Raw genomic sequence first — 288,358 nt, 5'->3', positions numbered from 1 at the left:
CCAAGTCCCAAAACCTCAAAAGTAGGGAAGCCAATAATACATCCGTCAGTCTATGTCCAAAGGCCTGAGAGCCCCTGGCAAACCACTGGTGTAAGTCTAAGAATCCAAAAGCTGAAGAACTTGGAGTCTGATATTCAAGGGCAGGAAGCATCCAGCACAGGAGAAAGATGAAGGCTGAAGACTCAGCCAGTCTAGTCCTTCCATGTTCCTCTGCCTGCTTTTATCCTAGCCACGCTGGCAGTTGATTAGATGGTGCCCACCCAGATTGAGGGTGGGTCTGCCTCTCCCAGTCCTGACTCAAATGTTAATCTCCTTTGTCAGCACCTTCACAGACACGCCCAGGAACAATACTTTGTATCCTTCAATCCAATGAAGTTAACACTCAATATTAACTATCACACTGGCTAATTTAAAAAAAATTTTTTTGTAAAGACAGGGTCTTGCAGTGTTACCCAGGCTTGTCTTGAACTTCTGGTCCCAAGCAATCCTCCCACCTCGGCTTCCCAAACTGGGATTACAGGTATGAGCCTATACGCCTGGCCCCAGTGTTGCTTTTTAGTTTCTTTTTGTGGAGACTGGGTCTTGCTCAGCCGGGCGCGGTGGCTCATGCCTGTAATCTCACCACTTTGGGAGGCTGACGCAGGGGGATCACGAGGTCAGGAGATCGAGACCATCCTGGCTAACACACGGTGAAACCCCATCTCTAATAAAAATAAAAAATAAAAAAAAAATAGCCAGAAGTGGTGGTGGGCACCTGTAGTACCAGCTACTCCGGAGGCTGAGGCGGGAGAATGGTGTGAACCTGGGAGGTGGAGCTCGCAGCGAGCTGAGATTGCACCACTGCACTCCAGCCTGGGCGACAGAGTGAGACTGTCTCAAAAAAAAAAAAAAAGAGAGAGAGAGATTGAGTGGGTCTGGGTCTTGCTATGTTGCCCAAGCTCTCCTGGGCTTAAGCAATCCTCCTGCCTCAGCCTCCAAAAGTGCTGGGATTATTACAGGCATGAGCCACCTCTCAGGGCCCAGTGTTTTTTTGTTTGTTTGTTTGTTTTTGTTTTTGTTTTTAGACAAAGTCTCGCTCTTGTTGCCCAGGCTGGAGTGCAATGGCACAATCTCAGCTCATTGCAACCTCTGCCTCCCGGGTTCAAGTGATTCTCCTGCCTCAGCCTCCCAAGTAGCTGGGATTACATTACAGGCACCTGCCATCACGCCTGGCTACTTTTTGTATTTTTAGTAGAGACGGGGTTTTGCCATGTTGGCCAGGCTGGTCTCGAACTCCTGACCTCAGGCGATCCGCCCACCACGGCCTCCCAAAGTGCTGGGATTACAGGCGTGAGCCACTGCGCCCACCCCCCGGTGTTCTTGAAAGTGATCAGAGGGCGGGAGGATGAGTGGGAGGAGAGGAGCTGTCCACTGTCCCAGTGCTGACCTGCTGAGAACTCCATCCTGAGCAGGACCCTGCAGGCTTGCAACCACTTAGGCCCCCTGGTAAATTACTAGGCTGTGGTTGTGGGTGAGTGGGGGCGGAGTGGGACAAAGAACTGGGAGAAATAGCTTTTCCTGAAGGCTCCAGTCCTGGGAATACAAGACAAGCTCCACTGCCTCACTCCAGCTCAGAGGCAGGAAATGAACAGAGCCAGACATCTTTAGAAGTCAGTTTAAACCCAGAGAAGCTGTCGTTCATGAACCGGTTCAATGCCTCGCAGTCTAACACTAAGGAAGATCAATCACACACTTCTCTGCTCCTGGAGTCAGCCTGCATTGCAAATAAAGAAGCTGCTGCCACCACAGACACATTTAATGGATTTTCAAAGCAAGGTGCAAACTCACTGGCTGGCTGTGTGCCTGTGAGTTCAGTGGAAAGGAATGGCTTTGAGTCAGGTAGACTCTAGCTGAACTGCAACTCTTTCTATTTGTCCAACTGTGGGGCAACTGTGGTGTAGGTGATGAAGTCCTGGGCTGAAGGAGGACCAGTGTTCTCATCTCAGATCTGCCACGGGGTATCTGTGAGACCTTAAGCAAGCTGCTTGGCTGCAAGTTTCTGACACCCAGTCCATAATCAGGGTAATTATCCCTATCCCATGAATGATAAGGGTAGAAATAAATTTAATGTGCTTAGCAGAAGGTCTAGTCCACAGCGAGCCCTCAGATAGACACCGACTTTATATAATACTCAGCTGGCATTCAGTCCAAGCACTCGGTTTGGGAAGAGAGTTAGAGGAGAGAAGAATGGGAGTGATGGGCATTTGGGCATCATCCAGAAAGACTGGGAGAACCAAACCTGGGCATTAGAACAGAGTCAGCATGTTTATAAACATAGGCCTGGGCCCACATCCCCTCCCTCATCAGCTCTGGCCCCCTGGGAATGCTGCTTAACCTCTTTGAATCTCAGTTTCCTCATCTGTATGATGGGGTAACTAAAGTATCTCTAGTAAAGGGCTGCCATGAAACTTACATGAGATAAAGCAAGGGATCCTAGCAAACCTTTAATAGATGTTGCTCAGCTTTCTGAGTCCCTTCAGACAGTGAGGCCTCAGCTTCTTCCAAGAGATTATCAGCTGACACTTCCAGGGAGTAGGCTTCCTCTTCTCTCTGGCTGGGCCTTCTGCCTGGCCTGTGGGGCCTGGGCCAGCCAGAGACTCAGGAGTGGCAAAGGCCCTGTCTAGCAAGCCAATTCTTGTCCTATGTGATAATGAGCAAGTGAGCCAGAGGCTCAATGGTGCTGTTGGACTTTGCTTTCATGATTCAGCTTACCCCACTTGAGGGCTAGGCCAGGGGTGTGCATAAACAGCTTTCCTGGGGGCAAGGACCACCTGTCTGATAGCAGTAGCAGAGAGACTATTAGACAGCAGCCAGGATCCTGAGTTCCAGGCCCTGGTCTGCCACATGTTCTTATGCAATGAACATCTCCTGTAGGGTTTCAGAATTCTTATCTATGTGTCATTCCTAGAACTCCCAGGGTTCTACAAGAAACCCATGAAGAATCAGATTTATAAAAGCTTTAAAAATAGAGAACCGCTGGTAGGCCATGTTGGAGAGACTAGAAGGGACTTATCCCCAGAATGACTGGATGCTGCAGGTCCTGAAGTTATCATCTGAATGGGACTGACCTTCCTGTCCAGCCTGGCATTGGGCTGGCATCCACAGTTTGCATCCAGAGTTTGCCAATGCTCTTTCTTCCTGCTTTTCTACAGACCTATGTTATGCTCAAGAGCCACAATTACATGTCAGGCTTCAGGTTCCAGGCATTTGCTCAGGCACTTCCTTTACCATGGAATGCCAGGCCCTGGCCCCACTCCACTTGCAGAGCTCCAGATTCCCCCAAGGGATGTGCTCTCTGTGTCCATGGCATTTTTACAGAACTTCCCTTGGGGCATTGGTGGCATTCTGGTTTGTGTTCAGTTTATATCAATATTTCATCTCTTTCTAAAGATGGCAGTGGAAAGGATCACTGCAGTCTGCAACCTCTCATTGGAGTGTGTACTCAGGCACATGCATGGATTAAAGACAGTAGCACAGTGGAAATAACAATGGATTTGAATCCTGACTCTTCATCAATTCATTTTATTCTATCTATTGGTGCCTACTTGGAGTGACCTTAAACAAATGTGGACCTCTCTGAGTCTCAGCTCCTTCACTTGTCAAGATGGAATCATGATATTCATGCCGCAGGATTGCTGCAGGATAGGCGATGACGTGCACACCCATCTGCCTTTACCATAGTTCTGTTTTGAGCTCTCCCTTGGGTCCTAGTTACAGCATTTAGTGATTCACGTTGACTCTGTCACGAACATTCCATTGCTGCTGACTTCCCTCCAGCTTGAAGGAGCATGCCATGCAGATCCAGCCACAGTGTGTTCTCCTGGTGGGCACACTCCAGGCCTTGTTGCCCCTGATCAGGTGGGATGAATCAATGTGGCTTTTCATGGAGGTGCAGTGAGGATTTGTATCAAGTCCTGGATAGGGACATGCATCTTCCCTCCTTGCTGGTGTCATCTCACTCCCAACTGGTGTCTGGGGCCATGTTGGAGCCCGTGTCTGGGGAGGCTCAGCCTGACTGAAGCTAACAGGATTGGGGGCCTGGTTACTATGGGATATCAGCTCCCCTCTCCACCATGGCCCAACTGAAGGCAGTAAATTTTGCTCAAAACTAGAGGAAAATGAGCTCAGTTTCTTTAGGAAACTGAGTTTTAATATATTCTGAGTGTCTTTCTGGCATTTTAACCTTTCAATGTTGCCTTTAGGAATTCAGAAAGCAAGTGATCTTTAAAATGATGTGAGAGGGTATATGAATGTGTGTGTGCATGTGCATATGTGTGTTCATTGGTTTATTGATGTTGGACCTAGTTACCAAGTCACCAACATCAGTTTGGTGTTGCAAAATTGAGATATTTTTAAGTTACAGTCCAAGGACACCTTCCTGAGAAGGTGGTTGAGGACCTCTGGAGTGTGCAGAAAGAGCCAAGCCATGGAGCTAGAGGTACTGGCTTCATCCCTCACCAACTCTGTCACTTAACTTCTTTGAGTCTTTGGGTTCTCATCTGGAAAATGTGGGGCAGCAATAAAAGCTTTTCTTCCTGTTTTTGTTGCAAGAACTAAATAAATTATGGTAATGTTTGGACATGTTTTATAAACTCCAATGTGCTAGGAGAATATTAATTGACATGTTATATTGTCAATATAAATATAAATAAATATTTATATAAAGATATAAAAATATAAATGGGATCCCGTGTGTCTAGAGTCTCTGGTGAGGCTTCAGTGAGTGCCTCCAGGCCAGAACATCAGATCATGGTTGGAGGATGTGCCCGGGTGATTGTTTGGCATCCAGTGGCTTACCCTGAGCATTTCTCATAAAGCATACTCCTGAGAGCATGACCACAGACCACCCTCACCAGAACTACCTAAGGAGCTCAGGAAAATGCAGACTTCCAGACCCTCTGATTTGGAAACCCCAGGGGGTGTGACCCAGGAATCAAACTCTTTAACCAGCATCCCAGGCTTACCAGGTGACTCTGATACACACGAAAGTGTGAGAATCACAGATCCAATAGTGACCCTAAAACATTGGCTGATTTACTCCACAGACAGTACTTGGACACTATCTTAGTCTGTTTTGTGCTGATATAACAGAATACCTGAGACTTGGTAATTTGTAATGAATAGAAATTTACTGTTCATGGTTCCAGAGGCTGGGAAGTCCAAAATTCAGGGGCTGGCATATGGTGAGGGACTTCTTGCTCCATCATCCCCTGGCAGAAAGTGGAAGAGCAGAGGGAGGGAGACACACAGGGAGAGAGAGAGAGAGAAAGGGGGGCAAACTCATCCTTTAATAAGGAACCCATTTCCATGATAATGGCACTAATCCATTTGTGAAGGCAGTGCCTCCATGACTCAAACACCTCCCACTGGGCCCCACCTCCCAATACTGTTGCATTGGGGGTCAAGTTTCCAACACATGAACTTTGGGGGGACACATTCAAACTATAGCACAAATAGCTCCTATCTCCTGCCAGGAGCTGTTTGTAGGGGACACTTCTTTGGCAGCAGGAGAGACACACAGATGAACAGTGTCCTCTGCTGTCACATACCAGGTATTTAATGAGACATGTAGCCAACACTAAAATCTGTAGGCTACATGAGGGGGCCAAGGGATGATGATATTGCTAGCATTCTGCTCTGTTTCCTTCTCTGGGAAGCAAAGCTAAACATACACGTTACCTTATGTAGTCATCACCACAGCTCTGAAAGGTAAATAAGAAAACCTAGCCTCAGGGATGTTGAATAACTTGCCTAGGGTCCTATGAAATCAGTGAGTGGTGTGTTGTTAAATGTTTAACCACAGGCTGGGGTGGGAGAAGCCCTGATTTATGGAGTTTGCTGATTTCTATAATGCAAAAACTCTCATTGTGGTGGATTTTAAGCAACCAACATGCTGTCACTGAAGCAGAGACGGAGAGAGATGCCCATAATGGGCCCTTGTGAGCTGGTGTGAGCTGGCTTCAGAACTCCACTGTCTGCAGCTGTCAGTCACTCAAATAACTGTCAATGAGTGTCACCTGTGGACACACAGCGACGAGAGGGAATCTTGTTTCTGCCCTCCTGACACCTCATTTCATGAGCATTTAATAAAGTTTGGATGTTTGTCCCCTCCAAATCTCATGTTGAAACATAATCCCCAGTGTTGGAGGTGGGCCCTGGTGGGAGGCGAAGGAGACTGGATAATGGGGGCAGAGCCCTCATGAATGGGTTGGCACCATCCTGAATGACTTCTCAGTCCATGAGAGATACGGTGGTTTAAAAGCCTGGGACCTCCCCCTTCTCTTTCTTGCTTTCACTCTTGCCATGTGACATGCCTGCTCCCACTTTGCCTTTTGCCATGATTAGAAGCTTCCTGAGGCCCTCATCAGAAGCTGAGCAGATGTTGGAGCCATGATTGCGTACCTTGCAGAATCATGAGCCAATTCAACCTCTTTTCTTCATCAATTACCCAATCTCAGGTATTCCTTTACAGCAAAGAAAAATGGCACAATACAGCATCTACAATGTGCTTGGTACTATGTGAGGGAGATAATTAAGTATAATGAGGTCTCTACCTTCAGGGGGTAGAGTCAACCACGTCCTTGCTTGGCTTACTTTATCTAGTGGCTCGAGGCCCAGGAATGTCCAGTCACCACTGGCCACACCAGGAGGCTCCGGGATAGGGCTATGTCCAGGACAGGGACCTGAGGTTGCTGACATGGCGCAGGGGGCCACAGCAGGGCAGCTTCTCACAGAGTTGAAGGGGGGCTGCAGGGGCTCTGAGAGCTGCCCCTGTCTGTCCATCCCCACCCCTTCCCCACAGAGTCTTGGTTGAGAACAGAAGGGCCACAGTCCCTGCACACTTTACTGAGGGGAGGCAGAGGTCACCTGTGTCCAGGGTCTCTGTGGCCTGGACCATGCCTGCCAGCTGGCACCCTCCCCATTTTCTGAAGAGTTCTGGCACCTTATGTCAGGCAGGTCCCTCATAAACTAGAATGTGCTGCCTCACCAGTCTCAGGGCAGATGGGTGTGTGGCTTCAGGACTGCAGGAGGCAGCTGCTGGAACTTGGAGCAGGACAGCAAAGTATCCACCACAACAGGGCTGCTGTCTAGGCTGGTTGTGGACAGCCTGGCCTGCCCAGGTGGGAGCAGTCAGGGTCAGATAAAGCCCTCTCCCAGCTGGAGAGATGCCCAAGGGATGTTACAGAGAGCCTCGGGGTCCCTGCAGCAGGCTTAGGATGCAGCCGAAGCTCTGGCTGTAGGGCGAGGGAAAGAAGGCACTGAGAATCGAGTAACCTCAGTCATGTAGCAGCTGTTCTGGGACAGGCAGGCTGGGACACTCATGTCAAGGTCTGCCAGGATGGCATGCAGGCGGGGACAGGTGGCACTGGGGCGTGAAGGTGTCCAGGCATCCCTTCCTTTTCTCAGAGAGATTTCCTTGACTCAGGCTGTCTTTGACACACACGGGGGGATGGAGGATGATGGGGGAAGGGAGCCACAGTGAGCCAATCACCCTGCACCGGAGCCTTCAGGGCTGGTTCCCTCCGAGCCTGTAAGTGTGAGTGTGTGTGTGTGTGCGCGCGCGAGTGTGTCTGTGTGTGCACCAGTGGGGATTTCTGTGATAGAAGCAGCCAGATTCCAGAGACAGAGAGAAGAGGAGGGGGAAGAACAAGAGGGGGGAGAAAATTGGGGGTGGGAGAGACAGACGGAGAGAACAGCGCGGGGGGCGGGGAGAGAGAGAGAGGTGGAGGGGAGAGCAGAGAGAGAGAGCGAGCCAGAGAGCAGAGAGGGAGGAAGAGAGAAAGCAAGAGAGCGGGAGGGTGCGCGGAGCGGAGCAGAGACAGAGCTCGCGGGCATGGGGTGAGAGCGGGAGGAAGCAGAGGCAGAGGCGGAGCGGGGGCGCAGGTGCCTGCAACCCAGGATCCCGGGGCGCTAACGGCTTCGGGTTCGACCGCACGCTCAGTCGCTGGCTCCAGAGGTGCTGCGGACGGCCGGGGTTCACTGCCGCGCGCCAGGTGCCTGCCCGTGAGGCGGCGTGGGGCTCCGGGGTGGCTGCGCGCCCAGACGCCTGCCCGGGAGGCTGCCCGAGGCTCCGGGGTGGCCGCGCGCCCTCCGGGGAGCCATGGCGGCTGGGGCTGGGGGTCGCCGGGCGGCGGCGGCGCCGAGGGGCTGAGCCGGCCGCGGGCTGCGCCATGGCGGCGCCGGGTTACGGACCCTGAGCGCCGGCGCGGGGCGCGCACCATGAACTCGTGGGACGCGGGCCTGGCGGGGCTACTGGTGGGCACGATGGGCGTCTCGCTGCTGTCCAACGCGCTAGTGCTGCTCTGCCTGCTGCACAGCGCGGACATCCGCCGCCAGGCGCCGGCGCTCTTCACCCTGAACCTCACGTGCGGGAACCTGCTGTGCACCGTGGTCAACATGCCGCTCACGCTGGCCGGCGTCGTGGCGCAGCGGCAGCCGGCAGGCGACCGCCTGTGCCGCCTGGCTGCCTTCCTCGACACCTTCCTGGCTGCCAACTCCATGCTCAGCATGGCCGCGCTCAGCATCGACCGATGGGTGGCCGTGGTCTTCCCGCTGAGCTACCGGGCCAAGATGCGCCTCCGCGACGCGGCGCTCATGGTGGCCTACACGTGGCTGCACGCGCTCACCTTCCCAGCCGCCGCGCTGGCCCTGTCCTGGCTCGGCTTCCACCAGCTGTACGCCTCGTGCACTCTGTGCAGCCGGCGGCCGGACGAGCGCCTGCGCTTCGCGGTCTTCACTGGCGCCTTCCACGCTCTCAGCTTCCTGCTCTCCTTCGTCGTGCTCTGCTGCACGTACCTCAAGGTGCTCAAGGTGGCCCGCTTCCATTGCAAGCGCATCGACGTGATCACCATGCAGACGCTCGTGCTGCTCGTGGACCTGCACCCCAGGTGAGCCGAGCCCCGCTAGGGCTCTGGGAACAGCCGCGCGGGATCTCGGCGGGAGTGGGAGGTCCCCAGCCCCAGGGGGTCTGAGAACACTAGGGTGGGGAGAGCGGCCCAGCTATGGGGCTTAAGGAGGTGCTTAGGGTATCAGCAAACCAGGGCCACAAAAAATGTGGGTGAGCCCATCTACATCGTTTTTTGAAGCATCAGGGAAGAAATCACAGACAGAACTCTGTTGGGCTTCTTCATGCTCATTTTCTGTGTTTGTAGCTTTCACTTTAAATGGCACTTGGGAAGTCCGTGGTCTTTGTTCCCTGTTGAAGACCTTCAAAGTGTTTGATTCTGGCCGAGAGGGCGGCCTCGATGCTTAGGGAGCTCCTTAAGAGCTCTTCAGACCCAAGTGTGTCGCTTCTCTGAGTCTTTCCCTTCTCGGGTGTGTGGTGCTGCCTCTGTCTCACGACTGTGTATGTGTGTGTGTGAATTCTGATGGACTCGGGCTGCGTCCTTCCCTGTGGTGGGCCCTGAGAGGTGGAGTGGGGGGGGCTCTTCCTAACCTCCCCAGAGAGCACTGTCCAGTGTCTGCCTGACTTGGTGCCTAGAGGCTCCTGCAGAAGGAGTGTGCCCCAAGGCTCCTGGGGCTGAATCTGCCCCCACCTCCGTCCTCACGCTGGCTGCTGTTCTCAGGAGGGCAGATGGAGCTGGGCAAGCATGGGTACCCTCTGGGAACCCCTGCCATCGCAGGAGCCTGTTAGGGAGAGAAGGAGAGAACTCTTAGCTGCGCTGTCCTGAGCTCACCTCAGCTTTCCCCAGGAGAATAGGAAATCGAGGAGGGAAACAGCTGGCAGCGTCTAGACTCTGCTATTTTACATCCTGTTGTCCCAGGGGAAGGCAGGCTCCCCGCTCCGTGTCCTGGGACCCTAGATAAGGGGGTGCTGGGGTCCAAATGGTGTTGCAGGTGAGGCAGGCAGAGAGCTCTGACAGGGCCAGCGAGGGCCTTCCGTGTGAGAGAACCCTGGGAGCCCAGGGGAGCCTCGGGGCGGAGGAAGCTCTGTCCTCTGGTGGTTGTGTTCCACACCAGGGTTGAAGGGGACAGGCTGGAGGTGTCAGGCTGAGCATTCTGAGTATTTCCTGCATGGGAGCAGTAACAAGCAGTCCTTGACCTTCACAGTGCCAGCACATTGAAGGGCAAGTGTGCACGTGTTCATTGTCCCCCTGAGCACAGCCATTCCTGATTGCACACTGGACCAATATTCCAGCCACAGAATCCCCACAGATTCAGGAACAGAATGTACATGTGAATGACTGAGAGCACATAGATACCAGGACATGTAAATGTGGGAGCTCCACACACAATCTCATGTGTTCACACATAAACTGTATATGTACCAGACAGCTGGCCATGTGTACACAGGTTTATAAGAGTGGCATGAGTGCATTCTGCCACAAAGACATACATTGGCTGTCACAGCACATGTCTCTGCATGGTTCAGTGTCCTTCAAGGGAATATTTGCCGCCACAGTTGCAGAGCTTTTCATGACTCAGACCTGAGAGGCTCTTCCTTGGAGGGTGCATCCTTAGCGCTTGGGCTGGGACTACTCTTAGAAGATGTAGGGCAATGTTGTTTAACTCCCGGGACTAAAGACTCCTAGAGGGGGCCCTCTCACCATGAGTCTAACAGCGGAGGAGGGTTGAGCTGGGAGTGGAACCGGTTCTTATTTAGAGCAGTACAAACTGCATTCCCACTCTTCCTCCAACTTCCAGAAGAGGAGGGGCCATGGTTCCTGTTCAGCCTATTTGGGATGTAGGGCCAGCTCCACTCCTGCAAATCCCTTTGGCTGATGCCAGGCCAGACACTGCAGAGAGAGTCCTGGGGTCTCAGGAGTGGAGGCAGCTACTCTGCTCGCCTTCGATCTCCCCTCCATTCTTCTGGGAGGACCTTGATCTCTTCTTAGCCCCAGGCTGCTTTGAAGGGCCCCTGCTCCCAGCGCCCTGGGACCCTCCAGGCCCAGTCTCATTGGAGAGAGAAAAGACTCCTGGGGCCGGAGTTGCCATCGGCCAGTGGACTAACGCTCCCTGAGGTCATGGAATAGTGGCAGACCTGATAGCACTGCCCCTTTAGTGAACACAGACTTGTCCTTCTCTGAGGGGTTGATCCCCACCAAGCATGTGGGAGGGACAACACAGGAGGGGATGACCAGTCCGCAAGAGACCCTGACAGCCAGTCCACCAGCTTCTATCTTGACAGCACTAACCTCTTCCTCCTTACAAATGAGCAAGTACAGAGCTAGCTCAGGGGCTGCCCGAGCACCACCAGTCTCAGGCAGTGAGCCTCCCAGGGCCATTCGGTGCTGAGAGCTTGTAGGACCCGGGAGTGCTGGTCTTGGGCAGCAGGAGCCGGCTTCTCCCTCTGGACAGCCAGGGCAGCAGCCGGAGTCTTTGCTCACCGGAAGTTTTGTCAGCCTCCACACTGATGGCCCACTGGGACTTATTTACAAAGGATCTGTTTTGAGGACCCAGGGTGGCATTTGTCTTTGTCAGGAAGCTCCTGGTGGTGTCTGCTCTACCTGCAGGATGTTTGGCACCATAAGTAGCAGTCCTCACCCCTTTGCTTCAGCCACCTCCAAAATACCCGGGACCCTCTCTTCTTAATTCAATCTGGGACCCTGGCCCTGGGAAGCATTTCCCACTCCTGCCTTTCTGTGGTGATTTCTTGAGTTACGTTTCTGAAGCAGTTTGGGGTTTCTAATATTTGTTAGACACCTGGTGCTCCACCTGAATGAGCAGCATTCACTTCTCCCAAACCACAGCTGGGGTCTAGTTATAGGCAGCCCCTCTCCCTGGTGTTCCCAGGCATGGCAGAGCAGGTGGGCCCCAGGGTGTTGTTGCAGGGACCTTGCTCTTCCCTGACTCACTGGCTTGGCTTAGTGATTTAACAGAAGCAGAATGTTGATGATGAGGTCTCAAAGGGAAGCAGCGTCAAACCTAACTGGAGCTTCCTCTGAGGCTCCCCCAGTCTCTGCTGGGTCCCCCAGTGTGTCCTCTGTGTCCTTTGAGCAATGTCTGCAGATGTTGGCTGAGTGGCTGACTCTGGAGGGTGTCAGAATTGTGGCTCAGTAGACAGGAACTACACTGTGCCCTTGACTTTACAGATGAGAAAATGAGAGACCCAATTTTCTAAGAGAAGAGAAGCACTCGCCTAATTCAACAGATCTAGAAAGTGTCTCAAGCTAAGACTCACACTCAGATCTGCCCCTAAGATTTATGGGTGGAGCAAATAGTGCAAATGGAAGCTCACCAACTGTGTATATAGAGACTCAGACATTCTACATTAAGCTTACAAACTGTTAAATGAATTGTGTTCTGCCCTCCTACCTTGGTGAATATACCTTTATAATGACCGGCAAGGCTGGGTTCACATTTAGAATTCTCAGGCTTCTTGGGACTCAACCTCATATGTGCTGGGAGAGCCGAGCTGGCCCACCTGCCTTGCCTCCCACCTCAGCTCTACCCAGCACCACGAGGGGCCTCCCTTGCACACTGCACGTTGCACACCCATATTCCATGCATGTGTGTTGCTCACAAACACCACCCCTCATGGGTCTAGCTGGGCACACAGGTGGCACAGTCTACCCTCAGGAGGGTGGGACCAGGGGAGATGCCCACACACGTCTTGCAAGCAGGATGAGGGCGTTTGGGTGAAGAATTCCATGCTTGAGGCATTTAGAGCTTGGTTTGGAATGGAAGGTGAGGGCTGTGGGTAGGCACATCCCCTTAGCCCTATGAACTCTTTATTGTACGGGGAGAGATGTGGGACTGTGAATGTGCAGGGCCCAGGGCAGGGGTCCCTCTTGCTGGATTTGAGGGCCAGACTGCTTATGCCAGTGTCCTGACCCCAAACTCAGGGCTCTTGCCCTCCATCAGTCAGCTTGTTCCCTTGCCTTAAAAGCCAGAAAAACCAGTCTGAGTCACTCCCTAAATACTCAGAGCGTGGGTTCTGGTTGGACTTCAGTTGTCTAGGGATCCTTCAGGACCCAGGCCCCTTGTGGAGAGAAGGGAGGTGTCTGTGGATGGAAGGTTTTAGCTGAGATCACCTCATTGATTGACTTTTCAGATATTCCCAGAATGTGCCATGCCCTCTGCCCTATGACTGGAGCTGCTGGGAACATCTCTTCCACCCCACATGTCACAATGCTGGAGGGCCTGTCTCCTTGTGTCTCAAGGAAACTGTCATGTCACAGCCTTGGGACCTCCTCCGTCCCCCACTCAGCCACACCGGCACACATGCTCACACTCTGGCTGAATGTACCTGACCGGGTTGCCTCAGGAGAGCTTTGAGCCTCACACCCTCCACGCCACAGATCCTGCCTGCAGGTCTGAGGACTCCGGGTACCACCACCAGGCCTGGGGATGTTCGAGAATGCCCGCTGCTCAGTGATTCTGTGGCAGGCAGTGGGGTCTCAGGGAGCCGCCCCAGAACTCACTCAGGAGACCTGGGAGGAGGCCTGACTCTGTCCTGAGCTCGCTGTGTAACCTTAGGCATGTTGTAAACTTCCCAGTTCTCAGTGTTCTCATCTGAATATAAGTAAAATAACAGCTCATAGGACTGCAAGATTTCAAGGAGCTCAGTTTTGCAAAGCTATGGAGGGGGAAAAATGACAGCAAGCACAAAGCGATGTTGTTCTAGGAGGGGGTGAGCTGTTCTCATACTGTGCTTAAATAATAATCATAATAATAAGCAAGAGGGCAGCGATGTTTCCCTCGGAGCCTGGGGACGGCTCTGCCTTGCTCACCTCTTGCCACCTCCCTGTTCTCACCTGGAAAGCAGGAGAGCCCCAGGCAGAGGAGACGGATTCATCCTTTTCTTTTGGAAGATTTCAGGAAATGAGTGATGTGGCTCCCGACTAGGATCACCAGACTGGAAGTCAGTGACTGGGTGCTAGCCCCACCTGCACTGTACTCCCTGAGTGGAAAAATCACTCTCTCTTTTGAGCCTCAGTTTCCCCCATCTGTGATCTGGGGCGTGTGGATGAGCCGACCTTTCATACTATACATGGCTGTGGGGTCTAGCTGGTCTGTCCCAAAGCAGAGGCATGACCGGGCCCATGTGGATGTGAACCCCAGGCACAGGACCCACTGTATAGACACCTTTTGGGCTTCATGGCAGGCCCAGTGCCATCAAGGCTAGGAAACCATGCCCACCAAGTCCCTGGAGGCCCAGAGAGGGTCACAGAGCCAGCACAAGCATCAGATCTCCACCTCAGGCCTCCTGACTCTTGGTTCACTCTTGCTGCACCTTTGGCACAGTCTCTGGTTACAGCTGTCTCTGTCAAATGCATGGGGCAGGAAGAGAACTTCTGCAGTGGGGGGAGCTCTGTGGTTTTGGAGGTGGTGCACATGGCCCCAGAGTCAGAAGGTCTGGGTTCAGGTCCTGCCATCACCTAGAGTGACGAACCGTCCTGGTTTGCCCGAGGTAGAGGAGGGATTCTCAGATCTGAGCCTTTCCCTTTTAAAACTTGGATAGTCTCCTGCAAGCTGTTCAGAAACAGTCCCAGATAAACTGGAGCAATTGGTCACCCTACCACCACCATTTTCCCACTGTGTGATCTTGGGCCAGTTACTTAACACTTCTGTAATTGATATCTTCTCATCTGAAAAATGGGGACCATGATGATATCAGTCCCTCACTCACATAGATGTTGTGAGTTTTAAATAAATGAATAATTCCCCATCACAGTATCTAGCATGGCACACATATTATAGACTCAAGAAATGTGGGTTGCTAATTAATATTAATTTCTAGAAATTAATTAATAATATTAGTCATGAGTAATACATTTTCAGCCAGGACGAAATCTGTTTGTACCAAGCCCAACTCCAGTTCTCAACTCTTTAAATTCCTGGAAATGCAGAAGTCAGGGGGAAAAATCTTGGAAGAATTTTAGGAGGCTTCAGTCTAAACTAATATGAAATAGTCCATCTGTGATAGGAAATCTAGTTAAGAAGAGTTTTGATTAAGTATCAAAATCATGAGTCTCCTGGCAGGCAGGGAAGGCTGCCCTGGCTTTAGCGATGTACATGAACCTGACTCATGAATATTCTCTCCACTGCTTGCATTTTTTGAACAGACTGGCCTATTTTTGGAGCCAGGCCACTGCAGCTCAGGCTTGGCACTGCCAAGTTATCTTCACTTCCTGGGCAACTGTGTCCACAGTCTTCTTTCCTGTTCATTTTTGATCCTCTGGAAAGGTCCCACAGCAGAGTGGAGCAGAAACAGGGTTACAGTTAGAGGCACAGGTGGCTCTTGATTCCATCCTCGAAGCTAAGTCCCTGATTCCATGGGGACTTGGGAGTCTCTTAGCTTCTTCAAGCTTGGTCCCTGGACGAACCAATGACTCCTTCAGTGACCCCATCATGTGGTGTCCATAGCTCCAGGCAGGGATGAGGCTGTGGATGGAAGAAGCAGGGTTGAAGATATGGAGGAAAGGAAGCCTCATGCCACATACTGTGTGCATGGAGTCCAGGCTGCCCCAGGTGTAAAAGACCAGCTTTGAGTCACACACACGGGTTCAAATCCTGCCTCCACTTAAGCAAATCATTTGGCCTCACAGAGCTCATGCTTTTCTTTTCTTCTTTTTCTCTTCTTCTCTTCTTCTTCTTCTTTCTTCTTCTTCTTCTTCTTCTTCTTCTTTTTTCTTTCTTTTTCTTCTTTCTTTTTCTTCTTCTTCTTCTTTCTTCTTCTTTCTTCTTCTTCTCTTCTTCTTCTTCTTTCTTCTTTCTTCTTCTTCTTCTTCTTTCTTCTTTCTTCTTCTTCTTCTTCTTCTTCTTCTTCTTCTTCTTCTTCTTCCTCCTCTTCCTCTTCCTCTGCCTCTTCCTCTTCCTCTTCTTCTTTTCTTCTTCTTCTCTCTTCCTCTTCCTCTCCTCTTCCTCTTCCTCTTCTTCTTCTTCTTTTCTTCTTCTTCTTTCTTCTTCTTTCTTCTTCTTTTTTGTTGTTACTGTTATTGTTGAGACAAAGTTTCGCTTTTCTTGCCCAGGCTGAAGTGCAATGATGCGGTCTCAGCTCACTGCAACCTCTGCCTCCTGGGTTCAAGTGATTCTCCTGTTTCAGCCTCCCAAGTAGCTGGGATTACAGGAGCCCACCACCACGCCCAGCTAATTTTTGTATTTTTGGTACAGGCAAGGTTTCACCATGTTGGCCAGGCTGGTCTCAAACTCCCGACTTCAGGTGATCCACCCACTTCAGCCTCCCAAAGTGCTGGGATTACAGGTGTGAGCCACTGTGCCCGGCCGAGCTCATGGTTTTCATTGTAAACCAGGGCAGGTAAAAACTTTCATTGCAGGTAAAACACACCTGCCAGGATTGATTGTGGTAAAGACAAGAATCTGAGATACTACTTAGATAGTGGGGCACTCTGGAGCCAGCCCATAGCAGATGATCAGTGAATGATATGAGCAATAATAAGAGGTAATGTTTAGTGTTTATTTGTACTGACTTGGGCACTGTGCCGGTGGCTTTGTGTGCTTCACACATGGAATGCATTCCATGCATCTCTGTGCTTTATGCATTTAATTCTCAAAACAGCCTCTTGTAGCATTTTATTACATTATGTGTAATACACTAAAATATATGATGCATATTATTATTTCACACACGAGGACCTTGAGGCTTAGTAATGTCATACTGCTTGCCCAAGGTCAATAGCTACAGCCAAGAATTGACCCTGGGTCTTTCCGACTCCATAGTCAAGTTCTCACACTAGAGACTGCTGCCTGTGTTAGTAAATAGCGCCTCATCCTGACCTAGCAAGGGTGCCTCGTAGTTCACCTTCTCTCCTCTCTCACATGCAGTGTGCGGGAACGCTGTCTGGAGGAGCAGAAGCGGAGGCGACAGCGAGCCACCAAGAAGATCAGCACCTTCATAGGGACCTTCCTTGTGTGCTTCGCACCCTATGTGATCACCAGGTGAGCCGGATTGGCAGGCGTGTGGTGGGACTTTGAAGAGCAAGGCAGGGCCCAGTGACCTTTAGCAGTGGCAGCCTCTCTTGGCCACATGTTCTTCTGCAGGGTGTGTTGTGGGGGGCAAGAGTGAACTTGCCAGATTTAGTGAACAGGAGGCTGCATGCTTTTCCTCTCCACCCTCGAATTCTTTTGGATTCAACTCAGAACCCAAAGGGTGTGAAAGACTCTCTCCCACTCGATTTCTAAATCACATAATTAAACCCTTTATCCCAGGCTCCCAACCCCCAGGAGGCCCTAAAGAGAAGGAGAAGGTGAGAGAAGACAGAGGGAAACATCGTCTTACCCAAAACCCAGCTCCCCACATCCTGCTTTACTGCCCACTGAATGCAAGACAGCCCAACCCCTAGGTGTCCCCAGCCTGAACACCCAGGTCAACAGCAAAGTCACCTGCCACCTGCACAGGGAGCAGGTAGCATGCTCTGTGTCCAGCCAGGTGGGCATACTTATGCTATGGCCCAGGGGCTGTTCCACTGTTAGGCCAGGTGCTGTGAGGCTTGTCGTGTTCTCTACCAGATCTCCAGATCCTCAAGCCAGCCAAGGTTGCAATACACTAGCCTTGGGTTGTGTATCTCTCAAGCCAGCTTGCTGTAACTGGAGCACTCCCCACATGTGTTAGCCAGAAAGAAGGAAAATATATATTACTCAATCAGTTTGGTGCACTGGAGGGAAAATAAAAACTCCACAACTTTGCATCTAAAGGGGCTTAACTAGTTGAGAAGTTGACAATAAAAAAGGAACTTTGATGGTTATTAGAAGGTGGATATGGAAGCTTTCATTGAATCTAGGAAGCAGCATCTGTGCAGGGTTTTCTGTGTGTGTGTGTGTGTGTGTGCGTGTGTGTGAGAGAGAGAGAGAGAGACCCAGAAAAAGAACAGATACCAGCCCCCAGCAGCCCCCAGCATCCTCACCTGCAGGAACCAGGAGGGGCACCCCTGCCTCACCATCACTCAGCATCTTGCACACCCCAGTGAGGAGGGGGCCCTGTGGACAGTTCGCCCTGTTTCCTCCCATTTTTCCTTACATTCAGCTGAAGCATGATTTGCTCTGGCCTCTGCCGCTGTTCCCAGTTCTTCTTTCTGCCATCCAGGAGGCTGTCCTCTACTCGCAGGAGCCCCTGTGGATTGCAGACACTGGGCCTGACTTCCTGGAGACCAGCTCTCCTCTTCTTTTCCCCAGATAGACAACTCTGGGGTGCCTTCCCCTGTCTTCTGTGGCATGCTGCTTTCTCTAGGGGAGATCTAGTTAGCGTGTGTCTCATTTTGAATGTGGGACCAAGGCCTGTCTGCAGGTCTCTGGATGGGTCTGACTGGAGCAGAACTATTGGTTCTTCTTTCTAAAACTGTCCACTAGACCTCAGCACCACCGACATTCTATGCCAGATACTTCTTTGATGCCAGGGGTTGTCTTGAGCATCATGGGGTGTTCAGCAGCAGTCCTGGCCTCTACCCAGGGGATGCCAGTAGCACCTCCTAGTGAGGCAGAGGTACCTTTCCAGGTCCTTCTAAATTTTGATAACTAAAAATGTCTTCAGACATCACCAAATGCTCCCTGGAGACCAGAATCACCCCTGGTTGAGAACCAGTAGTCTAGACCCACCACATCCAGCCAGGAAGCCACAGCTTACATCATTCAGGGTTTTCCACAAGAAACAAAGCCCAGATGATAGAGGAGAAAAGATTTCTGTTGCTCCCCAAGTGAGGCGTGGCAGAGGACTTAGCAGCATGACTGTGGAGTGTGCCTCTCCAGAGCCCAAACCTCAGCTCCCCCACACCCTGCTGTGTGACTTTGGGCCAGTGATGTGGCCTCTCTGGGCTTCCAGAAGGGAGTGCGGTGTTGTGAGTATCTAAGGACAGGGACCATGGAGACATGTGGCACAGGCCTGCAGAGGACATCTGTGGTCTTCACTCTCCTTCCCTCTGGCACTTACAGCACCATCCACAGTGCCCCTGCCCTGGACTGGCTGCTGCACCAAGAGGGGATTTGATCCAGTTCAGGAAGGTGATCAGACAGGGGGGCACACAGAGCTCCTCCTCTTAGGTCCCAGAGGACGGGCAGCCATGGGCTAACGAGGTGAATGGGCACCCTCAGAAGATAGGTGACACGGCTCCGACTTCAAACTATTGGATTTTTCTCTGGCTTAATTTCATTTCCCAACATTTTACTTTAAAAAAAAAATTACAGCTAGGTTCTCTGTAATAGTGCCCAGGAAGTAACGTTTCAGTAAAATGGATGATGATAGATTACAACTCAATATGCTCCCTCCAAATGGATTTGATGCATCTTGGGTTTTAAAAACATTCACAGAACAGTTCATCCTCCATGGGGATGAGCAGCACCTTACCCGGGAGAGAAGCAATGCCCAGGAAACCTCATGAGTACAAAATATGTCTCTGGCAGAACCCCGCCGGGCCCCACTGCCACCACCCCTGCTGCTTCTGCCTTGGCTTTCTCATGTGTCTGGAGGAGCCATCCTAAGAACACCTCCTAAAGTGAGCACACACCCACTTTCCAGTTCAGCACATCTCTAGAGCACCTTTTCTGCGGAGCATAAAAGAATCCCTCCAGCGGAGGCGTGGGTCAGTGCGACCCCGGGAGTTCCCCTCTGCTGGGGACATTGACCTCGTAGTCCTCTAACCCAGATGGAGCACTGTGTCACGGGAAAGGCCCAGGCTCCACAGGTTCTGGGGCAGGAACGAGCTCTCACGGCTGGGACTTCACGGACAAGCCCTGTGAAGTGGGCCTGGCTGTTCAGGGCGACTGTCCAGGGAGAAGGGACAGCATGAGCCAGGTCTAGAGCTGTGCTGTCCAGCACGGCGGTCACCAGCAACAGGTGGCTACAGGGCACTTGAAACATGGCCTGTCCAAATAGATATGCTATAGGTTTAAAAACACATGAGCTCTGAGACTTAGCATGACACACTCTATATATGAAATTAATACATTTTTGGCCAGGGTCAGCAGCTGACACCTGTCATCCCAGGGCTTTGGGAGGCCAAGGTGGGAGGATTACTTGAGGCCAGGAGTTCGAGACCAGTCAGGACAACATAGTGAGACCTCTTTCTCTGAAAAAACATTTAAAATAATAACTAGTAATTTTATATATAGAATTCATAGTGAAATTATAAAGTTAAATAAAATATGTAATTAAAATTAATTGCACCTGTTTCTATTCACTAGCAGAACACTTCAGGTGACACCCGTGCCTGCCTTCTCTCTCTGTCGGCCCTCACTGGCCTGCGGTCAGGGAAGTCAGGGGTGCGAGGTGTGCCGGTGCCCTGTTCCCCACCCCCCTCCTCCTAGACCTTGAGCTGCTCATATCATCCTTCAGTGGCCAGGACCTCCATGTCAGCCACTGCAAGAGGATGCTCAGAACTTCCTCCTCCACCTTTCTGTCCCGTCAGGGCCCTGCTCCATGTCAGGGTTTATCTGGGAGTGTTTCCTGAGCGGTCAAATCAGTGTCTTCCTCCTTGGGGTCAGGAGGCCTGAAGGAAGGAGACATCAGACCCTGAAACAAGGCAGCAGGGAGAGGAGTGCAAAGCAAATAGAGCCTCCTGGTGAGTCCTCCTGCAATCACATGCTTCTCGGAGCCACCTGACCTTGCCAATCCCTCTACCCCCACATGGCTTCCACAATGTCCAACCAGATGCTTAGTCTTTAGGGTGGCTGGGAGCTCCCCCCCAGGCACACCCTGATGGGCTTCTGTGAATTTCTATTTACTGCACCAGGGGCCATCTGAGCCCCAGCTGTGCATGGGTGCAGCCAGGACCCCATCAGAGCTCCGCTTCCCCTGCCAGGACATGGACTGCCAGGCTGGGCAGGGTGTGGAGGGGACAGGATTAATCTCACAGCCACCTCCAGGGAGCCTGATGCAAACTCTTCCATCTTCCTCTGAGTCAGGGTTGAGAAACACACATTGCTTGTAAGAAGAAGCCAATCAATAGTAAGGAATCAATAAGATCACCCTGCAAAGCATTCAGCACAGTGTGGACTTATCATCCACCCTGGAATCCGGATCACTGACATTTCCAGTAGCAATTTTTTATTTTTCTGCTGTTCTTTTCAAGATGATTTTCAAGTGTAGACATGACCAGTCTCAGAAGAAGCTGAAGGCAGACCTCTGAAATGTAATTGAAGATTTAACTTCTTATAGAAAATGAGTCGTTGTGGAGAACCAAAAGCCATGGGTTTTGGAGGCAAAGGACCCCCTAAGCTATGACGTCATGCAGGGAGGGTGAGCTGGTTGCACCATGCAGACCAACTTTAACCCACTGCTGGTGACCAGCAGAGCACTGTGTTGAAAGCAATTCTGAAGCCAGGCTGGGATTAGCGGGAAAGTGGTAGGAATGGCTGAGAGGCACGCAAGCTTGAAGTTTTTCTTCCGTTTGCCAACTCGACTTTACATTAGAATCGCCTGGAGAGCTTTACATCCAAACCCTTATCTGGACCTCACACTGAACCAGTTCAGTTAGACTCCCTTGGTGTGGGGCTGGGCATGGGTGGCTTTAAGCCGCCTCAGATAATTCTAATGGCCAGCGTGCTGATAGCCATGTCTCTATTGCATCCCAACCCATTTTACTGCTGGAGTAACTGAGGACTGCGGTCAGGGAGTGTTTGAATAATTGCCCAGAGCTACGCATCTAGTCGGCAGTGGAACTGGACTTCCAACCTCACTGGGCTCTCCACCCGCCCCTCAGGCTCTCAGAGGCCTCTGGGGAGTCTTTGCAGACCCAGGTCTCCCCTCCTCTCTTGTGTAGATCTGTGGCTGTGGCATTAAAGCCCATGGCATGCAGAGAGTGCTCCCAAACCCCTTCCCCAGGATCTCTACCCACTCCCAAGGCAGATCTCCCGAGGCTTGCTGAGCGAGTCATACTCCTGGACTCCCATCAGCCCACTGCACTGCAGCTGCAATTGTGGACTGCAGCCCTGGGGCAGGCAGAAGCCTGGGGGGAACATCCAAGAGTAGGTCCTGGAAAGTTCTGGAGCTCCATATGGAGGAAGTCACTTCCTTGGCTGCACATATAGGCTCTCTTGAGAACAGTAGCCTGAGCTTCATCCCTCCAACCTGCCAGGTGCTCAGTGGTGGTGGCCCAGGGGCATTGAGCTCAGCTGTAGCCCCAGCACTAAAGAGGCAACACAGAAGATGTGGCAGGTGTGAACCCTGTTCTGGGTCAGATCCCTGAGATGGGGGACTCCTGGCCTAGATGGGATTAGTGGGGACCAGGAGGCAGCCCTTGGGTGGAGCTTGTTTGAGCTAAGAAATGTATTACCACAACAGGTGCAGCTGGATCTGATGTTGCTGTGCCTTCCACAGCACTCCACAGTTCTACAGCACCCCCAAGAGATGGACTGGGTGAGCAATGTGAGCTCCACTCTGCAAATGGGGGCACTAAGGCTCAGAGAGGAAACAGACTGCACAGGTCAATTAGCTAGAAAGACTCAGGGAACCGGGCAGCCTGAGCCCATCTGCAGATGCCACTGGGCAGCTCCAGGGCCACCTGGGCAGAAGGATGTCTCCCTTGCATGCAGCACCTCCTCATTGTTCTCTGCCTCCTCACTGTCCATAGAAATAAAAATCAAAACCCACCGAGGCAGTGGCACACTGATCCCGGGGAATTCAGAAAGGAAAAGTAAGGACAAGCTCTATCTCCTTAATTAATTCAGGAAGGTCCCTTCATTTTTAATCCTGTAAGTCCTCACTCTGTACCTGAAGCTGTACCAGAGCTGTCCAGACACCCTCTGCACCGAGTTAACATTCTCTTGGGTTTTTTTTTTTTTTCTTTTGAGACAGAGTCTCACTTTGTTGCCCAGCCTGGAGTGCAATAGTGCAATCTCAGCTCACTGCAACGTCCACTTCCCTGGTTCAAGTGATTCTCCTGCCTCAGCCACCCAAGTAGCTGGGACTGCAGGTGCGCACCATCAGGCTGGGTAGTTTTGGTATTTTTAGTAGAGACGGGGTTTCACCATGTTGGCCAGGCTGGTCTTGAATTCCTGACCTCAGGTAATCCACCTGCATCGGCCTCCCAAAGTACTGGGATTACAGGCATGAGCCACCGTGCCTGGCGCTAACATTCCCATTTTAAAGATGAGGAAACTGAGGCTCAGTCAGGTTCCACCCTTCCCCAATTCCATCAAGTGACTCAGCCTCAATTCTAGTGTTTTGCCTGAAACTGGTGCCCGTGCCCAGCCCCTCACAATGACCGCTCTGCTTCTCCTCTCAGTAGAAGCAAAGGTTCCTACTTTCCTCCCAGAGGGATGTGGGGAGACACATTGAGGCACGACCCACTCAGAAATGGAATGCTGCAGTTTCTGAGATTATTGAAACCAAGTTGTTCATGTGTCACTCACACCCTTCATTGAACTGTCAGCGCAGAAACTAATATTCCCCACAACTGCCCAGTGAATGTATCTAGGCAGCCGGCCTTGCCGCTTCCACCCGCCTTGTACCTTATAAATGGAGACGTGTCAAGAGTGTAGGTTGACGTCAGATGGCGGCTGGGAATGCTGGGAGCTGGGAGGCCAGGATATTGAGGAAGAGAGGAGGATTCTGCTGTAATATCTGCCACCCCTTTGAGTTGTTGGAGAAGATTCCACTGGCTGGGCGGGGGATTCCCTTCTCTTTGTCCCCCTTCTATTCACATTTGCCTGTTAACTTTCTCAGATAGGAAAGCATAAGTCTTGGGTCAAGTGTTTAAAAGAACCATTCCAGTGTTCCTATAGGTTCTCAAGCTTTCTATTGGAGAGCATGAAGTCTTTATAACCATAGCTGTCACTTAGTGAACATCTGCCAAGCACCTGGGGCTATCAGCGCATACCTTATTGCATCTGGGACAGCTTTACCAAGGTAAGTGCTAGAATCCTAGTCTCACAGAAGTTCAGAGAGGTGAGATGAGTTGCTCAAGGACATATGGGTAGGGAGTGACTGAGCCAAGAGTTAAAGGTCAGTGTCAGGCCAGTTGGCTGTAACTCAGCCTTTAGGCCATGCCACACCACCAAAGACTGGGGCAGGCACTGGAAACACAGAGAAGCCACATGTGTATGTTTTCGGCCTGATTTCCAGTAGGGCCACGCATAAGTCCCATGACATGAACTCAGATGGCCTCCAGGCTCCTGTGAGTGAAGCAGGCATTTGAGTTTCTCTAGCAAAATTGGTGGGTTTCCCTGCAGTCATCCCCAATCTCCCATGTCACTGACAGCAGCTTATGTAGCTGGAGTTCCCAAGAGACCATCAGCACTGGTAGCCAGAGCCACTGGCAGATGCAGTTGGCATCTCAGAAAGACAGGACATCCAACTCTACCAGCCGAAGAGCCACCTGCACTTGTTTACTGGGGCACATAAGGCCACAGTGGGAAACATATTTGCAAAGCTGCACCTTCACTCTTAATAGAAGTCTGACACCTCCAAGTCACAGTCACACAGGCTCTGTGTCCTCAAAGCCCGAGGTCACAGAGGACTCTTCCCAGAGTCTTTGAGCAGGGCCTGCACATCCACAACAGGTTCTCATCCAAAAGCTCAAATGACATATTTTCTGAATTAAAATCCTCATGTCTGGAAGCATTTGTAAGGCTATGCTCTCCGCAGTGATCTACGCTTACAAATAATTGTGGTTGTCGTAAATCACTGGAATCAGGCTTTGAGGCACTTGAAAATCTGACAGCACCATTATTGTGGCTTTTCAAAGTCAGGAAAATGTGTAGATGGGAGAGGGGTCTCATATGCAGGGGATTCCCAAAGATTGATATTCTATTAGTAAAATGACTTCTCCATTCTGTCTCGTAAAAATTTAAAGCATCAGCTCATTACTTCAAATACGCAGGTCTTCAAATATGCAAGCTGAGTTCTCTAGAAGTCTTGGGAAGACCGTGGGCTGGCTGTCCAAGGAATGTTCTGTGGCCCATGTTGCATTTAGTACACAACGTTTGTGTGTGTGTATACATGTGTATGTATGTATGTGTGTGCATGTGTTTATGTGGATGTGTGTGTACGTGCATGTGCATTTGTGTGAGTGAGAGAAGGAAAGAGGAAGAGAAAAGAGAGGAGAGATGATGGTGGCATAGAAGGTGTAAAAAGAGGGTGCTAATTTGTCACTTTAAATTCAGGATTTGAAAGTACAGGTGCTTGATCACATTGAGGAACGGGAACCTCAGTCAAGGAGGCCAGTGGGGCAGCCTGGCACCAGGAAGGCACATGGTTGCCGGCACCCACCTTCCAGTTTCAAATCCTGGTTCCTGCATGTTCCGGCTGTGTAGCTTTGACACTTCTCTGCCTTGGTTCCATCTTCTGTACCATAGGGAGAGTGATATTGGGGTCCTGAGATGGTCTCTGTGAAGCAGTTAAGGAGACACAGAGCCCCTGGGGGCCCACAGGAGGTGCTGGGTCAGGGGCTGCAGGGGTTACTGGTCCTGTTCTCACTTCGGAACTTGCTTCCCTTGGGGATTGTCATTGTGGAGCAAGATCAGGACACTGGTCTCTCCAGAGGTTCAGAGAAGGCCTTGGAGTTCTGGCAGACATGCCTCCCTCCTGCCTCCCGGGACCAGGACTGCCTAGACTGCTGGGTGGGAATGTGAGGTCCCCGTGGGTGAGGAGCAAGGGTGGGCAGCTTCCTGTCTCCATCAGCCCTGGACTGTGGCAGCCAGCTCAGATGCACCAGTCACCCACATCAGAGGGGCTTGTTACTGGACTGTGGCAGCCAGCTCAGACGTGCCAGTGACCCACATCAGAGGGGCTTGTTACTGAGAGAGGAGGCATGGCTCCATGGAATAGTTCCCTGGACAGCTATCAGAACATAGGAATGCAAGCACACAGGGTTTGGGGGTCTGGCAAGATCTGTGGGTATCTGCTCTGTGTCTCACCCTAAGTCAGAAAAATACATGTCTCTGTGCCCTGCTTCCTTTTCATCCACAAGTTCTGCACCCTGCAGCACTTTGTATCCTCTCCAAACCCACACACCCCAGGCTGCCATAGGGGCTGGGCTCCTGTGTCAGAATCCCCTGACATGCTTGGAAGAGGGGATCCTGGCCCCTCCCCAGCTCCGTCCCCTCCCTCCACCTGATGGGCTGACCGAGGGTGTAGACCTCACGCAGGGGACTTTCTGCGGGGAGCTGTGTCAGGGCAGGCATGTGTGCCTTTTGAGCACAGAAGCATGAACGTTTCCCCCTGAATGGAGCCTGATGCCCCAGAGAGCACACGGAAAGTCATCTTGTGCTCAGTGTAAGGTCGGGGCAGGTGGCAGGCAGCGATGTTTGTGGGGACAGGCCCTGATTTCTAGAGGGTGGCAAGGGGTGGCACCCTGCTCCTGCGGCTGCTAATCTTTATCAGATCTCCAGGGTTGATCTTGGCCTACACGAGCTCTAGGAGTGGGGTGGGGCTGGTTGATGCTGTTATGGCCAGGGGTCCCCAGAACAACCACACAACCACACAGCCTCCCCTGCTCCCCATGGGGTTCTTCAGGGGGCATCTTGGTTTGCTAGGGCTGCCATAACAGAGTACCACAAACCGAGCGGCTCTAACACAGAAAGACCTGTCACAGTTCCCGAGGCCAGAAGTCCAAGATCAAGGTGTTGGTTCCTTGTGAGGGCTGTGAAGAAGAGCCCACTCCAGGCATCCCCCGAGCTCCTGGTGGTTTGCTGGCCGTTTTTGGGTTCCTTTGCTTGCAGATGTCTCATCCTGATCTCTGCCTCCGTGTTCACACGGCACTCACCCTGTGTGTGTGTCTCTGTCCAAGTTTCTGCCTTTATGAGAACACCAATAGTACTGAATTAGGGGCCCGCCTTACTCCATTATGACCTGATTTGTATCTGAAACAATCTTATTTCTAAGTAAGATCACATTCCGACACTAAGGGTTAGGACTTCAACATGTGAATTTTTGGGGGAGACGCAATTCAACCCATAACGGGGGCCATGACAAAAGGAAGCCAGGTCCTGCTCTGTCAACACCTGAGCCCAATAACCCCTCACTGTAGGGCTCTCGGCCAGAACTGAGCAGGAGACAGGGCCTCACACTGGAGACTTCTGCTCTGCGAGCTGCCTCCCTCCCACGTCCCGTCCTGAGACCATCCACTAACTTTGACTGTGGAGGGGAAGGAGGGAGGGGGAAAGGCATTAAATAAACTGACCACATGGAGGAGGAGAGGCTCCCTTTAGCACACTGTGACCCTGCCCACTAGTGACATGTGACTGGGCAGAATCGTAACGCCCCTTTCCTGGAGGGAAGGGCACAAGGAAGGGGTGAGCAGAGCTAGATCTAGCAGGAAAACATGGACCGAATTGTCCCTCTCTAAAAGGTCGTCTGGAAGGGATCTGGTGCTTATCCAGATGCCTGCCCAGATCTGGAATTAGAAAGAAGTCACTGTGGCAATATGGAAACCCTTGCCTCTTCTCATCAACAAAAGGAGCTGGGGGCTGTCGGAGCTAGTGTGGAGCATAGCCAGCAGCCAGCCATGGCAGGCGCAGGGAGCCACCTGCATGGGGCCACGAGAAAGCAGCTCAGCCAGCCACAGCCGGGCCTGGAGGGGGCATCCCAGCTACCCCCGCCAGTGGCCACGTGGCAGCAGTGTCCAGGCCTGTATTCAGCCAAAGCATCTCTTTGCTTGGAGGCCCTGATAAAGGCCAGACATTGGCTTTTCAAAGCAGAAATTGTCATTGTGCACAGTGTGGAGGGGCAAGTGACCAAAGTTTCAGACAGCATATAGTGACCTCATGGGAAAGGGGTTCTTGGAGCCGGAAGGGACCCCAGAGCTTCCTTTGTAATGTCTGCAATGCTGAGATTCACATCTTGGCATAGCCACTAGCCAAGACTTGGACTGCAGTTAGATGGAGCTGGGCTTCCCATGCAGGAGACCCTGACTTGCTGCTCACCTCTCTGAGCCTTGATTTCCTCACCTGAGAAATGGGAATAATGATTCTCATTCTGCTGGATAATTGCATGGTTAGAGGTTGTACACACAAGTGCTTGGCCCAGACGAGACATTCAACTGGGAATGATGATATCTGAGCCAGGTGGAGAGCTCAGACTTGCCATGACATCTCTGAGAAGCAAATGCAATAGATTTTACCGCTTAATTATCTAAATGGTGAAATTTTAGATTGTCCTGAATAATTTTATTCTGTGAAATCTACAGAGCCTGCAAATAACGATTTCGATCTTGCTGGATGGTTTGATGGTATCTGGTTCTTTTAATAAATCCTTTTGGGATAGCCAAAATGCTAAGCCTGAAGTTAGCAATGTGTAAAAAACTATAGACATTTTGAAAAAGCAATTTGGCATCGCATAGCAACAACGTGTTGGCATTCAGCTAATTCATTATTATTATTAGGTGTGAATTCTAAATTCAGGTTTTTTTGTCCCTTTGAATTCACCACTTCTCAAAATAGATTTCTTAAAAGTACAGATTTCCTAAATGTTCACAGCTCCATTTCCCCATTCAGGCTCCCAAGCATATGAGAGGAGACATAGCCACAGTCCCCCACAGGGTCAGAGGGCAAAGGTAGACAGTGGGGCTGAAAATGGGATGCCAACTAGAGGGGCCTCAGAGTGGACTCCTTGAGAGCCTGTTCCAGAAAGGGGCATTTCTATGGAGGATCACGGTCCGCCAGCTTCCTCCTCCTCCTCTTCGCCAGCTCTACAGCCCAAAGAAGGCTTAAGAATAACCAACTAAAGATAGAAGCACTGAGTTCCAGCTCAAGCTCAGTTCTTTCTGTACCTGGGTCCTCACCTGGGCAGATCCCCAAGCTGAGAGCCACCACTGCCTTCTATCTGCAGGTACTCCAGGTAGAATACAGGTACTAGACCCCCAGTCACAGGGGAGTACATGTGCTGCACCTTCCATGGCCACTGACTTGCTGTGTGATGTCTGGCAATCCCTTTCGCTCTCTGGGCCTCAATTTTTTCATATGACATTAATGGGTGGAGGAGAGAGTGTTATATGATCTCCAGACTCTCCCAGCTCTGTGGGTCTTTTCTATTTCATGTTAATGCTGGATAATGTCCAAATACGGCCAAGGGTGCTGGACACACTTGAGAGAGTAAATGGCCTGATTTGGGTGGAGGCTAGAATTCTGTTGAAGGCTTTCCCTGACCTCATAACATGGTATTAGCACCCTTGCCTGGAGCTGTCTGGTGGCACCAAGAGGACTCTAAGATACATGGGCTGTGTCTTTCCCTGCCCCTTCACCAAAAGAATGAGGGTCCCTTTAGGATCACCTGAAACCGCGGCTATTGTCAAAGAGCACCAGGATCCCAACCCAGGGAAGAGGCCTTCCTTGCCAGCATTCTTTCCTGTGCATGACATACTTTGAGCTTTGCAAAATGTTTTCAAAATTGTCCTCAGCCCTTCCTTCCATGCAACTTCCTTAGGAACACAGAGCCAGGATCGGAAGCAAACAATGGGACCAGACTCTTCTAGTTAAAAGATCATTGAGACGATATTGTCCCACCTTTTTGTTTTTCACATGAGACATACAGGTCCAAGGAGTGAACAGAGGTGCCCAGGGCCATATGACAAGTCAGCAGCAGAGTTGGCGACAAAGCCAGGACAGCCAGCTATTAGCTAATAGCTGGGTTCTCGATGCAGCTTGGATTTCAGAGTCAGACAGACCTGGGTTCAAATCCTGCCTTTACAATTACTGGCCATGTGACCTTGGGCAAAGTATTTAACCTCCTGGGACATCTGTTTCCTTGCATGTAACACACAGATGGTCATATCTCCCAGCGCTCAGCAAAATCACATACGGAAAGTGCTTAACACAGTGTGTAGAATAAAATACAGCCTGTTCACCATCATCATCATGATTGGTGTAAACTGTTATCATTGTTATTTGAGGAGGCAGTCTCAGATAAATTGAGGGTTGGGCTGGGAAACCGTTGTCTGCAGGGCACAGACAGGCCCTGGCCCACGGCCACTCCAGGCGGTGCTTAGCTACGTCCTCATTAACAGCTTCCCTGTCTCTCTGCAGGCTAGTGGAGCTCTTCTCCACGGTGCCCATCGGCTCCCACTGGGGGGTGCTGTCCAAGTGCTTGGCGTACAGCAAGGCCGCATCCGACCCCTTTGTGTACTCCTTACTGCGACACCAGTACCGCAAAAGCTGCAAGGAGATTCTGAACAGGCTCCTGCACAGACGCTCCATCCACTCCTCTGGCCTCACAGGCGACTCTCACAGCCAGAACATTCTGCCGGTGTCTGAGTGAAGGACCACGCTCCTGCTGAAGAGTTTAGAATGAGGCAGCGGTGAGAAGAAGGGTTGGAGGGCGTGGGGGCCCCTGGGTGGACACCACCAGCCGCCAGTCCCTGGCATGCCCAGTGATCCTGGTTCCCTGGCTTGTAGGGGCTCCAGAGCCTGCTTCCTGGTTCCTCAAGGGCAGACATTGGACACTCCTTATTTGTCACCAAAGGATGACTGTGGGCCGTGTGCTGGCCTTTCTTTCTAAGAAGCTGCTTTGAGCTCCTGGACTCACCTGAGGCTCCCTGGGGGATGACACTCAGTTCTGTCACTGTCAAGGATGCAGAGAGCTGGTGGTAGGTGGGAAGCATGGTGTCCACCTGCCTGCTGACCACTGGATGCTGCTCCATGCTGAAGAAAAGTGACAGTCTCCAGGGGACATTTCAGCCATGCTGAAAGGGAGGCTGGCAGTGGTCATTTGGCCTGGATCTAACATGGCACCTCGTCTCCACAGGGTAGTGGTGGCTGCTTCAACCCAAATATTATTCAGCTGGTACTAATGACATTGTGCCCAGCTGGGACTCTTGGGCTGTGTGCCTGAGGGAAAATGTTTCACAACTAGTGGCTGCCCAATTGCTGCTGACCAGTTGTCTTAGAAATGGTCAATTGGATTCAACTTTTGTCCTCTCCTTCCCCCTAAAAGCGAATGTTTGTGTGTGCAGACAATCTTAGCATGAAAATGGTTTAAATAGGCTGGTCCTACATGTATTAGGTTCTTTCAAGTTTGACTGGGAGGTCACCTTTTTCTGATTTACAAGTCCTAATTGTCGGAGCTCAGTAAAGGCAGGAGGAAAGTGGCCGGTTGGTCCTCCCCTCCCCCTGTTTGTGGCCTGAATTTACAGGAAGTGTTTCACCTTGTCTTCTGCATCTTATCTGGCATGTCCTGGGAGATGGATGGGCAAGAACTGGCCTGAGCAGGGATTTTTGCCTTGATTTTAAGTCACTGGGTTCCATTGTCCTGGCACCTCCATTTCCTTAGTTTCTGTAAGCCTATTAACAGAAGGTAGAGGCTGTTCAAGGTTATCAAGAAAGTGCCCTGTGCTAGTGATGAGACAGTGAAATTTTTGTTTTTTCGAGATGGGAGTTTCACTCTTATTGCCCAGGCTAGAGTGCAATGGTGCGATCTAGGCTCACCGCAACCTCCGCCTTCCAGGTTCAAGCGATTAGAGACAGTGAAATTTTTATGGAATACTGCACCTATAAAACACATGCCAATCTGTTAGCAGTCCTGACTTGATTTAATAAAAACCAAGGAGACCCACCCCTGCTTTCTGGCCATCTCTTCTTTGTCTACCATTTCAGATTGACTTGTGAATACTCAGAGCAGTTGTTTTTCAATCCTCCACTCTAAGTGATTCCTCCAGGGTGGGAAGCACGGGGAGCAATGGAATCAGATGGCTCATTCTCTCCTGCCAGCTCTTTACATCCTAACTTTGGAGGTATAGAAGGAAGGATGTAGTCCAACGGGAAGGAAGTGAAGAGTCTATTGGTTTTTACTTCTAGGCAGTCCCAATTTTTAAAGGCAGAGAAGTATCTGCATCTTTATTTGAAAAGATGTCTTATTAACTCTTAGCTCCTCAGTTAGAAAACAATTCACCTGGCTTAGTCTTATCTAGTTTCAAAGTTTCTGTGGAGACTAGAATGGAGACAGGTGTAGCTTCCAAGGAGGCCTTGGCATCTTGCAGTTGCTGTCAGAGATGGGCTCATATCTGCTTGGGGAAGCCAATGGGGCACGATCCTTCCCAATTTCATGATCTGGGGCATCATGTTGGTAGCTGGAAATCAGCCACGGTGGGAGTGTTTATACCATGAAAATCAGCAAATTCTGTAAATCAGGCCTTTTGCCCCACAGAGAGCTGATTGTGAAACATCTACTAGCACACCACTGCCAGACATGACTCTGTGTGTCCCTGAAACAAAATTGCTCTGGCTCAGAGCTCCTTTGGCCACTCATATTACAATAGCGACAGACATTTGCTTCCTGGTGGCAAGTAGCTGTGCACCCTCCAACATCCCAACCCCAGAAGGACCAGTGGGATTGAAAACCAGCAGAAGCCAACACAGGATGCACAGCTGACTTGGAGGAGAGTAGCTCCCTTCTCACACAAACGCTTTCAAAGTTGGGCAAAAGTGGCCCAGTGCATGAGGTCAGTCGACAGCCAAATTCCAGCAGCAAAATATATTTTCATCAATATCACTTTGGGAGAATAACTGTGGCACATGCTCTTTCTGCCTTCTCTGTACTGTATAGGCAACATGTTGTACTCCCAGTAGCAACTAGATCTCTTTTACCTCTTCTTTAGCCAAGAAGCAAGATCTGTCACCCACAACATCACATATCTTGAAAAGATGCTTTTCATAATTTTCACTATACCTCTAAAACCAATTGTACCGGCATCACGTAGACAAAAACTCCAGATAAGTCCATTGATTCGGTATTTTCATTATTATTTGGACACATAAATTAAATCCCAAGGGAAAGTGAGAAGAAAATTAATGTATTAGCAACCAGTGTTAGCCAACTCTGCTGTAATTACCTTTAGATAAATGTTTATTTTCATCTCTATACAGTCTATCAAATTTACCCCCTGGCTTTATTACTCCCAGTTGAATTATCTACCTCATTTTGTTAATTTAATTTATCGAAGGTAACATTGTTTTCTCAGGTATAACACATAGAAACACCAAGATTTTCAGCATCTGAATCAAACTAAAACTACTTGCTTGACTTCACTCCAGGATGAGACTTGACCTTTAAGGCCCAAACTCTGGTGAACTGTTGGACTGGGTGGAAATCTTTCAAGAAGCTTGAAAATAAGGCCATAAAGGAGGGGCTTTCAAATTCCTAAATCCATATATAGGGCTGAGTTCCTAGTCCTACACAATCAGAATTTGCCTTTTTAAGTCACCCTGCAACTATTCTGGCTTTTTATATGGCACCTTTCTGAGGGAGGGGATTTTACAGCTGAGGGACCTCCAAAGGGAACGTCCATTTGCATGTGTGCCCTGGTATTTAGGGTTTGTCTCGTGGTCAGCTCGCCTCTCAAAGATCGCTCACCAATCACCTGCCTGTTTTTACTTAGAAAGCAGGCTTGGGCAGGAGGGGAAATGGATTTGAACCATCTTAGACCAACTCTATCTCTTCTAGGACTCAGCTCAGCCTCCTGTCCCCATGAGCAATAAAACTGTCTCCTTATGTCTGTGAAATTCGTTTTCTTTTTCATGGTGCCTTTCTTTCTAAGAAAAGATGGAAAGAATGGGGCCAGGTTCATGTCCTGGTTGTCACCCTTTTACATGCTTGGGTGCAGGTAGATGAGGCCTTCCCTTGGCTGCAGTGTGACCCTTGGAGGAACCAAAGGCTGTGTATTGTTAGAATTTAGCCCAGATGCAGGCTAAACTAACTTGCCCGAGTTTAATGAGGATATTTTATCAGGTGCCAGGAATCCCTTGGGTCAGCTCCTATCCTCTGGACTGGGAGCACCATGGGAAAAGGAGGTCCGAGTCATATTTAGGGCCTCATGTGTCTGGAAGGGAGCCATTAGCTCTTAAATTACTATTCACAGAAGTCACCATGGAAGGTTGTTTAAAATGCAGATTCCAGCATCCCCTCCTCAGAGATCAATTTCAGCAGGGCCAGGCAGGACCTGGGTTTCTGCACTTTTAATCACCAATGCCCAGGTAACTGATAGGCATTGTCTTCAAACCATCCCCTAAGGAAAAATTATCTTAGACACTTGGATAAGCTCTATAGAAAACTGAGTGTTTCTATTAATAACTGTCTAGGTTTCAATTGTCTTGTATCTTTCCCTAATTCTCCAAACAGTTCGATCTCCAGCTTTATTCAATGCTGGGCCATTTTGTTCTTGGAGGGACAAAATTGACCTCTCCATGAAATTGCAAAAACCCTTCTTCATTCCTTTCTAAGGGGCTCCAGGTCATAAGGATGAGATATATTTGGGGTACTGGCAGAGGATGGCAGTGCTGGCTGGCTCTGAGCCAGGAAGCCTTGTTAGAGGGAGGGACTGTTGCATTCAGAGGGGTCCCTTTGGGGGCACTTGCTTGGGTCTTGGATCAAACTCTACTGGGGCAGCCTGGCTGTGGGAGGTGATGACGTCTGCCACCCCTGCCACTACCCAGAGCTTGTCCTGCCCTCTTCCCAGCCAGCTTCACACACAGGAACTGAGCCAGGCTGGGGCAAGGTCAGCAAGAGATAGTTCTGCATGCCAGTCTCTGGGTGTGGGTCTTTTGTTGGCTCCCAGCTCATCCCGTGTGGCTGACCCTTCCAGGTCACTTGGAGCAGCCAGTAATGACAGTGTCCTAACAGCTGGTGGGTATGGAGGAAAGACTAGACATCAGGCTATGGACTCACATGGAGGGCCCTGGTGTTGGCTCTGGGACCTGGGCTGGGCCGGACCTGGGGGGAAGGTGGGTGGAGCTTGGCCTCTGCAGTTTGCGCTTGCAGGTTCAGGGGAGAAAGTTGTCTGAGATCAGGGTTTAGGGGTAGTGTTTCCCATTAATCTTCATCATAATCTTTTGATGTAGGTGCTGTTATTATCTCTACGTTACAGATCTGGGAGGATTTGAAAGTCCCGGAGACAGGGAGGTTTTGGGGAGAATGCAAAACAGGGCAGGGCTCTCAAGGAGGGTGGGCCAGTGACCATGGGGAAACTGAGTGTTTCTATTAATAAGTATCTAAGTTTCAATTGCTTGTATCTTTCCCTAATTCTCCAAATGGTTCAATCTCCAGTTTTATTCAAGGGCTGGGCCATTTTGTTCTCAGAGGGACAAAATTGATCTCTCCATGAAATCACCTGCATCTCACTCTGGGCAGCTCTAGGCTCAGCAGATGTTTTTCTGCCATCAGGAAACAGCCCCTTACTCTCAGCTCCTGCGCTAACACCCATACCCACCAGCTGGGCCTTGGGACCTCTCCCAACATATGGCTGCCACTTGCTTGGGAAGGAATTCTCTAGACTCATCTTACTTTGTATGTGTTTCTAGGGGAATTCTGAGGGAAGAAGCTTTGCAGCAACCTCTGTGCCCAGAACATATGGCTCACAAGCCCTTTGCACTGACAGGGCATCTGTCTAATTGTTTTAGTGTGTGAGGCTCATTGTCAACCTGGATTTCCCTGAAACTCTGGGCCAGCAGCGCCCAGGAGCATCAGTAGGACCCAGCATTTACCCTGGCACCAAAGTGGACCTCTTAGCACCTTGCAGCCAGGAGAACTGACTTAGAGGGCCCTGGTGTTGGCTCTGGGACCTGGGCTGAGATGGACTCGGGGAGAGGCTGGGTGGAGCTTGGCCTCTACAGTTTGTTCTTGCAGATTCAGGGGAGAAAGTGGTCTGAGAGCAGTGTGGTTTGTAAGTTCCCCAACTTCCCCGCTGGCTCACACTGTCTCCCCAGACCAATGGCCTATTAGCCCCCAAAAAGTTAGTCCAACCCCAGGCCAGCTGCCTTTGCTCTGCTGTAGCCTAAGTTCTGGCCTGGTCAAAGGAAGGTGGCTCCTGCCTCCTTGCACCTCATTCCACAAATGCGGAGTGAAAGAGCAGGAGCCAGACACTTTTGGGGGTTGACTGTCTAGAAAGGAGGAATCAGAGGTCCCAAGGAACACAGTCGTGCAACTTCCTAGGAAATCTGCATCAGGAGAAAGAAGCGGCTAGGACACATGCTGGCTTCGCTCAGCCTGGCCAAGACATCACTGTGCAGAAGAAGAGATCTGTCAGGGGTCCAGAGGAGTGGAGTCCTGGAGCCTCTGGGAGGGTGGCATGTGGCAGCTGCAGGCTGTGGTCCAGAACTATGAGCAGACTTGCCTGTCACTCTCCGAACATTTACTGAACACCTACTGCATGCCAGGCCCTGTGCTTTGTCAGGCTCTGGGGGAGACAGGTCATTACTCTGCAATGTGGGAAGCGGGGCTGCCCTGGAAGTGTGTACTCAGTGCTGTGGGGGTACAGAGGGAGGGCTGGAGAACTTAGCTGGTGGGAAAGTAGGGTTCTGGAAGGCTTCTCAGAGGTGGTGGCATTGGGCCAGAACTTACAGTAGGGAAGAGCATGTGGCAAGGCACAGAAGAGATGGGAGCCTGCCTGGTGAGGGGTCCAGTGGTGACAGAGCTCAGTGTGGGTCCAGAGATGGTGTCAGGTGAGGGCTGAGAGGGAGGGCAAGTGCCCCTTGAGATGGGCTGAACATGATGATGATCTGTGGCCAGTGGGAGATGATAGAAGTCTTGAGGTTGGGAATATAAGAATTAGGTCTCTTTTAGAAAGAGAGGACATGGAGAAAATCCATATGTTTTTAGCTGCCAAAAAAGAGAAGGAAGAAAGAAAAGGAATAAGAAGAGAAGCAAGACAGAAAAGAAGAAAAGAAGGAAGAATGGGAAAGGAAGGAAGGAGAGAAGGAAGGAAAAACAAAGGAAGGAGAAAAAGGGAAGGAAAGAAGGAAGAAAGGAAAAAAGGAAGGAGGGAGGGGAGGAGGGAAGAGAAAAGGAAGGAAGGAAGGAGTCCTAGCCACTTCTTTCTCCTGATGCAGATTCCCTAGGAAGTTGAACGAAGAAGGAAGGAAGGAAGGAAAGAAAGAGAGAAGGAAGGAAAACGAATCTCATTCATTGTGAGGGGCATCTTCATTACACGGCGTGGGGAGGGAAGCATAATTCACTCTCAAGAAACCAACCACATCAGCCAGGGCACATCTTCTGACAATATCCTGAAGGGGGCGAATGTTTGTCTTCGGTAGGGAGTGCTACACATTTAATATCAATGCAGGGTCCTGATGGGCACTGCCATATACCCCCAGGACAAACGGAAAAATCCACACAGCAGAAACAAGCAGTTGGCAAAAGCTGTCCTCGTGCTACTTGGCAATTCAATCACCCTCCCTTTACTCCCACACCTATCTCCGGGTGTTGCACAGTTTGCCCGTACAGTGTGTCATGTAAATAGCATCTAGCATTTAAAGGTCAAATTTGATGAGTCTAATCAATCTTAGCAGTGTTCTAGTTCACGTATACCCATATTTAAGGACTTTTAAAGTAATTTGGATTTTTAACTCAAAAGACGATGTGTACCCCTTGGGGCATGCGTGTGTTCTTAGGAACACCAGCGTGTGGTATTTCCTGCGTCCTCTCACGCATGCTCAGCATGTCACTGTTGTACTCGTTCCCTGGCACGGAAGAATTGTTGCACGTCTTTAATAGAAGCCAAAGCCCATGATTTGATGGTTTCAAGAGCCTAAAATCTGTATTTGGAAAGAGGAAGTCTACTCCGAACTGTGAGAGTTAGAGTATCACCATCAAGGCCCAAGGCTTCGGTCTTATCCCAGACAATCCTCAGGGATTGGGTTTGGTGTTGGGGGAGAATTGGATGCCATCACATTGACACTCAACTGATTGGGTGACCCAAGATGGTCAGTTTCCTAAGGACCAGACCATAGTGACTGCTCATGCATCGACTGAAATACCAAACACCCTGCACCAAAAGACTCAGCTTGACATTGCCTTGCACTCAACTCATGTATTACCAAACCTTTGCTTGAATTATTAATAGTAACCAAACTCTCTGCTCTAACAACCTTCGAATGTCAAGTTCCCTTGCAAGCTGAAATTGTTCCAAACCTCAACACTCCTGTTTTACAACAAACATGTAAATACAACCTTTCTTGGAGTGCAGAAACATTTGTGGAGTCTGGTGTGCCTCCAACCCCATCAGGATTTCCCCAGGGAAAAATGGCTAACTCTGGATCACAAACAGCACAAATTAAAAAGGTGCCTTGCCTGATGCCCATTACCACCTGGGGTGGTTTTTCTAGACACTGGAATAGGCCAGACTTAATTTTCTAAGGCTCATCTGGGAGAAGGATCAAATCCTGCCATCTGGATGTGCATTATTCATGCTGGTGTTTGGTGAGGAAGCTCCTAGGAATGCATAGATCTCTCCTTCTGCCATAGTATGTCGTGTGTAGTGGATGCCAGTAGACAACTTTAGCCACTCCCGCCCATCCTTCTTCATGGAACACACTCATTTCCCCACACGGAGGCTTTACTCTGCCTAGTGTCCAATGGGAGAACCATCCCTTCCCTTTAGTGAGAGGACAGTTGGCTAAATGCTATCCTCAGTCCTCCTGGAGGCTCCTAGTAATGAGGGCACTGAACACCAATTCTTTAGATTCCTTGAATTTCCATAGATTCTATTTTTTTCATGTCTGTGCAAAGTGGGGTGGGGAACTCACACCAACCATAGCTTGGGGCATCCAGACAGTGGCTAGTAGATGATAGAAGGGAGTCCAATTAAGGAAACCTAAGGTATGTGCCAGCTGGTTTAGCGTTCAATATGGAAATGCACTTTATATTTATTTGCACACATCAAGAATACTTTTGGAAACCAGCATTTAGAAAAATAAAAGACATTTCTTTCCTGGGGACAAAGTGACCTGCAAATGATTGGTTTCTGTACAATGTTGCAATCCCTTAATGTCAGACTCTTAGGAAAATGGGTGGAACATCTGTGTGTTTGTGTTGGAGTGAATGTGCCCATAACCCTGTGCTCCCATGAGTCTGTGTGCCTGTGATCATATGCATGTGGGTGAATGTTTGTGTGCCCATGATTATATGCATACGGGTGAATGTTGTTTGTGTGCCCATGAGTATATGCATACGGGTGAATGTTTGTGTGCCCATGAGTATATGCATATGGATGAATGTTTGTGTGCCCACGAGTATATGCATATGGGTATATGTTTGTGTGCCCGTGATTATATGCATACAGGTGAATGTTTGTGTGCCCGTGATTATATGCATGTGGGTGAATGTTCATGAACACAAACAGCTACGCTCGGAGTAGAAAACAAATGAAGCAAAAGTTTAGCATCCTCTCGTGTGTCAACATTGTAGTTTTACATTTACTTTCTTCTAATCTGTTAAACATAAGTATGGCTCCATTTTTTTAGTAGTACCAGAAGCCCTCCCAATACGGCAATATTACCTTCTGTGTAATCCACTTGCCAACAGCTGTTTTCTGTTGAAATGGGACTCAAGAATTTTGAATCCAAGGCCAATGCTGCCTGCTCTGTTTACAATGGTTTGTGTTTCGTGGATACATATCAAATGCTGTAATATATTTTTATGATAGAATTGATGGTTAATACAGGGAAAAAGTATATATTGTGATTCTGTCCAATAAAGCCTCCTGTTATAAAATCTCATGCACACTTTTGATGACCTGATGTAAACACATTTTTAGGTACAGGTTAATTGCCAGAAATGTTACTTTCGCGTAATTTCATGGTGACACCAAAGTTTCTATTTCTTCTCTTTCCTGTCTTCCAATATTGTACCCCTTTTCTCTCCCATTTCCAATGCCCCAGGTGCTCCTGCCCACCCCCGCAGCCTTCTGAGTAGTAGGTATTCATCCTTTGGGGGCCATCTCTTAACTTGCCCAAAACCACAGCAGCCCTCCCCTTCCCAAACACCCCTGACCAGGGGGATGCATATTCCCCACCCTCTCAAATACCTTGCAATTTTTGCCACTTTGGCCCAGTTCCTCAGGCTTTGCTAGATGACTAATTAACTTCTTGGATCTCAGAAACAGAGTAGGAGGGGCCTGGGAGAAGAAGGACCAGACTTCTTGGTTGCCTGCTGTGTGGTTGGCACTTTACTAGGGGTCTTGGCTATAGTTTCTCATTGAAGAGCTCCAGAGGTTGGGCTTCTCAATTAGTAGATGCAGGGACTGAGTTCAGAGAGGTTAAATGACTTGCCCAGGATCAAACAGTAAGGGGGCATAGAGATTTGAACTCAGGTGTGACTGATACTAAACTCCTATTTTTACCAAATCCATGAAGACGCTTCCTGAACTTACAGATGATTCAACAAAGGCCTCTCCTTTACAGTTGGGGAGACTGATGCATAGAGAAGGAACTGACTTCCTGATATCAGATACTAGAATTCATATGTCCTAGGATCTTAGGCAAGTTGCTCCATTCTTTCAAAACTCTACTATTTTCTGGTTCAAATATCAGATTTGCCTCTTTCTATCCTAGAACATTCCCCTTTCTGTGGCACCATTTCCTCCCCTCCAAATGGGGAGAAGGACCCTCTATTCCTCAAGGTCTTGTGAGGATTAAATCAGCATGGCACATAAAGCACATAGCAGGTGCCTCACATCTGCAGACACCAGAGGCCCAATCCACATCACAGTGGCTCTCACGGGACTGGGGTCCCCCAGGCCTCAGCTACTGCTTCCTTAGGACAGTACTTCCTTCTCAGCCAAAGAATTAACATAAAATTAATATCCTAACATGAGCAGGGACTAAGAGCCAGAGCACACATGATCAAATTACCAGCATTGCCACTAACTGGCTGTACCACCTAGAATGAGTGACTTATCCTCTCTGTGCCTCAGTTTCCTTGTGGATAACACTGGCTAGCATCACTACTGAGTCATCATGCTTCAGGCACTCAGAACAGTGCTTGACACGGGGTTAGCTGCACAGTCAACATTGCCAGTCAGCCTTAGTGCTGTCTTTTTAGATAGCACTCTGTCTCCATAGGGGGGGTGTAAAGGCAGGCATGGGAGAGATTGTGGATAAGGGGACTGGGCTGGGGCTCCTTAACCTTGTTCACACCCATAGTGCTTACAACATTGCAGCTTGATCCATTTCTGAGTGAATTTGCACAGCAGTCTCAAGCCTGACACTGGGGCCAGGTATTTGAGCAAGAAGATCCAGATGTGATGCAGCTGGGTATCCCGTGGTGCTCGATGGCCCAGCACCCACCTGGGACTAATGCAGTTGATTCTAACTTCACTAGGCCCGTAGAGAATGGACATTGTGTATGGGGCTTCACTCCTGGGAAGTGAAGGAGTGGCAAGGGCCCCACAAACATTCTCTTAGAATGGGCTCCAGGCCACTGTTCTGAGCAGACAGACCTCTTCTTGCCCTCCCGTGCTGAATTTGGCTGTCTTCAGGGGAGTTGTAAGTTTTCTTGTAGGTCAGCCCAGCCCCAGAAGAAAAAGGAATCAGGAAAGCTGCTGTATCTGGGAATGGGAAAGGGATGCTTCAGTCTGTGGGGGCCACTCTCCCAGCATGGGAGCATCTCTAGTATCAGCTCCAGGGGAAGACCCTTATGCTGCCTAATGCTGTAAGTAGCTACCTACCTTGAACACCTATCCAGTCCCAGATGCTGCACTAAATATTCCAAAAACACCATCTCATTTAATATCTCAATATTCCCATGAGATGAGTGTTTTTCTTATCCCATTTTACCACTGAGGAGCCTCCAGGGATAGAGCAACTTGTGCAAGGTCACACACAACTGCTCCCAGAAAGGCCAGCTCCATCTCTCTAGCTCCTAATGCCTCTCCCTTCTGCAGGGCCCCCACAGGCAAGCTCGGGGGCACCCAGGGAACCACTGTCCCAGTATCAATATCCACACTGTGACTTATACTCCCTCTTTGCTGACTTTCAACAAGAGTTTAAGATGGATATTTACAGAGTCACATTCCATCTTGGCTTCTAACTTATGTCATTTGGCCTGATACAAGGCTCTTCACTCTCTTAGCTGTAATTTTCTCAACTTTAAAAATAAAGCTGGGTGTAAGATTAGACATAGAAACCAATAGAATAGAGTCCAGAAATAGACTGACCCAGAGATGATCAATTGACTCCAACAAAGACGCTAGGATAAGTCGGTGGGGGAAAGGATAGTTTTTCATCCTATGGTGTTGGAATAGCCACATTCCAAAAATAAATAAATAGACAGACCCCTACCCATCCCTCACCCTATGTGCTGAGCTTAACTTGAATTGTCTCAAGACCCAAATGTAAAGATGGAAAATATAAAACTTTCAGAAGAAAACATAGGAGAAAATCTTTGCAACTTTGAGGCATGCAAATATGTCTTTGATAGAGTGCGAAAAGCATTAACTGTAAAATTAAAAATTGATGAATTAGAAATTCATCAAAATAAAAAACTTCTGCTCTTGAAATACAATTTAAAAAATGAAAAGACAAGCTACAGAATGGAGAAAATATTTGCAATACATAGTCTGGCAAAAGAATGGTATCCAGAATACATAAGACAAATAACCTGTTAAAAATGAGCAAAAGATTTAGGCCATGCTTCCAAAAAAAGATATGCCAGTGGCCAAACAAGCATATGAAAAGATCTCAACATGATTAGCCATCAGGAAACTGCAAATTCAAACCACAATGAGATACCACTACATACCCATTGAAATGGCTAAAATTAAAGATCAACAATACTAGGTGTTGAAGAGAATGTGGAACAACTGAAACTCCCACACATTGTTTTTGGGAATACAAAATGATACAATCATTTTGTATCTTGTGAAAGAATGTTCACAGTAGCTTTATTTGTAATAAACAAGTGTCTACTTTAATTGTACTGGTGGTTTTGCAAGTATATACATTTATTAGAGCTCATAGGGTTGCAACACTTTAAATGGGTGCATTTGATTGTATTTAAATTATGGCAGAATAGAGTTGACTTAACAACAAGGAAAGCTGTTTCTCTTAAAGGTAAACATTAACTTACTATATGACTCAATAACTCTACTCCTAGGTTTTGTTCCAGGAGAAATGAAAATGTGTCTGCAGAAAGAATGTTCACCGTAGCTTTATTTGTAATAAACAAAAACTGAAAACAACCCAAATGTCCATCAAACAATTGTAGTATATTCTGTTTTATTCCATTTATATGAAATGCTAAAAAAAAAAAAAAGACTAATCTACAGTAACAAAAAATAGATCAATGGTTATTTATGTTTGGGATGGTAGAGATTATAAAGATGCACAAAACCGGTGTTTTGGGGGTGACGGAAATATCGTGTACTTTTTTTTTCTTTTTTTTTTAAGACAGATTTTCACTCTTGTTGCCCAGGCTGGAGTGCAATGGCGCAATCTCAGCTCACCGCCACCTCCACCTCCCGGGTTCAAGTGATTCTCCTGCCTCAGCCTCCCAAGTAGCTGGGATTACAGGCATGCACCACCACGCTCAGCTAATTTGTGCATTTTTAGTAGAGACAGGGTTTCTCCATGTTGGTCAGTCTGCTCTTGAACTCCTGACCTCAAGTGATCCACCTGCCTTGGCCTCCCAAAGTGCTGGGATTACAGGCGTGAGCCGCCGTGCCCGGCCAAGGGAATATTGTGTAATTTAACTGCACTGGTGATTATGCAAATATTTTGTTAGAGCTCATAGGGTCGCAACACTTTATATTGGTGCATTTTACTGTATATAAATTATGGCAAAAAAAGTTGATTTAATAACAAGGAAAGCTGTTTCTCTCTAAGATCTCTTCTAGCTCCTGGAAACCTAGACAAATATGCAGAATTACCTTCTCCTCATTATGAAAATTCTTCGCTTTTTCACACTGCCTCAAATTCTCCCAATAAAATGAAATTCATCTATGTTAACTCATCTTCCTTTAGAGCAGGGGTCTTTAACCTTTTGTGTGGGCCTGTTGCCAGCCTGGGAAACCTATGGACTCCTCCAAATAACACATTTCAAAGAAGGAGGTAAAATAGATAAGATTTCAAAGGAAGCCAATAATATTAAAATATAGTTACCAAAATATTTTTAAATATTTGCATTTGCAATATAGTAATATATGTATTTTGTTAGCACATTAAATGACAAGATCTAGTGGCAGCCTAAACATTACTATCATTCCAAAATATGAGCTGAAACAATATTTCAAATGCCTGCAACAATTGTAAAGTGATATGAAGATGCATGTGCTTTCTGTTGGTGACAAAATCACAAGCCACCTGACATCCCTATAATCTATTCCTCACTTGCAGTTGAAAGTAATACTAATTTATTTATTTATTTACTTATTTTTTGAGACAGAGTTTTGCTCTTGTTGCCAAGTCTGGAGCAATGGTGTGATCTCGGCTCACTGCAACCTCTGCCTCCTGGGTTCAAGCCATTCTCCTACCTCAGCCCCCCGAATAGCTGGGATTACAGATGCCCACCACCACACTCGGTTAATTTTGTATTTTTAGTAGAGACAGGGTTTCTCCATGTTGGTCAGGCTGGTCTCAAACTCCTGACCTCAGGTCATCCGCCTGCCTAGGCCTCCCAAAGTGCTGGGATTACAGGCATGAGCCACTGCGCCCGGCCAACTCTAAATTTTAATTAGAAGTTAGTGAGAATGAAGACCTAATTTTCCATCCAACTTCATAGATTGAATTCTGTCTATGGAACCCAGTTCGAGAACCCCTAGTTTAACAAGTGATTCACACCTAGTGTGAAATTTTTAATCAGATTTATTTCAGTTAACTCTGAGACTACCCCTCACCTACATGAAGGTGAAAAGAAGGCTTGGAGCACCAGGTAGGGAGGACAGGAAGGCCTCTGAGGGTGGGCAGAGCTGGAGAATGGATGCAAAATCAAGATGGAAGGAGCTGCCTCAAGGTTTCATGGGTGTGGTGGGGGGGGCCTGGTTTAGCTTCTCTCCTGTTCTGGACAGCTCTACAGGACAGAGCTCAAGGGAGGGTTTTCTACACGTTCCCCGGTCTGGAGTGCCCAGCTCCTATGGGCCCTAACTGAGGCACTAGAGGAAGGATGAACAAGCAGAGCCAGGAGTGGGCACGCCTTTGTGCCCAGGCTTCTAGGTCTCCTGGGTTGGGCAGGACACAGAGCAAAACCCCTTCCCCAACTCACACAGCTCCAGTCAGCTGCTGGCTGTTGGCAGGGCAAGGCCCATGCCCCAGAGCCTGCCCCCCACAAGCTGTCCTCTGAGATCTCACTGCCACAAGGGTGAACTCCCACCCGGGGTTCTGGGCTTTGCTTCAGAGTGCTTTGCTCTCCGCCCAGAAAAAAATCCCCCAGGAAAGGAAAGACAAAGGGGTGGTTACCTGCTGAACTCCCCACAGGTTTACCCTGAACCGAGGCCCAGAGAGGGGAAGGGACCTGGCCAAGGTCACCAGGAGGTCGGGAATGTGCTGGTGCCCTGCCAGCCCTGGGCTTCTGCCCTCTCCTCCCCTCAGGCCAGCTCCCATGGGAATGTGAAGAAAGGAGGACCACAGGCACCAGTGAGGCCACCCTGGGGACATACAGGTGGCTGGAGGCAGCTCAGACCTCAGACATCATCCAGGGCACTTTTATAAACAGGAAAAATGTGGCCGGGCAAAGAGTAGAGGCTCCTGCTAACACCACCAGCTGGTAGGTGGTGAAACCACATGTTAGCCCTTGGGTATGTGATTCCCCAACCTGACCATGGATTAGAATCACCTGAATTGCTCACTCAAACCATGTCTCTTGGCACCAGGCCTGACCCTACGGAATCAGCGCTCTGTAGAGGGGCCTAGTATCTGCACTATCAATGAGCAGCCCAGATAGCTCCAGCGTGTAGCCAGGTTTAGGGCCCATGACACTGAGCCATTCCCAAGTGTAGCCTAGGAAGAGGTCCTGAGCTGTGGGCAGAGGGAGGAAAGAGCTCAGGGAGAGTGTCTGGTTCAAGACACTTGATTCACTTCTTTCTTTTTGTTGGTTGGTTACATCTAAAACTAAGGATGGGTGGCTGGGGCAGGGGCCAGAATTTAGTCTTAGCTGAGCTGGGGGCCAAGTGGAGTGTGCCCTGAGGCTTGGGACAGGAGCATGTGGGCGGGACTTCCCATCCCTGACCCTCATCCTTATCCTGCCCTTCAGTGGTTTTGAGAGATGGCAACCAGGTCACAGGGCTGGACTTTGTGGCCTCAAGCCCCAAGGAGTAAAGCTGGGCAGGGCTTTGGCCTGGATCAATGGCCTTAGGACTCAGCCCACACATAAGTGGGGTGAGTGCAGCACAGGACAGCGTTTGTGTTCTCCAAAATCTGTCTTCACTCTGACTCAATCACCAGGGGATTCTGCTCCCCGGTCTTAGTAGAAATGCACCTCTGAATTTCAGTTTAGCTCCCTGCCCATCACGTCACCACAGTGGTCCATGGAATCTGATGCATCCTGCAGCTCAGCCCTTCCACCTTGCCCAGTGTGCCCTTCTCACCGACAGCTCCTGCTCCCAGCCCCCTGCCACTCTGCTTCTAGGGCTGCAATCTGCTTCTGTCTCCTCCTTGGATCACACACTTGGACCCAGCTTCCTGTTTTGCTTTGGGCTCTGCTTTCTCTTGTGGAGTTGGTGTCACCGAGGTCTCAGGTGAGAAACTCTTTCCTGCCGTGTAGCTGTCTGTGGAGAAGTGGGGCACCCTGTGGGGGATGGGATACAAGGGGTGTCTGTGCACTCCAAGCTGTGGCCCCTTGGGTTATAGATCAGTTTTTATCCGAAGACCCTTGTGATGAGTCCAGGCTTGAGTTTAGTCCCTATTCCAAGACATGAGTTTGCATTTCATCTTTCACTGAAAGATGACATTTCAAAAACTTTCCTTGGCTTTCAAAAAGCTTAGCATTAGATGATAGAAATCAGCTCATAGGCCCCTTGCTTTTAGGTGATATTTATTCTGTTTCATCCTTGAATATCAATTTGTCGTGCATCCAAACTCGCTATGTCAAGCCTTTTGAATGAATGCAGGGTATACATCTTAAATTAACTTCATAAAACTTGAGTAACTAGCACAGAAATTTAAGGAGGTATGTGAGCAGGATGGTATTTCCCCCAGTTCACCTGGCCTTCTTGCACTCAGTGCTTTCAGCAGCTGGAGGGCGTTTTGTGTCGTGTCTAAGTTATAGACAATGAAGGGATGGGAGTGAAATCAGTTATCGGATAACAAACAAGTGCTGTCATGTCTGATGGGTAGAAGAGAGGGGCACTCACTTCCTCAACACGTGAGATGACACTGACTTTGCAGTGAGCTCTCTCCAGGAAAGAGGAGGAGCCCTGAGCAGGCGGGATGGGGAAGGACACTGCGGGAACCATGGAGGAAGTTTGGAGCTCCCTGCTGGAGCGTGCAGCCTGCAGGGCTGCAGACAGAAAACCTCGTTCCGCCCTGGTTTGGAGGTTTGCTGGCTGTGTGAACCTTGACAATTTACTTCTCCTCTCTGAATGTCAGTTTTCTCAACTGTATAAAGGAAACAGTAATAGCTACTTTGGTTGTTTGTGAGGGTCAAATGCAACACACATACAGAAGCCCTATAAAATGCAAATACTTTTATCCTCAGTTCTGTGCAGAGGCCACTGTGTTTACTTATGTATTGATTCTCTCTGTCCTGTCTCCCACCCCTATCCTCCTCCTCACATGCCCTCACCTTCTTGATTTGCCCTCCCAGAAGTAGGGGAGTACAGTTAATCGGTTAGAGCAGTTACACTCTTGGGGGTTTGCTTCAGCCAAGAAGACAGTGAGCCCTGGGGATCATAATTAATGAGGCAAACTGATTAGAAATGAGCCACTGGATCGGGGTGTTTGCTGGTTCATCTTGGAAACACTAGGTCCTGAGTCCCAATCAGCTTCTACCACATCAGTCATCGTTCTACTTCTGCACTGTTCTGTGCAGAAGCACCTGTGTTTACTCATAAACTTACATATTGATTCTGTCTTTTCTCCTACCCCCATCCTCCTCCTCATATCCTAAGTGCTCAGCATGGTACTAGGTACACAGCAGGCACTAAATAAATGTTTCTTTAATTAAATTCCCACTAATAGCTACACTGTGTGAATGGTACTTTCTTGATAGATTTTTCTGTCACCCCTTGAGTTTCTGCAGACATTAGGATTCACAGAGAATGCTGTGTTCCAAGTCAAAATATTCATTATGACACATGCTGTTTGCAATTTCCACAATCCAAGTCATTACTCATAATGTGCTTGGGGAGGAAAACAAACCTCTCTTGGAAATGCTGCCGTGTAGTGGTTGGGGTCAGAGCTCTGCCTCCAAATTCCATGACCTTTCCTGGAGCACTTCTCTGTTGACCATGACCAGGAGGCATTCCAGGCTTGGGAGCACCAGCCAGAGGACCCCCAGCCAGATGAGATCCAGTCACACATCCCAGGCAAGGTCAGACAGCCCAGGGACCCCAGGAATGCAGCCCACCAGATGTGTGCTAAGGACAGCATGCTTATTTGGAATGCTGGGTACCCTGTCATGCATTGCAGAAACATGGAGATCCCCCTGTTTGACATTTTCCCTTGTTAATCCCATTTTTTAAAAATAGCTGTGCAGTGCAGAAGTTTCCTCCTGGTCTCATTAGGTGTCTCCTTATAATTGCAGGTTTTAAAGCAAGCTCAAGGCAGAGCCTTTCAGAGAAACTAAACCTAAAGAGAAAGAGAAGAGAAAAAGAAAATGCGTAGGAGCTGGATAATTGCGTGCCTGTGTCTCTAGCGGTGGGCTCAGGCACACAGAGGAGCAGATGGGATCTAAATTGAAGGGAAAATTGAAACGAAACACAACTCAGAAAAATGATCATCAAAGCAAGCCATGAGAATTTCTGGACAAGCCTCTAGCTAGTTATTGCTTGGTGACTTTACCTAGGTAATTGGCTCCACTGTTTCTCCCCAACCCCAGATGTCACTCAGCTGCACCTCCTCTCTTTCCTCTTGGTGGGGGAAGATTTCTAGAAACTGCTTCTGGGGCTGCAGGTCATAGGACATCAGCCAAGAGACAGTTTTCCTCCACTTTGCCTCCCTGCATCTCCCGCCAGCTGTTCCACTTTGATCCAACCATCTGCAAACCTACCCAGGACACATGGGGCTCCTAACCCTGTACTATCACATAGCAGGTACTAGTTTTGTTTTGTTTTCAACATGGGCTCATGCTTAGAAGCAACTTCAGCATGGGTGAGTAGAAACCCATGGGCTTTGGAAGCAGAATGACCTAGAATGGAGTCCATTGCTTGCCATCTTTTTCACCTTAATCTCCATTAGCAAACTGTTGACAACAGTAGCTGAACTCTTAGATTAAGTGAGCTATTCTGGAAGGTGCTGGCACACAACAGGCAGCATTCATGCTAGTTCACCACTTAGCCTCTAGTTTCTCTGGGGTAGGGGCCATGTTCAGAGTTTTCAGAACTTCTAGCCCTTCCAGGGCAGCATGAGGTGGTGTGGTCAGTGAGAGGAACCCCATGGGTTTGAGACTCTGGTTGCCAACTCTGTGATCTTGGTCATGGCCCCAATGTCTCTGGACCTGTGTCTTCCTGGGGCCATCAGGGATATAGAGACGCCATCCCAGGCCTGCCTGCCCAGCTTAGCTGATTAGGCTGCCATGAATTCTGGGTAGTTAAGCATGAAAGCAGGTTCTATCAACTGTTAAAGGTGAGTCCTAACTCCAACCCAAAGCAGTGCCTTAGGATAGCTCTGGAGACCCACACAAAAAGAGTTCTCAAGAACTTTTCCCAGGGACTCCCTACAGGCTGGCAGCGTGACTTTCACACAATTGGTGCAGTGGCGAGGGTGATGGCTTTGGAGCTGGAAGAACCATGCTGGCACTAGCCCACTGTGTGACTTCGGCCATGTCCCAAACCTGTTTCCTCACCTGATCATGGAAATTATGTCCTGATAAGGAATGTAAACATTCTTTATGAACTGCAAAACCCATGTCTACATGTGACTTGTTCTTACAACTCTTCAATCTAGCCCCAGGGACATTCCGCTCTCAACTTTACTCACTTGTTGGAACTTACTTTAAAACTCCTCTAGAAGGGAAGATACACAGACCTTCACTGAAAACCCGCTTATGTTCAAGCATCATTTGAAGCAATTCGCTTACTTAACAAGGCAATGTTTAATGAAGATCGTCGCTGGCAGAATAATGGCTCCCTCAAGATGTCCTTGCCCCACTCATGAGAATCTGTGAACATGTTACCTTATGTGGCAATGGGGACTTTGCAGCTACGATTAAGTGAAGGAGCTTAAGTTAGGATATTACCCTGCATTATCAAGGTGGATAATATAATCACAGGGTCCTTAAAGGATGGTAGAGGGAGGCAGGAGAGTCAGAGGGGGAGTTAAGATGACGGATGCACTGCTCAGAATCAGAGAGAGATTTGCAGATGCTTTGCTGCTGGCTTTGAGATGCAAGAAGGAGCCAGGAGCCAAGGAATGCAGATGGCCTCTGGAAGCTGGAAAGCCTCTTCTGCAGCCTCTAGAAAAAATGCAGCCCTGCAACACCTTGTTTTTCTCCCCAGTGAGACTCATTCTGAACTTCTGAACAACAGAACTGTATGATGATAAATTGTGCTATTTTAAGGCCCCAAACTTGTGGTGATTTGTTACAGCAGCAAAAAGAAATTAATTCATAGACAAATGAAAGCTTCTGCAACTCGTGTACAGAAATCCAATATCCCAGGTACAAAATGGGAGAAAATTGGTTCAGCAGCTGTGCTTCAGAACAGAGTGTGATGACTATGTGTCATGATGTGGTGGTGATCACAATGGCAGATTTAGTGTAGAGATTTTCATGAGAAGCGACTGGAATAGAAGTGGAAGTGGCCTACATTCACCAAAGTCACTGGGTCACAAGAATAGTGGGTTCAGTTCAGGACAAAACAATTCTAGTGCGGCATTACCCATCGGCACAACCTAAGAGTCACGAGAAAGCAGGAACACTTGTATCTTGCTAGCAGAGAACAAATTGGTACTGCCTCATTGGATGGCAATTTGGCAACGTGTATTACAATTTTCAACACATATATTCTTCAACTTAGCAATTGCATTGCTCTGAATTTATCACACAGATAACCTGTACAAAGAAGTACATACAATGCAGAAGATTTATAACTACCTAGTTTGTAGAAGCAAAAGATTGGAAACTACCTAATACCCATCAATATGGGACCTGGTTTAATAAACAATGGGACACTATGAAGCTTTAAAAATAAGCAGGTGGGGCTTTCTACACTGATGTGGAATAATCTCCAAATTTTATTATTAGTGTTTTTAAAGAGCAAGCTGCAGAAGAGTGTGTGTATTATTTTTGTCCAAAACACATTTGTAGACTTTGTAAATGCATAGAGTTCCTTTGAAAACACACAAGAAAGTAGGAACACAGTTGGCTCAGGAAGGAGAATGAGGGATCTGGGGTCATGGCAGATGAGATGTCATTGGCCCTTCCCCTTACAATCTTCTTCATTTTCTCCTTCCATGAACTTACATTACATATTTTAAAAAGAAAGATATAAAGCTTTTTTTTTTAAAAAAAAAAAAAAAAAGGAAGGAAGGAAATGAAGGTCCCTGAATCCAGCTCATGTGTGGACTGTTAAAGGAACAGGGATGCTTACCCAAGGCAGAGGACAGAACCAATGAGAAGATTTGTACTTGAAATAAACAAGACTTTTCTGACCATTAGAGCCGCCTAAAGAAGAGCCAGGCTGTCCCAGTGAGGAATGCATGTCCCGTGGCTGCTGGGGCTATTGAGGTAGACACCAGATGAAACTTTCTCACGGGATCACAGCAGAGTCTCAGGTTCTGGAGGATTTTGTATAGTGCAGAAAGTCCTCCCCGGGCAGCAGCTGGAATCATGTGGGAACTTGTCAACCCCACTGATGCCGGGGCCACCCCAGACCAACTGAACTAGAATAAGGAATATGAATTCTACTCTGGCCCCATCTAATCTTGCTCCAAATGGAGCTCAGAACCTTCCAGTGGTTTCCCATTGTACTTAGGACAAAGATTACATCCTTACCAAGGTCTCGAGTCCTCCTGTGGTTCACTCTCTGCCTGCCTCTTTAACCGCATCTTGTCCCTCTCACTCACTTACAAGGATGTGTTCTGCTATAGCCTGAATGTTCATGTCATCCCAAAATTCCCAAGTTGAAATCCTCACCTCCAAGGGGATGGTATTAGGAGGCAGGGCCTTCGGGAGAAGCTTAGATCCTGAGGGTGGAATCTTCATGAATGGGATTAGTGCCCTGAAAAAGGAGACCCCAAAGAGCTCCCTTGTCCCCTTCTGCCATGTGAAGACACACCAAAATGGTCATTTATAAACTGGGCATTAGGACCTCACCAGACACCAAGTCTGCCAGTTCCTTGATCTTGGACTTCCTTTGATCTTAGACTCCAGGACTGTGAGAAATATATTTCTGTTGTTTTTAAGCCATCCAGTTTTCGATATTTCATTACAGCATGCAAATAGATTAAGTCACAGTCCAACTGCTTAGTGCCATGGACTTATCAGAAGTACCACTAACACATTCACTGTGCCTCTTGACTATTCTTGGTTATTATTTTTTTTACTTTGATTAAAAACACAGGTGCACTTGTTACTTACTTCAGACGTTGTCTAGGACCAGAGGCAGCCAATTATCCCATTACAGAAACCAAGTACTTGGAATAATGATTGTGCTTCAGAATAATCCAATTCCATTCACCTGAGTAAAGTAAAAGACTTTATATTCCTGTTAAGATCAGGCATACGAAATGACTGAGTCCTTATTCAGGGAGAGGCTAGCCTGGGTGGCTAGTGGATGGAAATTCTACCCACTGAGATCAAGAACTGGGGGGTGGGAATGATGGGTCCATTTGGGGATATGTTGAGTCTGAGGTGGGTGGTGAGTCCAGGGGATAGTTGGTTGATGGCTTTAAAGAAGGGACAGTTGTAGGACGGGGAGGAAGATTTGGGAATCATCTAGATTTAGGAAGTGGTTGAAGCCATCCAAGTGAAGAAATTATCCAGGAACTATGTGTTCAGTGAGAGAGACTCAGAGAACCTCTGACGGGGCAGGCGGAGAGAGAACAGGCGGAGACTGAGAAGATGCAGAGAGATGCACAGTGAGAACTAGAAGGAGCAGGGCCACAGGAACCCAGGTTGGAGAAGCTCCAAGACTGAAAATAGGGCAGAAAGCATCAGTAAGGTGAGGCCACCTCGATGATATTCGACAGCGGAATGAAGACAGTGGGGACTATGGGACTGTGTCATGTGTGGTTTGGGCAGCAGGGTGGTGGTGAAAGTCAGCACAGAGGACAGAGACATGAGTGGGAGATGAGGAAGGATCTCATTTCCCGTTGGATGGATAAAAACTGGCTGCTCCTCTCTGCACACTAAACAAAGTGAAAAAGAAAAAGAAAGACAAATGTTTCTATTTTTCCAGCCCCTCACTGGCCCGGAGGCCTCTTCTTCCAGCCTCATAGATTGTATGTGTGTGTCTGTGTGCCTGTGTGTGTGTTGTGTTTAAGTCACTTTGCTTTCAGATTCTTGCCTTAAAACTATTTAAAACAGGGGGAAAAAGTAATGCATCCTGTATCAGTCAGGGTTTTCCAGAGAAATAGAACCAATATATATTAAGAAATGTATTTTAAGGAATTGGCTCATGTGATTGTGGGGGCGTCAAGTGTGAAACTTAGGTTGGAAACCCAGGCACGAGTTAATGCAGTTGTCTTGAAATAGAATTTCTTCTTCTCTGGGAAACCTCAGTTTCAACAGACTGGAGGAGACTTTGCCCCATTATTGAGGATAACAGTCTTTCTGATTTAAAGTCAACTGAGAGTATATGCGAACCGCATCTACAAAACACCTTCACAGTGACGCCTAGATTCTTGTTTGATTAAACAACTGGCTACTATTGCCTAGCGAAGTTAATGCATAAAACTAAACATCATACATTCCAAATCATGCAAACTGCTAATTTCCTGCCTAAGCTTTATCACTGACAGTCTCATTTCTGTTTAACAAGATACTGGAAAATGGAACAAGAAGAACCTGGGGTGGGGTTCCTCCTCTGGCCCCTCAATAAGTCATGGGATAGCAGAGGTGGCTGCAATAACCATGCTTTCTAAGTCAATGTTCAGCTCTTTCAGAGAATTCACCTCCCATGGCCTATAAGGCACAAGGAAACCTCTTATTTACCCAACATTTATAGTCTCGAAGTGACTTTCTCCACGACGTGTTAGCAAGCAGGCACCTTCTCAGTGACAAACATCGGGGAGCTGATAAAACGCTCCCTCCCACGCTCGGCTCTTGTGGCGGATTGAACAACACTAAATTGGTTCAGAGTACTTGTTGGTATTTCCCCACCTTTTTTTTAATGTCAACCTATTAGCAGCTTGAAGGGATGTCCCTTGAGGGCCACACAAGTATTATCACAATGGAAGTGAGACACCACTGAGATGCCCACACAGCCGCCTCTAGAAGATGCTCTTCCTTCCAACTGAACCTGGCCACTGGGGAGTGAGCCAGACAGCGGGACCGGCTCCCCCTTGTGTGGGTCACTGGCTTCAAATCAGGTGGAGCAGGTGGAGGGGCTGTAGGGGGCTCCTTGGGATTCCTGTTTGTCCCCACCTCACCAGTGGGCTTGCTGCCATTACCTCTGTGCAGCCGTTCTTCTTTTCCTGGCTTTTAAAATCAGTAGGTCCCCAGTGAGCAGCACCCACAAGGGGTGTGGTTGCAAGTCTACCTGGGACACGAATCTGCATTTCTCAATCTGACCTACCAGAAAGACCCAGTGGCTTATGGGAAAATGATCAACCTTGGGCAGTTAAGGGCCCCCCTAGCTGATTCCGATAGTTGTTAAGCAAACGTGATTTACCCACTTTTTCCTGTTTGGTACTCTCATTTCAGCGTTACAAGAAAAGAGTAGCACCTCTGATCCTGTTGCAATAAAAAGTTTGAGATTAGGGCTGGACACAGTGGCTCATGTCTATAATCCCAACACTTTGGGAGGCTGAGGCAGGCAGATTGCTTGAGCCCAGGAGTTTGAGACCAGCCTGGGCAACATGGCGATACCCCATCTCTACAAAAAATATAAAAATTAGCTAGGCTTGGTGGCGTGCACCTATAGTCTCTGCTACTCAAGAGGCTGAGGCAGGAGGATACCTTGAGCCTGGGAGGTTGAGGTTGCAGTGAGCCATGTTTGCACCACTGCACTTCGACCTAGGTGACAAATTGAGACCCTGTCTTAAAAAAAAAAAAAAGTTTAGGATTACTGAGATAAAATGTGGATCCACTAACCAGGGATTCCTATCTGGGGATCCACAGACATTTTGGGATTTATGAATTTGGATGGTGAAAAAACATTTCTTTGTTTTCACTAACTTGAAATGTAGCATTCCTTCAATCATGAATGTAAGTGACACTCAAAAGTAGTATTAGCAGTACCTATGACTTTGTCACTAATAATAATCATAGACATTTTCATATGACATTATAGTTGCAGAATTCTAAAAATAGCATTTCTGCTCATCACTACTTCAAAATTACAGCAATGTGAGTTGGCTGTCAGATCTTGTATTGAATGCATTAATAATGAAGCACACATATTACTATATGACACATTTGTTTATTAAAATATTCTTATAATTGCGCTTTAAGGTAATGGGTTTCCTTTCTAATCCTATATACATTGTTTTGTGCATCGTAAAATATGTTTTTGAGGAATCCATGACAGAGAAGAGATTCCAAACCTCTGCACTGGATCAATGGTTTTCAAACTGCAAGAATAATCTGAGCAGTCATGGGTCATAAAATCAACTAGCAGGTTGTGACAGCCCTTTTACTTTAGGAAAAAAAATGAATAAAATAGAAAATATCAGAGTACATCATGTACTAAAGATACATCAAACCTTTATCATTGTATGGTAAGTGTGTACCAGTTGAAATGTTTAAAAATCATGAGCCTAGACAGCAAGGGTTGTAAAGACAGGAATCACGTCCATATTTTGCTCATCATTGCCTATCTCTGTAGTACTTAGAACAGTGCTTGAAGGTAATACGTGTATTTGACTTCTCCAGAAAGATAGAATCAATAGAAAATATAGATATATGAGAGGATATTTATTAGGAGAATTGGCTCAGGCGATTATGGAGAGGTCCCACAATAGACCATCTGCAAGCTGGAGACCCACGGATGCCACTAGTGTGGCTCAGTCCAAGTCCGAAGGCCTCAGAACCAGGAAAGCTGATGGTGTCACTCTCAGTTCATGGACAAAAGCCTGAGAACCCAGGGAGGGCTGGTGTAAGTCCTGGAGCCCAAAGGCTGAGGAACCCAGAGTTCTGATGTCCAAGGGCAGGAAAAGAACGGTTTCCCAGCCCCAGGAGAGAGAGAGAGAAAGAATCCACCATTCCTCTGCCTTTTTTTCTTTCTGGGCCTCCAGATGACTGGATGGTGCCTACCCACATTGACGGTTGATCTTCCCCACTCAGTTCACTGACTCACACACCAATCTTCTCTGGAAACACTCTCACAGATCCACCTAAAATTAATGCTTTACCAGTTCTCTAGATATGCCTTAATCCAAACAAGTTGACACCTAAAATTAACCATCGTGATCAGTGCTCAAATAGCTGTAGACTAGAGAAATGAAAAACCAAAGGGTAATACCCATATGTTACATTTCTCCATCAAAAATGGTTATAAAGCCATTCAAGAAAGATTTTTTGAGTACTTACTGTGGGCTGGGGGATGCGCCTGGCAATAGAATTTCAATAGCGACAAGTCTCAGTTTACCCTCATGAAGCTTTCAGTCTAGCTTCATTTAGTTTGGGCCAAACAACAACAACAACAACAGAAACCACCAAAACTGTGAGTCTAAGGTGATAAACACATATTTTCTGGGTACATGCTGTTTACAAAGACACTGAGGGGGACTTGAAGATGCAAGTCATGTGGCCTTTTATGTGGAGGAGCCCAGTGGACCCTGATGAGAAAGCAAACAGGTTCCCATGCAGCCAAAATGCAAGGCAAAGAAAGCCAAGGGTCACAGAGGAAGTCCAGCAAGAAGCGGCACTCAGCAGCTACCAGAGAAATTCCAACAAGCACATGTCTTAGGACAATCATCACCCTCTTGTACAATATGAGAACTGCTGACTGCTTTAACAGCAGTCATCCCCTCCTGGCTCAGATGCTACTGTCATCTGGCTGTCCAGCTCCATCTTTCCCTTTTTAGTCCAAATATTAAACATTTCTTACTTTTTATACATTCAAAATATCTACACTTGTCTAGACATTTTGTATTTCATTAACTAATTTCTTTTTATACCTCATACCTTCTTCCTGGGGTTAGTTTCCTTCTTCTTGAAATATATTCACCAGAAGTTCCTCAGTGGGGATATTTTGGTGGTAACAGGGTCAGGACTAGAGTGAGACACCTAGGAGGTAAAATTAAAGTAAATATGTTTGTATTAGTCTGTTCTCATGCTGCTGATAAAGACACACCCAAGACTGGGTAATTTATAAAGGAAAGAGGTTTAATTGACTCACAGTTCCATATGGCTGGGGAGGCCTCACAATCATGGTGGAAGATGAAGAAAGAGCAAAGGCACATCTCACACAGTGGCAGGCAAGAGAAAGCTTCTGCAGGGAAACTCCGCCTGATAAAACCATCAGATCATGAGACTTATTCACTAACACAAGAGCAGCATGGGAAAGATCTGTCCCCATGATTCAAACACCTCCCACCAGGTCCCTCCCATGACACATGGAAATTGTGGGAGCTACAATTCAAGATGGGATTTGGGTGGGGACACAGCCAAACCATATCAGTGTTAATCCTCACTGTCAGGCACTAACCCTAAACTTCACATCACTGAGAATGAGTTCTTCTCAAATTTTATGTTCCAGGCACCTCACTTGCCTCACCTAGTTCCAGCCCTGGGTGGTAAATGTTCTCTTTTTATCTAAATGTAGGTAATTCACTCTTACTCTTGAAAGCCAGTTTCACTGGCTGTACAAGGTTAACGTTCTTTTATTTATCCAAAGATATTATTCCACCATCTTCTGGTTTCCAAAGATAGTGGAATAATATTTTTGCTCCTATTGAGAAATCTGCTCCCAGTATAACCATTTTTTTCTTTTGTTAGTAATTTGTCTCTTCTTTCAGGCTGCTTTAAGCCATTCTATTTGTCTTTGGTGTTGAGGTTTAACTGCCACACATCTAGAAGTGGATTCTTTTTATCAGACCAGCTTAAAGGATTTAGGAAGTCAGATTTTTTTCCTCCCATTATTTGCAGAAAATGTTCAGCAGTAATCTCACTGAGTATCATTTTTTCCCCAATCTTGCCATGATCTCCTTTGAACTTCAAAACCTATCTGTTGACTAGCCTTACTTTACCTTCTACACATCTTAATTTCTCCTTTATATATTTTTTATCTCTTTTTGTCTCTCTGATGGTTTCTGGGTAAATCCTTTAGATCTATCCTCCATTTCACAGTGATCTCTTCTGCTATGTCAATTCTGGTCTTAAACTTCTCCATTACGATCTTAATTCCTATAATTATATTTTCAATTTTCAAAATTTGCTCTTGCTTCTGGTCATTTTTTATAGTCTCTTGTACCTTACTCATGTTAACAGTGCCTTCTGTATACACTTACTGTATATTCTGGAATTCATAATTTAATTATTAAGTGTCATCGTAGCTCTGTTCTGTGTTGTTTGGTCTGACTCTGGCTCAAAGGGCTTGTTGTCTTGCTATTTTGTAATTATTGTAAACAGGGGACTCATACTTACTGGCACTCTTTTTCTGGGAGTTCTGAGTAACCGCATAGTGCGTCCCTCCTGGGAGGACTTGTGTTTGTTCCTGCCAAGTTCTTAGGGGGCACTGAGGACCTGGGTGCACTATAAATGAAATGTTCTCCCTTAGGTCTCTTGAATTACACCAATGATGTAATTTCTCCAAGGGTCAGCTTCTGGTAACAATATTTTAGGGGAGGCTTTAAAAAAGATCGTCCCTCTTGGAGCCAAGTATGAAGTAGATGGGTTACCATGGCATTCAGTCCTATTGCGCAGGTTTTCTCCTAGTTCATACACGATCTCATAGCATGACTTTACTGAGTCCAGTCTTTAAGCAGGAACATCTCAGTCTGGGCCCCTGCCCTGCACAGAGCCCGAAGCTCTGGGCCACGTGGAGCAGCAGGTGACCTGAGTGAGTGGCAGCAGTGATGCTGTGCTCTGTTATCTGCCTGGTCTCCAGCTCCCACCCTATCCCTAGCCTCAGGAACTGTCTGCTACTGCAAAAGGTTCAAGAGCTTTGAAACTGAGTTGGGGACATAATTAAGAGCTAATCTGTCAACTGTGCCTATATTTCTGGGCACAATTCATTTAGTCCATAAAAATTTATCAAGCACCTGTGATATACAGTTACATGTTCTAGACACAAATGAATCTATCAGTGAACAAACCTGAGAAAAATCCCTGTGATTATAGAGCTTACTTTCTAAAAGGAGGAGAAAGACAATATGAATGGAGAAATTACATAGGAAGTTATAAAGCAAGAAATATGTTAGAAAAAAACTCAATCAGAGAAGGGATTTGAGACTGCTGAGGGCACATATTTCAAAAGGTGCTTAAGAAAGACCTCTTTGAAAAGATATCATTTAAGCAAAACCCTGTGAGGCAATGAGCCATGCTAATGTCTGGGAAGAGAAAACAGCACTTGCAAAGGCCCTGAGGTTGGAGTGGGCTTGGCATCCTTGAGGCTGGAGTGGAGAAGTGAGGGATTGTGGAATGAGGGCAGGTAGCTGGGGAGGTCAGAGAATGCCAGACCATGAAGCCCCTGTGGACCATGGCAAGAACTCAGGTTTTCCTCTGCATGAGATGAGAACCACTGGAGAGATTGGGGCAGAAGAGTGACATGGTATGACTTAGATTTAATGGGATTCCTCTGGCTGTTGGGTTGGGAATAGATGAAAGTAGAGTGGAAACAGAGGGAGAGGTCAGGGGAAGCCAAGGTCTTGACTAAAGGTGATGGAGGCTCAAAGCAAGGTGGTATTTCTCAATGGGACTCTGGGTCTATTTGGGAAGAAGTACCAAGGGGAGGAGCTAAGGAATTGGCTGGGGGTGTGAGAGAAAGAGCCAAGTCAAGTAGAACTGCTCTAGGGTTTTTGCCGAAACAGAGGAAGGATGGAATTGCCACCCACATAATGCGGGGAAAACTGCGGGAGGAACAGACTGGGTGAAGAGAAGTCTGGGCTCAGCTTGCTGAGTTTGAGATACATAAAGGACAGTTAAGTGGGCATGTCCAGGAAGCAGATGGATGGGCAGGTCTGAGGTCAGAAGAGTGGCCTGGGCACAGGGACAAATTTTGAAGTTATCAATGTCGTGAGATCGAGTAGTTAGAAAGAAAGGGTCTAAGGTCTGAGTCCTGACCTCCCGACTCCACACCCACTTGCAACAAGAGCTTTGAGTGCCTAATGCAATAATAGTACCTGCACATGGGTGTAGTCCTTTAAAATAATGCAAAGGTCTTTTGCAACTACTATTTTGGCAGACACCACGCAAATACTTTTTGTGTGGCCGATTATAAAAAGCTCCACAATCCAGTCCTAACCCATCTTCCCAGCCTTGCTGAGTCCCCCTAGCCAGCCCGATTTCTGTCTAGTTCTGATCAGGCCATTTCCACGTGCTCCTCCTTCTCTTGGCACACTCTCTTTCCTTTCCTGAAAGAGCTCTTCCCATTTCAGTGATTGGCAAGTGGTGTTTTGTTGAGAAGCAGATCACCAGGCACCTCCTGGATGAGCTGAACTGCAGGGGCTGAGGGTATCAGGAGACAAATTCAACCTAGGCTAGGACAAGAGTGGCAGGGAGGCATTACTGGCTTTAGTAACCAAACCACGGATAGAAAGGAGAGGTACCTGGCCAGGTGACAGATCATATGGCTATCAACACTGACCAGGGGGTGGACACTATGGGAAGACAGATGTCCCATTCTCTTTGTGGCTAGAAGGAGCCAGCCTTGGCAGAAAGGAAGCTAAGCAGTTCTCTCCAAAAAGCCCAAGACTTTCCTGAGATCTGGGCATGGAGGTGGCTCTGTTCGTGGCTCTATAGCACTTTGCAGCATTAGGCGCCATGTGCTCCAATTCCTGGTTTACTTATCCACCTCCCCATCTAGACTGTGAGCTTCTTGCGGAAAAGGACCGCATCGGGTTCAGCAGCATGTGGACTAGTGCCTAGCAAGGAACAGGTGCTCAATATAAAGGTTTACAGAGAAACAACAGAAATAGATTCCTAGATAGAGAAGGTATGCTGGAGACATTCATACTACAGACACATAGATATCTCCTCAATTTAACTTCCTCTCCCAAACAAGTCAGAGGGATTCCAACATCAAGAGGAACGCCTCACACCTGACAGCACTAAGACCCAGCTCCATGAGACCCAGGTCATATCTCATACTTTGCTTCTGCTACAGGCCAAGCACTTGCACCCAAGCCATTTGCATTCACATAACTGAAGTTGTGATGCAGTCTAGCCTCTGAGCTTAAAAGTTAGCAGATGCCAGCCACTAAGTGGCCCCAGCCAGCCTTCAGCAGTGAGGTCCCATTCACAGGAGGATTTGTGGTCAGCCAGCCTGGTTCAGGCTGTCCTGGAGATTTGTCCTGCGTTAACCCCAGGGACATGCGGTGGCGTTTCACTGATTCCCAGGGGTACACTATTTCTCATAAGACAGGACCGACTGTGCACATGTCTGGATATACACCTGCACACACACACCACACACACCACACACCACCTATCTGTGATCTCACAGAAGAGCCCCTGACTGTCCCTTGACTGCAAAGGAAAGGTGACAGAAGGCTTCAGAAGCTCAGTCTGTCTCCATCCTAGTCTCTATAGAAACCTTGAAACCAGGCAGGACTAGGCCAAGCTGAGTTATTTGTCTCCTAAATAAGGAGCTACATCAGAGATCAGCCCCTGGAGCTATGAGTTAATAAGACAAGAACTTTTCAAATAGACATGCACAACACTTCTCTGCCTTTAAATACTGGGGCCATGTAGACTAGAGACAGTTCCTTCACGGAAAACCAAATGTACTTCTATGTCAATATAGCCAGTGTTGGGCTGATGCCTGCAGAGAGAGGAATATCTATTAATATTATAGGGCCACTCTTTGGTCATGATAATAAAAATAAAATAATTATAGCTACGACTAGTTGAGCACTTCCTATGTGCTCAGGCAGTGGGTGAAAGGCTCTACCTAAAATTATACTCTGTAATCTACACAAAGCATTAATCTTTCTTTCTGTAAATAGCCTCAGATTCCCAGATCCACTCATTTCTTCCCTCTGCTGAGAGTTCCCTGTGGTCTGGATGTTCTGGGGCTGCTGCTTTTGGCTTCTCTGCCCTATACCCATTTGCCATTCTTCTGGTAACTGCACTTTGACTTTCTTCTGGGAAAGCTCTTCCCTACTCACTGGATGGTATTGTTTGAGAGCTGACTCCATCCCAGCTCCATGGCTGGACATATGGCCAACGTCTGGCTGACTGGCACCTTCCTTGGTCACGGTCATACTATTTCACAGCTGGACACTTGGCCCAAGTCAATCCTGTGAAAAGCAACACCAGGATATTTGTACAAACATTTATAAACAGGCCTTGTGTTATACCAGAGTCAGTAAGCTAGCAAGATGTAAGTTTGGAATTGCTAGGAACTTATTTAACTGTTGCTCTATAACAAGCTACCCCAAAACTTAGTGGCTTAAAGCAACAACTATGTTATTAATTTCCACGATTTTGTGGCTTGGCTGGGATCAGCTGGGAGTTTCATCTGCTGCATGTGATGAGGGTTGGGCTGCAACCATGCAGGGGCTTTCCTGGGTTGGAGTATCCAGATGGCAGGTGAAGCAGGCTGTTGGCTGGGAGCTCAGGTGGGGCTGCTGACAGGAGGGTCTCTGTTCTCTACGAAGCCTTCCCATGTGGCTTGAGCTCCACAGTTTGGCCAATGAGCTCCAAGATCGAGCATTCCAAAAGGTCAAGTCCCAGTATGCAAGCACTTACCAAGCTCTGCTTGTCAATTCAATAATGGTATGTAAATGAAATCACACAGTATGTAGCTTTGAGCTTGTCGTTTTCACTCACATAATGACCTTGAGGTCCACACAGGTTGCTGTGTGTACCAAGAGTTCATTCCTTCTTATTACTAAGTAGTATTCTATGGTTTGGATGGACCACAATTTTGCTATCCATTCACTTCTTAATGAACATATTAGTTCTTTCCAGTTTGGGCTATTATAAACAAAGCTTTTCTGAATATTCATTCCTATACACCTTTTTGTTATCAACATACATTTTCATTTCTCCTGGATAAACACCTGTGAGTAGAATTGCTGGATTATTTAGTAGGTTTATGTTTAACTTTTTAAAAAATGACCAAACTGTTTTCCACAGTGTTAGGCCATTTTACATTCCCACCAGCAGTATAGGAAAATTCTAGCTCCTCTACAACCTCACTAACACTTCGTATGGTAAAGTTTTAAAAAATTGTAGTCATTCTCATAGTTGTTTTGCAGCATCTCAGTTGGTTTTAATTTGTATTTTCCTAATAACTAATGATGTTGATTATATTTTCATAGGCTTATTTACCTTCCATATATGTTCTGTGGTACAGCTTGTTCAAATTTTTCCCCATTCTTTAATTGGGCTCTTTGTTTTCTTATTATTGAGTTTTGAGAGTTCTATAAGTTTTTTTTTATAAGATATATCCTTTGCAAAGATTTTCTCCCAGGAATAGATTATAGAACTAAATGTAAAATCTAAAGCCATAACACTTCTACAAGAAAACAGAGGTGAAAATGTTTGGGACTTCAGGTTAGGCAAATATTACTTAGCTGCAAAACCAAAGGCATGTTTCACTAAACAACAAATTGATAAACTGGACTTCATCAAAATTAAAAACTGTTCTTCAGAGGACAATTTTAAGATAATAAAAAAGTTGACACTATTCTAATTTTATTTTATAAGTGAGTATGTTGAGCTGTATAAAGATTGACTGATTTGCTTAATTTACAGAGGAAATGAGCCTCCAGGCCTTGGGCCTGGGTCTGAATCATCCCAAATCACATGCTTTTAGTTATTTTCTAGTGTTTCCTGGAAATGTACAAAGCCTTCCATTTCTTCTTTAGAAAATGACAGTAGCTCTGTAAAGCACTTCCCATTAACTCAGAGAGGGCAAAATGCTCGGAAATATCTCCAAAATCCAAAAAGAGAAGAAAAAAGAAAAGACACATTTTTGAGGGGGGGAACAACACCACCCACACGTACAACTTAAATACTCAGAAAAATTTCATCAGTATACTCAAAATTGTATCATCAGGGTGCCAGCTATTGACTCTGCTACTTGGGAGGCTGAGGCAGGGGGACTGCTTGAGGCCAGGAATTTGAGTCCAGCCTGGGCAGCACAGCAAGACCCCATCTCTATTTATTTTAAAAGCCTTTAAAATAATAACCCCTTCAGGCCCTTAAAAGGAAATGGTGAGGTCTACTTTAGAGAAATGGTTTCCAGCCAAGCCTTCCAAAGGGGGGTCTTCTTTCACAGTCACCGAGGCCCCCACTCTGTTTGTGAAGATGACCAAAGCTCTAAGCCTGGCCCATGAATAAGTGCCAGGAAAGACTTAATAGGATAAAGTTGGCTGACTCCTTCTGGTACCAACAGCAAGGACCCTGGAAGAGGAATCCACATCTCTTCCCTTCCCTGACTTTACTTCTAACTCCTCAGAACAAAGTTGGGTCTCACTGTGGATGTAGAGTCCACTCTGAAGCTCTGGGGTGACCTTCTAAGTCTGCCAGGGTTGGCCCCTGGGGATGCAGGCCAGGATTAAGAAATAAACCTGAGTACTCCCCACACAGTCCTCTCCACTGGGTTCCTGTACAGAAGAAACAAGGTTGAGATAAGAGCCAAAGGCGATTCTGAAACAGAAAGGAGGGCACAGATGGGGAGTTTGTGGAAGAAGCTGGTGGAAGGGAAGAAAAGTATCAAGAGTTCCCTTAACTGGGAAACCTCAAGAGAGGTCAGTGGACAAACACAGTGCAATAGGGCGTGAAGTGTGTGAAGGAGCCACTGTTCATAAGCACCTGCCTTTATGGACACGGCACTTTCATCAGGATTACACCAGTCCTGAAGAACTTTCTGCAGATATACTGTTCTCAGAGAAGAATTCACAGCAGTTAAGAAGTGTTCTGTACATCAGGCATTTTATAAACATTATTATATTTAATCTTTTAACAGCCCTGAAGTGTTGGTGTTATTATTCCCATTTAAAAGATGAAAACATTTAAGCTCATAGAGGTTAGGATCTCAGGTTTAGCAAAGTATCAAATCCAGACTCAAATTCAACCATTCCTCTGTACCAAAGGGATGTTTCTGCTCTAAAGTGGGATGAAAGTCACTGGGAAGGCAGGCTCCCAGGGCCATGCAGAATCAGCCCTAATTAACACGGAAAAAAGACAGCGCTGACTTGCGGGAGCCCACAGAAGACAGGCGGGCAGGGCAGAGGATGCGATGGGGTGGCTGAGAGTGGGTGAGGGGCTTCCATAGGAAAAAAGAAGCAGGAATTTGGGAGCACATCATAGGGTGCCTAGGTCTCTGGTCATGCTGCCTGACATGAAGGGCTGGTGACACAGAGCTTTCGCTCTGGGACTCTCTGCTGCAGGCACTGCAAGCCAGCCTCAGGCATGAAGTGTCCTCTGGGGGCTCAGGAAGAGTCAGGCTCTCCTGCTTGGGGGAGTTAGGTCCATTTGCTCCTGGGAAGTCCTCTCCAGCATGCTGACACCTCGGGCGTCTTCTCCCCAGCCTCCCTGGACTCGGCTCTTTGTTGGAAACAAACAAGTACCCAGACTACCTTCTGTCACCAAAGACTGCCAGAATCCCAGGCTCCTGTGGGGACCAGCTGCCTCCAAATCAGAGGTAACACCAGACCTGCCTGCCCTAGAATATTGGATTCCCACATGCCTGAACATGGCCAAGACATTTCCACAGGGATCATGAAAAGTTGTGTTTCTAGTGCCTAAACCTGAATCTTTTATCACGTTCAGTGTCAAGCAATAAGATGAGAACTCAGCACGTGACCAGAGGAGGTCAGAATGACCTACCTTGTCATTCATGCCTGTGCTTTTATCCTTCACTAGACCCTCAAGAAAAGTCTTCAGTCAGACGCTCCTGCACCCCAACCCAGAGCAAGAGTCATCTTGACATTGCAAAGCACGGTTTTACGCAAACATTCTGAATTTAAAAAGAAGCCCCACAGCCTGAGTTTTGGTGGTAGAAGCGTACTATTACATGTTCGAGGGCTTCTTCTCCTTCTCATTTTCTCAGACACAGACTCAGGAAGGACACTCAACCAGTAATGCAAAGACTCCTGAAGAGATTGATGGGATTTGGAAAATACAAGCAAATAAGGTGCATCTGTGAGCTGAAGCCATAGGTGGAACATGGGTGGAGGAGAACGGGAAAGAGGGTGCTTCTACAAAGGAATATCGGGGGTTGCTCCCAGAAAAAGGTGATTGCAGGGCTGCAAAGGCAGCACACAGCTCTGTAGAGATAGGGACTCTTGCTGTCTTCTTGACCACTGTGTCACTGGCACCATGTGGTCAAATGAGTGTGTGTTTCATTGACAGCGCACTTGAACTGCAGCATGATGGAAATCAAAGAAATGTGTCAGCTGAGCTTGGTCCCTCACATCCAGCAGTCCCCAAGTCCCTGCTGCCTATTACTTTCAACATAGCATTTCCTTTAAGGCCATAAAATGTCAAAGGGGGAAATGATTTTCCCCAGGTTGTAAGGGGCCCAGCAGAGATAAAAGTAGGGAGGACTGTCTGCCGACAGGCGCTGCTCCTATATACCCAATATGAGGCCACTAAATTTTGGAGAGTGTAGTTAACTTGGGGGATCAGTACAGAGACCCCCCATATACACAGGCTACAGCATGGAGTATATCCATCACGGCAGGAGACAAATTTCCCTGCAGCACTTGTTAAATTGTATTAATCAGACTCAACACTTAGTGCTTAAAGGGAACACAGAAGCCCGGTTATGTAAGGTAGTTTTATCTAGATCACTTATAAGAACTTGATGCAGCAACGACCAGATCATGTTGTCCCTGCTCCCGGTCAAGGGCGCTGTCAATGGAACACACACTCATTTGACTACACGGTGCCAGTGATGCAGTGGTCAAGAAGACAGCAAGAATCCCTGTCTCCACAGAGCTGTGTGCTGCTTCTGCAGCTCAGCAATCACCTTTTTCTGGGAGCAACCCTCCAATATTCCTCTGTAGAAGCACCCTCTTTCCCATTCTCCTCCACCTGAGTTCTTAGGAAAGGTAACCTCCTTTTCCTAGCCCCAAGGGAAAGGGAGGGCACATGACCCAGGCCTGGCCACTTGGAAAATTGCAATCTCTGTACCAAAGAAACTGGGACAGAGATGGGCATGCTATCCAGATTTGGAGTATCCCTGGTCAACCCAAAGTCTTTCTTTGAATTATTGAAATGAAGTGCTTTCCTCTCCAGGTCTTTTAAGTTGGTAGGATGAAAGTCTGATGCTGCTAAGACTTATCTCTAATGCTATGTTTGAGAATTTGTTCAGTATGAAGCAACTTCAGAGGAAACCAGAGACAAGATGTAAAGAGAGGTTCCCAATGACATCATCTATGCCCCGATTCAGCCATGCCTGATGTCCACATACCCCTTGAAGTTTCTGTCTCCTTAGCCAATGAATTCCCTTGTATCTTAAGCCTGCTTCAGTTGCTTTTCTGTAGCTTCCAATGGAAAGAGCCCTAACCTCTATAATGAAGACGCCTCTGGACTTGCAAATGGAGCTCCATTGGAAAGCAAAGTAAAGGAACAAGTCAAACCCCTCCCACCCACAGTACCCCAGTTTTCCACTTATACTTAGACCACCCCCAGCTTTAGTTCCCACCTCTCCATACCCCCATAACCAGCGCTACTTTCCCTCCCACAATGGCCCTCACTGGACTCCTAACAGCTCAGGTCCCTCTGCTTTGCCAGATGTCCCTGCCTCTGTCCCTTTGCCTTAGAATGATTTTTGGTGCCAGATACCACAACTCTGGGAAAGGCCTCCCTCGTGCTCCCTTCCCAGACCTCAGGAGATACGCTTCCCACCCAGCCTCCCTGCCAGGAGAGGACAGCCAGGCAGAAGCAACACAGTCTCTTGTGGAACTTTTCTAGGACAGAAAAGCAAAAAAAAAAAAAAAAAAAAAAAAATCCTACATGCAGAATACAGAACACAGCTTTTCCTATTGAGAATCAGTAAACAGTAGGGGGTTACAAAAACAGTTTAACACACAAAAAATCCTTTATTTGAATTGCTTTGAGACAAATGTGACTTGTTCTCCCAAAAGTTAATTTAAAAAAAAGTGATCCTTGTAATCTAATCTCTTAGAGCTCATATTTCCCCGGGACAGTATTTTAGGGACTGACTTCAGCTGTAACCGAGTAAAAACATTGCATCGAACAACAAAAGTTCAAATAAAGATAGCCTCCTTTTTTTCAGACTTATTGATATGATTTTAGAGGCCTAGGTTATATGCATTAGTTCTTCTGGCGGTAAGGAGGAGAAAAGAGAAAAATTAACAGAGTTGCTTCTAATCGGAGGTCACAAACCCATGTCCGCAAACTGAATCTGACAGTATTTTTATTTAAATTAGTGGCCAAGAACGACATCCCTGCAAAATCCTGATTTCTGGCTTTACTGGAGGAGTCAGCGGAACTGGAAACCCCGGGATATTTTTTGTGCTGTGCTCTTGTGCTCGGTAATTCTCGCATTTCCGGTGATTTTCTCCCGTTCCCACCAGGTACACTGGTTTGCTGCCCCTATCCGTAGTCTCCTCCGGATTGACAGTAATGGCACCTCCCCTGGAAACCAGGCAATCAGGTGGCACATACAGGTTCTATGAGGGGTGACCACGGCCTGGGTGCTGGGAGAGAAGGTGGCGGAGTGGAAAAGAGCTATTCCAGCCAGGCCCTCCCACACCCCCACTTGGATCTTCTCTCTTGAGGGACTCCCAGCTTCCCTATGGAAGCGCAGCCAACCTAGAATCTGCCCCTAGACTCTGGGCCGTCTGTTTTCTCCTCTTCCACCCCTCCCCGCATTGGGCTGGTGCAGCCGCACACTCAGGCTTGAGAGGTCGGCCTGCGCGGGCTCCCTCTTTCCAAGGAAAAGGGTCTTGGGCTGGCCCAGATACCGCTTCCCCTAAAGAAGGATTTCAGTCAGACTACGAGGACTGGGAAATCCTAATTCAAATCTTTCTAAATAATCTTAAGAAAAGGAAGTTCCATGATCCTTTGAAACAGCCCACAATTGAATATCTGATGGCTGCTGTTCTGCACCTTGCTATGTCGTTCACTGGCTCCTGGCTGACGCCCCCATCTGCTGCCCCAGCTTGAAGAAAAGCAAGGTGGCGCCTCTCCTCATCAAAAACCACTGTCTGGCCCAGGAAACCTGGAGGGCAGGCGGGTGAATTACCTTCCAGGCAGTGCATGGAGAATTGCAGAAAGGGCTCTCCCTGACCTGGCCTCCCATTAAGGTCTAGTCCTCCAGGGGCTTTGGACTTCGAGGGGGCAACTCCTCCTGGTGTGGAGGCTGGGAACAGGCAAGTGATGCTGACGGAAGGATGTCCCGAGGAAGACCCTCAGACTGCTCTTGCCTACAATTATTTTTCTATTGGCTGATACATGTTAAATACAAAACTCACGTCAGGAACGAGAATATAAATCAGCCTCTGGCATTTATGCTGAATAGGATGATTGATAGTCACTTAAATGTGTAATCCAATCCTGCTAATTTTTCAGTAGCTCGATGCATCCCCAGGAGAACACAGAATTTCTTTGCAGGACACAGCTACCACCGCCAACTGTTTTCTTTCCCATAGAAGGTACATTTCTGTTCCAGAAACATATTCGTTCCTTTGTGTAGAAAACTTTGCATGAGGCCTGGCGCGGTGGCTCGCGCCTGTAATCCCAGCATTTTGGGGGTTCGAGGGGGGCAGATCACTTGAGGTCAGGAGTTCGAGACCAGCCTGGGCAACGTGGTGAAACCCCATCTCTACTCAAAATGCAAAAATTAGCCGGGCATGGTGGTACACGCCTGTAATCTCAGCTACTCAGGAGGCTGAGGCACGAGAATCACTTGAACCCAGGAGGCAAAGGTTGCAGTGAGCCGAAATCATGCCACTGCACTCCAGCCTGGGCGACAGAGTGAGACTCGGTTTCAAAAAAAAAAAAAAATTGCATGACATATTACATACAAGACATAGGCCAGGACTACAGAGGTTAACTAACTATATTATCTGGTTGGTCAGACCACACAGGGCAAACCCACTGTACTGACAGACATCATTTAGAAAACTTGGTACACCTTTCAATCCATTTTTAATTTATAGAAAAATACTGTGCTTATCTCCAAGGATTATAACCAACTGATAATATGGAAGCATATGCTCCCCTTCTGAGCAAATGATGACTTATGTTCCTTTCCCATCAGTACAAAGAAGAGGTAGAGTGTTTGATTGCTAAGACTCTAAGAGTAGAAGAGAATCCTACCTAAAAATGAGCTTTTAGAATGCAGTAATAGTGCCCTGGTTTGTCTGGCTAAAAGCCAATGGGCTTCATCAGCTCAGCGCAAAGAAATGTCCCAAATATGGGAGAGATAGACAGGGAAGATGGATGGCAGCCTGGCTGATTTCAAGGCCAGGAGTCATGGCCTGGGCCACCATCCTGTCTGGTAAGGGGGAAAAGGACCATGTTGGAAGCACTGGTAGCCACATCTAGGATTAACATTTTATCAGCAGTAACTGGGAGAGATAGAAACGTTGGACTTGAGACTCGACATTGCCACTAGAACCTGTAGCATGGAATCCCTTCGAGCAAGCCCTAGAGTGCCTGAAATGGTCTATCACTATCCCCTACAGCTGCTACTCTGTTCCAGACAGTTGTCCCATGCATGGATCATTTGCCCCGACTCACCTTGCAAAGATGCCTCACTTGGTTACAGATGCCTATGGTGACCAGCGCCAGTCTCCTCAGTTCTGTCGGAGGGCTCTGCATTGCTGGCTTTTCTCACTGGGCCCTTTGCGGGCACCCAGGAGCCCACCAGCCTTCACACAAGTGTAGCTTGAAAGTGCAGGGAGTGAGCACCCTGGGGAAAAGCCTTGGCCAATGGGAGAGGAGAAGGGGACAAAACGTCCCATCCTGCACATGGCCATAGCAAGACCATAGCAAGAGGCATTTCATAGGCTCCCACTGCCGTTCACAGTGAACTTCATCCTAGCTTCTCCCCTACCATGTCCCTTTCTCTGTTCCCTCCCTCCTGCTTCCTGGAACCACCCACCAAATTACTCCCTGCACTCAAGTTCTCATCTCAGACTTGACTGTTGGGAACCCCCAAACCAAGGCACACAGTTAGACAAAATATCCCATTGTGGAGATTTTTGCTCCAAACTCCCATCTTGCAATCTTTTCAATTGTCTGTCCTTTACTAAACGCCAGTCTCTCAAAATTTCTGCTGCTTGATAATTGGAAAAAAGCTCAGGCAAGTTCCTGGCCATCCCCAGGCCTCATTTTCCCATCAGGAAGAAGGAAATAGGCACACCTGTCTCCCCAGTCTCCCTGCCTGGCTCAATGGGCAGGCAAATGTGTGGGAGGTGATTGCGAAGGTACCAGATTTGCCAAATATACGCTTGCAATTAAATCCAAAGGCCTGTCCCACAGTTGCTTGACTTAAAAGGCCAATTTATCCTCCTTTCTTAAAGACTAAACAATTTTTCCACTTCGTTTATTAAAATAAAGCTCTTTAACTTGCATGTTTTTAGACTAAAGGAACAGTACTCCGAAATGACCCCATCACTTCTCAGGGAGAAGCTGTGCTCTCTGTTCTTTGTGCTTCTTGGGATTGCAAGTGCGGCCTTTGTGAGTGCTCTGTGGGGCTGGAGCAGCAATAGGGCAAGGCTCACAGCTGAACCCAGTAGTATCACTTGCCTTCCTTCTTCAGCATCACCTGCCTTCCCCAACCCTGGTTTTTTTTCCCTTTCTAACTTGGGGTCCTCTTATAGCTCTGCAAATACAATGTACTCGTGTCCCTCAGAGCCACTGCACAGACCGTCCCCTCTCCCTAAAGAGACTCCACTCTTATCCTTCCCCTCCCCTACCCCACCCCAGTCAGCCAGGTGAACTCTGGTTCATCTTCTGCATCCAAGTGAAAGGTCACCTTCCTTGCCTGTCAACCCCCACCCTCCCGCTGCAGTCATCAGAGAGAGCTGACCAGCCTCTAAAACATGCCCTCGAGGTGCACATACATGCCTTTGCTGTCACCTGTGTTAGAACCACAAGGCTGGAGTCTTTCCGCCTTAAGAGTTCCCAATGCCTATTAGACGGGACCACAGCAGACACTCAAGAAAGGCTTTTCACAAAGCTGATCTTGTAACAAACCTGCATTTTAAGGGATTCTGCGATGTATTGATTAGGAGCCTCTTTGAGCCTCTAGGGAGCGAGTAGAGGTGATTTGCAGGGAGAACTTGGGCATTTCCACACCTCTAACCTTACAACCCTCAAGAGCATCAACATCCCGTCCCGATGCTGTGTGATCCCCGCTGCTCCGATAGTACTGTGGGTGTTGGCACAACAGACAGCCTGAGCTGGAAAGAGATTCTCACAACCAAAGCTAGGGCTGCAGGCAAAGGACATTGCCAGTTAGCAGCACCATGGAGAGAAACTCTGCTCTGAAAAAGAGTCCATATATCACTATCCAGAGGCAGTGGATCATGAACAAATACTCCCGTGAGCCAAGTGCGCGGGTTTGGTTTGCCTCCTCTGTACTAAAAGGGGTCAGGGTAGGGTAAGCGCTTAGCATGGCTCCACCTGTGCAGCCCTCTGTGAGGCAGCCTCACCTCCTCATTTGCATAATGGAGCTGAGGGGAATTTCCTGCCTCCCCTAGAGGGTTGCTGAGAAGAACAAATAAAATAACGGATGTGCAAATCCTCTATAAATTGCAAAGTGCCATGTAAATGAAAAAAATATTTACCCTATATTCCTAAAAAAAGAAAAAAATGAGGGCAATAGAGTTGACTCCAAAACATGAATTTTTAAAAGCAGCACAGGATCCTCCTCGGCTGCCTGCTGTTCGCTGTGGGCACCTTGCAGGTGCTTAGTTCCACCACCTTCCCTCTGCAGATGAAGACCCTGAGCCAGAGCAGAATGAAGTCACTTGCTTGGAATCACACAGGCAGTGAGTGACAGAGTCTGAACTCAAATCAATTCCTCTTTCTTGTGGAAATAAAGACCAGCCAAATGGGAATGAGCTGTTTATTCTGAGCTTGCTTCAGCAAGGGAGGCAGCCATCATCACTTGTGTTTTCATAGAAACTCAAAGAGGAAAGGCAGGGAGAGGCCAGCCACAGCGGCTCACACCTGTAATCCCAACACTTTGGGAGGCCAAGGCAGGAGGATCACTTGAGACCAGGAGTTTGAGACCAGCCTGGGCAGCATAGTGAGATGCCCATCTCTACAAAAAATTTAAAAAATAATTCACTGTGTGTGGTGGTACATCCCTGTAGTCCCAGCTACTCAGGAGGCTAAGGTGGGAGGATCACTTGAGCCCAGGAGATCAAAGCTGCAGTAAGCGATGTTTTCGCTGTTGCATTCCAGCCTGGGAGAGAGAGTAAGACCCTCTCTATAAAAAAAAAAAAAAAAAAAAAAAAAGCAGGCAGAGGAATGGGAGAGCTTCACAGCAGAAGAAAAGGAAGCTTCCGGTGGGCCCTGACTGGAGGCTGCGGGCACAGGAAGCTGTAGATGGGCTAAGTAGAAGCAGAACATTCTATGTCATTGGTTAGGGGAAAAAGAAAAATCTAACCTTCTCTGGTTGGTCCTAAGTTGGAAGCAGGGACAAAAACTAGGGAAGTGTTCCTTTATTATTCGAGCCTTGGTCATTTTGGACAGACCGTTACAGAGGTTACTGCGTGACTTCCTGAACTGCGCTAGATATAGTGGCCTGGCTTCCTGCAAGTCTGACTTATAAATAGTAGGCTGCTTTCCCAGGCTGGTTTTCTGGACTGGTTGCTGCAGGTTGTGGGTCAGAATTCAATTGTTATAAATGGTCAAGCCTTCCTTGCACTATATAGTCAGTCTCTCACTTTCCTGTATCACTTGACTCAAAACCCACTGCTTTCACAAACAGGATGTTTTTCTTTATCAGGGTTTTAGGAACATAGATAATTTCATCCTTAATGAAATAACTAAGCAAGCAAGCACCCTAGGAAGCTCATGACCTTTTCTGTTATCCAGAAGAAGGATCTCATAAAGTTCTTTGTTTATTGATCAACTAGAAGAGAGGAAGCAATGTTTGGAAATAGCATGTTTTCATACTCTGTAAATTCAGAATTGTCCAGGATCACTGATAGGCATTTACCAGGCTGAAAGTTTCCACCCAAATGTGTGAACGCAGCAGCATTCACAGCTCCAACAAGGTTAGTGTACACAAACTTATTTATTCTTGTCCTCTATTTCTCTTTTTTCTTGTTTTTTGTTGTTGTTGTTGGTTTGTTTGTTTTTGTTTGTTTGTTTGTTTGAGATGGAGTCTCACTCTGTCACCGAGGCTGGAGTGCAGTGGTGCGATCTCAACTCTGCAACCTCTACCTCCTGGGTTCAAGCAAGGCACGTGCCACCATGCCTGGCTAATTTTTTGTATTTTTTAGTAGAGACGGGGTTCTCTACTAAACCCCATATTGGCCAGGATGGTCTCAATCTCCTGACCTTGTGATCTGCCTGCCTCGGCCTCCCAAAGTGTTGGGATTACATGTGTGAGCCATCATGCCCAGCCCTCGTCTTCTAATTCTTAACAATGGCTGCCAAGTTATGAGGTGAGGCCCAGTGACAGCTCAGGCAATGTTAGAAATTGTAGGCGATTTGGGGAGGATGCTGGGAAAGGGCCTCAGTGCATAAAGGAACATCTGAAAACAGCTGAAAACAGCCCAGTAACACTGTTATTCATTTTAGTCACTGTGTAGTGTTTTGGCTTCTGGTATCTGAAGTTCTCAGGCAGACTAAATTATGAAAAGGTAAGCAAAATTGTTCCTGAGTTCTGTGTTGCTTATGAGTTGGAGATGTTGACTTTTACACCATCAGAGGGACCTGAATTTGAGTCAACCCAGAAGCTCTTTGAACCTCATCTTTTAGGAATTTTTATGGAGGCTTCATCATATAGACATGATAAATTATTAACCCAGTCTGTATCCCCTGTCCCTCTCCTGGAGGATGGGATGTGGGGCTGGAAGTTCCAAGCTTTTAATCATGGCTTGGTATTTCTGGTGATTAGCTCCATCCAGGAGCCCACTAAGAGTAGCCTCATTGTAACAAAAGGTGCTCCTATCACCCAGAAAATTTCAAGGGATTAGGTGCTCTGTATCAGGAACCGAGGTCAAAGACCAAACATTCGAACAAAAGATACACCTAGCACCTCTATGGCTCAGGAATTACAAGGACCCGGGGACAGAGACTAAATATATATTTCTGATTGTAAATCACACTATCACAATATTGCTCCCCCAAAAATACTCAGGGTCCTGTTCTGAAAGATGCAGGGGATATTAGGTAGAAACTCAGGCTGAGTTCCCTGGAAGCAGCTTCTGGGATAAGGATGTGTGTGAAAGAAATTTGTTGGAAAGTGAGTCCAAGAAAACCTGACAGGGGCGTGGAGACCTTCGATCAGGAAAGGAAGGCACCAAGCAAAGATGTAATGTCAAGGAAAGTCCCACCAAGGGAAACCTTGGCTCAGTCCCATCGGAAGTTCTGGGGACAGTGTAGAGTCCAACTCAGAAATATCCTGATCTAGGAGCGAGAGAGCTGGGGTATTTATAGACTCACACCCATCACTCATTGATGTGATCACTCTGGTGGGGGAGTGCTCCAGAGAACAGCGTTCCCAGGCACTACGGCTCTCCAAGCACAGGCAAGTGAGCTCTGAAGGCTGAGGGCAGCCCTATGCCTGGAGGGGCCAGTGCCCTCTCTTGGGAGTAAGAGCTCACCTCTCAGCAGTCTTTTGTTTGTCCATTTGTCTGTGTAAATGAGATAATTTTGTGCCTACTAGAAAGAACAAGAGATCTTTGATACATGGAACTGTGAGTTTTTATGAGTAGCAGCTAAAATGGTAGAATTGAAGCTATAAACTGTCAATGGGATCATAAGTCTAGGTGTCTGTAATTCAGAAAACTACCTTTCATTGTGTATTTGATGTTTTTGTATATCCAGAGCGTATTAATAGATTGAATTTTAAAAGTCTCTTAAATTAAAGGAGCTAGGCTGGGTGTGGTGGCTCACCCTTGCAATTCTAGCACTTAGGGAGGCCAAGGCTGGTGGAATCTTCAGAGGTCAGGAGTTCAAGACCAGCTGGGCCAATATGGTGAAACCCTGTCTCTACTCAAAATACAAAAATTAGCCGGATGTGATGGTGCATGCCTGTAATCCCAGCTACTCGGGAGGCTGAGGCAGGCGAATTGCTTGAACCCAGGAGGTGGAGGCTGCAGTGAGCCAAGATCACGCCACTACACTCCAGACTGGGAAACACAGCAAGACTCTGTCTCAAAAAATAAAAAAAAAAAGAGCTATATTTTGGTTAGAATACAAACACTTCTAGAAATGAAAATTTCCCAAATTACTAGAAAATGAGGACATTAAACTTTTAATACTTGAAGTGCGTCAGCCAAAGCTAACTTAAAAGCATTTAATTACTTTATAATTAAGGTAAATCTTTGGCAAATGAGACTAGTTTAATAATTTTGATTAATAACAAGGCAGCTATGTCTTTCTAATTAATGCTATGTATAACATGAGGTAGATTGTATTCTACTATACACAGTTTCCTAACCTTATTCAGGTTTACTGCTCAAATAAGCTAGCATTATTCCTAGTTAATGTTTAAGGCTACAAAAAATGTAAATTTGTGTTCAAGTGAATGGAATCATTATTCTGACAGACTGTACACAGACATGCCTCATTTTGTTGTGCTTTGCTTTATTGTGCTTCATAGATACCTCATTTTTTTTATAAATGGAAGGCTTGTAGCAACCCTACAATTGTCCGTTGGTGCCATTTTTCCAACAGCATATGTTCACTTTGTGTATCTGCATCACATTTTGGTAATTCTCACAATATTTCAAGCTTTTTCATTCTGATTTTATCTGTTATGGTGATCTGTGACTAGTGATTTTTGATGTTATTATTGTAATTGTTTTGAGGCACTATGAACTGCACCCATGTAATATGGCAAACTTAATCAATGAATGCTGTGTGTGTTCTGACTGCTCCACTAACCAGCCATTCCTCCATCTCTTTCCCTTTTCTCAGGCCTTCCTGTTCCCTGTGATAAAACGATATTGAAATTAGTCCAATTAATAATCCTACAGTGGCCTCTAAGTGTTCAAGTGAAAGGAAAAGTCACACATCTCTCACTTTAAACCAAAAGCTAGAAATGATTAAACTTAGTGAGGAAGGCATGTTGAAAGCTAAGATAGGCCAAAAGCCAGGTAACTTGTGGCAAACAGCCAAGTTGTGAATTCAAAGGGAAAGTTCTTGAAGAAAATTAAAAGTGCTACTCTAGTGAACACACAAGTGATAACAAAGCAAAACAGCCTTATCGCCAATATGGAGAAAATTTGAGTGGTCTGGATAGAAGATCAAACCAGCCAAAACCTTCCCTTAAGCCAGTCTAATCCAGAGCAAGGCCCCAACTCTCTTCAAGTCTATGAAGGCTGAGGGAGGTGAGGACAATGTAGAAGAAAAGCATGAAACTAGCAGAGGTTTCTTCATGAGGCTTAAGGAAAGAAGCCGTCTCCATAACATAAAAGTAGAAGGTGAAGCAGCAAGTGCTAATGGAGAAGCTGCAGCAAATTATCCAGAAGATCTAGCTAAGACCACTGATGAAGGTGGCCACACTAATCAATGTATTTTCAATGTAGACAAAACAGCCTTACATGAGAAGTAGATGTCATCTAGGACTTTCATAGCTAGAGAGAAGTCAATGCCTGACCTCAAAACTTCAAAGAACAGGCTGACTCTCTTGTTAGAGGCTAATGGTGACTTTAAGTTGAAGCCAGTGTACCTTTGCCATTCTGAAAATCTTAGGGCCCTTAAGAATTATGCTACATCTACTCTTCCTGTGCTCTATAAATGGAATAACAAAGCCTGGATCACAGTACATCTGTTTATAGCATGGTTTATTGAATATTTTAAGCATACTGTTGAGACCTACTGCTCAGAAAAAAAGATTATTTATAATACTACTGCTTATTGACAATGTACCTGGTCACCTACAAGCTCCGGCAGAGAAGTACAAGGAAATTAATGTTGTTTTCATGCCTACTAACACCACATCCATTCTGCAGCCCATGGATCAAGAAGTAATTTTGTCGTACAAGTCTTCTTATTTCAAAAATACATTTATTAAGGCTATAGCTGCCATAGATAGTGACTCCTCTGATGAATCTGGGCAAAGTAAATTGAAAATTTTCTGGGAATAATTTACCATTATACATGCCATTTCGAACACTTGTGACTTATGTGAGGAGGTAAAAATATTAACAGCAGTTTGAAAGATGTTGTTTCCAATCCTCATGGATGACTTAGTGCCCAAGACTTCAGTGGAGGAAGTAACTGTAGCAGATATGGTAGAAACAGCAAAAGAACTAGAATTAGAAGTGGAGCCTGAAAATGTGACTGAATTGCTGCCATCTCATGACACAACTTTAACTGATGAAGAGCTGCTTTTTAAGGATAAGCAAAAAAAAATTGTCTCAAGATGGAATCTATTTGTGGATATGCTGTGAACATATTGCCACAGCAACCCCAACCTTCAGCAACCACCACCCTGATCAGTTAGCAGCCATCAACATTGAGGTAAGACCTAAGACCTTCCACCAGCAAAAAAATCAGGATTCCTTGAAGATTCAGATGATCATTAGTCCTTTTAAAAATAAAGTTTTTTTTTTTTTTTTGAGATGGAGTCTTGCTCTGTCACCCAGGCTGGAGTGTAGTGGCACAATCTCGACTCACTGCAACCTCCGCCTCCTGGGTTCAAGCTATTCTCCTGCCTCAGCCTCCCAAATAGCTCAGACTACAGGTACATGCCATCAAGCCTGGCTAATGTTTGTACTTTTAGTAAAGACAGAGTTTCGCCATGTTGACCAGGCTGGGCTCGGACTCCTGACCTCTAGTGAGCCACTGCCTCGGCCTCCCAAAGTGCTGGGATTACAGACGTGAGCCACCATGCCTGGCCAACAATAAAGTATTTTTAATGAAGGTATTTACATCATTTTCTTAGGCATAATGCTATTGCATACTTAATAAACCAGTATGGTGTAAACATAACTTGTTTACAGCATAAATGCACTGGAAAAACAAAAAGTTTGTTTCACTTGCTTTATAGTGCGTCAGCCTGAAGATGCTTTCCAAGATCTTTAAGTAATTTAAACATTTGGATGATATTAAATTGCATTAAGTAATGGACAATCATGGGATGCCTAGATCATTCCTAAGATGAATACTGAAACACTGATTATTCAGCATAATTTTGAATTTATAGGTGTTTGCTTCTTAATTTTTAAATACTTTGGGCCATTTTAGTGAACATGTACATTTTTGCTGTTTGTAGAGGTTCTTTAAGAGAGGTAGGTATGTGGCTATAGAAATTGTTGCATCAATTAAGGAGCTGTTAATTTGCTAAAATGCTGGTATGTGATAGCAGTTCTCAACTAATGTTTACAGTTTGCTCTAAGAAAGAGACATTATTTAGTTAAAATTGTACTTGATGCAGGTTGTTGAGACTATGCTAGACGCAACACTAATAGAGAAATACAACAGCGTGTGATTGTCTTTCAAGGAAAACAGTAGTTTGATCCTAAAGCAACATTTCTCAGATGTTTTTGGTCTCCAGATAACTTACACTCATAAAACTTATGAAAGACCTTATAAAACTTTTGATTTTTAGGGTTATAACTATCACTGTTTCCACAATACAGAAATGGCCAATTTCTGTATTGGCAATTGAAACAGAGAATTTTATTTTTTAACTTTTATTTCAAGTTCAGGGGTACATGTGTAGGTTTGTTTCAAAGGTAAACTTGTGTCACGGGGGTTTGTTGTACAGATTACTTCATCACCCAAGTATTAGCTATTTTTCCTGATCCTGTCACTCTTCCCACCTTCCACAGTGGGCATTGTTCCACAGTGGGCATATGTGTCTATGTGTTCTCATCATTTAGCTCCCACTTCTAAGTGAGAGCATGCAGAATTTGGTTTTCTGTTCCTGCATTAGTTTTCTAAGGATAATGGCCTGCAGCCTCATCCATGTCCCTGCAAAGGACATGATCTCATTCTTTTTCGCAGCTGCATAGTATTCCATGGTGTGTATATACCACATTTTCTTTATCCAGTCTACCATTGATGGGCATTTAGGTTGATTCCATGACTTTGCTATTCTGAATAGTGCTGTAATGAACATTCGTGTGAATGTGTCTTTATAATATAATTATTTCTATTCCTTTGGCTATGTTCCCAGTATTGGGCTGGGTCGAATGGTATTTCTTGTCTTGAGGTCTTTGAGGAATTGCCACACTATCTTCCACAATGGCTGAACTAATTCACAATCCCACCAACAGTGTATAAGTGTTCCTTTTTCTCCACAACCTCACCAGCATCTGTTATTTTTTGACTTTTTATTAATAGCCATTCTGACTGGTGTGAGGTGGTATCTCATTGTGGTTTTGATTTGCATTTCAAAACAGAGAATTTTTCAAATGCTTGTTTAGAGAGAATTTGAAGAGAACAGCAGTGAATGTATTGCATGTTAATAATATCTTAGTATTGTTATTCAATTAGTCCTGACCTCACAGACTCCTGATACCTCTCTTCAGGTAAAGTGTCAGTTTATTCCAGAATATGAATGAGCCTATGGAGAAGCAACTTGGAAGGTGAATTTTATTTGCCTTGGTTTTTAATTCCTGAATTGAGAAACTCTCCCTGAGGCTCCCTACTTTGCATGGCTTGATATGGTTATTTGCATAGTAGGAATCCGTCCTCCTTTTTCACTAGGATGTAACTCAAAAAGTTGGTTATGCAACTGATATGGTTTGAATCTGTGTCCCCACTCAAATCTCATGTTGAAATGTAATTCCCAATGCTGGAGGTGGGGTCGGATGGGAGGTGATTGAACCATAGGGGTGGTTTCTAATGGTGTATCACCATCCTCCTAGTGCTGTTTTTATGATAGAGTTCTCATGAGATCTGGTCATTTAAAAGTGTGGTACCTCCCCCGCACTCTCTTTCTCCTGCTTCAGCCATGTGAAGTGCTGGCACCTCCTTCACCTTCTGCAATGATTGTAAGTTTCATGAGGCCTCCCCAGAAGCTGAGCAGATGTCACCATGCTCCTGCATAGCCTGCAGAACTGTGAGCCAATTAAGCCTCTTTTCTTTATAAATTACCCAGTCTCAGGGGTTTTTTGTTTTGTTTTGTTTTGTTTTTATTTTTTGAGATAGGGTCTCATGCTGTTGCTCAGGATAGAGTACAGTGGCATGATCATAGCTCACTGCAGCCTTGACCTCTTGGGCTCAGGTGATCCTCTCACCCCAGCCTCCTGGGTACCTGGTACTGGAAGCACATGCCCCCATGCCCAGGTAATTTTTTGTATTTTTAGTAGAGATGGGATATTGCCATATTGCCCAGACTGGTCTTGAACTCCTGGCCTCAAGGGATCCTCCTACCTCAGCCTCCCAAAGTGCTGGGATTACCAGCATGAGCCCCCCTCGAATGGACTATTACAGCTACCAAAGTCTTGCCTGGAATGTCATATTTGAAAATGATGCCTATTTAATGAGGTATGGTTATGTTTTTTTAAAAAACAGCCTTGAAGTAAAATAATCTATACTATACAGTTCACCTGTCTAGAATACACAATGGCTTTTCAGAGTTATGCAGCCATCACCACAATCAGTTTTGAAACACTTAACCACAAAAGGAAGCCTGCACCCCCTTAGCCTTCACCCACCCCAACACCTCCTCAATCTCCTATCACCCTAGCCCCAGGCAATCACTAATCTGCTTTCTGTCTCTACGGATTTGCCTGTTCTGGACAGTTCATATAAATGGAACCACACAATATGTGGCCATTTGTAACTAACTTCTTTCACTTAGCATAATGTGTTCAAGGTTCATCCATGTTGTAGTGTGGATCAGTATTTCATTCCTTTTCATTACCAGATAATATGCCACAGTCTGAATATGCACATTTTGTTTATCTGTTCACCCCTTGGCATTTGGGCTGTTTCTACACGTTGGCTGTCATGAATAACGCTGCTGTAAACATTTGTGCACACGTTTTGTGTTGACATATGTTTTCATGTCTGTTGGGTATATACCTAGGACTAGGATCACTGGATCATATGGGAACTCCATAGTTAACATTTTTAGAAACTGTCAGTCTGTTCTGTAAAGTAGGCTGCACTCTGCTCTAACAATAGCCCACTTTTGTTTCAGATCATTTCCATGCTGAAGGTCTAAGCATTTCAAATATATTACGTCGAATTGAATCCCCGTGACAATTCTAAGAGGCAGAGCTTATTATAGGCATTTTAGAGATGTGGAAACAAGTCCCAGGGAGATGAGGTGACTTGCTGAACATCACCCAGATGGTAAGAGGTGGCACTGGGACCAAACCAAAGCTCATCCACCCCAAAGCTCCATCTTTTCCTTCTTGATCCCATCCCCAGGGAAGTACAGTGAGGAGGGCTTTTTTCTTTCTCCAGTGGCCTGGGGCTGCCTTTCTCCATGGGCCTCAAGGCCCCCCTCTCTTGCTCTTGCCCCAGCCCCGGTGTTGTTTGTTCCCTGCAGGTTGGCAGAAGGCCCAGAGATGGAACCTGATGTTGTGGAGTCACTAGGCTTCCAAGAGCTGGAAAAGAGCAATGCCCAAAGAATGGGATCATGGCCTTTGCCGTCTCCCCCTAATCCCCATAGGGAGCCTGACAGCTGTGCTCATGCTTGGGGAGGATGAAGAGCACGGCAGAGTCAGACAGGAGGCCATTATTTTCAATGAAAATTCATTGAACACCTGCCCCATGCAGTAAGGGTTTCCATGGCCAGGAAACCTGCTTCTATAACCGATTGCTTCCCTCCTGGGCTCAGCTCCCACTTCCCTCACCGCTCAGCTAATGCAAATTTCAAGAGCAAAGTAAGGAGTGCATCAAAACAGCTGCTTCCATCCTGGTGATTAACTTGGAAAAACCACACTAGAACATCTGACTACATACATCTATCTATGCATGCCCTCAGCCTCAGCTTCCTCATTTGAAAAATGGGAATAATAATATTTAGCTCTAAATGTAGTTGTGAAGATGACAAGGGATATTAAATAGCACAGTGCTGGGAACACAGTACCTGAAAACAATAATCAGCAGCTGCTCTACATCTCAGTACTTGCCACGTGCCGGGTGCCTGTTTAAATGCTTTTCACTGGGGCCCCATGACATGCAAGGTAGGCCCTATTTACTATGCCCATTTTTTTTTTCTTCTGAGACAGAATCTTGCTCTGCCACCCAGGCTGGAGTGCAGTGGTGTGATCTTGGTTCACCGCAACCTCTGCCTCCCAGGTTCAAGCGATTCTCCTGCCTCAGCCTCCCAAGTAGCTGGAATTACAGGCACGTGCCACCACGCCCAGCTGATTTTTTGTATTTTTAGTAGAGATACGGTTTCACCGTGTTAGAGAGGATGGTCTTGATCTCCTGACCTCATGATCCACCCACCTCGCCCTCCCAAAGTGCTGGGATTACGGGCATGAGCCACCATGCCTGGCCTACTATGCCCATTTTATAGATTAGTAAACTGAGATTCATAAGGTACATAATTTACCCTAGGTTGTGCAGGGACCTAACCCGTGTCACTATACTTCCCTGGGGATGGGATACAGAAGGAAAAGATGGAGCTTTGGGGTGGACGAGCTTTAGTTTGGTCCCAGTGTCACCTCTTGCCAAATGAGAGACTTTAAGCAAGTCACCTCATCTTCCCGGGGCTTGTTTCCACAACTCTAAAATGCGTATAGGAATCTCTGCCTCTTAAGATTGTCACGGGGATTCAATTCAATGTAATATATTTGAAATGCTTAGACCTTCAGCATCAAAACGATCTGAAACAAAAGTGGGCTATGGGTGAGAGTGGCACATCTCCTAGTTATTTGTTGTTATTTGTTGTTATTTTTTGACTTTTTAACAACAGGCATTCTGACTGGTGTAAGGTTGTATCTCATTGTGGTTTTGATTTGCATTTCAAAACAGAGAATTTTTCAAATGCTTGTTTAGAGATAATTTGAAGAGAACAGCAATGAATGTATTGCTCTCCGACCCTTTGATTTACTGACCGCTATCCTGAAGGCCTTGGAGGCGAGGGAGGCCAGTGGGTGCTGACTCACAATGATGGACTGACATTTCAGTGGATACTCACCACTCAGCCTTACTCAGAGAGGCTGGGAGAGGGCTCCAGAAAGTGGCCTTCCCTGCAGATATTGACACATGTGTGAGGCAGAGACAGAGTCCACTACCGATAGCACCTGTGAGCACTGAGTAGAGCCACTGTCCTCTTCGTCTGTCAGGCTGGCTCTTGAGACAGATTAGATAACAAGAAATGCCAGGGTGGTGCTCATCCCCCCAGTGCCCAGCACACCAACCAGGCTACAAAGGATGTGGAGGCTGCATATAGGATGGGCGTTACCAACCGCAAATCAAATCGGGCCTTACCAACCACAAATCAAATCGGGCCTTACCAACCGCAAATCAAATTGGGCGTTACCAACCGTAAATCAAATTGGGCATTACCAACTGCAAATCAAAACTGTCAGCTTTTGGGAAGTCAGGACATCATTGGCTCTTAGGTCATCTCAAGCTGACAGGGAGCTATGATGGCAAAAGACATCCAGAATCAGGCCCAATGAGCTTCCCCCGGATCTGCTACATATTCAATCAGCTCCTCCTTAGCAGATTCCCCAGCCACATTCATCACACAAGGGCTCCATCCTTTATCCTCTGGTTGCTGAAATGCACCCATAGTTCCCAGTGTTCTGTCACTGCCCATGGTGTGAGCTGCTCCTGGAAAGCTGGCCCTGTAGGTCAAGAGGCTTAGCTCCCAGGCCTGCGCCAAGACCTAATTACAGGTTCCCAGTCAAGCAGTGGAAAGAGCACTGTCCTGAGAGTTCAGCCTCTGCCATGAACTGAAACGGGACTTTGGACACTTCATGCCCCTCCCTGGGCCTCATTTTTCCTGTCTCTACCCCCAGGGGGACTAGAGTAGCTCAGGGATGGAGACGGCAGGCATCCTTGCCCTCACCTTTGCCATACCCAGAGCAGACATAGGTAATCAGTTGGAGCATCTCTTCATTAAGCCAGCTCTCTGCCTCAGAATTCTTAACACAGAGCTCCAAGCAAGGACTACCAATAAACCAGAGTTGGCCTATAAGAGGAAGCCTAGGTGCCATCCCCAGGCTCGTTGACCTCATGGCTGCCCCTCAGCTCTAAAGACCTGCCATTGTCCTCTGTATACACCAGAAGGTACTGGAAGGCTCTGCCCCATGTGTTTCAGCTCTCTGAACTTTTTTTTTTCTTTGAGATGGAGTCTCACTGTATTGCCCAGGCTGGAGTGCAATGGCACGATCTCGGCTCACTGCATCCTCCACCTCCCGGGTTCAAATGACTCTCCTGCCTCAGCCTCCTGAGTAGCTGGGATTACAGGCAAGTACCACCATGCCTGGCTAATTTTTGTATTTTTAGTAGAGATGGGGTTTCATCATGTTGGCCAGGCTGGTCTTGATCTCCTGACCTCGTGATCCACCTGCTTCAGCCTCCCACAGTGCTGGGATTACAGGCGTGAGCTACCACGGCGGGCCATGAACTTTTTTTTTCTGATTTTTCCCTTGATTTCCTGTGCCTTGGCTGGGAAGTTGGGGATGTGTCTATGTGTCGGGGGATCGACAGACAGGAGGAAGAGCCCCCACGGTCTCAGGAGAGGTCGCCGTAGTACACACAGCTCAGTAGCAGAGGCAGACTTGGGCTTCTGTAAGCCAGCCTCTGCCTCCTTCTGGCCAGTCCTGCTGGGCTGTGGCTCCATAAGCAGCAGCTCCCTCCACACTGTGACCACCCACTGGGATCGGGGACACAGCACAAAGTGGTATGGACATGTGGGCTTCTTCAGGCAGGGTGGCAGCCTCCAGAGCTGATTCTGAACCTGCAAACCTGGGACTCCTTCCTGGCGTGATTGTGTGCTAACATCACATGACAGTTTCAAGGTGTTGTAATGCCCTTGTGCACACTGAATAATGCCTGGGGGTTCCTGGTAAAGACTGGGCTCCAAAACTCATAGAAAGTGGGCTGTGATTGCTGACAAATGCTGATTTGAGCTTCTGCTCTACACAGCTCCTTAAATGCCCCTCAACATAAAACAGACACGAAAGAGGGTGATGCCGCTGCAGCCCTCCTGGGACCCACGTGGGAGGATGAAGACAGTAAACAGGCACTGGACTCCACCAGAAGGAGACGCACCACGTTGGCAGAAAAACATCTCAAACAGCCTGTCAATCTCTGGACATGTTTCTATTCAGTCGAGTACCAGATTTCACTTACAAAAATGAAGACTCTTCAAGAGGTAAAAAGACACCAAATAAATTCAAAGTATAGATTTTCAATTTCTCAAGTCACATTTTCTGAACATGTTAAGGGAATCCTACAAACAGGGCACCACATGACAGAGGCTGGCTCGGCTTCACACGTGTTCATGGTGCACCTGCTGCAGTGGGAAGCGGCCCTGCAGGAGGAGTGGGAACCGAAGAGGACGCAGGTCCTGCCCTTGGGAGCTTCCAGACCAACAGTGGAGAGAACCTGAAGTAACACAACTCCTCTGAGAGGCCCTGAGGGCTCTACAGATTTGTTCAAAGGAGTGAGAAATCACCACGGTCCTGAGAGGGGGAACGCTTCTGGGAGGAGGTGGCATTTGAGACAGGACTGGAGAGAAGCAGGAGGGTTTTCAGCTGTGAGGAGAGATAATATATGCAGAGGCCCAAGCTGAACCTAGGGAAAGATCTAGGAGGGTAATTCTGGCTGAAAAGCAGGAGAGAAGGCAAGTAGGAGGGAGGTTCCCGGCTCCGGGTTAAGGAAGGTGGTGTGGGCTTGAAGGTCCAGTGAGGAGCCGCTGTGTCATGGAGGGGCCGAGGAGAGAAGTGACTCCAACAGAACAGAGCTTTAGGAATCCAGGTTGTAGGCTCTCTCCCAGAAATCATCTGACGCCACAGCCAGCCTGACCTTTACAGTCTATGAAGCCTGAGGGCTTTACTTTGCAGGAGTAGATGAGAGATTAAAGAGGATGCCTAACCTGAGATCACACACCAAAGAGCCCTGGCCAGCCCTGAATGCAGAGCCCCTGCCTGCGAGCCCAAGGTGCCTACAAATGGGCTCAGTTTGGTGACAAGGCTGCAAGGAGGGTCGAGAATGGCATGGACGCAGTAGGCTGTGTGCAGTAGCCCTGCAAGTTCCAGAGCTGACTACTAGAAATGAGACCGAGCCATCTCGGCACCAAGGGCCAGGAACTGGCTTCTGGGTCAGCATGGCAGGGACTGGACAAATCCACAATCTTCCAAGCAAATGTGGGATTGCTCGGGTTTAAATTGTGGGTCCAGGACATGTCTCAAGGGCCCAGAAGGGTCACCTGCACCGTCGTCTCTTTCACCCCTGCAGCTCCACCTTCTGAACTACAAAGGTGGTTTATAGTTTTAAATGCTTTATAGCACCACCTCCATATCTACTGTTGCGAGGGTCAGATTTTCCTACCATGGGCTTAGTTGAGAGCTGTGTGGTCCAATATGTAGCCTTTAGCCACAAGTGGCTATTAAAAGTTAAATTAAAATTAACATTCTATAATACAAGAAACCCAGTTTTTAAGTTTTACTGACCACCTTTAAAGTACTCAATAGCCACACGTGGCCAGCACTGTGGCATTCGATAGCACACAATAGGACATTTCCATCATCACGGAAAGTTCTATTGGCCAACACTGGCTTAGAGCAGGAGCCAACTATGCCTTAGCTTGCAGGCCAAATCCAGCTGCCACCTGTTTTGGTAAATAAAGATGTACTGGAATGCAGCCATGCACATTCATTTCTTTTCTTTTCTTTTTTTTTTTTTTTTTTTTTTTTTTTTTTTTGAGATGGAGTCTTGCTCTGTCATCCAGGCTGGAATTCCATGGTGCGATCTTTGCTCACTGCAACCTATGCCTCCCAGGTTGAAACGATTCTCTTGCCTCAGCCACCTGAGTAGCTGGGACTACAGGCATGTACCACCATGCCCAACTAATTTTTGTATATTTAGTACAGACACGGTTTCATCATGTTTTCCAGGCTGGTCTCAAACTCCTGACCTCAGGCAATCTGCCCACCTCAGCCTCCCAAAGTGCTGGCCCATTCATTTCTGTACTGTATATATCTGCTTTTGTGCTACAATAGCAGAGCTGAGTGGTTATGACAGAGACTGTATGGCTTGCAAAGCCTAAGATATTCACTGACCCTTTTAAAGAAAAGTTAGCTGACCCTGAGTACAGATTGTGCAAAAGCTACATGAGAATCTTTTCTCTAAAGATGCTCACTGGCATCTCCAAGAGCCAATAGTGGGTCCCAAACGTGTGTCTCTCCTGGGAAAGAGGCAGAGAACATAGTGCTGTCAGCATCAGTGCTGAGCTTAGTGGAGGTGCAGGATGGCCACCCCTAAGCAGGCACTCCGTCTAGGCTGACCAACCTCAGAAAGAGGTAGTGGGGTGGCTGCAAGCTTACCCAGAAAAGCCACACACACCAGAAGGGTCTTACCATTTGCTTTATTTTTTTTTATTTTTATTTTTTTCATTTTTCCCAGGTCAGTGAGGCAGCAACATTAACAAAAAGTGAGACATACTTTTTTCTTGCAAGATAATTCAATAATTCTTTCCAAACTGATGCTCCACAGATAATCCTAAGAGGTTTTCATTACATTTAGCCTAATCTGGAAGATCTGGCATTCTACATTTCAAAAATAACTCCCAGGCTGATGATATGAGGCCAACCCATGAGCACTCAATTCCACGCAGGGGCAATACCTCAAGCAGAGAGAGGGCTTCAGGCCAGCCCCCTTCTGGCTCTTTCCAGTCCTAGCAGGTAAAAGAGGAGATCCAGGCTAAATTATCTGGCCCCTCAGGAAGGCTGGCACCTCTGGCTCTCCCTACCTGGGGAACCTCCAGGGCTATACTGGATCAGCAGGGAGTTTGGGGGTTCTTTATGGACCCAGAATTTGTGCAAGAAGCTCCATGCTTGCTGCCCAACAAACTCCTGAATGATCTCAGCCTTTCTCTCCTTTTCTGAACACACTCCTTTGTTGAAAAAGGAGACTAAACGGATTCAAGAGGCTCACTGATGCGCACTTGGCAATGATGCTATTGTCAAAAGAACACAGAATTTATTTGTAGCAGCTTGCAATGTCCCAGGGCCAGAGAGGGTGGATTCTCTGAGGATGTCTGGGAGCATCTCAAATGGTAACATTTGGGACAGTCCAGCGGGGGAAATGCTTTAATTTTAGCTGTGCAAATTGCAAATGCATGTGGAACCCTTGCTGTCACGCAAACAGGGGAAGCACCGGAATCCTTTTCTATGCAGCTAGGAGGCTCTGAATGGACAGGCTCCCCTCTTTCTCTTTCTCTCTCTGATTCACAGGTTGGCTTGCTGAGTTCTCTCACTCCCATCAGCTTTTCTTTGCTGCTCTGTCCAAGTTATTTGGATAAATGGGAACAAAGAAAAGAAAACAGCCTCGGCCTCCAGCCTTCCCTTTTGGGACCTGCCTCACAAGGCACCCTCTCTTCCAGGCACTTCTTGAATTACAGAGGAAACAACAGTGAGTGAGTCCACTACGGAGCTACTACCAGGTTGGTTTAATTTGCATGGGTCCCAGACGAGTCTCAAGGGCCCAGGAGGGTCACCCACGCTGTCGTCTCTTCCGCCCCCGCAGCTTCAGCCGCCTGGCTGGCAGGCTGACGGGCTGCTTCCCAAACTTCTCCATGATCTCTCGGATCCTGGCCATGTTGGTTTTGCTAACTGTGAAGTCACACCTTGTGGCCCCCATGTCATAGCCAACCATACAGTTCTTGGTGGATGCAGTGAAGCCTTCGGCCCTTGCTGTGACCACATACTCTCCAGGGTTCAGGAGGCGCCAGTAATCCCCATCGTTGGCTGTGAAAAAGAAAACCAGGGGAGATTCAGAGCAGCTCTTGCTAATGCAGATCCCGCCAGCCCTCGTCCAAGACCAGCTCCCTGGGCCAGAGAGAGACTCTCAGGCTGGCAACATGGAATCCTAGCTCCTGCAGATGCAAATTCTTGATGCATTTTGGAAGCCAAGATGTTTTCCTCTCTGAAAGTTGCCTTAATGGTTTTAACAGGGAGGGGAGGTATAGGCTCCCCGCAGTGTCAATACACAGGAGCAAAGCTGGAGAGCCGATCACTAATGCTCTGTGACAATATGAGCCATTCATTATGAACTTGAACTTCCAAACGGTATGCCCTCGCCACAAAATGCCATCTTGAAAAGCCATCAGTGCAGGGCCTCCTGGCTTCCTTAGCATGGCTGCAAGTACACAATAACCATTTTTTAAAGGTGTGGGCTCTTCACTTCTGGAAAGAGAAGGAAAGGACTACAGGGACTGAGGTCAGATGGCCCCGGAGAGGCCCTGGCACTTGTACCCCATTCCCTGGCTGGGGCCTGGAGAGACTTGGGAGTTGCAGGGCCATCTATACATGGATGCTGCGGGGCAGAAGAGCCTTGAGATCGCATGAGACCCATGCTGGAGCTGAGGTGGTGCCCGTGCCTCCCAGGTAACTACCGGCCGATTACCTCCCAGGCACCTAATGTGACCTGGGTCCATCCTCAGCTCTAGGCTGGATCCCTGTGGTGGGCGTGGTGGTTCACACCTGTAATCTCAGCACTTTGGGAGGCTGGGTGTGGTGGTGGGTGCCTGTAATCCCAGCTACTCTGGAGGATAAGACAGGAGAATCGCTTGAACCCAGGAGGCGGAGGTTGCAGTGAGCTGGGATCACGCCACTGCACTCCAGCCTGGGTGACAGAGTGAGACTCTGTCTCAAAAAAAAAAAAAAAGACAGGTTCTAGGCTGAGGTCACTCCTCCCAGAGAGCCTACAGCCTGGTGAGAACATTTAGATCCACAGCATATCGGAGACCATGAGACAGAAAAGGAGACACCAGAGGGCCATCCCGGGGAACACTACCCACACACAGAAAGATGAGGCGGCACTGGCTCACCGAACCCTCCAAGTGACTCTGTGATGCAGGCTGCATGCTTATTTCCTTTTCTACGTGAGTAATTTGATGCCCAGAGAGGTGTAGTATCCTGCACCAGGTCACACGGCTAGTAATCAGCAGTCTTTCACTTGTGACAGTCTGAATGTCCTGCCCAGTCTAAAGTTTTGGAGCCAGGTAGAGAAAAGGTTGGGTTTGATCAAGTACTAAGTAGGCCCTGGTCAAGGTTTGCTTGTCTTAACAAGTCCTGAAGTCTTCTAACGGATGGAAGAAAACTATGTGTGTGTTTGTAAATATACGTCTCCCACATACACAGATCTATAACACTTTGAAGCATCGTGTTGAAATCATGCACATTCTCATCTCAATTCATCCAAGACACCCCGTGCAATACACCGAGCTCGCAGGAGCACAGGACATGATGGGAAATGAAATGTGCAGGCAGTCGTTTGCCACATGTACATCATTAAGGAGCTGAATGGAAAACAGGACTCCATCTGAGAGGCCCAGGTACACGCTCAGGTGGGCGGCTCCCTGGCATTTCTTGGCGCTGTGTCCTGGGTCTTTTTTTAATGAAATGGAAAGTTCTTCAACTAAATAAAATGCCACATTATACCTTTTCAGGAGCACATCAACAGGCTGAATTATGCCATCAGGTGACTCGAGCCTCGCAGCAAAGTTTGTCTTTGGAGATCTCCCTCAGGGTCCCCACAGTCCCTGACAAGCCTGAGAGAGCCACCTCCTCCACGTGCCCTCCCTGTCCTCTCCCCTCTCCCTGCTACCAGGCAGTCTGTCCTTGAGAGTGGAAACGGCCTCCGCTTCCTGCCTCGGCCCTGTGTTAAAGCTGTAGGCGCCTGAAGAGCCCATGTTTTCCTCTTCTGTGCTCAACATGCGTGCCGTTTACCCTCCTGGATTAAACACTGAACGGGTCTGAACATTGGTTTATCTGAATGGGCTGGAGAGAAGTGAGCGACCAGGACAGCACATGGCTTACTGGCCTGAGAGGCAGAGCATATTAGGTCTCAACTACCAAGGGTGCTCAGAGGGGATTAGTTAAGGCCAAGAGCCTGCCCCCGCCAACAGCTGTTGTGGGGCACTGGACGCTGGAGGCCCCTGGAAGCAAACCTCTCAGTGGGAGCACCTGACTCAATGGCACTTGGAGGTTAAACACCTCAGGGAGGGGGCAGCCCAGGTTCTCACCAAGGGAGGTGTTCAGTAAGCTGAGCAGTGAAAGAAACCCACAATTAATGGTTATCAGCATAACTGGCTCAAGTTCATGTTTCTAATAAGCCTTTGTGATTCCCTTTATCCCCGCAAAAGCCAGAAGAAGCCCTCCGTGCCCCCTCCCTAGTTCACCCTCTGTGCTGTCGCTGGCCTTCTTATACGCATCATGGTGTTTACTCCCTAAACCTGCCGTTATCGCAGGGCCACATGGAGATGAAATCCAAAGTCCTTGGCTGGCCCGAGCCTCTGGGTTCCCAGTTCCTGCCCTCCCCCATTGTATCTCACACCCCTTTGTTCCAGCCATTCTGAGTGCTTTGCAGTGTTGCCTCAGGACACATACCTCACACCTCTGGGCTTTGCATATGCTGTTCCCACTGCTGTTCCCAACTCCTGTGCCAGGTCCATTTCCTTTCACCCTTTGTAAAGTCAGGCCTTGCAAGATTCCATTTAAATGCCTGGAGTTCGTTTTTTGTTTTGTTTTGTTTTTCGAGACAGAGTCTCACTCCATCGTCCAGGCTGGGGTACAGTGGCGTGATCTCAGCTCACTGCAACCTCTGCCTCCTGGGTTCAAGCAATTATCCTGCCTTAGCCTCCCGAGTAGCTGGGATTACAGGTGTGCACCATCACGCTCGGCTAATTTTTGTACTTTTTTTTTTTTTTTTTTTTTTTTTTTTTAGTAGAGACGGGGTTTCAGCATATTGGCCAGGCTGGTCTCGAACTCCTGACCTCATGATCCGCCCACCTCGGCCTCCCAAAGTGCTGAGGATTATAGGCATGAGCCACCACGCCAGTTCTAGAGTTCGTTTTTAATAACGAAAGCTACTCTTACTAAATTTCAAGAAATTTGTTCTGTCCTTGTGGCCCTGTCAGGTAAGCCCTCTAATTTTTGAGGAGAAATAGACAAGCAGGTGGAGACAGTGTTCCTGTGAGCCTGAGGGTTCACCCCATTCAGATAAGGGCTCAGTGCTTAGAGCAAAACCCAACGCAGGTCCTGGGGGCCCCTTCCACATCATTGCACTCCACTGCTCCCAGCCGGCCTCTCTCCAGCCACACAAGTCTTCCTGTTGTTCCTTGATTCTTGACCCTGAGCCTTTGCAATTACTGTTCCCTCCAACTGGAATGCTATTCTTTGCTCTTCTAAAGGCCAGCCTGTGTATGTCCCCTTAGGGAGGGACCCTTCGTTGGCTTTCCCACCTATTTGTAAATATCACTTGATTTATTTTTTTCATGGCACTGATCGTAGTGTGTAGTGAACTTTTAAATCTTCCTTTGGAATTATCTCTAGGTCTCCTTCACTAGAATGTGTACTTTTAGAGGCCATACTTGTTTTGCTCACTGCAGTATTTCTAGTGTGGTGCACAGTAGGAGCTCAATAAGAAAGGTCAAAAGAATGAATACAATGATCAGGACTGTGTGTGGGCTCACACAGTCAGAATGAGGGGTGTTGGCCATGTCATCTCAAAGCTTCTACTGCAGAGACATGGATCTGCCTGATGCCCTTATTGGCCTGGCAGGGCACGCTGTCCTCAGTTCTTGGCTGTTTTCCCCATGTCTTCCTTGAGGCTCTCATTTTCTCTGCTTCTGTCTCTAGCCACTGGAAAGGTCTGGAATCACTCACATTATGAAAAGCAGGAGATGCAGTGTTGGGCTGCTGTCCCCGTGAGTGCTCAGGTCTGTGTTCAGGGTGAACGTTTTAGGGAGCTGCAGTGGAAGTCAATACATAATGGGCATCCTGGGCATTCATGCACGCCAAGCCTGTCCCGCAGACTCTGGCCAAGCGATGGATGAATGAAGTATGCAGACACAGGTATTTTGCCTGAGCGTGTGGCTAGGGGACTGCACGGCTTAGCACCACTGACGAGAGTGCAGCCCCCATAAGCCAGAGACGTTTGTATTTATTTAGTACAGATTTAATGACAAAGGCTTGGAGCAAATACAATTTGTGGGTAATTAACATTGTTGACCCTCCCCCCCGAGTAGAGAGCAGTCCTGTGTGCAAATGATCAAAGGTTGGTTTCTGGAGACATAAGTAAACAAATTCATCTAGATAAATTCCTTTACATTCCCTTGTTATCTACCCTTTGCCCTTACAAAGCTTTCGCAAAACCTCCTTTGTGTCTTTCCTTATAATTTCTTCCGTCACCCTGACCCATCTCCTATACATGGGCAGAAGGGGCAACTCAGGCCTAAAGAATATCCACACATGAGCAGATCAGTTCAATACCCACCAAGCAAAGGACAGGCATGTGGAACAGTGAGCCGAGTGTCTGTCCAACATACTGATATGTATCTAACTCAAAGCATTCCTACCAGCTTCCCTCCCTGTGGAATTCCATTTAATATCCCTGTTTATTTTATGCAAAATCCATCCCAAAATAAAACTTGTCAGATCACATAAACCTCAGACAGAAATCAAGGCAAATTCAGAGCTTTTCTTGAGAACCAAAAGATTCTGAAACAGAATAAAGAGCCGTGTGTAAAGTATGGAGTTTATCTCATAGTATAAAGTATGAGAATACACTGGGAAATTATTTATAGAGGGGAAAATCAAGGGAGGGAGATGCATTTCCCATTAGCTCATCAAAACTGTCTCCTTGATTACAGGGGCTTGAAACTCAGCGCCCATTAGACAAAGTATTCTATCTTGGCTTATGAGGCCCCAGGGTCTTTTTATCTCCCACTCAGTTCAAAACTCCCACATTTTCTCACATTGCGTACAAAGCACCAAATAGTCAAGGAATGTTCTAGGCTCTTTTAGAATTATCATTTCAAAGGAGCTTCATTTGTAATGTTTAAAATACAAATCCTATGCAGAACCACATCATACAGCCTTTCATGCAAATGATCGCCAACACTCTGCGTGGTCTCTGGCACATTCCAGCTATGCAATCTACATTTGCTGAATTAATTAAGGAATAGTGAATAAATATATGAAAAAAATGAACACCTATGAGGGGCTACTACATACAACATTCCATGGCATTCAGTGTGAAGCCTCATGGTTCATGGCTATAAGATCAGTGACAAATGGTAGGAATGTTCAGAAAATATTATTGAGCAAAGAAATCTGTAACTAGATGAGAAAAATGCAATTTATGGCATTACACAGCAATCTACTATTTTTGTGGCATTTTAGACACATTTCACCCATTTACATATTTGGTCTTTTATGCCAGGCCCACTGCTAGGGAGCCTGGCAATGAAGGATACACGGGCCAGGTCTGAACCCCAGCCTCACCTCATCCTAATGTCCCAAAGTCTGCTTCCTGGCAGGTGGAATGGGATCTTTTGTTGGCATGACAGGATCATGGGAACAGTTTGCAGAGAAGGAGCCTCTCCTCCCTGTTCAAGAAAAATGGCATGGAAATAAAGGAAGGAGCACCAGATTTGAAGTCTCCAGTGCTTGGCTCAAATCATAGCTCTGCCACTCACTGGGTAATCCTGGAACATCATGGACTGTTCATCCGCCCATTCACCAACAAGTATTTATCGAGCATCCACTGCTCAGAAGTGGCCAGACAGGGTGCTCGTAATACATTGAGGAACAAACCAACAAAACAGTCAAGGGCTCCTGACCTCGTGGGGGCGAAGAGACAGAAACAAATCATGAGCAGAGTACACACGAGCCTATTACCTGGTGTGTTAGAAGGGAGACATGCCACGGGGAAGGGACAAAGTTGGGGCAGGTAAGAGGGACCAACAGGGCAGTGGGGAGGTGTGCCGTGCTCATAGGGGTCAGGGTTGGCTGCACTGAGATGGTGACGTCTGAGCAAAGACCTGAAAGGGAGGAGGCAGGAACCCAGGGACCCCCCCAGGGAGGAAGGTTCAGGTGGACAGAGGCGCCACAGTGATGACCCCATGTGTAGCTGTCAGTCCACGGGGAGCAGTGGGAAGTCAGATCATGGGACAGTCAGCCCTGTTTGCCTAGGACAGGGGTGGGAAGTGGGACACAGCATTTTCAGTTTTAAGTGGGGCATCCCAGGTCATGACAGCCCTGTGGCACAAAAGAAAAACCTGGACTTGTCAAGCACCTTTATTTTCATATCACTTTCTATCCAGGAAAGAACAGGGCAGAGTCCTCTGGGACCCTGAGGAGCACCTGCAGGGCATCTTCCAGGCCACCTGGGGGTCGGAGACCTGAAGCCAAACCCCACTTACCCCTTAACCATCAGTGGGTCACTGCCCTCCTTGAGCTTGTTTTTCACCTGAATAAGTGGGAAAGAATGGCCTGTCTCCCTCAAAGGCATAAAGTGAAAACAACTGAGAGAAAGCATGTGCGAGCGTTCTTGGAGAACAGATTGTGTGGGGAACAGCTCCTTGTTCCTGCTGTTGCTGAGTGGTCCAGAGGCAGCCTTCTGCTGTCCTGACGTGGTATGGCCACTTCATATTTGGTTTATAAAACCCTGGGTCTTACAATTTCTTTTCTTCCATAGCAAAGAGAGTTGGAATAAGATGTCAGCACTGCCTTTTAGAGATCATCCTCCAACCCTCAGATTATCCAAGTTCCTAGAATTTTGTACCCTCCATTCAAAAGGGAATCATGTGTGCTAACCCTAACTAGTTAACACCATCAGACACTCATCCCTTCCAGTGAGTGGGAGCTGAGTCTCCCTGATGCATTTCATCTAATGACAGCATCAAGAAAATACAATTTATGTGAGGAATGATGGAGTTAAATGACAGAGTTAATACAAGAAAGCTATTAAGAGAGTGGCATATAGGAGAGGCCCATGTTTATTGTTACTGTTATTCTTATCCCACCCTTCACATTACAGACACCTAAGTCTTCCTAAGACATCACGCTCAGTGATTTCCTGTGCTTTAATGGAAAAATTGCATCCTCTCTGGCCAGTCCCAACCCACCCCTCCAGCTGTCCTCTTGCTGCTGGTCCCTCCAAACTCTCCACTCCTCCACAAGTCGCCCAATCTACGGCTTCTCCCTCTCCGGAGCAGCCTGGCTCCCTCGCTCCCTGGCCCCTCTGCACTCATGGACACAGGCCACATTCCACCTGGTCTGAGAGCTAAGCTGCCTGCAGATGCAACAACTCCATAGAGACAGAGCTGCTTCCTCAACTCCTTAGAAACTTCCACTGCACCTGGAGTCAGCTGGCTGCTGCATGACCATCCTGTGAAAGGGACAGCGAGCAACCAGGAAGCACAGGTTGAAAACCTCCCTTTCAAAGGTCTCTTGAAAAGTGGGAAATTTAGAGGAAGGAGACTGTAATTTGGCTCTGAGTAAGACGTTTCTGGCAGTCATTTCATGATTGTAACCCAAGTAAAATACCTAAAAAAAAAATGAGTATTTCTTACCAAGAGACAGTCTGTACACATTGGCAATTACCTGTTCGGATGTCATGGTTAATGCCTTCTATGGAGATAATGGCATTTGGGATTCCTTTTCCATGTGAATCTCTCACCAAGCCTTTAATGCCACGATGAACCTGCTCAGCGAACATGAGACACAGGGTGAGGTCACCGACCAGCTCTGGACACAACCGACACAATGGAGTGGGCTGTCAACCCGCCATTGGCCGGTTCCCACCAAGAACTCACACAGCACCACATCTTGCTCAGAAGGCTTGGAACCGAAAAGCAGGTTCATTGCTCGCTGCATTGTCGGGTTCAATTAACAAGGGCGAGGTCTTAGTGTAAGAAAAGTGAACTTGTTTCTGAAGCTAGCATTAGGGAAGCATCCTGCTTTAAAACGTGCCACTTCTCCTTTGGAGCAAAAAGCTGATACTTTTATAAGGGGAGGGGGCTAGTGGGCAAGGGCAGGGGTCCCCCTGCTAGCCTGGTGTCTTATCTACCAGACAGTTGAGTTGGCACCTTCCTGGGCAGAAATAAGTTGTAAAAGTGGCCAATGGGCATGCTTTCGGCATGCCCTCCGAGGCCAGCCCCTGGAGGTGGGCGGTCTGCCTTGGAGCACAGATGAGCTTGCCCTGCAGGGAATGTCTGCTGAGGGGGAAGTGACAGGTTATTTTGCATTTCAAAAAGGGCTAAGTGGGAAGCAGGGGAAAGGAGAAAGGAGGAAAGAAGAGAAAAAAACCAATTAAATTATCTCTTAGAAAAATAGGAGTCCTTGGGTTATGGGCTTGCCTGGCTCTGTGTGGATTTGGAATGTAAACTTCTGCATTTTTTTGGGGTTCTTGCACCAGAAAGTCTTCCACTAGAATGTCCAGAGGCTTAAAAAATATTAGGATCCGAGACGGTTCACAGAAACACATTTACTAAAAACTGAAATTTAATTTTTATAGGCACATTTATTTTGACTTTGTGGGACTTGCTGACTTAAAAGTCAGTGGGAAAAGAAACAATTCAAAGAAACCTTCCTATAGATGACAACTCCATGCATAGACCCTTCCAATGACTTAATTGTGTCATGCGATGCACTCAAACCTTATGCCTCAGTTTCCCTACCTGTAGAATGATGTGCCAATCCAAGGTGACATTCCATCATTACTAATGACTTTATGCATATTTCAAGGACTGGGCATTTTATCCATAGGAAGTCCTTTGGCTACGGCACCATTACTTAAGACTGATCAGGTTGTTACCGTCAAGTCCTTCTCTTTACAGGGATGCAAAAGAGAAAGAGCCTTCTCTTACCAAATTCCAGGGTGGGAACAGGAATTCCTTGGGTGAGAGGTTCCCCTAAGAACGAAAAATAGACTCACACCCTTCTGTGCCAGAGAAGCTCACTGGGGGCTGGGTCTCCCAAGACCATCATGGGACAGAGTCAGATGCTAAATCCTGGTGCCAACCTCTGCCCCCTGCGCAGAAGTGCAGCCAAAAGTGCCAGCCAAAGCCATGGGATGAATGTGCCTTCTGACTCCTGAGCACAACCCATGGAAGGGGAGCCTTGTGTCCAGCCTCAGGGTCTTACTTCCTAATGGTTGGAGGTTAAGGTGGAGTCAGAATTAACACTTAGAAAAAGCAGGAGCCCTGAGGCTTGACACTTGTTTCTGTTTAATCCATTACTTTCCAGTTAGTCTGTTCCTTAGTGGGGCCTGGATATTGTTTGGTTAGTTGCAGAACTAGAACTGGTGAATTCACTAATGCGGCAAGATGGATGTGTCTTTGACAGCCTACGGCAGGGAGGTGTCCAAGGTTCTCAGTGGAGGCAGCAGCAGCCCCTCCCCAGCTGGGCCGCAGAGCCCAGCGGTACTTGTTAAAGCTGCTCCCAGGTCATTCACCCTGCCACCTGCAACAGTGACTCTGAAGGCCTGGGAGGGTGTTAAGGACTCAGTTGTGTCCCCACCCCACCCCGACCCCCGTATTCATATGTTGAAGCCCTAACCCCAGTATCTCAGAATGTGACTATTTAGAGATGGAGCCTTCAAAGATATAATTCAGGGAAAATGAGGCTGTTAAGGTGGCGTCCTCCTAAGAAGAGGAAATTTGGACTCATACACAGAGGCGCATGCACAGAGGGATAACCACCACATGAAGAGGTGGCAAGACGGCAGCTGAGGAGACAAGCCTCCGAGGACACCGACCCTGTGGGCAGCTTGGTCTCGGACTTCTGGCCTCCAGAGCTGCAAGTCTGCCTTGTAAGCCACCTGGTCTGCGGTGTTTTGTGATGGCAGCTGGAGCGGACTGAGACAAGGGGCCTGGGCACATTGGCTCAAACACATAGCACCTGTTCCCTGCAGAGCAGCATCAGAGAGCTCAGGAACCAGTCCCAGTTGCTCCAGGCCAGTGGGGACAATGACCATTGGTTTAGAGCTCTCTTCCCTGGGGCCTGCTTGAGTATCAACACACAGTGGCTCCTCGCAGCACTGTGCTGGCCCAGGATGATGCCAAGGTCTGAAGCTCTAATTCCATCTCGTACTTTCAGCCACCTCGGCAGCCTCATCCCCCAGCTAGTCCCCCTCATCCCAGCCACACACCCGCAATATACCTGCTCCATGAACACGATCAGGGATTCCCGGTTATTCTCCCACTCCTCAGGCAGCTGGCTCTCATGTGGGTATTTATCACAGCCCACGTAGATGGACAGTTCGAAGCAGTTTGTATGAAGGTAGCTGAAATCGTTCAGACCTGCCAAGCCAACCGGACAATACTTTAACTGAACAATACTCAAAATGGCACTGGGGAATGGGGCACAGGGGGCAGCAGGGATGTTTAAGAACATTCGGAAGGCCTTGTTTAAACAGGGAGATATCAAGTATCTACTATAGACAAAAATTTGCATTAGAGCAAATGTGTGTGAATTAGAAAAAGTTTGGGGAGAAGATGCAGCCGGAATGGTTCGTGGTGAGGACAGACACATGGAAGTGTGTCTTTGACAAAAGAAGAACTGAAATAAGTGCTATTTAGATAAAACACTTTATTAAAGTAAAAAAGTTTAATGCTCCATTTTTGGAGTAAAGCTATCATTCATGAACACTATAGGTTTTAAGTGTTTGATTAAGTTTATCTCTACAGTTATGCTGTCTCAGCTATAGCTCTATGACAGTTTTCTATTTTGATTCCAAAAACTGCGATCCTTACCACTGTTTGCCAAGTGCCTCCTATAAGCCAGGATCTGTCCTGAGCACTCTGCAGCCATTAGGTTACTTTTCACCCCAAACCCAGCGGAAGTAGGCAACACAGCACAATTTTACAAATAGGAAAGTTGAGGTTGAAAAGGGGAAGAATAGTACCCAGGACCTTGTATGTGTCTGGAAAGGGCCAGAGTCAGGGTTTGGGCCCAGGTCTGCATGGCCCTGCCCACGGCTCCAAATAGAGCATCCCTGCTTGGGGGCTTGCAGGCAAACCACTCTCCCAGTACGCCTGAAAGCAGACAAGCCTTCTGCCTCCTGGCATGATGACAGCAGGACAGGAAGCCCCAGCGTAATGTGCAGTCGGTGTCTGGACTCATTTCATGGGCCACTGTTATAATACAAATTACCACCAAATGGTTGACTTAAAGCAACAGAAATTTATCCTCTCACAGTCTCAGAGGCCAGAAGTCTGAAATCAAGGTGTCTGTGGTCCCTCCAAAGCCTCTAGAAGCGGGGGCCTCCTCTAGGGGAGGAGCCTTCCTTGACTCTTGCAGCTTCTGGGAGCCCCCTGGCATTCTTTGTCTTGAGGCCGCATCACTCAGCTCTCTGCCTCTGTCTTCACATAGGCTTCTCTTCTGTCTTGCTTCTGTCCCTTACAACGACACTTCCCACTGATCTTAAGGCCCATCCAGGTAACACAGGGTGACCCCATCTAGAGACCCTGAATATAATGATACCTGCCAAGACTCGTTTCCAAATAAGCTGACATTCCCAGGTGTGGGGTTTTAGAAAGCAGACATCATCTTCTGGGGAGGCCGCCATTCCACCCTCTATGCTATTCAACATTTGTGAAATAAATAAATGAGTGTTTGACGGCATGAAGTACCAGTGGCTTCCTTCCCAACATTCTTGTTTTTGAACAGGATGATGATTAGCAAGCTGCGCTCTGCACGACTCACCCAGTAGAAGGCCCCTCTGACCACCCTCCCTGGGCTCCAGGGTCAGGGTCACAGAAAGCAAGAGTGTTCTGTGCCTTGGACAACTTTCCTTCATTCTCACTTAGTGCACCAGAAGGAACTCTCTCCTGCAATGCTCAGTATCAAAACCATGGCTTTGGGGTGTCAAGAGCAACTCTATCAATCTGCTGCCTGGTCACGGAAGTCAGAGGCAAAATGGCATTAAGTATACAGCCACCCTCTACCCAATTCCAGATTCCACCCATTCACATGTCATCAGCAACGGGCCTCTGATCAAGCCTGTGATGAAACACAGTGAGCGTGTTTGCAGTGAGAGCAGTGGAATAAAAAGGGTGGGACAGAGCCAAGTCAATGGAAAATCCTTCACGTGGGCCCTGGTCTCATTGAAGGAGATTGGTCAAAATTCCTTCAGTCAAATCTACAGTATGGAATTACAGACAGTGCAAGAAGGCCAGGGGGCAACAAACCACCAGGGAGCACAGGTTTCAGCTTTCCGGGAGGGCTGAACACCTGTCTGCAGAGAAATGATTGTCACTTCTACCCTTTTAGTCCTCGTAAGCACTGAAATAAATGCGATATTTAAACATTCTGGAGTGAGCCTGCCATTTTGCAATATGTGTCTTCAGAGCATAGGAAGCTTTAGAAGAACTGGCAAAATGAGAAACCAGAGGGAGGTGGAGAAGCTTGGGCCATGCTCTCTTGCTGCTGCCTGCCAGCCTTCCAGAGTGTATCGCCTTGCTGAGAATACATGGCCAGAGAAGGGCTTCAAAAGCAAAATGCGACTTCCTGTCTGAAGTGTGTGAACAAGGGGCCATGACGTGCCCCAAACAGTTCTTCACAAGCCTTCGGTCCTAGTTGGGATGGTGAGACATTCCTTTGTGTTCTGTCCCTGACTGGCATCCTTCTTTTGTCACCAGCTTCAGCAGGGAAGGCACAGCCGCATTCCTTACAGCTCTGTGCATCTGATGCGACCACAACACCTGCCTTCACCGTGGAGGAGAAGGTGCAGGGTTGCAGGAACAGAGAGGGTCACAGGAGTCTGGAGTGAAAGCACACACACTCCAAAAGATGTGCATTTCAAAATGTATTGACCCTCGCTCTCAGCTGGGCCACTCCCCATTAACTAGTGCCTGGCAGGGCACAGCTAATGAGTGAGAAAAAAATGGAACAAAAAGGCGGAGAGGAGAGGGAGGGGGGGAAAGGAAATTACAAGTCACATTTCATTAATCTGCAAAGCAATGAATCTGCAGATTTCATCACACTGTCAGGAAGATGAATGATTAAAAAGGCTCAAGCTACCACATGGCTCTGCCGCAAAGTCCCAGAAATAATGGAAAATATAATGGATAGAAAAAAAATCAAATGCTACCTATGTGATTGTGTGGCAGCCAACTTCGCAAAATGTTATGAGTGACCAACACTGGGGAATCCAGGTGTGCCCATGCCCAATTTAGTCACAGCAGCCATAAAAAATAAACAGGCATTTTACTTAAAGCTTTTTGTAAGTGGGTTTTTAGGGCTAAAAACTTGAAAAGCAAGAATGTTTTTTGCCATTAGGAATTCTTCTTGATAGATAGAGATTTGTATTTTTTTTTTTATTTCATACAAGGTAAAACCATGATGGATTTAGATAAAATGCCTCTGCTTGGTCTGTAAAAGGCAAAAACATCAAGCTTTCTGTACATGTTTTAAAATGGCCAGGGAAACAAGTATTTCTACTTTGTTTTTCTTTTCCCAAGGGTGGGAACATACTTGAAAAGTATGTGAAGGCTGAGTTTCTAACAAAGTCAAATAATATTAACACTTATCAATACAGTGAAACCGACAATAAGGATGTGCTCATATGAGGTTTCACAGCAGTCGTGTTACTGCAGAGGGGAGTCCGCAGGAGATGGGAACTTATCAGGACTGTTTCTGTGAGCCACATGTCAAGCACATCCACATCTTCCACCTGCGTAATCCTCACAGCTTCCTAGAGGGAGCTGGTACTACCACCACCATCCTCCTCCTCCTCTTCATCATCATGCCTGTTTTTACACATGAAAAAGTGCAAGGGTTCAGAGAGGTTAAGTAACTGGCCCTGCATCACACAGCAACTAAGTGACAGAGTGGGATTTGAACCCCCAGTCTGACATGAAAATATTTTGCAAATTCATCATTGTCTTGACCAACCCTCACAAAGGGAAGGAAACAAGCAAGAAGCATTATGCCTGGGGTCCTGCAGTCAATGCAGAGGGACTTCGGATGGGACATCCTCGTCTCTCCTGGCTTAGGGAACAGCCCTGAGACAGGAAACAAAGTGCCTGTCCTGACATGTGGACGGCGGGGCCCTCTGGCTGCTGTGAAGGAATTTCTGAAGCCTCTCCTGGGAGCCTCTACAGTCCTGAGTGGATGCCAGGAGCAATACTTTGAATTCCCCATGCAGCACACAGTCGGTGTTGACCGCGGGCTGTGGGTATGAGTGTGACGGGCCGGCCCGCTGGCTGCTAGAGGACAGCAGGTATGAATGGAACCGTCCTCACCACAGGTTCAGTCTGCAGCTCAGAATCCCTTCACAGCTGAGCTTGAAATGCATGCCTGGCCCTGCTGTGGGTTTACAGCGCAGAACATCACCCAAGAACAGAACAGCTCTTACAGCTAAGAAAAACCTGGGCTCCAGCGCCAGCACCAGCCAGCATCAGCATGCTCTCCATCCCTTCACTGGGTGGGGGTTTCTTTTTACTGTTGTCCAATATTGCCATTAACTCCAATTTTACCCATCTCTGACCCTATCAAACCTGAATCGCTTGGAGGCTAAGCACAGGCCATGGAGTCGGAGACCCCAGCTCTGTGCCTTTCTTGCTCAAGCAGATCCCTTTGGGTCTCCAGCCCCAGTTACCTCCTTTGTGCACTGGAAAGTGAGACTGGGGCAAGGATGGAAGGAGAGCCTGAGTGCTGCGCTTAGGAGAGTGCTGGCAGGTCCTAAGTGCTCCACCGTGGCAGCCACCACTTAGCGATACCAGGAGGGCCAGGAGGAGACCCCTGCAGCGTCCTCCTGCGCCCGCAGCCCACTTTCCCCCAGAGGGAGTCTTACTTCCAGCGACGGTGTGCCAGGAGGCCCCATTGACAGTGCCCTCTTCCTTCTGGAAGTCCTCCGTGTGGCACACCCTCCTCCGGGCGTCCGTCATGAGGCGGTGCGTGGAGGCATAGGAGTAGGCCAGCCAGCGGAACACGTGGTCATCGGGAGTGGGGGTGTGTTCCTGCGTCTTCCAGGGGGACCGCACCAGGTCGTAGGGGTACGCCACCACCAGCTCGCCACCCTGCAGGTTGCCGCCCAGCACAAAAGGGATTTTTTCCATCCAGGCTATGACTGCTCTGGTCTCGGCGGCCACCTGTGAACATCCCAAATGGACGAGTAAAATGAGCAGGAAGTCGTTTTCTCTCCCCAGCTGTCAAACAGGGACATAGTCGAAAAAGCAGTGCTTTTGTGGAATAATCTTAGTAAAGTTTAGAATTTCAAAATCAGTTCTGAGAAAACGTGAAGGAGACTTAGAAAGACTCATAAACCAATAAAAATGAATGGGCTTTGTTTGGATCTTGATTTAAACAACCTTGGGGAGGGGGGAATAACAGGGGAAATGTGAGCACTGACCAGATACTTGACAATATTAAGGAATATTTTATTTTGATATAATAACGGTAATGCCTTATGTTTGTAAAAGAGTGCCTTTATTTTTTAGAGATACCTACTGAAATCTTTACAAAGGAAATGCTATGATGCCTGGGTTTAGCTTCAGTAATCTGGGGGAGGAGGAGAAAGAGAGGGAAGATGTGGATGAAACAGGAATTGGTTAAGTGTCGGAGCTGAGATGGGTCCATGGCGATCCTGGGCAGCTTCCTCCCTAATTCTGTATGTTTGACATCGTTTAACAATAAAATTTAAGAAACAAAGAAAATGATGTTAAAAGCTAAAATTTGAAAGTTTGATATGGTCAAATATTGATCAGTGAAACAAGTATTTATCATAAATTGCTAATCCCTGTGAAGATAATCTCAGCAAGATCAAATTGACAATGACAAAGAATAGACATTGGAAATCACACCATACAGTATAGAAAACTGAGTAAGGGATGAAATGGACTTGGGATTCATTAAGTTTTGTTATTTTTGTTTAAACACATCAGGGGCCCTGGATTGGACCAATGAGAGAGTTTAGTTCATTGCACAGTATCACTGTTGGTCTGTGCTTGGTCCCCCTCTGGTTTTATTTATTTATTTATTTCAGACGGAGTCTTGCTCTGTTGCCAGGCTGGAGTGCAGTGGCGCGATCTTGGCTCACTGCAACCTCCACCTCCCGGGTTCAGGCGATTCCCCTACCTCAGCCTCCTGACTAGCTGGGACTACAGGTGCCCACCACCACGCCTGGTTAATATTTTGTATTTCAGTAGAGATGGGTTTTCACCATGTTGGCCAGGATGGTCTCGATCTCCTGACCTCATGATCCACCCGCCTCAGCCTCCCAAAGTGCTGGGATTCCCTTCTGTTATTTTTTTCAATATGGAAAACACCTGTGAACCCACTATCCAACCACAGACCTCACTAACCATTTCTGTTGTGTGTACCTACACTATCCTACCTATCCACCCTCCTGCCTCCCACTCGGAGGCACCCACTGTGTCCTAAGTGATATGATTCTCATTCTCTCTCTTTTGTTTTATCCCATACGTGTATACCTGAAAGTATATTGTTTAGTTTTACTTGCTTTTGATCTAAAAAAAAAGGCAGGGGCGGAGGGGTGCAACTATATTGCTGGTTGCCTTCTGCAATTTCTTTTTTCCTCCCACTCAATTTTATGGTTCCCAGATTCATCCTGTTGTTGAATAAAGCTATTTCCAGGCTTTTTTCACTTCAATATGGTGATCTCATTTAATGTATTAATACCTATTCTTAGATGACGGGCATTGGTAATTTTCAATCTTTTGCTATAACGAACAGTGTTGCTTTGAACTTTCCTTTACTGTCTTCTGGTACATATATGTTGGAATTTATCTTGCACATATCACCAGAAATGAAATTGCAGAGGCATAGGATATAGAAATATTCTACTTTACAAGATAATCAAATTATTTTCCAAAATCATCATGCCAATGTATACTCGCCCACAATGTATAAGAAATCTACTGTCCCGTATTCCCTCCCACACTGGGGCCTTTTACTTTTGCCAGACAATGGACATATAATGTTCTCTCATCTGCGTTTCCTTAGTACTAGTGAGGTAGAACATCTTGTCATGTTTATTAACGCTGTTTCCTCCTCTCTTACCTTTTGTCCATTTTTCTACTGAATTGTTCATATTTTTATTATTTGTTATTCTTCAGCTTTTAAATTTTCAACTTTCTCAGTTATGTAATTTATAAATAGCTCCTCCCAATTTTTAGCTTGTAACAGTTTTTCAAATCTTTTGATGAACAGGCTCTCTTATCTCCACGTAGTCGAATTTACTAATCTTTTATGATTAATGCTATTTGTATCTTACCTAAAATAGCCTTCCTTACATTAAAAGCTATATTCAAAATTTGGCGAGATAGTATTGTGAATAATTGTTAAATTTTGTAAAACACACCTTCCTATAGACAAATCACTTCATATTATTTGTTTCCTATCATTTCATTGATTTTTGCCCTTGCTTTTTATTTATTTTATGTATTTTAATTTTTTTTGAGACAGGGTCTCACTCTGTTGCCCAGGGTGGAGTGCAGTGGCACAATCTCAACTCACTGCAACCTCCACCTCCCAGGTTAAAGCGATCCTCCTACCTCAGCCTCCCAAACAGTTGGGACCACAGTTGTGCACCACCACGCCTGGCTAATTTTTGTATTTTTAGTAGAGACAGGATTTCACCATGTTGGCCATGCTAGTCTTGAACTCCTGACCTCAAGTGATCTGCCTGTCTAAGCCTCCCAATGCCCTTGTTTTTAAATTAATCTCCCTTTCTTTGGGTTTCTTCTCTTATTTATTTATTTATTTATTTATTTGCTAACTTCTTAAGTTAGTTAACTTTCAGCCTTCTTTTGCAATATAATAACTTAAGGTTATAAATTTCCCTAAAGCACTATTCTTTGCTGTAATCCACACATTTTCATATGTAATATTTTCATTATTATTCAGTTCTAATTATTTTTTAGTTGCCAGTATTTTTTTCTTTGACTTATTCTTTAGAAGTTTTTTATTTTCTAAATACATGATGAGGTTTTCATTAATCTTATTACAGCCGTCTAGTTTAATTGTATGGTGCTGAGACCAAGGTCTGTCTGACACCTCTTCTCTGAAATTTGTTGAGATTTCCCTTATAAGCCCAGTTTATCATCAATTTTTTAAAATGTTACAGGATTATTGAGAAGAATATTATCTAATCATTGGTTATAGAATTCTTATACGTCCCTTATGTCAAGCCTGTTAGCCTCGTTATTCAAATCTTTATCTTTGCTGATTTCTTATCTATCTCATCTATCCACAATTGAGAAAAGTTTTGGTGATGATAGAATTGTGTAATTCTCCTTGTAGTTCTAGTTAACAAGCTCAAATAACTAAATTCTAGTCTAAAAGCAAAGACTGAACATCCAGAGACTCTGTACAGTTGTGTTAAAAGGATTACTTAGTTCTTATAACCTAATGGCTAAGAAAGCTGGCAACCAAATTCCAATTTTGGTCTAAGTGTTTCCAAAGTATAATATAGCTTGAAATCTCAACTTTGCCAGGTGTCATTAGGATGTTAGGTGGAAAAACAAACAAACGAACAAAAAACAACTAAAACAGGTTCTGTGGGAAACATGAGAGCAGATTTAGAAGATAGAAGACTCAGGGTCCTCCCTAGTCTCCTGCCCGCATCAGCACCCTTGGGTATCCTAACTGAACCAAGCGGCATTGCCACTGTCTGTCTTCATCACCCTACTGCTCACTTCCGGAGGGCCTGGATGACCCTGTACTGTGAGTCACTAAAGGAGCCCTCCCTGCTGCTCCTCCTCAAGTAAGTGGCACCCACATGTGCTGTGCTGGGGGCTGGAACGCCAAGGGGGAGCTGCTGTCCTCTCTCCAGCTTCCTTGAATCCACAGTAGGAGAAGTCTAATCTTTTGTTGTTGTTTGTTTGTTTGTTTTGAGCTTGCAATATGCTTGTCTGAAATATAGCATTTCCCAGCCTTCCTTGCAGTGGTTGATACCATGTGCAACTGAATTCTGGCGGGAGAGAATTAAGCAGAAGTATTATGTAGAACCGCTTATAGGAAATTGAATTATCTGAGAGAAAACTTTTTCTTCTCCCCAAGCCCTTTCTCTCCTGTTCCTTCAGAGACATGACAGCTGGAGCACCAGCTGCCACCCTGGATTATGACCTTGAAGATGAGTGTCACATGCTGACATGGCAGAGACAGAGACAGAGAGATGAATCCTGAATTCCTGATGATTACCAGGTTTCTACTTGGCTGGCCATTGGCTGGCTTCCAGGGTACTTTTATGTGAAGAAAGAAAGAAACTTTTACCTTGTTAAGGCACTATTTTGATTTTTCTGTGGCTGCAGCTGAACCTAACACTAACTTATACATCAACAAAGGTAGAACTCTTGAAGGATGTTTACAATCAAAGAATCAGAGTAAGGAGCTCAACTATCATGACCAGGAAAGACAGTAAGAGGTATGGGAGAATTATTTCTTCTACAACATACTCTTTGTACAACAAGACCTAAGAAATCTGGGGAAATATTTCTCATCTAATTTCATTTTTCTTTCCAAAGAAACGCCACGTGTAGTTAACCCAAGGGGATGTACTAAAATAAAAAATAAGATATATTAAGCAATCAGTGAGGGCTAAGGATAATTTCTTAGTAATATAACCGACAGTAAAAAAGATAATAAAGGTAGTAACAAAATGTGCAATTCAGGGGAGATTGTTTTGGTTTTGAAGCTCCATGTGCTTGTTAAGAAATACAATTAAATGATTTCTCCTCTATGAAGAATCTCCCCAAATATCCACCTAAAAGGTAGTTATTATCTAGCACACCTCTCTGCTTTTGGAGAAAACATGAAAGAAAAAAAGTTTTGTCTCTTTCTTAAATGTCCTATCCTCTGCAAATACCAATGGGGGTAAGCCTGGCCTCTGGCTGTTTTACAGATGAGGGGTATTTTGACTCACCGTGGCATTTTCCGACAGAAACCACTCAGGGATTGCAATATAGTGATTGGGAACTTTCCTGGGGACGTTCTGTCGATCCTCTGCCTCCCAGAGCAGCGTGTTTAAATCAGGAAAGTTGTTGTTGATGTCAATTCCATCGTGGGTCCAGCGTCCCAGGGACCAGCCTCCCAGCTCCGAGCCCTGGAGACAAGTGAGAGTGTGAAGTATGCACAGGCTGCAGGACAACTCGGACCCTCTACCATACAAGATGCATCTGTCTCCACTTCCCCTTAGGGAATGTCTCTAAGCCTCTAGATGCCCTTTGACCCAAAGATGGCATCTAAAGGAGAATATTGAAAAACTTCCTATTAATATTTGGTGGGTGATAGACAGTTCAGCCAAATTACTCCAAAGAGGGAATGCAGAGAACCACCCCTGCCACATGGAAGTGCTTAAAAAGCATTATGTTCCTTCTTCCACCCCTACCTTCCTCTCTTCTATACTGGCCAGGTGAACCTCTGAGTAGAAATGAACTCATCATCAGTGGCCACCATAGTAATGCATTCTCCCTGCCTGCCCATGATTCTGGCTCACTATTTAGCAATGCAAATTCCTAACTGACTCTATCTGCACCAATAAATGTGACCACACTTCTATACTGTAAAGCTTGCATTTGATAGGTACCCTTGTTTTAATATAATTTTCCATTTTATTCCCAGGTATTGAGATATATCACTGTCAATACACAACACAACATAATATTAACTATACTCTATGTTCTCTTTATACGTAATTCTGTACATATGCATATTCTATGCACACCTATAACCTATATACATTCTATATCATAATTGGAACACAAAATATGAAGAATATGTCAGAATAATAAAACAACTATCCTCAGAAGACTGATGAGAAGATTAAAGGTAATAATCAAGGCTAACACATGCCATGATTAAGTGCTCAGCCAACATAAAGTGTTACTATTGGATTCCATTATCATTGTGTATATAGCAATATTGCTGTTCGTCTTCACGTCCTCCAATTTGTCAGCATGTCCACCTCTCAAGGCCACCATCATTCTCAATGCCTGCTTTGCACCTTTCATAAACCTTGTAGGCTTTCCTGCCTCAGCAGAGACAGTCAAAAATAAAACTCGTGTGGCCAGGCACGGTGGCTTACACCTGTAATCCCAGCACTTTGGGAGGCCAAGGCTGGTGGATTACCTTAGGTCATGAGTTTGAGACCAGCCTGGCCAACCTCCTCTCTACTAAAAATACAAAAATTAGCTGGGCATGGTGGCTGGCGGCCGTAATCCCAGCTACTTAGGAGGCTGAGGCAAATCGCTTGAATCCAGGAGGCAGAGGTTGCAGTGAGCAGAGATCGCGCCACTGTACTCTAGCCTGGGCAACAGAGGGAGACTCCGACTCAAAAAATAAATAAATAAATAAAGCTCGTAAGGTGGAATTTTGCATAACCCTAGGGCCGGGCATACTCTGGAGCTGGGGCCTCGCTGCCCACGTCCTATTGGGTGAGATGGGCCAGGGCCATTACCCCTTCGTAGGCCTTCTCGTAGCCATCGGGGTTGAGGGAGGGGAGGATGTGAATCCGCGTCTCCTCCACCAGGTGGACGATGCGCGCATTCTGGGCCAAGTACTCCTGGCACAGGAACTGCACCAGCAGCAGCAGCAGCTCCCGGCCCAGCACCTCATTGCCGTGGGCCCCCGCGATGTAGTGGAACTCAGGCTCACCTTTACTCAAAGACAGAGAGAAGCACAGGTTCATGATGAAACACTTAGGGCCAAACGGTGCTTGTCACATTGTGTTGGGGGGAAAGTCTTGAATAATATAAGCTTACCATTTTAGACCTATTTGTTCTTTCAAACAAACCTCTAAAATGACATCAGGGCAACTGTCTTATTCCCAGAGAGTCAGGTATGTAAGAAAATGTGTAGAAAAATCTGACATGACACCAGTCACAGGGTAATAATGTCCGTTTTTACTTACCAAGAACAGATCAAATAACATAGTGCTTAGGGCTTAACATTTACAAGTTGAGCACAAGCCATAGCAATCAGTGCCTCTCTTCTGGGAGGCAATTATTTTTCTTAAAATAACTTCCTATTAAGTTTAACAAAGACAAATGAATATAAGCAGAGAATAGTCCATCAGGGCAAATCAGCAGTGACACAGTGTAAAGTGGGCTTTCTTTAGGTATTTTGTCTTTCAAAGCTCAGCTTTTAAAATCTTAGGGTACTATGGTTTAATGTATGTGTCCCCCCCAAAATTCATATGCTGGAACTTAAGATCAAATGTGAGTATTAAGAGGAGGGGCTGGCCAGGCGCAGCGGCTCACACCTATAATCCCAGCACTTTGGGGGATGACTCCAGTGCAGGAGTTCAAGACCAGCCTGGGCAACACAGCAAAACCCTAACTCTACAAAAAACAAACAAAAAAAATTAGCTGGGCATGGTGATGCACACCTGTAATCCCAGCTTCTCAGGAGGCTGAGGTGAGAGGATTGCTTGAGCCCAAAATGTGGAGGTTTTAATAAGCCAAGATTGTGCCACTGTACTCCAGCCTGGGAGATGGAATGAGACCCTGTCTCAAAAAAAGAAAAAAAATAAAAGAGGTGGTGCCTTCAGGAGGTGATGAAAAGATTACTCCTCTTATAAAAGGGCTCCAGAGAACTAGCCAGGCACTTTTGACCTTCTGCTCCTGCCATGTAAGACAAGAAGGGGTCTTAAGAGGAACAGCCCTCACCAGGCACTGAATCTGCCCGTGCCTTGACCTTGGACTTCCCAGCTTCCCAAACTGTGAGCAATAAAGTTCTTTGTTTAGAAATTTCCCAACCTCTGATATTTTGTTACAGCAGTCAGAAAGGACAAGGGCCTGGTATTTATCAGTGCCGGGCTCAAGCTGACAACACATCTCCTTCCCTCATTGGCAAAGCTGCTGCTTTTGAGGAAATGTGATTTTACCAGCAGATAAAGTTTTTACCATTTAAAATAAACTCCTGCAGGGCATGGTGCCTCACTCCTGTAATCCCAGCACTTTGGGAGGCCAAGGCAGGTGGATCACCTGAGGTCGGGAGTTCCAGACCAGCCTGACCAACATGGAGAAACCCCGTCTCTACTAAAAATACAAAAATTAGCTGGATGTGGTGGCACATGCCTGTAATCCCAGCTACTCAGGAGGCTGAAGCAGGAGAATTGCTTGAATCCAGAAGGCAGAGGTTTCCATGAGCCGAGATTGTGCCATTGCACTCCAGCCTGGGCAACAAGAGCAAAACTCCATCTCAAAAAACAAACAAACAAAACAAACAAACAAACAAACAAACAAAAAAACACTTCTTGAGAGGAACTCCTGAGACCCTGATGAATGTTAAAGTAAATCAGACAAATCTTTGCACCTAAATGTCAGCAGATTTCTAAATAGCTCCCAGATTTACCAAAAAGAAAAACAGAGAAGCCCATCTGACCCACAGAGATGCAGGCTGGGAGTGACTGAATGGGAAATGTCTGAAAACGGGAAATCTCTAAAAATATAATTGAATTTTTTTAAGAATGGGGAGAAGCTCCTCTAATATGAGCCATTAATGATCAGGGAATCCTGAAGGAGGAGGAAATTCTGTCCTGCCCACCTCAGCCACTTTCTTCTTTGGCTATTGTGGTTGGTCTCAGAGGTGGACGACAGAGAATGAAATATGCTCCATTTGGAGAAAAGATGGGTATTTCCAGTGTAAATAATTCTATAGTCCGTACCATAAGATGAGTGGTTCACAGAGCCAACATGTGCAGAATCTGTCTACGTGAGACAGCAGTGGTGTGGACAGCTGATGCCCTGTGGCATGAATCTTTTCATAGGGTGAACAGTCTCCTAACTGTTTACATGAGTACCAAAGATGCAGGGGCCAAGCATCCCAGAGGGGCCCTTCTCACCGACTTCATGCTCCCCAGGGTGATCAGAGATCTCCACAGCATACAGCTTCAGGCCCTGGTGGCTTTTTCCAATGTTGTAAATTCTGGTGATATTGGGACACATTTCATTCACAACTTTCATCAACTGAAAAACAAAGTGAATCAAAAACTCTAAGCATTGATAACTATGCACTAAAAGGACAGAGCTCCCAAGAAGACGGACACCTCTTGCTTTCCTCCACAGCCTCCCAAGCGCCCCCACATTCTGTACACCTCAGCTGCTATCGCCTCTGCCCAGAACACTCTCCTTATATCCCTCTGCCCTGGATAATGCCTACTTTCCTTCCAGCACCTGCTCTATCATCACACCCCTAGGAGGAAACTCCTGGCCATTGCCCCCACCCGGTCCTGTGCTTTCCACACCCCTTGGTTGTGGCTATCACTTCCTGTTATCCTCCAAATGTTTATGTCTCCCAAAATCCATAGGCTGAAACTTAATCCCCAATGCGTGAAGAGCTGGGCCCTCTAGGAGGTGATCAGCGTCCTTACAAAAGAGGCCCAAAGGAGCTTGTTTGCCCATCTGCCATGTGAGGATGCAGCATGATGATGGCCCTGTGAGCCCTCACCAGACCCTAGATCTGCCAGTAACTTGATCTTGGACATTCCCACCTCTAGAACTCTGAATAGATTTTTGTTATTTATAAGCTACTCAGGTTACAATATTTTAGCATGAATGGACTGACATACTTGCTGATAGGGTTTGGCTGTGTTCCCACCCAAAACTCATCTTGAATTGTAGTTCCCATAATCCCCACATGTCATGAAAGGGACCGGGTGGGAGGTAATTGAATCATGGGGGTGGTTTCCCTCATGCTGTTCTTCTGATAGTGAGTTCTCACAACATCTGATGGTTTTCTAAGGGGCTTCCCCCTTCACTCAGCACTCATTCTGTCTCCTGATGCCCTGTGAAGAGGTGCCTTCCACCATTATTGTAAGTTTCCTGAGGCCTTACCAGCCACGCAGAATTCTGAGTCAATTAAAACTCTTTTCTTTATAAATTACCCAGTCTCAGGTATTTCTTCACAGCAGCATGAGAATGAAGTAATACACCTTCCTTAGTTGTGACTTTCACCTCTCCGGTTGTGGCTATCACACACTTGGTTGTGATTATCACCTCCCTGGTTATGGTGACATCTTTCCCGATAGTGGCTATCACCTCCCTGGTTGTGGTTATCACCTCTCTGGTTGTGATCATCACCTCCTTCATTGTGGTTATCACTTCCCTGGTTGTGGTTATCACCTCCATTGCTATAGCTATCGCCACGCTGGTTGTGGTTCTCACCTTCACTCTTGTGGTTCTCACCTTCACTCTTGTGGTTCTCACCTCCCTGGTTGTAGTCATCACCTCCCTGGTCATGGTTATCACTCCCCCGGTTGCGGTTATCACCTCCCTGGGTGTGGTTATCACCTCTCTGGTTGTGCTCATCACCTGCCTTGTTCTGGTTATCACTCCCCTGGGTGTAGTTATCACCTCCCTGGGTGTGGTTGTCACCTCCCTGGTCATGGCTATCGCTCCCCTGGTTGCAGTTATCACTCCCCCAGGTGTGATTATCACCTCCCTGGTTGTGGTCATCACCTCCTTGGTCATGGTTATCTATTCCCTTACTGTGGTCATTACCTCCTTCACTGTGGTCATCACTCCCCTGGTTGTGATTATCACCTCTCTAGTTGTGGTCATCCCTCCTTCATTGTGGTTATCACTCCCCTGGGTGTGGTCCTCATTCCCCTGGTTGTGGTTCTCACCTCCCTGGTTATGGTTCTTACCTCTCTTGTTTGTGGTCACCACCTCCCTTGTTGTGGTTCTCATCTCTCTGATTGTGATCATCACCTCCCTCTTTGTGGTCACCATTCCCCTGGTTGTGGTTATCACTTCCCTGATTGTGGTTATCACCTCTCTGGTTGTGATTCTTATCGCTTTTATTGTGGTCACCACCTCCCTCATTGTGGTTATCAGCCCCCTAGTTGTGGTTATCACCTTCCTGGTTGTGGCTATCCCTTCCCTGGTTGTGGTTTTTATCACTCTCATTGTGGTCATCAGGTCCCTCGTCGTGGTTATCACCTCCCTGGTTGTGGTCATCACCTCCCTCATTGTGGTCATCATTCCCCTGGTTGTGGTTATCACTTCCTTTGTTGTGGATCTCACTTCCCTGGCTGCGGTTCTCACCTCCCTCAGTGGTAGTTATTACTTTTTCACTGTGATTTCCTGCTTTTTTATTGCCCACTCACGACACTGCAGATCATTGAGGAGACAGACTCAGCCTTTTATCTTTTATGCCTGACCAAATAAATGTATCTTAATATCAACTTTTTCTCATAATTTAATGAGCATCTACATTGTTGGGTTGAGCAAATACACACTGCTCCTTCCCTCCTGGAGCTTGCAGCACACAGCCAATAAGAGGCATGCAATGACCCAGTTCATTGCCACTAAGTCAGGAGAGCATTGGGTCACCATGACAACAGGAATCATGGGGTTAAACAGTAGGAAAAGCAGGCTTCAGCAAAGAAGTGAAATAAATGCATGCTGTTTTCTGAATTTTGCCTTTTTAGTCAGCTCGTCACACTGATAGCTGAGGTCTGGGAAAATGAGACCAGGGGCCAAAGGAGGTACCAAGGGCTCTGCAAGTCACAGGAGAAAAGGCTACCCTAAAGGTCAAAGGCCAGAGACACCCTCTCCCTAGAGGCTGCCTTGCCTCATGTCACTGAACGAGTACCTGTGAGTTCACTGCAAGTAGCTGTGATTTGCTAGGCTAAATTTGTTTATCAATACCCAAGTGAAAGATCTGATTCAAAAGGCATCTCTTCTTTGAGCCAGGCACCAGACCATGCAGTAGGCACCAGAGGGTTCCAGGGACAATTTCAGGACAGTGTGTTAAAGACCAGGAAGGAAGCCCAGGTGCTGCAGAAACACACAGGAAGGCCATCCTGGCCAGGGTGGCTGGTGGGCAGGTGCCTGTTAGGGAGGCACGTGGCCTTCTGAAAGCTAAGCTGGAACTGAACTGATGCAGAACAGAGGAAGGGCATGGCCCACAACTGAATGCGTTCTAGCAAGCTGCCAAAAAATCGGATCAACCGAATTATCCATAAAATGTCCTTGTAAAGTGTAGATAAACAAATCTGTTGCAAATTTTATGGTGGGTTGAAATCTATTAGAACTGGAAAATTGGTATTATGTAAAATTTATGATACATTGGAGTTATATGGCTGTGTGCTTCATATGCCTTTCGTAACACAACATTTTGTAATGACTGGGAAGAGTGGTTTAATGAGCATCAAGGAGCATTTCTAAAGGAGTGGGAAGATTTACTGCTGCTATAGCCTGGCTTTTATGACATGCCTATGAGAGGTGACAGGTGCAGCCTTGACTGGGAATTCAGGGTCTAACTCTCTTACTGCTCCAGGGGTTAAAACAGGCTTCCCTTTATGATAACTCACTTTGTGTCACAATATTTAGGTGAGAGAAACCTGGCTACAAGGACTCTTATTCCCAAGAATGCTACAACAGAAACCCATCATAAATGGAGAAGCAATATGCAGAGGACATGTAGCTTCTACAGCCATCACCATGAAGACAGACACTGCAGGGACAGCGGGGGGCCACATATGAATAGCATCATGTTTTAATAAAAGACACAGTAATAACATCACCAATTGTGTTAACAAGAACAGTAACAATACGTTCCATTTCTCTACTAAGTCTCATCATCATGACTGGCAGGTAAAGTAGAGAAGGCAGAGGAGATTTTTCCCATTCTACAGACTTGGAGACTAAGGCCTAGAAAGCCATCGAATAATTTACCCTGGGTCACCCAGCTGGGAGCAGGAGAAGCCAGGACTTTGGCCTTTCAGGGCTCTTCCCATACCCCTATCTGTCCATGAAGGTGTAGTAGAGAAATGAGAACCAGTGCATCTCTGCTGCTTGTTTTATTTGCTGCAAACTGTGACCATTCTGATGGCCACAGCATACTTGCCATCTCCTTTGAGACCCCATATACTAGTCCCTGCCGATGCAGTCATTCTCAGCCAACAGCATCGACCTTAGCAAATCCTAACTGGCAGGCAATTCACTGTCTTACATTGGGATCAGTGACTATCTCTACAGACCTAAAGCCAGGTGGCTCATCATGAACTAGGCAATGAATGCAAGCATTCAGCCCAGGCCGGCTTCCTTCACTGTTACCCCACCCCCTTCCAATTAGCTGTGGGAGAAATGTGCTGTCAGTACTAGAGATCACAACCTTGACACTGGAAGAAGACAACATCATCCTCCCTTGAGATGCACACTTAGCTATGGCATGGGAAGATGCTTGGGCCAAGAGTCATCAGAATCACCTCCTTATATTCTACCCATGTCACTGTACTTTCATACCAGCCACACTTTCCCACCGATGGCACAGTATTGGTTAACAAAGTACATGCCACTGTGCCATGGTGTCATAAGCATCTTTCCTACATGAGACCATAGGCCTTTGAAGAATCTTCTTCTCAGTGAAGTTTCTTTACAATTCTCTCTGCACAGTGGCCCTCTGCAATGCCAGGAAGCACCTCTCCAGTAGCTACCAGCACCATCAAAGACATGGGTGGTGGCCACTCTGCTCTTCTCAGCAAGGCAACCATGAGCATCCCCAGGAATGAAGTTTCCCATTTAAATGCAATTATTTCTTGTAAAGGAATACAATTAATCTTGAAAGGGGTCAAAGATGGTTTTTTGGAGTTTGGGTCTTTGTGGTAAATGTTTGGGTCTTGATGACTTCAGTCAGAGTAAGGAATAGAATTTTCACCGTGGCCTTAGAGCATGCATTCAAAAAGGATGACATCACCCCAAGGGACTGAAAATTGTGGCTAAAAACGTCTTAGGTATTACAATGTTTTGTGGTCCCCCAGAGCTCAACCCTATCTGGCAAAATCCTATTTATTAATATTTAATATAATGCAGGGAGGATGATTAAGAAAAGAAAAGAAGTCTGAAAAAAAAGTCCCTAGGTGGGTAGTAATGAAAAAGAATGTTGAGAAACACCATCTTAGAAAGTACCAGGGTTTGCAAGACTCTTGGTCTCTTCAAGACTCTGTTTTCCCAACTCTGAGATGGAAATAAACTTTGCATCCTAGTGTCTACTGAATCCCAGGCTCTGCTGCTTCACTCTCTACCAAAGGAGATAGAATCAAGAGCCTCAATTTCTGGCAAAATATCAGAAGGAAATTTTTCATAAAGATGGTAAAATGTTATGCACAATGACACTTGTTGTGGCATGTTTCATACTTTGTCAGTATTCACAAAAAGTTATGAATTGGGAGATATCCAAATGCTCCAGAGCAGGAAAGAAGCTGAGAAAAGTATGATGCATCCACTCACCAGAACATTCTGCAACCTCACAATCACAATTATGAAGACAGCATGGAAAATGGCTAATGATCCAATATTCGCTGAGAAACACAGGGCCAGGGTGTAACTATCCTCTCATCAAAACCGTAGGAATTCTGTGAATACAGAAGTTCAAACACCGGATGGAAATGGGGAGAAAATGAAAACTGCCTTTTTTTTAGAGTAGTGGGTTCATGGAGGATTTGTCTTTAGGCTTTTGGTTTGCATTTGATGCTGACACAATACTGTCTATCCAGTGAAAGCAAGTTTTTGTTTTGTTTTGTTTTTAAAAGAGGAGAGTGGAGAAGAGGAAAGTTCTCTTCTGCCATCGTTCCTCATTTGCCTGAGAAACAGGCACCGCACCTGGCCCAATGGAAAAGAAATTCCAGAAGAAGGGAAGAGGGAAGGAATGGAGTTGGGTGTGTCTGGATCTACAGGCTTGCTGCTCCGCCCTGGCTTCCTGTCCCCACAGGGTCAGGCTGAGCATGGTGCAAGTGGGTGGGTCAGCCATGTTCCCCACAGCCTGATGTCCCCGGCCATCCTTAGTTGCCCTGGAAATCAATGTCATTAGATGGCTGCCTTCCAGCCTGTGTCTGCCTATGTTACTTTTTCCCACCCACATCACACTGTCTACATATGGGCCATCAGCCAGTACTTCCCGGGCGTTTGGGACCTGACAACACTGTGCCCAAACCAAAGTAGGTCATTGTCCTCAAAATCACTTCTTCCTTTTCTCCACAGAAGCACACCAGGCCTCTCTCTCTCCCCAACTCACTCCAACAGGTGACCTCCACTGGGCAGCCTGCCTCAGAAATGCCTCTCCTCTCATCCTTCTTCAGGCACAGAGGCCCGCCCTCCATACAACTTCCAGAAGGACAGCTCTGCACACCTAAAGAACCTCCACAGACCCCCACATCAGGACAAAAGCCTCTCCTGGCACTCAGGACCGGCCTCCTCCTGGCTACCTACAAATTGTCACAGAACACACCTGTCGGCTCTGACCCCATGCCTTCACTCTTGCTGTCTTCTCTGCTCAGAGCACCCTCCCTCCACCCCTGCCTGCCAGTGCCAGCTGTGCACATTGGATGACAGCTGACCCTCTCTGCAACCAAAACCTCCCAAACCATGGCCAAGCAGATGGCTCTCTTCTCTCTCCCATCCCCCATGACTGTAAGGAACTCGAATACACAGATTGATCAAGTGCACACTATGGATGATAAAATGACAGGGTCTCTTCCCTCATTGTCCCAAGAGAGGGAGACAGGCAATGTACATGTAAACCAGTAACTAAGCAAGAATAAATTGCAACACACGCTATGAAGGTCCTCAGTATTTTCTTGGAATAATTCCCTTTCTCCGCCTTATAGTGTCAATGTCAGGACTTTCTCCTTCCTGTCCTCCTCCCTTCTCCACCCCAACCACCTGCAGCTCCCCTCTGCCTGGAACTGTGCCTTGCAAGTCAGTGCTGTCTGCAAAAAAATCTTCTCATTATCTTCCTCGTACAATGCAATAAGGTTTTCTATTTTCACTTCCTGCTTCCTACTTCTGTTTCTCATTTGTTTTTTGTTTGTTGTAAATGTCTCTTTCAATAGCAGGAAAAATGAACAAGTTTTTCCTGAGGGAGAAAGATGTCTACAGTAACCTAGCAGACTCCATATGGGGAAGTTGCTCAAAATGTTGACTTCTTTCCCATTCCCAGGAGCCAGGAATCCAAATGGCAAATCATTTCTGGCTTGAATACTCTTCAGGATTGATGGGTGCTCTCCTGGACAGTCTCTAGTTGATAACTGCTGAGCTGTGGGATCTCACAGGGGTCTCCCAGTGTCACCCAAGGGGGCTACACTGATCATCCAAAGGTCCCTCTTGGCTCCAGTAGTGATCAGTCACCTAGGGTAATGAAGCATACTCCGCTTGCTCTCCTTGTGAGAAAAGAGCCCCAAGTCTCCATGCAAGACAACTATTTACAGATAACAGCTACCTAGAGTCTCTGTGCAATTCACTCATGTTAAATGCATTTAGATTCATTGCTTTTGACATTAATTGCACTGAGTTGATATTTGTCTCATTTCTGAGCTCAAGAAGCTGTCCTGAGACGTCCAGTGAGCAAAGCGGAGTTAACACACCAGCGCTCCATAAAATGGAATGGCGAGCAGAGCCATATAAATACCCCAAAAATATAGAGCAGCAGGGATGATTCACAGCCCTCAAGTCCAAACACATTATCTTGATTTCTGAAGAGCAAGACAGCAAGAAGATTTCTTAGCACATCCCACCTCTAAGTCTGTGCTGACAGGTGTCTGGAAGCTGTGTGTGAGTATCTCAAGTTAGATCACATCAAGACAAACCAGACTTGTTCATTCCATGGGATTGGAGCTCCGCTTTATTACTCTGACCTCAGAAACATCTTCCACATTTGTACTGGATGGCTGCTCCCCTCCCTTAGCACCTACAAGCCCTCCCTTTGAGCCATGTTCATTTGCCCTTGGTGAATCCTTGTTCTGTAAATGTATTCAGAGGGACATTTCTGCATGTTCTGTCTCTTCAGATTCTTAGCTCTCTAAGGATTTCTCATTTGCCAGCTCCTCCCCATGCTTTCTAGCACATGCTGGGGGTGGGCACAGAACAGGATTTCATAGGCACCGTACTTAGCATAGGTACTGCCTTTTTAGCTTGTCCTAATAAATACACTGTCCCTTCCCCCTTCTGCACTCAGTATGCAAATGCTGTCAAAAGCTCAGAACTATTGGGTTTCTATAATTAAATCTGGGGAAAAATCTCATCTGGGATTGTCTTTTCTTTCTAACAATACTAAGAGCTATGAAGCTATTAACCAGTAGTTCTGAAACCTGGCTGGACAGCAGAATAACAAAAAGAGGATTTAAAAATCTGGATCCCCAGGCCCCTGTCTCCTAAGGATTCTACTTTAATTGGCCTGAGATGGGGCTCAATTATCAGTAGCTTTACAAATTTTCCCAGGTGATTCCAATATGCAACCAAGATTGAAACTCTGAGAATCTGAATAATAAGGGGTAGTGCTATAGTCTCTCAGTGCTGTTTTCCCATCTGTAGATAACAATAACAACAGTCCCTACCCTTCTAGAGTTACTAGGAGGACTGAACACCGTCATGTATGTAAGTTGGTCCTATGTGAATATTTCCCGCTATTATTACCTATGTTATCCTAGATCCTTTTTCTTCTTCAACTCTGCGTATGACCAACATCCTTAAATCAGTGATAGCACCCAATTCTCAAGACCTAGAGTATTAACTGAGAAGAACCTGGATTCAAATTGTGTTTCAACAATCTGCCAGCCAGGAAGCCTTCCTCTCTGGTCACCTGAACCCTGAATCTTGAAATGACAAGCATTTAGTGTGTCTTCAGCAAACCAAATGATCATTCAGATCCCTAACCATCAATTTCTGGAAAAAAAAAATTTAAGTGTTATGGACACATAATATGTTGCTTTTTTTGACAAATTCCTGGCATGAGGCTTTGTGATCTGGGTCTTACCTGGCGCATTTCCTTATAGTTGTGGTGCTTAAAATCCAGGTCATCAGTGGTGGTCATCTCATTCCGGCGGTGATAATAGTTATTAGGATCTAGGGACAGAAACATGATTTTGAATTCACTCCCATCATTCTATCTCCCATGGCATCTTTGTTAGAGACACATGGGGACTGCAGGGAGAGTGCAGCCCAATCTCTAGCTTCTAACGTTGGCTCAGAGATGAGAAAACCAACCTGCAGGAAGCAACTTAGGAGTCCAAATTAGCCAGTGGTTAAGAGTGTGGAGCCAGAATGCCTGGGTTCAAATCTCCCCTCTTCTACTTACATGCTGTATAAATATGTAAGTGGGCAAGTTACTTGCACAGTGTTTGACTTGGTTTTTTACCCATAAACAAGAAAAAGAATGGTACCTCCCTCAATGGTTTATTTTTAGCATAGATGGGACAAATCTATGCACCCGGCAAGCTGTCAGCACTGCATAAATAAATGAGTGAATATCATGACTACACACACATGCTTGGAGACTTCTGGAAGGATGTGGACCCTATAAGCCTTTTACCCAGCATTCATTCGCCTTCCTTCCTTCCTAAAAAAAATCCTATGTTTGGGAATCCCCTTTTCCCACTTCTAGGAAGATGTCAAGTCCCCAGCTCCAGGACTCCAACATGCTGGCCAATCAGAACACAGCATCTACTGGCCACTGTAATTGATCCAGATTGAAGGGAAGGACTTGATTGACACAGAGGAGGATTGAGTAACAATCTCTCCCCAGCAGTAAGAATGCAGAAGCACGTTGCCCACTTGCTACTGTGGCCATCTGACCTCAAGAAGAACTAGCCTCACGATGACTTCCGTGGTATGGATGACCCAGAGTAGAAGTCAGAGAACTCCAGTAACACTAAGAACAACTGAATCAACCAACCCCAGAGCCCAATCTTGGACAAGATAAACAACCCCCTTTGCAGCTAAGCCAGTGGGAGCTGGGGTTTCTGCTGTGGGAGCTGAAGCACCCTGGCAGGTATAATCAGAATATGTTAACAGAGCTGACCTTTGGGGACTGGGATTCGGGGGTCAGGGAGGCAATGTCTGCTCTTCACTTGATTCCCTTCCATATAAATTGACACCCTCTCTGCATTCCTATAAACCTGTATGGTTTATATAGTTACAAAACGCAAGAACACAGAGAAGTGAGAAGAGGACAGGGAGGAGCAAGAGCAAGAAGGAGGGCAGCCGGTAAGAGACCACTCCATCTGCCTCGAGGTCCCCCAGCCAGCCTGGTGGCATCTCTGTCAGGAAGACGTCACTGGAAATGTGGTGCACTTCCTGCTCAGTGTTGAGCACTCCCTCCAATGCAGAGAACCCACAGCCCTAGGAACCATGTGAGCAATGTGGGAACCATGCAGCTGTCTGTTTAACCCAGTGGCTCCTAGGGCCACTCTAGAGGCAGTGGGGGCAGTAGAGGGCTGAACACTCTGTGTTATGTGGAGCAGTGAGGCCAGATCTGTGCCACCAACTGTGGTCCACAGACCAGTAGCATTGGCTGTTCGCTAGACCCAGCCCCGATCTACTGAATTAGAAACCACATTGCAACAGGATCCCAGCTGGCTCTGTAGACATTCACAGTTTGAGAACACTCAGCACATGTTACATACGTCTGCCATCAACTGAGCCAGCCCTGTGCCTGCATCCCCACAGCCACAGGTCACAAGTGCCATACCCAAACTGATCAAGGTTCACTTAAAGACTGGCTTCACCCTTGAGAATGGAGGCCACTTGCAACAAGTTAAAAATCACATATAGACCCAAACACTGAAAATACGGCTTTTAATATTCACAAACGGCTTTCCAGTCATGCAATGACAAACAACTCTTATGGGAAGGGAAATAACGTAGGAGTGCAACTGGCATTTTGTCCACACAAGAAAGCAAAGCCATTCAGGCTTAGCCAGATGCCTCAGTGATTTCTCCAGCCCTTTCCTTTTAGGAGTGGAGGCTGACCACGCCTCAGGCAAGCTGCCTTCCCTTTGATTTCCAAACCTGCCAGTTTCAAAGCAAAGGTAAAACATGTATTTTGCATTCATTTACACCTAACTTACTCGCAGGCTATTTTCTAAGAGCTATTCAACACGCCCTAAACCTCGGGGGCGTCTTTTCAAAGGACTTTAAAGCCCCTTTTGTTTTGGAACACAAATTATGCCTTCAAAGTTCTCAAAAAGGATTGAAGGAAAACTGAGAGCCCCAAGTACAAAAGAGCTCTATGTTTGGCAACATTCTTCCTTCCTCAAGGCTAATCGGGCTTCTGAAAGGTATGGGTACCTTTTCCAGAACTGTCTCAGAACTTCACAACTTTCAGTCACCCACATTTTGAACAAATACTCCCTTACTTGTCCATTTATTCTGATTGGACAAAGTTTTATTGAGACTCTCCCTATTAGGAGCCCAGCACTTAGGTAAGAAATGAGTGAGGACCGAGCCCAGAGTCCAGAGACAGAGCCGGTTAGTCATCTAAGCCTGCTATCCCCTGCTTCCTTCTGTGAACAAGAGAAGCCCTTCCTCCTGTCAGAGTTGTTTGAACCAGAGTGACTCCATCTTGAATAGGAGCTGCAGAAAATGAGGCTGAGACTTGCTGGGCTGCATTCCCAGTAAGTTAGGCGTTCTAAGTCACAGGATGATAGGAGTCTGGCACAAGGTACAGGTCATAAAGACCTTGCTTATATAAAACCGGTTGCAGTAAAGAAGTCGGGAAAACCCATCAAAACCGAGATGGTGACAAGAGTGACCTCTGGTAGTCCTCAGTGCTCATTATACACTAATTATAATGCATTAGCATGCTAAAGACACTCCCACCAGCACCATGACAGTTTACAGATGCTATGGCAAGACCAGGAAGTTACCCTATATGGTCTAAAAATGGAGGGACCCTCAGTTCCAGGAATTGCCCACCTCTTCCCCAGAAAACTCATGAATAATCCACCCCTTGTTTAGCATGTAATCAAGAAGTAACAATAAATAGAAGCAGCTGAGTGGCCCATGCCGCTGTTCTGCCTGTGAAGTAGCCATTCTTTCTTCCTTTACTTTCTTAATAAACTTGCTTTCGCTTTACTCTATGGATTAATCTTGAATTCTTTCTTGCGCGAGGTCCAGGAACCCTCTCTTGGGGTCAGATTGGGACCCCTTTCCGGTAACACACATGTGGGGAATCTATTCCAGGTGCTTCAGATATGCAAGTGTGAGCACGTGACTCAGGAACACACTGCCTTCCTTCAGCTAGGCACTGGCTCAGAGATGATCCCAGGATCCAAGCCAGGCCGATCAGATGACTTTTCTCACAGAGCTTGCAGGAGCAGTCACTTCTGCTGGAGCCCTCAGAGGGTAGGATGTGAGTGGGAGGTGTTTGTGGCCAACCTGCCAGTCTGCAAGTTAGTGACAGAGGGAGCCCTGACCTCCACACGAAGGCCCTGAAATGTCAGATCCATTCTTGCCTAAAGCCAAAGTCAGACCTGCACCTGGAATTTTCGCTTATGTGAGTCCTAATTTCTTTACATTTTTCTTAACCTAATTTGAGGAGGACTTCTGGTCTTTGAAACAGAAATTCAGGCTGATCCACTCTATGGGGGCTTTATCCTCACAGAGGGAGCTTTGATCCCTTCCTGTGGTTACTTCTATACCTCCTGTATGTGGAAAACTAGCTGATTCCTCTGCAACACCTTAGTTATGGGGATCCGCAAACTCCAGGAGTGGGGCCTGAAATGTTCTTTCCAACCTTACTTCCCTTATTAAACTACTCAAGCATTCTGCTCTGTCCAAATTGGTCTACTAATCCTGCCCCGTTATGGGCTGAATTGTGCTCCCCCACCAAAGAAAAGCTATGTTGGAGTCCTCACCCCCAGTGCTTGAGAGTGTGACCTTGCTTGGAGATGCGGTTCTTATGAGGGCTTTTGAGTTCAAGTGAAGTCATTAGGTGAGTCTTCATCTGATAGGGAGATTTGAATACTGACACACACGGGGGAACGCCAGGTGAATGAAGGCAGAGGCTGGGGTGATGCACTTACAAGCCAAGGGATGTCAAAGGCTGACATCAAACCACCGGCAGCTCTGAGAGAGGCCTGGAACAGATTCTCCCTGACAGCCCCAGAAGGAACCAGCCCTGTCGACACCTTGCTCTTGGCTTCTGGCCTCCAGAACTGTGGCAGGATAAGTTACTCTAAGCCACCAGTTTCGGGCACCCGGTTATACCAGCCCTAGGAAGCTACTACCTGCCCTAAACATCTCTGCCTCCTTAGCCCCGAGTCCTCCTATGGCTTTCTTTTGACTCCTCAGAGACCAGAACAGATGCCCACTGCCCTGTAGGGCCTTCTGGTCACCCTCATCTCAGTCATTTCTTACTCCTCAGACATGGTCATAAAAATAAATCCTTCAATCACCTGGACTACCCTTCATCTCCTTTCAATAATCTATTCTCGGATATCTCTGATGTAAATTCATGGGAGCCCTCCGGAGACTAAGAGCTCACTCCCTCATGAAGCAGCCTCTCGTGCTATTTTCAGCCCTGATTGCTAGGAAGGTCCTCTTTTATCAAGCCGAAGTCTACCTGCTGATCTTAATTCATTCCTCTTCAGCTATGATGACTAAGTCTTCTCCCTTTCATGTACGATCAAGGCAGGAGAATAGGGTCTGGAAGAAGGAAACATAAGGTCGATTCATACTGACTTCCTAGAACTAAATCAAATGGAAACACTTCAGCTATGACAGGAAATATCGTTTCCATTTACAGAGGGCATACACTAAGTAAATGACTTTGTAACTTTACTTCATCCTTTTCATTTACATAGGGTGTACACAAAGTGACCAGTGGAAACCTCTAGAAAATTCTGTAATGGGTCTCTTGAGCCCCCATCCTCAGGCCCACCCCCACCCCTGTGGTGCGTACTTTCATTTTCATTTTCAATACATCTTTGCTTTTGTTGCTTCATTCTTTCCTTGCTTTGTTTGTGCATTTTGTCCAATTCTTTATTCAAGATGCCAAGAACCCGGACACCCTCCATCAGTAACATGACGATCCTACAGATTTGGAAGAAATGAAGCCTATTTTCCCTTGAGTTGTCTCTGTTCCTGCCTAAATATCCCTATTCCCTGCACTGCCCTCATGATGATTTCCATGGCTCTCACTGCCCCGGTTTCCTCCTCTGAACACACTCTATTTTATCTGTTGCTTCCCCAACTTGTAGCACTTGGGACTCTGACATGTGGCCTAACAACAAAGCAACCAACTTGTCCCAGTTTTTCCCATGACTGTCCTGGTTTTAAACAGAAAGCATTGTGTTGTTGGAACCCCTCAGTCCTTGGCAGCCTGGGATGATTGGTCACCCTCTCCAACTAACTCAAGCAACTTTGGCTTGGTATCTTCTTTCCTGTGACAACTTAATTATGTGTATGTGGATTGAATCACTTTAGCTTCTTTTTTTTTTTTTTGAGACGCAGTCTTGCTCATCGCCCAGGCTGGAGTACAGTGGTGTGATCTCGGCTCACTGCAAGCTCCACCTCCTGGGTTCACGCCATTCATTCTCCTGCCTCAGCCTCCCGAGTAGCTGGGACTACAGGCGCCCGACACCACGCCCGGCTAATTTTTTGTATCTTTAGTAGAGACGGGGTTTCACCATGTTAGCCAGGATGGTCTCGATCTCCTGACCTTGTGATCCACCTGCCTCGGCCTCCCAAAGTGCTGGGATTACAGGTGTGAGCCACCGTGCCCAGCCCACTTTAGCTTCTTAAGGATCACAGCTCTGACTAGGCAGATAAATGCCTGCAGATGTCTTCTAGTTAAAAATTTAATTATTAATTGATCAGCTTGTTGTTTTGCTGTCTTGATGACCACAGTATATGAGAAAGCAATCTCATGATCCCATCTTAGGCTAGATATGACCTACATTTGGCCAATGCTCATTGATTTATGCAGATGTAGCTTTAATCTTGAAGCAAAAAGCTTTTACTGACTTCATCCTATTGTTCACTGAACACTGCTACATGCCCAGCACTGTGTGAGATGCTGGGGAAATAAGCATGAAAGATACAAGGCCCCCAACCATGAGGGGCTCACTCAAGGCTCCTGGAAGGAGCACACACATCTGCAGACAGAGACGGATGTGTGGCAAAGGCTGCGTTCCTCTTCATCGTCTGTTTCTGGAAGCATATGTGAGAGAGAGAACGAGAAACAGAGGCCCTGCTTCCAGCTGCCTTCCCTGAAACACGAGGCCTAAGCTCTGCGGCATCAGGCAGCTCAAGCAGACACTGACCCCATACCTGACGGCAAACAATTGGACATTCCCGGGACCCTACACATATCTACAGTTTGTTTAGAAGTGAGAAATAAAAATAAAATTCTAAGCCCCCAACTGACGGAATGCACCACCTCTTGGCCAAGAGAATCCCAGAGAAATTTGGAAGCTGAGTCCACCGCCACAACGGATGGAGATGGGACACACCTCATTATACCCCATTCCTTACTGCCAGTCATTTGGCTTTCTACCCTATGGGCTAAACAGAAACCAGCCCTTTCAAAAGACAAGATCTTTCTAGGCACAGCTTATCTTCCCAAGCACCAAAAAAAGACAAGATCCTTCACCCCTCCCTGAGATGTTGCCCCCTCTATTCCCTTTTTCTTCAAATGTTTACCTATCTTATGTCAAATGTAGATTTACTGGGCACTAAAGTCTCCCAAGGATGTCATCATTTGCCTCAGTGCCAACCTGCCCCCCTTCTTGTAAGGAAAATGTATAAATACTAAACCTCCTGAGAACCTCTTTGAAAAAAACAGCCACAGATGCTTCTGTGACTTGTGTTTCTCCTGGGCACACCCTCCAGCTGGCCCAAAAAACCATGGTGATTTGAGACTCAGGCCACAATCCCTCAGAGGAGGATAGCGGAAGAGGAGGTTGGCTAAGGCTGGAGTGTCAGCGGTAGGAGGCCTGGGCTCCGAGGCGGCTACAGCCAGTTCCCCATGCAGCTGGGCTGTGAGCTATGTTGGGGACCAGATGACAGTGCAGACAGAGATGGAAAAGGGACACAATTGGAAGGGGAGATCTAGGAAAGGTGGAAGGAGGCCCCAGGTGGGCCTGGCAGCATCAGAACCCATCTCACCCTCACTCCTGCTGGTACCGGCACCCACACCAGCCACAGCTCAGGGCTCCTGAGCCCCAAACCAAGTGCCTGTTCACTACGTGAGAAATTTTTTTTTTTTTTTTTTTTTGAGATGGAGTTTTGCTCTTGTCACCCAGGCTGGGGTGCAGCTCACTGCAACCTCCTGAGTAGCTGGGATTATAGGCACCCGCCACCACACCCAGCTAATTTCTGTATTTTTAGTAGAGACGGAGTTTCGCCACGTTGGCCAGGCTGGTCTCGAACTCCTGACCTCAGGTGATTTGTACATGGGACTATTCTTAAAAGAACAGTAAGAATCCCAGATCAAGTCTCATTACTGGGACTTCAAAGGGACCAAGATTTTGGGCTGCTCTGCTTGCTGTTTGCTGCCTTCTGGTTGGGACCTTGATTGAAATGAGTAGGTGCTTGGCTGGGGAAAAGACGTTCCTTTTTAGGGAAGGCGGCTCACCTGCAACCCAGAAGCCCGGGCTCAGGATGCCTGTGAATGCTCCATCCAGACCGGCAGACCCACAGGGACAGCAGATTCCAGGTTACCCGGGGATGGCAGAGGGGACTGGGGAGTGATTACTCTGGGTTTGTAGCCCCCATTTTTCTAAGAGATGGTTTAATTATTTTTTCTCTCTCTTCTTTTCTTATTCCCCCAGTTCCCCACTTCCTACTTAGCCCTTTAGAAATGCAAATACAGGCTGAGAGTGGTGACTCATGCCTGTAATCCTAGCACTCTGGGAGGCTGAGGCGGGTGGATCACCTGAGGTAAGGAGTTCAAGACCAGCCTGGCCAACATGGTGAAATCCCGGTCTCTACTAAAAATACAAAAATTAGCTGGAAGTGGTGGCACATACGTGTAATCGTAGCTACTCAGGAGGCTGAGGCAGGAGAATCACTTGAACCCCGGAGGCAGAAGTTGCAGTGAGCCGAGATCATGCCACTGCATTCCAGCCTGGGCGACAGAGCAAGACCCCATCTCAAAAAAAAAAAAAAAAGAAAAAGAAAAAGGAATGCAAATACAGCCTTTTACCTCCCCCTTCACCAGCCACTCCCTACAGGGCAAGTTCTTTTAACTATCTGCTCCAAAACAGGTCTGGAGAGTTACAGGTGGATTTACAAACCAAAGCAAGCCTGATATGAAACTTTCCCCCTCCAGGAGGTTGCCTGCCCACGAAGGTGCCAGCAGTCACCAGCCCAATCAACCAGTAGGGAAGGCATCAGAGCTAGCATGAACCCTTCACCCTTGCTTGTTCCCTCCCCTGCCTTTTAAAAGTGCCCACTTTCTGCTCCAAAAGTGAAGCAGCACATTTAAAGACAAGACGCCTCTTTCCCTGAACTGGCTTCAGAATAAACCACTTTCTTTAGACCAGACCTCACTCTTGTTAATTGGACTCTGCACGTGGTGAGAGCAGTGAACCTGCTCTTCAGTTTCAGGTTCAGGGAGGTTTTAGGGGATGATGATAAAGTTTTGAAACTAGAGAGATCTGGGGCTTGCACGACATTATGAATACACTATCACCAAAGTGTACACTTTAAAAGGCTTAGTGTATATTATATGAATTTCACCTTGATTAAAACAAAAAAAAAAAAGGATCCCTGGCCCCAAAGTGCTCTCCAAGGACTGAGGACACTAGAGGTGCTAGGTCACAGAGATTTTTCTTTACCTGGCACAATGCCAGCCTCCCACCCAAGGAAGAGCTGCCACCACGGCCTTGTGACCTCCCTAAGCCCCAACATGCTCAGCAGACCCCTGAACAAAGATGGTATGAGCTGAGCACGAAACCCCTCCCACAAAGAGCTGGCTGTCTGAGGCAGTCACCTTTGTCCAGACCCCATTGACTGCTCTGATGACAAAGTAATTCCTATAGAGCAAGGCCACGAGAGACCCAGGAGCTGCAGACTCCCAGGCACAGCCTCACCTGATCCTGGGTCATCACTCTCAGCAAGAACATCAAACCTGCTGTCCCACAGGGCCCCTTAGAGGGGGCAGCACGTCCTCTGTGCTTATTCACTCACTTCCACCCCATTTCCTATGTCCCCATCGCACGACTTCTCCACTGTGGGAGCGGAAGTCCAGGAAACCCTCTGGTTCCTTGGCAGATGCCGCTGTGCCAACAGCCCAGGGCCAATTTGCAGCTTGACTGGCAGGGAAGCTGTCAGGAAAGACAGTTTTCAAGAGTGTGGCTGTTTTAACAGTTTCCCAAGATCATCAACATTGGGCAGCTGGACCACGAAGAGAAATCTCACATTTATTTAAACTTGGTAATGTTAGAAACAAATGCTTGTTCCTTGGTGCTGAAAAGAAGAACCAGCACTCAAAGAATTTTCCCAGCAAGGCAATTTTACTTCTATAGAAGGGTGCAATGTGCAGATGGAGCAACAGTGAGAGCACACCTGAACAAGGGAGGGGAAGGGGTTCTTATTCCTGAAGCACGTAGCCCCTACTGCTGTGTCGTTCCCCTATTGGCTAGGGTTGGACCACACAGTCTAAGTTGATTCCAACTGGCTATTTTAAAGAGAGCAGGGGTAGCCGGGTGCAGTGGCTCATGCCTGTAATCCCAGCATTTTGGGAGGCCAAGGCAGGAGGATCAAAAGGTCAGGAGATCGAGACCATCCTGGCTAACACAGTGAAACCCCGTCTCTACTAAAAATACAAAAAATTATCCAGGCGTTGTGGTGAGCACCTGTAGCCCCAGCTACTCAGGAGGCTGAGACAGGAGAATGGTGTGAACCTAGAAGGCAGAGCTTGCAGTGAGCCAAGATCGCACCACTGCACTCCAGCCTGGGTGGACAGAGCAAGCCTCCGTCTTAAAAAAAATAAAAATAAAAATAAAAACAGAGAGAGCAGGGGTGCAAGCCGGAGTGGTGGGAAAGGTGGTTACAGAACAGGTGACTCAGGATAATTCAGGTCAGAGCAGGTGACCAGGGGTGACTCAGGACGGAGCAGGTGACTAGAAGTGACTGAAGATGGAGCAGGTGACCAGGGGAACAGATGTGAACTACTGATTAGAACTCATGGAAAAGGTTGTTTACTGAAACTAGGGGTGAGGGAGCAAAGAGAACCAGGAAGCAAAGAGAAGCTGCCTTCTGCTGCTAGGAGGACAGGCTGCAGCCAACAAGGGCCAATCCCACTTCAGCTGAGAAGGATTCACCAGGAATAAAGGCATCTCACAGGTACAGGCAAGTCTCCCCCATCGTGCCAGGAGAGACGGGGGCAGCAAGTTTGTCTATCTTATCTCAGATTCCCAAGAGTCTGCCTCAGAACAGGCACCCCATATGTATTTGATATATGAATGAGTGAATGAGTAAATGAATGAATGGATGGGTGGACATTCTAATCAAGTTATTTGGGAAAGGCCAGTTATGAAGAAGATGCACTTTCTGGGGCACATGAGATCTCTAACTGGGGCCCACTTGAAGCTGCAATGCTATCATTATTACCCTATTACCATGGCAGAACAGAGAATAGAAGGTAGGGTGGAGGACAGTAAGTTAAAGTCACATCATCAGGAGTGAGGACAGTCACAAGAGTGTGCCATCTTTGAGTCTGAGTATCGGTTTCCTGGGGCTGCCATAACAAACCACACCACACTCCAGGTGGCTTAAAACAGCAGAAATGGGGGCTAGGCATGGTGGCTCACGCCTGTAATCCCAGCACTTTGGGAGCCAAGGTGGGCAGATCATCTGAGGTCAGGAGTTCAAGACCAGCCTGACCAACATGGAGAAACCCCGTCTGTACTACAAAACTACAAAATTAGCCAGTTGTGGTGGCACATGCCTGTACTGTAATCACAGCTACTCAGGAAGGCTGAGGCAGGAGAATTGCTTGAACCCGGGAGGCAGGGGTTGTAGTGAGCCAAGATCGTGCCACTGCACTCCAGCCTGGGAACAGCAGAAATGGACTCTCTCATGGTTCTGAAGGATAGAGCTTCAAGGCATCAGCAGGGCCGCAATCTGTCTAAAAGCTCTAGGGGAGGATCCTTCCCTGCTTCTTCTGATGTCCATTGGCTGCCTGCAACCCTTGGCTTGTAGCCACATCACTCTGATCTCCACCTCCAATGTCACATGGCATTCTCCCTGTGTGCCTCTGTATCTCTGTTTTCTCTTCTTAAGGACACCAGTCATTGGATTAAGGGCCCACCGTCATCCAGTATGACCTCCTCTTGATTAATACCATTTGTAAAGACCTGTTTCTAAATAAGATCACATACGAGGTTCTGGGGGACCTCCTCTTGATTGATTATATCTGCAAGGACCCTGTTTCTAAATAAGATCACATTGGAGGTTCTGAGGGGGACATGAATTCTGGGGACACTATTCAACCTGGTGCAGTCAGTCGTGGCAAGCCCTGAACAAATGCCCACTGTGAGAGGCCATCCTTTCTAACTGAGCTGCTTCTGTACAGTGAGCGGTGGGCTTCTTGCTGTGCAGCTGAACCCAGGCCCAGAGTTTGAGGCCAGGGGAGAAATCTGTGGTTCCCCATGTGACCTGCCATCTCAACCTCAAATCCCAGAGTCCTTTGCACAGGGAGAGAGCTTGGCATTCTTGTTGTTGGAAAAGTAGTGATTTAGCACCATTAGCGAGTCACAGAGAGGAAAGAAAACAAAACCAGGACAGGGTTAATGGGGAGGAAGTATCTTCTCACATCCACTCACCACCTATGGGATCTGGTGACCTTAGAAATGAGGCAGCCATAGAACAAAATAGCCAAACCTCGGGCAGGGCAAGGAGGAAGAAGGGGAAACTGGGAAAAATAAAGCGTATTGAGCACTAACCATGCACTGGTGCTCTACACAGTCTCATTTAGTCTTCACAGAGTCCCCGATCAGGAATGGAGGGGCTGCTGGAAACTTACAATCAAAACAAAAGCAGCCTCTTCTGCCTTCTAGGGGAGTAGCAGAGTTCTTCTCACGGAACTCATGGTTTTGAAAGGCAAGGTGCCAGCTAGCCAGGACGGAAGAAGGTCTCTATCAGAAAAAAACCCAGACATTCCGCCCACCACCCCAACCCAGAAGCCCCAGAGACAGGATGCCAGGCGACAGCAGAGACAGAGATGGGAAATGAGAAGCAGAGACAGACAGGAAAGATCTCCTCAGGGAGAGCACAGTTCTAACGCCAGTGTGGCAGGGCAGCGGGCTAGACTGAGGGGGAAGGCAGTGAGCAACAGGATGGTTCCCCTTGCTGGGATGACAAGAAAACTTAGGAAGAAAAACGCTGATTGCCCAGGCTGCCCCTTTGTTATCCCCAGACCTTCTGCAATACTCATGCATGCAAATCGGCATCAGTGGAGACTGCTGTTCTAGCACCCAGAACCACTGGCAGGAAAGACCTAAGGTAACCCGGAGCAGAGCTGCGACCCACAGGTGGTAGAACACAGGTGGGCAGCCACCCCAGAGCCCCGAGAAACCCTAGGGAAGGAGGAGATTCGGGATTTCCCATAGGACTGTGAGGAACGTTTGTGTTATTTTATTTGAATGTTTTATGAAAGCATGACCACAGAAGTTGAAGGACTCAGCCACACCCCTACAATGAAGGTATTCCCTCTACTCCATAGGAAAGTAAACCACAGAACATTTGCACAGGCTACCTGAGACCACAGTTGCCGAGGAGCAAAAGTGGAATTTGAGGCCGGGTGCGGTGGCTCATGCCTGTAATCCCAGCACATTGGGAGGCTGAGGCGGGCGGATCACGAGGTCAGGAGATCAAGACCATCCTGGCTGACACGGTGAAACCCCATCTCTACTAAAAATACAAAAAATTAGCCGGGTGTGGTGGTGGGCGCCTGTAGTCCCAGCTACTCAGGAGGCTGAGGCAGGAGAATAACGTGAACCCAGGAGGCGGAGGTTGCAGTGAGCCGAGACCATGCCACTGCACTCCAGCCTGGGCGACAGTGCAAGACTCCGTCTCAAAAAAAAAAAAAAAAAAAGTGGAATTTGCATCCAGGTCCGAGCTGAGCCAAAGCTCATGTCCCTTCTATCCACCAGGCTTCCCCTGAAAGGGGTGTGAACTCATCTTCTTTTTAAGGCCCTGGCAACCAGAAGGGCTCAGCTCATACTCAGCAACTCCAATAAGCTTGTCTATGCCCATCAAAAAGATGCTGATGACATCACCCTCAGCAAAAGGAGGCCTAGAATGAGGAAGTCAATGGCTGCTTCATGCCCTCTACCTAATTCCTATCTTTTTACGAGCCCAGGCCTGGGGCCCAAAGGAACGATCAACCCGTTGGCACAAGAGGGTATTCAGACTACAGGCCCGACTTTGCAAGCAAAAATGGAAGGGAGCAAAGCAAATCAATTTATGTACAAAGTCTTGCACCCATGGTGACCCAACAGAGCAACAGCCCATCCTTTCTCCAATTTGTTCATCTTGATGGTGGGTGGGGTGGCTGGCTGAAACATCATAGTTTAGCAAGATGGGTGGTGGCCTTACAATTAAAATAGCTTTTCAATAATTATGAACTAGTGAACATGGGCTGGGAGGATCTACGTATCAGGAGGAAGGATACAGCGTGTCACTTGCTCTTGGCCAACTTGGAGGACTGACACCCAGGCACTGCCTTTCGGCAGCTCCTCTGTGCTTGAGGGAGTGGCTCCTGTTCACAGATCTCTGTGCCCATCACTAGGTTCTCTGAGTCACACCCAAGAACCCTGGACACCTCAGTGCTGTGCAGAGGGAGGACAGTCGCTCAGACCTGGTGGCCAGGAAGATGAGGTGGAAAGAGTGACAACATCCCCCAAAGACATCAAAGCCCCACACATTCATAAAAGAAGCTACTGGGCACTTCCAGGGGCTCAAGCACTGCCACCCCCCTATCTTGAAGGTCATTTCCTAGGATGCTGGGTGCCAACCCTGTAGCCTAGTGGGGTAATCATATGCAAAGCTCACCTGGTCCTTTTAAGAACAAGGCAGTGTGTAATGCAGTGTTGTTTGCAACAGCAAAATCTCTGAAAACCACCAAGGCCATGACGATCTGGCCAGTCAGCTGGCACAGTTCTTAACTCGCATTTTTTTATTGTTAAAACTTTATCTTCAGAATTCTCCCCAGGTTCTGATAAGCATAGATATTCAGTGCAAAATGGATAAGTCCATTCGACCTTAGAAAAAAGGACTTTCTTTTACCATTTTTTATTAATAGCAATCAAATTATTTTTATTTACTTATTTAAGACTGTGTGTGTGTGTGTGTGTGTGTGTGTGTGTGTGTGTTTGAGACAGGGTCTCACTCCGTCACCCAGGCTGGAGTGCAGTGGTGCGATCTCAGCTCACTATGACCTCGCCTCCCGGGCTCAGGTGATTCTTGTGCCTCAGCCTCCCAGGTAGCGGGATTACAGGCACCCGCCAACACGCCAGGATAATTTTTGTATTTTCAGTAGAGATGGGGTTTCATCACGTTGGTCAGGCTGGTCTGGAACTCCTGACCTCAAGTGATCCGCCTGCCTCAGCCTTGCAAAGTGCTGGGACTACAGGCGTGAGCCACCGTGCCCTGCCAAATTATTGTTAATTGCGGAAAACTATGCATAACCTAAAGGTTAGCACTTGACCATTTTTCCAGTGTATAGTGCAGTAGTGATGAGTAGATACACCTTGCTGTGAAACCACCAGCCATCTCCAGAATGTTTTCATCTTGCAAAACTGACAGTCTGTACCCATTCAACAACAACTCTCCATTTTCTTTTACTTTTGAGCTTTAAAAATTCTATTAATAGACCACGGTATATGGTAATTCACTTTTCAGCTCAAAAATTTCTGGAAACATTATGCATAGAGTCTTAAAAACACCAGCACCCTCATCCGCCCCCACCGGAGAGTTCACAGGAAGATGGTGAGGGAAGAAAGGGACAGAACAAAGAGACGCAAAAGCAAAGGTAAATGAATGTTTCATGAGAAAGAGGCCTGGGAAGTGCAGACTTGGAGATGCTGCGTTTAAACCACGAGGTCACCTTGGGTCATCCCTGGCTCTGGCCTCAATAACTTTTACAAAGGAATCTCCCTAGCACCAGCGTGATAAGCAAGACTCGTTTTGGGCCCCTGAGCTGCCCCATCCTTGGACATGACCCCATCAGGCAGCATGCATGAACAGCCGCTCCCCTCTGGGCAAACTGCTAAGTAACTTCTAGAAAAAAAATGGTCCTCAATATTTGGGGGGTGGAAAATAGAACCATTCTGAGTCCATACATGAATTCAGATTTCACAGTGTAACTCTGACTTTGTGAGGATTTAAAGGACCTCCAGGGCCCATCTTCAAACACACACACACCAAGAATAACTTCATAGGGAAATATTTATTTCATGAGACTGTCACAGACTGCCCTTTGCCCTTGCCAACAACAGATGAATTCCTACACGCAGAGAAAAGCCGCGGCCCTACTTTTTCAAGGAAGCAGACCAAGGCTGTGCTGAGCAGAACGGGAGAGCAAGACTCCTGGGCTGGCATCAAGAGGGCCAGAGCCCATAAATGCCTCCTGAAGATACCTGTGCCCACAGTCGCCCTGCGCTGGAGAGCCCAGTGGGTCCAGGATGCCGGGACTGGTCCTGAGGCAGTTCCTGCACCAGCCCGCCACAGAAGGAGGCCCACATCCATGATCAGGCAGGCCTTCCACATTCTCTCTGCATCTGCCTTGAAACTGGGCACATTCTTTGTACCAGCAATCCTACTTATCATAATCTAATTTCAGGAAATAATTGTGGACACACACAAAAGAAGGACAGAGAAATAAGAATGTTCTCTGTGGGGTTGTTTACAGAATCCAGTGATTAGAAACAACTGAACTTCCAACCGCCTGAGGCAGATTGAAAACATGGCATTTTTTCCATGGGCTAGAAGATGAAGCATCCCAAACACAGATGGTCTCTAAAGAGAGGTTTTGATGACATAAAAAAAGTTGCACAATTGAATAAGTACACATAAATATAAAACAAAAAAACACAAAAAATATGACCAGTGTGAGGGTAAGCAGTTAGGTAGATAGATCTGTCTTTCTCACCAATATGGGGTGGCTAGCGAGATCATGAATACTATGGGACTGAGAGAAAAACAATTAAATGACCTTCAGTATGCTTCAAAAATACAGGAAATGTAAGTTCATGAAGAGGGGGTTACTACAGAAATAGCATCAGAGCTGGTACCCTGCCCCAGGCAGTGCTGGGAGGGACTAGGAGTCCCACAGGTAGCCAGCCCCGCACCTCACACTAGGCAGGAGTGGGAAGGCCTCACTGGAGAGTTTGGGGGATGAGCGACGACTGTGCCCCATATCCCCACGGCCCGACTGTGTAGGTGGACTGAGGGTGAACAGGATTGTGAAGGTTCCTATAGGCCCCATGAGGTGATGAGGCCCTGTAGGGGGTGATCTCAGGCCAGCCGCTGTCTTTGGAGATGTGTGGTCAGGATGAAGAGGCTGCGGCCTGCAGGCTCCATCCAAGCACAAGCTTTGAATGCCTGAAAGGCCAGGACAGAACCTGTCCAGAGAAGACATTACCAAAGATGCAGGTGGCACATGTGAATTCAAACTCCCTTTCTTCAAGCCACCCTGAGGTTACCCCCAAATATCATCATGTGAAAATAAGGCAAGTGGAATACTACCTGAGTAAGCATTTACCCAAAGACACAGGCTTCCAAGAGCAGCTACTTCATCAGAAAAAGACTATGTCAATGGTTTAGAATGAACTTCTACCACCTCCTACCCCACCGCCACTACCCAGTGTAATGGGATCTGCCAATGACAAATAAATGTGTTCTCCCAAATTTCAACATAATTTTATTTTTTCTCACTTCTGAGTGATAGGCATCATCTTAAAATCACAGTAGGCAAAACTACACTTGGCAAGGGACTTCAGTAGCCCACTTGTTTACTGTGCTTCCCAGTGGGCTTATGGGAAATTTTTACTCATTTTCTTTTTGGTTCACTTACGTTTTCTAAATATTCTACGATAGACATGTATTTTTTCACACAAGAAAACAATTGCTTGGTTTATTATTACTTTTTATCTTTTTATTTTTTTGAGAGAGGGTCTCACTCATCGCCCAGGCTGGGGTGCAGTGGTGCTGTTTGGGCTCACTGCAGCCTTGACCTCTGGGCTCACGTGATCCTCCTGCCTCAGCCTCCCAAGTAACTGGGACTACAGGCTCACTCCACAATGCCTGGGTAATTTTAAAATTTTATTTATTATTTATTTATTTTTATTTCTGTGGAGACAGGGTCTCCCTTTGAGGCCCAGGCTGGTCTTGAACTTCCAGACTCCCAGACTCAAGTGATTCTGCCTCCTCAGCCTCCCAAAATGCTGGGATTACAGGCATGAGCTACTGTGCCTGGTCTGCTTAGTTTATTTTTATTTGCCTTGGCTGGGCATCTGTTTTCCATCAGTGCTCCCACCCTGCAGGAAGCATAGGAGGGTGAACTCACCTGGCAGTGGGCAGCCCAGGATCTCCATTCTCATGCAGATGCTCCCGTTATCAAACCAGGACTGCGGGTTTATGCGGATGTAGCGGGCCACCATGGGGACGGGTAGCTCATTGAGAACAGGGATCTCCTTCTCACTGTTTCCTTCAAATATCTATTTATGCTCATGGGAGAAAAGGAAAATCTTTTAGTGCTTAATTATCAAGGGATAAAAAGTCAGAATTCACTCATTCAACAAGACTTTATTGAGGAAAACCTAATGTGTGCTGGGCATTGAAAAGAAAAAAAAAAAAAAAAGAAATGAATCAGGCCTGGATCCTGCCCTCAGGAAGCCTCCATCTAGTTGGTATGCAGGGAGCGGGGCTGGTAATTATATATTGTAGGAAAAATCTATTGGTGTCATGGCAAAGGGACAACTAGAGAGCTTTGGGATTTCAGAAGACGGAGAGGACCAGGCAAAGTTTTGGGGAAGAGGGGCTGTCTGAACTGGCATTGAAGGAGAGCTATTTAGATCTGTAGGGATGAGAGGGTATCCAGAGAAAATGAACAATGAGTGCAGAAGCCTAAATATTGGATTCATAGGTAGAAGAGCAGCTGTTTCACTTGTACAAGGACACAGGACTGTGTGTAGGCGGTGAGAATGAGAAAGAAGGTTGAAAAAGCAGGCCACAGTCAGACTAGTCAGACTGTGTAAGACATTGGATACCATGCTAGGAATATGCACTTGAGAATCTGAGGAAGAGAGTGACAGGATCAGGACTGACTAAGCTGGAGCTAATCATGGAACTAAAAGGCCAAGGTCATGAAATGAAGTTAGGAAACTGTTAAGAACAGCTGCAAGGGGCCCCAGCATGCCCCATGCATGCAACTTCCAGGGCTAACTTGCAAATTACATAAGAGGCTGCATTCCTGCAGTTGCCTGATGGGAGTAAATAAAGGCTGAATTTTACATTAGCTCTAAATGTGTGTCACTTTCTGCTGGGCTTCAGGGCAGGGAAGGGGTCTCTGTCCATCAGACTGTTGTGGTAGGTTTGAGTTGACACAGAATCCACAAATCTCCAAAGAGTTGATCATACATTGCCTCTCTTTGCAAAACCCCACCCAGCCAGGCACGAAAGGCATGGTTAAATGGAGGATGAGACTCACCATGTCCCCAGATCCATTCTTAACAGTGACCCATGTGTGGCTGTCATTGCTCACCATGACCTTATAGGATGTCACCCAGTCACTCCTATGAGAAAATAAAACATCATTAGGACTACACACTTTAAAATGTTTATTTTTCCATGAAGAGGTTTAGAAGTGAGGAGAACAGGTGCCAGAGGCAGACAGCACTGGATCACACCCTGGCTCCAGGACATTTACAGCTCTGTGACCTCAGCCAGGTAACTAATTGAACCATCTATGCCACTATATATTCATCCATAATATGGGAATCATAAAAGCATCAACCTTAAAGAATTAATGTGAGCCTCAGTTTAATGCCCTTTAATCACTTAGAACAAGGCCTAGCCCCTAGTAATCACTAACCGTTGATCACAGACATAAAGATATACAAATGTATATGTATCTTTTTGCATTGAACACCTACATCACACCCAAGAAGCTCAGTGGAAAAATAATCTGAATAAAGGTTGCAAACTGGTCTAAACATTTTGGTTAGGAAGCTGATTTGGGAATGTAACAAATGAGATTTTACCAATCACAAAATTAAAATCTTGAGTCTCTAAGTGATACCGAGTTTCTCCTTGGCTGTCACAGCCACACAGACAATCCCCACCCCAGGAAGAATCCAGTGATGGCTGGACCCAAATAAATACCCCCATCATCACACCCTACTGCACAGAAATTTCTGGGGGGTAAATTAGCCATAATTTGACTTCCCAGAGTGGAGGTTAACCTGATAGCCTTGGCAAGAAAAGCGACCTACACCTTTTTTTCTCTCTGCCTCAGTTTTTTATAATATTAGTTGTTGAACAATATAGGAAAGTCTTCCTGAGTACACCCCCTCTTTTAATTTTTTAAATATTGGAACTAAGAAGCAATTTACTAGTTTTTTGTTTTTTTTTTTGTTTTTTTTTTTTAGAAAATTCTGCCCATTGAAGTATTTGGAATCCTTTTCCTACTTGCCTGCTTGCCCTCAGGATTCAGATCTATCCAAATAAGGTTTTGAGTTTCCTGTCTGAATTTATACTGCCCAGTGGAGTTTATTTCAAAAGAACAGCTGGTTCTATGCATTCTGGTTCATCCGACTGACTTGTCATGAAAATGATTCTTAGGTGCTTTTATACATGCTTGGAAACAAACCCTCATCTCACACCTTCTCTTCTTCTCCTCTCTCCTCCCCACCAGCTCTGTCTGAATACCTGTTAGAAGCCAGAATCGATCACACACCACATTCTTCCTCTGATAGTCACCAGTTTGAGCTCAGGACTGTGGAGGGAGATGCATTAGCATTGCCTTAACAAGAAAAGCACCTCAGCAACAGATCCTTCCTTTGCCCTGGAAAATTATCCACACCCAAAATAGCAACCTGTTTCCCACATACAAATAATTTCCAAATGATTTGTAGCTGCCGTTCCTTTGCTGCCTGTTTTTTCAGTGGATAAGGCCCGAGGGTGATACAGCAAGACAGACAACAGAGGCGGGAGCTGTATCCTGCCGAGATAGAGGTGACGAATGTAGGAAACCCCTCGGTCAAGAGAAACACAAGACAATAAGAGGGTAGTAGAGAGAAAAATAAAAAGAAGTTCTCCAAAGAAAAGGAGAGGGCAGAGAAAAAAAGGAAATGAAAGCCAAGTCATAATTTCTCGAACTCAAAAAACAAATAAGAATACCAATCTCCTACTTATGTTTGAATCGTAATTGTTTCTATGGCTCAGAACTATCTTCTGAACTGCAAAGCTACATCATGTCCTCCTGCCTAGTTGACCCCTCCACTTAACGTCTCTGTGACATCTCCAATTTAACTTGCTTTAAACGAACTGATTCACACCTTCCGTTCTACACTCTGACGTGACAGTCCAACAGAGGCCCTGCGCCAGGAAAGTTACTGCCATCCACCCAGGGAGACCAAAATCCCAGTGTTAGCCTGGGTGTCCCACCTTCCCTTCCTCCCTGATACGGTTTGGCTGTGTCCTCACCCAAATTTCATTTTGAATTGCAGCTCCCATAATCCCCACATGTTGTCGGGGGTGACCCAGTGGGAGGTAATTAAATCATGGGGGCAGGTTCTTCCCATCTCATTCTCATGATAGTGAATAAGTATCACAAGACCTGATGGTTTTGTAAAGGGCAGTTTCCCTGCACACGCTCTCTTGCCTGCTGCCATGTGAGACATGACTGCTCCTCTTTTGCTTTCCACCATGATTGTGAGGCCTCCACAGCCATGTGGAACTGTGAGTCCATTAAATCTCTTTTTCTTTATAAGTTACCTAGTCTCGGGTATTTCTGCATAGCAGTATGAAAACAGACTAATACATTCCCCTATATTGAATCCATCACCAAGCTCTGTCAATTTTAACTCCCACATTTTCAAGAATGTATCCAACTCCCTCCACCTCCCCTGCCACCACCCCAGTTCACTCTCTCAGGCCCCCTTGGCATCTAAATTGCTCCCCCATCTATCCTGCAGGCAAGAGCTTACTTTTCTAATTAAATATTATCATGTCATCCCTGCTTAAAATAGCTCTTAAGTATTCTTATATTAAATATTGTGCTATCTTAGTATTAAAAAAATCCTCATCACATTCTACGAGACCCTTGCTTGCCTTGCATTTTCTATGTTCTTCCTTTCAATTCCTGATACTGTTTATACTCTCTCTTGCCCCAGGACCTTTGCACATACTGCTGCATCTGTCTGAACTCCTCCTCTTCTCTCCTCCTCTGTCTGCCTTTAAATTATTCAGACCCCACACCAAATAAAAAAGCTAGTCTTAACCCTTCAATCTAGCTAATTTCTTTCTTATATGCTTTCTCTCATAGTTTAATTCAGTTTGTAATTTCATACTCCTTTCTGGAATTTCTTGATACTGTTGTTCTCTCCCACTGAAGTGTAAGCATCTCACAGATGGAGGAAGGAGGGCCCATGGCACTTGGAGGACAGAAAGCATGCTGGTTCCCCAGGAGAGCAGAGGAAGGGACAGGGGAGCAGAGGCCAGGGCATGGTAGGCTTTTAGGCCATTTGATAGGAGTGGAACTTCTTCTGCCAGGCAGTAGGGATCTACCCCTCTTGAAGTTTACCAAGGGTGGTCAAAGTACCTGAAGACCAATTAGAAAGTCTTTTCTACTTCCAAAAATTCCACCATAATAGAATGCTTGCCAATCAGAGGCTGTCTTTGTTTTTTCCCTGTTTAGAAAACTAACTCCCCTTTCTACCGCCTTTGAACCACTGCTGAAATAAGCGTGATCACAGATGGGTCCTCTTGTCACAGGTTTATGAAGTCTTTGTTCATTTTGTTTCAGACTTAGTTTTGTCTTTGATAACTCTTATCACTGCTTATAATTATGCTTTATTCATTCTCACTGCTTTCTACTACTCTACTCTGAGAACAGACACCAAAATTTATTTATCCATTTTATTGCTAATGGGGATTTGAGTAGTTTCCAGTTTGGATTATTAGGAAGAGTGCTTCTGTGAACATTCTTGCATGTATCTTTTAGTGAATTTATACAAAATTCTGTTTGGTGTATAATTTGGAGTGGAATTGCTAGGTCATAGGGTCAGAGGGTATACATATGTTCATGTACCTATGTTCAGCCGCAGTATTTTACAAACTAATTATATCTATTTGTATTCAGATGAGCAATAAACAAGAGTCTGGTTATTCCATGCTCTTATTGACACTTGTTATTATCTTTCTTTTTTATTTTAGTCATACTTGATGGATGCATCCTTTTATCTCATTGTTGATTTATTTTAAGTTACTTGGTGACTAATGAAGTTCGATATTTTGTATGTTCATTGGGTATTTGAATATCATCTTTTGAGAAGTGCCTACTCAAGTTTTCCCCCTTTTTCAATTAAGTTATGTCTTTCTCACATTGATTTATAGAGCTCTTTATACATTCTAGATATGAGTTGAATATACATATATTGCAAACATCTCCTCCAATTTGTCTTCCTTTTCATCCTCTTTGTAGTATCTTTTTTTTTTGTAGAGATGGGGTTTTGCCATGTTGCCCAGGCTTGTCTCAAACTCCTGGGGCTCAAGTGATCTACCCACCTTGGCCTCTCAAAGTGCTGGGGTTACAAGTGTGTGCCACCATGCCCAGCCTGTGGTAGCTTTTGATGAAAAAGAATTCTTAATATAATCCAATCTTAGCCATTTTTTTCTTTATGGTTTTCAGTATTTTTGTTCTTTTCAATAAATTTTTGCCTACTCCAAGATGATAAAGATATTAACTGATGTTTCTTCTAAAAAACTTTATTGCTTTACCTTTCACATTTAAGATCTGCAATCCATTTGGAGTTGATTATCATATAGTGTGACGGGTCAAGATACATGGTTTTCTTCTGTTTTTTTGTTTGTTTGTTTGTTTGTTTGTTTGTTTGAGACAGAGTCTTTCTCTGTCACTCAGGCTGGGGTGCAGTGATGCGATCTCGGCTCACTGCAACCTCTGCCTCCTAGGTTCAAGCGATTCTCCTGCCTCAGCTTCCTGAGTATCTGGGACTACAGGCACGTGCCACCACGCCCAGCTAAATTTTTGTATTTTTAGTAGAGACGGGGTTTCACCATGTTTGCCAGGATGGTCTCGATATCCTGACCTCATGATCTGCCTGCCTCAGCCTCCCAAAGTGCTGGGATTTACAGGCATTAACCACCGCACCCAGCCCAAGATACATGGGCTTCCAGCTGACCTAGAACCATTTATATGGTTAATTTCCTATTGCACCAGAGTGGAAAGTTGCTATAAATCATGTGACTGTATATGTGTAGGTGTGTTTCTGGATGCTCTATTCTGTTCTGTTGGCCTACTTCTTATCCTATCCTAAATCTGTCTTATCATAATTTCTATTGTTTTATAATACATCTTTATATCTGATAGCACATGTTTTCTCACTTTGTTTTTGCTTTTCAAAGTTGTCTTCACTATTCTTAGATCTTTGCAGTCCTATATAAATTTTAAATTCAGCTTGTCAATTTCTAAAACAAAGCCTCTGGATTTTAATTGGGTTAATATTGAATATATACACCAATTTTGGGGGAATTAACCTCTTTACAGTATTAAATCTTCCAGTCTATAAACATGGTATATGATCCTTTTCATTTAGGTCTTCTTTTATTTATCTTTTGCTAGCTTTATTCCTGGGTAGCTGATTTTTTAAGTGATTTTACATGATATCACTTTAAATTTTACTTCCTCCTTATTTGTTGCTGGTATGTAGACACATAGGTGCTTTTTATATGTTGACTTTGTACCCAGCTACCTTGCTAATTTATTAATTAGGTCCAATAGTTTGTGGGCTCCTTTGGATGTTTTTATGGATATGATTATATCCCAATGACAGTTCTGATTCTTTATTTCCAGTCATTAGGTCCTCTTATTTCTTCTTCTTCCTCTTATACTGGCTAAGATGTTCAGTCCAATGCTGAAAGAAGTGAATAGCAGACATCCCAGCCTCATTCGTGAGATCCAAGGGAAGGTTTCTATATTTCACCACTGAGTAAGATGCTTCCTGTAGGACTTTTTTACTTTTTTTCTTTTTTTGTTTGTTTTTATTTTAATCAAGTATGAGTTCATTCTTTTTCACATAACAACAGAGTCTGGATGTTTGATGCTGCTGGCACTTATTCAGCTAGTCAACTGTGTAAGAACTCAGTTTTCATACTCATTATCTCCAAGTTCTACGTGGATGTGGTAAGAGGACTTATTCCACATTCATTTTACATACTTGTCATCTCAGAGTTCTAAGAGGACATCCATCTGCTTTCATTCTTTATATTGTCTCAGAGTTCTAAGAAAACATCAAGATGTTTTCATTTTCATATGTATTGTCTTTAGGTTGTAACACAGTTGTTTCAGCTCTGTATCACGTCCACATTCAAAAATATTAAATCAATTATAAATATTATAAATTATAAATTTTTAAAATGACTTATTTCCTTCCTGGTGCATTCTTTAAGTGTGATTTACAATTCTTTTTATATAGCTTCTTGAGGTCACTGATTGTCAGTTTTTCTTCTTTTCTAATATAGCATTTCAGGTTACAATGGTCCCTCCGAGCACTCTTTAGTTTCATGCCATAAATTTCGATAGGTCATATATTCTTTGTCATTTAGTTCAAAATATTAATTCTTATTGTGATTTATTCTTTGATTGTGAACTATTTAGAAGTGTATTGTTTAATGTCTAGGTACTAGATATTTTCCAGTTACTTTTTTATTACTGATTCCTAGTTTAATTCCGTTGTGGGCAGAGAACATACTTTAAATCATGTCAGCCCTTTGGTTTCTCTTGAAGTTTCATTTATGGCTCAGTATATGGTCAACTTCGGCAAATGTTCTATGTGCACTTGAAAACAATATCAGCTCTGTAATTGTTGGATGCAATGTTCCATACAAATAATTTTGATCATTCAAAATTGATCACTGCCAATATTAAGATTGGAAAAAAAAATCATAAAATAATCAGATTTTGATTACTAGTTTCTCTTTATTGACTTATTAGTTATACACTCACAATATTCTTTTTATAATTCTCTTAAGATTACAATATGCATCTTTGATTACTGCAATCTTATTCAAATGATAATTTCTACTACTTCCATGATAATGCTAGAACTTCACAACACTTCAAGTCCATTTACTCCTCCAGCTTTTGCATTATTTTGGAATTCATTTTCAATTCCATATGTATTTTAAATTTTATAAAATATTCCTACTATTGTTGTGTGTAGTTAATGTTTATAAACCTACTCATCTATCCTTTCTGGTACTCTTCATTAATTTTGCTTTTCCACGTTTCCATCTGAGATCATTTTCTTTCTGTTTGAAGAGCGCCTTTGCTACTTCTTTTAAACCAAGTATGCTGATTGTACACTTTTTCAGTTTTTGTTGTCTGAATATGGCTTCTTCATTTCATCATTTTTGAATGATATTTTTGTTGGGAATTCTAGATTGATGTTTACTTTCTTTCAGCATTTTAAAATTTTGATTTTACTGGCTTGTGAGGCATTATTTTTCTGTATAAACACACACGTTGAAACTACTGTTGTGGCATTGAGTAAATGTGCAATAAGAGTATAAGTAGAAAAATGAGTGTCAGCCATTTTAGCCTGAATCCAGCTTTGTTGTTTACTAACTAAATAAGCTTGGCAAGCCACCTAGCCTTTTGAAAATAATTAAGTTATCTACAAGGAGATTATATATTAATGTATGAATTGAGAGATGTTATAGCATACTGGTTAATACCCCAGGCTTTGACATTAAGAAGGCTGTATTAGTCCATTCTCACATTGCTATAAAGATCCTACCTGAGACTAGGTAATTTTTAAAGGAAAGATGTTTAATTGACTCACAGTTCTGCATGGCTGGGAGGCATCAAGAAACTTACAATCATGATGGAAAGCAAAGGGGAACAAGGCACATCTTACATGGCGGCAGGAGACAGAGAGGGAGTGCAGGAGAAACTGCCACTTATAAAACCATCAGATTTCATGACAACTCACCATCATGAGAACAGCATAGGGGAAACTGCCCCCATGATCCAGTCATCTCCCACCATGTCCCTCCCCTACACGTAGGTATTACAATTCAAGATGAGATTTGGGTGGGGATACAGAGCCAAACCATATCAAAGACCAAACTGAAATTCTAGTTCTTCCACTTACTAGCTGCAACCCATGTGACAGCTGTGTGTCTACTGAGCCCCAGCTGTAAGATAAGATAACAACTCTACCTCCTTGTATAGTGAGTAGGGATTGAATGGGGTAATGCAAGTAGTCTGAGCACAGTGCCTGGAACATAGTAACTGTTCCATAAATATGAGCTATTAATGAGAACACACAAATTATACACTGTCAGATGCCGTACCAACATATAAGATTACTATTAAAGTTGAACTGGGACATAATCCAGATGCTCCCTCCAAATACTTCCAGGGTGTGGATCTTCACACTTACCTCTTCGTGCCCTAGTAATGGAAATGTTCCATCATTGCCATAAGGAAATTAATAATTAATTAAATCTTCATTAAAATAATGAAGGCTGATAATCCAGGGTGATAGAAGAGATACTTGCCAATCAGTATGATGTTGTGGGAGGACTGAATTGTGTCTTAAAGCTCTACCTACGTGAAAAGGTTAAAGCATTATGGGATGTGTGGTTAAGTCCTGCTCCTCTCCCTGCAGCTACTAGCTTCTGGGAATACAAAGGTAAGTCATACAACATTACTTTACTCAAGGTTTTTACAGGTTGATGACGAAGACAAGGAAGTAATCTGGAAATTACAAGAGAGTGTGATCAAGTGCTGTGATGAGACAAGTACAGCAAGTCGTGCGAGGGCAGAGGAAGTCTGCGTGGCTTAGATGGAAAAGGAGGCGGGGCAGGTTCGTGAATGAACACAGTCCTGATCTAACATAAAAGCTGATTATGTTATTCTTTTGTGACAGGCAAATCCATTGTTATTAAAGAGGCTCAGAAGACTGAAGCTATAATGTCACTGTTTCCTGGTCTTCTAATCTTCAGGGAAAGTTTAAAAATCATGGCACTGTTGTGGCTTTTTTCCGCTTCCCTCAAATAGATTATTCCACATCACAAAACCACTTTGACATTTAATTCTCTGCAACTGGAGGTTATGAACTTCAAGCAATGTAGTCCAAATAAAGAAAGGTTTGTGTCAAAGATTTCTTGACTGCAGAATGAGGAGAGGCTTCTATGGGCTGCAGCCAGCTCCCTCACTTAAAAAATTTAAAAACAAAACAAAATACCTTTGTATGATATTACCACATTGCCCTCCAATCCAGCCTTCCTTCAAATCAGAAAAACAGAGGAGGTAGGCCATAATAGAAAAAGCTGGAATATATTTAGACATTTTACTATGTGATGCTAATATGGTTAAATTAAAAACAAAGAATACCTATCATCAACAAAAGGAAAGATTAATTGCTTATAGAGCCTTCTACTAGTGTACAACTAGTTTCTGGTGACATCAAAACAAATGCTTAAAACCATCAGTGGGTTTGTGAGCAAGTAAAGAAACTCTCCAATGGGGCAAACAAAAACAACAACAACAACAACAAAAACCAGCTGTTAGCTGAAAAAAAGAACAGTGAGTAATGCACAAACACAAAAGCCAGGGTCGCCCCAGGGAAAATGCATCTAACAGTGCCAGGATCAGAGCCTGAGGACCATCGAAAGCTAGGGAAGCTGAACTTGAGACTTTTCCAGGACTCTCAAAAGGGGCTAAAAGATCTCAGCACAGTGGTATCCACTGGTTCCCCAGAGAAGCACACATGAATCCCCTCAAAAGAAAAGAATCTTCAACATAAGCTCTTGGAGGTTTCAGCAGGTACAATTAAGTAATTACTGAGTCAACAACAATTATTTATACAATTAAAAAAAATCATTAAACACACAAGAAAACATTCTCCATGAGAAAAAGGCAGCATAAACAAAAAGCAACAAACCTAGGTCCCAAAGAACTTCTGATTTTGTAATTATCACATTTTTAAATTTTCCTTTAGCAAAGATTTATACAGTACCTAGCACATCAGATGCCTTTGGAAGCACTTCACAAATACTGTAGTCCCCCCTTATCCATGGTTTCCTTTTCTACAGACTGTAGTAACTTTAAGTCTGAAAATATGAAATGGAAAATTCCAGAAATGAACAATTCATAAGTTTTAAACTGCACCATTTTGAGTAGCATGGTGAAATAGCATGGCGTCCTACATCATCCTGCTCCATCCTGCCCAGGACATGAATCACCCCTTTGTCTAGCACATCCATGCTGTATAGGCTTCCTGCCCATTAGTCACTTAGTGGCCTTCTCAGTTATCAGATCGACTGACATGATAAGGCAGTGCTTGTAACCTTTATTTTATTTAAGAACAGCCCCAGGCGGGGCGCGGTGGCTCACGCTTGTAATCCCAGCACTTTGGGAGGCCGAGGCGGGCGGATCACGAGGTCAGGAGATCGAGACCACGGTGAAACCCCGTCTCTACTAAAAATACAAAAAAATTAGCCGGGCGTGGTGGCGGGCGCCTGTAGTCCCAGCTACTCGGAGAGGCTGAGGCAGGAGAATGGCGTGAACCCGGGAGGCGGAGCTTGCAGTGAGCCGAGATTGCGCCACTGCACTCCAGCCTGGGCGACAGAGCGAGACTCCATCTCAAAAACAAAAACAAAAACAAAAAAGAACGGCCCCAAAGTGCAAGAAGTAGGGATGCTGTCAATTCAGACATATGAAAGAAAAGCCAAAAAGTGTTTCCTTTAAATGAAAAGGTGAAAGTTCTCAATTTAATAATGAAAGAAGAAAAAATAGGGTATGCTAAGATTGCTAAGATCTATAGTAAGAACCAATCTTCTATCAGTGAAATTGTGAAGAAGAAAAAAGAAATTGATGCTAGTTTTGCTGTTGCACCTCAAACTGCAAAAGTTAGTCATAGTGCATGATAAGTACTTAGTGAAGATAGAAAAGGCAGTAATTTGTGTTTGTTATGTGCCGGGTCCCACTCGGTTATATAAATAGATATAAATACACTCATGTAAATAGATATAGATACACTCACATATATACATATATAAATAGACATAGACACATACATATACATAAATTGACTTAAGTATCACTACAATGCTATGAGGTAGGTATTATTATCTCCATTTTACAGATGAAGAACCTGAGACACATAGGTATCCTATTATTGTTAAGGAAGTATTAACTTATTACAAATTAATAAGATATTTATTTCGATTTTGCTTAGTATACTTGGTAAAATTCCAGGAGTAAAAACTGAAATAACAGAGTGTGTTGTGCAAAATCAGCATCATGGAAAAACCAAACAAGGTGGAAAAACTCGGATTATATAAAAGAAAAGTAAAAAGAATAACAGAGAGAAAGCTGAAATAAATCAAATTATAAAAGCTATCACTACAAATACAGATTAGTTAACAGATCATTAAGTTGGATTAAAAATTACAAATATACTGTTTATAGGAAACAGACCCAAAACATAAGAAAGTTGAAATTAATGGAAGAACAATCCATAAAAGCAAATACTAAAAGAAAACTAAGGTAGCTATAATAATAACAGACAAAATGTACTTTAAGACTGAAAGCATTATTAGAGATAAAGACAGTCATTACATTATTATAAAAGATTCAGTTCACCAGGATAAAAGAACAATTTTAGATTGTATGTACCTAATACAGGAGCCCCAAAAATATAAGCAAAAAGTAAAATAAAATAAAAATCAGTATAAGTAAAAACTGACAAATCCATCAGCATAGAAGGGTATTAACATTCCTCTCTCAATTATTGTTTTAAAAAGGCAACAAAAATAGCAAAAATATACAAGATTTTAACAAAATAACAAGCTTTATGTAATGAATATACATAGAACTCAGAACACAAAAGTTAGAGAATCTTCATTTCTTAAGCATACATACAACATTTATCAAACTATGTAATTATCCGTAAAGGTAAAAACATTTCTAAAGTAGAATTAATGAGAGAGTTCAGCAAGATGGCTGGACATAAGCCAATATACAAAAAATTAATTACATTTCTATACACCAGCAGCCAAAAACAAGGTACTTACACTTACAAATAAAATAAAGATGTGCAAGATATTTGTGGAGGAAACTTTAAATTTTTATTGAATAACATTTTAAAAGACATACATAAGTGGGGATCTATACCATGTTCATTGACAGGAAGATACTGGAAATGTGTCAATTCTTTCCAAAAATCTCAATTGCATTTTCAAGAAACTTCACAAACTGATTCTAAAATGTATAGGAAAGAATAAAGCCCAAAATAGCCAAGATACTTTATGAGAAAAAGAAACAGTAGAGTATTGTCCTATCAAGATATTGGAGCTTATTATTATAAAGCTTTAAGACTCTGGGATAATGGTGTATGAATAGACAAATTTATAAATGTAAGAGAATTGAGAGCCCAGAAACAGACCCATGCATATATAAAACCTGAAAGAGATCTCTAGCATATCAATTTTAAATAAATGTACTATTAAATAAAGGATCTCAAGGCAACTGAATATTAATATGGAAAAAAACTAAAACTGGACCCTATACCTAACATTTTTCACAAAATCATCTCTTTTGTTTTTTTCTTTTTTCTTTTTTTTTTTTTTTAATTATACTTTAAGTTCTAGGGTACATGTGCACGGTGCAGGTTTGTTACATATGTATACATGTGCCATGTTGGTGTGCTGCACCCATTAACTCGTCATTTACATTAGGCATATCTCCTAATGCTATCTCTCCCCCCTCCCCCCACGCCATGACAGGCCCCGGTATGTGATGTTTCCCTTCCTGTGTCCAAGTGTTCTCATGGTTCAATTCCCATCTGTGAGTGAGAACATGTGGTGTTTGGTTTTTTGTCCTTGCAATAGTTTGCTGAGAATGACGCTGACTGGATTAGCTGCTTAAATGTGACAAGTGAAACTTAAAACTTAAAAAACCTGAATAACAAATAGAAGAATAAGTTCATAACCATGGAGTATGGAAGAAATTTGTATAAAACACAACCAATCAAATCATAAAAGACAAATAAACTGAAGTACATTAAAATTTAAAACTTTTGCTTATTAAAAAACATCATCAAGAAAGCAGTAAAAGAAATTCTAAGCTGAGAGAATCTATTTTGAGCACATTGAGCTGACAAAAGATTAATATTGAGAATATATTCGTAAAATTCTATAAATCAGTGAGACAAAGAAAAAGCACGCAATGTAAAGGGAGAAACATGACAAATATTTCACAGCAAAGATAACCAAATGGCAAATAAACATAGGAAAGGAAGTTCAACCCTGTTAGTGGTTACGGAAATGCAAGTTTCTCTAAGGACAACAGTGAAAGATAATGGTTTACACCTTTTATATTGAAAAGTAAGAATAGCAATGCCAAACGTTGGTAAAAATGTTTCACAATAAAAACCTTAAAGAAGACTATGACAATCGCCTTAGACGGCAAATGTCATTGTCCTGTTAAACTACCATTTGCATACCTTCCAACCCAGCATGATACTCCTATGTATATATCATGGGGACTGCTTTGTACACATGATCCAGGAGACATAACAAGAATGCTAATAGCAGCATTATTCTTAAGAGAAAATTGCAATAATGACAACAGCAACAATAAAAAATCGAAAAGAGGACAATCTAATCTTCATCAAAGAAGAATAGATAAATTGTGGTACACCTGCAAGGTTAAATGGCATTACAAATATATGAACTAAACCCACAGGTAACAACATGGATGATCCTGTGAAGCATAATGTTGTGGGGGAAAAAGACAATTCCAAAAGCTATGTTCAGTATAGAATCATTTTTATAAAGCCTGAACCAAGAAAAATATTTTTTTCATATGTAATACATATGTGACAAGAGTAGTTTTTAAAGGTAGGATATTAATTGGTCCCCGATAAGGAGAATGATTCCACTTCTGGGAAGAAGCAGGGGAATCTGGAAAAGGCACAGAGATTATTCCCAACAATCAGAGACTATGCTAACAGGACAATATTCTAGCCCAGGGGTCCCCAACCCCTGGACCATGAACCAGTACTGGTCTGTTGCCTGTTAGGAACTGGGCCACACAACAGAATGTGAGTGAGCATTACCAACTGAGCTCCACCTCCTGTCAGATCAGTGGTGGCATTAGGGCATTAGATTCTCACAGGAGCATGAACCCTGTTGTGAACTGTGCACATGAGGGATCTAGGTTGCATGCTCCTTATGAGAATCTAATGCCTGATGATCTGAAGTGGAACAGTTTCATCCTAAAACCATCCCTTCCCCATCCCCTATCCCCCACCATCTGTATAAAAACTCTTCCATGAAACCAGTCCCTGGTGCCAAAAAGGTCTGGGACTGCTGTTCTAGCCCTTTAATTGCATGGCAGATTCATGAGCATTGGTTTCATTGTAATGCTTAATACCTTACACATATATTATATCCATTCTTTTGTATCCATCAAATATTACATAATGATACAGCTAAAATATACTTATTTGAATGTTGCACAACAGGCCTACATACAGGAAAATGCCACAACTACTTTTGTGAAACAGATGTGTGTAAAGATGCCACATTCATCTCTTAAAGATGTTTTATAAGTAAAAAAATAAGATCATTGCTCTTGAGTTCCTTATGTATAATTTCTTCTTTCCTTGAAAGAGCAACTGTATTAACATTTTCTAATAACAATTCATCTGTCACTTCAGTTTGTAAAATGCTTCCATATACATGATCTTACTTTGTCTAAGAACAAGCCAAGTTCATCATCAAGGATGTAGTAATTCACTAGGTTGGTAGAAGGAAAGGATCAGATCACTTGTTTTCTGTTTCTCCATACCTAGATGCTCTGTTCCCCTATTCTTTGGTCATCATACTTCTCTTTTCCCTAGGTCCTAGGTATAGGATTTCAGTGTTCTCAGATCAATTGCCAACCTTTAGGGGTACTTAAGCAAGTTATCTGGAGCTGCACATGATGTGTAGTAATTGTTCTTGGTTAAAAATTCTTACATCTTAAACCTAAAATTAGCACTTCTCCATCACTTGCATATAATCTCCCTTTCTCAAAACACAGAGGCCACATAATCAATCAGAATTTAAGAAATTGAACATTGAAAGCATAAACTAAACATGAAATCTAGATCTTAGTGAATTTTTCTAATGACTGTAATGTCAGTTGTCTTCAATAATGAGAGATGAGAATCTCAACTTTTGGAAGATATGCCAAACATGGTGGTGCCCAGCAGATATCATAAGCTGTTTTTATGTCTTTAATTATGTCTACCTGGAAACATTGTTTTGTGTGCTCAGCTCTATTGTTTCTGGGAGTTACTTTTCTACTTAGACCCTTGCACATGATCACCTTTGGGGCAGACGTGTCGTGCAACATGACTGTGTACCTTGGCCACAGTGGAATACCTAAAGGTGAACCTAACAGAAACTAGGCCAATCACAGTACCTTGATAATGTGACCACAGTTGTTGGCCTACACTAGACACCTGATCCAATACATTCTTTTCTGGGATTTTGGATTTGAGACTAAGTGGTAGCTGCAGTTATCAGTCTTGACCATTGGGTGCTGTGATGGTTGATACTGAGTGTCAACTTGATTGGCTTGAAGGATGCAAAGTATTGATCCTGGGCATGTCTATGAGGGTATTGCCAAAGGAGATTAACATCTGAGTCAGTAGGCTTGGAAAGACAGACCAACCCTTAATCTGGATGGGCACCATCTAATCAGGGGCCAGTGCAGCTAGAATATAAAGCAGGCAGAAAAATGTGAAAAGACCAGACTGGCCTAGCCTCCGAGCCTATATCTTTCTACTGTGCTGGATGCTTCCTGCCCTCAAATATCAGACTCCAAGTTCTTCAGTTTTGGGGCTCAGACTGGCTTTCCTTGATCCTCAGCTTGCAGACAGCCTATTGTGGGACACTGTGATTATGTGAGTTAATACTTAATAAACTCCCCTTTATATATCTCTCTATCCTATTAGTTCTGTCCCTCTAGAGAACCCTGACTAATACAGATTTTGGTACTAGGAGTGGTTCTAGAAGAGCAGAATATTAAGGATGGAGTTCTTTCATTGGTTTGGGGGTTTCTGGAGTTGGCTGCTTAATATGATTAGACCCAAAAAATGCTAAGGACTCTACTTCTAATAGCATGGACAACGCTGATAGTCTTTGTCGTGAACTGTTTAGAGAATTATGCAAAATTTCCAGGTGCAGTGGTTCATGCCTGTAATCCCAGCAATTTGGGAAGCTGAGGTGGACAGATCAGCTGAGGTCAGGAGTTCAAGACCAAATTGGCCAACATAGCAAAACCCCATCTCTACTAAAAAATACAAAAATTAGCTGCGTGTGGTGGTGTACACCTGTAGTCCCAGCTACTTGGGAGGTTGAGGTGGGAGGATCACTTGAACCTGGAGAGTGGAGGTTGCAGTGATCCAAGATCGCACCACTGCACTCCAGCCTGGGCTACAGAGTGGGACTTTGTCTAAAAAAGAAAAAAGATTTATGCAAAATAAATGCATTTGACACACCTGATTCATGACTCATGACAGGCAAGGAGTTTATTGACTCTGTACATAAGACCTTTGACCATATGTGGAGAACCAAGGGACATAATGAATCTGCTTGGTTGCTCCTAAGTTCAGTGGACAAAGTGATGAAAGAAAATGATGAACTCAGGGATTCTATCTCCCCGTTTCGCAAGCTGATACTGAGCCTCAAATCTGCTAAGTTTGCCCTGAGTGACAGCCTTATCTCTGGTAGAGAAAGAGCTGAAATTGTGGAAAAACAGACACAAGCTCTCATCATGTGAGTGGCTGACCTGCAATGAAAGGTGCATGCACAGCCTCATCAGATGTTTACTTTTAAAGTGAGGGCATTCATTGGAAAAGAATGGGATCCTGCAACTTGGAATGGGACATTTTGGAGGACCCTGATGAAGGTGGGGACACTGAGTTTGTAAACTCTGATGAACCTTTTTTGCCAGAAGGAACAGCTTCCCCATCCCCAGTAGTGGCAACATCCCCTCCCCAACCCATGCTGCCATCAGCCTTTCAACCTTTGTCTGAGGAGATAAACCCTGCGCTGCCTGAGGCAACAGTGATGGCTTCCCCTGAGGCAATTGCCAGGCAAGGTAATGTTGATTCTCCTCAGGAGCCACCCCCAACACCCCTGTTTCCTTCTAGACAGATAACTAAAGTCCCGGTGGGCCCCTAGAGGTGCGGTTGAGAGTGTGACCCATGAGGAGGTACACCAGACTCGAAAATAACTGCTTGAGTTTTCTAATTTATATACACACAAATCTGAAGAACTGGCATGGGAATGCATAGTAAGGGTGTGGGATAATGGTGGAAGGAACATAGAGTTGGATCAGACTGAATTTATTGATTTGGGCCACTAAGTAGGGACTCTGTGTTTAATGCTGCAGCTCAGGGAGTTAAAAAAGGTTCTAATAGTTTATTTGCTTGGTTAGCTGAAATATGGATTAGAAGATGGCCCACTGTGAGAGAGGTGGAAATGCCTGATCTCCCTTGGTTTAGTGTAGAGGAAGGGATCCAAAGGCTTAGGGAGATTGGGATGGTGGAGTGGATTAGTCACTTTAGACCTACTCATCCCAGCTGGGAGGGTCCAGAAGATATACCCTTTACTAATGCCATGCAAAATAGATTTGTGAGGGCAGTATCTGCATCTTTGAAGCTCCCTGGATTCATCCTGTGGTCACTTCCCCAGTGCCAGAATGCATAATTGGCATAGACATACTTAGAAGCTGGCAGAACCCCCACCTTGGCTCCCTGGCTGGTAGGGTGAGGGCTATTATGGTGAGAAAGGCCAAATGGAATCCTTTAGAGCTGCCTCTACCTAGAAAAATAGTAAATCAAAAACAGTATCGCATTCCTGGAGGGATTGCAGAGATTGGCGCCACCATCAAAGGCTTGAAAGGTAGTGATTTCCACCACATCTCCATTCAACTCTCCCATTTGGCCTGTGCAGAAGACAGATGGATCTTGGGGAATGACAGTGGATTATCATAAGCTTAACCAAGTGGTGACTCCAATTGCAGCTGCTGTACCAGATGTGGTTTCATTCCTTGAGCAAATTAACACATCTCCTGGTACCTGGTATGCAGCCATTGACTTGGCAAATGCCTTTTTCTCCATTCCTGTCCATAAGGCCCACCAGAAGCAATTTGTCTTCAGCTGGCAAGGCCAGCAATATACCTTTACTGTCCTACATCAGGGGTATATTAACTCTCCGGCTTTGTATCATAATCTTATTTGGAGAGATCTTGATCGCTTTTCACTTCTACAAGATATCACATTGATCCATTACATTGATGACATGACACTGATTGGATCCAGTGAGCAAGAAGTAGCAAACACACTGGACTTATTGGTGAGACATTTGCATGCCAGAGGATGGGGAATAAATCTGACTAAAATTCAGGGAACTTCTACCTCAGAAAAATTTCTAGGGGTCCAGCAGTGTGGGACCTGTCAAGACACTCCTAAGGTGAAGGATAAGTTGCTGCATTTGGCCCCTCCTACAACCAAGAAACAGGCACAATGCCTAGTGGGCCTATTTGAATTTTGGAAGCAACACATTCCTCATTTGGGTGTGTTACTCCAGCCCATGTATTGAATGACCCAAAAGGCTGCCATGTTTCAGTGAGGTCCAGAACAGGAGAAGGCTCTGCAACAGGTCCAGGCTGCTGTGAAAGCTGCTGCCACTTGGGCCATATGACCCAGCAGATCCAATGGTGCTTGAGGTGTCAGTGGAAGATAGGGATGCTGTCTGGAGCCTTTGGCAGGCCCCTATAGGTAAATCACAGCAGAGGCCTCTAGGATTTTGGAGCAAGGCCCTGCCATCTTCTGCAAATAATGACTCTCCTTTTGAGAGACAGCTCTTGGCCTGTTACTGGGCTTTGGTGGAAACTGAACATTTGACTATAGGTCATCAAGTCACCATGTGACCTCAACTGTCTATCATGAACTGGGTGCTTTCTGACCCATCTAGTCATAAAGTGGGTCATCCATAGCAGCATTCATCATCAAATAGAAGTGATATATACATAATTGGGCTTGGGCAGCTCCTAAAGACACAAGTAAGTTACATGAGGAAGTGGCTCAAATGCCCGTGGTCTCCACTCCGGCCACCCTGCCTTCTCTCCCCCAGACCACATCGATAGCCTCATGGGGAGTTCCCTATGATCAGTTAACAGAGGAAGAGAAGACTTGGGCCTGGTTCACAGATGGTTTTGGACGATATGCAGGCACCACCCGAAAGTAGACAGCTACAGCACTACAGCACCTATCTAGGACATCCCTGAAGGACAGTGCTGAAGGGAAATCTTCCCAGTGGGCAGAACTGTGAGCAGGGCACCTGGTTGTGCACTTTGCCTGTAAGGAGAAATGGCCAGATGTGCAATTACATACTGATACATGGGCTGTAGCCAATGGTTTGGCTGGATGGTCAGGGACTTGAAAGAAGCATGATTAGAAAATTGGTGAAGAGGAGAAGAAATTTGGGGAGGAGGTATGTGGATGGACCTCTCTGAGTAGTCAAAAACTGTTAAGATATTTGCATCCTATGTGCGTGTTCACCAACAGGTGACCTCTGCAGAGGAGGATTTTAATAATCAAGTGGATAGGATGACCCATTCTGTGGACACCACTCAGCATCTTTCCCCAGCCACCCCTGTAATCGCCCAATGGGCCGGTGAAAAAACTAGCCATGGTGGCGGGGATTGAGGTTACACATGGGCTCAGCAACATGGACTCCCACTCACCAAGGCTGACCTGGCTATGGCCACTGCTGAGTACCCAATTTGCCAGCAGCAGAGACCAACACTGAGCCCTCAATATGGCACCATTCCTCAGGGTGATCAGCCAGCTACCTGGCAGCAGGTTGATTATATTGGACCTCTTTCATCATGGAAAGGGCAGAGGTTTGTCCTCACTGGAGTAGATGCTTATCGTGGATATGGGTTTGCCTATCCTGCATGCAATGCTTCTGCCAAGACTACCATCCGTGGACTCACAGAATGCCTTATCCACTGTCATGGTATTCTGCACAGCATTGCCTCTGACCAAGGCACTCACTTTACAGCTAAAGAAGTGCGGCAGTGGGCTCCTCCTCATGGAATTCACTGGTCTTACCGTGTTCCCCATCATCCCGAAGCAGTTGGATTGATAGAATGGTGGAATGGCCTTTTGAAGTCACAGTTACAACGCCAACTCAGTGACAATACTTTGCAGGGCTGGGGCAAAGTTCTCCAGAAGGCCAGGTATGCTCTGAATCAGCCTCCAATATATGGTACTGTTTCTCCCATAGCCACCAGGATTCACAGATCCAGGAATCAAGGGGTGGAAGTGGAAGTGGCACCACTCACCATCACCCCTAGTGATCCACTAGCAAAATTTTCACTTCCTGTTCTCACAACATTACGTTCTGCTGGCCTAGAGGTCTTAGCTCCAGAGGGAGGAATGCTGTCACCAGAAGACACAACAATTCCATTAAACTGTAAGTTAAAATTGCCACCTGGATGCTTTGGGCTCCTCCTACCTTTAAGTCAACAGGCTAAGAAGGGAGTTACAGTGTTGGCTGGGATGATTGACCCAGACTATCAAGATGAAATCAGTCTACCATCCCACAAAGGAAATAAGGGAGAGTATGCATGGACTACAGGAGATCCATTAGGTCATCTCTTAGTATTACTGTGCCCTGTGATTAGTGTCAATGAGAAGCTACAAAGCCCAATCCAGGCAGGACTACAAGTGGGCCAGACCCTTCAGGAATGAAGGTTTGGGTCACTCCACCAGGAAAAAAACCATGACTTGCTGAGGTGCTTGCTGAAGGCAAAGGGAATACAGAATGGGTAATAGAAGAAGGTAGTCATTAATACCATCTACGACCATGTGACCAGCTGCAGAAACAAGATTGCAATTATCATGAGTATTTCCTCCTTCTTTTGTTAAAAATATGCTTGTGCATATTTATACTTGTACTAAGAAAATACCTTCATTTTATTTCCTTTTTCCTTTATGATGTGACATGAGATTTATTGACTTCATATCAGTATTTAAGTATTGTTAACTTTATGTAATAGTATTTGGGCTGGGGATTGGTGCGTTTCCAGTTGTACAAAGGATAGTGGTATTATGTTAGCTGTAAATATGACCTTATTATTGTCTTTATTTGAAGATTATATATGATATCAGGAGATGTGTATGGGTTCAGGGACAAGAGATGGGCTTGTGATGGTTAATATTGAGTGTCAACTTGATTGGCTTGAAGGATGCAAAGTATTGATCGTGGGCATGTCTGTGAGGATGTTGCCAAAGGAGATTAACATCTGAGTCAGTGGGCTGGCAAAGGCAGGCCCACCCTTAATCTGGGTGGGTACCATCTAATCAGCTGCCAGCATGGCTAGAATATAAAGCAGGCAGAAGAACATGAAAAGACCAGACTGGCCTGGCCTCCCAGCCTACATCTTTCTCCTGTGTTGGATGCTTCCTGCCCTCGAACATCAGACTCCAAGTTCTTCAGTTTTGGGACTCGGACTGGCTCTCCTTGCTCCTCAGCTTGTAGACAGCCCATTGTGGGACCTTGTGATCATGTGAGTTAATACTTAATAAAGTCCTTTTTTTATATATCTCTATTTTCTTAGTTCTGTCCCTCTAGAGAACCCTGACTAATACAGGTGCTGATGACACTCATCCCACATCATGTGTCTGGAGAAGCAGAGGCCACTCTACAGAGACAGAAGAGTGAGACAGCAGCACAGAGAAGCTCATAGAAGAGAGCCTCTGAGAGAGTCCCATCAGTGCTCAGACCCCAGGTTCCAGAGGAAGAGCTTGAGCTCATCTCCATTCCTGCCCCTAAACTCACTGACACACATGTCTGCTCACTAGTGTCCCGCTTTGGGCTTTATGCTTGCTGGACTCTTGTTTTGGCCTATGAAGGCCTCTGAGAGCTGTATGAATTCCCTATGACTGCTGTAACAAATTATCACAAATACAATGGCTTAACACAACACAAATATCTTCTGTATCAGTCCTACAGGCTAGAATCTAACATAGCTCTCCTTAGGCTATTGTCAAGTTGTGAGCATGGCTGGTTCCTTTCTGGAGGCTCCAGAGGATAATATGTTTCCCTGCCTTTTCCAGCTTCCAGAGGCCACCCACATTCCCTGGCTGGTGGCCACCTTTATCCGCCTTCAAAGCCAGCAACAGTGCATGTCTCTAACCATTCTTCACTAGCTGTGGCTTCCTCTGACCATAGCAGTGCCCCTTTTAACCCATGTGAAGATATTGGACTCACGTGGATAACTCAGGCTCTTCTCTCCATCAAGCTCTTTAACTGAATCACATCTAAAAAGTCCCTTTTGCCATGTAAGGTGACATATTCAGAGGTTCTGAAGATTAGCATGTGATTGTCCTATGAGAGGATGTCTGCCGGTTACCACAAGAACCCCACTCTGATTCTGGCTCTACTCCAAGACTCATTCCAGATCCCTTTCTATCCTGACCCAGGCTTGACGATCCAGTCTTGTCCTGCCACCTGGGTCCCAACAGGACAAAACAATGGTTCCCTAATTCCACTGAATAAATGGAAAGCTTAGGACACAGCAAGAAAGCCACAGTCACAAAAATTAAGTCACTCTGTCCACTCACAAACACCAGTCTGTCTCCCAAAGTGGACAGAGTTCAAATTTCCTTAAGAAAATTCCTCCCACTTGACAAATCAATGTTTGACTTCATGGTCCACTTACCATAATTAGGGTTTCCTGGTACTTCTCAAAACATTCAGCTCCTTCTACACAATGTTAGAAGTTGCACTCCTGGAAGAGGGACATTCTACGTTTTACCCTAGTAAGCCTGACTGGCAAGAACTGACAGGTCATAGGATCGGCCACTGGAGACTTCTGAAAACTCTTCTGATTCCAGCCCAAGGCTCAATATACTCTTCTGAGCATTCTGCCAACCACGTGAGTGTGTTCCCACAGCACCGTGGAATATCAGTGTCCTCACATGTCAGGAAGGCAGGTACTACCAATTGTATTTGACTAGGAAGGGACACTATGTCTGCGTGTCCAACAATGGCTGTCAAATGGGGGTAATGTCCCCCAGGGGACATTTGACAATGTCTGGAGACATGAGTAAGGTGCTACAACTGGAGACATCTAGTGGGTGGAGGCCAAGAATGCTGCTAAAAACCTCCTAAAATGCATTAGACAGACTCTCATAGCAAAACATTTTCTGTCCCGTTGTGCCAATTGTGCTAAGTTTGGGAAACCCATTCTAAACAATTCAAATAACAAGATGTTAATTCTCCATTTGATTTGCTCAAAACTGTTGAGGAAAGGGTAAATGTCACTGGCAATTTATGAGTGTGGAAACTAGAGTACAGGCTTCCCAGGGACTTATAACATTTAAACACCAGAATATTTATTAGATAATACAGGTTTCTTCAACACATTCCTGTTGATTTGCCTAAAAGAACAGGAAGGATTCAGAAACAGATGTGTGACCAGTGAAAAAGGTAACAGCTTAAACAGTTTTCCAGAATGGAGCTCAGCTACCTGAAAGACACATGCCACAAATAGCTGTTGAATAAACAGAAATTGGTTTCTCCAAAGTATCTGAACACAATTTATCTTCAAGTGTCCCGGATAAAGTTAACCTGTTCCTTTACTTAACAAAATTTTTATTTATAGACAGTGCAAACTTCAGCTCAAATCTTTCTCATACTAGCATAGAAGCCACTCTTTCTCTTCACCCTTGCACCAAATACTTGTCAATACCAGGTAGAGGGAGTGTGCCAGGCACTGGGGTACAATGAATCCCAAAGCAAACCCAGAGCCTAGCCGCAGGGAGCCTACAGTCTAGTGGGGAACATAGAGATTGCATACTAACTATAAAATTAATGAATGAACTTCAATTGTGATATTGTTCAAAGGAGAAAATACAGAGTGCTTGTAAATGGGGGGTGAGGGCTAGCTTAATCTAGGGCGAGTTGGGGGAGGCACTTCTCGGGAGGTGATGTTTGAGCTAAAGAGTCAAGAGGAACTAACTAGGTGAGGATTGGGTGGCATTTCATTTTAAGCCAGAAAAACATTTATACAAGAGATTAAATATGCAAATAATAATTTCAAAAAAGTAGGCAGCAGAAAATGGACCTGAAAATAATAATAATAATAGAATTTTCCAGAACTGAAAAACTTTATTGAGGAGGAATAACTCAAAGCTTTGGAAGCACGCCTACCCTCAGACCTCTACTCTGTAGCACTGAAGGCAATGGAAAGTATTGAAAAGTGCCTCACAATCTCCAGAGATAACAGATATGGGGTTTCTTTTTGCTATAATAAAAATGTTCTAAAATTGGTTGCATTGATGATTGCACAACCTTAGGAATATATTAAAAACCACTGAGTTGTACACATTAAATGGTTGAGCTATATGGTAGGGGAATTGTATCTCAATAAAGCTGTTAAAAATTCTTGGGGAAAATTACTTCCAAAATACAACCAAGAGTGATATCAACAAAAATGCGTTTTCAGACATTCAAGAAATCTAAAATTTTACCTCCCAAGCTCCATTTCCAGAAGATATGTACCATCAAAATAAAGGAAAAACAGAGAGATGTAGGAGCTAAGAAACACAGACTATAACTCAGGAGACAGGTGAAAAGAATTCTAAGATGAATGGTGAATGGACAAGAGCCATGTAGAGGCCTGGGAACCAAATCAGTCCAGAGGCCAGCAGACACCAGATGGCTCCAGGAGGGATATCTCAGGAAGAAAATGAAAAAGTGGATTGCTAATATGTATGGATATATTAAGAGGAGATTTTTGTGTCTGTCAGAAAGCTTTGGAATTAATTAGTAAGAGGTACCTAGAAAACCTTTAAAAATAAGTGATTATTACCTCCAGTAAAAGCAAAAATGTTGCACAGGGAAGGAAATTTAACTATAGTACACTGTTTGACCTGACTTGTAAATAACAATTCAATAATAACTATTGTGTAAAAATTCAACACTGATTTAACAAAACTTGGCATTATAACTCTTTTGGAAGGATAAGAAAATAGAGAGAGACAGAGATAGAGAGAAAGAGACAGAATGAGAAAGAGAAAAAAAAGTGTGTGTGTTAGAGGTTGGTCAATAAGAGACAAATACTCACTTTTCATAGTAGAATGTCAGAAGATGATAACTAATTTAAAATAATCTGGGGAAAGAGTACTAAAAGCATTTTATTCCAAAATATTGAGATTAAGAATAAGAAAACAGAAGAAACAGCTAATGGGTTTGCAATTGTTGCCTTGGGAGACCAGAATTGAAACTGAGAAAAGTATGAGACATGGGCCACCATGTTTTATTAAAAGCAGCATTATTTGGCCTTTTAAACTATAAAATGATTTTTAATTAAAAAATCAATCCACGTCACTCCCTTGGCACGTTTTCAGCTTTTCCACTTATTTTAGGGTCATTTTCTTCCAATGCATGCAAGGATTGAGGCCAATTTATATCTCTGTTACACATTCAAAGCAGGACTAAAAAGCAAAATTTCTTTTTCTTCTTAAGAGTTCACATTTTACTATGTTTCTCTGGAGAGAAAGTCAGTGGAAGTTTATGTGAATAAAATTGGAAAGCATTTTGCTTTTTACTTTCCATTGCCTGGCTTGTGTTCTAAATGTATTGCCAATTGACCACTCTGCTGGCTGGGCTAATGTTATTTTTCAGATGGACTTTAAAGAAAAACTGGAGATCAGAATGTTATTAGAAAAGAAGAAAAATATTGACTTCTGTGAAAGTTAGCAAATATTTCATCTGTCAAAAATGCTTACAAAAATCATAGGCTCAACCATTCCTTCAACCTGGATTGAAGCTAACACAGCACAAAAGATATTCCCACAGAGAGACAGCTTCATTGAAAATAAAGAAGCTTCCTAGCAGGCATGAAAAATGGTATTGAGTGTGCAAAATCCACACCATGAGAGTTGTATATTCTCAAGACCAGCTGGCGTGCTGAGAGCAAGCAGGGAGATTTGCTGCTGACAACCTGTAGTGCTGGATGGCATCCTGGAAAGATCAGGGACTTTCAAGCCAGGCAGAACTGGGCTCAAAGACTTGCTCTGCCACATCCTAACTATGCTATCTCCAGTGGTTGTGGTTCTCTGTAGCAATAAGTTGATAAATCCTAACTTCAAGGGATGCGGTAGGGAACAGAGTTAACAATACTTACTATTACAGTAGCTCAACACATGGTAGTTATTGTCATCATGACCATTTTGTAATGAAATAGGACATCTCCCAGCCCTGAATGACACACAGGAACTCAGGCATTCAACTGACTGACATTTTGCCACTTCCAGTGGGAAGGCAAGGCCAATGTACAGAAACATGCACCTGGAGGAATCATGTCTTTTCCTGTTTGAAAGTCTCCCTTTCTCTCAAATCAAAATTACCCAACATGGCTTAGAAATTGGACATTTACCAGAAATTCCAAAAAGACCAGAAACTTCTGGAGGATTCTGAGGGGAAAACTTTTACCTTCTGGATCTAAACTGGCCACAATTCTGAATGAGCCTCATACTGTGGACAATCTAGTGGCTGATTACATGTAGGCCTCACACCATGCGCTCTATCCACACATACAGTGTGTAGGCGTGTATGTACTCATTAGAGAAGAGACAGAGAGGAAGAGGGCAGGGTGAAATGCCCATATATAAGGCCAAAGTCATCTTGGGTCATGCATGATGAGTTTCCCAGCACGTTAATGTTTGCACCACCAAGTATCAGACAGCAAATGGAAGAAGACATGCTAACTCAGCCGAATGCAGCAGGCCGTGGAGGAATACGGCACAGCACCTGATGCCCGTTCTCCCCATCTTCTTCTCTCTCCTCACTTTGCCATGTATTCTCCCTTGGAAATATTTACTGCACAGTTATTTACCGTCTTTGTGCAAGAGAAACAAACACAAGACAATGAACCAATGAACCTTCATCTCTGGCATCACAGCACTGAACTAGTGTTCGCAGCTGCTAAACCTCACCTTGCCTTCCACCGACGATGCCCATCTGTCCTTGTCTCCACAAGCATCACACAACAGTCTCAATCCTTCCAAGCTACCTTCACCTTTTGTTAAAAAAAGAGTTATCTATAAATTTGAATATAGCGTATAACACATCTTTAACCACGTTAATATTTTTATTAAGATTATTATCACTTTTAGTAGTGTTCTGGTTCCAAGTTGCTTGGGTTTTTTGAGGTCTTCCCAAGAAGCTCCCTTACTTTCAGTGCACAAATTTTGCAGAATGTGAGGTTTTAAAGACTGGCATATTACCACAGAAACAGCTCTTCTGGGCGAGAAGAACTCCATGGTTTTCCTCACACCCCTCAGTTGGCTCTGATGTGAACGTCTCCTGTCATAATCACTTTCCACTGCGCAGCATCATGTAGTTCCAGCAATCAGTACAAACATCTACTGGATGGTGACGATGGGCCAGACACAATTCTAAACTACTATACTTGTTTTATTTCATTTAATCAACACTATGAGGTATCATTATTATTCCTGCTTTACAGATAAGGAAACTGAAGCACATGAAATAAGTAACTTGATCTCGGTCACACAGAAAGTGGCAAAGTTCTTCACTGCTAAGCTTACTCCCCTTTCAATGGCAGGAAGACACCACCTGGCAGGATTTTCATCTCCCCTGCAAGATTATGCTTCTGAGCATAGAATGTTAAGAGCACTTCCCCGTTCACTCAGAGGTAGAATGAGGCTCCAAACCCAGGCATCCTGGTTACTATACTGTGCTACTAATAGCAGAAGAAAGGGAAGGGAAGTTGAAAGATATCAAAGCTAATAAATAAGTAGTGGAGGTACAGGAACATTTAACAATGCAAAGGTAAACACTAAGAATGGTAATGAAGCAGCTAAAATTGGAGGAGTAGAGGAAGGGGACAGGGTATGAAGGATTACACAAATTTAACCATTGTTCATAATAGGATGTTAATAGTATCTGAAGAAATATTGTATTGAGCATTATATAAAATTATAGTCATAATTTTATGACTATAAAATTAGAGACAGCAGAACAAAATTACAGGCCTTCTTAATTATCAGAGGAAACACAATCCTATGCTGATACACAAGAAACACACAAAGTGATTCAGAAAAGTTGAAATCGAGTTATGGACACACAGAAAGCAAGCCAAGAATGCATTTGTAAAACCTGAAGGTGGACTTCAGGGCCAAAAGCATTAAGTCAGACAAATAATGGTATTACATTATTCCAAAAGACACAGCTCACAATAAGGCATTAAACAGTTATGAATATCTATGCACTAAAATACAGCATCAACATTAATGAAAAAAATTATAGAAAAAATCAGGGAGGGATAAAGACAAACTCTCTAGACTGTAATGGGTCATTAGTATGAAGGAAACTAAATATCATAATTAATAAAGTAAATCTAATTAATAGACTTGAAGTTCTGTAGTCTAAAAACAAAAATAATCTTTCTTTTCAAGCATTCATGGAGCATTAACAGAAACTCTCCCTATTTTAGGCCTCAGAAGAAACTTCCAAAACATCAAGAAATTAGAAAGTAGAGACAACATTATCTGATGCAATGAGAAATATATTAATAAAAATTAAAAATCCAAAAACCTCCCCCAGGGGAAATGTAAATCAGTCTCTTAGACAATCTTGGACTAAATAGAAAAATCAAATTGAAATTACAGAATATTTAGAAACAAATGATAATAAAAACATTATATCAGAACCAGTGGGATGAAGTTAAAGCAGCACTCAGAATCTCGAAACCTTACAAACTTACACTACTAAATTAGGGAAAAGTAAATGAATTAAGCATTCAACTCAGGAAGTTAATCAAACAATAAAATAAATCTGAAGAAAGCAAAAGAATTGGTTTTTTTAAAAGAAATTAATAAAACCAATAACAGAAAATAGCTAAATAAGTAATTCTAATGAAGTCTTGTTTTTGTATTAAAAAAGAGAAAAAATGATATTATAAACCATTTAAAAAGGTAAAAAGCACAAATACCTAGAATAAAAATAATAAGAATAAAATAATCACTAATGAGAAGAAATTTAAAACTCTTTAAGAGACAATTTTGCTGAATCAAATACAAATATATTTAAAAACACAAGTGTTCTAGGACAACAGATTTTGTCCAAATCAACTGCAGAAATGACTGAAAATCTAAACAGATGGATAACCACAGCAGAAAGAGAAGAAGCCTCCTGAAACCATGCCTAAATGTATTCAGAACATAGAAAATGAAGGAAGATTTGATACCAAAAACCAACAAAGATTGCCCACCAAAAATAAACCTTTACCATACTGTCACGTGTGAATAGTGATGCAAAAATCATAAATAAAATAGTAGCAAACAATATCATTTATAATTGCTCAAAAAGACAAAATACTTAGACGTAAATCTAACAAAAGGTTTACAAAAAAGCATAGAAAACAGGACTCACATGCTGAAAACTGTAAAATTCTGATGAAAGAAAACAAAGAAGATTTAAATAAATGGAAAAAGATTCCATGTTCATGGACTGGAAGATTCAACATGGTAAAGATGCTGACTATCTACAAATGTACACACAGCTTTACTGCAATTCCTATCAAATTCCTAGTAGGATGTTTTTGTAGCTATAAACAAGATTATTCTAAAATTAATATAGGAAGGCAAAGGAGCAAGAATAGCTAAAACAATTTCTTAAAAGAATGAACTGGGAAAATCAGCCTCCCCAGTTTCAAGATATTATATAGTTACAGTCATTAGGACTGTATGATAGTAAGGGTTCTGTGGAACAGAACAGAAAAATAAATCAGGGTGGGCAAGGTGGCTCACACCTGTAATCCCAACACTTGGGAAGGCCAAGGCAGGTGGATTACTTAAGCCCAGGAATTTGAGACTAGCCAGGGTAATATAGTGAGACCCTGTCTCTACAAAAAATTTTAAAAACAAAAATTAGCCAGATGTTGTGGTACATGCTTCTAGTCCTTGCTTCTCGGGAAGCTGAGTCAGGAAGATTGCTTGAGCCTGGGAGGTTGAGGCTAAAGTGAGTCATGATCGTGCCACTGCACTATAGCCTAGGTAACAGAGCAAGACCTCATCTCAAAAAAAAAAGTTAAAGAGAAATAAATCCATATAAATATGTCCAACCAATTGTTTACAAGTGCAAAATCAATCTGATGGTGGAAGGATAGATCTTTTCAACAACTGGTACTGAAGCAATTAAGTATTTATAAGCAAAATAAACCAACTGATATGGTTTGGCTGTATCCCCACCCAAATCTCATCTTGAATTGTAGCTCCCACAATTCCCATGTGTCATGAGAGGGACCTGGTGGGACGTAATTGAATCATAGGGGCAGGTCTTTTCCATGCTGTTCTCATGACAGTGAATAAGCCTCATGAGATCTGATGGTTTTACAAAGAGGAGTTCGCCTGCACAAGCTCTCTCTTGCCTGCCACCATGTAAGATGTTCCTTGCTCTTCCACCATGATTGTGAAGCCTCCCCAGCCATGTGGAATTGTGAGTCAATTAAACTTCTTTCCTGGTTTCTCTGGTATGTCTTTATCAGCAGCATGAAAACAAACTAATACACAAACCTTGACCTAAATCTCACCTTTTATATAAAAATTAACTCAAAATGGATAATAGCATTAAATGTAAAACATAAAACAATAAAACTTTTAGAAGATAAAAGAAAGATTTTTGAGATCTAGGGCTTGATAAAAAAATTCTTAAACATGACACCAAAAGCACAATTCATAAAAGCAGGAAATTGAACTTGGTTGAAATTTAAAACTTTTGCTCTGCAAAGTTGATGTGAAGCCAACCTAAGAAGACAGAAAGACAAAATATTGACTGGGAGAAAATATTTACAAACCACATGTCCAACAAAAGACATATATCAAAAATCTGCTAGATAAAGAACTCTCAAGAGTGAAAACATAAACAACGCAATTAGAACATGGACAAAAGACAGGAGGAAACATTTCACTAAAAAGGATATCTCATTGGCAAATAAGCTCATAAAAAGACATTCAACATCGCTAGCTATTAAAGAAATGCAAATTAAGATGGCAACGAGGTATCACTACGCACCTGTCGGAATGGCTAAAATAAAAAATAGTGGTAAGATTAAATGCTGGTGAGGATGCCCAGAAACTGGATCACTCAGACATTGCTGGTGCAAAGATAAAGTGAACAGCCACTCAAGGAAACAGTTTGGCAGTGTCTTACAAAACTGAATATGCAATGAACAGACAAATGTGTATAGCCTATGTGGAAAAAAAAATTTTTTTTTTGAGACAGAGTCTCCCTCTATTGCCTCAGCCTCCCAAAGTGCTGGGATTATAGGCATGAGCCACTGCACCCAACCCAAACAAACAACAACAACAACAACAAAATTAAACACAAACATTACCAGGAGTAAAAAGAAATATCTGAACAAATGGAAAAGGCAACATCATGTCTTTAGAGAGGAAGACATTGATCTCAGATATGCCAATTCTCCCTCAATCCCTCAAGTTAAGGCAATCCCCTAAAAGATCAACAGAAATTTTTCATGGAGATAATTTGGACCTTATTGAACAGTTTGTATGAAAAAGAATATAGCAAGACTAGCCAGAAAAAGTCTGAAAAGATTAATAAGGAGGAAGAACTAAGTCCATGGGATAGCAACACAATGCACACTATAGTAACCACAGCCATGTAGTTCTGGCAAATAAAAACAGAACAATGTGACAGAATAAAAAACCCAAAAGTAAACCCCAGAATAGACAGGAATGTAGGCTATCCTGGGGGTGGCATTTCAGTTGCAAAAAATATGGATCATATAATAATGTTGGGATTTCCTGGAAGCCATTTGAGGAAAAAAAAAAAAAAAGCTTGATATGTTACACATACCCTGCACCAAAATAAATTCCAGATGGTTCGAAGATGTCAATGTAAAAATTGAAATAATAAATATACTAGAAGAAAATATAAGGAAAACTATTTATATTTAGAAGGAGTTTAAAGTACGACATATCTTAAGAAACTGATGATATTAACCATACAGAAATTCAAAATTTTTGCACAGCAAAAGGTGCCATAAGCAAAGTGACAAGAAAGGGAATAATTGGGGAAAATATGAGTAGCTCAAATCTCAGTCAAATAATAATTTGAAGGGATGCAAGGTAAGATTGAGGAGCTACCTCAATCGTGGAGGTCTACCATGCTGGAGTTTCACAGCAATCACCTTGTTGGTTAGACCTTCTCCCTCCAACTCCCCAAATCCGTGCAAGCAGCCATCATCAGCTACAGCAAACACCACCAGATGTGGCAAGTGGGCAGAGTCAGTCACATAAAAGGAGTGCTAGTAGTCCCCAACCTTCATTTGTGCAAGGCACTGGCTGTTGCCCACCTCTACACACAAGTAGGGAAAGCACTATTAAATCCCTTTCTACTCAGAGCAAAGAGTCCCAAAAGCTTTCCTCATTTTTTAGGCCAGTTCTCTGCTGGAACCATAAGGAAGCTGGCCGCCTCCTCTTCCTGTCCATCACCTCCTGACAGCTGCATTCCAACAGGCTAGCGGGCTTGAATCTTACCCATGGCCAAATTATAACTTTGGGCAGGACTGCTGATTCCAGGAGGGCTGGGCTTGCCTTTTGCAGCTCCTGGGAATAATATGCAAAAAAAAAAATGAAAATGTTATCTTATGTTTACAATAAGCATGGGTGCACACAGCACTTGAAACATGAGTATGCACTCATCTCTCTCTCTCTCTCTCTCTCTCTGTGTGTGTGTGTGTGTGTATGTGTGTGTGTGTCTTTCTCTCTTTCTTTGCTGGAACTCTAATCACACAGTTAAATGGCTCTGCCATGTTCTCAGTACAGCCAAATGTGGGACACTGTGTGAACTGTTGATTTATTGGATTTTTCACTGTGGACTGGTTACCATGGCTTTTTGAGAATTCAGATCACAGGAGGAAATGCTGTAAACTTAGAAATATTATCTATTTTCCATTACCTCCAGTAAAAATATCTATCGGGCAGAGAGCTGGGGAAATGCCACTTTGGGGGCCAAGTCACATTAAATTTGGGTACAGAGTGAAGCAGTTCCTAAAGACAGCCCCAGTGCAGAGAACTAAAAGTACAAAGGTACTGAAAGCCCCCAAAATCTGGAATAGTTGCTTGAGGGACCAGGAAGAGAGAAACCCAAGAAAGAACTCGTAAGAATCCTAAAGAAGAGAGAGAAGTGGGTCAGCCCCGCCTCTCTCCAGTGTTCAGCAGGCACTGCCTACAGCTGGGAGCTCCAGGACCCGTGACCCAATATCGGAGAGCCAGGCATAGAGGTGGCTGGTCAAGTCATTTCAGGACTTTCATGTGCCCTCGGCACTTTGCCTTTGTGGGCACCATTAATTTACTATTGCTGACACAAACTTAGTGGTTTAAACCACAGACATTTAGTCTCTTATAATTCTGGTGGTCAGAAGTCCTAAAATCGGGCTGCATTCCTTCTGTGGGCCCTGAGGAGAGTCCCTGTTCTTGCCTTTTCCAATGTCTACAGGCCACTCCTGCCTTGTTGTAGGTCTCCTCCTCCATCTTCAAAGCCAACCATAGCCAAGCCTTTCTCAAGTTGCCATATCTCTGGTATTTCCTCCTGTCTCCTTCTTCCATATTTAAGAACCCTAATGATTACAATGGGCCCACCCAGATCATCCAGAAAAATCTTTTCTACCCTAAGGTCAAGCAATTAGCAGCCTTAATTTCATCTGCAAACTTAATTCTTTGCCATGTAACCAACCATATTCACAGGTTCCAAGGATTAAGACAATGACATCCTGTGGGTGGAGGCTGGGGGAGGGGGGTGGCAGGGGGGATTGTAGGGGTGGGGGTGGGGTGGGGTGCAGACTGGTCCAGGGCAGTGGTGTGATTATTTTGCCAACCATGGGCCCCTTCCTCCAAAAAGAAAAGTTTTAAATATATTTTATGACTATGGTGGTATAAAGATGAATATATTAACATTACATATTAGAATGTTTTCTTCAACCTACAAGTTTGGGGGTTTTCTTTTTATTTTAAAAGAAATTAAATGCTTTCATGGGCCCCTAAAGGTCATGAGGCCCCAGGCACTGCATCTCCTGCATCTGAGGGGTAAGTCAGCCCTGGGGAAGCCATGCAATGGCCCCTGGCCCCAACTCAGAAGCACTCAGATGAAGCACACACAAGTCCAGGCCTGCGGAGGTGTCTACACTTGCACAAGCCTCACAACACAGGAGGAAGCCTTGAGCAATAGTGTTGTGGGGAGGGATGTGCACTGGACAGGGAGTGGGGGCAGAAAGGACAGGATTTTACTATGAGGAAAAGCGGGTGCTGTGGTTGAGTGTGTGTCCCTCCAAAATTCATATGTTGGAACCAAATCTCTAATGAGATGGTATTAAGAGGTGGGGCTAGGCTGGGCGCAGTGGCTCACACCTGTAACCCCAGCACTTTGGGAGGTGGAGGTGGGTGGATCACCTGAGGCCAGGAGTTCAAGACCAGTCTGACCAACATGGCAAAACCCCGTCTCTACTAAAAATAAAAATATTAGCCGAACATGGTGGTGCATGCCTGTAATCCCAGCTACTGAGGAAGCTGAGACAGGAGAATTGCTTGAACCCAAGAGGCAGAGGTTGCAGTGAGCAGAGATCACGCCATTGCACTCTAGCCTGGGCAACAAGAACAAAATTCTGTCTCAAAAAAAAAAAAAAAAAAAAAAAAGAGGTGGGTCTTTAGGGGAAGAGCAGAGCCCTCATGAATGGATTAGTGCTCTTACAAAAGTGGGTGAAGCAGGCACCTGGGTGACTTTTGCTTTTCCATCCTTTCTGCCATGGGAGGAGGACACAGAGTTCAACCCCTCTGGAGGATGCAGCAACAAGGCGCCATCTGGGAAACAAAGAGGAGCCCTCAAAAGACATGGAACCTGCCAGCACTTTGATCTCAGACTTCCCAAACGGTGAGAAACAAACTTCAACTATGTATAAGTTTCCCAGTCTAAGGTATTTTTGTTATAGCATCATGAACAGACTAAGACAGAAGGTTAAGCCATGTTACTTGGGCTTCCTAAACCTGTTTTCTTATGCATACAATGAGAGAAGAAAGGAACCCACGTGGGCAGGGTTACAATGAACAGCACAGGAGGTAACACAGGCAAAGTGCCCAGCCGCCCTGGTGTAGGGAACCCATGTGCTTTTATTTTTAAAAAGTTGCTGCCGGCCAAATTTATGCTAACAAAATACAGATGTGTCACAGGAATATTTTCATAAAATGTCAGATGCTACTTCTTAGCTGCAACATGATTCAGTTGCCAGGCCTTTCCCGGGTGCTCTCTAGAGGCACTGGGGGTGCTGGAGGTCCCAGCTAGGGATAAATAGAGCTTGGAGGTGCTCAGAGGTAAGATGAGGCCACCTGGTAAATGAGAGAAGCTTCAGCTTATTGTGTCTCTGCCATGTGTCCAGACTGCACTCATGGCTTTCCACAGGCGTCTCACCAACACTCAGCAAGCTGAAAGAGTGAGGCATCTCCTCTTCCCACAGTCCAGGAAACTGAGGCTTGGAAGGGCAAGATGGCCACTGGCCCACCCACCTACTCAAGGCCGGTGGCAACTGCCTCTCAGTTAACGACACTAGGACCACACAGAGCAAGTGGGAGCCATCAGAGAACCGAGGATGTGGTCTGAGCACATTTCAGCTTAGCTGGAGAGAAGATAGAGGAATGGGGTAGGGGCAGTGCTGGCATGAGAACAGGACCCTCCACGAAAGGGAAGGAGATCCAGGAAAACGGCAGCAACAGCAGACTCCTACAGGGCACTTGCTACGTGCCAAGGACAATCTTAACTGCTTGATGTGAATTAACTCATTGAATCCCCACAACAACCCTATGTGGTAGCTGCTATCACATCTCCATCTTACAGATGAAACTGAGGCCCGAAAGGCTCAGAAACAGGTTCAAGGATGTGCAGCTCAGTAGGTCTGGAATCCCAGTCTCACTCCAGAATCTGAGCTCTTACTCACTCTGACACCGGTGAAGACCTGGTAATCGGGGGGACAGAGAGCAAAGGAGCGGAGCTGCATCCCCACAGGGTGTCCTGGAGCAGGTTTCCTCCCAGTGGTTTCTGCACTAAAGAGCCTCCACTATGCTAGGCGGACTCTGGCCTGTCTCCAGAGGAGACAGTGTCAGGAGGGGCTGGTCACAGAGACCTGCCCTGTGCAGGGCTCTAATCTAGCACTGGAGATTCAAGGGCAAACAACCCTGCCTGCTCCCCAGAAGCAACATCAGGGTAAGTACAAACAAATAGATACGTGGTCAAATAAAGCCAAGAGAGGACATGAAGCAACTGAGGCTGGGTTTTAAAAGGTGGGCAAAGAAGGCCTCTGAGCACAAGGAGGGTTGTGCCTGCAGGCAGAGGAAATGGCAAAGTGCAAAGGCTCCAGGGCAGCAGCAGGCCTGGTGTGTTTGTGGAACAAAAAGGATGCTCCTGGGCTGGAGTGCAATGAGCAAAGGAAATGACATCTGATGGGCAGTAGGAGCCAGTCTCCATAGGCCCTTGAGGGTTGCTATAGTCTGGCTGTGTGACCTCTCCAAATGTCATGTGGAAATCTGATCCCGTGTTGGAAATGCAGCTTAATGGGAGGTGTCTGGGTCATAGGGACAGATCCTTCATGAATAGAGTAATGCCCTCCTTGGTGGGGGTGCAGGGGGTGCTGAGTGACTTCTTGCTCTATTTGTTTCCCCAAGTTTCCATGACAGCTGGTTGTTAAAAGAAGCCTGGCACCTTTCCACTCTCTCTTGCCTCCCCTCTCCCCATGTGATCTCTGCACACACCAGCTCCCCTTCACCTTCCAACTTGAGTGGGAGCAGCCTGAGGCTTTCACCAGATGCAGATGCAGGCACCATGCTTCTTGCACAACTGCAGAATCATGCGCCAAATAAACCTCTTTTCTTTATAAATTATCCAGCCTCAGATATTCCTCTATAGCAACACCAATAGACTAAGACATGGGTCAAGGGGTGGGGGCATTAGCGAGCTAATCAGGGGAGGAGGCCCACAGCAAGGGGGCCTCCCCACGAAAAAACAGAGGGAAGCAAAGGCAGGGTGTGCCCAGCAACCATCTGGGGGGTTTCCTGGGGAGTCACAGCTGGGGAACAAGGACCCTCAAATAAAGCAGGGTGGAAGCTTCCAACCTGGAAAACACTCTAAAATTGTTTCCATTTCAGAGATTTCCCCATCTGAGAGCTCATGCCTTCATCATCAACACCCAGAAAGCCAAGAACGAGCTCCTTGTGAAAGCTTTATTTAATTTCAAATAACTATCCCTGCATTGCTGAAATTCAACATAAAATGCAGAAATTATTGCATGCCTGGCATTCTACTTGAACTTAGAGATGTTTTCATTAAAACCCTTCTATTTCATGCTAAACACTATGGTTCAGAAACTGACAGTTTTCAAAGAGGTTAGAAAGGAGTTTGGAAACTTCTCTCTCCCCAGCCCCCCGTAGGTGCCAAACATTTCATTTCACCCTTAAGTGAGGAGACACAGCATGACACATTCTGAAAACACACACACCCTCTTTCCCGAGAAGATGGGTGAATGATTTATGAAGTGCTGGCCTCACTTTGCACTCTGCTTCTGAGCTCCTGGACTGGCCCTGCGCCTTCTCTCTGCACTATGGCAGGCTACTGCCATGTGGGCCCAGGTCCCTTGGGAGGAACAAGGGGACACAGAGGCCAGGACAGTACCTCAGGGGAGCAGAAAGCTGGATCCAGTGGAAGAGAAAGGGTGGACCTTGCTGAACGCTTCCTACTGTGAAAATGGGAACCTCAGCCAAAGGAGGTGTTTGGGGAGGCTTGGGCTCCCCCACACCCTGGACCAAGGTCCTCCAGCTGCTTCTGTATTTGCCTCTGCCCTTCTCACCTTCCTTTCCGCTTCTGCTAGACCCCACTGTCACTTCAGCTGCCTCCTCATCTCCTCTCCCCACCCTTGCAGGGTCCAGTGTCCCCTGGAGATCCCCGCAACAGGGACGGTGCTGAGTAGCCAGTCCTCAAGCCTCAAGATTCCCAGAAGTCTGCTCCTTTGGAACCTCCCCTTGGCTCCATCTCAGCCCCTTGAACCCTGACCCCAGTCTTCAACTCCACTGCCCCTATTTGGGGTCCTCAAATAGGGACACTGTCTTCCCCTGCCAATCCTCCGTCACTTCTGAAGCCTCATCTCCCACAGCGGCTCCTGAACCTGCCCTGCACCTCCAGGTAATCAGCCCTCTAGCTTGAATTCCCGCCCCGCCAGCCTTGAGTCTCACAGTCCCTCGCTCCTGACACAGTTTGTGCCACCAGTGCCACAATGCCCTTATTCCTGATCTCCTCCAGCTGCAACTGCCACCAACGCCACTGCCCCTAGTGAACATACCACCAAGTGTGCCCAAAAGGACGGTGACAATTCCACATCTCCAACACCCACAGAGCCCTCTTTGCAACTGGAGGAAGATGCTGTCTATCCTTTATCTCAGTGCAGATCTTACATTCTCTGAGTTTCCAGCCCCGAATCCTGTCACATCCCCCGGCTGCAGAGGACTCCACCACCTACTTCACCAAGAATGTGAAACCCTCTGGGGTGAAGGCTTGGAACACCCCGAGCACTGCTCCCCATCTTCACTATATCAGGGTATAGGAGAACTTCCTCCTTTTCAGGTGAGCCCCTGCCCCAGTTTCAGCCCCTCAGGGACCTGCCCCATCGGCCACCCCCCACCAACTTTCCCTCCACCTGGATCTTCCCCCAAGGTGAGATTTCAGGGTAAAGGAGACCCTCCTCCTTTCCAGGTGAGCCCCTGTCCCGGAGTCAGCCCCTCAGGGACCTGCCCCATCAGCCACCCCCCACTAACTTTCCCTCCACCTGGATCTTCTGCCCAGCCAAGAAACAGCCAGATTCCCAAGAAGCAAGGAGGGAAATTCACCTTCCTTGTCCTGGTTTTCCTTCTGATGTTGGCATTTTATCCACTCCTTTCCTTCACCATCAGAATTCTCCAAAGAAAAGCCGAACGTGGAACTCCTGCTAAGACTTACCATTGCCAAACAGAAAGCGAGCGTCTCAGCGCTGAGCCTCCCCGTCCTTGTGCTCTCAGGCACAGAGCCTGGCTCACAGCAGAAGTTCCATCCATCTTCCTCTCATTAGCCTAACTCGCTCTTACAAAGTCAGCCAACCAGCTAACCTTCCTCAGCCCTCACCTCACAAACTTATTAATCAAATCACTGCCCCACTTAAAGGACAAATGTAAAGACTTCAAGATATACAGAGAATCATTTTGTTGATTAAAGAGCTAAAATTGAAAAGATTTGGTTACCTCAAACTGCCTGTATTTATTCCAAATCATTAGAAGCATCTATTCACCTCAAGCAGAATAATTAACTTTTCAATCATCACATTGGTTATAACTGTTAACACTCAAATATCTAATATACTTTCTGTCATTAGGGAAATAAAAGACTGCTTTTCATTAGTATACTAACATTGCACAAAATTATAATGCAATAGGTAAGGGTATTTCATAATTGTGAGAAGTATAAATTATTCAATGTCATTAAAACTGGTTGTTTTAATGACATTGAATAATTTATATTTTTAATGATATTGGATAATTTATATTTGTATAAGTTATTGTATTACTTTCAAATAGTATGAATTATTTGGAAAACTAATAAAACTGCGGTTGTAGAACTTATTATCAACTTGGTTATGAGCTTGTGTCAGGACCGCGGTGGCTGAGCCTCGTGATTTCACTGCTTCATCTCTCCCATTTGTCTCCCAGGTCTCACAGCAGCTCCCCTGTGCCCATTTACCATGGCATGCGCCTTGCTGAGTCTAGTAGACCCATGACGGTGTTGGACTCTTCCACTAGATTGAAAGCTCCCTGCAGGCAGGGCCATTTCTTGCTCACTTTTATATCCCTAGTGCTTATTGTAGAGCACTTGATAACATCATAGGAATAAATTAATAGACATCCAGAGAGCATCAGAAACAAATAAGATTATGAATGTTCATTTTAAAATTCCAACTACAGGGCAAGGCATGGTGGCTCATGCCTGCAATCCCAACACTTTGGGAGGCCAAGGCGGGAGGATGACCTGAGGTTAGGAGTTCAAGACCACCTGGCCAACATGGTGAAACCCCGTGTCTACTAAAAATACAAAAATCAGCTGGGCACAATGATAGGTGCCTGTAATTCCAGCTACTCAAGAAGCTGAGTATCACTTGAACCTGGGAGGTGGAGGTTGCAGTGAGTCGAGATCACGCCTCTGCACTCCAGCCTCGGCATGTTTTTTAGACTCCATCTAAAAAATAAAATAAAATAAAATAAAATCCAACTATAAATGTCTTATAAAGGAAAAGAATATTTCTTAAGTGTATATTGTAACTCCAACTGCTAGTCAAGTCTTTCTGTATTTCGATAGCCAGCTAGAAGCCACTCGGAACAGCAACATCCATTTGGAAAAATCTACCAGGCTGGCAAGTTCTTCCCTTTCCATTTCTAAAACATTACTAACCAAAATGCAACATGCTGTGAGACCAGGGTACGCTCTGCACACTTAACTAGAAAACTCAGACTCTAATTCCAACTCTGCCATGGCTTGTCTTGGTGTGAATTCCACTTCTGCCTGCGACCCTGCAGGACCTGGGAAGCGGCAACGGGCACCGGGGAAGTGTGCAGGATAGTAACCTGCGCAGACCACCCTCAAGCTGTTTACTAGACTCTTACACACAGATACTTCCACCAATTTGTCCTCTAGGGGTGTTCCTGTGAGGGAGAAGAGGGGAGGACCAGGCAGGTGACTGTCCCCAAACCCTCAGACTCATGCAAAGCAGCTTTCTCTGTCTATATTTTCTAAATATTTCCAAGAAAGATTTTATTTGAGAGAAGAATCTATACCTAAAAATAAAGCTTGAAAACCACAGTTACAGATAAACCCAAAGACGTGTGGCAGGAAGAGCCACCACTTACTGTGCACTTATTATGTGCTGGGTCATTTAAAACATCATAATTTCATTTTACCCTCACCACATCTTTATGAGACAGAGAGTAGTTATCCCATTTTTAGGGAACAGGAAACTGAGGGTCACAGAAGCAAAATCTCAAAACCAGCAAGGGCCTAAAGCCCTGATGCGGCGACTGCTCTACAGGAGCCGTCCAGCTCCAGACACTTGTGGCTTCTCAATCTTCTCTTCCCAAAACCCTCCACATTCCCCCATTACATGTATAATATAAATAAATGCTCATTCATGTATCATCATAGATCAATTAACTCATTATCATTCCATGTGAATGAGTCTTTGTCAACTCTTTACTTCATATTGATACCCATTCATTAAAGAGTTATTTCTTGTGCATCCAATAGGGGCCTGGTTCTGGGTAAGGTCCCAGGAATAAAGACTGCCAAGACATGGATCTGCCATCAAGGGAATCACAGACTGGCGGGAAGAAATATGAAAACGAAACAATAGACATATAAAAAAATGATACCATAACCATCTGTACTGGGAGCAGTGTGGGGACAGGTCATGGCAAGAGAGAAAGGGAGATGACTACTGCCTCCTTTACTGTTAGTATTTAATGATACTCATTTTTGACATGTTTTCTGGACATACTGAGATAGAAAAAGGCTCAGATACCAAGATGTATCCTCATCCCATTTCCTCTTCAGTCCTCGTTGGAGACAGTACTATTCCCGGAGATAAGACAAACCAAAACTCATCAGGTTTCTTTTCATTGTTTCTGGAGAATAATTTGGCTTGAAATACATTTTTAAAAAGTAACTCTTAAAGTAATTCTATCCCTGGCCTTCCCTCTGAGATGTTCCTGTACTGTCTGAGCTGAGGAAAGATACTGTTCCACTGCAATTCCTTGCTTACCCCAAACCTTCTTGTGTTTCTAGTTGAAATGGAATGTGAGCTTTATACCTACCTTTCACTTATTTTCTAATCCCATAATAACCCGACTACTGGGTCTCTAAGGACAGTGGTCAGACAGCTTAACATGCAAGCATTAAGGCAAAAATCCCCATGGATAATCTCAAACCAGGCTTTTGTTTTAAGTTTCCACTTTTTCTTGAGCAACCCAACTGCCCCCCTAAATTCTTGCCTTTCAGAATATCAACAGTGAAAACAATTGTCATGGTAATAAGCTACTGCTAAAAGCAAAATGCGTAACGCAGAGCAAAAATCAGCATATACATACACAAAAGCGACTGAAAAGCAAGGCAAATAAAATGTGATACACAAAATGGCATAAATGCATAATCAACTGTTGTCAAAATGCACAAATTATTTGAGCTCTGAAAATGTATTCAAAGAAAAGAATTCAAATGAAGAAAAAGTATGAAAATGCTTTCTCACAATATGATATATGATAATAGAAAATTGGGACAGTGATGGAGGTGTGGCTGAGTAAATTACAGGCCATTAAAAATAATCATTACAAAGCCTGAGTAACAGCATGAAAAACGTTACTGGTATGTCTTTAAGTTAAAAATAAAATAACTGGATATGTAACATTAGTGCAATATGGGGGGGAAAATCTGTTAGCATAAGGACCACAGAATCATGCATAATGTTTTAAAATTTTTCTGGATGTTATAATATTGTCTTTAGAGTAAAAAAAAAATTCAGAATAAAATAGATGATGAGTCACTGCCTGACAATTGTCACTGTATAAGAAAGTCCCCTTTGCAGGGACAATGACAGGTGGTTAAATGTGAGCACAGATGCCAGGTTCATCTCACTTCTCCCACTTTATTTATTAACGTTGACCTTCCAGAAATTAAAATTAATCTAGTCAGCAAATTAAACTCTGATTTTATTTGATTGTCAACAAGTAATTAGTAAATGTTGAAAGATGCCAAGACATGAGCTTTGAGAGTGCAGTATAGATGGGAGGGTTGGGGAGGACTGCAGACAGGAGGGATCTGAGCTCACAAAGATCACAGTTTCCTAATGTTCGCGCATGGGGCATTTGTGATCTTGGCTTCTCAAGGTCGGCAGATGTTAGAAGAATTTGAAGATTTCTTGTATAAGTTCAGAAAGCACCTGAGGTCCTGCTGACCCTACTGCACCCCTCCACAAAGCCCCCAAGCTCTGCATGACCACCGTCCACATGGCCGGAGCCACACAACATCCCTCACGGATGCAGCTCTGCCTCTGTCTGCACAACCAGCCCTGAGCCGAGGTCGACAGGGTGATTTTGTTCATGTATTTTTGCTTGCTTGTTGTAAAATAAACATAACATAAAATTTATCATTGTAACCATCTTTAACTGTACAGTTTTGTGGTATTAAGTTCATTCACACTGATTTGCAACCATCTATCTCCAAAACTTTTCATCAAGCTATACTGAACCTCTGTACCTCTTCAACATTAACTCCCAATTCCCCTTTCCTCCTAGCCTGGCAACACCATTCTAATTTCTGCCTCTACACATCTGACTGCTCTAGGTCGTCATGGAAGTGGAATCATGCAGTGTTTGTCTTTTGTGACTGGCGTATTGTGCTCAGCAGACTGTCCCCAAGCTGTACCCATGTGTAGCATGTGGCAGCATGCCTTCCTCTTTAAGGCTGAATAATATGTTTCACTGTATGCATATGTCATGAGATGGAGGGTTTTCAGGGGCTGCAGCCCATCTCTCCTGGGATTACCATCAGATCACACTTGTCACTGCCCCAGCCTTGGCCTTGAGTGAAATTCTGAGAAATGAGACCCCTTCTCATTCTCAGGCCTCAAGCTCTGTCATCCTTGACTTTTACTGCTTCTCTGATGATCCTCCATTTAGGAACCTAGACTTCCAGTCCTTCTTTCCAGGATCTGGACGATCCATGCCCTCTACCCCAGAACTGTGTACTCACTGTTTGTCCAGAGGTCCTGCCTTGGGCTGTGCCCTGGCCACCAGCCAAAACACTAATATCTCGTCCCAGAGCCAAGACAGCAGCCACCTGCCTAAACCGCCTGGATTTCACTGAGTCTGTGTCTATTCTGCTCTACCTGTCAGGCAGATCTTTCTCTCCACTCCTGTACAGGGGGAGGGTGTCGTTCGGAGATGCACCTTCCTTCCAGGAGAATGTGTCGACAGCAAGCCCAGCCTCCTGTTCATATTCCAATTTTCTCCTCTTCTACTGCCCATCACCAAACACCTCTCTGCAACTTCCCTGTGTCTGTCCAGACCCTCAAAAGCTAGACCCAAAACAGGGTCCAGAAAGCACATGTCCAGGTACACTCACAGCCAGAGGGAGTTCCTCCCTTGAGTGATGACGCCAGTGAATCTGGTCAGGCGCCGAGCGTCCACTTCAATCCACTGCTGGAGGTCATTTCTTCCCGCGCACCACGCTCCGTCATAAAAATCATTTTCATTAATGCCCGCCTAGAAAGAAAGAAAGCGGTGTTCTTCAAAAAGACTCTCAATTGAAGAAAATTAAGACATATCTTTTCCTGAGACTGAGAGGAAGGGAGGGAGGATAGGAGAAGAAAATGAGGAAGGTGTTAAAGAAAGGAATAATTGTGCCCTGAACTCCTCATCCTAAATCATAAAAGGGAGTTGCTTAGTATCCACAAGTTGAAAATATTTCAATATACCATGTCCTCTTTTTGCCCAGTGTGAAAGATGAAATTTAATGAGTACTCCTACTACTCATTCATCTAGCACACATAAACCATCTCCCACACAGCAGCCCACACACACCAGGTGCCGGGGACGCAAAGGTGAATCGTTCCCTCCCAGAACCTCGCCATCTAGGCAGGAAGAAAGAGTGAAAATAGATGAATTAGAACACAGTGGGGCCGGTGCTATTTCAGGAATATGAGCAAACCGCTGCGGGAGCATTTAAGGACAGAATCACTAACTTAGTGTGGGGCCGACCATAGACAGAAAGCCCCAAGACCAGGGTGTACTTGAAGTAGGTGTTGAAGGGTAAGTTTATCCAGCGAACATTTGTTTGTTAGTGTTTAAGTCATTTGATGTGTTCAGTATCAGCTGCTATTACTACCAAAAATTCTTTTTTTTTTCTTCAGAGATGGAGTCTTGCTATGTTGCCCAGGCTGGCCTCAAACTCCTGGGTTGAAATGACCCTCCCTCCTCGGCCCTCTGAATAGCTGGGACTACAAGCACACACCACCATGCCTTGCTCAAAAATTCTTTTGATCTGAATTTCCAAGACAGGTAAAGTTTTTGCTCTGGAATTTTCTCTATATTATCACCATGTGAAGGGATAATTCCCTGACTCCCCACCTCCCAGAAAGGACATTTGAACCAAGTGAAGCATCCTCGTTTATTAACCCTATTTTTCCATGGCTATTTCACAAAGCTATTTCTTTTTCTTCTTTTTCTTTTTTTTTTTTTTTAGACGGAGTCTTGCTCTGTTGCCCAGGCTGGAATGCAGTGGCACCATCTCGGCTCACTTCAAGCTCCGCCTCCTGGGTTCACGCCATTCTCCTGCAAAGCTATTTCTTATGATCAGATTAAAAAAAAAAAGTCTGAATGATAAAAATGATCAGCCAGCCCATCTTCCCTATCTCTGAGCCCTTTCAGCTCAAATTCTGGGGACAGCCTTACTTTCAGTGGGCAGTGGAAATGTGAAATTAAGAGTCCAGCTATGGGAGTGAACAACTTGGCCAAGGGTTCCGCTGAGCAAAACTCTATCCATCACCGCACCACCTGACATAAGCGTTCTATCAGGACAAAATCACAGTACACTGTTAGACATCCAAGGCTTAGCAGATAAGAATAGAACTGCCGCATAGCCTGAGACATGTACCCTATAGAATCATGGAAACTGGAAGGAACTGCCCATCAAAGTCTACTAAACAGGATTTGAAATTAAATTTAAGGCTTCTGGTTTTGCCAGCCTGCATATTTTGTTTCTGCTGCCAATCTCCGTTCTTTCTGGGCACACTGGACAGTCAATTAAATGTAGCACAGTGTCAGGGGAATGGAGAGCTCTTCCCAAAGATGACTCATTGGGAAGTGACAGCCACCTCTGCAAAATTGATTATGAATTTAAAAAGCAAGTGCCTGGGAGAATTCAGTGAAAAAGGAGGTACCAGCCCCAGAGATGTTACAAAATTATACCATCATGCAATAAATGATATTCAGGTGATGCCTCTGAGAAACCACAAGAAGAATGCATTCATCTCTTTCTCTTTAATAATGTAGGGAAATCGCTGATAAATTTTGGAGAAATTTCAATTAAAAGTTGGTGAACCAAAAGGTTTGATTCTTTAAAGGGTACACTAGTCTTGAAAACGTCACTAACATGGAATGAATCTTTCTACTACAATACCAAAAAAACCTGAGAATTAATGTAATTTTATAAAGGAAATTAAATTATATGCATTTTTTTTACCTTAAAGAAAGCATACAAATGCCCCTAACAGACTCAATTTTGCTTAAGATAAATGTGGGAATTATCAAATCCATAACAAAGAGAAAACCTGATACTGTCTAAAGTCAATCTAAGAGGATTTTTCTGTTTCAAGATGATGGGATAAACACGTTAGTTTTTCTGTGTTCTTCTCTCAAAAGTCAACCCCAAGCAAAGAAAGCAAGATACAGAAATACAATTTTGATCTCTGATAAAGCCAGAAGACATATGAAAGCCCTAAATTACAATATATGAAGACAGAATCAGATGGAGGAATCCTGAATGACTCAGCAAGAGAAGGAAGTGCAAACGTCAAAACAGCACAATAAGAAGCAAGCCACACAGAACCTTAAAAAAGCTGAGAACCTGGGTTTCAATATATCTTTGGGAGGTGAGGGTAAGGCAGGACTCAACAGGCAATTGCTTCAAAATGTGTACTAAAAAAACACTAGGCTGGGCACAGTGGCTCACGTCCGTAATCCTAGCTACTCAGGAGGCTGAGGCAGGAGAATCACTTGAACCAGGGGGGCAGAGGCTGCGGTGAGCCAAGATTGCACCACTGTGCTCTAGTCTGGGTGACAGAGCAAGACTGTCTGTCTCTGCTCTGGGTGATAGAACAAGACTGTCTGTCTCTGCTCTGGGTGACAGAACAAGACTGTCAAAAAAAATAATAATAATAAAATTAATTCCCCCATATCTCCAACCCCACTCCACAGAGGACCTGAAATTTTTCTCTGAAAAGAAAGCAAACTGTAGAGACCCTGGATTGGGGATACTAAGCACAGAGGAGGGCAGGGGTGCCGTGATGGATAAAAACAGTAACCTCTAGGGGCATCAGCACACTAAAGAGTGAGATGTTCCAGCTCCTTCCCCCAACCAGCTATAGAACACCATGCAGCCAGGTTTATAACAAACAGAAAAAAAAAATGCAAACTATAATAGAGAACAGAAAAAAGGCTTTAAAAATCTATAATTAATATTTCTAGAAAGGTCTTGATTTCATGAAACAAGAACAGAATACTCTAAAAAAGGAAAAAGCACTGAACAAGAAAGAGCTCTTGGAAATTAAAATGTGAAAGTTGAAATTTTTAAAATGTCAGCAACTTTTAAAATAGAAAGGCTTTCTATTTTTAAAACAAAAAGACTAAAATGCTAAAGTTGAAGAAACCTCACAAAAACTAAAACAGAACACAAAAATAGACAACAGGAGAAAAATAAGAAAAGCAGAGGAAGAAACCCAGAAGAATTTTAGGGGGAAAAAAACGACCAAATAAAAACTATACTTTCCCAGTTAAGTCTCCAAAACTCGTAAGAATCTAGTATACATAATAAACTAAAATACACACCATGGAATATCATTTTGAAACTTCAAAACATCAGAAATAAAGAAAAGATTCTAAAAGTTTCCAAAGAGGAAACAAGCACTAAAAGGAACACACACAAAGAAAGAAAGAGGAATAAGAATGACATCAGAATTCTCAATAGCAGCATCTGAAGCTAGAAGAATGGAGGGATGGTGCTTTCAAAGTTCAAAAGGGAAAGATTTTTCATCCTAGAATTTTTATACTCAGCCAAACTATCAACCATGATGGCAAAATAAAGACATTTTCAGATTCACAGATTCTCAAAAAATCTATTTTTCATACACCATTTCCATGAAGCTACTGAAGCAGCAGTCCCCAACCTTTCTGGCACCAGGGACTGGTTTTTCCACCATCTGGGGGTGGGGGATGGTTTTGGGATAATTTAAGCATATTATATGTATTGTGCACTTTATTTCTATTATTATTAAATTATAATATATAATGAAATAAAATTACACAACTTACCATAATGTAGAATCAATGGGAGCCTGAGCTCGTTTTCCTGCAACTAGACATTTTCATCTGGAGGTGATGGGAGACAGTGACAGATGATCAGGCATTAGATTCTCATAAGGAACGCACAACCCAGATCCCCTACACGCACAGTTCACAATAGGGTTTGCGCTCCTTTGAGCATCTAATACCACTGCTGATCTTACAGGAGGTGGAGCTCAGGCCGTAATTTGAACAATGGGGAGTGGCGGTAAATACAAGTGAAGCTTTGCTCTCTGGCCTGCCACTCACTTCTTGCTGTGAAAGCCCCGTTCCTAACCGGCCACAGATTGGTACCAGTCTGTGGACGGGGGACTGGGGACCCTGTACTAGAGGATGCACTCCAAAAAAATGAGGCAGAACACTACAGAAAGGAATATATCAGATCCAGAAATCAAGGGTTCCAACATAGCAGAGAATTATCAGAATGATGGTGAAGAAGACCCAAGACAGTAGCCATGTAGGAGACCCAGAGAGTAGCCCATTCAGAATGCAGCAGGTGAAATGGCTTCTGAAGGGGTGTCTAACAGAAACGTAAAACACAAAACAGGACTAAAAACCACTGAACAGATGTGGCTGCATAAAAAATGATATTGAAGGTTTTTTTTGTTTGTTTGTTTTCGGATCCAGACCTATTGCAAGATGTGGGGAGAATATGTTCTTAAAAATACAAGCAGGCCCAGGAAAACAAAAGGTTGTTAAGAAATGATATGAAGTAAATATTTCCTGACTGAAAATTAAAGTATTTTTTGGCTCAGTAACTAGGAAGCAAAATTTTCAGTCATAATAATGAAAACCTCAGATACAGATTTACCTAAAAATTGAGCTACAATTTTATGGGAAAGATGGAAGAGGGGAAAGGGGTGATAAAAATGGGTGATAGCCTCATCTTCCAGAATAGGGATCTAAAAGATCAAGTCTACATTTATAAATTGATACAGATCAATATTTGCATATTATTTAGAAGTGAAGATTTCAGGCCGGGCACGGTGGCTCGCACCTGTAATCCCAGCACTTTGGGAGGCCGAGGTGGGAGGATCACTTGAAGTCAGGAGTTCAAGACCAGCCTGGCCAACGCAGTGAAACCCCATCTCTACCAAAAATATAGAACATTAGCCAAGTGTGGTGGTATGCGCCTGTAATCCCAGCTACTCAGGAGGCTGAGGCAGGAGAATTGCTTAAACCTGAGAGGCAGAGGTTGCAGTGAGCCAAGATGGCACCACTGCACTCTAGCCTGGGCAAGAGGGTGAGACTCTGTCTCAAAAAAAAAAAAAATGAATTGAAGATTTCAATTCCCAAAGAGACAATTAAAAAGAGTTTCCAGTAGCTGTGCCATCCACAGTGCTTGATGGCAGTCAGGGGCCGGGTGGAACGTGAAGTGTGTTTGTTTGTTATAAAATTGATTAAAACAAGTTTTAAAAAGCAATTTTAAAAAGCAAAAGGAAAGGGACACATAGATATAGAGGGTGACTGATACAATGTTTACTGTTTATTCTTTCATTTTTCAGGTATCTACAGAGCATTGACTACATGCTAGGTATTATGCAAAGGGCTTTGCTTTCTGATAGATAGAGACAACAGTGAATATCAAAATCATTCTGCGGCAGTGAGTCACTGATCTGCACTGTACATATTTCATAATCATGGGCTGCCTCTACACAGAAACATCTGGAAGCAAATAAAAAGTCATATCCAAGTGAATGTAACTATTTAGTGATTCCAGGATAATTGACTTACAGCTGCCTCTCTGCAGACGTATCCCAGGGCTATTTGGAGAGAAATAGGATAAAGTGATAGTTATTTTAAAATATTTTTGAGAAAAAAATTTAGAAGCAATAGCTGAAACTATAGATCATCACCAAGTTAATGCCTTTTAAGGGGGAGGTTATCTAAAAAATGTTAGCTGTGACATTTGATTGGTAAAGTAAGTAATCTGCCATAAAATGGCCATCATGTGGTCTGAATGTCTGCCTTCAATAAACCTCTGTAATAAACCACTGCTATAAACCCATAAAACTTTCCAGGTGCAATCAGCTGATCCTTCTGCAAATTGGCAATGCACCTTGTCCCAATTCCAACCTTAATCATCAGTAAAGTAGGCTGTACAAAAACACTGTATTCATTGTTTTTGAAGCAATTTTTAAAACCAAAACCAATTTCTTAACTATTTCCTTGCATTGGCCAAGGAAACTAGTAAACATCCACAGTTTAAAATTAAAAATAAAATCTATTCAACACACCATAAACCATTTATTCACTATTTAAAAGAAGAAAAGATGAAGAAATATACTAACTGAAAAAGAAACAGGCAAATGTTTTCATATCAACATTCTAATTCAATTTAACTCCAATCTGGGAAATGCTTTAGCCATTAAAATTGTATTATCTATGGAACAAGTTTAATTCTCAAACAATTATTAATTCACTTAGTGACCCCATAAAGATTGTGTATGTCCTCCTGTGCACTCCAAGAAGGCAACACAGCTCAGAATCGCTTTCAGAAACGCATGTAGGTCAAGTGCAAGTCCTCATTCTACAGCTCATTATTTAAATACCCCCAGTTAGGTCAGTTGATCTATGAAATGAGGATAGAAGTAAAATATGTGATAATACCATTGTCACAGTTACAAGTATTTTGTATAGTGCCTGGCACAGAAAACACAGTTAATACATGGAAACCACTGGGGGTACAAGTATGATTCCCTTTATGTTTAGTATGTGCCTGCTGTGGTCTGTGATTAAATTTGCTTTATAGTACAATTTCAGTTTTGTTCTATTAATAGGTAAGTTAGGTCCATTTAGCTCATTGACAGGTGTTCTTTGTCTGAATGAATCATCCGTGTTTCTTAGATATTCTATTTTTATTGCTTCCTGTGGCTTTGTTTTATTTTTATCTATTGATCTGTTTTTTGTTGTTTTTTTTTTTTGCTTTAAGTACATATTTCCTCTGAAAATGCTAATGAGCTGTACCTTTGTTTTAATGCTTGATTTAGTAACTATGTCTTTTACGTAACATACTTAATTCTGTATTTTCTTGGAAAGTACCCATTAACTCCCTACTATAGGCAGTGATGAAATCATTATTTCTACTTCCTGCTGCCTCTCCTCCTTCCCCTTTATCCCCTTTATCACCTAATTTCATTTATTATATTCTTAACATTCACTATTTTTTTTTTTTTTGAGACGGAGTTTCGCTCTTGTTCCCCAGGCTGGAGTGCAATGGCGCAATCTCGGCTCACTGCAACCTCTGCCTCCTGGATTCATTAGCTGGGATTACAGGTGCCCGCCACCATATCTGGCTAATTTTTGTGTTTTTAGTACAGACAAGGTTTCACCATGCTGGTCAGGCTGGTCTCGAACTCCTGACCTCAGGTGATCCGCCTGCTTCGACCTCCCAAAGTGCTGGGATTACAGGCGTGAGCCACCATGCCCGGCCTAACATTCACTTTTAAAAGGCTAAATCAAATATACCTCTCTTCTTTAGCTGAGCAGCTTTCTTGTACAGTTTTCATTAATTTTAAAATAGATACAGAAAAGTGTGCAAATCCTAAGTGTGCAGCTCAACCAATTTTTACAAACTGCATGTACCCACATAACCACATCCAGACCAAGATGTAGACCATGAGCAGCATGCCAGAAGCTCCCTGTGCCCCTTCCCAGACATTAACTTCCCCCAGACATAACCATGCCTCTGACTTCTATCTCCTCAGGTTGGTTTTCTTATTTTCAAACTTTATATAAATGAAACCTACTGTAACTACTCTTTGTGCCTGGCTTCTTCTGATCAATATTTATTATATCTGGGAGATTCACCCAGACAATTGCATGCAGTAGTAATTTAGTCCTTTTAACTGTCATATGGTATTTCACTGTAGTACTTAAAAAATGACTTATGATATATGTGGATTATTTCCATTTGGGGGTTATAAATAATGCTGCGATGAACATACCTATGCATGTCTTCTTGTGCACCTGTGAGCACATTTCCATTTAGGCATGAGAGTGAATTTGTTAGGTCAATGTGCATGAGAATGTTCAACTTTAATAAATACAATAGTCCCCCGTTATCTGTGGTTTCTCTTCCCATGGTTTCAGTTGTCTGAAGTCAACCACAGTCTGAAAATATTAAATGGGAAATTCCAGAAATAACCAATTTATAAACTGCATGCCATTCTGGGTAGGGTGACAAAATCCCACACCATTTCTCACCATTCCACCTTGATGTGAATCCTCCCTTTGTTTGGTGATCCACACTGTCTACATTAGCTGCCCAGTAGTCACCTAGCAGCCATCTTGGTTATCAAAGAGTTGGTATTGCAGTGCTTGTGTTGAAGTAACCTTTTACTTAATAATGGCCCCACAATGCAAGGGTATTGATATTGGTAATTCAGAAATGCCCAAGAGACAAGTAAAATGCTTCCTTTAAGTGAAAAGATGAAAGGTCTCAACTTAATTTAAAAAAGAAAGAAAATTGTATGCTGAGGCTGCTAAGATCTATGGTAAGAATGAATTTTCTACCTGTGAAATTGTGGTGAAAGAAAAAGAAATCCACGCCTAGCATCTAAGAGCATTTGGTACTATCCACAGTTTCAAGCATCCACTGGGGGTGGGGGTCTTGGAACATATCCCCCAGATAAAGACAGACTATTATACTGCCAAACAGGTTTCCAAGCGGCTGTGCTACTTTACATTCCCAGCATTGTATGAACGTTTCCATTGCCCTACATCTTTGCCAACACTTGATATTATCCTTTTTTCAAAGCCATTCTGGTGCCTGTGCATCCTGTCTCATTGTGGCTTTGATTTGTATTTACTTGACGACTAATGGTGGGAAGCTCTTTTTCTCATGGCCATTGGCCATGACATTGCTCCATAACTACAGTGTAGCTCCAGTCACACTGGCTTTGCCTCAGTCCTTCCAATAGACCATGTTCCCCACCACCACAGGGCCTTTGCACACACTCTTCTCTTTGACCTGGAAGGCTCTTCTCTCCCTCCTACCCTTTGTCCAATAAACCCTCCACTTATAATCCTTCTTCATGTAGTAGCCTAAGTACTCACTCCATCCTCAGGAAAGTCCTCCAAGCTCCAGCCTGAGGCAGATATATTGGGCATACAGAACCACAGTATTGAATTGTGTTCCCCCCCTCCAAAATAGGCTCATACCCTAACTCTTGGAATCTCAGAATGTGACCTTATTTAGAAATAGGGCTGGTGACCAGGCACGGTGGCTCACGACTGTAATCCCAGCACTTTGGGAGGCCAAGGCAGGTGGATCACAAGATCAGGAGATCCAGACCATTCTGGCTAACATAGTGAAACCCCGGCTCTACTAAAAATACAAAAAATTAGCCGGGCATGGTGGCACGCACCTGTAGTCCCAGCTCCTTGGGAGGCTGAGGCAGGGGAATCGCTTGAACCCGGGAGATGGAGGTTGTAGTGAGCCAAGATCACACCATTACACTCTAGCCTGGGTGACAGAATGAGACTCCATCTCAAAAAAAGAAAAAAAAAGGGCTGATACAGATACACTTAGTTAAGATGCAGTCAGATTAGAGCAGGATGGGCATATCCAGCATGACTGTGTCTTTAAACAAGGGGAAACATGAACACAGAGACACACAGGCAGAGGGCAGATGATGTAGAGGCTCACTGGGAGAAGCCTGAGGGACCAGGGAGGCAGAGACTGGGGTGATGCATCTACCAGCCCAGGGATGCCACAGAACGCCTGAGGCCACCAGACGCTGGAAAGGGCAAGGAAGGACCCTTTCCTAGAGACTTCGGAAGGAGCGATGCCCTGCTAACACTTTGATTTCAGATTTCAAGCCTCCAGAATTGTGAGAGAATCAGTGTTTGCTGTTTTCAGTTGGCCTGTCTGGGCTCCCAACTTTGTCGTGGCAGCCCCAGGGAATGAATGCATCTGCTCCTCTCCTTCCCAGGACTCATTACAGATTGTAATTATGCATTCCCAGGTGGGATTTTCTTCAGTAATTTCATCTCCCCATTAGATTACTAGATTATCAGAGTTGCAGGTTAAAAAGCATGCCTGACTCCCTTCCATTCTCTTGCATCCTTCATCCAAACCTCATCTGCCCTGCATCAGAAAATCCTCCTTTCAAAATATCCTAAATCCATCCACTTCCAACCCCCTCCATCACTCCTATCTTGGCTCAAGCCAGTACCATCTCCTGTCTAGGGCCTGAAGTCACCCCCCTTAACAGGCCTCTGCTTTGATGTTTGCTCCCCAAATGTCAACACAGTGACTAGGTTGATCCGTTTCACATGTAAGCCACAGCATGTCATTCCTGTGTCCAGAACTTTCCAGGGCTCCCCTAATTGGCTCACGGCTAAAAGCTGAAGTCCTTCCAGGGGGCCTGCAGGCCTCCTATTACCTCTGGCTCATGTCTTCTCCCCTGATGCTCACTCCAACCTCCTGCTGCCCCTTGGCTATACTGAGCATGCTTCCACCCCTGACCTTTGCTCAAGCCATCCCCCCTGCCCAGAATGCTCTTCTCATACCCCCTTGGCTCCCCATTGATCCCCTTCTTGAAAAACAGCTGCCACCTCCCCAGAGCCTGCCCCCATGACTACCACTGCCAGCTGTCCGCTGGTTTTGTTTCCCTTCTCTCCACAGTATATGCCACCTTCTAACATACTATAGTAATAAACACTATGATTTGTCACATTTCCTGCTGATATAGTTTGGATCTGTGTCCCTGCCTGAATCTCACGTCAAATTGTAATTCCCAGTGTTGGAGTTGGGGCCTGGTGGGACGTGATTAGATCATGGGGGTGAATCTCCCCCTTAGAACTGTGTTGGATAGTGAGTGAGTTCTCATGAGATCTAGTTGTTTAAATGTGTGTGGCACCTCCCCAGTCTTTTGCTCCCGCTAGGGTCATGTAAGCAGTGCCTGCCTCCCCTTCACCTTCCGCCATGACTGTAAGTTTCCTGAGGCCTCCCCAGAAGCAGAAGCCACTATGTTTCCTGTACAGCCTGCAGAACCATGAGCCAATGAAACCTCTTTTCTTAATGAATTTACCCCATCTCAGCTGTTTCTTTATAGCAGTGAGAGAATGGACTAATACACCTGCCTTGATTTGCCTCCCGCACTAGAACGCAAGCTTCAAGATGGCAAGAATCTTTGTTTTGGTCATTAAGGCATCTCAGCACCTAGAACAGGGCCCAGCACATCATAGGCCCCCAGTAAATATTTGCTAAGTGCTCAGGGCTCTTCTGCTTTCGCTCAGCATTGTTTCCTCAGTTCTTATGACAGTGCTGAGTACATAAAAGGTTTCTAGAGGTGTGTTGTGTTTTTGTGTTGTTGTTATAATAAAATGAATAAATAAAAGGGAGAATCTGGCCAGGCGCAGTGGCTCATGCCTGTAATCCCAACACTTTGGGAGGCCAAGGCAGGAGGACCACTTGAGGTCAGGAGTTCGAGACCAGCCCAGCCAACATGGTGAAACCCCGTCTCTACTAAACATACAAAAATTAGCTGGGCGTGGTGGCACGTGCCTGTAATCCCAGCTACTCAGGAGGCTGAGGGGCAAGAATAGCTTGAACCCAGGAAGTGGAGGTTGCAGTGAGCAGAGATCGCGCCACTGCACCCCAGCCTGGGCGACAGAGCAAGGTTCAGTCTCAAAAAAAGAAAGAAAGAAAGAATCTGCTCTGTTATTCTTTTTTTCCCTCCTCCTCTCCTTTTTCCACCCCTCCCTCTCCCTACCCTGGCTTTTTCTGCTTATACAGCATTTATTGTGTCCTTGAAGCACTAACACAGAATGACCTACACACCTGATTCCCAACCATGCACCTCCAGGAGACGGTCATCTGACCTGTGTGTAGCAGGGCAGGTGCCCTGGGGAACCATCCCCATGAGGCATCACTGGAGAAGCAGCTCTGACTGCTGAATGGACACACAGGCTCCGGGGGTGACTACTGATGCCTCTCAGATCAGACTTTTCTGGGCCCTGCCTGGATGTGGGTGTGGGAGATCCTAGGGGTGAAATTCAAGCCAGTGGTCAGGGAGATAAGGCAGCACAAGCTGGGAGGCAGGGGTGGCCCAAGAGCTAGTGAACAAATACATATATATAAAATATATATATTTTTATATATATTATATATTTATATATGTAATATATTTTATATATGTTTTAGAGATAAGGAAACTGAAGTAAGGGGCTAAGTGACCTGCCCTAACCCCACAGCTACTAAGTACAGACCTGAGACCCTAATCTCAGTTTTCCAGCTGCAGATAAACCCAGAGCTCCTTCCCTGCCAGCTCCAGCACCCACGTGATGGCTCAGCTCGTTCAACAGACAACCCCCAGAGCCTGTGTGTCTACTCTGCAGTCATAACTGCACTGTGCCTTCTCCAGTGATGCCTCATGGGGATGGTTCCCCAGGGCACCTGCCCCACTGTACACAGGTAGGATGACTGTCTTCTGGACGTGCACGTCTCCCGGCAATCAGGTGTGTAGGTCATTCTGTGGTAGTGCTTCAAGGACACAACATATGAAATTTAATAACATATTAAAGAAAAATGCATATAGCAAACAGAACAGAATCTATATCTGAACCAGATAACTCTGTGGTTCCTTAATAATCTGCGGTTCATGGGTCAAGGAGGCTTTGGAGGCTTTGGACCCTTTTTACTTTGGTTACATTGTCCTTCTACCTGCTTGTGTGTCTACACTGTAAGCTTCTTGAGAAATAAGAACAGTGCGTTACCATCATAATAGATATTCATTTTGATCTTTCCAAGGGAGTCACAATTTAAAATATTCGGTCCTGTTATTCCCATAAAAATCCAAATACCCAAAATTCCAGTGTTTTGGCATCCAAACACTGTCTCCAAGACCGTTTGCTTGAAGCCAGATGTAGAACGAAATCCCTTTATCAGAACAAACACGACATTCCTTGACTCGGAAACTATGTCTACCGTGATTACTTTTGCCTCTGCAGCACTTAGCACATATATGGCCCCCAAGAAGAACTTAAGAGTCACAGCAAGGTTTTGCATAGCCAGGAAAAACAAAAACAAACAAACAAACAAAACAGAAAATCGGGAAGGCCTGAAGGAAGAAATAGGCTTAGGGTCAAAGACACCGGTGCAGGGCCCAGCCACAGGCAGGTGTGGGTCGGGCACAGGTGAGACCTGGGAAAATGGTGCTGCCCAAGGTACTCCACAGACTTCCTGCTGGGAGAAATGTGGGTGGCCTCCACCTTTGGTCAAAGTGGGGCCCCAAGAGCACTGGGGCCAAAAGGTACAGGGAGACATGTACAGGACATGCTCTGGAACATGAGCTGTGACACAGGATAAAACTCAGTTGGTTCAATGTTCTAAAACTGCATTCATGTCTTCGTGTGGGGGTACGTATGAAGCCACAGGCAGCGGCCGCCTCCAAGTATCCCACCTCATTTTAGGTAAAAAAGGGGATGAGAACACTGGAACTAGATTCTAATATCGGCATCGAGGTGCTCCATATAATTTTTAAGGAAATGACTGAGGAGAGGACTCATGATTCCTTCCAGCGGTGCTGGGAAAATGGCTCTGACAGATACTATTGTTACAGCCAGACGTTTCCTCCTGAAAGAGCTGCAAGAGGTGAGCCTCTCTCTCTAGGGGACCAAACTCTCAGTCACTTCTAACATGGCTGAGGCAAGACCTGGTCCACAGAGTGCCAAACAGCTGTGACCAGGCTATCACAAGGACACCCAGAGCTGTGTAGGGAGTGTGCTATGTTTTTCCTTGTGACCTCAAAACATCAGCTGTTTCTTCCAAGCTCTGATCTGAGCACCAACTTTTTTACATCCCCATTTATAGGGGATGTAAATCGGTCCCCAATTATAGGCAGGAATTGCGGTGACATCCTGAGTCCCAACCACACACTTAGTGTTTCATTTCTCTGATCACACGTCAGACCCTGACTTACTGTAATTTAAATTCTTGAGAATGAGGCTGAAAGCCAGCATGACATGGTGCTGTCATGGCAGTGCTTACTACTGCAATCTGTTTGAGGCTTGCCAGCTAAGAAAATATCCAAAATAATAACAGTGGTACAATAAGTCATTTCGGCAGGGCTGCTGTCCCTGAACCCCCTTCCTTAGTTTATGACCTACGGAAACTATCTGAGGGTCCTCAAAGGAGGATTCTTTGGGATGGGGCAGGTGATGAGCTGCCATTAGATGACCCACCTGAATATAGGGTCACTTCCTAAGACTAACTACAGGCAAAGGATCCGAGCATGTTTTGTTTTGTTTTGGTTTGGTTTGGTTTGGTTTTTGTTTTTTATTGTTTTTTTTTTTTTTTTTTGAGACAGAGTCTCACCCTCTCACACAAGCTGGAGTGCAGTGGCATGATCTTGGCTCACTGCAACCTCAGCCTCCCAGGTTCAAGTGATTCTCCTGCCTCAACCTCCCAAGTAGCTGGGATTACAGGCGTGCGCCACCATGCCCGGCTAATTTTTGTATGTTTAGTAGAGACGGGATTTCACCACGTTGGCCAGGATGGTCTTGAATTCCCGACCTCAGGTGATCCACCCACCTCGGCCTCCCAAAGTGCTGGGGTTACAGGCATGAGCCACCACGCCTGGCCCTGAGCATGATTTTAGAGGTCACTGTCAACATGTTCTCTTGGAGACTCAGAATGTTAATTTCCAATCTGTCTGCAGTTGCACCCAGAATGGAAGAAACCAGTGACTGTTTCTAAATGAGATCACAGCCTCACAAGTGAGTGAGTATAAAAGGGTCCTGGGTGCACAGGAAGAATAATCATAGGTGAAGGGCCGAACCTTTGCTCTCCTGCCAAACTGGATGTCTTCCTTGAATTCCTGGAAAGTCTATCTTGTCCCAATGTAGTGATAAAATGTAAATGTTGGGTTTTTTCTCTAACCTTCTATTATTAAGTTAACAAAAGTAAAATTCTACTTGGAAAAAAGGAAGTACTGAGTTATAAGGACTCTTTCAAAGTCTTCTGCTTAAAATGATGGAAAAGGAGACAGGTATTTCTGTGGTAACATGGCAAATGCATTCCAGTAAAAGCTCCCAGTCTAAAACCCAGCTCACCAGCCAGCCCATTCAAAATCTATACAGGTCTGGAAGCAGAAGACTGAAAAAAATTAATTCTAAAAACACATTAGCACAATTAAGAAGACACGTTGAGTTGCTCAAAACAGTGTTTAAATACAGCTGTAATTATAGGATTTGATCTGAAAAGGAAACAAGCAGGGAGGCGGGTGGTGCCAGCGATGGAAGGTGGCATGGAGCTGGAAGGCGGCGTGGAGCTGCTGAGTTGAAGGCTAGGGCAAAATGGAGAAGAACCTGAGCAATGCACCAGCACAGGCCCCACCGACGCCGAGGAAAAGGAGGCACAGGGCACCATGCACAGGACTCCGCAGCTTCCACGCTCACCCACGACACTGCACTCTGTGGTCAGGTGCTGGTGCTGGGTCCCACAGACCACTCATAGACTCCACACTCACCCGTGACAGTGCACTCTGTGGTCAGGTGCTGATACTCGGTCCCACAGACTATTCATAGACTCCACATTCACCGGTGACAGTGCACTCTGTGGTCACGTGCTGATACTTGGTCCCACAGACCATTCATAGACTCTACACTCACCCGTGATAGTGCACTCTGTGGCCAGGTGCTGATGTTCGGTCCCACAGACTATTCATAGACTCTACACTCACCCATGATAGGGCACTCTGTGATCAGGTGCTGATACTCAGTCCCACAGGCCATTCATAGACTCCACACTCACCTGTGACAGGGCACTCTGTGGCCAGGTGCTGGTGCTCGGCCCCACAGACCATTCATAGACTAGCAAAAGTCACACATGAACCAATGCTGCTTCTGTGTCATAATGACATCATCCCTGTATCTGCCAACCACACAGGGCAAATATGCACTCGAAAAACACATGTGACAGCAGACCAGCCTGCCCGGCCTCCTCCTAGGCTTCTCCTGCTTAAGCGCCCTTAAGCACTGCAGCCACTACACAGAAGCTTTGTTGATTCAGCGCATCCATATGTGCAGACACCGCGCTCACACAGGGTGGGGAATACCCAGAAATGCAAGAGTCACATTTTCTGCAAGCGGCTCAGCATTTGGCGAGGGTGCAGATGAATAAATCAGTGTGAGACAATTGTCAGAAAAGAGAGATGTACACGGTTTGATCACTATTCCAGCTGTTGCACCTATACCACTTCTATCTGTTGACTTGGGAGGCAGTTTTATGGCATCATTAGGAGCAACAACTCAAGGTTTAAAGCTGCCTGGATTCTTAATCTGCCTCTCCTGGGAAATGTGAGCTGAGTCATTCCATGCTCCCTGTGTCTGTTTCCTATAAGGCAGAGGTAATAATAACAGTACTATCTTCCATGTTGGAGGAATAAATGAAATCACGTGCATAAGGCACTTAGCACTGTGCCAATGATGCTTCGAGCTGATTCCCACTCTCCGTCTGCTAGAGACTGAAGCATCTTGAAGGCAGAGAATCCCTAGGGCTTTTTGTCATGGCCCTTTCCATGCCAGTCACATAGCAGGCACCTCACAATGGGTCTGCTGCAAGAATGAATGCTAATGGGTAAGAATATGCATTTGAGAACTGCCAAAGGCAATTCTCTTTCTTTACTCCTTTTGACCTTCACAATACCATGAAGGAGGCAGAGCCAGCGGTGGGACCTGCACCTTCCTGATGATGACACTGAGCCTTGGAGAATGAGGGCATCTCACCCAAGGCCACGTGGCTGGTCAGCAGAGCGATCAGCACCAGCGCCCCAGCCTGTGAGCCCCATAACCTTCCAGCCTGGACCACAGCCACATCTGTGCCTATAGAGTCCTGGGCCAGCACAGCGCTAGGCTGAACCAGCTCATAGCCTGCACTAGGGCATTAAACACAGTTTCTAATTCTGACATCTTGGTGTTTCTCGATCACAAAATCCCATTAGCTCAACACGCCTACAAAATACTCATATGTGAGACAAGAGGTGGTTATTTTTAAACTGCATTTCAAACCGTTCTGTGTAGGGAGATGTATTTTTGGAGCACACTGACTTTAATTATGCACCTGTGACAGTGGAATCACACCGCATGTGGCACTGGCTCTGGAAGACACAAACCACAAAAGTGGGCTGACCTCATCCCCATTTCCCTGTGGCACAGGAGCACAGCCCTGCTGACCCCTCGATTTAGCCTAGTGAGCTCCCCGTGGGGGACTGGGGCTGTATGTCGAAGCCCACAGACACACATTGCAAACGACACTGTCCTCTCTGGGGTTGACACCAGGTACCCGAGTGGGGTCAGAGCCAGAGGCTGGGGATGGCGGGCCCAGATTTGGCTATTAAAGCAGCAACTTCCCAGTCTAAGAGCAGGTACTGAGACCTTCCTGTGAGAAAGCATCAGGGTAAATAAGATGCCCCTGAAGAAAGAAAAACCCATGAAGACAAATAGCACTGATGTGATTCCCACGCACGGCCTCCGTTTCACCCTGACCACAGGCAAGAGAGTGCACTCAGCCAATGCATTCACTGAGGGGAGCTTGGCATTCTGCCTGGGGTGGGCCTCTCACGGGTGAAAGACTACCTGAAGCCAGGAAGATGAAGTGAGGACAGCCTCGCCAGCTGCTCCCTGCTGGATGCCCCATCTACGGTGGGGCTCCTGTGCAGCCCAGCAAAGGCAGGTCAGTGAATAAACACCATCTGCACCTGAGCCAGGTCTCTGTCCATGTCCTCAGTGCACCTCCCATGTTGCAGGTGCTATTCTGCACACCAGGGGCTGGGCAAGCAGGAGAAACAAGGCCACATCCAACATGGGGCTTACTCACAAGGAAGGGGCAGATACAACCCAAGGAAATAAGTAAATGAAGGTTCAGAGACAGACCCAGTCACCCAGGGCCAACCTGGGACTTTCCTCGTATGGTAACTAGAAGCCACCAGAGCCTTTCAACAGAGGAAGGAGATGATCCAGGGAATGTTTTAAAATCAGAAGTCACCTAAGGTCACCACTCAAGGAACTCTGCGAGTGATTAGGACTCTCATCTTTCTGATGAGGCAACTGAGCCTCAGAGACATGAGCTCATTGTTCCAAAGGCCCCCAATCTAGAAACGTCAAGGCCAAGGTCTGCACTCAGCATGCCTGTCTACAACGTCTCATTGGCACACCCTGCGTGGCACTCTGCTGGCAGAATTCCCAACTGGAGGGACACAAACACCATGCTCCCCCCAACTTCCCATTCAACCCCAACACATTTAGGATTAACAGGACCTTTTAATTTTTGACTGAAAGCACAAATAAATGTGAACACTTTCTCTTTTTCAAAGGATAATTTCAATTATAGAGAAAGCAAGCAAAGCATCAGATGACAGCTCCCCTGATTAATGCACAAAACAGGCTGCACATGCCCTGCTTGGGTCTGACCGTCATTTCCTCAGAGGCCTGGAGCCCCTTCTAGGGTACTGGAGGCACTGTGCGAACATGAACATAGCTCCGGCTCAAGCTTTGAGGGTTCCTGTGTTCATCCTCTCATGAAACATAAGAGATTGTTTGCAGTTGACAGTTGTGCACATCCAAATATTTCTTATTGGTTATTACTCTTTTTTTATACGAGCATTTATAAACCAACCTTCGGATCTGATTAAAGTTATTTCTACAAATGTTCTACCTGAATTCCTCTGAACTAAAAAGTGGTGGAGGTTAAGCAGTTCGAAAGTCTGTTTGATGCGGTGCAGTCTGAAGGGTGGGGTGGAGAAAGAGCAAAGCTTGGAGTCAGAGCTTGGCTCAGATGCCTCCAATCCCATGAGCTCCCTGGAAGGAACCTTATCTGTTTGTACAGTTTCCAGCACAGCAGCTGCCCCTAGCACATTTACACAGACCACTGGGGGAGTCAGGGGTCCACTCTGCCACTTGGAAGCCATTAGCTTTGAGTGCACCCTTGATGGCTCTCAGGGCCAGGGGCAAGGAACCTCCTCCCTCCCTAGGCCAGAGATGGTACATGTGCAAAGGGGCTTGGAAACTACTCCCAATACAGAAGAGCTACAGAAAGAAAACTAGAATATGATGCCATTAAAGAGCCACACAGGATGGTAGAGATGAAGTGCTAAGTTGAGAAAGAACAGATCAGCAGGAGGCGGGGCGGGAAAAAAAGGCCCTGGGGATGGGGCGGCAGAATAACTCCTACCCAGAGATGTCCACGCTCTAATCCGCAGAACCTGTGCATATATTAGATTACACAGCAGAGAGGAATGAGGGTCACAGATGGAATGAAGTTTGCTTGAAGAAGGGAGATGATGCCAGGCTATCCAGGTGGGCCCAGTGTAATCTTAAGGATACTCAAAAGGGGAACAAGAAATCAGAACAGAGAACCAGACAGGCGGTCACACGAAGACTCCACCTGCCTTTGCTGGCTCTGAAGAAGGAAAGAGCCACTAGCAAGGAATGGGGCAGCTTCTCAAGACTGAAAAGGGGAAGAAAATTGATTCTCCCTACAGTCTCCAGAAAGGAGCACAGCCCTGCATACCTTGACTTAGCCCAATGAGATGTCTGTCCTCCAGAACTGTAAGAGAATACATTTGTGGGAAGAGGCTACGTTTATTTGTCACAGCAGCAATAGGAAACTCATGCATGGATCAGATGGGATTCATGTGAGTGGAGCATGGTTGGGCAGTAGAAGTTTCAGGCAGGGGAATCTGCTACAGAAAGAGCCTGGAGTCAAGAATTGCATGGGGTGTAGAGTGTGCAGGGAGGAGCTCACTTTCCTGGAGTAAGACCTTGGACTGATGGGACTGACAGAGAGGGAGGCCTGACAGTCTTGAGGCCCAAGGCCAGAAAGGCCCTTGAGCCTCCAGGAGGGAGACCAGCCAGGATGTGCATGGTCCCAGGAGCCATGCAGGGCTCGACCCAGGGGAACGCAATGGAGGGAGCCGCAGGAAAACCTGGAAGATGTGTGTGTGGCAGAGACAAGAAGCATTGGCAGGGAGGCAAGGGAAGACAAATGTCACTGCTTCGTGTGCCACGGCGCTGCCTCGCCATGCCCCAGGCATTCCACCTTCTCCTCCTGTCCTTTCTGGACCAACAGCATATGGAAGAGAAGTGTTCAAAAGGTGGAAGGGGAACAACCTGGGTCCAGGTACTGGTGGTCTCACTGTTACTCACAACAGTCTTTGGAGAAGACATTGCCTCCCTGAGTCTCAGAGCTCTCTCTGTAAAATTAGGATCATTCAGCAATATCCTTTCTTACTGTGAGAATCCAGGCTAATGCATTTTAAATCCTGTGCATTGCCTGATCCAAGCTCAAGGAACCAGAGCAATAAACAAGGCAGTCAAAATCCTTCCAACCATAGGGCCAGGTACCTGGATGTTGAGTCTCCCTCGATGCGCGCCCAGGCCATAGCGCTTCACCGTGGAGGCATGGAGCTGGAAGTCTGTGATTTTTAAGGTTTCCAGACCAAGAGGTGGGCAACCTGGAAAGGACAATGCTTGTTAAAAACAACGACAGATGCTGAAAGGGATGAGTTTCTTATTTTCTAAATCTGGCTGCGTGCTTTTCCATTTTCCCCTGAACTCCCACCCACAGGCATGCCTGGTCTTTCCAGACACGGTTGATTGAACTGTCAACATTAAGCCAATGTTCTTTCTTGTTGGCATTTGCTTTAGGGGTGTTTTTGCTCTGATATTCCTTCTCTTTTGCTGTCCATGCCACTGTCTGAGGCTGTTCCCAATTAAGGATCCTTCCTCAACATGACTCAGTCAGGAAGCATCACTGGAGCTCTGCAAATTAATCAGAACTTGCCGATTTTGCTTCAGCAACTCTGGCCTTTATATTGTGCATGCTAATGAGCAGAGGAATGTAAGTAGAAAAGAAATCTATTGTTTTCCATTCTCTGCAAAATGGATAACATGGAGCACAGCTAGTAAACACCATTTGCCCCTGGAATAAAACACCAGTGCTTGATCGTCCCAGCCTAGCCCATTGTCCGTAAGAATGACAATGCTTACAGCAGCATCCAGAAGGGGTCTCCTGACTCTGGGCTGCTGTTTGCCCCACGCCCACCACAGTGAGTGGTGGAGCATTTAGTGAAGGCGGAGGGGTGCACACAGTGAATGTGAAAGGCCATGTGGCGAGTGGGGGCCACACGATGAACTGGGGGTCCCCGCATTGAGGGGGTTTGTGCAGCAGACATGCCAACCACCCGAAGCTGACCTCACAGAGAAAAACCTGGCTACCATGCCCCCTTCCCTCCCCAGGGTTTGCCCTCACACCTTCCAGGCCTGAAGGACATGAATCTGACCCATGCGGTGGCAGTTCCTGGGTCCCACATGTTCACTCTCCATCCTGCCTACCAGAAATGGACCTCAAGTGGCTGACCAGCAAGGTGAATCCTCACACTACATACTCAGAAATCCTCACTACTGGGCCTCCAACAGCCCTGCCTCCTCACAGAACCTTCTCATGCTGTCCCAGCAGCCCCAACCTGCCACTCTCGTGGTCTGGCACCTCCGCAGCTTGGGCCCTGAGCCCAGGTTATAATCCCACACCCCATCACTCTCTGAGGCAGCTGGGAGCCTGGGCCCGTGCCCTCCACTCTCACCTCAGGACAATGGGCCCCTTCTGTCGGATGCCATTCGCCTCTTGGAGCTCGCAGTCCCCAGCGGTCACTGGTATCCACCAGAGGGCCTTGTGAGAATCCAGGGCAAGCTCGAGAGTCAAGACCACTGACCCATTAGGCTGCCTGTCCCTTCGGAGAGGCTGGACTCCAGGACATCCTGCAGCCTGGCCCCAGGAGCCTGGGCTCTGGCTCATGCCCTTGGGCTCCCTAAGCTGGGGTTGCAGACCCGCTGTGCCCCATTCTCATCCTCGTCTCCTGCTCACTCCTTGCTCTTCTCCCCATCACCTGGTCTCAGCCTGTCCCGCCTTAGACACAGTCAGCATTCTCAGGAATAACCGGTCTGTCCTGAGAGATCCCGCCCACCAAGAGATCCCACCCACTGAGAGAGAGACCCCACCCACTGACTGCGACACCAAGCTGGCTAGGCAGCAGGTTCTGTCAGGCGATTCCTGGTGGCCCGGGAATAGCCTCTATTTATCTTCACTCTGCCAGCTGTGGTTTCAGGGTTCAAGGGACCTGGGGGGTTTCAGACCCTGATGGGGAACCAGGCACAGGTCCTGTCCCTCCACGTCCTGGTACTCAGTACATACCCACAACAGTCCCATATAACCAAGCATCAGAAACACCAAAAGGATCTGCTGCCATCTTACGAACCTATTTCATTGCCGTGTTGAAAGCCTTCCCAACCACCAGCTTCTTCCTTGGTAGCAGAAGACACAGCAGGCGGTAAATTCCATGGACTTCCTTCAGCAAAGCCACCTTTATTTATATCATTTATACACGCAAAGTGAGAGACGGACAGATGGACAGATAGCCCACCAGATGGACAGGCAGACATATATAGATCATGTACCAGCTCAATAAAGCAACAATAATTGCTATTCAAAACATTTCTTCCAGAAAAAGAGAACGACTCCTATGCATGTGAGTATTTTAATTCAAAAAAGGAAGTACCTGACTAAAATCACATATCCATCAAAATTGCTTTTCTATCGATAGACGGAAGCTCTGTCACATCCTCTTGCCAAGATACACATGAGGTGAAAAAAAGTGCCCCCAAGTGAGGTGTTTCATGGGTGCACGTCTAATAGCAACTGAAAAGTGCAATGCCTGCCCTCTCATGGGCTGAGTTTCCCGCAGCCAGCAGTGCTGGCAGCTGCCACATCTAACAGCCATTCTTGTCCACTCCTGTGATGGTGTCACGGCAAAGCCAGAAACTTCACCCCCTCCACCCACAGCACAGATGATGACTTTGGTGGGGGAGCCCAGATAAACACACACGACTTGGCCTGCTCGCAAACGTGGTCTTACGGGAACCCAATGCTCTGACACTGGGATTTTTTTGTCCTTATTAGAAGATGCTATTTTTGGAGCCATTAGTCTGGCTTGGAAGCCTTCTCCATTGCCCGCGACACTTACAAAGAAGCTAGAGATTCCACGCAGAGAAAACACAACGTCCTTGAAAGGCAAAGACAGAGTTACTGATCCGCCTGGGTTAGTGAGGGCCCTCTGGTTTTAAGAAACCTACCACAGCCAACTTAGACAGGAAGGGAAATCCCTAGAGAAATGAGAGGGATGGCAGAAAGTGAGAAGGACAGAGGCGGGACACAGGACACGTGGAGGTGGAAAGGGACAGAGCTCCCATCATCTCGGCAGCAGAACAGCGGATTCCAATGGCACTGTCCACCTATCACACCTCTCAGTTTCCACTCAACCTCACGCATGCCTCCAGAGAGGGCCTGACTCACCTGGTCCCCTGGCTGCCCACTGGGATCAGGGTGCTGTTAGCAAAACAAGGGGACACCAAATTCACAACCGACACGGGGCATGGGACAGGCACCTGCAGCTGCTGCCCAGAGCTGAGGGTGAACACAGCTCAGGCAGGCTCGTCCAGCTTCTGAGTTATCAGTTCTTGCAACTGCCTCCTGCTACTGGCCAACCCCAGGAGGAGCAACACCTCCATCTCCGCTTCCTCTCTCCCTTCCTCTCCTGGGATTTTTGCTCCTGACTCCATTCATTCACAGTAGCCCTGGTCACTCTGTGGCCCTTTGGGACTCCTCAGCCTCATCTCCGTTTCTTCTGTACTGGGCCCCGCAATTTCTCCCTCTCAGCCACTCCTCCACCCCACACCACACACAGCCCTGGTTTCCATCACACATGTTCTGCTCTTTCTCCTCTTCCCTCTGGGTCCAGACCTTCCTTCCTTGTTTGGACTTTTCTTTCCACCTCCCCCAGGGCAGTCTTTCCCCGCTGCAGCACAGGCTCATCACCCTCAGACTGATTCCCTGAGAGCCCCTCCCCTTCCCTTTAACAATCCACCTTCTGAGCCCACACTTCAGCTATGAGGTATCTACAGGCACCGTCTATGCCACTCAGCGTCCAATCACATGCACAAAGTTTAAATTCAGGGCCGGGTGCGGTGGCTCATGCCTGTAATCCCAGCACTTTGGGAGGCCAAGGCAGGTGGATCACTTGAGGTCAGGATTTTGAGACCAGCCTGGCTGATATGGTGAAACCCCATCTCTACTAAAAATACAAAAATCGGCCAGGTGTGGTGGTACATGCCTGTAATCACAGCTACTCGGGAGGGTGAGGCAGGAGAATCACTTAAACCTGGGAGGCGGAGGTTGCAGTGAGCCGAGATCATGCCACTGCACTCCAGCCTGGGCTACAGAGTGAGACACTGTCTCAAAAAAAAAAAAAAAAAAAAAAAAGTTTAAACTCAGACCACTTGCTTATCTGGAGACCGGCCTGTTGACATGGCAGGCAGGCCTCAGAAACCTGGCAGCCCCCATCAGGCAGGTGTGGACGCTGCAGCTGGAGTAATCCGCCTGCAATCTGCAGCTGAAGCAAATACCCAATCATCTTCCAACGTCTGCTGCAAAAGAATCTCTTCAAGGTTGTCACCACTTCTTCCTTGGCACTCTGTCCCCTCACATTCGTGTGGCAGAGGCCGCAGTATCAGTCAGGCACACAGCAGTAATGTCGGCTTCACTTGGAAAGTTCTTATTTAATCAATCTTCCATTCTTTATTTTTCCCTTTGATAGCCTTCTCCTCTCCTTCCTTCCATCCCACGTCTGCCTCACTCTGACTTCACCCTGTTTTCCATGAGCATCAGGGCAATTCACAAATGTTACTGCAACCCAGCCTAACACACAGCGCCATGCCCCACAGTACGGCATCCTGCAGGCTCAGATAAAACTACCCACTGAGCCAGCTGGGAGTTACCCACCTTCTCCAAATCCCATTTTAAAACATTTTTTAAGCTAAAAAGAAATTTAAGCATAAAGTAGTCTAAGCACAAACTCACTATCCCACATCCCTTTATGCAAAGATCAACAAGGCAAAAATCCCCTGTCAGAATCAAGCATCCCAGGAAAAGTTCCCAAGCCCATCTTAAAGACATATTGAACATCTGACACCGGAATCTCCACATTTAGAAAAAGGCAGGATTTTCCTATGCTAAAGAATGGGAAAGTAAGGGACCAGAAAATAAAGGACAGGAAAATTATCTTTTGCTTTAAAGATTCTAAATTAATTCAAAATACAGAATATTGAAATATTCACGCTTAATACTTCACTCTGATGAATTTCAGAATATTTCAACCTGATTCATTTTTCTTCTTTTCTTCCTACCTTGAAAGCATCATCCTAGAGATTTCTTTCTTCTTTTTTTTTTTTTTTTTTTTTGAGACGGAGTTTCGCTCTTGTCACCCAGGCTGTAGTGTAATGGTGCGATTTTGCTCACTGCAACCTCTGCCTCCCGGGTTCAACCAATTCTCCTGCCTCAGCCTCCCAAGTAGCTGGGATTATAGGCACCTGCAACCATGCCTAGCTAATTTTTGTATTTTTAGTAGAGACGGAGTTTCACCATGCTGGCCAAGCTGGTCTCAAACTCCTGACCTCAGGTGATCCGCCCGCCTTGGCCTCCCAAAGTGCTGGGATTACAGGCATAAGCCACCACGCCCGGCCCATCCTAGAGGTTTCTGACAGGTCTACTCAATGTCCAAAATGAATAAAGTGACCTGCTCCTCCCCCCGTGGGTTCTCCTGCTAAGGGGAACAATACTAGAGTGGGAGGAAATTATGCAGAACGAGGAAACCACTTGCAAATCATGCTGAGCCACATCGGAGAAAGGAGGGCTGGGGAATCTTCCACCTGCAGAATGGTCTGGAGGCCTCAGAGCCACAGGGGCCAGGGCAAAACCTTTGAAAACATCTGCAGTTCCCAGGCCTGCAGAGGCCTTGAAAAATGGATGAGACCTCTGTCAGCTGCACCCTGGGCTGACAAAGACCAAAGGGAGCACAGTGCGAACAAGTCACCAGAAACCAGCAGCTCCCACTCCCTTAGGCCAGCGCCTAAGGCCGCTCTTGGTCCCTGAAGTGACATCACTGTCAGCACTTCAGTCTCTGGGCTGCACCCTCGTCTTTGGACCCCAGCCAACATAGGGAACTGCTGCTAACACCGTAACCCCTAGGCAGCTTCTCTGAGGCAATCAGCAGCCAGACAAGATCCACAGCATGAATGAACTGGCATCCAGGAAACCTCCGTGTCTTCAAAACCAGAAATCTCAAAAGAAAGGCAGAAATGGCAGAAAGGAGACAAGTACTGTCTCCCAGCCACAGTCCGGGGCTTGTCTAGGACCTGCCAGGAGATGACCAAGAGTGATCATCGGAGTAGCACAAGACTTTGCAGCAGCAACCTGTGCATTCTAAGGGCTGAAGTAAAAGAAATTGGGATCTGGAAGCCACTACCAGCTAAGTTACAGTCAATAATCACAGTAATTGTCACGGCAATTAAGGGCTTTTTGAGACACAAGAGTATTTGGAAAACGTACCCTACTCCCACCATGACCATCGGCCTTTACTGAAAGAACAGCTTGAATCATGTGCCCAGAAACATAGACACAAAGGCAAGCAGACACGTGACCGGCAGGTGCAGCAAACACTGAGGACTGCATGACACTTCCCGCAAATAAGCCCAGAGGACTCTGCCAGCCAAAGAACTCCGAAAGCATGGCAAAGTTAGAATGACAGGTTAGAACTCCATCAACTTTAAATTCTCCAAGAAACATCTGGTTCTGGTCCAAGGACCTGTCAATCACAATACCACTTCCAAGGACTAGGACTTTTCCCCATCCTTCAGAACACATTACCGAGAAAGACAGGAGTGTTGCACGGGTGACTAAGCAAAACGGAGGAGAAGCAAGGTTTCAAAACTTAATTTAAATATCTGTAATCAGAGAGTTTAAAAAAAATCTTTGTTGGAACTGTAACATATTTGTATTACAATGTCAATTGATGAGATAATTACTAGGTTTAAAGAGTGCTTGAAATAAGTAGGAAACTCATTGGCAGCTCTTCATCCCTCAGCAGTGTTCTGCGGGGGTTCCAGCCAGGCTGCAGGAAAGCAGGCTCCGACAATCAATCGCTCAGTGACTCTTGAGCCAATTTGTTCCAACAGCCTCAAGACGAGCTCCCCGTTTCTCCCCTAAAACAAACAAATTCATCCTTTACCATTAAATCAAGTTTCTGTTGCTTCTAGGAAGAAAAAAGGATCTAATCCTGAGAAGCATGTGGGTGAGGCGAACACAGAAAAAAGTGTGAAAACACTTCAGGAAAATATTAATTAGAAATCAGAGATGTGTCACAATCTAGAGGAAAGGAGAGTGACAATCATCCACAATGAATCTGCTTTTCTCTTAAAGAGAGTGCAGCTCTCTGAGAACACACCATGCTGAGCAGGGCGCCATCTCCCAGCCCCGTGCTCTATTCCTTGCGAGGCGAGCATGGGGTCCCCTGCCTCATTCTACCCCACCCCACGCATGCACTGCCTTAGATCTGTCTCTTGCTAGCAGTCTCTGCATTACATATACTTTAAAAAGAGGCATTTGCCCTCTGGCACAGATTCATTAGTCCTCATCATCATCATCATCACCACCATATATTACCATTTACGCACAGCAGCTCTTGAACAAATTGCAAATGTCCATTGCATTTAAGATCATGGAGGCCTTTGTGGCCCAGAAATTCCAGGGCACAGTCAGAATATAGCATATAAGTAAGAATTCTGAATCTAGCACTGACCCCCAACACCCCACCTTCAGTATCCCAAGTCTGTCCAGGGGGTGGGGGGCCGTTATGAGTCATGTCATGAAAATTATTTTAAAAGTGGAGTGATTTGGGGAGCAACAGGGAAAACCTGCAGGTAACTACTGCGAGCCAGACCAGCTGGAGACTCCTGTCTTGTATCTGCACAATGACCCCAACAGTTGGGCATCATCGCTCATCATCACTGAGACTCAGGGATGCCGAACACAGTTAAATAGTCGTTAGGTGTCTGAGTTATAAAATCTCAAGCATAATCTTTACACCACCTCCGTCTGACTTGAAAACTCGAGAGCATAACACAAATGAAGTTGCTTGATGGTGTTTGGGGTCACACCAGGAAAAGAGCTGGAGCCAAGACAGGCGTCTCCCGCTGGCAGAGCAGAGCTCAGAGTCCGAGGCCCTGTGGCCTACTGTGATCACCTCAAGACACGGTGGGCGCTGCTAGGAACAAGCTCACAGCCCTCCTGAACTTTTGCTTTCATTGTCGCCTATAAATGGAGTAGCTTCGACTTAATGGAATTCTTGCCTTCGCCTTTCTGAACTTGACATTCCCTTTGATCGGTGAAGTGTGAAGGCAGCTTCCCAGTGCACTGAAAATCTGTGTGCAGTAGCTCTCTGCCTTTCTCAGACACCACTGGCTTCCCACAGGGACAGGGCCTCTCTCTGGGTCTTGGGAAATCTCTGAGCCAATCTCAGCCTTATCTAGTCGTCCTTGGAAAGCTCTTTAACACCCACCACAGGAGAGATGATCCTTCAGACCCTCATCACTGAGCTCTTCCAGAGAGCAGCTCTCACCCCAACTGAGCATCCAAATCTCCCAGGAAACTTAAAGGAAAGGTGCCCTAACCCCTCTCCCAGAAACTGATCAATAGGATAGCAAAGGAACCCACCACTGGTCTGAAGTTCCCAGGCGATTCTTCTGAGACAACCAGTCTCAGAAGAGAGTCCCCGCAAACCTGGCTGGGGTCTTTAACCTGTGAGGCTACACAAGCTCAGAGATTTTCTTTCCCAGACCCCAGTGGATCCAACAGAGGACACTCTCAAAGAACTGGGTTCCAGCCCACGCTGGCTACAGCGGCTGATATCTGGAGTCAGCCCGGAGCCTCAGCCTCAAAGGTTCTGACCACCTACCTCCTTCTTAGATGTCCAGCTCAGGGGCTGTTCTGCCTGAAAAGCCTCCCAAGACTTCGTCCCCTGCACTCAACCCTCGCAGCCTACCCACTCCTACCTTTAGCCTAACCTCCTAGGAAAAGTCCACACTGTTACCATGGTAGTTTAGTCTGTCTCCCTGAACAGGCTGTGAGCCTCAATAGCAGCAATGACAAGTTTTCATCCTCGAATTTCCAATGCCCAACCAATGTTCCCAAATGAATGAATTTGCATTATGATCCAGTATAACTGATAATCCCTATGTCTGCATCATCATGGAAAATTAACACTATTCTTTATACATTGCTTATAAGGCTCAAAAAAAAGGAATTATTGATTCAAATGAACATTTCTCAACCCTCAAGCACTTGCCTATTATCATCTTCATAAATTTTTCCACATCCATATACCACCTGCACTATTATTTCCTTCATGTTTTTATTTAAATCAAACTACTTTAATGAAAATATGTTCATGTAAAAGGAAACTTTATCACTAGAAGATAACATGAAAATATCTTCATGACCTTGGGGTGGGCAAAAAACATTCTTAGTCCAAAGCAAAAAGTACTGACCTCAACAGAAAATATTGATGATTGGTCTATATTAAATTTAAGAGCATTTGTTATTCAAAAGACACTTCTACTAGAGTTAAAAATGAGCCAAGAAGTGGGATATTCACTATGCATGTATCTGATACAGGACTCATATTCATCGTATTTTCAAGAAAAACAAACAAACAAACAAAAACCCTCCTATAAATCAACAAGAAAAACAACAGGCAAAAGAACTGAGCACATATTCACAAATGAGGTTAACCTAATGGTAAGTAAGCATTAGTCACTAGTCATCAGGAAAATACAAATTAAGACCACAATGAGATATCAGCATATACCCACCAATATGAAGAAAATAAAGACTGACAATATCAAATGCTGGTAAGGATGTGAAGCAACTACAACTTTCATTCACTGCTGGTAGAAGTGTTAACTGGTACAATCAATTTGGAAAAATCTCCAGCAGTACTTAGTCATACACTATGATCCAGCAATTCTTATAGGTAAACATGCAACAAAAATGCATTCATATATGTACCAAAAGACTTTTTCAAGAATAGTCCTAACAGCACCATTTATAATAGCCAAAAATGGAAAACAATCCAAATGCCCATCAACAACAGAATGAATAAATAACCTGCAGTATAGTCCTGCACTAGAATACTATAAATCAATAAAAATAAATGAACCATGCTATATACAACAACATAGATGAATCTCATAAACATCATTTTGAGCAAAAGAAGTCAGACACAAAAGAGCATACAATGTATGATCCTATGAATATTAAGTTCAAAACAGGCAAAAGTTGTATCTGATGGTGGTTATCTTTGAGGAGAAGCAGGAGTAATGGTTACTGGCTGGAAGTAGGAAGGAGGCCTGAAGTTGAGACCTCAGAACAAAAATATTTAAAAGACAAAAGGCTGCTAGAAACTGGAAACTCAACTGTATTCAAGGTTCTGCATTTTGAGCTAGTCAACATTTACAGATCTGAGAAAGGGCTTAGACTGTCCCTCCTGGAGAAAATCTAGCTGAATCTTGCCTCATTGAAAAATAAATAAAGAATGAACACTAATGTACAGTCTGTGCAGAACAAAAAATTCCACCAAAAGAATGTTAAAGGAGATATACCATCCAAAACACTCAGAGAAATAATGTGACCCTGAAAGTAACTTGATGTGATAGCTAGGAAAATATTTTACCCAGACACTGTTCATCCTTTGTATAATCCAAGAGTCATGGCTTCTACTTGCCATAAAAAAAGAAAAAAAAAAAACACGCTGAAGAAAAGGATAAACAGAAAAATATTTTAAATAAGGCCAAATAGCAAGAAAACTAAAAATACAAAAGCAGAATTAAAACCCACAAGGAAGATCTATTCTTTATGAATGGGGGTCTTTGCCAACACAGTAAAGAAAAATAAATAAAGGTAAAAGAATTGAAAAGGAGAAAACAAAATTGTCATTATTTCATATACATTATGATTTTGTACTTAAATATCAAATAATATGTGATTAACAAGAGTTTAGCAAGATTGCTGAATATAAAAATCAACATTCAAAAATTAACTATATACCTGTAGTCTACCAATAAAGAGTAGAAAATTGAAATTAAAAGTATCACAGAATAGCAAGTATCAAAGATAAATCTATTAAAAGATATATAAGACCTCTAGAGATAAATTTCTATGAGCAATATTAAAGAAGGTCTAATAAGTGGAGAGATATACCATGTTCATGGATTAGAAGTCAATATTGTAAATGTGTTCATTCTCCCAAATTGATTCGTAAAATCAATGCAAATCTAAATCAAAATTCCAAGAACTTGACTTGACATCATGTAGAACTTGACTACATGATGTAAATGTGTGTGTGTGTGTTTACAAGTACACACAATGGGTCAAGAATAAACACAACTTTTAAAGAAGAATGGGTCCTGCTCTACCAGATGTCAAGATTTGTTATAAACCTACAGTAATTAAGAAAGAAAGACATTTCAAGCATGGGTAGAAAAATGAATTAATAATAAAGATTAGTGAGCTGAAAACAAAGCCAGGCATATATGGATACTTGATAACCAACAGACAGGTGGCACTGCGAAATAGTGCCTTTTCATTTGGTACTTAGTACTTGTCTTAGTCTATTCAAATTGCCATACCAGATTATAAACAGTAGAAATTTGTTTCTCACATTTCCTTTTTTTTGAGACAGAGTCTCACTCTGTAGCCCAAGCTGGAGTGCAGTGGCACGATCTTGGCTCACTGCAACCTCCACCTCCAGGGCTCAAGTGATTCTCGTGCCTCAGCCTCCCGAGTAGCTGGGACTACAGGCATGCATCACCATGCCAGGGTAATGTTTTGTATTTTAGTAGAGACGGGGTTTCACCACATTGCCCAGGGTGGTCTCAAACTCCTGAGCTCAGGTGATCTGCCTGCCTCAGCCTCCCAAAGCGCTGGAATTACAGGAGTGAGCCACCATGCCCAGCCTATTTCTCACATTTCTAAAAGCTGAGAAGTCCAAGATCAAGGCACCAACAGATTCAGTGTCTGATGAGGGCCTGGTTCATACACAGTGGCTATCCTTTCCCTGTGCCCTAACGTGGAGGAAAGGCCAAGGGAGCTCTTGGGGGTCTCTTTTATAGGTTCACTAATCCCATTCATGAGAATTCCACCCTCATGATCTAATCACCACCCCCCGCCCCCCACCACACACACACACAAAGGCCCTACCCCCAAATGCCATCACCTTGTGGGTTAGCATTTCAACAAACACATTCTGTGGGGACATGATCAGTTTATAGCATGTGTTTACTGCTTTCATAGTCAAATGTTTAATAAGCCAGGAAAGAAATCTACTTTCACCACAAGACCAACTTCCACCACAAGTGGTTTAAGTGCCAATTTTTTTTTTGTAAAGTTTTAGGGCATAACATGGTAAATTTGGTTTTCTGTTAAATCCATCCAAGAGTCAGTAATAAAGAATAAAGAGGGTTTTATCACAGAAGCTTTGAGAAGATGGAAACAAGATAGATCACAGTATGCCAAGAACAAACTCCCCAGGAGCAACAGAAGCACGTGTGCTCGCCCTTGTCATGGGGATTCTGAGGAGGTAAAGCTCTAGAATGTCTCCCCTGTAAGTGGAGCAGCATGTACTTGGTCAATAAGAACCACACTTGGGGTCAAGTGGCTGATACAAATGAATGAAATTTCATGCCACGTATGGGTGCTACCGAGCACATCAGAACGTCAGAGTTCTGCCCCCCTAAACCCTTGTCTGGGAAGTATTTCTAGGCTGACAAGTCCACTGTGCCTATGGTTTCAGATCAAGGTTTCTGAAGCCTATAGCTGCAGACTGGCCACACTGCTCATGTGGCATTCATAAACACACTCAGTTTACAGACATGTCTACTGTAGGCTACAGCCAGCCCAGGACCTCTAATCAAACCCAGTGAAGGCCTTGCCACAAACCCATTATTGGAAAAACAAAATAAAACTCTCCACATTGTAAAGGAATGCTATAAAATCCTTCAAAGGCACATGTTTCATTTTAGAGACTAAAGAATAACTTTTTAGGCATGTTTGACATGGTGCAGAAAGTGGAAAATAGCAACGAGTAGGGGTACCTTTGGTTTCCCAGTGCCCACATTTCTTGGGCTTCCTAACCACCGTCTGTCAAGAGGGGTGTGACTCTGTCCCAATTCTGGCCCCTCACCTCCCCTGTCACTCCCATAGGAGTCTGAAATACAGGCATGGCAGTTTATCATGTCTACTATGTTGGTAAAATTCTCCAGAATCAGGGGTCTGGGAATAGCTGTGCCAGATGCCAAGAAGGAAGACCCAACTTAGCCCCAGGGAACTGTCTGGTTATGCAATGAAGAGAAGAGGCTCATAACAAGGGCTGGGATGAAAAAACAAACTGTCTGTGATGCCATGAAAAACCCTCAAGCTTAAAACACACACAAATATACATTAAGTTGGCCAATCCTCAAGTATAGTGCCTGATTGAGGCCTCAAACTTCTTCCAGTCAAGGCACGAGGGAGATGCATCAAGCAAGCTCGCATTCACCAACATGTATCAGGGAAACCATCCTACTTCCATCCTGGTAGGAGATCACGTTTCTTTCTTTTTTTCTTTTTTTTTTTTTTTGGTGGGACAGAGTCTCACTCTGTCGCCCAGGCTGGAGTGCAATGGCATGATCTTGGCTCACTGCAACCTCCGCCTCCTGGGTTCAAGCAATTCTCTTGTCTCAGCCTCCTGAGCAGCTGGGATTACAAGTGCATGCTGCCAGGCCTGGCTAATTTTTGTATTTTTAGTAGAGACAAGGGTTCACCATGTTGGCCAGGCTGGTCTTGAACTCCTGACCTCAGGTAATCCACCCACCTTGGCCTCCCAAAGTGCTAGGATTGCAGGCTTGAGCCACCGCACCTGGCTGATCATGTTTCTTTCCTATAGATCTTGCTCTAAGAACTGAAATCAAAGACCACTTCCTTGAAAGGGCCAGCTGCTGTTCTGGGTCATAGAGAACCCATTTGAGCATATGTAGAGCACCTGTTCTGTTCACCATGCTGCTGGCTGTACCATAATGTGGGTACTCAACAAACAGGTTCACCTTTGTCAAGTGCTGCTACCAACATTGGTCTATCCAGAGATGAATCAGACAAGGCCCCTGCTCTTAAGCATTCACAGGCTTTCAGAACCAAAGAACCGTGCACAAGAATCACTGTGATATGAGAAAGGAGGGAACCAGGACCATGAGAAAGAAGCACAGGAAACTAAAGAGAGGTGATCAGAGGAGGCCTCCTGGAAGTGGGATTGCAGAGCACTGAACATCTAAGGCAGAGGTTGACAAACTATAGCCTGAGTAAAGGTCAAATACAGCCCACTGCCTGTTTTTGTATTATCTGTGAAATAAGAATAAATTTTAAATATTTTAAGGGTTACATCGTAAATGGTTATATAAGCACTTATATCATATCCTTGATTTTGCCTCTTAGCTACTAAAGCATAAAATATTTACAATCTGATCCTTTAAAGAAGTTTGCCAGCCCCTGTTCTAAGGCACACAAAAGACCCAAGATGGTAAATTAAAGTCATAGCTAACTAATGTTTGCTGAGAGCTTACTGTGTGCTGTGTGCTACACTGTGCAGACATTATTTAATCTTCACAATATGCCTATAAGGTTAATATTATTCCCACTTCACAGAGGAGGAAACTGAGTCATAGAGAAGTTAGTAACTTCTCCAGAGTCTGGCAGCCAGAAGTTAGTAACTTATCCAAAGTCTCGAGTATAAGTCTGATCCCAAAGCTGTCCTCTCAATCACCAACTTTGATGCTTGTCCAATTCCCTATAGAGAGAACATGTGAGCAGAGGCTTAAAGCTTAGGACACATGTAAAAAACAAGCCCTCATCTGGCTGCAAACAAAGGGAAGCAGAGGCTAGAAAATGGGTAGTAAAATCATGGTGGGAATTGCCAAGTAGAGAATAATCCTGCAATTAATGCATGGTAAATAACATGGCATAAGGTAATTTCATTGCAACAAAAGCTGTTTACAGTAGCAAAAAATTGGAAACAACATAAATGTCTATTATTAGGTGGTTATATTATGGAATGTCATGTAACCTTTGAAAAAAGAAGGTCATGCTTTATCTTCATTGTATTGATCAGCTACTGCTGTATAACAAGCAACCCCTAACTCTTAATGACACACAATTAGCATTTACTTTCAGGTGTCTGTAGATTAGTTGAGCTCAGCTGGGTAGCTCTGGGTTGCTGGTTGGGTCCACATCTGTTCCACTTATTGCTCAGCCTCCTAGGACCAGTGGTCTAGGTATGCACACTCTTCTCGTGGAGATGCAAGAGGCCCAAGAGACAAATGGAAACAAACAAAGCTTGGGCTCAGAACTACCACATGATCCCTTCACCTTCATCTATTGGCCTAAACAAGGCTCATGGACCAGCCCAAAGCCAAGGGACTTCCAGCTTTGGCAAAGGGAACTAAAGAGTTACACAGCAAAGGGTGTGGACATGAGAAGAGGTGAAGAATTAGTTAGAATGATGACTCAACCAACGTCTTAAACTATTACAAAACAACATCTAAAATGTAGTTTGATACTTGCCACAGCTGACACTACTCCTTAATCACAGTGACAGCCATGTACATGTTCTCTTTCTCAAAAGCTAAAGTTCCGTAAGGATGACTTCTACATCTAAGATGAGCCTTTTAACCCCATCCACTCTCATAACTCAATGTAGTTAACATCGCCTGTACTGCCCACTGCCTTGCAAATGAAGTGGTTGACATCTGCTCTGCCAGCCACCTTGAACATAATGTAGTTGTCACGTATACCAGCCCAATACTGCCACACTGCCTTCAAAGCCCCCCAGTGCAACCTGAGTAGATCCTGAAAGGAGGATGGACTCAGGGTTCTGAGAATGCCCAGTTCTGCACTTGAGGCCACACCTTGCTTGTTCAGGTGCCTGATTCTAGGCCTGTGTCCCTAACGGCCACGCCACCCTGCCACATGTGCCCTGCCTCCATGGCCACCATCTGTTGGTTGCATGTCAGGGATCGCCTCAGCTGCTTTTCCCCTCCAAGGTTATCCTCGACCCCTTCTTTTTTTTTTTTTTTTTTTTTTTTTTGTAGTGAAAGAAGTTTCACAGGCTAAAATCACATATAGGGCATTCAATGAACCAGAGCCGTGATGGCTGCCTATGAGACCAGTGATCCCAACCTGACAGAGCTTTGAAGCCAAAGCCAGGGGAGCAATCCTGGGTGGGCCAGTAGGGAGGGGTATACCCATGGCAGAAAAGGAGGCAAATTCAGACGTGTGTGTGTAATTGAGTCTTCAAAAATCTTTCTGAAAATGTCTCCTCAAAAGTTTAAGAACTTCCAATTCTGATAATAAAGAACCAAGATAATTCAAACCAACCCTTCTGCTGAAGCTACTCGAAAAAATCTGGGCAAAATATGTTTAAAAGCACTTAAAAATTAAAAAAGCAATGAAGAAATATGTTTATTTCTTCACAAGGCAGTGAAGAAGTACCAGGATCCGATCTGATGGCAGCAAGACCCAGGGAGGCAAGACCAACTCTCAAAGCCACATCAGCCCTGTGGCATTTGTAATCCTGAAGAAACAGCTGGTGTTTTATCAGCCTGCTTGGGCACAAAATGCCAATGTCCAAGGTCCACTCAAGGTGAGGAGTCCTATTACCCCCCATTTAGAGAAGACCCCAAAGCACCACACTGTCAGGGTCAAGCAGCAGAAACACAGCCACAGCGTGCACTGTGCAGAATGCGCTCTCCCGGTCCGATGAGTCCTCTCAATGGGCAATGGGTGGAGTGCACGCCTGCCCACTTTAAGAAGGAATATACTTTACATTTGGTGAATGACCACAGAAGGTCACTGTTGTTGACATCTGTTTTCACTTGAGGATGCACTATCAGTCATCTCTATGATTTCTTTGATGGCGAGTTCTTGGTTAGAAACACTGCCCCAAATCATTACGTTGTGCTTAAGGAAGCACGCACTTCCATCTGTGACAATCAACTCTGTAACATTGTTTATGGACTCACATGGCAGCTAAAGTCCTGCCTCTGTAAATGCAAAGTTGTGAAATGCATCATTTATTTTAAGCTAAACAAAAAGTCTAGAATCAGAAAATCTTGGGTTCAAATCCCTGTTTTACCACGTAGAAGCTGCATAACCCTTGATAAACTATGCACATTACCATGTCTCATTTTCCTCATCTGTAAAATATGGATAATAATGATAATAATAATACCCATAGTCAGAGGGGCACTAGGGGATGTCAAATACTCAGCCAAGGGCCTGGCTACTACATAAGCGCTTAATAAATGGCTGTTATTACTAGTACTAATTTTAGCAGAAATGTGATCCTGGTTACCACAGTTTAGAATAATAACGATACAATAATAATAATGGTAGTAGTTAATAGTAATAGCTGTAGCTCATGGGCCAGAGATTGTTCATGAGTCTCAAAATAATACCTTTGAACATTCCAAGGTGAGTAATTAAAGGTGCACTATGTTCATGACTGTGAGATGCCGGCCAGCACTGCATATTTTGCAAGTAGATTTGATCTCTGACCCCAGAGGCTCCTGGGTCAGGCTGGGAGATGAGAAATGCACACTCAAGGCCATGGGCAGCTAAGAGGTCTCACAAGAAAGGAAAAGATGTTGTCTTTGAGGAGAGAGAGGTGGGGAAAGCAACCAAGAGCTCCAGGAAATTCAAAACTGACTGCAGTTGAATCAGAAAATCTGGCTGTGAGTAGTGAGGCAGTGCACAAGTGTGAGTGTGGTGCAGAAGCTGCCGTGAATGTTCTCGCCCCCGCACCATGGATCGGAATAGACAGCAGGCCCCAGGCAGCCCCACACTCGGGAATCTGTAGTCGGGCTGCTGCACCAGGGGCCTGTGCCCGCCCACCCTCCCTGAACAGGGCCTAGGACTGGTGTAGGGCTCTCCGAGAGCCTCACTTACTCTCTCTGACATCTTCATGGGCCACACGGACATTGTGATCATTGCTGGCAGCCTTCTCAGAGCTCTTGGTTCTTATAACTTTTTTGTTGCTGTGTTTACCTAAAGGGGGAGAGAGAGATGCCTTTACTTTCATATACATCAGAGCTGGTTCAGGACGCTAAGAGTTCAACTGTCCTCTCCTGCACAGCAGCCATCTCCCCTTCTGCTCCCCTGTCCCTAAAGATGGTGTCTTGGACTTTAAGGAGTCTCTAGTAAAAGGAAAGGAAATGTGTTATTAGCAACACCCAGGAGAAAAACACTCCTAATAAAAACAATGTTACCTGCACGTTGTTACTATTATAAGACTGAAGATCACGCCTGTAATCCCAGCACTTTGGGAGGCTGAGGCGGGTGGATCACAAGGTCAGGAGATCAAGACCATCCTGGCTAACATGGTGAAACCCCGTCTCTACTAAAAATACAAAAAATTAGCCAGGCGTGGTGGCGGGCACCTGTAGTCCCAGCTACTTGGGAGGCTGAGGCAGAAGAATGGCGTGAACCCAGGAGGCAGAGCTTGCAGTGAGCGGAGATTGCGCCACTGCACTCCAGCCTGGGTGACAGAGCGAGATTCTGTCTCAAAAAAAAAAAAAAAATAAGACTGAAGAATACTTTTGGGTAGTACATTTGACCCTCACTGAGGCCCAGAGACATCATTTGTAGTTTCTGGAACTGGAAGTGGAGCTTCAGACTTGTGACCCTAGAGCTAGTATTTTCCACCCTGCTGGGCTTCTCCAGCCTAACTCTCTCCCAGGCCCTGGCTTGGTACCTGTGGGTAAAGATGCTGCCCCATTTGGGGAGCCTCCTTGCCATAACCTGAGACACCTGCCTGCCACGCTCCTGATGGCCCCTTGGCTCCTTTTCACACTGCACTCCCTCTCCCTGCTCCAGCAACACTGGCCTCCTTTTAGCCTTCAGTTCATGCTTCTTCCTCACCAGAACTTTGTACTATGCTGTTCCTCCTCCTGGAGTGCCCTTCCCTTCCCTTCCCTTCACTCTCAAGCTAATTAGCTCCTGCTGATCCTGAAAATCTCAGCTCTGGCATCACCTCCTTAAACTTTCCCGACTTCCCCACCAGAACTTTGTACTATGTTGTTCCTCCTCCTGGAGTGTCCTTCCCTTCACTCTTAAGCTAATTAGCTCCTACTGATCCTGAAAATCTCAGCTCTGGCATTGCTTCCTTAAACTTTCCCGACCTCCCCACCAAATCAAATCCACTTTGATGGAAGTTGATAGCACCTGTTTTGGGTCAGGTTGCCTCTAGGTAGAGCCTGATGCAGGGGTTTGGATGCACAAGGTGTATTGAGGGAGAGGGGGAGGAAGGGAAGCAGGATGCGGTGAGGAAAGGAGCTAAGCAAGGCTGTGGTCTCAGCCAGAGTCAGGCTCAGCCCATCCCACAGGAGCTCTGGAGCAGCAACTGCACACAGGGTTGCCCTGACTTGGGACAAAGAGCTCTCATTTCTACTGCAGTTGGCTTCTGACTACAGCCTGAGAGTGGGAGACATAGCCTTCCAAGGGTTCTTCTGCAGAGGTGGAAGCAGGTGTGAGCTGTCTGAAGAGGAGACTCCTGGTATCTGGGGGCCGTGTGTCCCTGTGGGGAAGGAAGACTTGGGCAGGGCACTGGCAGCCACACCGCAGCTCTGCACCCATCTTGGGTGGCAGCATCCCAGTGGCAATGGGACGTGTCTGTTGATGAGACAGGGATGATGTCTGGCTTTGCTCACTGCTCTGTCTCCAGAGTCTGAGACTTAGGAGGCTGTGATGAATGAATGAATGCATGAATGAACAAATGAAGAAGTCGGTGAGTGACAAACAGAAACAAGAGGCAGGGCAGGTCTATGGAGAAAGAAACTTAGCTTGAACTTTAAAAGCCAGTTGAAATACCAAAATCAGCTGGTGGATTCTGCCAATAATGAAATCATTTCTGACTATGTTACAGCCACCCGCTAAAAGGACACTTATTAAGAAAACCTTAAATTTTCAAGAAACTCAAGGGGTACATTGGGCCAAGCCAAAGGAAACCCCCTTTTTGTTATATTCTTGGGTGGTACCTGCTGGAAGTATCTTTCATTTCCATGTAAGCTGAAAAGAAAATAAAAAAATTAAGTGCCCCCATTAGTGTCTAGAAGCCAATTAACTAAAACTTCTGTAAAGGCCGGAGGAGGAAGGCAAGTCAGAGACCTGAACCCACATCTCTACCCGACACTGCTTTGGCCTGTGTCCTGCTTCTGTGGGCGGGAACATCCCGGCTGGTGGGAAAACCGTGGAAGAAGGCCACCTCCCTAAGAGCCTGCCCAGAACTCCGTAAAGGCCTTAGTGGCTCCACAAAATCAGGAGCATAACTTTTGATAAGGCTGAGTTGGATTTTGCAGAAACATAAGACGTTTTAAGAAAAGGAAAGAAATAAGTTTCACAAAATATGTGAGAAAAAAGCCAAAGTTCTGGAAAATAATGCCCCATTCCAGCCTTCCCCAGAAGATGGGATTCACGACAGCCTTCCTTCAGCCAGGGCCGCCTCCCTGGGGCCTCCATGGAACAGGCAGTGAGAGAGGGAGCCAGGCAGCACCCCCAGCACTATGGCCTGGGCAGCTCCCAATGACATGGCCTAGGCAACCCACCCGCCCCCAAAATCATGGCCTGGAAAGCCCCCAACACCACAGCCTGGGCAGCCCCCACACCATAGCCCAGCCAGCCCCCACACTACAACACCATGGCCCGGGCAGCTCCCAATACCATGGCCTGCGCAGCTTCTAATATCGTGGTTCAGGCACCCCCCACCAACCCTGCAACCATAATACCATGGCCCTGCCAGCCCCCACACCACAACACCACGGCCCAGGCACCCCAGGCCCAGGCAGATTCAGGCCTGTGAGCAAATGGCCCCGCTCGGCTCTGGGACTCCAGTGAAAGTCTGGATGCCAGGCGAAGGTCCTACTACACTGAGAGTGTGACTCCCCTGGCAGGGGGATGGAGGGTAGGATCAACATGTGGGGAACAGACTCCCTAAAAGGAGTGGCAGATGGGGCTGAGACAGCAGGCAGGGGCCCAGCGCCTTCGCTGGGGAGGAGGCAGCTGGTGGTTGGAAGTGCAGGCCTAATGGCCTGGTTCCAGTCTGGGGTGCTGCCATGTCTGCCCCTGTACCCTCAGGTATGTCCTGGGATGACCTCGTCACCTCTCTACACTTCAGTTCCCTCATCAGTGAAAGGAGAAGGCAACAATACCTGCCACGGTGGAAGTTACCAGCAGGAAACAAAAATGCTGCCTGATGTGCTTAGGGTGGCCCTGGCCTGCAGCCTCGCTGAGCAAGACCTCTGTCTTCTCACCCATCACAAAGAGCTATTCCAGTTGCTAGAGGAATAACAGCTAATGTGCATAGCATGGTTCAAAATTGACAAGGCATTTTCACATAGATTCTAACAGGGTCCTTGCACACCATTTTATAGATGAGGCCACAGATGCTCAGAGGGGAGAAGACAGCTGCCCAAGGTCATGGACAGAGCAAGGAGGGGACAGAGCTGGAGAATGATTCCAAATCCAAGCCCTTCATGGACAGCACACAGGCCCCCCCTTCATAGCCCCTTCCTCTCCTAACAAGAAAGGCAGCATATGGTCCATGCAGATGAAAAAAGAAAGCAAAATGGAAACAGTGTGCAGAGAAGGGGCCAGGATCAATGCAGCATCTCCATCTGGGCCGCGTGACAAAACCGAATCCCTTAAAAGTAGCAAACTGAATTGCCAATGCGGGCCACATGTTCTATTCTGGTCTACAGTGATAAATATAATTCTTGGTTAATAGAGAACTATTTTCCCCCTCACTATACAAAGGGCTTACAGTAGCAACCCCCAGAAGCCAGAAAAAAAAAAATGCTTTGCTGCAATTTTGCATTTTCCCCAGGAAATTCCAGTCCAACAGGCTCTGCATTCCTATAGTGAAGGACCCAGCCCAGGGCTCTGAGGTCCTTGCCTGCTTCTGCTTAAGGAACCCACATTAGGAGAAAAAAATGAACAAAGAGGTTTTCTGGGGCTCCCCAGAATTGTAGCATTAAGGCTAAATCACCACAAACACACCAGATCTGCTGGGAGGATCTGCTGGGAACCCTCACACAGGGAGAGCCAGGAGAACTTCACAGGTGAACACGAAAATCTAAACAAAAGCAGTGAGAAATGCCTGCTCTGTGCGAAGTTGGCAGGGAAAGGGCCACAACACAGGGAGAAATGGCCTGCACCCTTATCCAATTCTGAGGACAGGAAGCTCCCAGAGGAAATAAGAATCCAGGGGTTCAGTGGGTCCTGAAGGGCGAGTTGAGCAGTGGACTGATACGCTGGCTTCTATCCATCTCAATGACCTTGATGGGAGCGCAGAGGGTGAGGGAAGGCTGTGGGCTGGACATGGAGGTACTCATGAAATTGTCTAAGAACTTCTTACCAAAACTAGACCAAAATCAATGAATCAAACAATCCATCAAAATCCCATGGCCCATCTCTCTCTCTCTCTATCTCTCTCTCTCTCTGTCTGTCTCTCTCTCTCTGTCTCCATTGTGTCTTCTCTGGGATACCTGCCTGGTCAGTCCCACCCTCTTCTGGGCCAGCCTTTCATGCAGAAGACCTGGCCTCAGATCTGGGCATAAGGAAGAGTGGGCATGGCTGGGGCAGCAGTGTCTTGTGGCCCCCACTCTCGCCCTCTCTGCAGCCAGCAGCCGCCTTTCTGACTTGCAACCAAATAGAGCCCTTTGCCTTTAAAGAGACACCCCGGTAACAGCAGCAGGTGGGTGTGTGCGGACACTGTGCAGGGAGCTGTTGGTACCTGCCAGTCTCATTTTAGATTCCACCTGGAAACACAGCCTGAGACAAGAAGGCCTTGGGCACAGTGCTGTATCTGGGAGGAGATTTCAAGTAGCACAGGTGAAAAGTTGAAGGGGAAACACCAATAACTCAGGCTGTGCTGTCTGGCAGGACTCAACGGGGACTCAACCTGGCTGGGGACTCAGGGTGGGGTTGGGAGGTGAGATGCCTCTGAGCTGCCCCTCCAGAGGCTGGGAGGCTGGGAGGCTGGGCATTGACCCATCCAATCGCACACCTCCTCCAAAAGCTTGGGTTATTAATTGTTCCCATGCCACAGTGAGGAACTGATGCTTGGAGAAGTCACAAATGCCCATGAGTGGCAGAACCAGACTTTGATCTCAGCTCTCTCTTAATCCTGAAAAAACTCACCATGGAGCACCTACCTGTGCCTAGCATGAACCAGGCATTCCATACACATCTGTGACATCAGGGGCTTAAATTAACATTTGAAGGTGTTTTGTGCCATGCCGATGATCCTATGATGCCCAATGAGTAGCCAGCTGGCTGCCAGCCAGATGTGGATACCAGCCCTTCCAGTAGCCATCCAAAGAAACCCTAATTTCCTGGGTTTTGTGACCCCAGAGTGGCAGCTGCAGTGGCTGGGGCCTGAGAGGGCCACAGAGGACAGAGCCATTGCTGGAGGTGCCAAGCCTGAGAGCTCAGGCTCCCTGGACCCTCAGGGACATCCAGAGAAAACCCCCACCTCGAAAGTCAAGGCTCCAGGGCCAGGCTGCCATTGTCCCCACGCTAAAGATGCCATGAGCTCTGGCAGCCATGGACACTTGGGGCATACAGAAAACACAGTGGCTATTTTTAAGAACCACAGCATGCAGGCCAGCTTTCGCAAGCGTGGGAGTGTCTTCCTTCATTATCCATTCGCGAGCCCTGGTTTCTGGAACCTTGGGCACAGGCAAGAGGAAATTTGCCAGCATTAATAGTTGACTTTGGAAAGCATTTTGGAAATGGAGGTGGTGTCTTAGAAAGCTGCTTGCTAATGTACAGGAAATGACGTCCTCTCCCTTGGAATTTTGTAGGGAGTTTACCTGGACAAAACACTTTGGATTTAACTCTTAGAGTGAGCATATAATTTGACATGAAGGATTGCTTGTTAATTGTTTAGGTATGCTAATAGCATTGTGATTCCTTTTTAAAATACTTATTGAAATATTTACAAACACAGCTTCCTAATCCCTACACTCCCATTTTGCCCAGGAGAAGACATTTCCATCCAAAAGCCAAATGCAGCAAAACACCCTGAAAAGAGAAGGAAAGCTTAAATGTGAAGCCCTTTTCACCAACTGGCTTACAGCACACACAACAGAAAAGGCTTTGTTTACAACCAAATATGCTCAAAGAACAACTCTTTGGTTATTTCCCCCCGAAACTGGGGCCCAGCACAGCACAAAATGCAAACTCAATGATTCTGAGCACAGACACACAAACAAACATGGCTCACTGCCCCCTCTGCAAATTCCATGGGCTCAAGACTATGGCGGTGATGTGGGTTTGGCCACATTCAAACAGTGGTGCATTCTCACCAGCACATGAAGAAAGCTATGAACAAAGGACCAAGCAGAAACTCAAATTTAAAGACTACATATCCAAGCCTGCTTCTAACCCAATGTGCAATGAAGAGAGAAATAAATAAAATCTTCAAATCCCTCATTCAAATCAACAGTTCAGCTTATTATTTGATGTGACTGTTACTGCCAAGTGGGAGGAAAAGGGTAAGTTCTATAACTATGGTTTATTTTTCTGTTCTATTTTATTCTTCAAAAGGAATATGGCTGCAAACCAGGGTCATCAATTTGAAGATGGCATGCAAAGTAAGACACCCCCAAATCCACTTGCACGTGCAAAATGTGGCCCCTTACCTTGTTCATAACCCTGGGATAATGAAAACTGAGGACCTGAGATTCACTCCCACGGCCTTAAATCATTCCAACTGCAGGGATCTAGAAACTGTTAAACTCAATTCAAAACAGCTAAATAAATGGAATTAGAGAGCAGAACATTGTCAAGTTCATATGAGGAAGAACATTCTAGCAATAAGTACTCTTCATCCACTGAATGGTGAGAGTCCATCCATGGAAGCCTGTGAGCAAAGGCCAGGCAGCTCACTGTTAGAATCTTGCAATAAGCAAGAATCTGTGCTCAGTGTCCACTTAGGTTCCTTAGAGTTCTAAAATTCTTGGATGGATGAGTGTTCACAATGAGGACCTCAGAAATCGTACAGTACCAAAATCCTACTGCAACCTAAGAAACAGATTCTACAGTTCCATATCCTGACAATGGTGGTGGTTCAATGAACCTGTACATGTGATAAAAACTACAGAGAACATGCATACAAATGCATGTAAGAACTAGTCAAATCTGAGTAAGGCATGTAATCTAGTTAACAGTATCGCTGTCAACCTCCTCGTTTTGATACTGTATACAACAGTGATTCCCATCCCCCTGGGGATATTTGGCAATGTCTGGAGACATTTTTGGTTGTGACAACAGGGGGGAGGGTGCTTCTGGCATCCAATTTGGAGTCCAGGGACACTGCTAAACATCCTACAATACACAGGAAGGCAACCCCTTCCTCTTCTGTTGGCACGCACACACAACACACACACACACACACACACGCAAACACACAGTTGGCCCAAAACATCAATCCTGCCAAAATTGAAATATCTTGTACTACAATCATCTAAGAAGTTATCACTGGGGGGAGCTGATAAAGGGTACATGGGGCTTCACTGTACTATTTTTGCAATTTCCTGTGAGTTTATAATTATTTCAAAATAAAAACTTAAATAAATGTTTTTAAAGATTCCATTCTGTTTAGTATATTGGGGCTCTACTTCTCTGGAAACCTGTCAGCCAAAAAATACAATACTCTCAATTAGCCAAAGGGTTCAGTTCTCCAAGCATCTCCATGAACATCAGATGTTATGCCCATTGGGCATTTCTGCGGTGGCGTGAAAGAACAGCCAATGGTCAAAGCCAGAACCCACACCAAGATCAAATCCCCAATGCCCTCGGCTCCTTGCATAAACCCCACTATAGGGTTAAAAGAGGGCTCCCTCCTAGGGCCTACCACATAGAAAATCTGCCTGTGTGGGGAATCACTGCTGAATACATCTTTCCTTGAACTCACCTTTATGCAAGACAAAAGCTATCTGGGAAATATTTTATCATCTGCAAAGATAAAGTACATATAGACTTTTAATTAGTTATATATGCTTTGATACTCTTATGCATCTCTAAATTGAACCCCTCACTCCCACCTCAGTGCCTGATACATAGCATTGCATCATCCACCCAGTGAAGCAAAGTACAGAAGTTTGCATTAAACACTCCAGGCCACAGTCCAATGTTCCTTCCTATGTAAGTGCCTTCCTAAGATATTCCAAAACAATCCAGTGCAGAGATAAGTGCTTCTATTACACCATGAGCAGCATATAGATCAAGCCACTACTTAAAGCGGAAAAAAAAAATTTTCTCCTAGTGTAGTTTAACTGCACAAAACTATCACTGACTCCCCTAACCAAGTTCACGCTTAAACCAGTCTTCCCACTTTGGTCCAGAGCAGAGGATTCTGCTGAGCAAACATCAAACTAAAAAAGGACAGGAGTTAAAAATATGAGATAAATGTCACACTTGTCTTGCCATGGTTGGGGAGAGCTCTAAAAAAGCCCCACAGCATTCATTAGAAACAAAGCTGACAAGGTAGCAGGTCCGCAGGCAGCTGTCTCAACAGGCCTCTGATCTGAGTCTCTGGATCTTCTGAAGACGTGTTTTCAGTACGGGGCTTGGAGATCCCGGTGGATGCCAGGGCCGCGGTGAACTGCACAATGTGTCCTGCAGGCGCAGAGGCTAGGCACCCAATAAACAGGCTCCCGCATGGCCTGTCTCTACCTGCAAGATGGCCTTCCAAAGGCAAATGAGCTTTTTCTTGCAAATTCAGGTTACACTCTGATTTCTCCTCCAGAGACCCCATTCCAAGAGTGGCAAGAGCTGTTTCTCCAAGGACTAAAGACAGTCACCTCCCCATGTAACCCCTGAGTCTGCAGACACATTAGTCTGTGGACACTGCTCAGGCCACGCTGTGACTTTTGAGATGTTTTTTTGTAGGGAAAGACACCTATCTTAGGAATGATGTCCGGTCACTTTTACGAGTCCCCAGGACAATAAAGCTGACTTACTTGTCAAGTTTTAAACATCACCTCTTCGGGGAAGCATTACCCAAGCCCCCACAGATTCAGTGAACTCCCCCAGCTTGTTTGTTACCTTAACACCCCACACTTCTGTGCAACCCTCAACACAACTGCGATTACTTTCTCAGAGTCCCCAGCTAGTTCCATGTGGTGGGGGGTGGGGGGCAGGGAAGAGGAATGTCTTGCTCTCCCCATTCCTAGGATCTCACCCAGCACCAGTGCTCAGCAGGTTCTTGGTAACGGCCTGTGGAATGAATGAAAGGTTCACAGGAAGACTAGCACACATAAGCTGGCAGGCACACTGGAAGCTTTCATTAAAAAGGTTTTTACAGCAACTGACAAAGTAAATTGAGGTGGCAGGTGCAGTCTTCCTATTTGCAAATGATGATGAAGTTAAAGCTCAGAAAACTGAGCCATGATTCCAGATCCCTGAGTTGATGAGCCCTAAACATGGGTGTTAGGCCCATTCTTCAGACTCCCAGTCTGGGGCTCCTTCCACTTTCCCCCTTGGCACCACCCCCAGTGACTGCCAGAACCAAACATACATGTCTCCTGCCTACACCACCCTACCATGCCCAGGATGGAGCTAAGCACATAGCAGGCACTTAAAAAAAACTAGAATGCACGTGGATTTGATTCAAACTACTAAACCAAAAAGGCCTTGAGTTAAAAAGCACAGGAGAAAGGCTGTCAGATATCCCAAGCCAGCAAGTGACACTGAGCAAGTCACTTAAACTGTCTGGGCCTCAACCACCCTTCAGAGCCACTGAAAGGATTAAGTGAAACTGGCACGTAAAGTTTCTAATGGAGTCACAGTCGACATTCTACAAATATGAGTCTCTTCCCACTCCTAATCCTGTTATTAAGCCACTGTGGCTCTTAAACATCTGAATTCCCATAACTTTCCCTGAAACACTGGAAATTCTGGATGTGTTCAGGGTTGTCACACAACTCAGAAATCCCCGCCCATTCAAAGTTGTCCACAAATGGAAGCATGCCAGGGCCTCTGCAAAGGCGGGTGCTCATATAGGTCCACCCTTTCAGGAGTTCTGTGTCCTCACCCCTCCTCCACTTTCCCACTGCCCTGGCTGCTGACTTTCATGAGCAGTTTAACCAAACAAAGACGATGCCTTCCATACCCGGAGCCCTGTAACGGTGGCACCCGCACGTATCTCCTTTCAGGAAAGGCCATTGCGAGGCCAGAGAATTTGGCCACATTCCTGCTCATGCCCCACTCTTGAAATACTAGGCCTGCAGCCCCTGCAATTTGAGCAAAGAACATTTGGAACTAGAGAAAGCCCCACTTCACAAGGTGGTTAATAAACTACGTCATTTAGTGAAAGTCATTTTCCTAAGAAAATGGGGTTGGCAGAAACTGAAGATGGATTTGAGAAGGGTATGAGACTTGGATGAAAGACGGAGCACCGCAGGCAGCCGGGCAGCCCCCAAGCCAGAGTCCAGGCTGCAGCAGACTCCAGGCACAGACTCCCCAGCGGAGGCTGTGCCATCCTGCCCCAGCCGGGCAGAGGACTCAAGGGACCCACTGAGAGTGGGAGGGAGGGAGCTGAGAAGGGACACGGCTGGGTAAAGGCCTACTGGCAGAACTTTCCCCAGAAGGCCATCTGCCAAAACAGTCAGCCATCCACATCCCCAAAGCGGAAATTCAGCCGCATTTGAGGATTGAAGAAGTACGCAGAGAAGTAAGAGGTATCCAGCAGAAAGACCCTTAGCTCAGGTGATTTCAAGCTTGAAACAAGAACTTTGACTCTCATAGGCAGCCTCCCAATTGCACAGCTCCCTCTTTACCTAAGGGCACAAGCCAGAGCTGAAATGCGTGTCAGGGTAAAGGACAAGTTCTGTGAAGCTGGGCGTGCCCGCGGGAAGCGCAGATACAGTCCCTAGGGAGGCAGAGGCCGCAACAGGGAGATTCCTGGGACTGGCTCATCCCAGACACACACACACTGGGAGAAGCCAGTTGTCCCCTGGAGGCGCGCAACCACTGGCGCCTCCTCGGGCTGCCCAGCTCAGAAAGTTCCTTACCTGGTGGAGGCAGCTCCGGAGCGGACTTCTCCCTCTTGGGCGCCTTCTTGGGCTTGGTGGCCCTCTTGGGCGGCCTGGGCTCCTGCGGGCGCCGCTCCCACTCCTCCCCGGGCCCCGCAGGCAGCGGCGGAGAGAAGGTCTCGGGCTCGGGCTCCGGGCGCGCGTAGTAGGGCTGCCGACTCCAGATCTCCTGCCTGTAATAATCAGGGTCCTCAAGGGCTGCGCCCTGGGCTCCGACCCCGGCCAGGGTCACTGCCAGGAGCACCAGGGCCAGCGCCGGGGTAGCGGTCCCCGGGCGGGACATGCCTGCTCCGCCCCGCGCCCAGGGCAGGGTCACGGTCACCGGGAGGGCCGGGCGGGCTGCGGGCGCAGAGGCTGGCGCGGGGCAGGGGCGCAGGGCACAGCAGAGCGGAGCGCTGGGAGCGGGAGGCGGCCGGCTGGCTGCGCGTGTGACCGGCCCGCGGGGCTGGGCTGGGCCGGGGCGGACAGGGGCGCGCAGAGGCGCGGGGCGGGCGCAGGGGGGCCGGCCCCGCCCTTCCTTCTTCCCTCCCTTTCCCAGCGACCCCGCCGAGGCCGGTCCTTGGAGGCAGGTGTTCCAAGCAGCCAAGCCCAAGAAAGCCCCCTGCGCCCCGCAGACTGTCTCCAGCCCTCTTCCCCTCCCCCGCAGGCCGGCCAGCGTGGGGCCTGCTTCCCCAGAGACGCTAAGGAGTTTCAATCTTAGAAGAAAACATTGAGGCCCGCTGCTCCATTCCTGTTTTACAGGTGGAGAAACGTGACCTGAGAGGAGAAAAGATTGGCCCAGGGTCCTAAAGTAAATCAGAGCCCAAGCAGCCTCCAGCTCTCAAACCCCTGCCCCGTGTGCTGACAATTCCGCAGACGTGGACTTCCCACTAGCCATGCTTCTGTTTCAGGAACTGGGAATGAGGAATTCCTGAGGTTCCGTGGGTTTCTGGGAGTAAAGTTCCCTGGGAGCAGGGCCTAGGGACCCTGGAGGAGCCCCTCCCATCTGAGACTGTGATTCTGTTGGGCCTTGGGAAAGACAGTGACGTTACCCCAGGGCGGCCATCCAGGGGTCACAAGAGGGTTTGTGGTTCATCCAAGGGTAGGCTCTTGCCCAAAGGGTCCTTTGAGAAAGGGCCTCCTGCTTTGGACAACTCTGCATGGGTTCTTTATGCGGAGCCCAGGCCCATGGCCCTGTGGCTTCTGCTTTCCAGGCGGGGATGTGGGGAACCAGGGAATGCATCGTTTCCCTTGCTGCTGTAACAAACGATGACAAACTTGGTGGCTTCAAACAACACCTATCTCACAGCTCTGCAGGTGAGAAGGCTGATGCGAGTGTCACCAGGCCAAAATCAAGGGGTCGGCAGGACTGGTTTCTTAGGGGAGGCTCTGGGGAAAAGTCCACTTCCGGGCTCACTCAGGTGTTAGCTGAATTCAGCTCCTTGGGGTAGTAGGACTGACGTGCAGTTCACTTGCTGGCTGTGGGCTGAGGCGCCTTTCCTCCTGCTGGCTGCCTGTGTTCCTCCTCATGTCTTCTGCAGGCTCCTCCAGGACTCTCCTTGGTCCTGGCACGTGGGCCCTGCATCTCAGAGCCAGCGCTGGCACAGCTTCAAATCTCTTCCCTTCCTGCCACATCTTTCCGCCTTCCAGCTAGAGAAAATTCTCTACTTTTAAGAGAGTGTGTGAATAGATGGGCCCACCCAAAAAATTCAGGACAGTCATCCTCTCTTGAGTGGTGACCTTAACCACATCGGCAAAGTCCATTTTGCCAGGTTCCGTAACTATCTCTGTTCTAGGTATTTAGGTTTAGATGTCTTTGGGGACCCATGGAGTATACTGCAGGGACAGACTGACCCTCAAGCCTGCATTGGCCTGTCACCTTCCCAGTTCCTCTGGGCCTGTGATGTGATCCTAGGATGCCACTGAGCTGAGTCAGGGCACCAGGGCAAGGCCTCACCATTGCCCTGGAGTGAGGACTTTCCTAGAGTGGGGGCTCCTGAGACCCCACAGTGGGCAGGGCTTGGGCCAGGAAGGCTCTCATTCTCTTTCTGCACACGCCACTCAACCAGGCCAACTTTTAGGGCCAGTCTTCCAGGCTTCCAGTTTGAAGACCAAAGCAGAATGACCAGAGGGAGAGGAGGAGGCTGCTGGTTGAGGCAGGGCCTGTCTGCAGGGACCAGGAGGGCTTGGTCCTGCCTGTCAAACCCCCAGGACGCTCCGGAATCCAGAGCCAGCAGAAGTCCCCAGGGTGAGAGGGCAGGAGGGTCCCCTTCCCCATCCACCACTCTTTGCTCCCCGACCCTTCCTGAATCCCCGCCCACACTCCTCCATGGCCTATCCCCAGGGCTCACTCCTGGGGACTGTTTTATCTGAAGCCAGGCACTCCAGACGACAACACAGTCTTCACTGGTGAAACGGAAAGCGGCTCCAGCAGCAAGCAACACACCCAGTGTTCCAGTGAGCTGTATGAAGCACTAACAAGAGGCTGGCCTGGCATCCTGGCCAGACAGACTGCAGAGGCTGCCCAGGCCAGGACTGTGCCCTGCACCACCTCCATCAGAACCCCCAGAGCTTGCTCAACAGCAGACGGACACCCACGCTGCACCCCAGACCTTCAGAATCTCCTAAAGAATGGGTTCAAGCACTAGCATATCTAAGAAGTTCCTCACGTAATTCTGATAGCATCCAAATTTTTTTTTTTTTTTTGAGACGGATCTCGCTCTGTTGCCCAGGCTGGAGTGCAGTGGCGCAATCTCGGCTCACTGCAAGTTCCGCCTCCCAGGTTCACGCCATTCTCCTGCCTCAGCCTCTCCAAGTAGCTGGGACTACAGGCGCCCGCCACCACGCCCGGCTAATTTTTTGTATTTTTAGTAGAGACGGGGTTTCACCGTGGTCTCGATCTCCTGACCTCGTGATCCGCCCGCCTCGGCCTCCCAAAGTGCTGGGATTACAAGCGTGAGCCACCGCGCCCAGCCCCAAATTTAAGATGAATCTTCTCCCTCTCATTTTACACAGGATCCTGAGGCCCAGATTTACCCGAGGACACACAGAAAGCTAGTGATGGCCAGGACTAACCCTGCTCTACTGCCTTTAACCGATATTTAAAGTCAGGCCGTATACATCCCAATGGCCCCAAACCCCTGAGTCCTGAAGACAGTTTACTGCTTTTCCGCACCTGTTAGGTGAGTAACATAACATATACCCGCTCTGCAGTGTCTGGTAAGTGTCCAGAGAAGGCCCTACCCAAACATGCCTCTCAACATGTCCCTGGAATAAAGAAATGAGTCCCACTTATTACTGCTCTCCCTATTAATGCTTGCTTGTTTTTTTCCCCTGGAGAGACACATAATTAAAGCAAGTAGGACAAATAGGACAAGAATCAATTGCACCGATGCCAGTTCTCCCAACACAGAAGCCCCCGGCACTGTTCCTGGAGCATCCTTTGTCTACCTCTGGCTCCCTCTCTCTGGTGCTGCCTGTCCTGGAAATGTGCAAGGCACAGTCAGAGCTCATGAAGTTTAGGAAGATAGGATGGCAAAGCTGACCTCATTCTCTTGGTTTGCAAGCCTTATCCTTTCTCCCAACTCTCACCTATCTGCCTGGGAGTGTCCTGCATTCTTCAGCTTCTCAGATGAAGACCTCCCTGGTCATCTTGGCCCCATCTCTCCTTCACCTTCTAATACATAGCAGCAAGTCCTGCTGCTCTCATGGCACACATTCTTTAATCTGCCTCTTCCTCTGTTCCCGCTGCCTATCACTCAGCCCATGGTTCAGAGACCCATGGCAGATGATGGGAATCCATGCTCAGCAGGTCTCCCTGCTTTGGGCCTCTCTGATCTGCTGTCCACCCTTCCTTCAAGGCAACAAGCCATTCATTCTCCCTAAACACCCATTAACAACCTTGCTCCCCGACCGAAGAATCTGCAGCGTTAACCAATCCCACGTAAACCTAACCCCTCTGGGTAAGATTCAAGGCTCAGCAGCTCACTCAGACTTGGCTCTTTCCACTCACCACTGGGCAACAACCATAAGACAGATTCTTTTTTTTTTCTTTTTTTTTTTTTTTTGACAGAGTCTCACTCTGTCCCAGGCTTGAATGCAGTGGCACCATGTTGGCTCACTGCAACCTCTGTCTCCTGGGTTCAAGCAGTTCTTATCCTGCCACAGCCTTCCAAGTAGCTGGGATTACAGGTGCCTACCACCACACCCAGCTGATTTTTATATTTTTCATAGAGACAGGGTTTCATCATGTTGGCCAGGCTGGTCTCGAACTCCTGATCTCAGGTGATCCACCCGCCTCGGCCTCCCAAAGTGCTGGGATTACAGGCATGAGCCACCGTGCCCGGCCAAGACAGACTCTTAATGGCCTCCTGCACAGCACCGATGAGCTCTGTGATTATTATAATATGCTAACTTTGCATCTTCCACAGAAACCAACAGAGTACAAGAAACACAGAAAATTTCAATAACCCATTCTGCACAACTAATCTTGCCTAGAGTCTTTCATGGCATCAGCCAAAGAATGTTTCTCTCTAGGACCTTTTTGTTCTCAATCTAATAATTTGTCTATTTAACTCAGGACTAGAACCCTCAGGAGGGGCTGTGAGTCTCTCCGCATAGTGTAAGTGGAGCTCCAGAAAGCACTGACTCTCCCTGGATGTCGGCCGTGCTACAAACCAGACACTCCAGTCGGGGGTAGTAATGGGGGCAAACTGGGAAACCAAAATGGCAGTTCAGAATCCCCCCCGGTTTCTGAGTTCTTCAAATGGTGTTCTTTAAAGTCAACGATTGTTGCCTCAATTGAGAATCTGCTAAGTGCACTTCTGCTAAGCAAAATAAGCCCATGTTTGTTCATTCATTCATCCCTTAGACAGGATTCTGCTAAGCCCGTTTCTGTTATACAACATAAATCCATACTTGTCTGATAATCCTCAAACACCTTACACGGCTAATAATTTTTCAAATATTTATGAGCCCCACAGAGGAGATTTATGTTAAGCTGCTTGGCAAGGAACAATAGAGTGTGCAGGTCCAGAGAACACTCTGTTGAAACAAATATTGTCAAGACATCAATATTTTTATAGCATTTTTCATTAGGGACTTTTCACACCTGCTCATTTCCCTAATTATCCCTGAGACTCTTACACTTTTAGAGAGAATGAAAATGGAATTTTTTTGAAAGATCATTAATTTGAAAAATTAGCTGCTATATAAAGAAAAATACATACTCAGGCACAGCCATTACTAAAAATATAGTCTTGAGATGGATGCACAGGGAGAGAGATACTAAGTTGTTATGGCAACTATCATTATAATTACAAAGCTGGAGGGTTTTTCTCGTTCATTACTGTGTTGAGATGTGATAGTTTAAATGGCAGTGTCCTTTGTAATGTCCTCAATCTCATTACTACATAATTACCCATTTCATATTTAATTTTCAGCATGTTTGTTCTTACTCCCATAACCTGTACATTTGGCATCTTTTGATAAGCCTTATTCTTAGTTCATGGGTCCTCCTTGCAACTTAATTCCTCTCCTCACTATTGCCTCCACTCTGTGGTTTCATTTTCAATTTGACCTTTGAGACACTTGCTTTGGCATGAGATATTCCATTTGTAAATAGTAAGATGCTGTTGCGAAAGCTCCTAAGAAACCACATGAACAGGCATCCAGGGAGACACTGAATGCAGGATACACCAGAGCCTGTTGAGCGGCCTTGGAGGCACTGTTTCTTGGCCACCTACTATGTGCAGGATCATTTACAGAAGTGATCACATTTGACCTTTGTAAGCTGGGTTCTCTGTTTGCACTGCCTCTGGTCTCCAGTCCTCTGGGCTTGCCTCTATATCTGGGAGGCTGGGAGGCTGGCCCTTGTAAATTAGTCCCCTTGTCCTCTGGTTTCTGCTTGGGATTGCCCAATAGAGATAGGAAGGTGGGGAGAAAGGGCTCTGGTTATTTCGTCCCCTTCCTTCACCCCCACCCTTCCATGCCCCCCACCCACTTTGGCCCAGGGTCCTGGTAGTGGCTGGATCCTTGGGCTTCCCTGAAACCCACTTCCTCAACTCTAGCCCTGCACTCCTACGGAGGGACATGACTTCCTGACAGCCTGAGCCTCCACTCATTAGTCTCGGGAGACTCAATATAACTGTTTATCTCCACATCCTTGACCACACCTCTGCACTTCATTTAATTCACCTGTCATCTGTGTGTGCCTCTGTTTCCTGCTGGGTCCCTGACTGATATCATCCTCCCAAAGCTTTGTGAGGGGAGAATAGCTCCCCCTATCTTACAGCTGAGGAATCTAGAAGTGGCTAAGTCTCTTGCTGAAGGTCATGTAATTAACAAGTGATCGAGTCAGTTGAACCCCCAAATGTTTCACTCCAAAATTTCTCTCATGTTACAGTCTCAAGCCAAAGGGAACTGCAGCCCATCAGGCGACCCGAGATGCGCTTGGGCAGAGTGGCATAGTGTGTCAGGGTGCAGCGTGGGCACCCTGGGGTGGTCATGGGTGGGGGTGGTCTTAGCTTCCAGTAAATCTCAAGCCTCTCCATCCATCAGGAGTTCTCAAGATCTAAGTTCTTTAAATTTAGAAGTTCTGGAGCGCTTCTGTGGTCACTTAATGCGTGAAGCCCGAAGGACAAGAAGCAATCGTCTCCATGGAGTCGAGATTTGCATGAAGAGGAACTCAGGGTGAGAAGCCAAGAAGCAAAGCAGAGGAAGATGCTGCCCCGGCCCCTGGCTCATCACTGCCACATGGGCATGGCTGCCATGCTCTGGCCCAGAATCAGAAGCAAGGGTTTGGAAGGTCTGAGTTCAGGCATCCCTCTTTCTATCCTCTCAGTCAAGGTACGGGGCTCTCTGAAACAGCAGTGCCAAATGCAGTTGGTCCACATACTCTGTGAGGCCCCAGGGCTGGGAGAGACCTCCTACACCTGTAGTCTACTGTCGGGCAATCAGACCCCACGCCAGGGGTCTCACTGATGTTTCTGCAAGAGAACATTTCTGCCTCTCCCCACCACACAAGAGACACTGAACTTGGTAGGATAGAGACTAAAAATATAATAAACTAATGAACCTAATGACTTTGAAAATCTAGTAAATTCCTAGAAAAATATAAAATGCTACAGCTGACACAAAAATAGAGAACCTGAACAGACCAATAATATTAAATAAATTAAAATGGGAGTCAAACAATCTTTATTAAAAAAAATTCTAAGCCAGGCGCAATGGCACACACCTGTAGTCCCAACTACTTGAGAGGCTGAGGCAAGAAGATCGCTTAAGCCCTGGAGTTCAAGGCTGTAGTACTCTATAATCATGTCTGTGAATAGCCACTGAACTCCAGCCTGAGCAACACAGTGAGACCTTGCCTCAAAAAAATATAAATCTTTTTAATTAGCCAGGAGTGATGGTGTGCACCTGTAGTCTTAGCTACTTGGGAGGCTGAGACAGGAGGATCACTTGAGCCCAGGAGCTTGAGGTTATAGTGAGCTATAATACACCACTGCAATCCAGCCTGGGCAACAGAGTGAGACTCTGTCTCCAAAAACAAACAAACAAAAGTTCCAGATCATTTTTCAATTTTCCAGTTGAATTTACTAAACTTTTTTAAAAGCTGAAATTCCCACCTTATAGAAAGTTTTCTTTCTTTCTTTCTTTCTTTCTTTCTTTCTTTCTTTCTTTCTTTCTTTCTTTCTTTCTTCTTTCTTTCTTTCTTTTCCTTCCTTCCTTCTTTCTTTCTTTCTTTCTTTCTTTCTTTCTTTCTTTCTTTCTTTCCTTTTTTAAGATGGAGTTTCACTCTTGTCGCCCAGGCTGGAGTGCAATGGCACAATCTTGCCTCACTGCCACATCAACCTCTCAGGTTCAAGCAATTCTCCTGCCTCAGCCTCCCAAGTAACTGGGATTATAGGCATGCACCACCATGCCCAGCTAATTTTTTGTATTTTTTCATAGTGCAGATGGGGGTTCACCATGTTGCCCAGGCTGGTCTCAAACTCCTGACCTCAGGTGATCTGTCTGCCTTAGCCTCCCAAAGTGCTGGGATTACAGGCACCAGCCACTGCACCCGGCCTGAAAGTTTCCTTTTACAGAAAATAGAAAAAGAGGGAAATCTACTTAGATAATTTTATTATGCTAATGTAATCTTAATTCTAAAACCAGAGAATGAAATTATTAGAAAAGAATATAAAAGGCTCATTTTGTTATAAATATAGACATTAAAAATCTTAAGTCAAATATTAGCTAACTGAATCCAATAGCTTATTTTTTAAAATACATAAAGTATACATAAAATCAATAAAGTATAATTAAGTAGGCTTTATTTCAGGAGTACAGCAATGGTTCGACAGTAGAAAAATCGACCTATGTAATTTATCATGTCAACAGATCAAAAGAAAAAGGTTGTATGATTATCTAAATCAATGAATTATCTGAATTAGAAAAGCAGTTCATAATATACAGCATCTGTTTGAAGATGTTCTGAACAAATGGAAAGGTACCTATGCTCTTGCAGGGGCAACTTGGGATCAAAGATTCAATTCCTGCTGGGCATGGTGGCTCATGCCTCTAACCCCAGCATTTTGCGAGGCCAAGGTGAGAGGATCACTTAAGCCCAGAAATTTGAGACCAGCCTGGACAATGAAGTGAGACCCTGGGAGGAAGGGGAAGGAAGGGAAGACTTAGGCACAAAAATAGACAGACCATTGTCCAATGTAAGAAAAGAGAGAGCTTAGGTAAAGACTTAATGTGTAATATTTAGGGAACAACACACAATATGAGAATGTTACACATCAAGGTGGATTCTTTACCATGTGACCTTGGGAAACTTGGCTCTCATATGGAAAAAACTAAAACTGGATCCTTACCACTCACGAAAGTGGACTCCAAATGGATTAAAAAACTAAATGTGAAAAGTGAAACCATAACAATAATAGAAAGTGTATAAACATATCTTTGTAACCTAGAGATGAGGAAAAACTTGTTAAATAAAAACCTCAGAAGCACAAACCATAAGGCAAAAATAAGAAGAGGAGGAATTAATGAGGTTACTTATATCAAGATAAAAGATTAATGTTCTACAAAGGACACACTGAACAAAATGAACAGGCAGATAACATATTGGGAGACAATACCTGCAATGTCTAACAAAAAAATTTTTTTTTGGAGACGGGGTCTCACTCTGTCACCCAGGCTGAAGTGCAGAGACGCGATCTCGGCTCTCTGCAACCTCTGCCTCCCAGGTTCAAGCAATTCTCCTGCCTCAGCTTCCCTAGTAGTTGGGATTACAGGAACCTGCCACCATGCCCAGAAAATTTTTGTATTTTTAGTAGAGAAGGGGTTTCACCATGTTGGCCAGGCTGGTCTTAATCTTCTGGGCTCAAGTGATCTGCCTGCTTTGGCCTCCCAAAGTGCTGGGATTACAGGCGTGAACCACCACGCCTGGCCAAAAAATTAATATCCATGATACATAAGGAAGAAAGGGAGGACTCCTGATAGGAAAATGGGCAAAAGCTATGAACAGGCTATTTACAGAAGAGAAAACTCAAAAGGCTAACTACATATAAAGAAATGCTGAAAGCCATTAGTAACCAGAGAAATGCAAATTTAAATGAAGAGGTGTCATCTGACAACTATTAGCTGGGCAAAAATCAGAAAGCTGGATGGTGTCAAGCGTTGGTGATGGTGTGGAGTTTTGGGGCACCCCAGCACTGCTGGTGAGGATTCAGATGGGTACCACCCACTGGGAGAGAAGATGCATGCTCCTGACATTCCCAAACATGTGTCTGTCATAATTAAAGGTGCATATAAAAGACATAAAAGATTATGAGTCCAATGAAAATAAATTTAAAATAAATTTAGCTGAGAAGCATTTTTTATTAAAATGCTTGTGCCAATAGAGAATATTACATTAACTCAGGACACAAGTCACTGAAACAATTTCTACATGTTACCATTTGAAAAAGTAAGACTTGGCAAAACCAACCTAACAGATTTTTTTTCTTTTCTACTGAATTGAATGAATCAATCCTTTTTTATGGCATTTCATTCTAGAGTCAGCCCACACTAATTATCTGGTAAAGAGGATTAACATTTTATTCTTTTATAATTTTCGGATTGCTTTTAGGGAGTAAGAGACATAAAGAATAAGCAAACAAATGCAATGTATTAAAAGCATTTCTAATATGTCCTTTTGCCCTCCAGGGACTTTGTAATATAAATACCCTTAAACAGTAAGAAAAATAGATCACTAATTCTCAAGCTGCAATTACCTGAGATCATAATACTGAACATACATCAAAGCAGAGGCATAGTAGTTTAAATCCAATTGAATTACATCTACCCTTGGGGGCACAATCAGGAAATACGATTTTAAAAAGAGAGAGCCTTGGCATCATTCCTTCACACCTGGGCTTCACTGACTAGCTCCAGTTGTAAATCACATGCTGAGACCCAGTGTGTTTTTCCAGGGCTGAGGCATAACAGAGAAGGAGCTCCTGGGAGCAGCAAACACCTTGTTTTCTTTCCACCCAAGCAAGTTTGTGTGTGTGTGTGTGTGTTTTCTCCCCTATGCAGATGAAGGCAAGTTTTCACATTGCATTATAAGCTTGGTAGCTAAGAAACCATTTCTGTTTCTGAGAAGGTTAACTTTCAAGTTCAAATATCTGATGCTTTGGGCATTGTGAACAAATGTGAACCTGAAAAAGCCAATCTTTCAAGATGGATCACCACTGGCTAACTGAGCCAAAATTTAAAATACAGTCAAGCGGCCATTTGCTGAGTAGAGAGGTCACACACATAACTCTGAGTTCCTGAAAAACAGTACCTCTGTTTAACTTTGGGACTTTCACGGTGCACCTGAACCAACCAATCAGAGTTCACCTGCTTGTGCCAATCAGAGATCAGCTGTATCAACCAATCAAGGCTCAGCTGTATTGACCAATCAGGGCTCAGTTATATTGACCAATCAGAACTCAGCTGGGTCATCACTCGGTGGTAAGCGCTGTTGAATTTTTCATTTGCCTGAATTGCAAACTGTTCACTGGAATGAAGTCTCTTTCCTCCAAACTGTTTTCCAGAGAACTTTTGTGCAGAGTATCCCACTGAAGTAACCACTGTCGCAACCTGGATAAAATGTTTAAATATTTTTCAAACCTAAGCTTACAAACTATAGTGGATAAAATAGCGTTTTTGCTCTTATTGGGGGTGAAGGGTGTCAAATATGGAAGTGTTTAAATTTTATATTTCAGTATATAAAGAGCCTCTAAATGGGGTTATCTGAACTTGGAGTGGGCCAGGCGAGGTCATGCAGCTCACAGGCAGTTTACCCAGGGGAGTAATCTGACATGGGCCTGAGTGCCTCCCATTCTGACTCTTCCCACGCTAGCTGGAAAGCCTGGAGCAGGCTGACCGCACCAACTTAGCCTTAGTTTACACATCTGTAGAGTGGGGAAATCTGTCCTAACCTGATAGAGGATTATGGTGAGAATTTAATAAAATAATGCATGTAACAGCTTAGAGTAAATCTTGGTATATAGTGTCTTAGTCCATTAGGGCTGCTATAACAGACTACTATAGACGGGGGGCCTATAAACAACAGAAATTCAATTCTCACGGTTCCGGAGGCTGGAAGTCTCAAGAGCAAGATACTGGCAGATTCGGAGTCTGGCGAGGGCCCATTTCACAGATGGCAGCTCCTCCCCAGGTCCTCATATGCTGGAAGGGGCACACAAGCACCCTTGGGCCTCTTTATAAGGGCACTAATCCCATTCATGTGGGCTCCTCCCTCATGACTTAATCACCTCCCCCAAAGCTCCATCTAATATCATTGCCTTGGGGTTGGGGATTTCAACATATGAATTTGACAGGGGAAACACAAACATTCAGACGGTGACACAGAGTGAACACTCAGGAAAGGCTCGCGGCTGTTGTCATTCTTCATGATGGTTATCTTAGCCTGTCAGTGTAAAGCACATGCTCATTACTGCCTGAAGAAGAAAGGCCGCCTCCCCACCGTGCCCTTTCATTCTTTCCTTGTCAGTGCCTTGCCTTTGCAGACATAGTTGCCACCACCTGGAGTACTCTCTGGCACTTCCCTTCACAGCAACCACCTACTTGCACATCGAAGCCTAACTCTAACGCCCCCTCCTGGGGGAGCCCTCCATGATTGCAGCAGGTGAAGTCCTGTGTCCCTGTTCCCAGGCTCCCACAGCTCCCCTAATGTGGCCTTCCCAGCCCTCATGACCTTGTCCTAGGCATAGGGCACAGAGGACCTTGTCCTGGCCGTAGGCCACAGAGGGATCCCTGCTACCCAATGACCTCCTCCAGGGCCGTTGGCATCCCTCTTGCATGCAGAAGGTGCTCAGTAAATGCTGGTTGGAGTCGGATGGCTGGATGCAAAGACCTTAAGAGCAGGATGCAAAGTCTGATTCCTCTCTGCATCCTCAGAGCCTATCCCAGTGCTTGGCACACAGTAGGTGCTCAATAAACAATCATGCACTGAAATTGACTTTCAAAATGCACATGGCCTGGACTGCATTTCCTCTGAGTGACCTCTCCTGGCCTCCTGGCTCAGCTGAGATTTGGGGTACCCACCTGTCCTGTCCCGCCACCTTTGCCATCTCCACCCAGTCCTTAGGTCCCTGCCTTAATATGGGCGAAGTCCTCTCAGGGATAGGGGAAGAGGACTCCACCATTCCCATGAGACCAGGGCATGGTTCTTCCTCATCCCACACTGGTGGAGCCCTGAGGCTGGGAGGCCAAGGGGCTTTGTAATGTGCAGAGAGCATTCCCCAGTTGGCACAGCCACTTGAAATTTTACAACAGATCTCGTTCTCAAAGGAGGAAAAAGTGGAGCCAAACCAATTAACTTTTTAAACAGCTGAGAGATTCAAATGAAGCAAGGTTTGCCAGGCATAGCTGTAACCTGACAGAAATAGGAGATGTGCTGGGGGAAGCTCTCAGACTCTGGCATGGGTTTGCCTGGCCAAGACATGAGCCCCTCCTGCCAGCCCCCACACGGTCCCAGCTGTGTGAGTTCACCCCATCTCCTCCGATGCAACTCTCAGCTCCCTCTTTGGAGAAAAACATAGATGAGCCTTAGAAAGTGAAATGCAAAGAGCCTAACAATTAAAACCAGTATACAATTTTTTGTTCAAACGAAACCTTCCCAGTTATTCGTTACATAAATAAAATATCTTTCATCCTTTCTATCTCAGCTGAAATGTTACTTCCTCGGAGACCCCTTTCTGGAAAATTCTGTCTCAGTCAGGACTTACCCTTCTTCCCTCTTCCCTGGCTCTGCAGCCTGTTCTTTCCCTTTGGGGCAGACACTCCCCTGGGCCACTTCTTCCCGATTGTGCTGATGTTTGAGTAAGGGACAGGCAGGCGCAGTGGGTAAGAGGGTGGACCCTGCAGGTTCTGGCTCAGCTGCCCACAGCTATGTCCTGGAGCAGTCACCTCACCTCTCTGTGCCTCAGGGTCTTCATCTGGAAAATGGGGATAACAGTCGTTCCCACCTCACCGACCAGTTGTGGGGAGTAAACAAGTTAACACATGCAGAGTGTTTGGATCAGGGCCTCGACGTCAGGGGGCCAAATTATATTATTCCCATCATCACTGTCAGCTTCCTAAGTGTTTTATTACTGAGGTATGACCATGTCTGGCGCAGTGCTTGGCATGGGGCGAGGGTTCAGTAAAGGTTGCCATAGAGCCCTCCCAAACCCTGGTCTGAACGTGTGTCTCCAAACTCCCTGTCACTTCTGCTATTCATGAATCTCCTTTTCTGGCCAAGTTCAGTATCACCCTCTTGTGCATTCACACATCCAGCGCTCCTACCTTCTCATCAGGCATTCCCCTCTGCCAGCACCCATCTACCACTTCCTTCTAGTTATGTCAGCCCCTCCCTCATTTCCCCAATCTCTGTGACCTCCCCATCCCACCCACCCACCTGGAGGGCCCGAGCTCTGCATTGCACCTGCATCCTGTGACCTCCTCTCCACCCACCCACCGGGAGGGCCCAAGCACTACATCACATCTGCATCCTGTGACCGGTCATCCCACCCACCCACCTGGAGGGCCCGAGCTCTGCATTGCACCTGCATCCTGTGACCTACCCTCTACCCACCCACCCACCTGGAGGGCCTGAACTCTGCATCACACCTGCATCCTAGAGAGGGATCAGCCTCTTGTGCTCTGTGAAGCACCAGTCCCTGAGGTTCACCCTGTGACAGGAGCTGGGTCAGGCAGGTGGCAGGTAGCAGGTGTGCAGGAAAATGCGTGAAGACAAGGACAGAGCAGGACTTTCCAGCCCTCTTATCAGGCGCTTGCATTCCAAGTGGAGCTCCCCTGAGTGAGGCTATTTCTGCAGTCAAATGCTCTACCACTGAGCTATACCCCCAAGTGAGGCTATTTCTAATGTGGGCCTTTCAACAAGGGAAAAGAGGAAATGAAGAGAAAAGAATGAACCCCACCACACAGCCTGGGAGCCGGGCCATTTGCAGGCAATGCTTCCAGAATGAAAGGCCTTCCGAAAGCAGCTTGACTGCCCTGCTTGGATTCTGTGCTGGGACGGTGCGACCTTCTGATAAAGCCATGGTCTCAGATAGTGCAGCACAAGGACAGAGCACTAGACAAGGAGCCACTTTGGCTCTGGGGATGCCACTCTCTGTGCCTGAGGCTTTCAAGGCCTCAGTTGTCCCATCTGCCAATCCGGGCATTGGACAGATGACCCTGCCGTTTGAGCCCCTGACTTTTCTGATAAAGCTTGACCACAGCTCTGAAGCTTTCAGTCCAGGGCGGAGGATGCCAATGACCGAGGGATGGCCCAACCCAGCACAAGAGATTCCAGACCTCCTCTGGCCCCTGGGTCCAGGCTGCCTCCCGCCTGATGTGACCGCACATTCCCACTGCTCCTTCTTCCCACGCAGCTTCTCCCTATTCACAAAGCCATCTCTGTGATGCCAGGGTCAGACTGTCCTGGGGGTCCCCTCCCAGCCCTCCTGCCTGTAGTTTCTTCTCTTTCCCGCCTTCCTGCCTCCCACCCCACCCTCACCCAGTCATCCTCCATCTCCTGCATCCCGACTCCTCACCCAGAAACGCTGCCTTTGCCATCTCCCCTTGGGATGGGGAGGTCACAGAGATTGGGGAAATGAGGGAGGGGCTGACATAACTAGAAGGAAGTGGTAGATGGGTGCTGGCAGAGGGGAATGCCTGACGAGAAGGTAGGAGCACTGGATGTGTGAATGCACAAGAGGGTGATACTGAACTTGGCCAGAAAAGGAGATTCATGAATAGCAGAAGTGACAGGGAGTTTGGAGACACACGTTCAGACCAGGGTTTGGGAGGGCTCTATGGCAACCTTCACTGAACCCTCGCCCCATGCCAAGCACTGCGCCAGACATGGTCATACCTCAGTAATAAAACACTTAGGAAGCTGACAGTGATGATGGGAATAATATAATTTGGCCCCCTGACGTCGAGGCCCTGATCCAAACACTCTGCATGTGTTAACTTGTTTACTCCCCACAACTGGTCGGTGAGGTGGGAACGACTGTTATCCCCATTTTCCAGATGAAGACCCTGAGGCACAGAGAGGTGAGGTGACTGCTCCAGGACATAGCTGTGGGCAGCTGAGCCAGAACCTGCAGGGTCCACACTCTTACCCACTGCGCCTGCCTGTCCCTTACTCAAACATCAGCACAATCGGGAAGAAGTGGCCCAGGGGAGTGTCTGCCCCAAAGGGAAGATCTGCCTTGCCATCTTGAGACAAGCTCAAGCCCTGTGGTTTTTCCAGGCCACCTTGAGGCTGATGTCCACAGCCCGGGCTCTGGCTCTCGGGTTCTATGTGAACAGGCCGAGCCCCACCTCCTGACAGTCTGTCCACTCTTCCTTCCGCCAGTGACGCCCAGTTACTGAAGTGGGGGCAGGTCATCCACATGGCCCACACCTTTGCTCTCACATCCCACTGCCAGGCACAGCCTTGCCAGCTCCAGGAAGCCTCCCCCTGTCTGCTTCTGCACCCATTTCCCACTCCAGATCCCCAAGTCCGTGCATTTCATCCCAGAAGTCCTCAGAAATGGGACCGAAGGGCAACATGGGCACACCACAGGCTAACCTCATACTTTAACCTTACTGAGCCTCTGTGTCCTGATCTACAAAATGGGACACTAATGTCTACCTAGAAGAGAGATGGAACTAAGGTGCTTCACAAAATGAAACGCTACGTAAATGTCAGGCCCAATGCTGAGTCAAGGCCAGCTCACTCCTCCTCCCCACCTACAGTAGCCTCCTCATTCTCATAGATATAGCACCCTTCTTCTTCCAGGCAGCTACGGGATCTTAATGGATCTGCCAAATCGCTGCTCCCCAAACACCCTTGCTATAAATCATGTCAGCTTCACTCAGCTACCTCTGAGCTTCTGAGCATGTGTGCATGATATTGGAATAAAGTTTAAATTAAATCCAGAAGCTGCAACGCTTCATAAAACTTACACTGCAAATTCCTCACTGTGGAATGCCAAACCGAAAAAGTAATCAGAAATAAATACTTCAATTTGCCCCATGTGCCCTGAAGACCCCCAAAGTTGGCTCCAAAAGATCTGGGGCCTTCCAAAGATAGGAAATCTATGCAAGAAACTTCTCACATGGCCTCAGCATTCAAGCCAACCCCATGCACTTTTAGAAGGAGAGAAAGCAGAGTCCCAAACCAGGGACCAGGATGGAAAGCAGCCTCCAAATGGTGCCAGATCAAGAGATTAGGGAGGATGTCTTTGCTGCTTTGCAGGCGGATGTCCTGCTGCCTCCCTTGCAATAACCAGCTTTTGTCTTCTTCAGGTGAAATTTCCAAGTGCCCAGAAGCTGCCTGGTGGATGCCTGCTACCCACCTGAAGTTCACCTAAAGGATTTACGAGTTTCTGCCCTACAAGTTTGGTGCAAAGTTTGTGCTGAGAGGCACCTTAGGAAACACGAAGCACGGTGTGTGCATGTGTTTTCTAAACAGTAGAGTTTCCAGGAGGGCTTCCATCAGGCCCGAGTGTTTACGAGAGGGTGCCACAGCGGTGCGGTAGACATACCTGCTGCTGCTGCCAACACGATTTGCTAGTGTAATTAACATTCAGGCTGAAACTGGAGAAGGCAGTTCAACTCGCAAAGACTATTTTTAGAGACCTCTTAATGGAAAACTCTGTTCCTTTCAAACCACACAGCTTTCTGTAATTAGAAGAGAGACTATTATTCAAGTCAGATTTTACTTTTTCTCACATTTCTGTGCTTTATGCGATGTTATCCTAAAACTGCATTTACTTGGGGCGGACAACACACAGAGAAGCGGCATCGATGGGCGGGGTCCTCGCAGCGTCCTTACCCACCCTCCCGCAGCACAGGGAGGACACAGTCATCAGCACAATCCCCCACTCCCACCCCAAGGCCCACCCTGACCCTACTGGGGATCACTTAGGTGACACGGCACCATCCTGTGCATTTTTCTCTTAGAAACTGGTTACAGGTTCCCCAAAAGCTCTGACATTTCTGGAGGATAGTTAAAAATGTCTCTTCTATTGTTCCCATTATAGAAACATAGATGCCCCCGCCACAAGTTCATTCATGTGCCCATCAAATAGTGAGCATCTCCTTGGTGCCAAGAAAGGGACTGGACCCCGCAAGGCGCCCACCCAGATGTACACTGAGGGCACCATCCCTGCCTTCATGGAGCTTATTTTCTAGTGTGGGGACTAGGGGGATGGTGCTAAACAAGGCAATACATCGGCAAAACATATAGGGCTTTTGAGAAACATTTTAAAAAGAAAAAAGAAGGAAGAGAGGGAAGCAGGAGGAAGGAAGGGAGAGGGAGGAAAGGAAAAGTGGAAGAAAGAAATGAAAGAAGCAAGAAAGGAAGGGAGGAAGAAAGGGAGGAAGCAAGGACTCAGTAGGAGACTTTAAAGAGGGGAGGGATGTGACAAGGACCGTATTCAGGATTGGGTAGAAAGTGGGGATGCTGGTAGACCAGTCTGGGGCTTGTGCAGGGGAGGGATAGTGGAGACTTGGGATGGGACAGGGACTGTGGAGAAGGGAAGAAGGGGACAGATTCAAGCCCACTGTTAGGGGTAGCACCAGTAGGACATCCTGGAGTGGCTGCAGGTGGGAAGGAGAGAGGAGAAAAGGATGGGGTGGGGGCTTGTGGAGAGGACTTCTGCTAGAGAAAGACTAGGAAGTGAGAACACTTAGATTCCAAAGGCTGAAGCTTGAGCAGCAGCTATTAACAAGAGACTCTCTGCTAAGGCCAAGTGCAGAGACCATCCTGTTTGCAGATAAGCCAGATTACCTGCAAGTTTCTTCATTCGATCACTCAATCAGAAAATACTGGCTGAACTCATGCCAGAGCCAGACCCTGGGCAGGTTCTGGGAAGTCGGCCACAAGGACTCCAACTGCAGCCTAGTAGGGAGACAGACATGCAAATGAGGACCACCCTCCCAGGAGGTCAAGGCTACCATGGAAGGCTCAGGGCAAGGAGAGAGGTGTGGGGAGAGGGGCCACCTGGTTCATCTGCTTGGGGTACCAGGAATGGCTGCACAGGGACCAGACAACTGAGCAGAGTTCTCCAGAACAGCTAGAGGTGGGCAGGATCTATCCACATGTTCAAGTTCACTACAGGTGTAAACAGCCACGAGGTTATTAATGGCAGAAGGGCACCGGAGACCTTCTGCAGTGATGAAAATATTCCATATCATGGTTTTGGTACAGATTACACATTTGTTAAATGTATAATCTATAAATCAGCAGTGTACAATCAGCAAACTGTACACCTTACATCTAATTCACTGTATGTAAATTTTGCTAACAGTACCTTATATCTTCAATTGAAAAAAAAAAGATTTAAAACTGTAAACACAAGCCAGGAGGCTCATTGTTAACTCTCACTAAATTTAAGTGAATACTTTGTAATAACCTAACACATTGACTTGACCTTTTAAGAGGCAATTCTGCCCTTTTGAAGCTGTAAGTTCAAGCTTTTGGCTGGGCACAGGCACACTCTGCCATCAACCTCAGGCGTAGCAGATTCCACACAAGACAGTACAAGAGCAGGATCCGTGTAGCTCAGGACACTGGCTTCCCTCCACCCTGAGGTTCAGCGTCCAGGAAAGGTCTTCCAGAAGGTCCCACCTGTAACAGGTCTTCGGCGCCTGCAGGGGGGACTTACCCTCAGCAAGTCCACCTCCTGAATCCTGTGTTTCTATAAATTCCGATGGCAGTCCACACAAGGCTTCATTTTTTTTCTTTAAACAACACTCTTTGCCAAAATCTGTGTTGAGTAATTAACTAGTGCCATGCCCAGCAAGGGAAAGCAGCTCTATAATTTATGTTCCACAAGGCTCCGCCTGACAAGTGGAAGCCCGGCCAGGTGCTGCTTTCCCTGAGCCCTGCCCTGGGTTCTGATTGCATTCACCCAGGCTGCTCGTGTTTGCCGGGCCATTCAAAGCCTCCAGAATATTTCTGTTTCCATTGTACAGGACTAAATCTCTGTCAACACTTCTCCAAATGCAGAAGTTGACAGTCAGCCCTCAATGACTCAAATGGAAAGCTAGTAAAAGCTCCCAAAGGAACATCTTTCAACAAGTCATTCTGCTTTCATAAAATAAAGAAGGCAGGATAACTATAACCGCTCTCCTCTTCCTGTCGTGTTCTCTCAAAGCAGAGACAATGGAGGTGATTTGGGGCTTCCTCAATGTCCAGGGACAGTATCAGTCATGTGTTCACCCATGAGGGCCATGGAGCAGTGCCCTCAACACAATCTCACACCAACATTTAGTGCCTCCATGCTGATGCACATGGAAACAAAGATGCCCCCGAGAGGTGGCCCAGTTTCCATATTCCAGGACTGCCAGGGTCACAGCCACCTACCTACACCGATGGGTGCAGCCAGGCAGTGCCTGAACCCACAGAGCCAGTGCAGGGAGCAGGTGCAGCCACCATAGACAGGTGGGGCCACCACAGTCCATAGTGGCAGACAGAGGCTGGAATGTCCCCCGCTGAACCCAGGCCCACCGAGCTGGCCCACCTGCACATTCGGGCCCCTGCACAGCTGCCTCATCCCCCGACTCAGCCTTTGGTTGCTCACCCATGCCAGACAGGTGCCTTGCTCTGAATGCCTGGACACCTGGCCAGGTTTTTTTTTTATTCCTTCTCCCTCTGGAGTCTGGGAATCAGTTCTGTGCATTTGCAGCCCTGGAGGTAGGATTCTTTGTCAAATCAATGGCCAAGATCATGACCTCCACTCGAACAGAGCCCTTTCATGTCCTGTCAGCATTCATCAAACCTAGCATCACTCCCCCACTGCAGAGATTTCTGGGAACTGCACCACCGGCCCCTGGTGCAGTTCCCAGGGGGAGTTCTCCTGATCCACTGGATCCCAGCTTTCTTCTCTTCCATCAACAAGGGCTACCTCAGCACCTCCTCATTGTGCCCGCCCAGATACAAGCCCCAGGTTGGTGCAGAATCATCAGTTACTAGACATTTACGGAAGTGGGTTAGGTGTAAATGGTGTGAAATACAGGTATGAACGCAGGTGCTCACCCAACTGCACCTAAGTCTCTACCTCATTATTGACTGTATCTGTTTTCTGGGGCTGCAGTAAACTGGGTGACAACACAAATTTATTCTCTCACGGTACGGTCCTGAAGGCCAGAATTCTGAGATCCAGGTGTCCACAAAGCCACGCTCCCTCCACCAGCTCTCGGGGAGGATCCACTCTTGCCTCTTCCAGGTCTGGTGGCCCCAGGGGTTCCTTGGCTTGTGGCAGCATCACCGCAATCTCCACCTCTGCCTCCATGGGGCCATCGTGCTGCTGTGTCTGGGTCTCCGTGTGTCCACATGGCACTCCCCTCGTGTGTCTGCATCTGTGTCCAAATTCCCTCTTCTTATAAGGACAACAGTCATCCTGGGTTAAGGCCCATCCCAAGGACCTCATCTTATGTTGATTACACCTGCAAAGACCCTATTTCCATATAAGGTCGCATTCATAGATACTGGGAGTTAGGACTTCAACATATCTTTCTGTGGAGGACAAAATTCAACCCATACAGACCTTATGTTTCTCTTGATCTATCTAGTTTCGTGACTCTTTCATTTGGGAATTCGTTCAGCAAGTATTTATTGAGCAGCTGTTACATTCCATGCACTACACTGGGTATGAGGGACTCCTGCCCTCAAGAACTGATGGTCCAGGAGATAGGTCCCCTGGCAGCTGCTAGGAAGTGCAGTCTGAGGACACTCAGAGCAGGGCAGCCCCAAGGGGGCTCCTATCCCAGCCTTAGGGCATCAATGAAGTTTCTCAGTGGAAAGAGTGATGGAGATGAGAACTAGGCTGAATACAATTAGGTTGGTGCAAAAGTAATTGTAGGTTTTGCTATTAGTTTTAAAGGCAAAACCCACAATTAACTTTTGCACCAACCTAATAGCCAGGCAAAGAGGCCATGAACGGAAAAAGCTCCAAGAAACTCAGAGAGGAGAGAAGCTGAGAGACTTTAGGAAATCTTGGATGATTCAGCAAGGTAGAAACAGAGCCATGGCAAGAGATGAAACTCCAGAAAGTCACATGGGTGCTCACATGTCACTGTGATGCCAAGGCACCCACAGAGCATCTGTGGGCTCTGAATACAGGTGCCACCCATTGAACACACACTGTGAGCACCGTCTCTTGTCATCATTCCTGCAACCCTGCAAGGGTGGGGTGCTCTACATTGTTACCGGTGGTGAATCTGCAGCAACCTCAATTCTTGCCTCCTCCGAAGAAAAAATTCGACTGAGGGGCATAAGGCAGAAGGGGAGACTGAGGCAAGCTTCAGAGCAGGAGTGAAAGTTTATTTAGAAAGCTTTAGAAGAGAAAGGAGAGGGGAAGGGGGGGCAACTTGGAAGAGGGCCAAGCGGGTGACTTGAGGAACCAAGTGCGCAGCTAGACCTCTCGATTGGGGTTTTCTGCGTTGGCATACTTCCAGGATCTTGCATTCCCTCTCCCCACTCCTGAGATCTTATTAGGAAGCTGCTGATCGATTTCAGGTGTTTTCTCTTAGGAGCCGGCCTTTCCCTGGCAGCGGCTGTGACCAATTATTATTTTAGAGAAACAGTTGACAGCTGCCTGACCATCACATGACGGTCACCCAACACTCCTAGTGCGTGTGTGTGTGTGTGTGTGTGTGTGTGTGCAGATGGTGGGTGGGGGCATTCCTGCCCTGCTCATACCTAAGTAGCTACCCACTGTAACCCACTGAACAGGTGAGAAAAGTGAGGCCTGTTGCACTGACATTTCTCTCCCCAGGTCACATGAGAGAGGCAGCAGAGGCTGCCCTCTGGGACTCAGCTCCACATCCTGGGCCACCCCTGCATCTGCAGACTGGTCCCCTCCCAGACATTGCACCGGTGTGGAAAAGAAGGGGAGGGGCTGGTGGCCAGGGCTTGTTTCCATCTGTGATGCCGTCCTGGGTATTCACCCCAGAGCCTGCTAATTTAGGAGTCACTGCCAGGGATTAGGAGCATGGGAGTGTGAACTGAAGCACACCCAGCCCTCTCCACTCTGGCTGGAGAAAGGCTCTGAAAGGCACTTAGCTTTTTTCATCCCAGGCTCTCATCAACCATCCACTTCCATCTTTGTGATTCTCACAACCTGTTAATTTATTTCATCAAACAACCTTAGTCCAGTCAACCATCCAGTTATTTTTGTCTCTGAAGCCATACAACAGATTCAACTATTTTGTTGCTGTTTTCGTTTGCCAACTAGGTGTAGAGGGTCAGGAAGGAACTGCCAGACCTTGTGGATTTACCTCTATCTGTAGTCATACCCCAGACTCCTCCAAAGCTCATCCATACGGGAAGTTCTCTGCTGAAAGTGTTTAGCGATGGAAATGGATCCCTGGGCTCTACTCTGCAGAGATGAAGGGCTCTAAATCTGCATAGCTCTTACTCTAGGAGGCTGCTGGGCTCTCTGCCTTGATTTGATTAATGAGTGTGGAGTTTGGCAGAGGCATTCTTGGAAGATTCTGGATTGGTCGTGTGTATATACATAAAATAAAAGATGTGCTTGTGGGTATTTTGAGCTAAACATGACTGATAGCTATGTTTATTAAGATAGGAGCAGTCAAACCCTGGCTGTTTGAAGTTATACACAGATATGCCAAAGAAGTGCAGCCTTATCCAAGCGCGGAGTCTCAGGATAAACTCAAAAGAGAATATGTATTCTCCAAGTAGCATTTGGTGAATAACGAGGCTAAAATATATGTCTTGCCACTCTGTATTCTTTCCCTAATGATTGTTTAGGGGGCATTGGCTTGGCAAAAGAGCACTGGAATTATTGCATAAGTGTGTTTATGTGTGTAGGTGCGTATGTGCATACATCTGAATGAATATATGCATGTATTCCGCACCTTGTTCCCACAAAGGGAATTAAAGATGGCTAAGGAAGCTACGTAATAAAATTTAAATAAATTTTAAATAAATAGATGAGGAAATCAGGGCAAGTGAGATAGAAAATTAGGAATAAAAATAGAGGAAAGAAAGTAGAGAGGAGGGCAAGTGGGTGTGAGGAGAGGAAGGAAAGACGAGGGGTGGGGAGCGAGAAAAAGAGAAGAGGAAGTGGTGAACAAAAGCTTCTGTTTCCATGGTGACCAGCAGCTCCAGGTCCGCAGAGATAAAGCTCTGAAAGAAAGATGGTGTGGACTGGCTGTTTAACCGGATGCTGTGGCATACTTCCAAGCATCATCCCTCCTCAGGAGGCACCCCCCTCCCAAGCTCTGGAAGCTGGAAGCTGCCCACAGCCCATGCAATACATAATTCCCAGACCCTGAACCATGCCTAATGGACCACAGTGAGCACTGGAGTCAGGCCATGCCAACCGCATTCCCTCCCCTGGGGTTTCGGAATCCAACCTGAGAGGCAGGAAGTCAGTGTCATTTGGTGGCTTGACCTCTTTGGCATGGAGCATGCAATTTGGGAGGAGCTCCAGCCTGCCCTGTGCCTGAGAAGCAGAGGAAATGAGCATGGCCAAGTTGAAGGTCAAAACAGCTCTTGCCAAGGTCATCCGGGAACTCCATGAAACTAACCATGAGTCCACTTCTTAGTTAATCTCTAAGCCACATCGAGCACATTAACCATGGCTTCCTTCCTGGACACTCTCCCATCTGGGATACTGGAATGCCCTGACCAGGCCTTCTCTGCCTCCTCTTCCTTCGCTGAGACTCAAGATGTACATGTTCTTTAGCACTGGGTCTGGGCCCCTTTTCCCTTCTAGCTTTCCCCCCTTCTCTCTCTAGGGAAGCCTGTCCATTCTACCCATTGCTGCGGCTTTAAATTCTTGCAGAGAAGTCCCGTGCTCCAGGTCTGTGTGTCTGACAGCTTCTTTGACATCTCTACTCAGATGCTGCCTCCAGGTCCCAAACTTCACTCAAAAGGTGAACTCCGCATTTTCTTTCCCAGATCTGTTTTCCTGGTCTCTGCCAACAGCACCATTCTATACCTGGATGGTTACTTAACCCAGAAGCCTGGCACCTGGGCCCTAAATACTCAACCCCAGCATAGCATCCATCAGCACATCTCATAGATTCAACTTCCAACGTATACCATGAATCTGTTTTCTTCCCTGATTCCCCAAGATTTCACTGCCCTCATTTAGGCCACCACTATCTTCAACCTGGATTTGCTTATCAGGCTCCTGACTAGTCCCCATGCTCCCTCTTGCTCCCTGACAACCTGGATTTACTTAACGGCCTCTTAACTAGTCCCCATATCCCCTCTTGCTTCCTGACAATTTGTTCTCCATGCAGCAGCCAGAGGGGCCAGCTCATAACAACAAATGGATCTGCTTCAAACCCTTTCATTGCTTCCTCCTACCCAAAGAAGAAAATGCAAAGTCCTTACCAAGAGGTTGGAGATTGGACCTGCTTTGGTCCCCTCCCCTCCCGCGGCTCCTCTGGTGCCTTCCTCACTTCTCCCCCACCTAGCTCCTTTCAGTTTCTCAAATATTTCCTGCCTCAGGGCCTTGCACTCACGGTTCCTCTGCCTGAAGGTCCTTGCCCTGCCCTTCACACACTTGCTCCTGCCTCACACATCTGACTCTGCACATCATCCCTGCATGGCAGGGAGATCTCCTCCTACCTCTCCATCCAAAATAAGCCCCACGTAGGCCGGGCGTGGTGGCTCATGCCTGTAATCCCAGCCCTTTGGGAGGCTGAGGCGGGGAGATCACTTGAGGCCGGGAGTTCAAGAGCAGCCTGGCCAACGTGGCGAAACCCCATCTCGACTAAAAATATGAAAATTAGCCAGGCGTGGTGGCAGGCGCCTGTAATCCCAGCTATTTGGGAGGCTGAAGCAGGAGAATCACTTGAACCTGGGAGGTGGAGGTTGCAGTGAGTGGAGGTCGTACCACTGCACTACAGCCTGGGCAACAGAGAGACATTGTCAACAACAACAACAAAAAAAAGCCCCACATATTATTCTCCATCTCAGCTACCTGCTGAGCCCTTCAGACAACTGATCATTTCTTCTTAGTTTGTTGCCTTGTATGATGTCAACTTTCCTCACTGGTCAATGGCTTCTTGTGGACAGGTCTGTGATTGATCCACATTACATCCTCAGAGTTGGTCCACAGTGTGCATTCATGTATTATTTTGAAAGCTAAGCAGAGAGAAAACGATGACAGGGAACCTAGAAAGTGCTCTATGAACTTTCCCGTCCCTGGTCCTGGTTGCTCAGGAAGCCGTTGCCTACTCCAGCCCTGGAGTTCCACTGAATACTCCTGACCTTGGCCAGCAAAGCCCTCTGCTGCCCTTGAGCAATTTTCTGCTCCTGAAACCAGCACCTAGCACCTGGCCGTGACTCTCTGTGCCCTCTGGGAAAACAGTCACCGGCTTTGAAAGCTTATGGATTCCAGGGCACTTGGCATAAGGCTGCCCTTTCTCAGGCTTGAAGTTTGGTGCTGTGCTTTATGCTTTGGGAGAAAAAAAAAAATTACCTGTGCAAACCCTAATTACTACTGGAGGGGAAAGCATCTCAGCCACCAAATATTCCCAGCCCTAGGAGCACTATTGTTGGTCATTGGTGAGCTTGTATTGCATCCCAGGGGATTAGGGGTAAAATGCTATTATTTGTGGGATCAGAGGCAGCTGGATGAATCGAGAGTAGGTGGTGGGATCCGTGCAGTGGGGGCCGGGAGCCCTGGGATAGAGAAGCCACTCTGCACTGATGAACGATACACTAGATAAGGCTCTGGATTGTTCTGAGCTTCTGTGTCCAGGTCTGCAAGACTGAGACAACCAGGGCCATCAAGTCACTTAGCTAAGCACTCCCACCCTACCCCCATCCAGTCTGTGCTCCTTTCCGTGGAGCCCCATGGGAGTTCCTATTCACTGCCGTGACCAGTCGTCTCTGACTGCATTAAGCCCACTCCTTTGAGTGGTGACTGAAGTCCCTAACTGCTCAGCTTTCCATATGTGCATCTGGCCTCCCTAACTCAGGCTCCTCCAGGGCAGGGACACTGTGTTCTTCTCTCTTCCTCAGCTCAGAACTTGGCAAACACCAGGCATCAAATTAATGTTTGTTGGTTTGATCTGGCTAAATGATCTGAAGAATCCTTTCATTCCTCTAGCTCAAGAAACCTTCTGCCATTTGATTCTATCTCTCTCTCTCTTTTTTTCTTTTGAAACAGGGTCTTGCTCTGTTGTCCAGGCTGGAGTGCAGTGGTGCAATCATAGCTCACCATAGCTTGGAACTCCTGGGTTCAAGCGATCCTTCTGCCTTGATCTCCAGAGTACCTAGGACTACAGGCACATGCCACCACGCCCAGCTCTGATCCTCATCTTGATTCCAGTTGTTTGCTGGAGGGGGTGAGTAGGGAGTGAGAATGATAGATAGGGAGATAGGGGGCAGAGGGGAAGCCAGGACAGGAAGGGAGGGGAGGGAAGGCTGGGCCTGGTGTTTTTGAAATTGAGTGAGATTGGGTGGAGGCATAGACATTCAGCTTGAGGCAAAAAGGGAGAGAGTAGGAGATGAAAATAGATCTATACAATCAGCAGATGCCAAAATATTCATAACGTTCCCGAATCTCCCTTAACATCTCTCTAGAGGCGCCCATAGAAAAGATCCTTTATTCCATTTCTAATTCAGGATCCGCTTTGATGTGCTCAGGCACAGGAAGGAAAGTTACAATGACTAACATCTTTAATGTCATTAAAAATAATAAAATTACATAGTCATTTCTTACACCCAGCCTGGACTTTTTTCAACACTTTCTTTCAAAATGAAACATTGCAAAGACATCAGGGAGTTGGAGAGAGCCTGTGGACAGAACCTTCCTTCCAACTGCTGCTCTTGATAGAAGATTATAATAGGCTTCAGAATTCATTTGACGTTTTCTTGCTATTTTGCATGCATAATAATAGATGTAAAGCCTCAGATTTTAATGGCACCTTTCTACCTAACAACCACATGTGCTGTCACAAACATTCACTTTTTGTATGTTGAAGAGGAGAGAAGTATTACTAGCCCCATTTTACAGAAGTAGCAATTTGATGATTCATAGTGCATAAGCACTAATATTCCCTGAATGCCTGCCATACTCTAGGCACTGAGCTTTCCTACAGTCTCATTTATACCTCTCAGCCAGCTTTTCAGGACTGAGAAAGGATTCAAACCTGGACCACCTGACTAAAAACCCACATGCCTCAACACTGTGCTATATAACTTGTTCAACAAATCTTCATTGAACAGCTACTCTGTGCCAGACAGTATCCTGGCTGCTGGGGATACAGTGGTACAGGAGACAGATCTCTCTATTGTCAGAGATGATGTTATAATAGGAACACATGAAGAAATTAAAACGGCAGGGCGCAGCGGCTCACGCCTGTAATCCCAGCACTTTGGGAGGCCGAGGCGGGCGGATCACAAGGTCAGGAGATCGAGACCATCCTGGCTAACACGGTGAAACCCTGTCTCTACTAAAAAATACAAAAAATTAGCCAGGCATCATGGCAGGCACCTGTAGTCCCAGCTACTTGGAAGGCTGAGGCAGGAGAATGGCGTGAACCCCGGAGGTGGAGCTTGCAGTGAGCTGAGATCGCGCCACTGCACTCCAGCCTGGGTGACAGAGCAAGACTCCATCTCAAAAAAAAAAAAAAAAGAAAGAAATTAAAACAGGGTGATGTGTTCAAGACTGTAAGGCAGGTGTGAGAGAGAGCCCATGCCTCCTGAGGAGTTAATGACGAGAAGGACCCATTCACAAGAAAATATGGGCAGAGCGTTCCAGTCGGAAGGAAGCCCAGGGATCTAAACATGTTGGTATTTATTATTTCCTCAGCCATTTCACCTGAATATCTGTTGTAAGACAATAATTATTAATATGGAAACAAATATTCACTGCTTATTTATAATAATGAAAACAAATAGAAATGACCTAAAATCAAATAGGGAGAAATTTCAAGGAATTATGACACTTGTGCTTGCTGAAATATTATGCAGCCATGAAAAATAACTTGGCAGGTTTTGATTCTGGCTAGGAGGTATACCTTACTCTCTATCTCTTCTACTGGTTACAACTAAAAACTCAGGACAGACTATATAAAATAACCATCAGAGTACTGTGAAAAATAATAACAGAGTGGGGAAAAAAATAAAAACTTGAAGAAATTCAGATCCAGCAGAGTGTCCTGGAATGTTCCCACCTCATATTTCCTGGCTTAGACACTAGAACAGCTAAATCCTGAACTGTGTGGCAGATGTGATGTGCACAGAATAAGTTCCAAGAGAAATCCTCCCTTTCTGGCCAGAAAATCAGAAGGGCAGCTCTTGCAGTGCACAGCTTCGGGCTAAATCCGCATTTTGTTTTCCTTTTCCCTCCTTTTACTCTTCCAGCCCTGTCCCGAGGCAATCCCCAGTAATGATGCTGTAATCCCCTTCAGCAGCGGTGGTCATGGAAGCCATACAAGCATGTAAAATTCTGAGAAAATTCTTTCCTCTGACTAGAGGAAGCTGGAAAAGGGGTCCCTGTGGTCCAAAGAGTGAGGTGGGAAGGACGTCTGTTATCTCCTCTTTCTTCTTTTCCTAGCTATTTTGTCCTAAAGTGGACCCAGTCACAGGGAGTGCATGAAAACACAGGGAAGTTAAAAACCCCAGCTGAGCACCAGGAAAGGGGGCCACTGGGAGCTGGAGATTGTGGAAGAAATTTGGAAGAGGAGGCAGCTGAATAAAGAGAGCCCCTAAATCTGTGTTTGAAGCCCACAGCTCCTCTCTGAGCTGTGCACGTATGGAACTGACATAAAGTAGAATAGACAAGGCTTTGAGAATTTAACTGCTGTACATCCACTGCTCAGGACCCAGACTGGACCCTGGGTGGTCCCCACACAGAACATATCCAAATAGCACCACAGAGACTTTGAAAATCAAACTGACATTGAAATTCCAGCCCACAAAAGATGCACAGGCACTTGTGGTCCAATCCTAACCAGCTTGATTACCTGCTAAAATGAAATAATCAACATTTATCAGAAGATTTTAACAGTGCCCATAGCATGATAACATAGTATTCAAAAATATCCAGGATACAATCTAAATTTACTCAACATACTAAGAACCAGATACATCCCAACAACCACAAGATAACCCAGATTTTGGCATTATCAGACAAAGACTTTAAAGCAGGTATGACAACCATACTCCGTAAAGTAAGAATGAACACTCTTGAAACAAATAGAAAGTTACAAGCTCTCAGTAAAGAAATAGAACCAGTAGGAAAGAACCAAGTGGAAAGTTTTAAAAACTGAAACATACAAATAGAATTTTTTTGAAAGTCCCTAGAGAGGCACAATAACAGAATGAAAATGACAAAAGAGAGTCAGTTAATTTGAAGACAGGTTGTCTTTGTCCATTTGTATTGCAGTAAAGGAAATACCTGGGACTGGGTAATTTATAAAGAAAAGAGGTTTATTTGGCTCACAATTCTATAGACTGTAAGAAGGATGTCAGTGCCATCTCCTTCTGGTGAGGGCTTCAGGAAACTTCCACTCATGACAGAAGGTGAAAAGGAGGCAGGGTGGGGAGATCACATTTCAGGAAGTGGAGGAAGTGTGAGAGAGAGGAGGAGATTCCAGGCTCTTTTTAACAATCAGATCTCATGGGAACTAATAGAGTGAGAACTCACTCATTACCACAAGGACAGCACAAAGCCTTTCATGAGGGATCCACTGCCATGACCCAAACACCTCACACCATGCCCCTTTTCCAACAGCAGGGGTTAAATTTCAACATGAGATTTAGTGGGATCAAACAAACTATATCCAAACCATGGCATAGATCAATAGAAATTACGCAGTGATAAAGAGATAAATGATTAAAACTAAATTGACAGAGCCTCAGTGTCATTTCTTATTAAAGACCAGGGAAACCAAAAGATTATTGAAAATTATTTTTAAAGTTCTCAAAGACATAATTCCTGTATCTAGCAAAAATATCCTTCAGGAATGAAAGCAAATGAAATAAAGATATATTCAGATGAAGGAAAACTAAGATAATTTATCACCAGTAGTGTATAAATTTAAAAATAGATTTCAAAAATAAGAACAATGCGAAATTATTTTACAAACGGCTTGTTATTACTTTGAAAAATTCCTACAATCTAATGTTTAAAAAATCATGATACAAAATTTAAAAAACAGTGTTCTTGCAGTTATATCCAAAAATACTATGCATAGAGAAAAAGCTAGGTAGAGGTAAAATAAAGTGTTATTAGTGGCTTCTTTTGACAAAGAGATCTATTGGTAAATTGTCCTTTTATTTTATTTTTTAATATTTTCCAAAATGACAGTGGATAATTGTTATGGTTTAAACGTTTCTCCATAGTTCATGTGTTGGAAACTTAATCCCCAATATGATAGTGTTGAGAGTTGAGACCTTTAAGAGGTGATTAGGTCATGAGAGCTCTGCCCTCATGAATGGATTAATGCTGTTATCTCAGGAGTGGGTTAGTTATTGTGGGAGTGTGTTCCTTATAAAAGGATGAGTTTGACTCCCTCTTCTCTTTTTCTCTCTCGCATGCACGACTTTGCCCTTCCACCTTCCACCACTGGATGATGCAGTAAGAAGGCCTTCACAAGATGCTGGTGCCCTATTCTTGGACTTCCCAGCCTCCAGAACTCTGAGAAATAATTTTTTTGCTTGTAAGTTACCCAGTTTGTGGTATTCTGTTATAGCAACAAAAAACAGATGAAGACAATGATCAAACATTTTTATAACATTAAAAAAAGTTACTTCTGAATGCACCAGGTTGTTAGGGAAAAGGGTGGAATAAATCTCTCAATTTTAGTCCAAGAAAAAGAGCATATTCTTGAAGATTTCTTTCTAAAGAGAGGAGGTGTAAGAGAGTGCCCACCAGATGCGGAAGATGGTCAGTTATTTCAGCTTTCACCCATGTTCATGAGGTTCCAATTATCTAAGTTCATAAGACAATTTTTTTTAAAAAAAGCATCTAAAGTTCAAAATTATTAGACATTATAGATTTGGCCTGCCTGACAGTTCTTAAAGTTCTTAATTCTGTTTACAAAGAGAAAAAGGCCTTTATCAGAAAGAATCTTCCGATATGCTAATGGTAACCACTGCTTCACAATTGATAATATCATTGACTGAAAGGAAGAAAGAAACAAAAAATATAGCTAGCCTCAAATGGCAGCAGCAGATTTTAAGGCCTAAGGGATGTTCTGTGAATAAGATAAGAGCTGGCAGCCCACCTATCCCTGTATAATATCCAAGGTATGAGAGGGAAGCAATAAAGACCATGAACAAAGGAGCATAAGCTCAGGATCCAGATGATGGACATGGTAGCAGAGGCTCAGATTCAAACACCTGTGTGCTGAATAATTCAGTGGACCTACAGGGTAATAGAAACAGCCACATGCGCCATTGTTAGCCTGAGTGAAGAAGGGAATGATAGACATTTAGGGAGGTAAAAAGAATCCCAGGAGACCTAGAGTTTTAGAATAAAGGTTTGCAATTCCCTGGCAACATCCAACTTTGAGGAGGAAAGGAGATCCCTGGTTTACAACTCTTCCAGGAGCTAAGAGAAGGGATAGTTGAGGTATGAAAGTTGTGATGTGTGATGCCTGATGCCTTCCCTTTTGCTTAGCTTTTCTCCATCCCTCCCCATGTTTCCCTGCACAACTCTTTGAATCTGTTCCCTTTAAAAAAGAATTTATCTTGTTCTACTCCAGGACTCAACCTGAGCACAATTGACATTTGGGGGCAGGTGTTTCTTTGTTGTGGGGGCTGTCCTGTGCATTGTAGGATGTTGAGCAGCATCCCTGACCTCTACCCCATAGATACCAGGAGCACCCATGCCCCACACTTGTGACAATCAAATATGTCTCCAGACATTTCCAAATGTCCCCTGAGGTGCAAAATCACCCCAGTTGAGAACCATCATCCTACCCATTTTGGAAATTTCATGGATAGTGATTTCTGAAGAAGCAAAAGATGAGTTCTGGCATCTTAACCACAGGTATGGCACTGAGCCCAGCAGAGCCTAAGGGAATAAGGGCAAATATACAAAGTTCAATTTTTTTAATTCAAAAAGGGTAAAAATGTTTCTGGATGTAATGCAATTTTGACCTTCTAAAAAATATATGCTGTTGCTCTTGGATATCTGTGTTTTAGGTACTCACTCATTCATTCAAGCAACACTCACTACGTGCTGGGTTTTCTGTGATCCTCACTCAGTAGCAGCCAGCCCAGCCAGCTTGCACCTGTGGCAAGTCCCCTGAGTTTGCATAAGCAAATACAGAACTTTACTGTATTTTGCCTCACTGAGTCTACAACATTTCTGAGCATTGAGGTTAAATTCCCCAAAGCACAGGAGGCTCGGCGAGGTGACAGAACTTGCCCAAGTGGGCAGAAATTTGGGATGGGGAGGGAAGTTCTTCTTTATGAAACATCTCCAGCTGCAGAATCCAGGAGGAACGGAAGAACGTCATGTTGCAGCCTGACTAGAATAATTGATTCAGGTCAGAATGATCATTGGTTGAAAAACTATTGGGAAACAGGATATTCACATGAGGCCAATGTATCACCCACCGATAACTGAATAATCACAAAGGGAAAAGTCGCTGTCAACACTTTAACCGAGTGATCAGATTACTCACTGTGAAGCAGCTTGAGGCCATCCCATGCAAAGTCTCCACCCTCACCTAGGAAGTATTTCACCAGGGAAATCTAATCAAGCCTCTATAGCTAACTCCTGGTTCAGGGGGAAAAGGAGGGATAGAAAAAACATGCAAAATTGCCACAAAGACACAAGAAGACAGATCAGGAACCTGGGGCATTCTAAAAGACAATTGGCCTGCGTTCTTCAAAAAGTTGATGTCGTGGAAAAGAAAAAGAAAAAGTGGAGTGACCATGCTAAATGTAAAAAGATTTAGAGATATAGCAAGCAACTGCAATGTGTGTGCATTGGATCCTGGCTCTTAAGAAATAAACATTCTTAGGACACATGAGGAAATTTGAACATAAATTGGATGATAAGGTTTGGCTGTATCCCCATCCAAATCCTCATCTTGAATTGTAGCTCCCATAATTCCCTCATGCTGTGGGAAGGACCCAGTGGGAGATAATCGAATCATAGGGGTGGTTTCCTTCATACTATTCTCGTAGTGAATTAGTCGCACAAGATCTGATGGTTTTATAAAGGGGCATTTCCCTGCACAAGCTCTTTTCTCTTGTCTGCCTCCATGTGAGACATGCCTTTCACCTTCTGCCATGATTGTGAGGCCTCCCCAGCCACGTGGAACTGTGAGTCCATTAAACCTCTTTCTTTTGTAAATCACAGTCTCAGGTATGTCTTTATCAGTAGTGTGAAAACAGATTAATACACTGGCTGTTATATAGGTCAAAATGATTGTTATTTTTTCAAGTGTCATAATAGTATTGTGGTTATATAAGTAAAAAGGGAAAAAAGCTCTTTTTCTTTCTACACTCTCACACACACACTTCACTTCTGACACCAAATGTGCGGATTTTCCATACCAAGCAGCTCACCAAATCTCCTGACACCAACTGTGTGTTCTACTATGCAGTTAGGACACTAACTACCTAGAGTTGGTGCAGACTCCACAGATGAAGGACTCAGTCCCACAAGACTGCCCCCACTGCAGACATCAGTTACAAATAGCGGGTCCCGAGGTTACCCACACTTCTGTCTGACATAGCCACAATGACCCCATGTAGGGGTTCCCATGACCCTCTCCTTAGGTTCCATAGTTGGTTCTAACAGCTTGCAGAACTCAGGGAGATGCCTACTGGTTTCCTGGTTTCTGATGCTGGTTTATTATAAAGTCTATGGTAAAGGACACAGATGAATAGCCAGAAGAAGAGGCACACAGGATGAGGATTGAAAGAGTCCTAAGTGCAGGAGCTTCTGTTCTCACGGAGGTGAGGTGCACCACCCTCCTGGCACAGGGATGTGCTCGCCAACCCAGAAGCTCTCTGATTTTTATGGAAGTTTCATCACTTTTGTATGATTGATTATAAACTCAGTCTCCTGCCCTTTACTCCTCCCCAGAGGATGCAGAGTGGCAGTGGGTGAGCTGAAAGTTCCAAGCCTCTAGTCCTGGCTTGGTCTTTCTGGTAACCAGACTCCATCCTGAAGCTATTCGGGGGCCCAGCAAGAGTCATCTCATTAGAACAAAGCATGCCCCTCAGGAAATTCCATTGGATTTAGGAGTTCTGTGTCAGGAACCAGGGTCAAAGACCCTGATTAGAACAAAATGCCCCTATTAGAACAAAAGACACTCCTAGAACACCTTATTGATGAGAAAATTCCGAAGGTTTTAGGGGCTCTGTGCCAGAAACCAGGAACAGAGACCAGATACGTATATTTTTGTTGTATCACAATAAGAAAATGTTGTTAGGAAGTAAGTGCTAAGGGATTATGATTTAGGGGTAAAGTGTCATGATAAGTCATAACTTATTTTCAAATGATTTATAAACATATATAAACTATATATACATATATACATATACATATATACACATATATACATATACACATATATATACATATGTATATATATACACATATATATACATATGTATATATGTATATACATATGTATATATATGTATATACATATATGTATATGTATGTGTGTATACATATATACATATACATATGTATATATATGTGTGTGTGTGTGTATATATATATATATATATATATTCACAGAGGGGTGGGAAGGGTAGGAGAGAGACGTGGTCCCTGGACCCAATTTATGCCCTAAATCTGCTGGATTTTCCACTGTTTTACACATGTTTCTAGCAGGGAGAAGTTCAGGAAATTATCCACTGGTTATTTTTTTCAATTAAAAGACAGAGAATTCAGGCTTGAAAGCTTGCCCAGTTCTTCAGCAAGTTTCCAGACCTCATTAAGCAGTGGAGATTATTAGAAAGAATCTCACACACTTATTAATTTTGTTTTCCAGTGAATCCAAGATCATCTTTGTCAGCCTTTGCTAAATCTGCAAAACACATTGGCGTCTTGATTGCTAATTAGTATACCGGGAGAGATAGTGGCTTCCACAACAATTTCACATAATAGAGTGAATTTAATTAAAATGCATAAATTTTAAAACACCCTAATTTGTAAACATCCTCTTGGAAATCTTATATCTGTGCCAAAATATTTGTAAGTTGCACACATCCAACAAAATTGGCATCTCCTGCCTCTCTTGTGTGTATTACGAGGTAAAGCTTGTTATTCCTGCAACACTATGGATCCCCCCACCCTACCACACCACACCATGTTTTTCCTTTAGACTGTAAGAGTTATTCATTCATTCATTCAACAAATATTTAGTGACAACCTACTAAGTGTCAAGGCTCCGTTCTATAAACGAGAGAGCAGTGAGCAAATTCATGGAGCTTCCAGATACAACCATACAAAACTGTAATAATTGAACATGTCAAAAATTAGGGTCCAAGATCTATACATTAGGCAAAAGCGCCCTATTTTCACTGATTTCCAGTGAAATCTCAGTAACATGTGTATGCATATCATGCTTTTAAAGTATAGCAGGATCTCAGGGCTAGAAGGACTTCCAGAGACACCTGCCTGCCCTCTTCTACAGGAGTTACCCACCACATGCTCTTCTCATGGCAAATTCCAAGCAGGCCAGAGGGCCAGCACCATAGCGTCTGTGCCATGTCTGTAACATGCCATTGGCCAAAGTAAGTCTCCAGCCATTCCAAACCAAGACAGTGAAGAACTGGGAACAATAACCTAATCTTCCAATACCGGGTCTTACCACGGAAATGGTTTCCTCCACCTTCTGCTCTTCTTCCTCTGCTAGCTCTAAGGTCCTTAAGATTTAATGTGGATATCGCCTCGTCTGAGGACTCCACTGTGGCTTGGATGCTCCTCCTGGTTTCCCCCAGTGCCCTGGGCATACCTCTACCATGGCACCTAGCACAGTTTATTGGAATCATCTGTGTGTCTCTCTCCCTTGAACTGAACCCGCCTGACAAATAACTCCAATTGCCTCCCGAACATGTTTTCTCCCTTTCTTTAGAACTCAGAGAACATCAGTTTTGTCCAGGGCCGTGGTCCTGTTAAAATTATTCACTTTCCTAGATATTCTTTCAATTAAGCTGACCACGCAAAACAGTTTAGCTTTCTGCAAAGCTTTCTTAACAGAGATACATCCAGAAAATCTGTCTGCCTTCTGTTTTTGTCCTTTGCTCCTCCCCTTTCTCCTGCCTGGAACATAAACGTATGTCCAGAGTGCAGCAGCCACATTGCAATCATGAGGACTAAAGCCATGAGTTAAAGATGACGCAGCAGAAAGACAGGAAGACAAGACGGGGGATTCCCCAGTGGCTTCTGAGCTGCTGTGTCTGCCCTGTACTGCCTGGCTCCAGATTTTATGTTATGTAAAGAAAACCCTTTCACTTCATTAAATCACTTCTGTTAAGTTTCCCGAAAGTACCAGCCAAATGCCCCCTAACTGACAGAGCCTCTCAGAGAAGAGACAGACTTACTCATTCTTGCATCTCAGACCTGGGACAGGTCCTGGGACATAGGAACCCAGTAAGTGTTCATCTGCGGATGGGCACGTGACCTTACTGAAGCTCTGCCAACCTTCTCACCTCAGTCTCATCACTACCCACTCTCAATTTCCAGACCCCAGCCACACTCCACGGGGATCCCCTCATGCATGCCAAGCTCCAGCTCACCACTGGGCCTTTTCAAAGGTTGCTCCCTTTATAGGAAGGACAGTCTCTCCTCTTTTTCCACCTCCCTTGAGGCCACCTTGAGGCTTCTTCTCTGGGAGCCTCCTGTGTCCCACCCTCCAATGATGCTAGACAAGCAAAATGCCCCTGTGCCTCAGTGTTCTCATTCATAAAATGGGCATGATAATAGTACCTGCCTCATACAGTTGATGTGAGAATCAGAATAGCCAATTCTTACAATCAGAGAGCAAAAACGTACATAGGCTTATCTCATGCCAGGCACTATCCTAAGCACCTCACATGCCTTTAACTCATTTAATCCTCCCCATGACCTACAAGTGCTAACGTCAACCTCACTTTACAGATGAGGAGACAGAAGCACCGTGCCCAAGGTCACACAGCAAATGAATGGCAGAGCCAGGATTTATACCAAGCAAGTGAGCTCTGGAGTCCAGGTGCTTATCTGTTGCTCATGTGGCCTTAGGGCTCCCAACTGCACCTGGTTCATTAGCTCCCAGTAACTGTTAACAACTATTCTCGTTGGCCAGACACCTGCCACTCTGGAAGTAATTGCTTGTGCATTCACTGCACCAGGCTTTGTTACCCCCAGATGAGTACAAATGGGTCACATTCATAATTTCTTCCAACATTTGTGTGGTATTAGTTCCCACCTACTTGTTAGCAAGACATCCAATCTCGTTTCCCTGGATCTCCCTTTTGGGAATTTTCTCCAGGAACCCCCCAGTGTTGGGGGTAGGTACCAGGCACCTCCATTCTCTTTCCCCACCCAGGATCTGCACACCCCTGAGGACTAACACACTCAACTGTGCCCCAACCTCCTGGCCTATTCATGAGTGTCAATGCCTACATTAACACACAGCACAGAGCTTGTCCGCCACACCTCTTGGCCGTGGCACCCACTCCCCTCCAGCACCATGTACTCCTATCAGCCCGCCTTCTGCAAGACCTTCACAGACCACAGATTCATGCTTAGAAACTGGTTTCTTGAGTGCTGAACAAGGGAGGTCACCAGAGAGCTTTGATTCACCAAGAAGATTGTCCATGGACACCTGGCCCGGCCAACCTCAATAGCTGGTCCCAAACCTCTCCAAAAACTCTTCAAAGAGAGCCAGAGTGGATGGTCTGATGACCCCTGGGAGTGGTGGACTGTTTCTGTATTTTAAGATGAAGATTTTAAATGACTGCAATTTAAAATTGGTGAATTTTATTCTATGTGAATTATGTCTCAACAAAGCAGAATACACCAACACATGTGGCCACAGCATGCTCTTCTTATAATATGGCCTTGACACTGCTCTATCAAATTGTGGCATCTCTTTCCCCTCCCCTTGATCCTGTGTTGACCAACAGATGATGGTAGAAACATCCCTATCTCTACGTGACTTTGGAGATAAGGGTCGAAAATTCTGCTTTGTTCTCTTAGGACACTCATGCTTGGAAGCTAGCCGCCATGCTGTGAGGAAGCCCAAGCAGCCACATGGAGACGCTATCTCTGGGTGTTCCCGCTAACAGCCCTGGCTGAGATCTCAGGTAATAGCCAGCATCAAATGTTCAGCATGAGTGAATGAGCCTTCAGATGACTCCAACCCACAGCCATTTAGTCCCCTAGCCTTTGAGGCTTCCCAGACATCAGAGATAGAAATAAGCCATTCCCACTGGCTTCTGTCCAAATTACTGGTCCACAAAATCCATGGCCATTGAAAAATATACTTGTTTTATGCCACTAAGTTTGAGGTGGTTTAGTATACAACAATGGTAACTGGGAGATGGGGCTGCCCCAAAAGATCCTGGGAAGATTGTGGTCCTGAGTGGAGCAGGGGAGCACTACTACAGGGGGCCTATAGCCGGTACCTCTCCTAGGCAGGAGTCCAGGACAGGAAATCCTGGAGAAGCCAGCAGGCTTGAAGCCAAGAGACATCTGAGACCTTGTTGGGAGATCAGAGAAAGGATCTGTCACAGGTGACAGGATGGGGCAGGCAGTGCCAGGATAGGCAGTGCCAGGACAGGTAGTGCCAGGACAGATGATGGCTCAGCATGCAAACTGGACTGCTTTTGGGTGGCCACAGTTAGGGACCTGAGGAGCCAATGGGCTAGGGCACTGGCAGAGTGCAGGGAGGATGAATTTCGGAGGATTCATGAGGCCAGACCCCGGGCCCATGGGAGGGCACTGGTGCCCTGGCAATCCTTCCCCTGGAGTGAATGAGGCTGACTCAGCTTCTAGGAGCTGGGGGCTTCTTGGTCAGCACCACTGATGGCTTTATGGGCCAGAGTCCCTCCAGTCTTTGACAAAAGTGAAATTGCAGAACAGCAACTGAAGCTGAGAAGAGACCAGATAAACTGAGGACCTACAAACAAGGCTAGGAGGAGGAAAGCCAGGAGGCCACCGTGGAAGAAACCTCATTTTCTCCCTGCCCTCGCTGTTTCATTTCCTTTTGGATCCCAGTGTAGAGTGGGTGCTTTGGCCAGAGTCCTCATTTCTGCTTCTCCCCACCCACCCTCACCCCCACTATTCCTGCTGGGAAGGGTCCCTCTGCCTTCTTTGCAAGCCTTATTTTAAAATGGCTACCTGCAAAGAACCTGCTGCCCCTTTGGTGGTAGCCCAGGAAGGCAAGCAGGTCCTGTCTTGGAGGGGGGTGTGCACCCAAATACATACACAGCCCGCCCCCGCCAGCTCTGGATCCCTGCCAAAGACCCCAACTGTAATCAGAAAGGGACAAGAAGCCTGGGGACACACAGTTCCGACCACCGGGTCATGCTTCCCTCCTTGGGTAGGGCGTCCCTGGTGTGCCCAGAGCCCCTGCTGAAGCAGAGGTGACAGAGGTTCCCACCATCTCCCCTCCCAGGCATCTGCTGCGTGTGTGGCTGCCCAGTCCATCCTGGGCCATCTCTGTCCCCTGAAGAACCTGGCTCCCCTCCACCCATCTTCCGCGCAGCCACCAGCCTGGTCCTTTTCTCACACCCGATACGTGAAGCACACTGAAAAGGCCGCCTGACAGTGACACACCTTGATGGCTTGAGTTCTCAGCTCTCTTGGGAAAATTCATGCCTGAGTACACATGTGGGCCCTGTAAGGCAATCCCAGACCCCTCCCCTGGGCTTTTGCTAAAACCACCATCCCACGGCCCTGCTTCAAAATTACTCTTTGAGACTTTCTGTTTGCTCCCCACAGCACCATCTGAACTGGAGGCAGAGGTGCTGTCCTCAGGAGAAAAACATACTGGGGTGTGCTGCTTCCAGCAGCCCCATGACTCCAGCTTAGTTTATCTTGGGCATGAAACATTCCAAAGGAATGCAGTTCTCCCTGTGCTAGGGACCAGGACTGCAGGAGAGGCCACGTGAGTGCTGGTACCTTTGTGGGTTCCTGCAGCACACTCGGGCCAGATTCCTGGACCCTGCTTCAAAGCAGCCCTGTCTTCCCCTTCCATCAGGACCTCCAAGTGCACACAACCAAAATATAGCAAGCCCAGAAGCAGGTTGATGAGCTAGGCAGACCTCCAGTAAGCGAATCAGGATTTGAAATTGCATAACACTCCTGAGAGCTGCCATGTGCTTTTAATTTCCCTGTTACGGTTGAAGCAGGAAAAGACATCCAGTGAGTCGATCCAATGAATTGCTGAAAGAATGCTCCAAAGCCAGGTCATGATGGCGTTTCCTGACATTCATTTGAATTGAATAGTTTAATGTTAGATGATTATAACCCTGTCACATTTACAGAAAATGAGCATCCCGGGAGGTCTCCAGAGCTTGGCAAGGAGAAATAAATCTTTCATTCCCACAGCAGCTGATCTGAGGGCAAGCGGGGGAAACTTACCCACACTGGGTTTGCCATAATATCCTGGTTTAGGCCCCAGGCTTCTGAGTGTACACCCATATTCATGGGGACAACTTGACCACGTGTAACCACAACAGAGAGTAAGAACTAATCAGGCTCCTTAGTCAAGGAGGGGTCCTGAAAACTCAGGGAACCGGCTGACCACCACCAACATCTGGCAAAGAGACTTCCGGTGGGAAGGGGTGGGGAGCAAGTGAGCCTCAGCTGTCTGGCAATTAACAAAAGAGGAAAGGAGGTGAAAACATCAGATCTATGAGGCCAAACCCCCGTAAAAAAAACCCTTGACACTGAGGCTCAGGTAAGCTTCTCTGATTGACAGTATTTCATGAGTATTATTGAACATTGCTACTAGGAAAAGTTAGTCTGTCCGTGAGTTCTTGGAGGAGGACATTGGCAAGCTTCATGTTTGGAACTCTTCTGGACTCTGCCCCATGTGCCCCATCCCTTGGCTGATTCTAATCTCCATCCTTTCACTGTAATAAACTATAACTGTGAGTGTAACAGCCCATAGCTTGTTCTGTGAATCTTTCTAGGGAACTGTCCAACCTGAGGATGATCCTGCAGATGATGGGCTTTTCTTATTGTGAGAGACATTTGGCTTCTTTCTTGCCCCTCCTCCTGGGAAAAAAAGTAGCCCCAAACTCATAAAGGACAATATTTGAAAACAATGGATAAGTTGAACTTCATCAAAAAGGGATGGTTGTGGTTATCAACTCTTCCCACTACACGCATTTTAAATGAATAGATGCAGTCATTATTAAATTTTTAGATTAGTATATTCATATCAGAGTCTCAGTCCACCAGTAAAATGGGAGAGTAAACCACTATGTGTAAAAAGGTGTTTATCATAATATTGTTCAGAATAGCACTGCCTTTCTCAAACTATGTGCCATGAGAGGAATGTCAGGCAGTGACTGATGATGAAATTCACAAGAGTTTGACATACATGAGAAATATGGATGCTATACTCTGAAGCAAAAAGCAAAGTAAAAGAAGAAAATCAGGTCTTAAGTCAGTATACAGAGCATACGTCTGAGTGGTTTTTTTAAAACAGGGTGACAGTGTTGATTAAGTTAGGGAATATGTGAGTCTAGGAAGGTACAGGTGAAACTGTACAAGAGGAAGGTGTCAGCTACTCTTCAAGCAAAGACTGGTGGCCACTTTGAAGCCAATCTTCTTTGTGAAGTGCAGACTTGGTGGTTGGTTACGCAATGCAGGGTCAGTAGGCATCCTTGCCAGGCACCATCTTGGGTATGTATAGGGTGGTATTGGGCTGCTCTGGTGCCTGTCTCTGGAATCCTCTCAGCCTCACCTCTCATGCCAGCCTTTACTGCAGCAACTAACTCTGTGCAGGCTTTGAGCTAACTGAAGAGCATCTCACTCTAGACTTGCAAATTAACACCCCACAGGACACTCTTGACCAATGGGACCTGGAGCCAGCAGATGATATTTCCCACTTTGTTCCTTGGGTGGACAGTTCTAAGACACATTCCATAGATTTCCCAGAAAGTCTGCAAAGTCAGGCAGTCAACTGCCTTTTGCAGTGGCCAACTCAATAGTGCATCTCTGAATGACTCTCCATCCTTCTGTATGGACAGGCTCTCCCTGTCCCACTCTGTTCCTTGCAATCTCATTCTCAAACTCACTCAACAGCATCTACTTAAAGTCATTTTTCCCCTTGGAATGCAGGGCTCTGTGTACAAGGTGAATCAACTTACATACGGAATGCAAGAGCCTAATGCAGAAGGAGGGTTCAGACTCCAATGCCTGTACCCTGAGCTCCAAGTGCAGGAAGTGTGGGAGTTTCTCGGAGTGGCAGATAGCAAAATACAGCAAGGGCTCCAACAGGGAATGCAAAGGAGAGAAGGGGGAAGCAGGGCTTGTAGGCCAGTCTCAGTGCAAGGGCACAGGGCTCACATGGGGGAGAGTTGGTTCTGTAAAGCACTGTAAGCCATAACAACTGGGTCTCCTGGAGCACAACTTCAAAAGGTAATGTGCCTGCTGTCCACTAGAGTTGGGCCCTGTAGCAGAGACAGGAAGATCTCAGGACCAATCCACCCTGGTACAGTGATTGTGCATTAGGGACAGTAACTGACCAAGGAGGTGTCAAGTAAAGCTACCTTGAATGCGATTTTGGAAACCAAGCATGGGGCTCCACCATGGCCTGGGCAGGGAATGGACGTTGAGGTCATCGCAAGGAAGGGCAAGTAGGACTGGTCTTCAACCACAATGCCATGTTGCAGCAAGAGCTAGCATCATTCCTGCACTGACCACCAAACTTCCCAGCCCTGTCTTCCTAGCATTGATCTAGGACTAGTGGCATTTTGATTAAATAAGACCCAGCTGTTCTGATCCTTTGAGGGTGGTGGGGATGCCTCAAGATGGATGAGCTATTAGAGGAATCAAGAAGAAAACCAAAAAAATGATGTCTCCATATTTGTACCTTAAGAATCAAAAACAGGCTGGGTGCAGTGGCTCACGCCTATAATCCCGGCACTTTGGGAGGCCAAGGGGGGCAGGTCACTTGAGGTCAGGAGTTTGAGACCAGCCTTGCCAACATGGTGAAACCCCATCTCTACTAAAAATACAAAAATTAGCCAGGGGTGGTGGCATACGCCTGTAATCCAAGCTACTTGGGAGGCTGAGGCAGGAGATTCGCTTGAACCCGGGAGGCAGAGGTTACAGTGAGCTGAGATCACGCCACTGCACTCCAGCCTGGGAAACAGAGCGAGACCATGTTTCTGAAAACAACAACAAAAACAAACAAAAAAAAACAAAAAAAAATAAAGGAAGCACACCTAAACCCAGGCTTCCCCACCCCGGGCAGGCCACAGGAGGCCATCATACCCTTCATAAGGTGTAAGGAGCACAGGAGGAAGGGAGCTCATCTTCTTTTCTGAATCTCCCTCTTAAGAGAGAGGAAATATGTCTTCCCAAATACCTCTCCTTACCCAACTCCCCTTATCTCTTGTTGGTCAGACTGGGTTGTGTCTGCTCAGAAATGAGTCCCAGGCAGGGGTCATGGGATGGCATGACCAAACCTGATTACCTGGGAATTAGGGCTGCTCCTGGAGCTGGGGTAAGTCATCTTCACTTTTGTCATGTTGGGGTCAAGGAGGAGGTAACAGCTGAACAGGTTTAAGGTGCTGTTAGGAAAGGGGGAAGGGGAAATGCTGGCAGATGCCCAAGAGGGTCCACTGTACCCAATGACACAGAGCCCTGCAGGCACTTCACGGGGCTGCCGTAGCCCAGCACCACAAACTGGTGACTTACAAGAACAGAAAGCTCTTCTCTCACAGTTCTGGAAGCCAGGAATCTGAAATTGCGGTGTCAGCAGAACCACATGCCTCTGGAGACCACAGTGGGGGATCTGTCCCTGCCCCTCCCAGGCTCCACTGGCTCCTGGTATCCCTTGCCTTTCCTTGGCATGTGGGTGCATCTTGCCAATCTCTGCCTCTGTTGTCACCAGCCCTCTCCCTGTGTGTCTGTGTCTCAGTGTCCAAATTTCCCTCTTTATAGGAACACCCATCATACTGGATTTAGTTGTAAATTAATGCAGTTTGACCTCATCTTGATTCCACCTGAAAAGACCCTACATCTAAATAAAATCACATTCAGAGCCTCAGGCGGACATGAATTTGGGGGGAACCCTCTTCAACCCACTGTAAACCCCAAGGGAAGGAAGGCACTCTGCGAACCACATGCCAGGAACAAGCCTGATGGGGAAGCTCTGTGTTCACCCACGGGACGCCCTTCGTCCACATCTGCCCCACCCATGTAGAGGGCGTGCAGGGCCCTTTCTCCCCATCCCTGTTTCCTCCAGCCGTCTTTCTGCTTTTGCCATCCATCGCCTGCCACTGAGACCTGTGCCTCCCACTAGCTGTGTTGGATGAAGTTTGTTTCAAGTTCCCCTTGATCTTGATGCCCAGCCTTCTCGTTCTGTCAGGCCACAGTGAGGTGAACTCCTCATCATCTAAAATTACATGAAGCACCCAAGGCTGCCTTCAGGTACAACCTAGCCAGGAAGTTCTTAGTTGTTCTTCTCGGCCACATTCTTCTACCTCCTCCCAGCTCCAGCATTGATTAGCAAGTGACTTAACTTCCTGTCTCGGTCTCCTCTGCAGAGGGAAGGGGTGTGCATTGTAGGAGATGATCAGGGCAAAGGCCTGTCAGAGCCTGGTGCATGAGCCCACTCAATCCTGTTAACCATGAGCTGTTAATGCTATTGCAGAGAGGAGCAGAAAAGCAGCCACAACTCACAGAAAGGGTGACAAGTCCTGGCTTAAACCCTCCTCTCTCAGGAAGGGCTGCATTTTCAATGAATAAAACCTTAAGCTGGTAGCATTTTCAATTGCAGCAGGGGTCAAGCAGAGGTACCCGCTCTGTGGCTGGGAACAGGGAATTGGGAAACCCACCCTGGGTGGGGCCACAGAGACCACACAACACCCGTCCATTCCAGCTTAGCATCCGTCTCGTGAAACCATACCTTCGATGATGTGAAACTGCTAAAACAAACTTTGCCCTGGCCAGAATCGCCCAGAAACTGGGGACAGACCCCACAGGGAGAGGCCTCAACAGGTCTAACACCTCACCTCATGTTCTACCTGCTCCTCCCATAGTGGTTGGTAAGTGCTCCAGTGTGGTGCCTGACACTTATAAGCTGGTGTAGTGGGTAGGAGCCCAGACCTGAAAGATGGGAAGAAAAACAGCCAAGACAAGGATGCAGTCAGGGAGGGACTCTGAGCAAAGGTCCAGCCAGAAATACAAGCATCATCACCATCATCATCACCATCACCATCATAACCAGCATCTTTACCATCATCACCACCACCACCATCACCACCATCCTTACCATCATCACCACCACCAACACCAGCATCTTCACCATCATCACCACATTTACCATCATCACCATCACCATCATCACCAGCATCTTTACCATCATCACCATCATCACTACCACCACCATCACCACCATCCTTACCATCATCACCACCACCAACACCAGAATCTTCACCATCATCACCACAATCTTTACCATCACCACCACCACCATCACCATTATCACCAGTATCTTTACCATCATCACCACCACCACCATCTTTACCATCATCACCACCACCATCGTCACCAGCATCTTTACCATTATCACCACCACCATTATCACCATTAGTCTCACCATCACCATCATCACCAGCATCTTTTCCATCATCACCATTATCACCATCACCATCATCATCATTACCATCATGATGATCATCATCATCTATTGTTATTAAATTTCTACTGGGGTTTAAGCACTGTACTTTACAGCTATTATTTCATTTAATCCCCAAAGTAACCCTGTAAGATCAGTACTATCATCCCCATTTTACAGATTAGGAAACTGAGGCTCAGAGACTGTAAACCTTCCAAAGCCACCAGGGAGTAAGAGTGGTCCAGGACTCCAGACCATCATGTAAACCATTATGCCTTATTGTCTCCCCAAAATCAATTAGTAATAATAGAGGCAGATAAGTCAGGAGCTGAATGATTCCAGAAGATTCCAGAAGTGTCTGTGGCTCTTATTGGCTGTATGTCAGTTTCCCATGGCATGGGTGGATTGGCTGGTGCAAAGCTCTTGTCTCTAGACAACAGCCACACAGAAGAGATATTACTCACATTTTGCACGCCTTCCAAGTAATGCGAGGCCACCTTGAGGCCTGTCTCAGCACTATGATGCATCCAAACCAAAGGAAAATGCAACTTCCAGAAGCCTTGCAAAGGAATGAAGGTCTTGACCGAATGTCTTGTCTCAAGGGGGAATGACCATACAACTCTCAAAATTCCTTTACAACATTCTCTCTTTCCTCAAGTCTCACACCCTGCAGCACTTTCCTCTCCACTCTCCCTTTCTCTCTCACTTTCTCTCTCCCCATATTCCCACCTCCAGTCCTTGGGCCGCACTGCCCCTTCCAGGCTCTGGCCTGCACCCTCCTGCCTTCCTCATCTTCCTCTTCCTCTGTGGGTAGCAATCAGCTCCCTCCTCTTGACTTTTTCTCCATCATTCAGGATGCTTCCTCTCACTCACCAAAGGGGGGACCCAGCATTCAAGTCCTGCAACAAAGGCTCCTCCCTGGAAGGCCGGGGTAGGGCGTTCTTACATCCCCCATCTCAATCAAATGAGGAAACTGAGGCTCAGAGAAGCCAATGACAGCTAGAAGGTGGCAAAGTGGGGACCTTTACAAATTCTGAACACACAGCAGCAATTCCCTTTCTGGGGGCTCAGCCTTCCTGACCAATTAAAGGAGAGTCCAGGTGACCCTAATTTTCCTCTGATGTAACTCAGGCTTGGTTTGGGGGGGTGCTAACATGGAGAAAGGAGCTGGACTTGGGTTCCAGCCCTGACTCCACCCCTCCCCAGTTGTGGCGTCTCAGGAAAGTTACGATTCCCCTCAAAGCTTCGCGCTCCCTTCAGGATCAGGAGAGCTGAAGAAGACAGCATTGACCCAGCAGCTCAGGGGGCTTCCTGCAGCGATGCTGAGAAACCTGCCTGATGCTCTGCAACCTCAAGGACCCCCTACCCCAAACGTCCATCAGCCAACAGGCATCCCCAGCTTTCAGCCTGTTAGAAAAACAAGACAACAAAACAACATACACAACAAAACAACATACACACACACACACACACACACACACACACACTAGAATTCTGGAGTTATGGAGAGAAGCTGTTTCCACTGCAATTTTATCTCTTTGTTCACTTCCAGGAACCAAAGACCCTGTCTTAAGCAAGAATGCCTTCTTTCAACAAAGTTCTTGACAGTTCCTTGAAGCTCGAATTCACAATGAGCTTTCTCTTCTGAGCATCCTGACTGCTTGTCTGAGAAGGGAAACAAGATTTTTGAAAGAAAAAAGCCCCAGGCAACTTTTGTTTTATTTTATTTTTTTTCAGGGCCCTGTTTTGATCATGCAGGTTTTGATCTTTCTAAAATCAAAGCCTTTAGAGAAGATGAGGGAAGGTTCAACCCCAACCCAAGGCAGGAATGAAATGCCAATGCCCCCTGCACCCACAGTGACCAACTGTGGATGTGCAAGAAACCCCAGTGTCTATTTCTGGTGCTAGAGCCTTGTGGGAAGCGTGGAAGCAGCTCTGTCTTCCTTCTGAATAGAATTAAGATTCCTTTGTTCCTAACTCAGAGGCATAAATACAGGTACACAACCAAGAAAATGAGTTTCTAGAAAAAGCCAGTTCTTACAAGAGATTTCTCTCTCTCTTTCGGACTCTCTCTTTATGTATCTCCCACTCTCCCTCTCTTTCTCTCAGTGGTCAATGTTTCTAACACTTTTGTGTGCACACAATCACTAGGAGGTCTTTTTAAAATGTATGTTCTGATTCAGCAGGTCTGAGGAGGGGCCTGAGATCCTGACAATTCTGACAAGCTCCTGGATGATACCGAAGCTGCAATCTGGGATCACACTGAGTAGCAAGCACTCAGACGATGAAAGACAGTTCCTTACATCACGAAGCCAGTGGTCTGGAGGTAGATAAGTGCAGTGTGGTCTGCAGCTCAACCATGTCAAGGGGTTTGGCCAGTGCCTGCGATTCTCCTGGTCATGAGACGGCTTCAAAGAGCATGTCTGTTCCCTAAGAGATGGAGGAGAGTAGCTCTTTCGCCTTGTCTCTTTCTTTTTACTAGGAAGGGAACAATTTTCCCAGCAGTCTCCCAGGAGTTCTCTTCGTGGCTCATTGGCCTGCACTCTGTTGTGTGACCTCCTGGAGCTGCAAGGGAGCCTGGGAGAGTGTGCACCTGGCCAAGGGGAACAGGGTCACTGTGACAGATGTCACCAGCAAGCAAGAAAGGGGAAGACCGGCTGGCTGCCCGGCTGGCCAGCGTCTACCACAGCCATCTTGCAGACACTCAGGGTCACCCGTATACGCTCTGGTCTATGGTGAGCCAGTGGAAAGAGAGAGGGGTCATGCCAGGCTTTCAATATGGAGTTGGTGGTGGCAGTGGGAGGCAACACTTATCTGGAAATGCAGGTGGGACACAGCCCAGGTGACTTTCACTGGGGGACGTAGGTGACCCGGGGACACAGGTGGATCACAGCCCAGGTGCTTCCATAGCCCAGCCAGAGCTCCTGCCCTGCCAAGCCCTCTGATCAGACAAACTAGAGCCCATGCAAATGACACAGCCAGACTCACCCCTCTCCCTCCTCTGGAGGAGCAGACACATTATGTTCCTGGTATCCTGGATACCATGTCAGGGACATAAAGCTGCGAGAAGTGTATCTGCAGAGCCAACTGTGAGCAGTGCCAATTAAACTTGTCCCTGAGACCCACAGAACCGTAGTATTGGGAACCAAGGTATCATCTTTTCCAGAAGCAGTACTGCCCCTTGGTAGCAGGGTTACCATGGCAATGTTTTCTACCTGGGCCTGCTTCGGGTAAGGCCGGAAACAGGACTCACATATTTAAAGTAAACCAAAAAACGGCACCAAGCGGGGCCAAGCAGGTGGAAGGCAGGCAGGTTCAGGAAGTCCCCTCTTGCCATCCTGGTGGGTTTTGGCTTCTCGGTCATGCTGGTGGCTGTAAGCGAGGGGATGTGGAAACAGGCCAGCTCTGGAGTCAGATGGAGCTGGATTCCCATCCTGTCTCTGTCACTGACCTGCTGCGTGGCCTTGGGCAAGTTGTTGAACTGCCTCAGCCTCAGTTTCTTCATCTTTAAAATAGGAAGAGAGAAAGGCACACGCCCTAATATACAGGGTCATTGGGATGACTGTAATGTCATGAGACTCTGCGTGTAAAGGGCTCAGCGGGGTGTCTGGTGCAGAATTCAGTAGAGCACCAGCCCTGGGGGTGGCATGGGGAGGCCGGGCCTAAGGAGAGGCTGTCTGGATGTGACTTTATCAGGCCAGACAGGTAGACGCATGCTAAGTGGGAGCACAGAGGCCCAAGGCATCAGTCTGCCATGAGAATTCCTGTCCCAGAGCCTGGGCGCACTCCAGATGTGCCTGATCAGGGCTCTCTGGCAGCCAGGCCCAACTGCAGGAATCCCACGGCTGGCTCTCCAGGAGAAGCCCCGGGAGACCACATTGCTGAAGAGTTAGCATGCGCTTCCTGTCCACACAGGCAGAGCTGGGTAGGGGCATCTGCAGGACTTGAAGGTCATGGAATTAGAGCAAGGAGATTTAGAAGAAGAGAATACTTAATGGCCCCACCCCACCATCAACATCCCTCAGTCCCAGAACCACAGTCATCGACACATCCTAGTCGTAAAGCTCCCTGAGCTCGAAGCAGCAGGACCACAACCCCTCCCCTGCTGCCTGCACCCAGCTCACCCTGGAAGGCCTCAGTCCTGCCATCAGGGCAGGGGGGAGGCAAGGTCTGCAGCCTGATGCTTCTTCTTCCCTGAAAGCTGCTGCCTACCTTCACCTCCATGCCTCTTCTTTACCTACCCATGGGTGATGAGCCCTTGTTGTGATGTACACAGGACATCTGTGTCATTATGATGATGTACATGGGACATCTGTGTCCTTGTCATTTGCACAGGACATCTGTGTCATTGTGGTGATGGGCACAGGACTCTGTGTCCTTGTGATGATGTGCACGGGACATCTGTGCCCTTGTCCCAGATCCACCCCAGAATCCACCTGGCAAGGGAGCGTCCAAGCCTGGGAATCACTCATCACTCTACCCAACAACTTTGCCCATCTCTGATCTACACTCTATGTGTGGGCTTTGGCTCCGGCTCTCAGTGAGCAGGCTCATTTCCCTCATTTCCAACTTCTTGGGGGACGCCTCAACACCCACCTAACAAGCATCCATAGATGGCAACAGCCTTTCTCTTTCGACTTCCAGCATTTTAAACCAACGCTGAGTTGTTGGAGTGGGTGGAGAACAGCACTTGCCTTTCTGGGACCATGGATTAGCTCAAGATTCCCACACTGGTGGGGTCCTCAAAGTCACAGGACAAGCCTGGTGCTTCTTCCTGGAGCATCTGTGTCTCCATGGTGAGGGTACTCATTGCCTAGTGCTGCCATCAAAAAGTGCCACAAACAGGTGGCTTAAAACAATGGAAATGGGCCGGGCACAGTGGCTCACACCTGTAATCCCAGCATTTTGGGAGGCCTAGGCGGGCGGATCACGAAGTCAGGAGATCGAGACCATCCTGGCTAACATGGTGAAACCCCCTCTCTACTAAAAATACAAAAAATTAGCAGGGCGTGCTGGTGGGTGCCTATAGTCCCAGCTACTCGGGAGGCTGAGGCAGGAGAATGGCAAGAACCTGGGAGGCGGAGCTTGCAGTGAGCCGAGATCACGCCACTGCACTCCAGCCTGGGCGACAGAGCAAGACTCCATCTCAAAACAAAAAAATAAATAAATTTAAAAAAAAATAAAACCGAAATGTATTGTCTCATAGATCTGGGGCCTAGGAGTCTAAGATCAAGGTGTGGCTAGGGCCGTGTTCCCTTTGAAGGCCCTAGGGAAGCATCCTTCTTTGCCTCTTCCTAGCCTCTGCTGGTTGCCAGCTTCCCTGGTGTTTCTCGGCTTACAGCTGCAGCACGTCAATCTCTGCCTCTGTTGTCACGTGGTCTCCGCCTCCTGTGTCTGCCTCTGCATCTTCTCTTATTATAAGGACACCATCATATTGGATTAAAAGCCCCCCACCACCACTCCTGTGTGACTTTATCTAAATTTAACTAATTACATCTGTGGTAACCTTATTTCATAAAAGGTCACATTCAGAGGTCCTAGAGGTTAGAATCGCAACGTACATTTCTGGAGGACACAATCTGACCCATAACAGTGAATAATGTTAAAACATTGTTTTTATGTTTAACCAGTGTGGATATTCACATGAGGCAGAATGTAAGACCCTCCCACCTGCAGCGGACGGCTGCCCTGTGGACCCCAGAGGACTTTCCCCCTCCTCTGCCTTTGGGGGTGCTTTGAAGAAGAGCTCAAAAGCTAGAGTATGAGGCCAGAAGAACTGGTTCTCTCATTCACCTTGAGCAGGCCAGCTACCTTCTCTGAACCGCATCTGAGATGCGGATGAAGCAGTGGAAACAGGTAAACCCAGAATCTATAGGCACAATGGCTTGCACATGCAAATGTGTTAGATCCTTATGGGCATGCCAGGAGAAATTGTGAAAGAGTTTAAAATAGGTTAAAAAGATTGCTGGGTGTCTTGCCTATGCACCCCTCCAGGGTTATCTGAATCTCTAGGGGCCTGCAGCTTTCATTGTCTTTGAGGAACTGGACAATTTTGTAAGTTGCAGAAAACTTAGAGTAAAGCAAATGGCCCTTGTCCACAGAAGTGCAGATGGATTTTGTCTGGTAGAATGCAATTGCTATTGCTCTGTGGGTTAGGAACCAGCTTTGGATCTATAGTCATGCACAGTATAAAAACATTTCAGTCAAGGATGTGTCAGAGGCATCTGAACCACAGTGACTCCATCTTGAACAGGGGCTGGGTAAACTGAGGGTAAAACGACCTTCTGGGCTGCATTCCCAGGAGGTTAGGCATTCTTAACTTACAAAGTCACAGGATGAGATAGGAGGTCAGCACAAGATACAGGTCACAAAGACCCCGCTAATGAAACAGGCTGCGGCAAAGAAGCCAGTGAAAATCAAGATAGCAACAGAAATGACCTCTGGTCATCCTCACTGCTCATTATATGCTAATTATAATGCATTAGCATGCTAAAAGACACTCCCATCAGCACCACGACAGTTTACAAATGCCATTGTCACATCTGGAAGTTACCCTAGATTACCTAAAAGTGGGAGGAACCCTCAGTTCCAGAAAATCCCCATCGCTTTCCAAGAAAACTTGTGAATAATCCACCCCTTGTTTAACATATGATCAAGAAATAATTGTAAAAATAGCCAGCCAGCAGCCCTCAGGGGGGCTGTCACTATGGAGTAGCCGTCTTTTTGTTTCCTTCTCTATAAAGTTGCTTTCACTTTATTCTGTGGACTAGTCCCAAGTTTTCTTGTGTGAGATCCAAGAACCCTCTCTTGGGGTCTGGATGGGAACCCCTTTCCGGTAACGGACCACATATATGATGGTGGTCCCATAAGATTATAATACCATATTTTTATCTTACCCTTTCTATATTGAGATATGTTTAGATACACAACTACTTAATATCGTGTTACAATTGCCTGCATTGTTCAGTACAGTCACGTGTTGTACAGCTGTGTAACCTAGGAGCAATAGACGCTACCATATGGCCATACCAGTAGACTATACCATCCAGGTTTTAGTAAGTGAACTCTGATGTTCACACTATGACAAAATTGCCTAACAATGCATTTCTCAAAACGTATCCCATAGCTAAGCAATGCATGACTGTATTTCTAAATTCATTTCAGCATTCCTGATTGCCCATATATGTGTGTTCTTTGAATGTTCCTTTGAACTGGTTGTAGCATACTATTGCTTTCCTCACTAAATGATAAGTTAAGTAAACTTGATGTGTTCATTGCATATTTTATGACAATCATGACTGTCCCTTTTAAAAATTATCCTTTTAACAAGGACAACAGGGCAAAGCATTTGGATGTACAAGTTCGTGGGAAGTTGCAAAAATGTATGGACACAAACATCAACAGCAACAGCAACAATAAAATCAGAACTCAATGCCTCAGGGGAGCCTCTGGTGCCTCAAACAAAACCCAGAAGGGATTTGCCAGCCGTGCAGGGTTTGGGTGAGCAGTACGAGGCAGATCCTCCAGGGACCAGCAGGCTGCAGAGAGGCCAAAAGTCCCCTTGGGCCCCGCAGGGAGCTGGATTTCAGCCCCTGAAGTGCAGAGCAATGAGGTTAGGTCTGAAAAATAACAAACGAGGTCCTAAAAGCGTCACTGCTACACGTAGAGCTGAGCCAG

The 288,358-nt window shown here is 46.0% G+C and overlaps 2 protein-coding genes across 2 annotated transcripts; one reads left to right on the top strand and one right to left on the bottom strand.

Annotated features, from left to right (window-relative positions):
• Nucleotides 1-8,212: 8,212 nt before the first annotated feature.
• On the top strand, nt 8,213-39,346 carry GPR26 (G protein-coupled receptor 26). Its single transcript, XM_003255126.3, has 3 exons — nt 8,213-8,927; nt 16,768-16,881; nt 29,893-39,346. Exons 1-3 carry the CDS (start codon nt 8,260-8,262, stop codon nt 30,122-30,124), a joined length of 1,014 nt encoding a protein of 337 aa, XP_003255174.3. The 5' UTR covers nt 8,213-8,259; the 3' UTR covers nt 30,125-39,346.
• Nucleotides 39,347-88,606: 49,260 nt separating this feature from the next.
• CPXM2 (carboxypeptidase X, M14 family member 2) lies at nt 88,607-235,008 on the bottom strand. Its single transcript, XM_003255063.1, has 14 exons — nt 234,392-235,008; nt 223,266-223,364; nt 205,694-205,803; nt 185,349-185,488; nt 141,454-141,538; nt 140,311-140,461; nt 122,770-122,858; nt 113,858-113,981; nt 111,470-111,666; nt 109,937-110,116; nt 104,846-105,143; nt 100,210-100,349; nt 97,651-97,750; nt 88,607-90,006 (listed from the first exon to the last, which is right to left on the bottom strand). Exons 1-14 carry the CDS (start codon nt 234,693-234,695, stop codon nt 89,753-89,755), a joined length of 2,271 nt encoding a protein of 756 aa, XP_003255111.1. The 5' UTR covers nt 234,696-235,008; the 3' UTR covers nt 88,607-89,752.
• Nucleotides 235,009-288,358: the final 53,350 nt, after the last annotated feature.

The sequence above is a fragment of the Nomascus leucogenys genome, chromosome 3 (assembly GCF_006542625.1).
Source record: "Nomascus leucogenys isolate Asia chromosome 3, Asia_NLE_v1, whole genome shotgun sequence".
Taxonomy (NCBI): Eukaryota; Metazoa; Chordata; class Mammalia; order Primates; family Hylobatidae; genus Nomascus; species Nomascus leucogenys.
This window is presented reverse-complemented; position numbering and strand designations above follow the sequence as displayed.

Excerpts from the sequence above, each read along its gene's own strand:
- GPR26 (XM_003255126.3), top strand. The coding sequence starts at position 8,260 with ATGAACTCGTGGGACGCGGGCCTGGCGGGGCTACTGGTGGGCACGATG. Across the intron at positions 8,928-16,767 it reads CTCGTGGACCTGCACCCCAG|TGTGCGGGAACGCTGTCTGG; the intron begins GTGAGCCGAGCC and ends TCTCACATGCAG. Across the intron at positions 16,882-29,892 it reads GCACCCTATGTGATCACCAG|GCTAGTGGAGCTCTTCTCCA; the intron begins GTGAGCCGGATT and ends GTCTCTCTGCAG.
- CPXM2 (XM_003255063.1), bottom strand. The coding sequence starts at position 234,695 with ATGTCCCGCCCGGGGACCGCTACCCCGGCGCTGGCCCTGGTGCTCCTG. Across the intron at positions 185,489-205,693 it reads GAGGGAGACTCAACATCCAG|GCGGGCATTAATGAAAATGA; the intron begins GTACCTGGCCCT and ends CTTTCTTTCTAG. Across the intron at positions 105,144-109,936 it reads TTCTGTCGGAAAATGCCACG|GTGGCCGCCGAGACCAGAGC; the intron begins GTGAGTCAAAAT and ends GGATGTTCACAG.